Source organism: Heteronotia binoei, chromosome 5 (assembly GCF_032191835.1).
Source record: "Heteronotia binoei isolate CCM8104 ecotype False Entrance Well chromosome 5, APGP_CSIRO_Hbin_v1, whole genome shotgun sequence".
Classification (NCBI taxonomy): domain Eukaryota; kingdom Metazoa; phylum Chordata; class Lepidosauria; order Squamata; family Gekkonidae; genus Heteronotia; species Heteronotia binoei.
This window is the reverse complement of record NC_083227.1, coordinates 74488686-74768875: the sequence shown is the minus strand read 5'-3', so window position 1 is coordinate 74768875 and position 280190 is coordinate 74488686. Positions and strand designations below refer to the sequence as shown.

The window sequence follows — 280190 nt, the reverse complement described above, 5'->3', positions numbered from 1 at the left end:
GCCGGGAATTGGGGGCCAGAACCGGGAAAGTCCCGGGAGACCGGGACGGTCTGGCCACCCTAGCAAGAGCTAACCTTTGTGAATGCTTAATTGAAGCAAACAGCCCTGCCAACCTGTTTGGCTGTCCAGCCGCATGGGCCATGCAGGATTGGCAAAAATCAGTCTGTTAAGCTCTAAGCTTCAAATGCTAGACCTGCACCAGATCTGCCTTGGCTCTGGCAGAACCTGGGTGGCTTCCCAGACATTTCTCCTCATGTCTATCAATCTGTAAACAGATATTTTTCTACAGAGACACCATGTGATTTCAGCATTTTCCTCTGGATGAATCCACTCCTAGAAAAGCTGCCCAGAATTTCCCACTGTTTACAAAAGGGAGAGCAAATTGGTGGGTTTATCAGCTTTGTGCAAGTGTCCTTGAAATGATGTGGATCCTGCCACTACAATTTGAAATCAGAGCTAGCCTGCTACATTTGCACTATTTTCTTGCCCTACCATATGGGTAGCAATTTGGCAGCAAGCTGCTGCTGTCTACTGTCAAAACCTTTGAGAGTGTCAAGATGAAGGACTGATGTTCAAAACTTGGAGGCTGATTTCAGAATAAGGCGGGGGGGGGGGAATGATCCATAGGGCTGCATGTTCAGCGACTGCATCGCACAGACAGGATTTGCACTGGGTGTCAGCATTGTAACAATCTTTATTTTACATTTGTTTTTGTTGTTTTGTTTTTTTTAAAACAAGTTTCCAGCCCTTAAGAATGCCAAAGGAGACCATGTGAGTAAATACTGACAAAAAAGCATCAGAAAGGGAGAAGTCTTAGCAGGATTTCTGTTGGTCAAGCCAGGATGTCAGCATCCCTTGCTCTTCTTGAGAACTGACAATAGGAAAATCATTCATAGGAAAGAATTCCCCAATGGAATGTACCTGCCAGGCTTGTGCTGGGGCCAGTCTTTGACACTTGGCTACAGATTACACACCGAGCCCCTGAAAGTCCAATACAGTCTCCAGCATTATTTATCATGTAACTATTTAATTTTATAGCCCATTTCCTCCAGTAGCTTAAGGAAACATTTCCTCCCTGTAAGATGGCGCATTCATCAAGGAAGATGCTAATAGCCAGGGCTTTTTTTGAGCAGGAACGCACAGGAACACAGTTTCAGCTGGCTTGGCCAGTGCTCTGGCTCAAAAATAGCCCTGGAAGGCAGCCATTGGCTCCTCCTTTCCCCAACCTCTACACTCAGAGTAGGCATGAAGTGCTGGTGAGGGAGGGAAGAAAGAAGGGAAAGAGTTCTCTTCCAAGAAAGTGCATTGCTAGTGAACATCTGTGTTGGGATGGGGGCGGTTGATGCATAATACCCATCTGTTCACAAAGTTACACACACACATCTTATTCTGTTTGTTTTCTCTACTGCTACTAATCATTAGTGGCAGGATGACTGCATTTCCAGTGACATCAGGGGAGTGGCCTAATATGCTAATGAGTTCCTATTGGGCTTTTTCTACAAAAAAAGAAGAAGCCCTGCTGTAGAAAAAGCCCAGCAGGAGCTCCCCTGTCACTTCCCTGTGCTGAAGTCACTGAGGAGGCATTTAATGATGCCTCCCTGCGCCTTTCCCAGCATGCCAGCTGGAGCCCTGGCCAGCCCAGGTGGAGCTCCACTCGTGTGCTCCCACACACAAAAAGCCCTGTTGATAGTCTTTCAAATAAACATACAGTAACTTTATTCAGGAGAAATGAATAAAGGAACACAAAGCCTACCAGAGTCCTTCCTAACAGTTCCTCCAGTCATTTTACCCCGACCTCTGAGTAAAAACTGGACAGGATCCACATTCTAGCATCTTTGAACGAATATAAAACACAAAACAGACTAATGAATATTACACGCAAACCATTTTATCCTCACAACAATTCTATCAAGAAGCTTAGACATGAGACAGTGACTGGCCCAAGGTTATCCACTGATAAGGAGACTCAGCATATGGGGAGGGGGCTTTGCAGAAGCATTGTGACACAGCCAGCAGTTGCCCAAGTGTTAGTCCAGATTGTGTTGGAAGTAAATGGCATCAAGAAGCTGCCAATTGCCCCCACCCCACACCCCACCTCCTATCAAAGTAGGAGATCTGGCAAGCCTGCTATAGCAGCGCCCACCTCACGGCCTCACTGGATCTCTATATTTTCGTCTCTTCGGGGTATTTTTACTTGTTCTGTTGATGGGACCCCAGCAGCTTTGTTTATTCTTCCCACAAAATATATAGGCTCACGAGAACTTTAACTTAAACCACAGATTTATTGTAACAAAAAGTCTTAACTGGGGATATGGGAGATATTTACACAGGCTTATTCTTTGTTCAGTTGTTTCAAGCTTACAGTCACTTTTACTTTCTTGGATCTCTCACAGTTACACAGTTCACCGTTCCCTTTAACTCACTCTCCACCTCTAGCCAAGGTCTGGCCTCTTGGGATTGATGTGTCTAGTCTCACCCCTCGACTGGAGTCTCTCCTCTCAGCCCTTCTTGGTGTCTCAGACCCACATCCACTCCCTCAGCCTCCTCACTAGATCTTTAGAGTAGTTTCCCGGTGTCTGTGACCATTCTGGTCTTAACTGACTCACACACACACAGCCCTCTTGGCTGGTTTTGTCCAGCTGGCAGTCTCTGGAAGACTTCCCCGTCTCCGTCTCCAGCTTCTTCACAGGATCAACTGCCCTCTTAGCCCTTCTGGCCGGCACTAACTGACCCTCTCAGTCTCTGTCAGGTCCCCACTGACAGACTTCTCTGACAGGCCTCCACTCTGTCAGACTCCAACTGACTGAACTCCTGCCTCAGCAGTTTCTCTCACTAAACTAACTTTTTTTCCCTCCCTGAGAGCTCAGAGCACTTTGCCCCCACCCTCAGGTCACCTGACGCAGCCCTGTGCGTCTTCAGCTTATGCTTAACCCATTGCTTTCCGTCACACCTGCCTAGTAAGCTGCCTAGTTGAGAGGGGGCAGTTACAGATTTGCATCCTGGTTTTAGGGTTGCCAACCTCCAAATGGGGTCTGGTGATCTCCTGGAATTAGAACTGATCTGCAGACTACAGAGATCAGTTTGCCTGGAGAAAATGGCTGCTTAATAAGGTGGAGTCTATGGCATTATAAGCCATTGGGGTCCCTCCCCTTCCCTTGCCCCTCCCTTCATAGGCTTCACTCTCAAATCTCCAGGAATTTCTTAACCCAGAGTTGCAACCCTACACAATAATTATGGTATTACATAAATCCAACACATTGCCTAACACACTAACTCTAGCAAGCAGGGGGACAACTTTGATACCTCTATATAGCCCATAAATCCAAACAAGGAGCTAATTCAACCACTCATAAGTCATTGCAAGAACTGTTATTGGCATGGTCTTAGGATCAATGTGGAGTGAACAGGGTTACCATCTTCATTCCTTTGTCTAAACACCGTGTTATCAACCTCAAGGTGGAGCCTGAATTTCTCCTGGAAGCACGGCTGATCTCCAGACTGCCAAGATAAGTTTCCCTGAAGAAAATGACTACTTCAGAGGGCACACTTTATGGTATCCCATACCAGATGAGCTCCCTCTTCTCCTCAGACTTTGCCTCAAGATCTCCAGGAATTTCCCCAGCCAGATTTGGCAACCCTGAGATAAACATTTAACAGGCCAAACTTTCTTCTTCATCCCATATAGGGAAGAACTGGACCTTCTGGATGTCTGCCTATTATGTGGGCACCATAGCTGTGCCAAGAAAAAAAATAGCAATGCTTGGCAAGCTGCTCAGACTGCTGAACCACATCAGATGGCCTTTTTTTTCTGGCCCCACTGATCTAGGCTTTCCAACCCTCCTGCCCTGGTGGGGGACCTCTAGATTTGCAGCCTCTTCCCCCGCTCTCCAAAAATCTGGAAGCGGGGGGAGGGGGGAAATGACACCAATTTTGGTGCCACTCGCAGAGCTCATGGGGCATTTGGACGGCTCCGCCTCTGAGGCAAAATTGCAGCCCAAACTTTCTGCCGGCATTTCTGCCACCTGGCCTGGCCTCCTGCGCTCCGGGTAACACTTGGGCTGTCGCCCTGCCCCGCACCAATCCCAAGCCAAGTGTCCTTCCCCTCCCTCCCTTTGTCTCCGACTCCTTTTGCAAAAGCACACCGAGCCTCCCCTTCCCTTCCCGGCACTTGGCAAATGCCAGCTCCCACCTCCCCAGCTGACCAATGCAGGGAGAGGCTGCCCCTTCCCGGACCAGGAAGCAAGAGAGGCGGCTGGAGGGGCTCCAGGTGATGTGGAGAATCCCGCAATCCTTTGCATTTGCAAGCCGGGCCCCACACTTTTGCATTTGCAAGCTGGGCTCCAGCTTGAAAGCAGCAGCAGGAGGAGGAGGTATGGAGTTTGGGGGGTGCGGTGAATGCAGCCCCTGCCTGCCGGGATGAGGAGTGCAGCAGCAGGGCCGGTTCTCCTGGGGCGGCCCGACAAAGAGGCCGGGGAGCAGGGGGAGGTGTTCCAATGCTCAGCCAGCAGCTGTGGCCCAGCCCTCTCCAAGCCACGCTGCCTGAGTCCCAAAGTTGCCAGCCTCCCGGCCGTCCCTTTCAATGTGATGGCCAGAACTCCCTTTGGAGTTCAATTATGCTTGTCACAGTCTTGATTTTGGCTCCACCCCCAAAGTCTCCTGGCTCCAACCCCAAAGTCTCCTGGCTCCACCCCCAAAGTCCCCAGATATTTCTTGAATTGGACTTGGCAACCCTACACTGTGGTGAGAGTCAGTGCCTTTGTGCCTACCTGAATATAATTGGTCTTTGTTTTTATTTTTAAAAAATCACCTCAAAAAAGGTCTTTACTTCAGAGCAACTTTTGTCTGTAGAATTTACCACACTTTCCTCTTAATGTTTCTGATTAGCATCTTAATTGAGAGGGTTGCAGTGGCAGCTGTTAATTATTCTCCTCCAAGTCATAGTGCCAGTGTGATTAAAAACAGGTGGCAGTGGGGCTGATTTGAGTTCACCAGCACTTGCTAGCTGGAGTGTAGGTGACAGAGGAGAGGAAAGATAATTGGAGGTTTCAATAATAAAAAGAGAGACTTCTTCAGGGGCTTGTTCTCTCTGTCACCTTTAAACCAGGAAAAAATATTGTGCCAGCAGCTACCTTGTAGGGATGCCACCTCATTTCCAGCAGAGTGACACATGGAAGCTTTTGCAAGCAACATTTCTGTCTGTTAGGCTGCTTTAAAAAGCATAGCTGTGATACCAGGGGACAGAGGGGGAGTGTCTCTAGAAGGACAGGAGGAAAAAGTGTGAAAGAATAGAGCAAAGATAACATCAGCAGATAAAAACATTAAAATTAAGAATATTTTTTTTAAAAAAAAACTGCATCCAATAACTCTGTACAAACTACAAAAATACCATTTTAGAGCCAGTTTGGTGTAGCGGTTAAGTGTGCGGACTCTTATCTGGGAGAACTGGGTTTGATTCCCCACTCCTCCACTTGCAGCTACTGGAATGGCCTTGGGTCAGCCATAGCTCTGGCAGAGGTTATCCTTGAAAGGGCAGCTGCTGTGAGCGCCCTCTCAGCCCCACCCACCTTACAGGGTGTCTGTTGTGGGGGAGGAAGATAAAGGAGATTGTGAGTCACTCTGAGATTCTGAGATTCGGTGTGGAGGGTGGGATATAAATCCAATATCTTCTTCTTAACCTGGTGTCTAAAACTCAATACCCTGCTTTTCTCCCCAACAGGGATTTAAAGTGGCCCATATAGGGTTGCTAGGTTGCCCCTTGCCACCAGCAGGGGGTGGGGAGGTAGGGTTGCCAGCTCCAGATTGGGAAAGTCTTGGAGATTTGGGGGTACAGACTGTTGAGGACAGGGACCTCAATGGGGTACAATGCCGTAGAGTCCATCCTGCAATCAATATGTGGATGACACCCAGCTCTATCTGTCAGAGCTGGTGCTAGAGGTTCTGATGCCCCTGACTTCCAGCCCTGCCACCTGCACAGCATGCCCTTCCTCCCCCTCAACCTGCACTTTGCTACTCACCCTAGCATGCACCTGATGCGGGGCTGGAGGTGGCGAGGGTGACTGTGGCAGTGGCGTGCCCAAGCCAAGGGTGTCCTGCCCTCAGTTGGCTCACTGGGAGGGAGAGCTCACCCACCACCATGCCCTGCCATCACCCACATCAGGAAGGACTGGGCAGCTGCTGTCTGAGGCTCCTCCTCTTGCTACTGCCAGCCTCCCTCACTCAGCAGTGGCAAGAAGCTCCTCCATCCGGAATACCAGGTAGGAAAAGGTGGAGCAGTGGCAGGAAGGAGCTGAGAGCGGCGAAGCCAGTCAGGTACACTGCTTCCTTCCTACTGTGCCGCCTCTTGCTGCTAGTCCCTGCCTTTATGTGCAGGATGAGAGGCCGCGTGCAGAGAGGGGGAAGGGGGCCCGGCACCCCTGCAGGCCAGGTGGCACCCTAGGCAGCAGCCTACCTGGCCTACTCGGTAGCACTGGGCCTGCTATCTGTTAATGGATGGACGGCAGGACTTAGCCCCAGATGTTCTGGACAGGGCTTTGGAAGCTGTGGCTGATTGGTTGCAGCAGAGCAGGTTGAAGTTGAATCCAATGAAGATGGAGGTCCTGTACCTGAGCCACAGGCATTTGGAGAGGGAAATATGGCTCCCGGCCCTAGGAGGGGCATCACTGATGCTGGCGCCAAGAGTGAGGAACCTGGGTGTGATACTGGATGCTTCTCTATTGCTGAAAGCCCAGGGCACTGTGGTTGCCAAATCAGTTTTTTTCCCCATCTTCAGCAGGTGCTGCAACTGGTTCCATACCTCTTCACCTGTGACTTGGCTGAAGTGATTCATTTCCAATGGTCACTTCCACTTCCAATCTCCAGTGAACTATTGTAACTCATTCTACGTGGGCCTACCCTTGCATCTAATCTGGAAATTGCAGCTAGTGCAGAATGCAGCAGCCAGTGTTCCCTCTAAGCTGCAGAGTCTTGTGAGCAAACATTCTGCTTTGTGAGCTACTGGCATTAAAGTTGTGAGCTACTGGCAATAAAGTTGTGAGCTACTGCATAAATTAGTGTATTCTGGGGTCATTCTTCCTGAGCTAAGACAAAAATGTGTGAACTGGAGGTTAAAAATCTGTGAGCTAGCTCACGCTAACTCAGCTTAGAGGGAACACTGGTGACAGCACATGTGCTAACACTGATGTCTGTCCCTTAAGAGCTGAAGAAAATTCACTGGGACAATTTATGCCTTACTGGATCACTTGGAATACAATGAAGTATAGTTTCTGGATGCCATTGTTTTACTGTAGAGTAGTAGTTTTATATTGTGATAGTTTTAAATACCTTAAATCTTTATTTTATTGTTTTATGGTTATGTTGTAACTTACCCTGAGCCCGTTGGCAGAAAGGGTGGGCTAGAAATCAAATAAAGCAAAGCAACCATTTTCTCCAAGGGAACTGATCTATACCCTGTTATTGACTGGGTAGAGATCAGTTCCCCAGTCTGATCCCCAGGAACTGGTTGGCCACTGTGTGAGACAGGATGCTGGACTCGATGGACCATTATGTCATTCAGCAGAGCTCTTCTTATATTCTTATGCTCTCTGTAGTCTGTCATTCCAGGGGACTCCCAGATCCCACCTGGAGGTTGCCATCCTTAAGAGTTGCCAATGACCTAGAAAAAATATTTCCCTCTACTTTAATAAGACACAATGCATGGAAATGGGTAGATGAAGCTTTTCTTGGCATTGGGTTAAATATCATCTGGTAAATAACATCTCATTAATCCTCTATTAAGGGGACAAGCTTTTTTTTGTCTCCAGATTTTTAGCAACCCTAATGCCACTGTGGTTCTCGATGCTTTTAATCTGGTCTATTTTAATATTTATGGCAAGCATGTATAAGCTGGCTTCTGTGTCAAATCCACACCAGGAAAGGGATGCGGTATCCAGAGCAACATATGATGCTGATGCTTCTGTTCTTTATAAGCAACCAGGGCTGCCAACAACCTGGAAGGGAAAAAAATGACCTATCCCTTTCATGTGTGCTAATGGACAGCTGAAACATTTCCTGGTGTGAAGGAAAGAGGCTCCTCCCTGTTCCTTTGTACTGGTCCCTGAGAGATCAGAAAAGCCTGCAGCCATCCCAAGTCTCTGCTTCGGGACACCACCTCTTCCTTTTGCTCTTCCTCAGGAGTGCCGAAAGGAAAGTGAGTAACATTCACTGCCACCAGCAACTCTTGAGAGTATTTCCTGCTAAATGGAGCGGCATATCTAGCTCTCTATACCTGTATTACCTTTTACAGACCCTATAGTTGGCAAACCAGCCAGCTTCTACATGAAGGCAATTTATCACGACTTCCTGGTTTGGATCTGTTGTGCTCTGGAGATGTCAGCTTACCCACTGGCCTTCCCTGTTACCACACTTCATATTGTAAGACCAACTAGGCATAGTGAGTTTTCAGAGATAAAGCTCAATGCATTCAGAACAGAATAAAGTTTAATAAATAAATAAAAATAGCAAACATGTTGGCTGGATTCGGATGGCCAGTATGAGCTAACATAGGTACTTCCCCCAGCCGGATCAAAAAGTCAAGGTGAGATATGCAAATCTGCCATCTGTTCTGCCCTTACACTCATCCCATTTGCTGACGTCTCTGAGACACATTAAATAGCTACCAGTTGAGAAGTGGTAGCAAAGTTTTCTGCTGCACCCTTCCCATGTGTCTTGGTGTCTGACCACAGGAGCACACAAACATGGCAGATTGGCTGGGTGAATCCACCAATCCGCTCTAGGCGCTCATTGGTATTCTTTTTTTTTTTTAATCACTGGATGAGTGCATATGTGCATGGCCACTAAAATGTAAGGAAAAAACCCAAAAAGGGATAGCACGCGACAACCATGTGAATGTCCCAACATGCCCTCTGCACGATATACAGGCAGCTCACTAGGGTTGCCAAGTCCTCTTCAAGCCCCAGCAGGGGATGAAATGACGTCACCCGGAAGTGATGTCATAAAAATGGTGGAGCGCATGTGGACTGCTTTAGGCGTTTCCAGGAAAACCATAGCATTTTCCTGGACTCTCTAGCCATTTGGGAGGTTAAAATTCTATGGTACCTATTGTACCATAGAGCATCTGGGAAAACCGTAGAGTTCTCTTGGAAACGCTTAGAGCAGCCCCGTGTGCGCACCACCATTTTGATGACATCATTTCTGGGTGATGTCATTGCGCCAGCGACACAGAGGGAGGTTCCCCCCACTGGCCCAATGTGGGCTGGCAGGTTAGGAAACTCCAGGGTGGGGGATTCTCCACCCAGACCGGGGGCTTGGCAGCCCTACAGCTCATGCAGGAGTGTCTGATCAGGATTTGTCTGCTCCATTTTGGGGCAGCACCATTTGCGATGCCTCCCATGTGCATGGAGCTGCCATCTGTATCCAGCCATTCTGTTCAAATATTCAAGCAGAGTAAGGGTATAAAGAAAAGGTGAAAAGACACAGTTCCCTTTCCCTACCTTATACCCAGTACTTGTCCTAAATGATGTTTAAGCAGAACAGGCTAGCTTTACTTGAAGCTGCAGTAGTTAAAGGTCACCATTTCCTGAGTTCTAGTGGTTGGGACTTCTCCCCCTTGTCCCAGCTGCATGGGCAAAATGGAGTCCCTAGAAAAAGGCTTAATCCTAGGCTACCTACTCAGAAGCATAGAAGAGCTTCTTTCTTGTGTACTGAGTTTAAATAACTTCTGCTTTCTCCCTCCCATTTTGGGATTAACTTCCTGTGTACCTTCTTGTCCATCTTTTTTTTGTTGTTCAGTCACAGTCGAGTCTGACTCTTTGTGACCTCATGGATAAAGTCACGCCAGGCCCTCCTGTCTTCCACCATCCTCCAAAGTCTGCTCAAATTCGTGTTACATCAGTAATACTGTCCAGCCATCTCATCTTTTGCCGTCCCCTTCTTTTGCCTTCTGTCTTTCCCAGCATCAGGATCTTCTCCAGGGAGTGCTCCCTTCTCATTTGGTGGCCAAAGTATTTGAGCTTCAGCTTCAGCATATGACCTTCCAGTGAACAGTCTGGGTTGATTTCCCTTAGGACTGACTGATTTGACCTTCTTGCAGTCAAAGGGACTCTCAAGAGTCTTCTCCAGCACCACATCTCAAAAGCATCTATTCTTCTGCACTCGGCCTTCTTTATGGTCCAGCTCTCACAGACATACATTACTACTGGGAATACCATCGCTTTAACTGTATGGACTTTGGTTGACAGGGTGATGTCTCTACTTTTTATTATGCTGCCCAGGTTCGCCATAGCTATCCTCCCAAGGAGCAAACGTCTTTTAATTTCATGGCTACAGTCACCATCTGCAGTGATCTTGGATCCCAGAAATGTGAAGTCTGTCACCACTTCCATGTCTTCCCCTTCTATTTGTCAAGGTGTGATGGGGCCAGATGCCATGATCTTAGTTTTGTTTCTGTTGCGTTTCAAGCCTACTTTTGTGCTCTCCTCTTTCACCCTCAACAAGAGGTTCTTTAGGTCCTTCTCATTTTCTGCCGTTAAAGTAGTGTCATCTGCATATCTGAGGTTGTTGATGTTTTTCCCGGCAATCTTCATTCCGGCTTGTGCTTCTTCCGGGCCAGTATTCCGCATGATGTACTCTGCATATAAATTAAATAAGCAGGGTGACACATCCTTGTCGAACTCCTTTTCCTATTCTAAACCAATCAGTTGTTCCATATCCCGTTCTGACCGTTGCTTCTTGACCCTTATACAGGTTTCTCAGGAGACATGTGAGGTGGTCTGGTACTCCCATCTCTTTAAGGACTTGCCACAGTTTGTTGTGATCCACACAATCAAAGGCTTTAGCATAGTCAATGAAGCAGAAATAGACGTTTTTCTGATACTCCTGTGCTTTCTCCATAATCCATTGAATGTTAGCAATTTGATCTCTAGTTCCTCTACCTCTCCGAAACCCAGCTTGAACTTCTGATAGTTCCCGATTGACATACTGCTGAAACCTAGCTTGTAGGATCTTTAACATGACCTTGCTGGCATGTGAAATGAGTGCAATAGTGCGATAGTTTGAACATTCCTTGGCATTACCCTTCTTTGGGATTGGAATATAAACCGATCTTTTCCAATCCTGTGGCCACTGTTGTGTTTTCCAAATTTCTTGACGTAATGTATCATCACTTTAACAGCATCATCTTTTAGGACTTTGAATAGCTCAAATGGGATACCATCATCTCCACTCGCTTTGTTGTTAGTAATGCTTTCTAAAGCCCATTTGACTTCACTCTCCAGGATGTCATGCTCAAGGTCATCGATTTCACTGTCATGGTTGTCAAGGTCACTGAGATCCTTCTTGTATAATTCTTCTGTGTATTCTTGCCACCTCTTCCTGATCTGCTTCTGTTAGGTCCCTACCTTTATCATGGCCATCTTTGCACGAAACGTTCCCTTGATGTCTCCAATTTTCTTGAAGAGATCTCTTGTCCTTCCCATTCTATTATTTTCCTCTATTGCTTTGCCTTGTTCCTTCAGGAAGGCTTCTTTATCTCTCCTTGCTGTTCTCTGGAAATCCGTATTCAGTTGGGTGAATCTTTCCTTTTCACCTTTGCCTTTCGCTTTCCTTCTTTCCTCAGCTATTTGTAAAGCTTCATCAGACAGCCACTTTGCTTTCTTGCATTTCTTTTTCTTTGGGATGGTGCTGATTGCTGCCTTCTGTGCAATGTCACGAACCTCTGTCCATAGTTCTTCAGGCACTCTGTCTATTAACTCTAGTTCCTTAAACCTATTCTTCACCTCCACTGTATATTCATAAGGGATGTGATCAAGGTCAAACCTGAATGGCCTAATGGCTTCCCCAGTTTTCTTCAGTTTAAGCCTGAGTTTTGCGATGAGTAGCTCATGATCTGAGCCGCAGTCAGTTCCAGGTCTTGTTTTTGCTGACCGTAAGGAGCTTCTCCATCTTTGACTTCAGACTATATAATCAATCTGATTTCTGTGTTGCCCATCAGGTGTTGCCCATCAGGTGATGCCCATCAGAGTCGCCTTTTAGGTCGTTGGAAGAGGGTGTTCGCTATGACCAGCTTATTCTCTTGACAAAATTCTATTAGCCTTTGCCCGGCTTCATTTTGTTCTCCAAGGCCAAACTTGTCAGTTGTTCCGGTCACCTTTGACTTCCTACTTTGGCATTCCATTCCCCTATGATGAGGAGGACATCTTCTTTTGGTGTTAATACTAGAAGGTGTTGTAGATCTTCATAGAACTGGTCCACTTCAGCCTCTTCTGCATCAGTGGTTGGGGCATAGACTTGGATTACTGTGATATTGAATAGTTTGCCTTGGATATGGACCGAGATCATTCTGTCATTTTTGAGATTGTATCCCAATACTGCCTTCCTCACTCTCTTGTTAACTATAAAGCTCACATCATTTCTTCTACGGGACTCTTGCCCACAATAATAGATGTAGTGATCCTCTGAGTTAAATTCACCCATTCCTGCCCATTTTAGTTCACTGATTCCCAAGATGTCGATGTTCAGTCTTGCATCTCTTGTTTGACCACATCTAGCTTATTCATAGATCTTACATTCCACATTCCAATGCAGTATTGTTCTTTGCAGCATCGGACTGTTCTTTCACCATCAGACACATCCACAGCTGAGCGTCCTTTCGGCTTTGGCCCAGCAGCTTCACTCTTTCTGTGGTTACTTGAATGCTCTTACCCAATAGCATATTGGGCACTTTCTGACCTGAGGGGCTCATCTTCCAGTGCCATATCTTTTAGCCTTTTGTTTCTGTTCATGAGGTTTTCTTAGAAAGGATACTGGAGTGGTTTGCCATTTCCTTCTCCAGCGGATCACATTTAGTCTCGATTCTCAGCTGCGGCCTGTCCATCTTAGGTGGCACTGCATGGCATAGCCCACAGCCTCATTGAACCACGCAAGCCCTTTCACCATGACAAGGCAGCAATCAATCTTACATTCTACCTATTTGACTGTTTCCCTTGCTGTGGCTTTTACGCAACACTTTCCAGCACAGTGTGTGGTGGTAAACCATTGTCCTGCTTCCAGCTAGAGTTATTAGCATAACCAAGAGCTTGGGTGCTCTGTGCTTGGAGCTTGATTTCTCCTTCCTCCTTCTGCCTCTTTTGTGAGCTCATGGACAGTGTGCAGTCCCAATTGTTGAAATGGGAGTGGGGGAGGGAATTATTGGAAAGAGCGCATGTCTCCACACATTGCATTGGGTTAAATTACATAATCTGATAACTAACACCCCATTAAGCCTGTTCTAAAGGGTATTTTTACCCACGTACCTGGTCACCATATAAGTAGTTTAAAAAGACAAAGAAGAGCAAGTCAATAGTTCCGTGTTCTTTATAATAAATCTAATTTGGCTCACTGACAAGCGTTTCCAAGGAAAAGCTTCTACCTTTATTCCAGGGGTTGCTCTAAACTAGCTCTTCACTCAAAATACTTCTTTTCCATCATGACATGAGTCTTTCACCTTTTCTGTCCCAGCAAGTTACATGCCTTGTCAACGCTCATTGACAGGCACCTTTGGCTGACATCTGCATTGTATTTTAAATATCTGTGTCACCTTGGCAAAGATTGCTCCCTTGACACAAATACAATCCAACATCCGTGTAACTGTTGTATTGAGAAATAACTCCCCCTATATAGAGTGGATTTCCTATATGCAAACATGCTGGCAGGAAAATGGGCAGTGCAAGAAGGTAGAGAAGAGGGGCATCCCTAGGCCAGCAGGAGTTGGGGTAATTTGGAGGGGAATTGGGGGTTTAAAGAGCTTCGAAAACGGAAAATTCTGTTTCACAGGGGGCTGACAGCAGTGTATACAGTTTACTTTGTTTGGCCGGGGAATATTGCCAACAGAGAGCAGCAGGCAGCCACAATCCCTCATCAGTTTGGGACTGAGATGTAGGCTGAAGGGAAGCAAGGAGCTGGCAAGCATCTTCAGCCTTGGGCCTATGGGAGTCAGGGGGAAATGGGTCTCCCACCACAGGCAGTCGCTCTCCAAGAAACAAACCCAGCTGATCCTTGAATCTGCAGGAGAGACTTCCTCCTAGCAATGTAAAGAACCATGAGGTATAGGGTTGCCAATAACCTGGAGAGAAAAAATGCCCTGCCCCTTATGGGATGTTATATACCTCCTTGTCATGAAAAGCTTTGCCTGCCTATTCTGATATATTAAAATTATTAAAGGGGGAGGGGCATATTTTGTCCAGGCTGCTGGCAACCCTAAGAGAGACTGCCCTAGTGGGACAGGATTTATGTTGCATCCAACTGCAGGACTCCCCTCCATAAATGGAATAATTATTACATATTTTATAGTCCCATGGTAGAGGGATTGATATGGTAGCAAATAAGCATTTCTTTAAAGGGCCAGACAAGGTGGGTCATTCTGGGTCCCTGAAACTAGTCATCACCAGTGAGAGTGGCCCTAATACCAGCTCTTTTGCATGCATCGTTGCCTGCCCATACCACCCTGTATGCATCTGAATATGCACCTTCAGCACTGAAGTGGCTCGACTGAGAAGATTAATCCAATGGAGTCAGCACCTCGTATATGAAAGTTTCCCATCTGGATGTAGTCTGAGTACAAAAGTGATGAGTGTTACCCAGTCTCCACCTGGAGATGGCACTTTTGAAGGCATCAGGAGTGAATGTGATTGCCTGGTATTTCCCAAAGCTGCTTTGGATACCTGCCCTCCCTGCCTGATGAAACGAGCAAGACCTCCACTTTTGCCCTGCAGAGTAGGAGAAGGATAGAGTGAAGAGGCTAGTGCCTCCAACCTATAATGGGACAGGAAGTCTTGGTGTGGAATGCATCCGAGGGCAGCATTAGAAATAAATCTTTTAATCTCTACCTAACTCTAACCTCTCAGTGTTCACTTCCCAAAGGCTCTGATATATGCCAGACAGAGCCAAACTATGAATTACAGCAGGCACGTTACAGTCCAACCTGTGGCTGCTAATGACATTGCAGAATAAAAATGTTTAAAAATTGCAGTGAGGGTGGCACAGTGGCATAAGTAATCTTGTGGTCCCCCCCCCCCATGCTCTTTTTTAAATGCTGAACAGCTGGGTTGGGTGCGGGGAGGCTGTTTCAGCACTTTAAAAGGCAGGGGGTGAGGAGGAAGATAAGATTGTTTATTTCTTGGGTGGCTGCCCATCCAAGTACTCCCTCCTTACAGCCAAGATCTGATGTGGTCAGCCTAGCCTGGGCCATCCAGGTCATCCAGTTTATAGCTGAATTGTCAGTAGCATTATTTCCCATGTAAGCGCTTCGACTGAAGTGAAAGGAATTAAACATTTGGGCTTCAATCCTATGCAAAATTTCTTGAGAGGAAGCCATGTGGACATAGGCAATGGATGGGACATACTTTCAGGGAAACATCAAGAAGATTGAGCGGCAAGGAGGAATTCTTTCATTATGAGCTACAATGGCAAGCTGGCAACATTCCTGCTGGTCCTGCCGCTTTGAAGAGCAAGACAGTACTGGGAAAACAGGTTGGATGCTAAAAGGAGATCAGAGCCAGAGGCTCTCCCTTTACGCTGGAATGCATATTCACAGCAGGCGTTGTACATGAGTGAGATTTTCAATTCTGCTGGGTCGTGGGAGCCTTGTGGGTGGACTGTCAGGCTGCCAGTGAGCATGCAGGAGACTGCAGAACAAGGGGAAATGAGACAAAACTTCTGGGTCACCAGGCATTTCCCAAATAAGACAGCATTCCTCCACTTGTGAGTTCCAGTTGGTTGATATGATTAAGGCTTCCAGATGTCCCTCATTTTAAAGGATCCCTCTTTCCCAAACATCTTGGTCTTATAGAATACAGGCGTTTATGTATCCATGGCATGCCATAGATGTCCCTTGTTATGGACCCCACAGCTCCAAAGCAGCCCATAATTTTGGAAGTTTGGTCTGGCAGCCTTATGTATTTCCTGGACTGGAAATGCACGCACAGGCATGCAAAGATCCAAAAGTTAATGTGCTACAAGAGAGAAGCGACTTCTGTTATCAAAGGCTGCCAGTCTCTCTGCATGTGCCTCACCATCTCTAGCATGAACTCACACAAATACATAAAGCTGCCTTAGATACTGCGTCAGGCCATTGACCTGTCAAGGCTGGCACAACCTACCCTCTCTATCAATCACTGTAACCAGAATCAACAGAGCCAGTACAATATGCCCTGATCTGGATGGCTCTTGTTAGCCCAATCTCATCAGATCCTGGATGCTAAGCAGGCCTTGTTAGTACTTAGATAGGAGACAACTAAGGAAGTGACCAAGCTCTATGAGGAAAGGTTGAGGGACTTGGGAATGTTCAGTCTAGAGAAGAGGAGGTTGAGGGGGGACATGATTGCTCTCTACAAGTATTTGAAGGGCTGTCACTTAGAGGAGGGCAAAGAGCCGTTCCTGTTGGCAGCAGAAGACAGGACTCACAACCATGGGCTTAAATTAAGGGCATGAAAGTACCAGCTAGAAATTAGGAAAAACTTTTTTACAGTATGAGCTGTTCAACAGTGGAATCAGCTACCCCCCACTGGTAGTCTTTGTGAACTCCCCCCCCCCCCACACTGGTAGTCTTTAAACAGCAGCTGAACAATCACTTGTCAGGGATGCTCTAGTCTAGGCTGATCCTGCATTGAGCAGGGGATTGGACTAGATGGCCTGTATGGCCCCTTCAACTATTATTCATTCTAGGTCCAGGGTTGCTATGGCAAACTACCTCTGTCCCTCTCTTGCCTTGAAAACCCTATGGGGTCACATAAGACGGCAGTGACTTGATGGCAGTTTCTGTCACTAGTGTGATATGGTGAACAGTGGTACCTTCTCTCACACATACACTAGCTGGAAATATAAGGTGTGTATGACCCCGCAATGTCCTTTAGTCACCTTGAAGTACTTACACATCTTACCAGGCTACATTGAGTATGAGAAGCAGGAGACTGGCAACAGTCAGTATCTGAGAAGGCAGCAGTTTGGGGGAATTAAACTGTTTTTGCAAAGGGAAATAATAGCATAATTTCACTGCAAGTACTTGTTAGTTTAAATCTGTTCCTTTTATGGTAGCGAAGCCATTAGAACAGGCAGGGAAATGCCCTCCAAACAAGCAGCCCATGATTCTCACCCCTGGAAGTATCAGGAGAAAGGAAATTACTCACAGATTCTCACAGATTCTGGAAACAATGCTGAAGCATTGGCAAAGTTATAATTCTGCAGTAGCAGAAGCAGGACTCAGAATCAAAAAAATGCTTTTGGAAGCCACACCATGATTTCAGACATCTTAACATGGTGGGACAGAAGCTGAATAGAAGCAAGAACTGGAATGTAGATCATTTAAGCAAAGATTCAAACAGCTAGAAGCCACCAGATACAAAATCTACAGCTAGCAGCATCTCCAGGTGAAGGCAGGTATAGTATTTGTAGAGCAATGGAGCTCATTTACAAACATATAAATGTTCCTTTCCCTTGCCTTGCTTGACTTCTAGGTGGGGGAGTAGAATAAACTGTACAGAGCCCCACGGCGCAGAGTGGTAAAACTCAGTACTGCAGTCCTAAGCTCTGCTCACAACCTGAATTTGATCCCAGTGGAAGCTGGGTTCAGGTAGCCGGCTCAAGGTTGACTCAGCCTTCCATCCTTCTGAGATTGGTAAAATGAGTACCCAGCTTGCTGGGGGGAAAGTGTAGATTACTGGGGAAGGCAATGGCAAACCACCCCGTTAAAAGTCTGCCATGAAAACGTTGTGAAAGCAACCCCAGAGTCGGAAACGCCTGGTGCTTGCACAGGGGGCTACCTTTACCTTTTTACAGCTCCAACTAATTAATGCTTGTGATGTCATAGGGGGCATTTTCCTCACAAACTCCAGAGCATTTCTGCTACTGTCAGGCAAAGGATGAATGTATAAACAAATACATATGCTACTTTTTTAAATGCAGGCAGCCCCCTTCCTGAAATATGAAGAAGAAAGACTGACACTTCAGCCAGCATTCAGCTTGATGGAATGTATATGTTTCTCATGCAAATCGCGAAACTAGTAGGAAGTCAGGTGCAGTGAAGAAATCTACTGATACTTCCGTCTAAACCTTATTTTCATCTTTGTGCTCCTGCTCCTCTGTTAGAAACAAAGGAGATTCAATACAATAGCATCAAAGCTTTTCTGTTTTCCTTTGAAATGGGATATGAGATTCCAGCAGGAAAACAATATTTCTTATTTGAGGACTAACACAGGATATGGCTTGGAGGAGGCTTAGAAAAATAAGAAAGCAAGAAACAAAGGGAGAGATTATCTGAATCTTCCCGTATGGGCAGAAAGAGTCTGGATCCTCTCAAACTGAACCCACTATAAATAGACCAGAATCTCAAGAAGCCATCACCCACCTTGCCCTAGGCCCCCCATGATCCTTAGCTGCTGTTCAGCACATCTGGCAGACACTAATGAAATGATGAAGGAGCACAGCATTTCAAGTCTGGGCCTTATACATACTGATGTTACACTGGCCTTGATAAGGGAATTTTACTTGTACTCTTAGGACCTAAACTGGAAGGTACGGTATATATTGGCAATATTACTACTTCCAGTATATGTAATTGCTGCTGACCTAAGGCCAGATACATTTGTGGCCTCCCAAACATTTTTTTGGGAGGTCACTCATTTCCAGCTTGGAACATTCCATTTTGGCACAGAGTGGTAAGCTGCAGTACTGCAGTCCAAGCTTTGCTCACAACCTGAGTTTGATCCCGGCGGAAGCTGGGTTCAGGTAGTCAACTCAAGGTTGACTCAGCCTTCCATCCTTCCGAGGTCAGTAAAATGAGTACCCAGCTCACTGGGCGGGAAAGTGTAGATGACTGGGGAAGGCAATGTTAAACCAACCCATAACAAAAAGTCTGCCAAGAAAACATTGTGATGTGACGTCACCCCATGGGTTGGTAATGACTCAGTGCTTGCACAGGGGACTACCTTTACCTTATAAAGTGTGTATTGCCTTACAAGTGTAACAGGGACTTTGTTGTATATTGTAATATGTACTGTTTGACCTCAGAAGAAGGCCTCTGCAGGCCAAATTGTGTCAGGTCATATATGGTTCCCTTTTTATGCTTTTGTCACTGATGATATTATGAGGCTTCATTTGGGCCCTTATAAGGTTTTAATATGTTTTTGTAATAAACGAGTGTGCTTTTGTCTTATACTATTGCTGTTTTTAACTTTTGACCCCTTACTAGTACTCTAAACTTCCTTTGGAGGTTTTTTGCTCAGTTGGTTTAGTTTCTTCCTCCCACCACCCTTTTATTTTTGGTTGGGGCTTATCCTTCTACAGCTCTTTGCTGTGCAGGTAGGAGGGCAGAACTTGAGAGAGGAAGTCTAATCAGGGAAAAACAGAAAGGCTTAGCCTAGTCAATCAGGGTAACAATTTTTGTGTATCCCAGTGACTAGTCTGGGGTGCTGAACCACCTCTATCACTGCCCTTTTTTCATTTGAACAATTGGCTCACTGTTCCATAATGTACACTTCTGGTTTTCTCTCCCTGGCTGCCTTGGTTGTTCCACCCCATGGATATTTGCTAGGGTACAATTAGATAATTTCCAACAGTGACCCCCTAGAAGTTTCCAGAAAGTTCATGTGGAGCATGAAGATAACAGCCAGGCCTGTAGCTATGGTGGACCCCCTGGGGGCCTGGACCCCCCCCCCCCCAAAATTCCATCCAGCTCAGGCTCCTTGACTTCCCATTTTTATTTTATTTTTCACACTTATTGCCAACAGGCCCCCACACCCCTCCATTCCTGTGATATGCTCAGCACCCCATAACCTCACTGGCCAGTCCCATCACCACCCTCCAGTCCCACACTGCTTGGCCACCATTATTCTCATGGAATGAACTGCAAACTGTGCCCACCTCTCTTCCCAGCCTGTCTTCTCCAGCCAGTGTGGTCCTGCCTGCACCACTTTCTGTGCCACCATCCACATGGCTTGCTCTCTATCCATGTCTTGACACTGGGGAGATGTCTGCCCCTGCTGGTAGGTGTGGCACCACAATGAGCCATAGACATAGCCTACAATGAGCCATAGCCTTGGGAGAGCAGTGTGAAAGGGGGTGGCTTCCCCATGATGCAGTGAAGGAGAACAATGGCAGTTTACCCATGGTGTGTATGGGGGACAGCAGGTATCAGTAGGGGGAGGTGGCAAAATTATTTCTCTAGGGTCCCAAAAATCCTTGATCTGAACCTGTTGGCCTATGTTGAAGCCCGCATTATTATTTGCTTCTTCATTGTGTGAAGCATTTCTACATCATGATCAGACAGGAATGGGTAGCACTGACATAGAAAGTTTCTATATGATGAGGGGGAACTGTGATTTAGCTACCCTACACAGTATATAGTAATGATACAAAGAAGCTATCACAAAGTGCTGTGTAAGGATAAAGTTTAAGAAAGGAGAATGACATAAATCTCCTTGGGTACCTACTGGGGAGAACAGCATGGTACAAATGAAGTAAATAAATGGAGGTAATGTGCAATAGGCCCTGAACTGGATGGCTTAGAACAGCCTGATCTCATCAGATCTCAGAAGCTAAGCAGGGTCAGCCCTGATTAGTATTTGGATGGGAGACCACTAAGGAAATTCAGGGATGCTACACAGAGGCAGGCAATGGCAAACCACCTCTGTATGTCTATTGCCTTGAAAATGCTAAGGGATAAGAACATAAGAACATAAGAGAAGCCATGTTGGATCAGGCCAACGGCCCATCCAGTCCAACACTCTGTGTCACAAAGTGGCAAAAAAAAAATTATATATACACACACACTGTGGCTAATAGCCACTGATGGACCTGTGCTCCATATTTTTATCTAAACCCCTCTTGAAGGTGGCTATACTTGTGGCCGCCACCACCTCCTGTGGCAGTGAATTCCACATGTTAATCACCCTTTGGGTGAAGAAGTACTTCCTTTTATCCGTTTAAACCTGTCTGCTCAGCAATTTCATCGAATGCCCACGAGTTCTTGTATTGTGAGAAAGGAAGAAAAGTACTTCTTTCTCTACTTTCTCCATCCCATGCATTATCTTGTAAACCTCTATCATGTCACCCCGCAGTCGACGTTTCTCCAAGCTAAAGAGCCCCAAGCGTTTCAACTTTTTTTCATAGGGAAAGTGTTCCAGCCCTTTAATCATTCTAGTTGCCCTTTTCTGGACTTTCTCCAATGCTATAATATCCTTTTTGAGGTGCGGCGACCAGAACTGCACACAGTACTCCAAATGAGACCGCACCATCAATTTATACAGGGGCATTATGATACTGGCTGATTTGTTTTCAATTCCCTTCCTAATAATTCCCAGCATGGCATTGGCCTTTTTTATTGCAAACGCACACTGTCTTGACATTTTCAGTGAGTTATCTACCATGACCCCAAGATCTCTCTCTTGGTCAGTCTCTGCCAGTTCACACCACATCAACTTGTATTTGTAGCTGGGATTCTTGGCCCCAATGTGCATTACTTTGCACTTGGCCACATTGAACCGCATCTGCCACGTTGACGCCCACTCACCCAGCCTCAACAGATCCCTTTGGAGTTCCTCACAATCCTCTCTGGTTCTCACCACCCTGAACAATTTAGTGTCATCCGCAAACTTGGCCACTTCACTGCTCACTCCCAACTCTAATTCATTTATGAACACGTTAAAGAGCATGGAACCCAGTACCGAGCCCTGCGGCACCCCACTGCTTACCGTCCTCCACTGCGAAGACTGCCCATTTATACTCACTCTCTGCTTCCTATTACTCAGCCAGTTTTTGATCCCACAAGAGGACCTGTCCTTTTACTCCATGACTCTCAAGCTTTCTAAGGAGCCTTTGATGAGAAACTTTATCAAAAGCTTTCTGAAAGTCAAGGTAAACAACATCTATCAGGTCTCCTTTGTCCACATGTTTGTTCACCCCCTCAAAGAAATGTAACAGGTTAGTGAGGCAAGATCTTCCCTTGCAGAACCCATGCTGAGTCTTCCTCAATAACCCGTGTTCATCAATGTGCCTACTCATTCTGTCCTTGATAATGGTTTCTACCAACTTTCCCGGTATTGAAGTCAGACTGACTGGCCTGTAATTTCCCGGATCTCCTCTGGAACCCTTTTAAAAGATGGGGGTGACATTTGCTACCTTCCAGTCCTCAGGAACGGAGGCAGATTTCAATGAAAGATTACAGATTTTTGTTAGAAGATCCACAAGTTCAACTTTGAGTTCTTTCAGAACTCTTGGATGTATGCCATCCGGACCCGGTGACTTATTAGTTTTTAATTTGTCTATCAGCTGTAGGACCTCCTCTTTTGTCACCTCAATCTGACTCAGGTCTTTCAACACCCCTTCCAAAATTAGTGGTTCTGGGGCAGGCAAAAAGTTCTCGTCTTCCACAGTGAAGACGGAGGCAAAAAATTCATTCAGCTTCTCAGCCATTTCCCTATCCTCCTTCAGTAATCCTTTTACCCCATGGTCATCCAAGGGCCCCACTGCCTCCCTGGCTGGTTTCCTACTTCTAATATATTTGAAGAAATTTTTATTGTTGGTCTTTATGTTTTTTGCAATATGCTTCTCATAGTCCCTTTTTGCCTGCCTGATCACCATAACGCAGCTGTGTCTTGATATCACTTTACACTCACACATGCCATATGCAATAGGGACCTCAACCTCTCCCCCACCTGGCTCTTTAGAGATTGTTGTGGCATTTCATAAGCTGCTAGAGACTCCTTCATACCCAAATGGAGTATGCTCAAAAGTAGATAGGACAACACAAAGGCAGATCCTTTGACAAAATCATCATTTCATCATTTGATAGGGTTAGAAACACCAGTATTTACGACTAGATCAGTTTATGGCAGCAGATGAAAAAGAACTACTTTCTGAGGTATATAGTAGAGTAGTGGCTGATACTCACTACTGAGAAGCGCGGTTGCCTTTGTTTTTCTAAAGTGCTACAAGCACTTGAAGTTGCCATATGAGCTGCCCTGAGCTTGCTTCGGCAGGGAGGGTGGGATATAAATAAAATAAACTAAACTATATACTGCAGGGGTGGCCAATGGTAGCTCTCCAGATTTTTTTTTTGCCTACAACTCCCATCAGCCCCAGCCAGCATGGTCAATGGCTGGGGCTGATGGGAGTTGTAGGCAAAAACATCTTGAGAACTACCGTTGGCCATCCCTGATATACTGTATCAAGTTAGACCACTGGTCTGTCCAGCACAGGATTTTCTACTCAGACTGACAGCAGTTCTCCATAAGAACATAAGAAAAGCCCTGCTGGATCAGCATCCTGTCTCACACAATGGCCAACCCATTCCCATGGACAGCCAACAACAGGGCATAGAGGCAAAGGCGGGGGGAACCTCCCCCGATGTCGCTGGCATGATGACATCACCCACAAGTGACGCCATTGTGCCGGTGACGTCATGCGCCAGCCGCTCTAGGTGTTTCCGGGGAAACTCTATGGTTTTTCCGGACACTCTAGCAATTTCCCAAATTGCTAGAGTGTCCAGGAAAACCATTGAGTTTTTCTGGAAGTGGCTAGAATGGCCGGCGTGTGACATCGCCAACACAATGGCATCGCTTGCCGGTGACGTCATCACACCACACACGCATTGTGCGTGTGAAACAAGTCCCCCACCGGAGGCCGCGAGGGACTTGGCAACCCTAGCCCCTCTGGTTGGCTTTGTGACCAATCCCAAGGACTGAAGCAGGGAAGGGCCTTTTGTCTGCTGCTGGTGGAAAGTGCCATTGAGTCACAACCAACTCATGGCAACCCTGGAAGGTTTTCAAGGCAAGACATTCCAAGGTGGTTTGCCATTGCCTGCCTCTATAGGGCAACACTGCATTTTCTTGATGGTCTCCCATCCAAATGCTAAGCAGGGCTGACCCTGCTTAGCTTCAGAGATCTGATAAGATCCAGGTAGTTGCTACCCAAGATCCTTTAGTTGAAAATGCTGTGGATTAATGCTGGAAACCTGCATGTAATCCTGCTTTACCATTGAACCATGGACCCTGCCCAAACTAGACTTTTTCCCATTTCTGTAGCATATTTATAGTTATGTTCCTTTGTGCCAGATTTATTACATTTTCCTCATCTGCATTTTCAAAGCCTCTTGCACAACTTTGTAGAGAAAGTCTTGTGTCTTGGGGACTCTTCCTTGGGGACTTTACTCCTGCTATTTACAGGGCAGACCCTGCAGTCACAGATCATCTGAACGGCTGGAGGGGGGGGACTGTTGTTTATCATAAAAATGGATCAATCAAAGCTTAGAAAATGGGTTTCTTCTTCCAGTTATTTATGTTAAGATATTTATGTTAAGCTATCTTCATATGATAAAAATTACAGATAAAATATATTGGGGAGATTCTGAAAAAAAAATGCCACTTTATCTCTGTGTCTTCCAGAAAATATGCTTCTGACATGCACAAAAAAGTAATGAGGTACCAACTTAAGCACAGGGTGCTTAACCTGTACAAATGTCAGTGAAATTAATGAGAAGGGCTGTCCTTGCAAATTGCTCTTTATTGAAGATTCAACTTTCTTGTTAACTGTTACCTTCCCTATCACTCATTGCAAAGCTGCCTAGGATTAAAAACTGGAGAGGATCATGCTGTACTGAAATAGTCTCCAACATACATAATGCTGAACAGAGAGAAATAGATTTTTTTTAAATAACTGGGCTAAAAATAAAAACCAAATACTTCAGTACAATTACACTATGCCATCTTGCAGCTCCTCAAACATATGTTGAATTTGCAGGGCCATATGCTCAGTTAGTTTGCTTGTTATAGAGTGAAGGAGGGGGGGGGAGGAAACAGTAGCTGCCCATTAATCCTGTTAATCCTCTAAAGTGGGAGTGTTGGCCCAAAATGTCCTTCTTGGGCAGAAGCCAAATAGAATTGCAGCTGAAAACTAGAAGGTGCCCAGCTGAGACTGGTAAGAAACTCAAGGTCAGAAGCTGAGTGGTCTGTGTGTAAAAATTTGAGGGGAAGGGAGAGAAATGGCTATGTGACAGCATAGGTAAGCTACCTTGGAAACATGTCACATGGTATGACTAACCTGGATTTTGCTTAAAAGGCTAGTTTGTACTGTTTGAGGAGACAGAAACAATAATAGAATTATAGATTTGGAAGGGACCTCCAGGGTCATCTAATCCAACCCCTGCACAATGCAGGAAATTCACAAATACCGCCCGCCCCTAAAGTCAAAGGATCTGCATTGTTGTCAGATGGCCATCCAGCCTCTGTTTAAAAACCTCCAAAGAAGGAGAGCCCACCACCTCCCTAGGAAGCCTGTTCCACTGAAGAACCACTTGAACTGTCAGGAAGTTCTTCCTAATGTTGAGTCAGAAACTCTTTTGATTTAATTTCAACCCTTTGGTTCTGGTCCTACCTTCTGAGGCCACAGAAAACAATTCTGCACCAAGTTACACGGCTGGCCTTTCCTAATTGGTTTGTGCTAATATGCTTGAGAGCCAGTTTGGTGTAGTGGTTAAGTGTGCGGACTCTTATCTGGGAGAACCAGGTTTGATCCTGCACTCCTCCACATGTACCTGCTGGAATGGCCTTGGTTTAGCCATAGCTATTGCAGGAGTTGTCCTTGAAAGGGACGCTTCTGTGAGAGCCCTCTCAGTTCCACCTACCTCACAGGGTGTCTTGTTGTGGGGAGAGAAGATATAGGAGATTGTAAACCACTCTGAGTCTCTGATTCAGAGAGAAGGGCAGTATATAAATCTGCAGTCTTCTTCTATTACAGGGACACAATGCACAAGCCCATTTTTGGATGATTATTTATATCAGTGTCTGAAATTAAGTCTTCTTCCCACTTGCCTGGTTTCCTTATGGGACCTGGGTCACTGTTCATAGATCTTCCCAGCATTCTTGAACATCTGTCCTACTAATGTGTGATATTTTTCACAGCTCCTTTTCATTGAGACTACATTTCCTCATTTCCCTGCTTACTCAGTCTTTGCTTTCTTCACCATTATGCTTCCTTGATCTATAACTCCTATTCTCTTCTCCTTTTTCCCTTTGTTCCCCTGCCTCATGCAATATATTTCTTTCACTGTCCTGACCTCAGTCTTCCTGTTATGGTTGCTGTGCCCCATGACAACTACCGGTCCGGGTGGGGGGGGGGGAGCTGAGCAGGAATACAAAGGAGCACAGTTCTGGCTGCCCTGGTATCACAGGGTGTGGCCTAATATGCAAATGAGTTCCTACTGGGCTTTTTCCACAAAAAAGCCCTGCGTAAAACAATGGTGACATCAGGGGTGTGGCCTAATATGCAAATGAGTTCCTGCTGGGCTTTTTCTGCAAAAAAGCCCTGCCAGTCCTTATGATCCATTTGCCATGCTACCCATGTCATTTATTGTAAATTGTGAACATGCCAACTGGTCAACAATGACTTGCATGACTATTAACATCTTAAAATATGTTAAATATTAAAACAGTATGAAAATTCTTGAATTTCTGCTTCCCTTTATGGAAGTGGCCTTGTTTATGAATGTTCTATCTCTGATATTTCTCAGCTGAACAATTATGGGTTTTGTGACTGTTCCGGGACATCACAGCAATTCAGCCAATTTTGAAGATGGGGGAAGCTTGTAGATAAGTTGTTTTAATGTAACTTCACAGTCAGTTGCATACCAACTGACACAGAACTAAAATGATCCAATGAAATAACAATCTTAACTGGTGCAGTGGTTAAGTGTGCGGACTGGTACCTTGGAGAACTGGGTTTGATTCCCAACTCCTCCACTTGCACCTGCTGGAATGGCCTTGAGTTAGCCATAGCTCTGGCAGGAGTTGTCCTTGAAATGGCAGCTACTGTGAGAGCCCTCTCAGCCCCACCCACCTCACAGGGTGTCTGTTGTGGGGGGAGAAGATAAAGGAGATTGTAAGCCACTGAGTCTCTATTTCAGAGAGAAGGGCGGGGTATAAATCTGCAGTCATCTTCTTCTTCTTGTGTGTGGCAATTTGGCCAGATATTAGCAACTTCATTACTATCGGGTCCCAAGGGCATTGCTGCCCACTCAGTTCTATCTTCTTATCCTAATACACCATTATCCTACTGTTGAAGCTACCTTCACAGATTTCCTATAATGTACAATATGCAAGGATTAATATAGTAGATTCTTTTCCCTGCAGTTGTAACATAGCCTTATATAAAACACTTACCAGGCATTTGTTGTGGTTCTCATGTGGCCTAGAGGTCTGGTATATCCTGCCACATACTGGTGATGCTTAATATGCCTTTTTCATTCTATAAAACAGGAACACAATCCTTTTTATTTTGCAAATACTTTGTGTGCCTTTACTGTCAATGCACTTCTATTATGTAATGTTCTGCGTGCATCATCCACAATAGAAACATTTAGAAACTGATGTAGGCATGAAGGGGCAGTTTTATTTCACTAAAAATAGTTCTCTTTTAAGAAAAGTTAACACCTAACTTCAGATTCTCTTCCTACAAAAGTGTATGAGGAAATGAAATCAAAATGAATCAGGTATCCTGCTGGTCATCTTTATCCACTCTCCCTGCTACAAATGTACAATTTGAATAGTACATTTTTATTATTTCTGCAAAGGCAGCCCCAACAAGCCTTTATATACAAAGAGATAACAAAAGCAGACTTGATCACTATCCATAAATGTGAAATAGCTTGTCTTATATAAAACTCGGGAAAGAACCTACGAAGGCACTGGAAGCCTGATAATACTTATGGATCCTTAGGTAGAGCCAGTTACCTCAGACAACCTTGCACATGCAGATGTTGCAACAGCAAACTTTTGTGATTTGCACCAGTTGTGCACTCTTACAAAAATTCCTGTATTTTATTCAGAGAGCGGATTAGAAAATCAGTTGTTCATCTTGCCAAGTGAGTTGTAGATGTCATATATTGATGATGGCAGAGGTGAAACAAATGAGGTCCTACAACTAGGAACATTCTGAGGCTCAATGCTCACTAGCAGATCTATTTAAAATTTATTAATTACGTTAGATTTATATCCCACCCATTCTACAAAGACTCAAGGCGTCTAACAACATAAAATAAACAGAGGCAACATTTGTAAACAATGTTAAAACCATAACAATAAAACAATCAAATAAAATCACAATGGTGCTATAGGATCATATAGTATCATCCTCTCTCCAAGGCCATCAAATCCTAGGCAGTTGGTATTAATACAAAATAGGTCAGGTAGGGGTGGCAGCCCTCTCTCCCACTTAGATGTCATATGCCATCCGGAACAATTCAGCCTTGCAGGCCCTGCAGAATTGTGATAAGTCCCAATGGCTTCTGGGAAGTTGTTCCAGATTATTGGGGCTGCCACAGAGAAGGCTCTGGCTCTGGTAGAATTTAGCCTAACCTCTTTTAGCCCAAGGACAACCAAAAGAACTTGATCAAAGTGCTTTCTGGGGAACATGTGGGGCAAGGCAGATAGATAGGTCCTAGTCCATATAGGGCTTTGAAAGTTAATACCGGTACCCTGAAACGGATTCAGTATGCAACAGGCAGCCAGTGAAGTGCCCTCAGCACAGGCTGAATGTGTTCCTGCCGAGGGAGTCCCATTAGTAGCCTGGCTGTAGCATTCTGCACCAGCCGCAGCTTCCGAATCTGAGTCAAGGGCAACCTCATTTAGAGAGCATTGCAGTAATCTATTCTCGAGGAGACCGAGGCATGGATCACCATTGCTAAGTCACTGCGCTCAATGTAGGGGACCAGCTGCTGTATTTGACAGAGATGGTAAAAGGCAGATCTGGCAGTGGCTGCTACCTGAGCCTCCATAGTTAAGGAGAAGCCTGACTCGTTGAGATTGTGAAAGTCTTTGTCTTAGGGCCAGCAGAAGAAGTGTCCTCATTGTAATGTCTCCCTTTGGCTGTAGGTTCCCAGACTGGAATACTCACTCAGAGACAAGCTGGCTCAAAACATCAGACATTTATTTGCAAGGAAACAACTCCGACAACCAACAACTACAGCTAACATACAAAACTGAAACAAGAGCTCCACCTTAAAGGACCAAACTGAATCACATAGATGTTAGGGGAGGAGCAGATTGAACCATTACATAAATACTATAAACAGGGGTGGAATTCTAGTAGGAGCTCCTTTGCATATTAGGCCACACACCCCTGATATAGCCAATTCTCCAAGAGCTTACAAAAAAGAGTCTTGTAAGCTCTCGGAGGATTGGAGGATCAGGGGTGTGTGGTCTAATACGCAAAGGAGCTCCTGCTAGAATTCCACCCCTTATAAATATACCACACTCATCACCCAGAGGATTCTTTCTACAGCAGAGGACAGTGATCACACAGTTACAGAACAACCAGGGGGGAAGCTAGATCAACATGCAGAATTAGAAACAAGTTTGGACATACGTTCCTTTAAGAACCAGATCAAATAGTGAAGCAAAACTTGGGCCATCTGATCATTAGCCACATGAATGCCTTGATGATGAATTCACTGTATCTTGGGTCACTCTGCTATCACTATAATTCTTCACAAACACTCTGTCTTGGTCTATCAGATAACAAAGGATGTGTAACATTTCAAAGCAACTGACCATCACTCCTCCCTGAGGCCCACAGGCTGATTCCTTGGTAAACTGAATAAAAAGAAGACCAAGATAATGTTATTATAGCAGCAACCAAAGCATAACAAGAAGAAGAAAAAAAAACAACAACCAGAATCTGCTGTTACCAAAAACCCTAATAAAATATTTGGGTATATATGTAACAGGCCAAAATAATAATTTATATAAAGATAATTATCAAAAAGTCTGGGTAAATATTACTGAAGATTTACAAAGGTGGGAAAGATTGAAAATTTTGTAGTTATGAAGAATTTCTCCTCTTAAAATGAACATATTACCACAATGGAAGGAAGAAATTGAAAAGGTGTGCCGTCCCTTTCAATGTGATGGCCAGAACTCCCTTTGGAGTTCAATTATGCTTGTCACAGCCTTGATCTTGGCTCCACCCCTAATGTCTCCTGGCTCCACTCCCAAAGTCCCCAGATATTTCTTGAATTGGACTTGGCAACCCTAGATATCAAACTGTATCTCCAAGCAGCCACAATAGCCTGGATGTCAGACTGGGTTATAAATTCAAATAGAAGGAACATTAAACAGGAGGCAACTGATACTAAAGGTTTCCACAATTATTTATGGACTTAGAAATCATTAAAAACTATTCAAAGGCAAGATGACACTCATATTTCAAGTGGTAGACTATTAAGAATATTTATTTTATTTTTATTTTATTAGATTTATATCCTGCCTTCCCCACCAAGAAATAACAAAGCATAAGAACAATGGCAGCACAATATATAGAATACAAAAATATCAAATATATTGTGCAAAACACATACTCTTGAATAGTTTATACAAAATTAAGTAAATTGTATTATGCCATATAATGAACAGCCTACAAAAGTAGGCATACATTCATACAATCAGAAATCAGAAATTAAAGCCAAACAAGAGTTTCATATACAGTATTTCAGGGAGGACCCCTCACAGTCACTTAATTTTCCAAACAGAGTACTAAGACTCAATAATAAAGTTCCACAGGAGTCCCTCCGTTGTTGGCATTGTTTGCTCCACAGAAATAGTGGATCCATGATTTCTGGGGTACAAACTCTGCCCGTGGAGATGATATGTGATTGGATAGTGAGCTTGGGGGGATCCAAAGTAAAAATCATGAGGATCCATGGTTCAAAACCAAGTTTTTGGTCCATGGTGCTGCCACGAAGCCATGGATCTACGATTTCTGGGGTGCAAACTCTGCCCTTGGACATGATATAAGAATTGATGGTGAGCTTGGGGAGATCTGAAGCAAAAATCATGAGGCTCCATGAGGATCCGTGGTTTGGAAACATGTTTTTCCACTGTTGTGGAGCCACACATTCGTGGAGGCATGATTTTTCTGCTGCTTCCTATAGTCAAAGACATGATGGTTGTTTGATTTAATTTCACTGTAAAAATCATATGAATTTATGAAGATCTGTGTAGATTCGACTTTTACCTTTTCCCCTAAAAACTTACTCCAAAGCAAGTCAATCACTGACTTCTTTGAGACTCTCCTACCAGCATGTCCATGATCTTCCCTTTGGGCTTGTTGACTCTAAGTCTGGAAAGGGTGGAGGGACAGGGGGTGGGGGTCTTGGAGAAAGCGAGCAGGTCTTATTTACGGAAGAATCCCAGAGGTGGAATAAAGAAAGCGACTCTTCTTTTATTCTCTGTTTAGGTAGCAGCAAATGGTCAGCCTGGATTTTTTTCTCACCTGCTTTACTTTGATGAGCTGCAGGAATGAACTGCAATTGACTTCAGTGAAATATACTGTATAGTTTTAACGTTAAGATTTTAAGGTTTTTAGGTTTTAAACACTTCGACTTTTTTAAATGTAATAACTTTGCACTCTGTTTATTGTTTTATCGTTTGTTGTGAGCCGCCCTGAGCCATTTTATGGGAAGGGCGGGATATAAGTCATAGAATAAATAAATAAATAAATAAAATTGTCAAACTGCTGGCAAAGGGCTTTTTCATGCAGAGCAGAGGCTGGGTTTTTTTGGAGGGGGGGGAGATGAAAGCACTTCTGAAGGTGGGAAGGAGATAGCCTGTGAGATTCTTCCCTCCGTCCCTCCCACCCCAACACACACAACCGGTTACACTGTCCGGGAGGTGTGTATGACCAGGCACCAATGGGAAGGGGCTGGGGTGGCAAGGGTGGGGGGAGAGAAGAAAGGCAGCCGTGAGGGAGTGATTATTGCATTCCTGTAGCAGCATCCCTGCGGGTGAGGCAAGGGAAGGGATTCCAGCGGGCAGGGTGGTGGTGCAAAAGAAGCCAATCTTTCTCCCCTCTTCCTGGGGGTGGGGAGGCGCTCAATTTTGTGCCCCCCTCTGGCAGCATGGGGGGGGGCAAAACACCCCCTCTGCCCCCCCCAACCCGGACTTAATTGCCTGTAAGATGAAAAACAGGAGGAACACGGTTCTAAAAATTCTTCTATATGCTCTATTTTGTTAAAGGTACCCTGGCACCACCACCTCCCCCTCAAACACATTATTAGATGTAAATTGATGAACATATACTTAAATGTACATAGATCCTCCAGTGGCTGTAACTGAAAAGTGGCATCAAAGTGGTAAGCTATGAGCAGAGGAGGCTTCTGCACTCATCCCCCACGTACCCCTTCTGCTCACATCAGATCACCCACTTCCTACGTAATTTGGGGAGATCTGACAAAGCTTTGTTGCTGACACATGTAGCTTGAGCTTTATACGTATTCCACATTTTGAAATTTTTTTTAAAAGGATGTTGCCGTTTTCTGCCATTATGTATACTCTCGTCTCTCAGTCCTTGCAGAGTAGGTTGAATGTAGAATATTCGTCTCAGCAACAGACACATGAGGGGTATGTCCTTCAGTTATGTTATTCTCAAGCAAGAGTTTATTTTCAGGGATGACTGCCTGTAACTAATCAGCAACCTGGAAACAGACACTTTTTAGAAGCTTTGCTTCTTCATAAAGCCCACAGTGGGGGTTGTATGGAAAGGACGCTGCCTGAACTTTGCCCAGAGTGGAAGCATGAAAGGAATAAAACTTGGATTTCTGCTTTTCTTGGTCACTGATAAAATTGGCCTAAAGAGAATGAGAAAGTGTGTTAGGAGTTCTTTTCAGTTTATTCTTGTTTATTTTGTTTCAAATGAGATCTTCTTTAACCTGAAGACTTGCAGGTCAAGTTAAACTGGAACAGCACAAAATCCAAATAATTGAAAGATGAGTGTTGTTAATTACTGGACTGCAGAAGTATTTTACCTCTGCTTTTTGCTAATGACAATTTAATTGTTGGTTCCTGAAGTTTGCCATTTTATCTAATCTGTAAAAAGATTGCAAGAAATATCTCCTAAAGCTATATTGAAGTGACTCCTCCCCCCAAACCATAGAAAGATCACAATTGTAATCACTACTCAGAGAATCAGAAAAGTGCACAAAACCATATATTTTTTTTTTAAAAAAATTGCATTGCATTTCTATTTAGCCTCACAGAACCATTTGCCAACAGATTCAATAACTTGGATTCCCAGTCCCTTCCACAAACATCCTCATGCAAGATTAACCACGTAGTTAACCTACTTAAACTACAAGTTGTAAATAGAATCTTCAAATGAAGTCAGAGTTCTGAAGAACTTCCTGGAAACCTGACACTGACAGATCTAAAATATGTATTTTTGCTTCACAGTAAACTCATAGCATCTGGTCATTTTTGGAGGGGGGGAAAAAACCTTACTGTCTGTCCTTTGTAGCAAACAAGTCTTTAGTGTTGTTTCCTATTGTCCTGAAAATGAAATAACCACTCATGGATTTGAAATAAACACTCATGAAGAGTCTGGCGATGGTCAAATTTAAGAGCACTTAATTTAGTGGTGTTCCAAGTTTCTTGTGTTGAATGGTAACACAAGAGAATCAAGTAGTTGATTGGAAACCCCAAAAGAAGGGGAAAGGTATTTATTTTATTTATTTATTTATTTATTTGGTGACTTCTATCCCGCCCTTCCCACGAGTGGCTCAGGGCGGCTTACAACAACAATAAAACAATAAAACAGTAAAATCAGAGCAAGTTATTACCTCTAAAATCAGACAATTAAAACCTAAAAAACCTTAAAATTAAACATTAAACTATACAGTATAAACACAAAAATCTGGTAGCTACATTATCTCATCAGGCATAGGCTAACCGGAAGAGGGCTGTCTTACAGGCCCTGCGGAACTGAGCAAGGTCCCGCAGGGCCCTCGCCTCTTCCGGTAGCTGGTTCCACCACATAGGGGCCATTGTGGAAAAGGCCCTGTCTCTAGTTGCCTTGAGACGCACTTCCTTGGGCCCGGGGATGATGAGCAGATTTTGAGTGCCAGACACTCATGTTCTGCTAAGCAGTGTTGCGGATAATCAACTGGACTCTGTACAAATCAAGACCAGTCTTCTTGTACAAAGGAACACAGAACTTATTGTCTTTTGTTCCATTCATGGCGGCAGCTCTGCAGGGATTTTTGTTTCCTTCAATTGTGTGTGTGTGTGTCCATCTGAGACTTTTGTTCTGTTTTAATTGGGCATTTCCAAGCTCCCCCTGGTACCCTTTATAAAATATTAACCTGCATAAACCTGTATCGTTGGTATCAGCATATTTTAGACTTAGGTCAACATCAATTATAATAATCCAGGGCAGGCTGAAATCCTCGTTGGAGGGACATTCAAGTGGCAACCATTTCTGTACTCAAAAGGAGATGTAAGAATATTCAGATATATTTAGGGGATATAGAAAGTAGGTACAAGATAAGGTACAGTTTCCATTCATTTCAAGATTCTGCTGCCTACCATTTCATACAGAAATATGATCAATAAAGGCAGTATGAAATTAGCTCATAGAAGAGTACAGGGGAATGGAAACATCATATGCTGCTCCTAGTAAATGTTGATGTTTAAGATCATGAGAGACAATCCATGAGAGGCCGTTGCAAGACAAAGAGGCTGCCATCAAGAATTTGTATGTGTGCACTTGTTCCTGTTCCTGTGCCAAAATCACAATGCCTGTGTGCCCCAAGGCACATTGGAAAAACAATGTAGTCCCACTTGTACTAGGGTTGCCAGGTCTTACTCAGGAAATAGCTGGAGACTTTGGAGGAGGAGCCAGGAACAAGGTTGTAGCAAGCATGGCTGAACTCTGAAGAGACTTCTGGCCATCACATTTAAAGGGACTACACGCCTTTTAAATGCCTTCCATTCATTGGAAATAATGTAGGATAGGGTCACCTTCTTTTGGGGCTCATAGGGAATTGGACCATCTGGTCCAATCTCTTTGAAACTTTTGGGGGGTTGTTGAGGAGAGATACCATATGCAATGCTGAAAATTTGGTGCCTCTACCTCAAAAAAACAGCCCCCCAGACCCCAATGGATAAATTCTCTATTATATCTATCACATGGGGACCTGTCTCCCAATGCCCAGTGGACATTCAAAACCTGCCCCCCCCCACTTTCTGATAACCCTGAAGTGGGGGGAGGGCCTCCAAACCAGGGGATATCTTGCCCCCAACTAAGAATTGGCAACCCTAACTAGTAAAGCCCAGTGTTATTTTTAATGTGTGCCTGCCTAAATCTAAGACAGGGCCAGCGCTGGGGCTTTTGCCTCCCCCAGCAAGGCCCCTCCCCCTGCCCTCCAGTGGGGGAGGGCCCCAAGCGCCATCCAAAATGCTGGCCCCATTTGTACAACGGGCTGCTCTTGAGGAGCCTGCTGTGTGAACACCCCCCTGCTTGACTTGCCCATGGTGCGGGAAAGCTGAGTGGGGCTGGATGGCCCCGTTTGCACAACGAACTCCTCTTGAGGAGCCTGCTATGCAAAGGCCAGCTCTGCTTGACTTTCCTGTGGTGCAGGAAAGCTGAGGGGGCCAGATGGCCCCATTTGCACAATGGGCTCCTCTTGAGGAGCCTGCCATGCAAACGCCACCCCTGCTCGACTTTTCCACATCGTGGGAAAGACGAGCAGGGCCAGGTGGCCTGGGTGAAGAGGGAAGTGCTTGAAGTACTCTGGCCAGCAGGTGGCACTCTAGGCATTTACCTCTTCTGCCTTATGGCAGCGCTGGCCCTGTTCTAAGAGCTTGGAATATGAATTTTGCTGTAGCCAAAGTTACACTCCTGTCATTGCCAGTCAAAAGATATGGCAAAAAGAAATAATGTGAGCAACAGGGAAATCTGTTCAATAAAGGCAGTATGAAATTAGCTCTTATGGAAGAGTACAGGTGACAACTAAATAGGAAATGAGATAAAGTTTCAGTTACAGCTCTGCCACAAGGGCAGGCAGAGCCTCTGGGTGTGGCTAATACCTTCAGAGAGACCTTAGAATTCTGTGAGTGGTAAAGCATTTGTTCTAGCCAGGAAGAATAGGTGGTGAAAAAGTGGGACCATTAAAAAGTAAAATAACTTGGCAAAACAGGAAAAAGAGAAGCTGATTCTACGGAGGGCTTTGTTCTTGTTCCTATTATCAATTGGAACCACTTAGATCAGTAAATTACGCTGAAATGCCAAACCCAGTGCAGAATTATACGCACGGAGTAAATAATTTGGTTGGGTGAATTTTGGCCAAAAGAAACTGAGTGGTTGTAAGAACTGTTTCCAATCAATCTTTTTTTTATTACCCCCCCCCCCCAATTAAAATGTTTGTTTTACATGTGTAAACATTGACACAGATTTTTATAACAATCAAAATGGATTTAAAGGACTTCCATATGTAATTCTATAAACCATTGCTTTTACCACACACACAGAGTTATATACACAGACATTAGGAGGGCTTTACTTCGTTTGCACAGTATTTGTCATGGAATAAGCCATCACCTGAAAGCGCTCCTCTCCACTCTGCCAGGTACCATCATGTTACAGTTGTGATGTGAAAGTTGGTTTTGTGAATCCAATCATAGTTTGCTGAGTGGGGGCAGTCTGGATATTGTGAGACTGAAAGAGGCATTAGGTCTGTGTTAGCTATGCCCTGCCAGCCCTTTTCCCTCTCCACCTAATCCTAAGGATAAGCTTAAGTGAAGTAGTGCTGGCAATGACTTGAACCTCTGTAGCTGTAAATAGGGTTCCCACTATAACAACTGATCTCCAGACAACCAAGATCAGTTCCTCTGGAGAAAATAGTTGTTTTGGAGGGAGGACTCTATGGCATAACACCCTGTTAAGTTCTCTCCCCTCCCAAAACCCTGCCCTCCCTAGATTTCACCCCCCAAATCCCGAGGTATTTCCCAACCCATCCTCACTGTAGAGCAGAGCTAGGGACCTATCCCGGTCGGCTAGGACCTCTGAGGCCTAAAGTCTCTGTAACCACAATACAAAAATATCTAGCCAGGAATGCCATCAGTTCAATTAATACTAAATTTATCAATGGCCAATGATTAGCCACATGAGAGCTGAAAATATTATGATTTATAATAATGAAGCTGCTGTTAATCCAACAGCTGTGAAGGCTAACAATTCTGTTTCCTAAAGTTACAAACAGAAGAATAAAATAAGAGTTTAGGTATCTACTGGCAATTACTGTCGTAGTTTCTGTTAAACCAACTGGGTGACTGTAAGACTTTTAGCTTCTGAAAGGTAAGCCAAATTTCATCACATCCACTTCCTGACTGTATTCTGACTTGGGTTCTAAAAACTCCTTCTGGCAAACAGTGGTTTATTGGAGGCAGGTGCATTTGTAAAAATTTTGCATTATTTATGGGGGGCAATTAAAAGTCTAGCTGCATGAGCGGGGGTGGTGGTGAAATATGACAGATAAATTTGGTAGTTTGTAGAACTAGGATTCACTCAGCTCAGCCCTGAAGGGGAAGTTGTTTGTCTGACCAAATGTGGTAGGTAAGTGCTTTTCTAGAGAGGCTCTATCACTCAAGCAAGATTTTGTTTGTAGGCTCTGCAGGGTATAATGCCAAAGAGTCCACCCTCCAAAGCAGGGGAACAGATCTCTATAGATCGGTTGCAATTCCAGGAGATATCCAGGCACATCCTGGTGGTTGACAACCCTACCTACTTTTGACCTGGGAAATCTCGATAATTATTGATCACTCATATGTCCCATTCTTGACATATTCTTGAGCAAAGTGATTAAATGGGTGGTTACTGGACAATTCCAAGTCTTTCCAGATGAGGAGAAATGTTTAGAACTCTCCCTGTTTTCAGGCCTGGTTTTAAGACTGAAACAGCCTACGTCACCCTGATGGATGACTTGCACCAGAAGATGGACAGAGGGGGTGCAACTCTATTGATTATCCTGGGCTTCTTAGTAGGTTTCAATATTCATGGTATCCTTCTACACCACCTACTTGAACGGGAATTGGGAGGTAGCATTCTTTGGTGGTTCCAGTTCAACCTGGAGGGCAGGTTCCAGAAGTTGGCATGGGAGACTGGTGTTCAACCCCTTGACCTTTGGCTTATACTCTTTAACATCTACGTGGGATCACTAGGTGAGGACATCCAGTGGTTTGGGCTGGGTTGTCATTGATATGTAGATGATGCCCAGCTCTATCTCACACTTCCAGCTGATAGACAGTCTTCCAAAACCCTGAACCAGTGCTTGAAAGCAGTTGTGGAGTGGATGCAGGCTAATAAATTGAGGCTTAATTCTGACAAGATGGAAGTGCTACTGGTGCATGGAAGGTCTGACCCAAAATTTAAGGTGCCACCCATTCTGAATAGGGATGCACTACCCTTAAAGGAACAAATAGGTCAATAATCTTGGAACTCAGGTGTACTGTTGGACAAGCAGGTTGTAACTGTGGGCAAAATAACAGCTGGTTACATTAGATTAGATTACTGCAGTGCACTCTGTATGGGACTGCCCTTGAAAAGTGTTCAGGTACTTTAATTGGTAAGACTGCTGCAGCCAGGATGTTGATTGGAGTGGGTCCTAGGGATCATATTACTCAAGTCTTGGCCCACCTACACTGGCTTCGTTTGTTTCTGGGCACAAATCAAAGTATCGGTCTTGACCTTCAAAGCCCTTTATGGTTTCGGATCAACATACCTGAAGGCCTGCCTAATTCCTTATGAACCTGCTCAGCCATTACAGTTATCAGACATCCTGCTATGTGTGCCCTGCCTTTTGAGATTAGGCAGCTGACAACCCAGGAGAGAGTCTTCTCAAAGCTTTGGCACTTTCTCCCTAGGGAGATTCATCTGTCCCCTTCTGTTGCCATCTTCCACCAGCAAATGAAGATGTTTTTGTCTCGTTTGGCAGTGATCCTTCCTTCCTAAACAATATTTTTATACTTTGCATGTATTTTAATTATTTTATATGTGCTTTAACACTTTTAGAAGTTATTTTTAATAAGATACATTGGAAAAGGAAAGGTCCCCTGTGCAAGCACCAGTCGTTTCCAACTCTGGGGTGATGCTGCTTTCACGTTTTCACAGCAGACTTTTTATGGGGTGGTTTGCCATTGTCTTCCGCAGTCATCTACACTTTCCCCCCAGCAAGCTGGGTACTCATTTTACCGACCTTGGAAGGCTGAGTCAACCTCGAGCCAGCTACCTGAAAATGCAGCTTCCGCCGGGGATCGAACTCAGGTTGTGAGCAGAGCTTAGGACTGCATTACTGTAGCTTTAACACTCTGTGCCACGGGGCTCTTCAAGATACATTGGGGAGGGGGCTATTTTAATGGCTTTATAACTATTAAAGATGGGATATTTTGCAAATAATAATAGCATAAGCCTGAGGGACCACAGGACCAAGAATTTAAAAAAACATTTTACAGGTACTAGCTCCCACTAAAGATCTAAATGTTAAAGTGTGTGAACTGTAGAAACAAAATGATGCAATTTTGTAATGATATGAACCTCCACACCCTGAGTTCTTCAGCAGATGACCAGTCACTTGTATATACATGCAAGATATTTAGGTACTTCAGGGGCATCCTTGACCCTCAGCATTGCATGGCTAGTGTGAAGAGAAGATGGACACCCCAATTTCATGGAAAAACCTTGTCAGAGTAATGAGACATGCCCTCCCCGAAGATGCTTCCTGTGCTACACAATGTGTCCAAGGGCATGGGAAGCTGCTATGTGGACATGAGCTAGAAAGATGATAGTTACATAAATACTTCATGAATTTAGCCTTGTAGAATTAAAGGTTTATCTCTCAGATGCACACAGGGGTCCTATTATGCACTGATTCAATAAGCCACTGCTGAAGCAGCAAGCAGGCCCTCAGCTTACAACCAAAGGAGTGTCACCTATATCGCTTGGGGGAGAAGAAGAAAAATGTGACAAAGTAAAAAATAAAAAAGTGGTGTGGGACTGCCTTTTGCAATTGCATTTTCAACCTACACAAGTAATGGGAAGGTGTCAGTTTTGTAACCATCTGCAAGTTGCCATGTCTATATTAACAGTGGTCTCTTTTTAACGTGGAACTTCTGACAGTTTTGAATAATCACAAAGCTAAAGATAGCTTTGTTGTCATATTGCAATTCTGTACTTTGCAAAGATTTACTCTGGAGTACTGTCTGAAACTTGAAGAACACTATTCCAAACGAAAGGCAGCTAAATACAGCTCTTAAAAGAAAAGGGGCTTGAATAAGGATTATAAGTATTTCTTTCACTTTCACTCATTATAACATTCTCTTTAGTTCCACAGAGAAACATCACTATTCCATTTGCAATTCCCCTCCCTTCTCTGTATGTAGAACACTGAACTGAAAATGTACAGCCCACAGAAGCTTATGCCGCAATAAATGTGGTAAGATATTCCAAAATTCCCTTTTGTTTTTGCAGTTGATTGTATATTTTATTCATGCTGTATTTACCACTTGAGCTAACAGAACATGCTCAGCATTCTTGTTGACCCTAATTTTCAACTTGCTAGTTTGATTAACTCTCCAGTATACATCAACTGCGTGTTTATGTCTTTACCGACAACCTTCTCCATCCAACTCATGCAAGCAATTACATGGGCTGTTGACTGAGGAAGAACTCATGCCACATTAAAATAGTCAGAATGCTTCAATGCATCAGCTTCTTGCACACTCCCGGGTATGGTTCTTCCTTCCTCTACCACTGTATTGCAGGAAAGAGGACTGACATGATGTCTCAGTAAGGCAGACACCTTTTCTCAGGAGCTAAAAGGATTAATTCCAGTCATGCACCTGGCTGCCTGAGTTCCAGTCTTCCCTGACTGTTCTGTTGGTAGGCAAAGATGGAAAAGAACTGACACAGGATGAAGGCTTGTCTGCTGGTCATGGTACTCATCTGTACCCCTTGAAGGCCACCTGGGCTATTTGCCCTTTTGTCTTATTCCAGACTACTTAACTCATGACATTTTTGCCCTTTTGTATTATTACAGATTACTTAACTCATGACATTTTCCCTAGAGGGACATAGTCTCTTACTCTGATCCAGCTAGGATTTTAATGGTTCACGTGCATCCTTAGTGGGAAGAGAAAATCAAACTCACATAGAGCTGTTGCACACATGATTCCTTTCTCAATCCTGCTGTTGGGCAAACAAAGCTTCAAAGATCAGCAACAGAGCCAGCTGAAGGACGTGAAATAGTCCTAACATGGTTACTCTTCTGGAGCTTGTTTGTCTATCTCTGCAATACTTTGAACTAGGAAAAAAAAAATAACTGTAGAGGATATGATGGGCTTTGAGACACAAGACTATATTACAGCAGGAGTGCAGAATGCAAAGAACATTATTCAGCCTATCTAGATTCATTGCCATTGGGAATCGTATCTACATATTACTTACAATTTGCATGGTGTCCAAAACCCTTTATATACATTGCTTTATCTTGCTTTACATCTAAACCTTTATATACATTATCTAAACCTTTATATACATTATCATACCGCACTCCTGTAAGGCAGGGGATAATCAGCCTCAGCTTTGTTGATGCAGGGTCTGAAAAAGAGTGGCTACCTTAAAGCCTCCTAGTGTGTTTATACTGGAGACAAAACTTGAACTGGAGACTTCCTGATTTGAAACAAAGTTTCTTAGCTGCTACGCTACTTAATTCTGGCTCTCATTTTACTGCCAAGAACTTCACATTGTCAAAAATAATTTACTAGAGCTTTTTAAAATATCTTCTGGAACCAGCCACCTACAGGCAATGAGCTCAGTTGCCTTGGAGTTCACATTTTGCAGCATAGCTGTTTGCTGATCTTTTAACTTCAATATCTGGCATCAATGCATCCAAAACACACAAAAAGGAGAAACCTCTGCACAGAGAGGATAAAAAGATGCGCAAAGCACCATTAGTTATAACCAGTGTATCCAAGACATAAAACAGCAGAATAAGCTTACATGTTCAACTGCATATTTAAACTCTTCAACATTTTCTCTTCCTTAAAAATTATTCTGGTGAAGAACTTTTCCTCTATGGGGACTGCATGAGACATGTGGATTCTTTGGCAGCTGATAACTGCAACATTGACCATGATCTTGTTCAAGGAATCCATCGTACCGAAAACATACAGGGAGAATATCAACTTAAAACACCAATATGGTGATTACCATTTGTCTCTTTTTATACTCAGGTGCCAGTTATACTCATAGAGATTGAGCCACCACCCTTCCAAAAATCAACCAACATTTTGAAGTACCAACTCATATTTCAAGCAACTAGAGGAAACCACCAAAACCAAATGTAAGAAAGACCACGGGAACTTCCACTGCACAATACCCCCTGCTCTGTGCAACTTTCTCTATTATCAATCTCTACTGATCGGAGCATCTTGAATTATGTGTGTACCAAATTTCAGCTTTCTATGGTTATGTATTTTACATGCTCCCTATGTGTCATTCTGTCATATGATAAATAAATAATAACAGCTTTCTAGCTAGCATGGAACTGGCTTATCTATTTTGAGGTACATATTATGCACCTCTGCCCATGAGGCAGAGATGTACAAATGCTACATTTAGCCATCTTTAATCATCAGACTACTTCAGCAACATGAGTACCAAAATTGAACTGATTAAATTAGGTGGAAGTACTTAGGGTTCATCTTCATGGCCTCTGTTTCAAGAAGACCTATAGATGTTCCATATTCAGATTTTTCTAGTAATCAGGGTGCCTTATACTCCACACATGAAAGTATGCTAGCATATCAATATCTTCATAAAATCTTTCTGTATTAAATTTTATGGAACTAACATTATACCAACACTCTTTGAAACTAAATTTCAGGAGACGCTTCTCAAGAAATAAGACCTTTAGGAAGTATCCTTTATTATTTTAGTTTAAATAACAGTACCTGTTTTTGCACAACTGCAGTTCCAAAAGAGGTCTAAAACATATATTCAAAGAAAAACAAAAAGTGTGTGTGGCTTTAAAAAAAAAATCAGTGCATTTTCTTAGAAATATTGCAAAGGAGGTCTGGGGACTCAGAATGAATGCTAGCAGGTGCAACACCAGCAAGTTTTCTCTAGGCAGAGTCTCACCCTAAAAGGCTATTATTCGTTCTGTGATAAAGTGACAGGCTGTCAGGAAAATGTCAAGAGCACAGCAGGTCTCCCCCCCCTTAGCTTCATGTACAAGATCTTTTCTATTTAACTTCACAGTCACGCTAATCATACAGCAGTCATACAAAGTCTGCAATTACACTTGTTATACTTACATATATATATAATTTATGTACATGTTTTCTTTGAGAGTAACACAAAATGTGGCTTTGGATAATTTATTCTCTTCAGTTATTGATTCAATACACAAAAGATAGGAAAATAAGAATCTCTCCTATAACACAAAGGAACAGGCTGTTAAGAAAGCCTGACAACCCTCAAAAACCCGCTTTGGAGCCTGACAGCAGCAGGCCCTGGCCGAGGGGCTGGTCTCACTCATTGGCAGGATTCATCTATCTTCCTCCGACAATATGGACAACAGTTATGCTGGAGCACCACAACCTCATAATCTTCTGAATGAAACATCTGTAAAATGAGGGATGCAAATGAAAAGGTATGCCTCAAGAGAAGTCACAGTGCAAAGGGAAAAGTGTACAGGCAGGAGTAAGCCTAAACTATTTGTGATAGTTCTTCACTTTATATTACAGGACCTCAGTACCTTCAGCCATGCCATTAGGGGCCCATTCTGTGCACATCCTTCTGCCAACACTGCCCTTCTGCTGTTTATGTAGGACAAACATATCAGACTCCACGCACACACTATTAAAATGGCAGCCATTAGCAGTTCAAGGGAGAACATTGCAATCCCAGAACACTAAGCCAGACTGAATAAATCAGGACATTTCTGAGTAGAAATGTTTAGGATTTCTTCCATCATAACAAAGAGGCTTCAAAAGTTTGCTAGCATATTGACTTTTGCTAGAGAAAGTAAATAACTCTTCTTAGGTTTTGCATGGAAGGAAAATTTGTTGATAAGAGACTGCTGTGTCTCTGAACTGATTGCTCTGTTCCTCCATTGTATACATTTGGACTCTACACAGAAATGCAACAGAATGAATGCTAGCCTGTTACATTCTAGTCTCTCACTGTCTACAAATTTTCTCCTGTGTGTGTCATACGTTCGACACACACACTTGACAGATGAGGTTACCGTTCATACACCCAATGAAGTGGGCTTTAGTCCATGAAAGGTTATGTAACAATACATCTGTTGTTCTTTAACAGGTAACAGGACTCTTGGCTGCTTCTGATACAAGCGACAAACACTACTGGAAGCTATAATTTGTTAATTTGAAGGACTATTTGGATATGACAAAGAAGTCAGTTTCAGTACATGCAAACCACAACTGCTATTCTCCAATAATGAACTGCTGTATTTGGGACAATCTGAGTAGGGATTGCCAAACATTTTGCCACATTTCCCCTTGAAATGGGCTGAGCAAGCTTTGCATTAGGGGAAGAACACACATACAAGCTTACTGAATGAAGACTGGTTAAACATTAAGGACAGTCAAGTGTACCCTCAGTTCAACAAGGTCAGGAAGTTGCATTTCCCCCTGCTTCACTACAAACCTTAAGCCTGTGGCTCTCCAACAAAGCCCTGTCTCTCCTCCCCCAGGAAAGCAATCTATTAACTATCTGACTATAGTAAGGCATCAAGGGAGTGCACACACACCTGAAGATACAAGGGTATGGGGACAGAGGAGGAGCTTGCCCTCCGGGTGATGCCAGAGAGTTGAGCATTTTGGAGAATCAAGTGCCAGATAACAAAGATGTTATTGTATTTCCATAAAAGTTGCATCTACATGTAAAACCATCAGGAAAATGGAGGGAAATTCCAAAACAAGTTCAGTTCATAGAGTTGGATTTTTCTGGATTTTTCACCCAGTCTCAGTGAGACCTCCTCACTGTCCCCCACATGATTTTTGGATATGCATATCCTATGTTCTCCAGAATAGCATTTTGAGTAGTGGAAATGCTCTTCAGATCCAACCTATATTGTTATTTTGTTTCTTTTCATTATCCTCCACTAATGGCTGCTTCATGTAGTAGGCTTCAAAATAGTTCACAGCAACCACACATTAATTCGTCGACTGGGACGTGCTCTCATGCAGTGGATTTTTGTTTTAGCACAAATATTTAGACTCCCAAAGGTATTGTTTAAAATTAGACAGCAGCACGCACGCACACAACCCCTCCTCATTTGCTTCTGAGGATTCAGAGCCTCCCCTTCTCCCAAAGCAAACATTGCTCATACCTGAAAGCAGGAAGGACACATAGTAATGGAGGCCTCGGGTAACAGTGACCGGAAGTACTGCCACCGCAGTGGCTTCGGCCAGCGTTTAATCAACACATCTCTCCTGCTCATTGACCTCAGAACCGCACAGTTCACTATCACAGGAACAAATTCTGAGCCCCCTTGCTGCAGAAAGAAAGGGATTGAAAAAGAAAAATGTTTTGAACTTGGCTGGCAAGATCTTTTCAAATAATATGTATGGGTTACCTTTTCAAAAGTTAATTTTGCATAGAGTGAAGGCGTGTTTGCACTGAGCTATTGGTTTGCTTCCAGCCTATATTTAGCCGTGGAAATATTCCTAGTCTTGAAGAGCTTGCACATGTCTGCTGAAATGGAGTGTTGCAAAGCATTCTGTTACTGAAGATGGAGCATTAGTTAGGTTCTCCTTTCCCTGGAAAGGCTTAAACAGCAGAAAAACCAGTACAGTTTGGGGATCTTCCATGGGAAGCAACTAGTTCTGTATCACCAGAACCCAGTGTAGCAGATCAGGACATTAAAATGAGCTGTTAGTAAGCAAAGCCAAGCAGCACCTACAGTACTGGCAACACGCAGGGACTGCTTTGCTTAGACCTGGCCAACATCAGCACAGGGAATGAGATTGTGACAAGCCTGTGCCCAGTCTCACTGTTGCTAGTGAGGGCACTGACTCACTGAGAACTTTTCTGGTGAGTTCAAGGATCAATATACCCATAATTAAGAAGTCAAAATACTAACTGTCCCCTTAGTTTTACAGGATATGAGCATATATCAACAAACATTGTGAAGTAATTATTGTTATTTAAATGATAAAATGTGCATGTGAGATGCTCAAGTTGAAATCCTTGCTTACCATATCAATTTGACAATCTATTCTCTCTGACAGGGACAACCTAAGAAGCAAAAAGGGCCCTGCAAAGGGTCTTGACCCCCAGCCCACCTCCCATGAAGGGGGAAGAGTAAAAGATGGCTCACGCTGCTGCTGCTGCAAGTGAACCAGCTGCCATGGCCCCTAGCAGCAGAAAACCCACGCAGGGCAACAGCAGCTGGCTCACCCACAGCTGCAGTTGCTAGGGCTGCCAGCTCACTACAGCAGTGGCTGCAAGGGCCACCCTTTACTTGAGGCCGGGGGGGCCTGGTGGAAGGGAGGTGGTCTCCCCAGCATTTTGCTTGGTGGCCTTAATGGGCAATCTGTGTCTGCTTTCTAACTAACTTATTTCACAGGAGTTTTATAGAGAAATTTTTGTTCAAAACTATTCAGCATTTTGTATTAACAGTATACATGCTCCCCTCGGCATGGTCCGGAACTCAGCCAGCAATTATTACAAGCTATGCAAATTCATGCTTTGAACCAAGTAATTACAAATGTGAGCAACAGCGCTACTTTTTATGCTGGAAAGCACTACAGACCTCAATTTAAGAACTACACGCTGATCAAAAGCTGAACAACAGGCTTCTATTTTTGCTAACCCCATGGATATGCTCATCTGCCCCCTTCCAGATAACCAGAGACACATGGTCTTTATGATGGGCAGTTTGTTTGAATAATCTAGCCATAAAACAGATTTAAAAGAAGACTGAGCTAAAACCAGGTTGCCATTTTTATTAATATGTTGTTGTGTTCTCTATGCCTTACTCCACAGAACACACTTTAAGTTTTCCTGGCTTCCTATGTAACAGCCCTGACTTCTTTTCCCTTCTAAATGATTTTGATCCAAGGGAGCATTTGAGCAAGCAAAAGGATTTCCACATGCAAAGTGCAATACACACAAACACACCCCTGCCCAGTTGCAGCTTAAAAATGCTGTTTTTGGAGAAGCCTCCCTTCCACAGCAGCAGCATTGAGAGAATATTTGGCACTGTACTGGGCAGGTGAGAAAGTTGCACTCTGCCAGTAGAAATCCTCTTGCTTGCGGAAATACTCCCTTGGATCCAAGCCTATGTCCATCTGATCGTCTGTCTCCGAGCTGTCCAAGCTTCCATGCAGAACCTGTGCAGCAATTTAAGTTCCATTTTGGAGACAGGTTTTGTTCCTGATCTATTTCACCCTCAGATAATATCTTAATCTAACTCCTCTCGCTAACAGGAACAAAAAGTAGCTAAAGGCTGTTCCGATGCCCTTCCACAGCCTTCCTTCATATTCAAAACTGCTCTGAATTTAAGTGGAAGAAGTGTTCTTAAATAAATATTAAACCATACACACATACATATAGGTTGCCATTTTGGAGTGTTGGAAAGCATTATATATATAAACATACTGATTAAAAAGTACAGACACACATGAGAGTTTAACAATTCTACTTTTAGTAATGCCTAGGGAGCCTTCTTGGAATTTTACCAACATAACTTGTTTCCAGTTGCTTGGGTAATGTACCACCACTCAGCCAACTACTGAGTAGTATATCTTTAACTCATCTTATGCTCCACTGATTCTTTGAAGAAACATGATGGCCAAACCAGTTGTTGCACGACTGGGAGGTAAATGAGAAATATTTATTGATGGGGCACATCTCTGGCATGAAAGGAACACTTGCTGGTAGCAGCTCCTAATTCAACTTCTCTTTAGCACCTTTACAGCACATAGAAAAGATAAGAAATTGTTTCTAACCTCAAAACTCAGTTTTGCTGTAAACGGATCATCTTCTTCAATCTCATCTGCTTCATAAACAAGCCTCATTGTCTGAGCATCTACATATTTGTCAGGAAGGAAACGTGTGCCAATAAAAATGTTATACAAGTATATGAGTACAAAACTAAAATAATAAGAACCAGTCTGTTGGTACAATAAGCGTAATCACTATTTCCCGTTCTTCCTACATCTGACTGTTAAAACCTCTAGGGCTCAAATATTGTAACTGTCATTCTCCGCTAATAAGAAACAGTGCAAAACTGTTCATACAGTACAAACGGATAGCCTCAATGTGCCAGATTACAGAAATTGGATCCATATCCAGAAATTAATAATTATCAAAATAACAGAATTTAATACTGCTATTTTCACCCTTTCACCCAATGTCCATTAATGCTATTCTTTCTACTTCCCAGTTTTCTTCTGTACAGTGCTGAATATGGCATCCAGTCTTTAAAACAGATTTCAGCCCCGCTGGCTTCATGCCTTTATGTTGCAGCCAGGAGTATGAAACTGCAAGAGATGGAATGCTTGGCTTGCAAAAATGACAGCAACCTGCAATGCAATCAATTACGATGGACCAATCTGGTCTTCCTTGGTGGAAGTATAGAGGTTGTAGAAGTGAAAAGAAATCCAGCTTCTTGAAAGTAAAGCTGACATTTAAAAATCTTTTGAATGTATTTCTTCAAAAAGAAAGCTTGAAAATATATTAGGATTGTATGCTAGTTGTCACAGTAACCAGTTTTCCTAGGCGACTGTCAGGAATGGAAGGATACTGTCACTTGTCTTCTCTTGCCATTTATCATCACTTCTGTTTAGTCTTGGTACTTCCAGATCAATCAGAGCAACAGCTTCTTCATCAGTGATCCCTTCCTCCAAAAAGAACTCAACTAGGTGCAAGACTTCTGAAAGGATACAGGTGAAAACAAAGACAGAACAGTTGCATGTCAAAATGCATGCAATGCAGGTTTAACATTTCTGCTTACACATTCTCTACATTCAGCTGAAAGGACTTGTGTCCATCAAATAAGAACACTTTGCTAGTGTTTTTAAGTTACCAAATGGTTTTTAAGTTACCAAATGGTTTCAGTAGTTTCTTAATACACCCATAAGAAGCAATGGGTGGAATTTTAGGAATCATATCCGCTAATGATGGCGCTTTCCTCCAGTGTAAGAACTGTCTTCTGCTACAGCTGGAGGAAAGATCCACTTTTTAAAAGGGCATATTCATAGGATTGATCCCCCAAAATGAAGCATCTCCCTCCTCAAATAAGTACACAAAATGAACAGTATTGGTTCCAGTGCTAATCCTTGTGGGAACCCACTGTTTAATTCCCTCCACTGCAAAGACTGTCCATTTACTCCTACTCTCTGCTCCCTGTTGCTTAACACATTTTTAAGCTTACTCCACAGTCCTCGTCAAAGGCCTTTCAGAAATCCAAATAGTAAATATGTCTACCAGGTCACACTTATCCCCACGCTTCTTAATGCTCTCGAAGAACTCAAAAGGCTGGTGAGGCTGGGACTTCCTTTGCAGAAGCCAAGCTGTTTTTCCCCTCCCAAATTATTTAGCAGCACCATTAAGATGCATTCACTGGTTTCTCCAGGAGTTATAACCAGGATTTGTGGTGCACTAAACAGCACCAAGAATTTCAGGCACTGCAGTAGACACATCCATGTGAGCTGTAATACTGTAACACACCATAAGAGGATGCTGAGAAGACAAAAGGTTGTCTACAATTAATGCAGACATTCCCCAGGTTGTTCAGCAAAGGGTTGTTGGTAGAACAGCGATAACACAAAGGCACAAGCTCCTACAAAGAAACACAGAGAAAGGAAAGGTCACTGAAAACAACTGGCACAAGGTGGGCAGGACCTCTTTCCCTCTACAGAACTTTCTCAACACCCCTCTCCCAAATCACTGCCTCTCAAAGGCAACTTCCAGTGCAGCACAAGCAACTGACATCAGAAGGAGAAATCCAAAAATGGGTGCATTATTTGATTGTGGAAGGCACTATTAAGAGAGCATCCTCAGCAAAAAATGCCATGGGATCAGCAGCTTTATTTGGGTTCAGCTCTGATTGAGTTTTTCATTCAGAAAAAGAGGCAGAAGGGTGATTAATGTTTCCCAGTTTTGTTTTTAATTCTTTTCATAACCGTCACAGCTTGAGAAACCTACAGTTGATGCAAAGGGAACAGGAAAAAATATATACTCTCTCCTTCCAAATGTGTAAAATGATAAGCAGTGCATACAGGACATAGCTTACAGAAACTTTTCATCACTCAGCGCAACAGCCTATGGAATGTATTGTCACACAATGTGACAGCAGCTATCATGAAGGGTTGAATACGTGGAAAGTAGATCTATCACTGGCTAGCATGATACTAGGAAAAAAGCACAACCCATGTTTCTGACTCTACAGGCATATGATTGCTGGAGAACAGTGCAGGATGGGTGTCCTCACTGTACTCTGACTGGGAATCTCCTTGACAGAGCTATCTGCTCACTATTGGCAGTTGAAATCCCAAGCTTAAATGGACCCCTTGTTGATTTAGCTGTATAGGAGACTATTTTCTCATGTTCTTTTACACGGAACAGATTTTACATCAGCATAGAACTAAGGTTCTTTTAACATCCACAAACATTCTCCCATTAGTATGACAGCTTGAGCCATTACATATTCTATTTTCAATTGCTGCAGCATTGGATGAGGACCGTGAAACATAACTCATTGCCAGAAAGATGTGAAAAAAGGTTACTGAAACAGGTTGTTTTGGCTCAGAGGCCTGATGAAACATAGGACTTTTGATTCATTCACTTAATTCACATTCTTTTAAATCGTGCAATTGCTTCAGGCAGCTATATGGATCTCCAGGGCTTTATTGTGTTTATATTATTTCAGGTGGCCAGATGGAGTGCATTTCCCCCCTGTTCATTTGAGGTTAAGGGTTTGCACAATACAATTCATTTTGATTTGTACACCCCTTTAGATGTAATGGCATAGAGCAGTGTTTCCCAACCTGTGGGTCAGGACCAAAAAGTAGTTCACAAAGTCTCTAACAGTGGATCACAGGACACCCTTCTCTAATGGTGGCTTCTGCCCCATGCATCCTTCTCTCTTTTCTTATCACCTTCCCATCTTTTCATCTTTCTTTGTGACAATAATGGGGGGGGGGGGGAGCCAACTGGCAACTAGTAACTTCACAGGAGTACATGAAGGGGAAGAGTTCGAGAGTAGGCGGGAGCTGTCAGTATGCCATAAAAAAGAGGATAAAAAGAGGCATGTGCATACATAGACTGTCTTGGTGCTGCTCCTTCAGCAACCCAACCTCTTGCCAGCCCCGAGTGCCGCACTTCCCTCCACTTGCTGTGGGAGATGTACTGAACCAAGCCCCTTGTTGCCAGCCTCTTCAACACTATCTCCCATTTTCTCATACCCCCTCAACCTAGAAATCCCAGTGTACCACCTCAAATGCCAACTCTGCCCCAGCTGGCAGGAGGAGAAGATGATCTCCCACTTGCTTGGGATTCGTAGCAGGGGCAACTGCACCCTTTGTGTGGTGTCTGTTGGTTTCTCAATGGTTGGCACTACAGAAAACAGAATGCTGGAACAGAGGGGTGCCAAGGTCATAGTTTATCTAGAGCACCAAATGCCTCAGCAGGGTGACTTGCTGGTATGCATTATATTATGCTGGAATATAAAGATCTAAATTTGCCTGCCAATTCACTTCTAGGCACAGTTCAAAGGTGCTGGCTCTCATCTATGAATTCCTAAGCAGTGTGGGATGCAAATGTACAAAGGATCACCTTCTCCTGCATTAAGATCTGCTGCTGAGGACCTGCTGAATTTGCATCATTCTTCTAAGGTGGCTAAACATCAAGGACAGAGCCTTATCTACTCTGGCACCCTTGCTGTGGAATTCCATACCCCATGGTGAATCACCTGACACAAAGCCTTTGGGCTCTGAGTTACCAGACAAAAACTTTTCTATTTTCCCAGGATGTTTCTCTTTTCTTTGTCCCTTTTAATTTTATTGATTATACAGCTGATCCTTCCTCCCCGCTACCTGTGTGATGGATTCCCTTGTCCCATGTCTACTGTTTACATTGTCCCTCCCTTGTTATCATACTCTACTCCTCTGACTAGCTTTTGATCTATGATGGGCTTTAAAACAAAACTGTTTTAAAAGCATTTTCAGGAGCTGGATTTGATGGTTTACATGTGAGCTCTTATGTAGTTATTTATTTTTCTTAGTTAAAAAAAACCTTTTGTATGGAATCCACTTTGAGAATTCCCCTCTGTGCCGGGAGCACAGAATATAAATGTTTTACATTAACTAAACAAAAAGGGGGGGGGGCAGGTCCAAATAAAGAAGAAGGCCTCTGATTCTGGAAAGCCCGAGAGGATGGATGCATGAGCACACCCTTATGGGAGTACACAGTGCTTAGAAAGGGAAGGTGAAGCAAGCTGTCAGAACACTGGTAACAGACATTCGCATGTAACAATTAATAGGTGAGGCAGTTTCTTGAAAGACAGACAGCTGAAAATGCAAGGCACTCATTTCCTTTTGAAAAGGAGGATAAAAATGGGACACTTTTGCAGAGAGGCAGCATTTGCTCCTGATGGTGCCTCTCTAACCCTACACATGTGTCAACAAGATGTCTTTGCATCAAAGCTAGCTATTAAGAGATGGGAACATTACAGGCAGGAACTTACTTCACTGTCATGGAAAGGCTTGGATCGGATTGTCAGACTTCCCAATTCAATTGATTTTTGAAATCTAGCTGGGATCTGCAGTCCCTGCAACTTGTCATAGGCGTGACGAGCCAATTTATAGGCGCCCAGAGCTTTGCTCTGCTTTGCAAGGGCAAATAATGTATTGCTGTAATCAAATTAAGGAACAAAACATACATATGGCAGGCAGGAAAAACCACATCATTGCCTTCCATCAGAGGAACTATGCGCTGCCGCACAAGTGGGCTTGGAAGAGGCCTCCGCTAGAGATGACTGTTTACATAAAGCATGTTTACATAAACAGAATATGAAACAACTGTTATAAATGCTGAAGGGGATGGCACAGGGAAAAAGAGAGAGAGATCCCATAAGTAAGGAGGGTCCTTATTTTAGACCAGGAATGGGCAGGAAGGACATCAAAATGGCTTTTCTTAAAGCACTCCTTTGTCCTTGACTTCACCTTTCCTTCCAGCAGAAGATCTGCAGCCCCAAGATAGGGGGAAAAACCCAATCTGCTTTTCATTCATTGGTCCCAAAGTACTTTACAGAACAACTGACCTTCCTCTCCTGACAGGTGATCAGCCAGCCTCTGAAAGACAGAATCTGCTGTCTAGAAAAGCCAAACTTCTGTGACATAACAAACTGAAACCAAAATGGCCTTCCCCTGAGTGAGCTCCATGGGACCCAGCAAAGGAGTTTACAGAAGGAGCTGGTGGAATAGATCTTTCCCTTCCTTCCCTTTCCTCCAAATAGACTGAAGTTTGTCCTTAAGCTCCTCTCTTATACTTGCGGAAGCCTTGCAAACAGAATGCACCATAGTACAGGCAGATGCAGCAAGAGAAAGGAAGCTGTGTAAAACCTCCTCCCTCCTTCGCTGATGTGAGCCACAAGCAGAAAAGAGAGAAAGAAGCAATTTTACCCTATTGTGCCTTTTTGATGTAACACCTTGTCCTGTGGTGCATTTTGCTCATGAGGCACTTCCAATCCTCAGGAGTTTTGGAACTAACAGCAGGTTGCTTGGGGATGGCAGGGAATGAGCTGCTCCATCAGCTCCTTGCATGAATTCTTTTACTGGATCCAACCTCTTACTTTCAACATCAGAGATCAAGGGGAAGGGAGGGGAGGGAAGAGGGAGGGAGAGAGGAAGGGAGGGAGGAAGGGAGGGAGGTGAATAGATGGGGAAGGAGAGGTCAGAAGAAAGCAACTTTAACTATAAATGCATTCTCCAAGCTGCCAGCTGGCTTGGAGAAGTGATTTAAAGAGACAAATGCCTTCTCCAAGCTGGCCAACAGAGCGGTGGGGGCTTTGAGAGCCATACAATATGTATGAAAGAGCCATATGTGGCTCCCGAGCCACAGTTTGGCCACCCCTGATTTATAGCAATCACCTGTGCTGTGCAGAAACATTTGTGTGCTCCAAGTGCAAAAAAGCTTCTGAGTCATTTAGCATATCAGACACTAAGCCAATCCATAATAATTTTCTGATAACAAGAATTGTGTATAGTCTTGCAATAAGCCAGCTTTTGGACTGTATCAATTAACAACCTTTTGGTTCACTACCAGAGAGCTCTTGGAGCTGGCTTTTACCTTCATCAAAAGGATACACTTTAGAGATCCCTGGAGGAGTTTCCTTAGTCAAGCTATGAAGTAAAAACCTAGAAATATTGAAGAGCGTTTCAGGCAAATGGAAACTAAAGGGTTCTTCCTGCAGCATTTAAAAAAAAAAAAGTCTGTTAAGCCAAATTACAATGTGCAGAATTAAAACGTTTGCTCATTTCTATCTTGCCTGACATGCCTTTCATTTGTTTGTACAGCAACACCACCAAGAGAGTCCACATGATTAGATTTAAACTTGACACAGATGAAAAAAGGGAGCTACAAAGATAAGCTATTCAAAGGAGAATCCTGCATCAGCCTCTCTGTGAGAGCAGATGCCTAACACCCAGCGGCCCCACGACACACATTACATCAGTTAACAGCCTCATGAATGGTCCAAAGGACACAAAGTGAGCTAATTTGGAAGTGCCACGAGAACATCTTACAGTGTATCTGTGGATGGAGTGATAGACATGATAAAGTTCTGCCAAGTGCTGGAAGTGGTGAAATTTCTGCAACATTTCAGTCTTCTGCTGCTCATCCTCTGTGGGAGGGAAAGGAACTATCAGTACAAGACCATCCTAATTTCAGCATTAATAAACCTAGGAGATCAACACTGCTAGACATGCCATGCCTCCAAATATAGCTCATGTGGTTTGATGGCCTTCACATGTGATTCTGTGCTTTAAGAGCAGAAGAAATAAGAAACACATAATTATAAACATGGCACTGGTTAAAGCTAGAGAGGGAACACAACTGCATTTCATCTCTGGAAACTTTGTCCCCATCTATCTGCAGATGTTAAAGAGTGGATTTCTCATGTGTGTGTTCAAACCTGAGGAGCAACAATGAGCAACTTATAATTTCACAGCCCAATCCTACTGAGTGGTGCCTACTCCACAATAAGTGTGCATAGATAGTAACTTTGGTTCAGTGCATGGACCAATATTTTAGGCACACTGGCTCTTGTACTAAATCACACAAAAGAAAGTCCCTGCTAGAAAGCATCTTTAGCTTCATATTTGGTGATGGGAACAGCAGATTTGGACCCAGGTTCTAACCTCAGTTCAGCTACAAATTAACCAACTGGTCCTTGGCCAATGGATGCCTTCTGCCCTAAACCCCTCTATGCTATAGGAGCCATAACAATCTATTTCACAAGATTATTATGAATATTAATGAATACAAATGATTTTACATGTTCAGGCTGCAGTCCTAAATATACTTTATAGCAACCTTGGTGGGATTTACTTTTCTGTAACTGTGTCTAGGACAGGGGTTTAAAACTAGGATCCTAAGCAAGGCTACCTGCACATGAAGGCTCTTGAAACACTGGACTCGTGCTTAACAGTGCAATATCAGTTAATATTAATGGACTCCTTCTCTGACCAACAAAGCTGACAGAGGAGACTTTACACTGCAGTCATCTGCAGAATTACTTCAGTCTAAGCCCACTGACATCAATAGACCCAGACTGGAGCTTTTCTCTAAAGGACTGCCCCGTTAGTTTAGGAACACTTTTTTTTCAAGTCAAAGTCTCCTGATGAAGGGAGCTTTGACTCTTAAAAGCTTATACCCTAAAAAACTTGTTTGTCCTTGAGGAGCTGCTAGACTCAAATCTAGCTATTCTACTGTAGACTAGCATGGCTGCCCTCTGAAATGATCTTTGTGGAAGGTACCAGATACAGCAGAGTGAATGCTTATTAACATTTCTTCCTTCTAAAGGCCATGCACAGTTAAAGTATGCAGCTGTGAACTTTTGTGTTCCAGCCACTGATTCAGTGGCATGCTGATGAATGAGGTACACCGGAGGGTTCAGACTAAATCACTGAGAGTGTTTCTAAGTAAAGAAGAATGATACTTCAACCACCATAATCACAAATGAAGACAAAATAAAGGTTACATTGTGAGTGGTCATAGGAGTGTGTGTGTGTCAACAAATGGGGGGGGGGACAGAGAGAGAAGAGACAGGGCCACAACACTTCTTAAAATTCCAAAGAAAGAATCCCAACAGAACAAAACATCCATGATGGATTGAGGACTGTCAGAAAACTGGTTTATAATGAAATAATTGGACATATGAAACTACCTTATACAGAGCTCACTTAATCCAAGACTGTCTGCTCCAGTTGGCAGTAGCTCTTAAGGGTCTCGGGAAGAGAAAGGTCTTTCCTGACTCTAGTATCCAAGATTCTTCAACTGGAGATACCAAGGACTGAACCTATGACCTTCTGCACACCAAACTGGTGTTCTACTATTGAGTCAAGGCTGCTGGGCATGGCCTAGGTCAGGGGTGGCCAACGGTAGCTCTCCAGATGTTTTTTGCCTACAACTCCCATCATCCCCAGTCATTGGCCATGCTGGCTGGGGCTGATGAGAGTTGTAGGCAAAAAACATCTGGAGAGCTACCATTGGCCATCCCTGGCCTAGGTCTTCATTAAATCAAAACACATACAAACATGTAGCCTGGGAAGACCTCCCTCCTTATTTTGAAACACACAAGAGATACAGAAGATGTCTAGTCTACTTGGAAGACATAATATGGCCTCAAGTTAAGAATGAAAGAAATGCTTGTCAACTATTCTTAACCAAACATTAAAAAGATAACACTTAACAATATAAATACTGGGTGTACAGTTTAACAAAGAACAGAACCTTGTACAACATGATTTACAAAGAGGTTTCCGTTAAGCCACCAGAGTCTGTTAGATGTTCTGCCTTCAGGCGTGAACAGATCACCTTGTAAACTTGCTTGGTTTTCCTTACCTTGAGCTATATCTAAACACTGCATGGACAGCATCCAGTAATAATATGCTGCATCATTGAATCGGCTCTCTACCACAGCATTGTGAGTTAATTGTTCCAACACTTTTACAGCTTCGGTCTGCCTGCCAGCCTTATGGAATGCTTGAAAGGGCGCCAAAACAAAGAAGATTTTACAGAGTGATTAAACCAATTAACTTGATTAGAATTAAAAACAGGTCCTGCATCCAAACAAAGCAACAGATGAAAGGGATTACATCCTGACATCATTCAACATGGTTGGCAGGGGCATTAATGTAATAGAAGACACATCAGGAAAGGTAATTTGTGGCTTTTGTAGTACTTCAAGCTACTTAAATGCATATCTAAAGGACCATCTTGTCCCATTTGGCCTTGTGTACGAAATGTGGCTCTCAAGCTGCCACCTGCTAGTTGTTCACCCACTTAGTGTGGCCCACAAGGCACTAACCACATCCTTTGCTTTTTCCCACCATGGAATGGGTAGGCGGAACAGTGAGCCCTAGAGGTGTTTAGGAGGTGCTGCAGGACTCTTTTATTTGCAAAGGCTTTCAATGCACATTTTAACTTTGAGTTTGTAAGTTGCCTTGAGCCACAGAGAAAGGATAGACATAAATATTTTTAAAAAATACATTCTAATGTCCCAATCCACAAAATACTGCTGCTTTATTCATTTCAAGGGTGCTTCCTCAGGGCTTCTGACTGGGCATGTTGAAATGTATGGAGGTTATCCAGCAGCACTAGATGGATTGCAGTATTCTAGTAGTGGGAGGGAGAAACAACATGACTGGATATGTCTGGGGTGGCCAACGGTAGCTCTCCAGATGTTTTTAGCCTACAACTCCCATCAGCCCCAGCCATTGGCCATGCTGGCTGGGACTGAAAGGAGTTGTAGGCAAAAAACATCTGGAGAGCTACCGTTGGCCACCCCTGGGATATGTGTTTCCTTAACTTGAGCTGTATCTAAACCCTGCATGGACAGCATCCAGTAATAACATGATACATCACTGAAGAGGAGTGCTGTGGAACAACCAAGGCTGAACAAAGGACTCAAGGGCTGATTTGGAGTAAACTTGCTGGACTCTGAACAAAATCCAAGTTAAAAATGGCAAGATACTGAAGGGGAACTGGCGATTGTGAACTGCAAATATGCATTCACTTGGCCATGTTTTCCTGCTATAAATGCAGGAGGAGGCTATTTCCGGTCATTGTAGAGAGACTTAAACCCACATGTAATTCCAAAACAACATCCTTTGCCATTTAAACTCAGGTACTTGTAGCCTGTTCAAAATGCAAACAACACATTGGTTCTAAATATAAAAAATCACTAGCTGCATTTTAAAATCCAGTCCTACTTTTTACTTGGTAAATGTAAACTATACAAAGATGAAGTACAGAGCATTCAGTAAGCTTGATTCACAGGCTAAGCTTTTCATTCACAGGACTGTTTCCACTAACAAGTAATTTTCTAGGAATACATCTGAAGAGTTTGCTGCTCTACAAACTGCCCACACAGGGATTTTGGAACTTTTTTTTCTGCCACCAAGACACAACTGACATATGGCAACACCACAGGGTTTCTCAGGGCAAAACTTGTTCAGAGGTGGTTTGCCGTTGCCTGTCTCTGCGTAGGGACCCTAAACTTCCTTGGTGATCTCCCATCAAAATACCAACCAGAGCCAACTCGCTTAGCTTCCCAGATTGGGCTAGCCCGGGCTATCCAGGTCAGGGCTGAAGAGACTACTTCTGACAGAGCAGAAAGGTCCATGTTTCACTAATATATTTAAAATTCCGACCGCTAATGACAACAATGCTCTTTGACTGCAAAAAACAACAACCTGCTTTCAACTGGGTACCTATTATCCCACAACCACCATGCCATCCCAATAATATCAGTACAATCCTAAAGATAGTTACATTCTCTGGGCCCACTGAACTTAATGGACTTAGAAGAGCTTAACTCTGCTTAGCATTGCATTGTGTGTCAGTAGGCCCTGTTTAGGTGCTTCTAGTGCTTTCTATGCAAAATTACATCCTTCCCAAATAAAAATGTTCAGTGCTCTATTTTTTTTGTTTCTAGTAAGTAACCAGTATATTTTGAGTGTTTTCATCATATTAGAAAAAACCAAAACCAAAACAAAACACCAACCCCACCTCCCTGTGCAGTCCTACCTTTTTGGGCCTCTTCAAACCTATCATTCTCTGCCAGCCACTGAGCATATGGAACATAAACATCATCCTTAAATTCAAGATGCTTTTCACACAATGCGAAAGCCTGAAGTAAAAAACAAATTCATTCTTAACATACCACTAAATGAAACAAAGCAGTAGACAAGTGCACCTTTAAGACCAACTAAGTTTTATTCAGAATGTAAGTTTCATATGCGCTTAAGCAGACTTCATCAGACAAAATGGGAATGGCAAGCAGCAATTCTTAATATAAGTGGGCAGTGAGCTGGTATGTGGAATCATGGGAATCTTTTTAGTAGATTAAAAGAATCACAAATAGGGATCTGTGTTTGTTAGTGTTAGGACAAAGCAGGGCTGAAACAACACTGGAGGGTGATAAAAAGCAGACTGCTGTTGTAGGTGTGAAGTGCCAAAAATCTAGGTAACATTCTGGCTTTGTTAGTTTAAACAGAGGGCATGGTTTCTCAAGAGGTTATAACATCCATTATAGTTTGCAATTAGAAAAAAAGGAAGATATTAAAATACAGTGGAGGATGGGTTAGTATATGCAATAAGACAAACACCCAATATCCCCCATTTGAGTATGTCAATGCAAAAAACAAAAACAAAAAACCCAAATATTCTGATACACTGTTCTAAAAGAGAAATACATATAAGTTAGCCATTAGAAAAACAGGGTGCTTTTCATATTCATGGATAAATCTGATGGAAGATATCCAGAATAATGAAATTAAGACCCCCAACTCAAGTATCGCTAAGAACAGGCACCTTTGTCAGAGTACAATTGTGATACTCCCAGATAACCTACAGGTAAAATTGAACACAATGAGACTTATTTCTAAGTCAACATGCATAGGATGATTTTGTAATGTTTTAGGATGTTTTCTTTAAGGCTACCGTCTTATTTCTGCCATCTGCTTTAAAAACTTAGCACATTTATAACAATGATGACCAAGCTGGCCAACTCAACCAGCCATCACTGGTTCTCAAATATTATCATCATCATCATAGACCTCAACTATTATTTTGCCCAAGACTATCCCCACCCCCCACCCCAACTTTTGACACCAAGTCAACTAAATAATTCTTCATGTGATAGGTTTCCCACTCAGCTGGGCATTCAGTTCTCAGGACCCTAAAAGAGAAAAGTTGAGCTTAAAACATACCTCAATGAATTTTTTTTTAAAAAAACACACATGTAGCTTAGTTTTAATTTCTTTTTTTTATTTCACAACCAAGACCAAAGGCTAAATGAGTATTGACAGGCAGGAATGATGAATTGTCTTCCTTGCAGAAGTACCACTTACCTCATCCCACTGCTGTGTCTCCACATGGAGCTGTATCAAGGCCTTCAGGTCACCAATCTTCATGTAGGTTTCCGCAGCATAGCCATGGTTGAGTAACTTTTTGAAATAGTAGGCGCATTTTGTCAATGGCTCACGCTCTGCTTTATCTAACTTCCGGGCAATATCGATTAACCTAAACACAAAACCCAAGAAGAAATCCAAGCTCACTGACTGATTACAGCTCCTCTGGATTCTTGCTGTATATTTAAAACAAAAATGATACAGCCATCAGGCAGACATCTATGTGCATACTTGAGAGCACATCTATTTATATTTGTGCTGCAGAAGTCCCCTGCCAAGCCAAAAACTTGCCTGTTTATGAGAAAGTTGCTGGGATATAACAAGAAAACAAAAGTTTCCAGCTGCAGTGTTCCAACATGTATGGTAGAATTTTGCTAGGTAGATTTCACAGTCAACGTGAAAAAACAGTATGGTTTAGTACTGAACTACAATAATGGAGAATAGGCTCAAGTTCCTACTCTATCAGTCTCTCTCTTAGATCCACAGCATTGTGGGGAGGGTAAAATGTGGGGGGGGAGCCTCTACACTATGTTTACAGCACTAAGATCATTGGTGGAAGAGTGGGATAAAAACTGAATAATTAACATAGCTCCAGAGGCCTTTTCATGTATTCTTTGGAATTTTATTAACACTCAGACCTTTCCATGAAAAAGCAGGTTTTGCCTTCAAATGACTATGTTCTTGAGACCCTGATGCCAAATATACCAGGGGTGGCCAATGGTAGCTCTCCAGATGTTTTTTATCTATAACTCCCATCAGCCCCAGCCATCAGCCATGCTGTCTGGGGCTGATGGGAGTTGTATGCAAAAAACATCTGGAGAGCTATCATTGGCTACCCCTGAAATATATGATTCTTACCACCACTCCACTACCTGAGAAACTATCAGGATAAAATACTTCATATTTACTGTATATTGTGCTACAAGGGTGTTTGTGAAAAGGAGTTGGGGGAACAGAAAAGCATGAGAAAACCTGTGCTCTCAGAATTCCTGCCCATCTCTTTCTGTTGTACCTCCCCAAAAGCTGCTCCTGTCAAAAGACCTTAGGGATTGTTGTGGGAATGGGTATAGCAGACTGCAGGGGGTTTTTCGTAGAAAAAGCCCAGCAAGAACTTATTTGCATATTAGGCCATACCCTCTGACACCAAATCAGCTGGAACTGTGTTCCTGTGCTTTCTTGCTCAAAAAATCTCTGGCAGACTACAGCTGTTAAGGAGGAAATCCATTGAAATTACAGACCTATTCAATGGTCAAGCAGAAGAACTTTCTGCTTGTACAAGCAACTGCTTGGATCTGTCCCAGCCTTCTAGACATTTAATTTACACCAGGAGAAAGGGGCCATACTTTACAATTGTCTTATATTGTGGACTAATGTAACATCAAGGACAACTGTACCCAGATTCAAATCTGGGGTCTTGAATATTTAAAAGGGCATGCAGTACTACCAGAAAAACACTAGCTATAATATGCCACAGACTATTCAGCACAAGACTATTTTGCTTGGCATACATTTATGTTACACCTAGGGGACTGAGGTGATCCCCTGAGGATCTGGCAGTGCCACTAGGACTCAGCTTGTTCCCAGTGTGTTTGATGAACTACAACCTTTGTTTTTCCCCCTGCCTTTTTCTTTGTTTGCCCATCAACATTTTTACAAGTAGACATTGTGGAATTTTTGGCACTCAGGCCTACCACGTGATAGAGTCTAAACGTTTCACGTTTCATTCTCAGTATTCTTCTCTATCTCTTCACACAGCAACCCACAGCCACCAATGTTTACTGAAAGCAAACAACAGTTCCTCTGAAGGTATCATAGTAGGCAAGACTTACACATCAACCCAGCCATGATCACCGCTGATTTCTATGGCCTTCAGGTGCTCCCCTGCAGTGATGTACATCTCCACAGCTGCTTTGGGTTCATTGATGTTTTTGGCCCAGTCTGCTTGTTTGGTGATTAGCATCCTTGTATCTTTGGGGTCTCCAGAGCCAAGGAAATCCTGAGGAAGCGCAAAATGACACTTTCTGCCTTATATTTTCTATAATAATCACTGTATCAGATGCCACTATATCAGATGCCATTTTCCTACTAAGTCACTTTATTCTCATAACTAAACAGCAATTTATATCATATTATGAACAAGAAACAAAAGCAAAAATTTAGACAGAATTATGAATGGTATAACAAAACGCACAAAAGTAAAGGTTCTCATAGAGTGAAATTTACAGCATTCATTTAAGGAAAAGCCAAATCTCAACTTTTGCTATTGAATACTGGACTCATGCAATTTCATTTCACTGCCAGCTTCCAGTGTCTCACCAAAAACAATTTCTGCAAATAAAGTTTAAGACACGTGACAGTTTTCTCTGTAGAGCTCAGCCCAGTCTCACAATTTTAATTCCCCACAGTGCAAGTTTTTAATTTTGAAATCTGATCCAAAGACACACTGAACAAGGAATGACTTTTTTCCCTTCTTCAGTTGAGCTTAAACAAAAGGAGGGAGTAGAATCAAATATTCAACCAATGAAGCACAGCATTTTATTGACATTTTCCCACCAGAAGTCAGAGTGATTCTGCAGAAAAAGGGTTGACTCCTCTGCCTTGTTCTGCTTATGGTGACACTTGCATTTGTATGAGATTTCTGCCAATCCCTCTTTCCCATTTTAGCCCCCTCCCCCCCACACACACACTGCTGTTCCTGAGGATCCATCAACTTCCAGGAAAAGGATTTAAGGGAATACAGAGACTGCACTGGAAAGAGGGATGTGCCATTCTGCAAGCATAGTGCGTAGAATCAAACATAGAGTGCTGGACTCTGAGGGGAAAGATCTTTCCTCAACCATGGTTCCACTGAGCGACCAGAACCTTTCCTCTCAGCTTCTTATCTTACCGTTCTTTTGACTCAAAGATCTTGAACAGATCAAGCTTCCTCCCAGTTTGTTACCATCTTTGAAACAGTAACCAGAAGGGTCTAAAATCACATGGTTGTCATAAAGATTGAAATGATAAAGCAAACAAGGTGCTTTTGACTTTAATTCAGATGCAAGCCATTAGATCTAAACTTTTGGTATCATTAACCCACTGGCAGCGTAGGTACCAGGTGATCCACTGCACTAGTTCATACTCATTGGCATGGAAAGTTGCATGTCAATCTAACTGTATTACCACAGACATCTCATACACAGAAATATCCACTGTTATGTATAAGCACTGGAGAACAATATTTGCAGCACGTTAGATTCAATTCTGTTTTATAAGATCCTGCTGTTTTGTGAAGCTAAAAGAGAAGTGCATTTTGTCTTGTCTGACTGTTAAGAAGCTGAATCAAAAAATGAGTGAGCCAGTGTTTGTTTTGTGTAACTACGTTTTGTAGCTTAGATTATTGAAACAAATTAGAAGCAGAAAGTTCAGTTTCCTGAGCTGCAATCAATTTACTTGAGAGCTGACAGTAATATGTGATCCAGTATATTGATAAAAAGTCTAAGGCTACATGTTCACATGGTTTCCAGAACTGTGCCTGCAGCACAGACTTCTTTACTGCAAACTGTCCAGGGTCATTTGAAATCATCAGGACTCACTAGATGAGCCCTGGAAATGTCTAGTAGCCTAAGGCTAACAGACAAAAGAAAATCTCTTAGAAAAGAAAAGGCTCTTGGAAAGAATAACTGGCAAACTTAAGCTTAACAAACCAATGCAATTTCCTCAATTGAATTTCAGCTACATGTTACATGCAAATATATGTAATGGCTGGGTTGTAAATAAACAAACAGAAGGAAGAGACATTTCAGAAAAGGGAGATTTGGAACAGGAAAACAGCAAGGAGGGGAAAGGCTAAGTAACATCTCCTACCATCACTTCTCTGCTCAAAACCAGCCCTTTCCAAAGTTGCGTGTTTGTTTTCATGTTATCGCTTTTTGGCCCCTGTACTGAGTTCTGCTCAGCAACAGCCTAGAAAAAAATTCATTTCACTCTACCCTAGTTAAGTGAGCCTCATTGTTGCCAAAATACATATTAGTGAGATGAAATTTCTGAGTCCATGAATTAGATTTATGTTTCAGAAGACTTTCAGCGTAGCACTCTTCTAAGACCTTGCAGTGAAACAAGGAGTGTTAAGTCACACTTGCATAAGAAACACAAAAGGTAATTTAATCACAGGCTATACAGTCTGCATTTTAGATGAGGCTCCCTCACCTCCACCCTGAGGAAAAAAAATCAGAAATGCACACACATGTCACAGCAAAGCTTTTGTCCAGTAATAGACAGAATATGTCTGCAATGAGTAATGAATAAGACTCTGCAGGGTACTGCTTGTCATGGATATTGATAAGAACAATACTGCAGGAGACTTTAAGAGCACCCTTGTCCACATATAAACCTGTTGTGCTCTTCAAATACAGAACAATTTATTTCTCCATGAGAATTCAGTTTTCAGATCCACATAAAAAACAACTTCAAGGCTTGCTTGTACGATCAAAGGAACCAAAGGAAAGGTTGCTAACTCAATGTGGTTATAAAGAAAACAGCCAAGGTGCTTTGGGAATCCCAAGGTATCTCAGCCACGTGCCTATGCCTCAGTACAGCAGTTCTCATGTGGACTCACAGAAGTTGGATCCAGACTAAATTTTCTGCAAGCAAACCCCCAATATGACTCTCATGGTGTTCCTGAGGGTCTGCTGTCCCCCAGAAGCAACTTTTTGGGGAGATCAATGGAAGGTAGCAGGAAGGTTGCATTCCACTGACAGAAGGGTTCTGTGTGAATGAAAAACAGTTGGGCTCCAACCCACAGAAAGCTGGAATGCCACAACTCACAAAAGCATGGAGCAGTGCAACAGGAGGCCTCTCCCCCCACACAATGAATTTCGGAACACTGAAGGGCTGGTACTTCTGCTGATAACTCTGGGTGACCTCTGGAATGCGGAAATGGCCTGAGTGGTTGACTGACCGCTCTCAGTTGCCCTCTCTCAAGTGCTTAAGCCCAGGTAGCCCCTTAGTTTACTGAAGGGCTGTGGGTGATGAAAAGACAAGGGAGATTGCTCAAGTGACAATGGAGAAGGACATGAGATGAATATGATAAGATATGGTCAAAAACTTATTTTATAGTAATATGTGACGGTGATGGCAGGAAAGAAACATAAATTTTCTGCCACTATTGGATCTGCACAGTGTGGTCAGAGGACCTAGAGACCTGGTCTCTGGGAGGAGGACAGCTCAATGGCAAGCTGTGGTGTTTGGTTCAACACTTTCAGCTTGGATGCTACATTAGCAGGGTCAGAAGGTGCTAGAGTGCCAGCCTGTCAAGCTGTTTTGGATATTTTTCCAGATTATTCATTCTGAGGATGTGAACTGGGTCCTTGGAAGTTTTGAGGCTTACCACCTCCACCTACTTGTATGACTCTTGCCATTTCTGGTTATTTAAATCTGCTGGGAGAGGGGCTGGCGGAATGCATCTGAGACGGAGTTAATGCTTCCTTAAAACAGATGGTGTGGTTGCCCCAGACTTGAAACAGCCTTTGGTGCATCCACTTCTAAAGAAGCCTACCCTGGACCCCAGATATCTCAGTAACTATTGTCTGGCCTCAAAGGTTCCACTCTTGAGCAAGGTGGCAGAATGGGTGGTGGTTCAACAGCTTCAAGCTTTCCTGAAGCACATTGTTTAGATCTCATTCTGCCTTGGGGCTTGCTAGGAATTCTGTTCCACAAGTTCCTATAAATGTTACCTCCATGTTGTTTTGGTGTCTTTGACTCCTCACTTTCCTCTTGCCAGTGTTTATATATAACATTACCAGTATCCATGGACACAGCTGGAAAACAATGTTTCTGTGTAGTGCTGACTCTACAAAAAGACAGCTAATGTAAAGCACCATTACTTATGTGGATCCTCTACCAAGCATGGACAATCAATATCTGCACATCACATTCTTGTTGGGTGGTGCTAAAGCAATGATTCCCCACTTGATAAGGCATAAGACAAAAAGGCATGAGACAAAAAGAACCTTGGACATATGGGCCAATTTAAATCAACATCCCCCATAAAGAAAATACCTGTATACCTTTGCATAGTCAAACATTCGCAAGTCGGAGTACATATCAAGAGCTAGGTTCTCATGGCCACTTCTTCTGTACAGTTTGGCTGCTTCGTGGAACTTTCCCTGGTATGCATAAACATCTGCTAGAAACAGGTCATTGTTGTTCTCCCCACGCTTCTTCCTCTCCTTAAAAAAATAATAAAGAAGACAGGAAATATTTTCACAAAACATAATCAGGCAGGAAACAAGTTTGGCTGTAGCCACCAAAAATATTAAGCTGTGATTCACAAAGCTTTGAAAAGTGGATTACTTGCATTTAAACCTGCTTAGTCTTATTGACATCAATGGCATTGTTTGTTAGCATACCATGCAAAAATACCTCCCCCTCCCTAGCATTCTGATAGAAAGCAGAAAACGCCCCACCATAAAATCAGGAAACAGAAGAGTCAAAAGGCAGGAAACAGGTCGAAACTCAACTCTGCCATTTCCTAAGGAAGTTCTTTTATTTTTATGATTCATTTATTAATGATGACTAATATTTCCAAAGGTGCAGTCCAATCTATAAGATTTCCTATGTAAGATTTAATCAAACACTTTTTGTATGCTGGACAACAAAATAAACCAATATAGAGAAGGCCTTAAAATTTAAAGATCAACATGAGATAGGGTGCAATGGTTAAAAGTAAAGACAGCATGTGAAATGTCTGTTACATATGATACAGACCCTAGCCAACATTAGCCCTTGGTACAACCCTGTAACAAGAAATGCAAAATATAACCACCATTAGCCTCATTGCTACTAAGTTCACTGCCAAAAGACACTTGATGCCTGGTTGATCTCCAACATGTAGAAGCAGATGTCTGTGGAACACCTCTCTCAAGCTGTATTGTCTTGAGACACATGTTTTCAAAGTACAACAGCCAAGGACAAGTGTCTCACTTGCTATTTTGGATCCACTGCAGCTAGTAACTTGTCACCAAATGAGGAACTAAATACTTGTACTGTTAAATGAACTACTGTGTACTATGCATGGCACCGTTAAGGATTCCTGAAAAATTCCAAAGACACCTTTTAAGATGCGGAACTACAAGATCCCATTACCCTCTTCCATGCCAGTGAGAAATGAACCACTTCTGGCTGTCAAGAAACCAACCCCAAGATCTTCTCCCTAATGATTTATGTGGTCTTTTTGGCATTTCTGGGCAAGGTAAAATCATCAGTGCAAATGCTTTACTCCAGCAACAAATGACCAAACATCCTGGCTCTTCTCAAACAGAAATGGCCATGTTGGTTTGAATGTATGTACAGGAAATATGATACTGGAGGACCATGCAGTGAGATAGAGAATTTGGAGAAACTCCAGAGCTCTTATGTAAGTGCATTTTTAAAATATGATTAAAGAAACTTTGACACCGAACAAGAAAATCTGGCAAACAATAGGAGCATCTGTTGTCATAGACTTTGGGCTGGCACACAAAGCTATTATGCAAAATGCCTCACAGCACAACAAAAGAGGGGGTAAGAAGCAGAGCATCAGCTGATAAAGCAGACAGAAGCAACGGCTCTTGCCTGCCCAGGCCTGGCATCTTCAGCCACCAGGGCAAATGTAATACAAATTAACCAAATGATCCAAAGGCATCTTGAAAGTATTAAGATGGCAGAGAGTTGCTATAAACTGTCCACTGTACAGGTTGGATCCTCAGGAGCCAACATGCCAGCAAAATGACACTTCTGTTGGCAATGGAAGAGCCTATGATTTCCACCAGTTCTTTCCCACTGCAGACCTCCACTTTGCATTCCACTTTGTTCCTGAGGATGTTCAAGACCAGAATTTCAGAGCACTCACAATGGGCAGGAAGAAGGAGGTGAAGAACTCCACTGGTGGTATTTAGGATGCAACATGTCACGAGCTGGGGCCAGGCCAGGCGAAGTCCAGGGGCAGTCCAAGGTCTGTAACCGGTGAGCAAGAGTGTCCAAGGTGCCAAAGCCAAATCGTTGTCCAGGTATCGTAGGTCAGAGGTTCAGAAGCCGTAGTCAGGGGGTCCAGAAGTCAAGCCAAGGTCAGGAGGTCCAAAGTCAAAAGCCGAAGTGGATGCTAGGACGTCAGGTAGATGACTAGTTGCTTCCACAAAGCCTCCTCCCAAAGCCTACAGCTATATAGCCCTCTGCTGGCTGTTGCCCATTTGGGCTAATTGCTGGCTCAGAGAGGCAGCCAGGATCCTGTTGCAACTCAAGCATCCTTGCTCTTAGAAGGGCCAGAATCCTCTCAAAACTCAGGGCTCAGGGAGCGTCTTGCTTGTGAGCGTGCCGCCCTCCTCCGATCCCTGAGGTCCTGACGGAGGCGGTCACGCACACGCGCCACCCGAGAGGGCGAGGCAGGGGGGCTGGGATCTTCTCCAGCAGGAGGCAGGGGCACTGGTGCAGGTGGCAGGGGCACAGTTTCTGCTGCAGGCTCAACTTCCTCTACAGGGTCCCCAGCACCCATGACACTATCCCCCCCCCCAGGGCCCCCCTCCGTCGAGGGGCCTGGGAGGTCGGGGTGGTCGTTGTGGAACCGTTGCACCAAGTCTGGGGCATGAAGATTGTCCACGGGCTCCCAAGACCGGTCTTCTGGGCCGTATCCCTCCCAGTCCACAAGGTACTGGAGGCCTCCACGATGGTACCGGGAGTCCAGGATCTGGCGCACCTCGTATTCTTCTTCATCATCCACCAACACTGGTGGTGGTGGCGGTGGAGAAGGAGGCCGAGCTGGGTCAGGGCGTGCAGCTGGAACAAGGAGGGAGCGATGGAACACGGGGTGAATGCGGAGGTGGGGTGGCAACTGGAGCCTGAAGGCGACGGGGTTTATTTGTTCTAAGACAGGGTAGGGTCCAATGAACCGCGCATCCAGCTTGTGAGACCGACCAGGCCGGCGCAGGTAGCGAGTTGAGAGCCACACCTGATCCCCCGGCTGGATTGGGGGGCCTTCCTGCCTCTTCCGGTCCGCAGCTAGTTTATAGGCTTCCTTGGCCCGCTGTAGCTGCTCTCGGAGCAAGTCTTGGCTGGCGCGGAGTTCTTGCAGGTAGGCCTCAACGGCGGGGACATTCGTGGGTGGCAGGATCGCCGGGAAGAACCGAGGGTGGTACCCGTAGGTTGCAGCAAACGGGGTCATTTGGGTGGAGGAATGGACCGCGTTGTTGTATGCAAATTCCGCTAGAGGCAACAGAGTGGTCCAGTCGTCCTGCTGGTAGCAGGTGTAACAGCGGAGATATTGCTCTAGCGTGGCATTGGTGCGCTCTGTCTGACCATCTGTCTGTGGGTGGTAAGCTGAGGACAGGTGCACTCGAGTCCCCAGGCTGGAATGGAGGGCTTGCCAGAACCGAGAGGAGAACTGGGGGCCCCGGTCTGAGATCAGGTGGGCTGGGAGTCCGTGCAGACGAAAGATGTGTTGCAGGTAGAGCTGGGCTGTCTCCTGAGCTGTGGGAAGTTTCGGGCACGGAATGAAGTGGGCCATCTTGGTAAATAGGTCGACGACCACCAAGATGCCCGTCTGACCCTTGGATCGTGGAAGTTCCGTGATGAAGTCCATCGAGATGGTATCCCAGGGTCCTGAGGGTGTGGGCAAGGGCTGTAACAACCCCGAGGGTTTGGCTGGGACGTCTTCGGCCCGTCGGCAGACGTCACAGGAGCTGACATAACGGGCAACATCGGAGCGAACTCGTGGCCACCAGAATTCCCGTGTCAGCAAGTGGGTGGTCTTATGTTGTCCAAAGTGCCCAGCGGGTAACGCGTCGTGGGTCATGCGTAGTACTTCTGCCCGCAAGGGCCCGGGCGGCACATAGAGGCGTTCGTGGTGTAGCAAGAGGCCGCCTCGAGTCGTGAACTCGCCTGTTGAGCCATCTTGGAGTGCCTGGAGGTGTTGCTGGACCCAGGGATCATTGGCCTGGCTAGCACGAATGTCCTCCACGAGTGCTGGTGAAGTGGAGGTGGCTGCAAACACTGAGGGTGGCAGGATGGGAGCAGCAGGCACGGTCTCAGTCGAAGCAGGAGCGTATTCCGGTTTCCGCGAGAGCGCATCGGCTTTCCGGTTCTGGGTATGGGGGATGTAGGTGATCTTGAAGTCAAAGCGGGAGAAGAATAGGGACCACCGGATCTGGCGCTGGTTGAGACGGCGGGTGGTCTGGAGATGCTCCAAGTTCCGGTGGTCGGTGAGCACTTGGACAGGGTGGCGAGCCCCTTCAAGGTAATGTCTCCAAACCTCAAAAGCCACCTTGATCGCGAGCAACTCCCTCTCCCAGATGGTGTAGTTGCTCTCTGCCGCAGTGAGCTGGCGTGAGTAATAGGCGCAGGGCTGGAGTGGCTGGGACGGCTCCTCGCGCTGGGACAGCACTGTTCCCAGGGCCACGTTGGAGGCATCAGCTTCCACCGTAAAGGGAAGCTGGGGGTCGGGGTATCTCAGGAGTGGCCCGGTGGCGAAGCGGGTCTTCAGGGTGGAGAAAGCGTTATCGGCCTCTGGGGACCAGTGGAAAGGTTCTTTGGGGCGGAGTAGTTGAGTCAGGGGTGTTGTCAGAGATGCATAGGCTGGGATGAATTGCCGATAGTAGTTGGCAAAACCAAGGAACCGCTGCAGGTCTTTGCGATTCTGAGGGGCCTGCCAGGTCAGGACCGCTTCCACCTTTTTTGGGTCCATGAGGATTCCCTGTGGTGACACAATGTGACCAAGGAACTCGACGGAGCGCAGGTCAAAGTCGCACTTCTCCAGCGTGGCGTAGAGGCCATGGGCTCGTAGGCGCTGTAGGACCTGGCGGACGTGCTCGGCATGCTGGGCAGGATTGCGGGAGTAAATTAGAATGTCATCCAGGTATATGATAGTGAAGCGGTCGAGCAGGTCCCGGAATACATCATTCATGAACCTCTGGAAGACAGCGGGGGCGTTGGTCAATCCGAAGGGCATCACCAGGTGCTCGTACTGCCCGTATCGGGTCCCAAACGCGGTCTTCCATTCGTCTCCGGGCCGTATGCGCACCAAATTGTACGCTCCGCGGAGGTCCAGCTTGGTGTAGATTTGGGCCCCCTTTAAACGATCCAAGAGTTCAGGGATCAGTGGTAGAGGGTACCGGTCGCGGATGGTGATCTTGTTCAGGGCCCGGTAGTCATTGCACAGCCGGAGCTCCCCGCTTTTCTTCTTCACGAAGAGGACTGGAGCAGACAGGGGAGAAGTTGAGGGTCGGATGAATCCGCGCTTCAGGTTCTTGTCCAGGTAGTCTCGCAAAGCTGCCAACTCAGGCTCCGACATTGGGTACAGACGCCCCACCGGGAGTGGTGCCCCAGGTACCAAATCAATGGCACAGTCATAGGGTCGGTGAGGGGGAAGCTGATCTGCTCCTGTCTCTTCAAAGACATCGGCGAAATCTGCATACTTCTGAGGGAGCTGAGGACCACCACTCGGGATGCCGGCTGCTAGAGTGGTGGGAGGAGTCAGATGGGGGCATGGGTCTCGGAAGCGTAGTTCTTGCTGAGCCCAGTCCACGATGGGGTTGTGCAGCTTCAGCCAGGAAAGGCCTAGAATCAGCGGGAAGCGAGGCATGCGGGCGACATCAAACTGCAGCTGTTCTTGGTGCTGCTGGACGTGGAAGGTGATGGGACAGGTCTCCTGGGTGACGGGGCCAGAACGGAGGAGGCGCCCGTCAATAGCCTCCACCAGCGTCGGAATCTCTTTTGGCTGCACTGGGATCTGGTGCTGCTTTACAAAGGCGGCATCTATGAAACAGTGGGCCGCTCCCGAGTCCAGCATGGCATACACGAACAGCCAGCGTCCATCGGGCAGATGGAGTTTGACTGGTAGCAGGAACGGGCCCGGGGTATCAGCCTGTTGTTCGGAGGACCCAGCTAGTCGCCCCAGGCTGGAGGGTCCTCTTACGCCTGGGGCTGGCCTTTTGGCGGCGGTGGCAATGTAGGTCTGGGTATTTGATGTTTAGCAGGGCAGCCAGAGGCATAGTGGCCTGCCATGCCGCAGTAGAGGCACAGGTTCTGCGTGCGGCGTCTGGCCTTTTCTTCTGGAGTCAGGCGGGGTCGAGCAGCTCCAAGCTGCATAGGCTCACCCTCGTCTCTGGTACTAGCTGGGGATGGGAGAGGAGCCAAGTGGCATGGCGCAGGGAGCTGGCGCCCTCGGGTCTTGGCTTGGCGGCGACTTTCCAGGCGGCCATCGATGCGGAGGCAGAGGGTGATAAGTTCCTGGAGCGTGGGGGGCTGCTCCACCCTGGCCAGTTCGTCCAGGACTTCCTCTGCCAACCCCTCGGTAAACTGGTCCATCTGAGCAGCCTCATTCCACGCCAAGTCTTGGGCCAGGAGCTTGAATTCGGTGGCATACTGAGCCACCGAGGACTGGCCTTGTTTCAGGGCCCTGATTTTCCGGTTGGCTGTGGCTGCTTGGACTGGGTTGGAGAAGGCAGCAGACAGGTGGGCCTCAAACCCCTGGTAATCAGTCAGTAGGGGAGAGGACCCAACCAGTAGGGGTGTGGCCCACTTGGCCGCCTGCCCCTTTAACAGACTAATGATAAAACACACCTTCATCTTGTCATTGGGGAAGTCCCGTGCTCTTAGTTCAAAGTACAGCTGACACTGTGCCAGGAACGCAGGAAATTCTTCCACAGCACCCCCAAATCTGTCAGGTGGGGGAACTGGGCACTTGGCTGGAGCACTGGCTGCAGGCTGTTGCTGCAAGTGCACTACTGCCTGTGTCAGCTGCTGTACCTGGGCTTGGAGGGCAGCCAGTAGTCCTGCGGTTCCACTTGCTTCAGCATCCATCCTGTGGAATGGGTGTTTGTGTGGGTGGAAGCAATCTGTCACGAGCTGGGGCCAGGCCAGGCGAAGTCCAGGGGCAGTCCAAGGTCTGTAACCGGTGAGCAAGAGTGTCCAAGGTGCCAAAGCCAAATCGTTGTCCAGGTATCGTAGGTCAGAGGTTCAGAAGCCGTAGTCAGGGGGTCCAGAAGTCAAGCCAAGGTCAGGAGGTCCAAAGTCAAAAGCCGAAGTGGATGCTAGGACGTCAGGTAGATGACTAGTTGCTTCCACAAAGCCTCCTCCCAAAGCCTACAGCTATATAGCCCTCTGCTGGCTGTTGCCCATTTGGGCTAATTGCTGGCTCAGAGAGGCAGCCAGGATCCTGTTGCAACTCAAGCATCCTTGCTCTTAGAAGGGCCAGAATCCTCTCAAAACTCAGGGCTCAGGGAGCATCTTGCTTGTGAGCGTGCCGCCCTCCTCCGATCCCTGAGGTCCTGACGGAGGCGGTCACGCACACGCGCCACCCGAGAGGGCGAGGCAGGGGGGCTGGGATCTTCTCCAGCAGGAGGCAGGGGCACTGGTGCAGGTGGCAGGGGCACAGTTTCTGCTGCAGGCTCAACTTCCTCTACAGGGTCCCCAGCACCCATGACACAACACGTATTTCAGTCATGGGCATTATGATTTTCATGAGGAGTAATTTTTATTTATCTATTTATGTATTTCATATCCTGCCCTCCCCGTTACATGCTCAGGGCAGCTAACAACCAACAAACAACAAGATATAAAACATTAAAACAATAATATTCACTAAAATCAATAAATTACGAATCTTAACTAATCTTTGGCGCTCATGGTGCAGTGATGTTGGACAATATTATCAGTCCTTAGCCATCACAGTTGTCTCCCCTTACTTGTTAAATGCCATATGAAAAAGTTCAGTCTTGCAAGCCCTGTGGAACTGTGGTAGGTCCCACAGGGCTCTGATGTTCTCAGAGGGCACATTCCAACACATGGGAGCTGCTACAGAGAACCTGGTTCTGGTGATGGTTAGTCAGGCTTCCTTTGGCCCGGGGATCATTAACAGATTCTGAGATCCTGAGCACAGTGCTCTCTGGGGCACATCTGGGGAAAGGCGGTCTCGAAGGTAAGCAAGTCCCAGGCCATATAGGGCTTTAAAGGTTAAAACCAGCAGCTTGATACAAATCCGGAATGCCACAGGCAGCCAATGCGGCGTTTCCAGCACAGGCTGAATATGCACCTGTACAGGCAGCTCCAATAACAACCTGGCTGCTGCATTCTGCACTATCTGCAGCTTCCGGATCTGAGACCAGGGTAGCCCCATGTAGAGGGCATTACAGTAGTCTATTCTCGAGGTGACTGTAGCATGGATCACTGTTGCCAAGTTGCCACACTCCAGGAAGGGGACCAACTGCCTTATCGACCTAAAATCATAAAAGGCTGACCTGACAGTGGCTGCCAGCTGGGCCTCCATTGTCAATGAAGGCTCCAGGAGTACCCCCATACTCTTAACCATAGACCCTGGCACCAACAGTGCCCCATCAATGGTCAGTAGGGGAATCACTCTTACTAGACCGCTGTAACCCAGGCACAGGACCTCTGTCTTTGCTGGATTTAATTTTAGACAATTCTGCCTGAGCCATTTCGCCACAGATAGCAACGCCCGGTCCAGATTGGCCTCCCATCAACAGATACAGCTGGGTGTCATCAGCATATTGAAGGCATCTCAGCTCATATCTCCAGACAATCTGGGCAAGGAGGCACATATAGATGTTAAACAGCATCAGGGAAAGAACCCCCTTGAGGCACACCGCATGTAAGTGGGTACCTCCAGGACAATTGTCCCCCTATGCCCCCAATAGATATTTGGAAATGAGTTTGGTTTCAACTTTTTTTTAAAAAAACTCAACATTAATATTAAAACAGTTTATGGATCAATAGAATTATTTGATATTTTCTACTTTTCCCACCCCTCTCTATTCTCTGGCCTCTTTTTCTTTGGCTCAATTATTTCCCCTCATCAGCACAGCTAGGAGATGGATACAAATTGGCCAAATTTTAAGAATATGTATTTGCATTTCTATCTACTTGTTAACATGAGTGATACTTGGTAAAGCTCGCACAACTTTTGACAAGGTTAATGAAGCAACCAAAATGATTATATGAACCCAAAAGTAAAAGGTCAATTCAACTGTTTGCTACTCTCAGATTTCAGAGCATAATACCAATTTAATAAGCAAGACTGAAACACCAAAAAGTGGTGAATCTGTTTTGAAAATTAATGGCCACCATCTGCACTATCAGTTTGTTGTTATGGTGATCAACACCAGAGAATGCCTGTAATTTTAATTAAGTGCTTCATATTTTAAATGCAGCCTCTTCCAGTGAAGAAACAAGGCACTGATCACAACTTTTTAATAAAAAAGTCATTACTGAAAGACAGCTAAAAATAAATTACAAATGAAGAATTTTCAAAGCCATTACCCCAGAAGAAAGAAAAATATCTTCCAACAATTTGAACCAAGTGCACAATAAACCCCCCAATGAAATAAATATAAGGCTTCAGAAAAAGATAGCTTTAATTCGTTGCCACCTGCCTTGAAATGTGTGGCTTGTTAGCAGGGAACAAAACCAGTTTTCTGTCATAAATGAAACTTTGAGAAAAGATGTGTGTGTATACGCACCTGTACACACATGCTGTCAGAAATGAATCAATTGCTGTTCTAAGAACACCACACATCTTTAAAAGCAATGGCCTTAATAATATTGCTCACAAAGTTTGCCATTAAAAAATCTGAAAGGAAAGGTTGGGCAGACCACCTGGGTTACCTCTTTAGCTGCTCAAAGTATCACTCTGTCTTTCATTCCTGTCAGAACCAACAGCAGGATCTAAGGATATTTATATTATTTAAAAAGCACTGTGTGCCACTTACAAGTCTTTTACTCTTTAGTACCTCTGACATTTTTACATCGTTGAAAGCTGGCCTTGCTGAAAATTGGGTTGTATGGAAAAAATTTAGTTACACAGACTTCTAGAGCAGTGATTAAAATGAACATTGTTCACTGTATACCTCCTTTGTTCAGAATCTGCCTGATAGGGCACACCTGGTATCCTGCTCTTCTCTCTATTACTCTCCTCTTCAATCCTTCACATAGATTATCCAGAAATGGATATCATTCAGCTTTAATTATCTGCTAAATAGATTCAATCCTATTCCCCTTTCCCCATTTCTCAGTGTTGTGCAAGGCAGCAATATTTAATTCTGAAAACTGTTCCTCTCCTTTTCTCCTCCTACACCTCTACAACAAGACTAAGTTTTGCAGAGATGATGTTTACGGAGAGCAAAAGCCCTTGAGCAAAACTAGAAAACATTTACTGAGCAGAACTTAGGGTTTGCCTGTCTTCTGTATGCTTAACAAAAAGAAAAGAAAGAAAAAAAGGGAGAAAACACTCTAAACAATAAATTCCAGCCATTTTCTGAACGCTTGTTTCATTTGTGGGTGTGTATGGGAGTGTGTCACAGGAATGATCTGCCATTGGGCAAATCCCTCAGATGAGTCATTCCAGTGTGGTGTAGTGGTTAAGAACAGTGGACTTTAATCTGGAGAATCAGATTTGATTCCTCACTTCTCCACATGAAGCCCTGCTGGGTGACCATAGGCTAGTCATATTTCTCTAAGGACTCTCTCAGCTAGGGTTCTCATCCTCCTGCTGGTGGAGAGTTTCCCCCTGATTTTGAGGCCCCCAACTCACTGGCACAGAATTGGCTGGCAGGGGGAGCCCACCCCTGAAGAGCTCTGTCACTGCCCAATGTGCCTGGTGCGATGACGTCATCCAGAAATGATGTAATCACGCCGGGCACGTCAAGTGAGGACACTCTAGAATTTTGGTTAAAAACTCTATGGCACCAAAGCGTGCACAAGGGCAATCCCACCCACCCCACCCCGCTGGCAGCCAGGTAAGACCTGGCAACCCTACTCTCAGCCTCACCTACCTCACAAGGTGCCTATTGTGGGAAGAGGAAGAGAAGGAGACTATAAGCCAATATGAGACTACTTAAGGTAGGGGAAAGCAAGATATAAAAACCAACTCTTCTTCTTCAAATGTGTAATGGAAATATTTGCAGCTAGTGCTGGAAATCTCGGACTTACTGAGTCTTTACTAGAATGGGCCCACAAGAGGACCCTATTCATTCTGTCCCTCTAATCAGGCTTCTTTTGCTTAGTTTTACATAATACAGGCGAAAATTATACAACAAAAGGATAGCTTCTCAGCATTACATACTACTATGTAAAGAAAATCAGGAATAATCACTTCAGGAAGGAAATGCTTCATGCAAAGATCACAGAAGTATTCTAGTGAGCGAGGAAATCAACACAGGAGGAGATTCGGCACCAGTTAGCTCTGTCTTGAAAGACATGTGCAAACACAGCAGGTGCATACTACTACCAAACAAAAAATAAAAAGGAAACTTATTTTTCCTTCTCAAATGTGCAAAAACACACTTCCAAAATGTTTGCAATTATTTTTTTTCAAGATCATAATAAATTGTTGTGCTGAAATTTATCAAGCTGCTGCTGAAAGTTATGCTATCTGAGATAAAAGAGAAATGAACATAAAGATTAATTTGAAGTTCTTGCACACACTGAGTTTGGCAAGAACATCACAAAAAAGACATGGAGATTTGGCAGTGGGATCCCTCATGCCAATTAGCGACTGTCCATAACACGTCATGAGCGCAGAGACGGCTTAATGTTATAATGGTTATGAGTGTAAGATGCTTAATTACCCCATTAACACAGCCACTGAGGAGCTCCCTTATAGAGCTGAGGAGAGTTACTAGGAAAGGATGTACTTTTCCAAGATACAGTCTAATGTGTGATTTAACTCAGTTTAGAGAGACCATATTCAGTTCCAGTTAACGCAATGCTTGAGGCTTGCTGTTTTGATTTTGTCCAGGCCTTTTCTTCCCTGGGATTCCCCCCTCCTATGCATCTTAATGATAGATCCTCCCAGTCTCACAAAGCATATTTGAATTACATTTCCCTCTTGTGTGATCTTCCCCCAAGATTTTAAACTATGGCACTTTGTTCTCATGAGATCTGTTGCAGGGGGATGACACCCAGTTCTAAATGAGTCAGCTTTGCTCGAAAGGACTGCCAGGATGCTGGGTATTTCACTTAGAATAAAGCTTGATATATGCTCCAGTACTAAGGAAAACAGGAAACACTTTTCATTTCTGCCCGAAAGGGCCTCTCAAAGTACCATGGAAGTTGTTGTTTTTTAATGTAGTTCTGCTATCAAAAGTTGGGCAGTAAAACTGACCCAGGTTTTTGTGTAGTGGTAGTGGGTACACACAACCTCTATATTAATCTTTTTAAAAATTAACTTGACAAAATGGGAAGGAAGGACAGGCAGAATTGCTGTTTCTTGAACTACAGGGAACTCGGAGTCTTCAAATAACAACAAACATAGTGTTAGAGGTGAGGCATTGGTAACATGAGGCATAACACTAGTGACATCAGGCAGCTACTTTCCACACAAGTGAACTAAATGCAACATCTTTACAACTGAAACACCATCATGACACAAGTATCTGGATCCAGCAGATTTGTGGAGCATAGATCTATATAAATGGCTCATCAGCTAAATGTCATTTCTATATACATCATCTCTATATACCAAGCAATACAATGGGGATGCTATGTTATGTCAATGTCCTGCTTATGGGCTCCCTGGATGCATCCAGGAAACAGGATGCTAAAAAATTACACAGATGGTTGGGGTCTACCTGCTCATTATATTTTTCCCCTGGGTCTTCCTCCCTGGATCTGTGCAATCCACATGTGCTTGTAAGTACTCTACTGGGATCTCAATTCCTCGGCTTGCAGAACCTGATTTGGACTAGGACTACAGGCATAAGGAATTTAGCCTTCCCCCACAAAAAAACCCACTGATATTCTGATCTGAAAGAGCCCCAGGGAGCTCTATATGCCCTGCTGGGGATTCCATGTTTACTGAAGGGGTATACAAATAGAACTCCCCCAGGGATGCTTCAGGTTGAGAAACAGCATGAAGGCACAGGTATAAGTATCTTTCTGGCACAGTCCCAAGGAAAATGGGGACCCAATGAACTTGGGAACTGAAGTGCCAGCATGAGATTCCACCTGCACACCTGACTGCACTAATGTGGAGTTAGGTCCTGGCAAGATCAAGCAAAAGCTCTAATATTAAAAGGTTAACAATGGCATATTTAATACATAAGAAGGCAATTGCATGGGAAATTCTTAATGTCCATGTAACCCTGCTTCCTTTCTTTTCCCTGAATTTACCTATGGTTGCCAGGTGGCCTGGAAAAAATTGTCCTGTCCCTTTAATACAGGCTAAAGTTTTGAAATGGGCAAATGAAGCTTTTCAAGGTACGGAAGAAAATAACATCACTTGGTAAACAACACCCTATTAAACCTCTGCTGAAAGGAGCCTGACATGGGTAGCCCAGGCAAGCCTGATCTCAGATCTTGGAAGCTTAGCAGGGCAGACCCTGGGAAGTACTTGGAAAGGAGATCTCCAAGGAATACCAGGCTGGGACGCAGAGGTTGGCTTATCAAGCCACCTCTCTGAAAAATGTCCTAGCTCCACTAGGGGTTGCCAGAAGTCACCATGGCTTCCAGGCATGCAAGCATGCAAACGTACACACACACCCAGAAAAAACCCTTTAAAAATAAAAAAGAAACCTCTAAAAGAATTTTTTCCTCCAGGCAGTAAGCAATCCCAGATGTACAGTGAGGTTATCTTGGTTTAAACAGATACATCTTGTCATATTAAAGAATGTCAGCTCTAAATGTAGATGTCAGCAAAATTAATTGAAAGGAATGACTAAGCAACCATTTTCACATCTCAAAGCCAGCCATGCCATTTGAAAGCACCTGCTGTTCTCTTTCAGGCATCACAACTGACACAGGGGAGAACCATATACAGCGACAGGGCAGCTGATAGACTGATTTGGTAACCCAAACAGCCCTTAGTTTGTAAGGAGAGCTATTACTGTAGCATGCCTTCTCAAATCCAATGCCATCCATGTCTGTAATTAATTTTCTTGGCACTGTGTCAAAACAAGAACATTTTTGCAGGAACAGGACAGCAGAATGAAGATTGTGTCCCAAGATAAGAACCCCAATTAACATCTGCATTCGACTTTTCATTGTGGATACACATGCTTTTCATTACTATAATATCCTACAGGAAGGTCAGTGTGGTGACAAATTTATTTTTTCCTTGAGATTCTTCACAGTAATTATTCTTTAATTAAAAATCTATCAACTCATGGGCTAGGTATTTGAACAGGTTGAGAGCATAATATGAAAGCTGCAAGCCCCAAAATTCACTCCCAGCTATCACTGATAGTCATGTGACCTTGGGCCAGCCTTATTACCTCTGTGCCAGCCCCTCAGTCTGCAAAATGGAGATAAAAATAATTACCCATCTCAAGAGGATGAGGTAAGACTTAATTAATTCCTATTTATAAAATACTTTGAAAGAAGCCATAGGAAATCTGCAGCATTATAACTGTTATAACTGAATATTCAAGGCGTTTTCCATTCTTCATTAAATTTCTGCCATCAGAAGTCAATATTTATCAAACATCACCTCTAAATCAAAACACTCAGCATTTTTCACTCTAACTGTCACTTTAAAATACAACCATATGAATTCTGCAAATGGTTTTATCTTAAATTCACCCTATTTAATATTTTCTCTCTTTACCTCAATGTTGCTGATCAGTTCAAGATACCGAAGATCTCTCACTCTGGTGAATGCCTGTTGAAGAAAAGATACATACAAATAAATAAATATGCCTGTATATGTTACGTAAGGAGTCAACAGCTATTGAGCTCCATTAATTACTATCTATAGCCAGGGCTTTTTTTGAGCAGGAACACACAGGAACACAGTTCTGGCTGGTTTGACGTCAAGGTGTTTGGTCTAATATACAAATTAGTTTCTGCTGGGCTTTTTTTTTTTTTTTTACAAAAAAGCCCTGTGTAAAACAATGATGATGTCAGGGGGTGTGGCCTAATATGCAAATAATTCCTGCTGGGCTTTTTCTACAAAAAAGCCCTGTCTATAGCTAATTAAAAATGAGTACACGCAACAGCTCTGTTAATTATAATCTATAGCTAATGACAAAATGAGTACACAAAGGGCTTTTTTTGAGCAGGAACACACAGGAATGCAGTTCCGGCTGGCTTGGCATCAGCAGGTGTGGCCTAATATGCAAATGAGTTCCTGCTTGACTTCTGCTACACAAAAGCCCTGTGAAAAACAATGGTGACATCAGGGTGTGTGGCCTAATATGCAAATGATTTCCTGCTGGGCTTTTTCTACAAAAAAAAGCTCTGAGCACACACAACAGGCAAATCGATAAAAATGAGTACAAAAAAGAGGCGCACACACACACACACACACACACATTTCATTTAGCCTAAAGTGTGATGAGGTTATGGCAAGTACATTAAACAAATGCAGCTCTGCAATAACCTTCAGCACATGTGTTTAGGTATATTAACTTAAGCAGAGGATAAATCTTTGTGGTTTATACACTGTCCAGCCTTATTAAGAACTGGGTCCCTGAGCATTAGAATTGCTCTGTCCCCTTGAGACAACTGATTCATGTTCATTTAATTTGGCAGCAAGTGATGGATAGAACTGCTTTAGTCATAATCATTTATGGCAAGCTGTTACCAATGTCTTTCATCATAAAGTGCCTATAGCAAGTAGGTGTCATATACATTTGAGTGTACTACAATGTTAGGTCTGAACAGAATTATACCAGTACCTGGAGGGCAAGGGGTGGGGGTGGGAATGGGAGGGAAAAAAAATCAAACTGGGGCTAGACTCTGAAAATGTAAAAAGCTGCTAATCTGCTATGTATTTTGAATATATAAAGTTGCATTCAAAATATTATGTGTTTAAGTAGAAAGATATTTCTCTTCTAGAGGGAGAGCAATATCCTCTGATTCCTCTGTTGTTGTCCTGTACTGGAATACAGAATACCCTGATTTGGAAGCGGGGGGGGGGGGGCTGTGGCAAGATAGGAGAGATGATCAAGACAGTTCCTTTCCATTTACAGTTCTGTAGCTGCAAGTCATAGCTACGGTCCGTTTTTTGGATGCAATAATTATATACAGGGATATTTATAGAAAGATAAAAGGCTCAACACTCATCTTAGAGGCATTAAATCAATGGGGTTTCCTTTTGCGTTATTCTCCAATCTACTTGGGCCTAAGTATGGTAAAAGCTCTGTTACCCAGCACTTGATTATCCAGAATGCGCACTTAACTGGCATCACATAGAGGCAAGTTCCCTCCCCCCACCCCTTGGCTTCCATACCTCTGCTTCTTCATTCCCACCTCTCCAATCACTCAACCTAATGCCTCCTGCTTCTTTGCTGGGCTTCTGACAGCCAGTGCTGCCAGCTGATGACATCCTTTGGGGCCTCCCTTCCCCCTCAGCCTTGTTGTGAGCTGCTAGGTGCCTGCTTTGCTGGAGGACTCCTGGGCAGCTGTCCTGCTTGTCTGCTTATTGCATAGGATGACTCAGTAGAAGGGGGTAAGGCTCCCATCAGATGGGGAGGTGAAATCACCATGATATTCCCAATGTGGCAGGGTTTGGGTAGTGTGGGGCAGAGCAATCAGCCTGAGTTTTTTATTAAGCAGCAATACTCATTTCCCAGGAGCACTGGATAACAAAGCTTTTATTTTACTATGCAAAAGAACTATACATTCTCCATTGTTTTTGCTACAATAGCCAACATACACCCATCTTCTAAATCATGGAGCCATTTGGCATTTTGGCTCAGGAAGGGAATGATAAAAAAACAGTGTTCTCTCTAAGCGGAGTTAGTGTGAGTTAGCTCACAGTTTTTTAGCCTCTGGCTCACATATTTTTGTCTTAGCAGGAAAAATGGCCCCAGAGCAAACTAATTTATGCAGTAGCGCTCAACTTTAATGTAGAATTTTTGCTCACAATATTCCATAATTTAGAGGAAGCATTGGTAAAAACTGTTGAAAGCCCCAATACCCTGCATAGTTCTCAGATTTGGCTCCTTTGATTCACAGCCATATCTTTACAAGGCTGCAACTTTTGGCAACTTGCTATATCCTACAAGGATAAATGTATATGCACTAGATAAATTCACTTAAGATCAGGATGGCAAAAAGGGTTTTCTACAAGTGGCTTTCAAGTGAAACATATACTCAGCAAATCAACCACTACACCACGGAGAGAGACACACAGAGAAAAAGACAAAGGTGAGAAAAGGCAGCAGTGCAGTGTTTGCAAACTGATGCATTTTCCCAGCTGACTGGGATAAGCTGCGCAATTTTCAGACACAATCATCCATATTCCACTGGATTGGGGTTAACTACCTCCTTCTCAAATCAAGAAATCCATCTATTAAATACTGATGATCCACCTAATTTTAGACCAATTTATAACCTGGCCTTTTCACAAAGTAATTATGAAGTAGGAGAGAAAATCTAGGCTTCCTGGACAACACGCCTTTCATCAGTTTATTTCAATCTGGCTTCAAGCACAGAACTTGATCAGAATTAACAATGGTAACCCTGGGGGATAATCTACTTCCAGAGGGCAAGCAGAGCAATTCTGACCCTCTAGACCTCTCAGCAACTGCCAACACTGAGAATAACCACTGTATTTCTCCTGCATACAGCTTTCCTACTGGAAAGTCATGTGATGGTTTTGCCTAGGAGAGGCCTCTGCACTATCAGCTCCTTAGAACACTGCAAGTTGGGCACCATCACCCATGCTTTTATTGCCTAATACAATGTGGGGCACATAAATGAACAAACAAGAATTTTGTTCAACTCCCATATCCTTCAACAACTAAAATGGAAGGTTAAGATAATAAATCAATCACCGCTATTTACATTCTGGAAAACTGTTAAAATTGATATATTTTTTAAAAAATCCTTGTGTACATAAGTTTGTACATATGCTCATTACACAAGGACAATCTAAGTGAAACAAATGTTTGGTGTCCTAGAAGCTGCTTGGGTTCACATTAATCTTCTCCAACTAGGGTTGCCAGGTCCAACTCAGGAAATACCTGGGGACTTTGAGGTGGAGCCCAGAGACTTTCCAATTCCCTAAAATAAATAAATAAAATACAGCAGTGCAGTTCCCCTGAATATAGTCGTCATTTCCTCATCCTCTTTTTACATTAAAAGAGTTCCCCAGCAGCACCACTTTCACCAAATGAAAGTGAAATTTGTCAAACCCCCTTGCCAGCTTTGGTAGCATTTCCAAGCATGGCTATATTAAGGGATACACACACACACACAAAGCAGCCAAAATAAACACAAACAGTTTGCAAGCCCACACTTCTGTGATCTCACTGGGGCAATTTAATCACAGGAGCTGCAGAATGTAATGATCTGCTGTATTTCAACCAACTTCTTCAGACTAACACAGGAAAACAAAAGTAAGGAAGCAGTATAGGGGTGGAGTTTTCCTCCATCTCATAATCAGGTTCTAGTTTACTCTTTACTGTCCATTTTACTATGCAAACGACTTCTGAAATGAATGCAAAACAGAGGGACTATGCTCCCTTCCTTTCTCACACATATGACACAGTCACCCAGAAGAGCGACATAGCTCTTGCTTGCCCTTGTCCCCATGCAGCTTTCCTCCTTCTAAGATTTAACACAGTTTGCAAGCTTCTAAAGCTGCAGAGGTTTAAAAGTATATCATGGCTGTTGGGGTGGGGCTTTTCCCACTGCCAACTGGCAGGCAGTGGGGAGAAACCTGCAAAACCAGGGGATCCCCTGCCCAGACCTGGGGACTAACAAGCCTCTCTCCAGTTTTTAAGCTGAGGGCATCACTTACTCATATTCCGACCTTGACCTTTAATCCTGGTTCAGCCTTGTCCCCAAATTGATTTTCTACACTAGAATAATAGAATCATAAACTCATAGCATTGGTTTCTATGATTCCATGAGTCAAGTGTAGAATGTCAGTTTGTCGACAGGGCTGAACCAGGATTAAAGGTCTACTACAGAACTGGCCCTAAAATGCATTGCCTTAAATTGCATCTATTTGCATTTGAAATTTCACACAACAGATTAATTTTGGGGCCTTTAGTAACCTATAAATATCAGAATTCATATATTTTGTGAACTCTGCTTTGAAAATGGGTATAAATGTGCTCTATAAAACACCTATACAACACAAAATATAAAATAAAAACATTGTAAACTTGTTGGATTATTACAAAATTAATTTTTAAAAAGCTGAAGAGTTGGCTCTGAAAAATACATTTTTGCCACTTCCCCCTTTCTGCCTCTCATCCAACCTGGGGGTTGGACTAGATGACCCTGGAGGTCCCTTCCAACCCTATGATGCTATGATTCTATGAAAGGGATCCCACCCCCTATCCAAAATCCCCTCTGGAGGATTGGGGATGTTCAGGAACAGTTTGCAACACAAGGGGAGGAGGAATTAGTAGAAATTATTACCTCTTTCTAACAAGAGCAGGTGCACTTCCTCTTGTGTTTTGGGTCCAGCCCATAGATTTTATTTCCTCTCTTGTACATTTTACATATTTTTGTATTTAAAACAATATAAGCAAAATTTAAAAAAAAATCTTTCCCTAATAGGGTGTTGTCCAGGAGAAAGACAGATAGAACTGAAAACACTATTTAAATGTTATTGCTACATCAAATTTAACTTGAAAATAGTGGTGTTGTTTAGGGTTGCCAACTTCCAGGTAGCACCTGGAGATCTCACACTATTACAATTCTCTCCAGATCAGTTCCCCTGGAGAAAATGGCTGCTTTGAAGGGTGCACTCTATGGCATTACACCCTGTGAGGTCCCTGCCCAAACCTCAGCTTCCCCAGGCTCCACCTCCAAGTCTCCAGGTATTTCCCAACTGAGAGCTAGAAACCCTACTGGATAAAAAGAAAAAAGGCTTCTACCAAGGCCTAATAGTAAAAAAGAGAGACTCTATAACAACAACAAAAAAGGTAGAAAGTGCAAGTAAATTGATTTAGAATCCTAAAACTGAATCCATGTCACTCTAGAAATGCACCACCCCCCTCCGAATGGGGAGCCACATGCACACCAGGAAAGATGTACATGAGTATAATGACATTTGAAGCTAAACTTATGTATCCCATTCCTGTGGGAGAACATGTAAAGGAGACATCCAAAACTATTCTGAGGCAGGAGATATTAGAAAATGAATGCAAAACCTACATTCAAAATCAGTGGGGTTCACCCTGGAGAGGAGAAGCAAATAAACCAAAAATAATAATGGGTTCACTTTATTTTAGCAAAACAAATCTTTAGTGCCACACTGAGGTAAACATAGGCAGTACAAGATTAAAACAGGATATTCTTAGTTTCAGTGGGTAGCCCTTTTGGACTGCAGCACAACAGTCAGATATGATCCAGGAACATCTCAGAAACCAACAAGATTTTTAGGGGATAAGCTTTCATGAGTCAAAGCTCCTTTCATAAGACACCTGTCAAACGGAACTTAAGACTCTCAAAAACTTATCCCCCCAAAATATTCTTGGTCTCTATAAGGTGCTATTGGACTTGTATCTAACAGGATATTTTCTTCTCATAGTGAAATTATTCTGATTTAACTTCATTATAACCAGTAATTATCTCTGCTATCAAATGGAATGAAGAGAGTCCATTTGCTTTTTAGAAACTGAAGAATTAAAAACAAAATTCTGTTGTAACCTCAAGTCAATAATTAGCTATTCTGCAGTAAACAAAAATGGACACAAAGGAAAACATATTACAAATTTTTGCTGATTCTGTTAAATTTTGAAAGAATTCTTAATGTTTTAAAATGTATGGCTCACAGCTCCTAATCACAAAGGAGAACATTCATGTACTAATTTGCTTTAACTTATATTAATATAAATTACAAAATGGAGATGAACTAAAGTGCTTTACCTTCTTTGCTGTTTCGAACTCAAGTCCTTCTAAAGCTTCCATAGCCAGTTCTTTCCAGTCTGCATCTGTTACACCTAAACAAGCGATCTGATAGGCTTCTTTGAACATTTTTCTTTCCAAGTATTGATACATGGGTGCAGACTGTAAATTTTCATTTGAAACAAAGTTAAGCACCAAGACATCAGTGACATTTTCTAAATCACACAGGCAAAATTACATCATTTTTATAGGACAGCAAGTATCTGCTGGGCAAATGAGTTTTATTTTATTTGTTAAGATTCTATAGTAAAAATTGCTAAAATAATGAATTGGATCCTACCAGTTTTTCTGTTGATGCAAAAGGGAAGGAGCAATCTCACCAACTCTCCTCACTGCAGCCCTGTCCCACATGGTTGTTTGTCCATATAGGTCCCATGACCCCAGCACAGCCTTATGGGGATCCTTCCTCACTCTTGGACCAACAGGAAAGTTGGCAGGATTTAAGCCAGCCTAGATAAAATGCTGATCCTACAAGCAAAATTATGCGGCTGGATCCTAACTACCACAAGCACAGAACTTTCCTCCTTCCCACTTTCCCACTGTTATTCTTCCCCAAACCACAGCTCCTGCTGGGGAGTGGGGGGAATCAATAAAACCTTCGAAGCACAGCAAGGGGAAAGGAACTGATGAAAATCTAGCAACAGTGGAAGTGCCCCCTGCACTAGAACCTTAGGATCCAAACCAAAGAACTGTGTAATCTGAAGATACTTCTGCATCTAATTCCCTGTCTCTATTAAGGAACCCTTTATGCATGTCACTTGCTGGACCAGGGCTCAAAGTGCTGTTGCTGTCTGTCCGCAATGTATCGCTTGCCAAAGGACGTCCACTGTAATGCTTATCCCCATCCTGGCATAACCAAACATACAAAAAACAGGACCAGAGTTGATCAAAGTAGTCTCTTCTCAATGAACTAAAAACATACATTGGGCACTTGCTTTCTCTGGTGGGAAATCTGTAAGTGTGGTATAGTGCTTAGAGTGTCAGGACTAGGAAGACACCTAGGTTGAAACCCCCCACTCAGACATAAAGCTCCCTGGATTGCCCAGGGTCACTCTCTCTCAACTCAACCTACTTCACAGGGTTACAGGAATAAAATGGAGGTGAAAAAACCATGTGTGCCACACTGAACTCCTTGGAGGAAATGGAGGATAAAAATGTGCTAGACAGAGCTAAACACAAATAAATTCCAGCCTTTTCTTTTGCGGTCTCTGCCATTTCATCTCAACTGCACTTCTCCATCCTTTCCAGTGTGATGACTTAATTGCATTGTTCAAAACACAGCATTATATACACATCTATTCCTGTATACATATATTTATTTTGAAAGAGATTTCTGTGTAGGGCTAATTAGTGCCAGATGGCAATCTTATTGCCACCCGTGTCTACCAGACAGCCTTTTTGAAAACCAATCCCAAATGGGATTTTATAGTTCTAGCAACAGTGTTGACTGAGTTTATTATCTGAAAGTCTATTCTATTTGTTAATTTCCTTTCTGTGCACCACACTTCACACAAGTCCTTGAGAAAATTTATTTTGCAGTCTAATTTATCAAGCTCACTCTCGTGTATAATTCTCCCCCTCTAAGAAACATGGAATGCCCCTTAGTTTGTCTGTTTTTTCTCAAGTTTTCATTTCAAACAGTGACCACCACTGGATCCAAACCAAACCTTTCTATAGCACTATGTACTACATCCTTTCTAGTTGGCCACTTTTATTTCTTTTAAATAAAAACCAAGTGTGAAAAATAAAAACTTAAAACATCCCTTTTTGTGCTAGGAATAGGATTTCCTAGAGATCTTTTGATCATGCAAACTTTGGAGAGCTAAATTTCACGCTCAATTTTATATTTCTTCTGCTACTGTTAGTCAGTTATGAATATATATAGAAGGCTAATCAAGAAGCCCAAATTTCAATTCTGCCACCTTTTTTTTCAAGCATGAAAGGAAGGTGTCATTAATAAGAACTCACAGTTCCCTAGAGATCAATAACTATTATCATTGCACTTGGAAAATTCTGCAATTCACCAAGCGCCATCAGCTGGTCCATTTTCAGTTATTACCATCATTACAGATTGTTTTGTTAAGAATGCCTGTTTATTAGGGACAAAACATTTCTGCTGTTTACTGCATCAAAGCATTATATTCATTTCAATCAACTTTTCCATGGGTGAAAGAGGGTATCCCTTTTGACCACCAAAAAGGCTATGCTGGGGACACAGTATCTGCATGGACAAAAGCCATGTGGGATGGAGGCTGTAATGAAAAGAACTGGAGAAGACTGAGCAAAAAACCCCCAAACCCACTGTTAATGCCACAATGCATTATTACTAATACTACTCCAGTCTTGGCCCATCTACACAGCCTCCCAATTTGCTTCCAAGCCCAATTCAAGGTGCTGAACCATCTACTTTTTTAAGAACCTACCTGATTACCAAGGTCCTTATCCCTGGACTTCTGCCCATCGTAGCTGGTTAAAGCCAGCAGAGATTGAATATGGGCCCCCAGCATACATTACAAATTTGTCCATAAGTTCAGGGCTCTTCCCAGGGAGTTTAAAGGAGACAAGAGTATGACCACTCTTAAAGAAACCATCATTGGATCTCTAGAACTATTAGTGTGTCCACTGTTGTCACTCTCTTCCACTAGCACATGAAGGTTTTTATGTTGTCTGGCATTCCCTTAATGATTCCTCCTTCCTGCTATATGTTTTGATTACTGTTTTATGTGCTTTTAATATAAATTTCAGTTCTGGTTTTTATGATTTTTAAGGAATTGTTTCATTTTAACTATTAGCCACTCTGGTTGCCCTGACTGAGCAAGAAGATGGAATACAAATGTTATAAATAAATACATAAAATACCAAACTGTATAAATTATGAGCATGGGCCAAGAGAATGTGGTGAACGAACTGAAACCTTTGGAGCATGCTGGGCGGGTCCATGGAATGAACAATTAAAATTATTTTAGAATCTGGCAGTGCAAACAAATTCAATGAACAAGATTACCTGTGGAACTTCAACAGCAGTCATGGAAAAAACATGGAGACAGAAAATTTTGGAACCGTTGTATCCCACCACAAAGCCCTGAAGTTTTTGCTGATGGACCGGAAAGCTGCTCGCTTTGATGTTGAGATATCCACCTCCAGAGAAGCAAAGCATATCCTCACACTGTGTGTTCCAAGCCACACTATTAGCATTGGGTTCCTAATGGGCACATGGCACAGATTATTGAACCAACATGCAATAATTAACTGCATTTTTATAAGCAGAGGACAGTCTATTTAGGCTAAATGACTGTGTTGGAGTCAAAAGTACAGTGCACATTTTTATGTTGGTGTTTGGAAAGCTATAGATCTTAATTAAATGCTTGCTGAACTGTAATAAATCTGTTTGTCATGAACACAGCCCACTTGATACTTCAGCTTAAGCTCCAGTGACGTGAATGTTAGTCAGACAGAGGATAAGTTCAAGAACATATGCAGTCCTTGGCATTTCTATGAGATTGCTCACAGAAGCTTATCTGATTATTGCCTATTTAGAACAATAATAAATTGTTCCCTAGCTAACAATATTGTTTTCAGACTTTAAATATGGCATGAAAAGGTCTTCTAAAAATGTATAGTGTTTACCTGCTTGGCCTAAGTGAATTATGTTACCAGTATACCAAACTTTTATTTGATTAACTATAGACAGCTGTTGATCTGGGTATTGCAAGGTCCCCATTTCCCCTGGTGCTTCTTACAAGCTAGTGCTGCTTTTGAAAGCAGAGCTAAGATACTTCTTTCCCCCACTTCCAATTTTAATTCACTTTTCTACAACACCCTGCTTATACGTGCAGCAAACACACCTGGACTGTTCAGAAATTACAGCCTCGCAAAAGTGACCCAAAATGGAACATAAATGGGACTACACCAGCTGGCCTGCCCTATACACATTCACTGTAACTTGAGAATAAAAGCCTGCTTTTCAGAACTTGTAAGCATGCTGGTCCCATAGGCATGATCAGTCCATAGGTATGAATCTTCCAGGGTTCTCAACAGTATGGATGATACCAGAACAGACATATTGGCAATCATCCCTGTCTTAAGCCTATTGCTTCCCTGGGATACAATCATGAGTTCAAAGTCGGTTTTTTGTCCATTTTCCAGACTTGCCAGTTACCAGTTTATTCACACCCAGACTTTGGTGTGTCACATCTTTGCTCAAAATTTTCCTACTTGGCAGTCAGAATCAAAGTGCTCCAAAAGATTCAAACATTCTGGTTCTAAATCAATCCCACTTTTGCAGCCTGTTTGCTGCTCACCTTCCAACATTTTTGCAGTATAAATACAGCCCACCCACCACCACCCCAAGCCCCAGAACTCTGCAATAGAAACAGCTGCTATTTCCTCAAACTACCTTGCTACTATCTCTATATTTCAATAAGGGAATACCTATGTTTCAGTAAAATTAAGATGGGGCTCCAACAAAATTCCATTCAGACTGAAAGGCACTTCCCAGCATAGGAAAGGAGAAATAAGCCTCAATCATAGCCCTGCTTCTTCCTTCTTCTAAATATTTAAACTTTGATTCTATTTTATGCCTGCTTTATTTTGGGGAAACTCCATACTCCCATAGTGAGAGAACTACTACCAAATTTTGAACCTTGGCACACAAGAGGAAGTGGTCACTAATCTAATTTTACCTGGCTACATGGGTATCTTCTTAACACACAATGGGGACACACCAAACATTGAGTGTACACATGTCTGGACCATTTAGGTAACAATGGACAAAGCCCATTTGCAAAAATTCATAAGTCAGTGAACAAATGGAAACAGGGCTAGAAAACACAATCACATTCATCCTGATGTGCATTTGCTCTCCCTGGACAATACCTTCTCAACAGTCTTCTATTTGAACTGTCAAACAATATTTTCTGTTTCATTTGTCATATCTACAGGAAGATGCCATTCCTACCACCTGGCCAAGTACTCCCACAGAGCATGGAAGGTTCCTTCCCCAATCATTTAGGAAGCCATTTTAATTATCCTTTCTCCAGGATACAGAGAGTGACAGAGCAGTCACGCTTTTGCATTCTTCAGCAGATAGGAAACAATTGTATAGAGAACACATTTATGTCACAAAACCATTGATCCCATCTAATATTTGCAGCATTAAATTAAATGTTTGCAGAAAGGGGAGAAGTGAGGCTTTATTCCACTCACCTGGAAAAGCAACTCTTTGGTGTTGATATCATACACGAGACAGGTGTCGTTTTCATCAACCACTGCCAGCTTGTTCCGAGATGCACTCATATCCAAGCAGCGCACAGCTGAGGACTGCTTCAGCAACACAATCACAAAAGGGTTGTCCACAAATATCTTCAGGATCTGGTCAAAGTTAAATTGAAAAAAGTTTAGTTATGGACTTATTAAAAAGAGAACGATTTCCATTTGCTAATCTGATGCGCTAGAGCAGATGTATGCTTTAAAGAAAGTCCAGTGAATCTGACAAATTTAAAAGCAGTTTATATGCTTTTGTCCCAATTATATCCCTGAAAGCAATTACAAATAATAGAAGTTTAAAAGTACAGGGTAAGACAATGATCAGGGGTTACAAAAGATGAGAGCTAGCTCTGTAAAAACTGGTGTCAAATTTAAATTCCATGTCTTCTTCAAACATATTTGATATGTGTAATAAAATGGGTCCCAAAAGCCCCTGTGATGACTTGATCTAGGTACAATTTTTTGTAGAATTTGCAAGTAGCCTCCCAAAACACATTTTCTATATGGTGCATCAATGGGTCATACTGCAATTTTTTTTACAAGTTTCCTTCACAGCAACTGTTATCATCGTCAGTTTTCATGAAGGGAAAGCAGTAGCAAAAGAGGCCACTGATTTACTTCAGAGAGCCAATTATTCTGAACATGCATTTTCTGGTTCCTATCAAATACAGAACCTGCAAACCAGTTTCCCAGTTATAGCAACCAAGATAATAAGCAAATACAAGTTGGTGCCTCCATGCAAACCTGTGCTGGAACATTATGATCTGCATGAGAGGCCCTGTTATGTGTGCCACATTCACTGAGGCAAGGTGGATGGCCACAAGAAACAAGACCTTTACTGCTGTGGCACCACAACTGAGGAACTCTCGCACTACTTGCTATTTGCCAGGTGCCTTAAGTGTTATGTGTTATACAAAAATGCTATTGTCTCAGGCCCCTCATCAATTGTCATTCTGTATTTTTGTTTTAAATTACTGACTGTTTCAAATTATTTGGGCTCTTCTCCACCATTGTGTATTTTAAAGCCTATTGATCTATTTCATTTTTATCCTGCCCTTCCTCCAAGGAGCAAGATCATTTTTTAATCTTCATAATACTCTGTGAGGTATGTTAGTCTGAGTGACCTTCTGGCTGAATGGGGATTTGAAGCTGGGTCTCCCCAGTCCTATTCCAGCAAACCAGCCATTACACAACACTGATAGTAGTTCAATACTCTTAGCCATTTAGATTTTTAAAGATGTTTGACAGATTTATGGAGGACGGTTCTATTGCTCGCTGTTAGCCATGGCAGCTGAACACTTTTGATTGTCAGATGGTGGGGAGGCATCAGCAGGAGAAGTCTGTTGTTTGAAGACCCTGCTTGGGAGCTTTCCTTTGGCATCTTATTATCCGCTTGGAAGCAGGATACTGGAGTACATGGACCATTGGTCTGATCCAGCATGGTTATTCCAATGTTCTTATTTGGGGCTATAATAGTGCAATCCTATGCAAAGTTACTCCTGCTGTAGTTCAATGAGTGGGCTTAGACTGGAGTGTCTGGTTTAAATTTATGCCAATGAAGGTATTTACTGACTGACTATGCAAACCATGTAAAATTATTGTATAAAGTTTATGAAATAAATGAATTCTTTTTTTTTCCTTTTTGCATTTGTGTGTGTGCGTCTGTGCCTGGAAGTCATCACGGTCTCTTGGTGACTCCTAACAGGGCATGGAGGCCAGGAGGCAGAGGCAGGGAATGTCCTGCCTCTGCCTCCTGGCCTTGGTAGTCTTTGGAGGTCTCCCATCCAAATAATTGCCGGGGCTGCTTAGCTTCCGGGATCTGATGAGATCAGGCTTGCCTGGGTTATCCAGGTCAGGACAAATAAATGAATTCGTTATAAGATTTTAGCTGCTTTTAATTTTTTTAATAATGGTTTTCACTGATAATTGATTGTTTCAATACAACCATTGCCACAGGAGCTTATGGATGAAATGTGGCATAAAAGAATTTAAATAAAAGGAGAGGGGCTCCAACCAACTTCCTTGTTGGGAGCCATTACCCAGCGCTCGCTATTTACCAGCTTATAATAATGATTTTTTACCCTCTCTGGTAACAAAATTTATAGCTTGAATGATGTCTCCGAAAGCTGCTAAGAAGGGGGAGAAAAAGGAAGAGAGTATCTCCCTTTTAACAGAATTCTTTGAATCAACGGAGGCTCCATCTACCTCCTCTGCAAAGCAGGAGAAGGGTGAGTCAAAGACAGCTAAGAGTGTGCTTGTGACAAATTTCTTAATGCAAGCTTTAAATAATTTAAATAAAGAAAACAGTACATCATTTATATTCTGACTCAGGCCCCTAGGCATGTAGTTTATTATCTCATTAACAATACAAGTCAAAATATTTTATACTGCAAAGGACTTCACCATATAACCTTACCTGGCCATTCTTTAAACCCACTAGAAGTCCTTCTCTGCCAGGAGGTCCACCAATGACTTTTATGTAACGAATGAGTGACTCCATTAGCCATTCTCTCTCTTTAACTCCACTGAATGAAAGGCACTGTAGTCTTTTCTCCTTTAAAAAAGGGGAAAGGATGGTAGCAAGACATTATATTCTGGTAAAAGCAATCTTCAAGATCTCTCTGCCCAAGAGAGATGCACGCACAGGCATACCTTTAATTCTTTGTGCTCACTGCATACATATCCACCTGAATCTACCCTTTCACTCTTCACCCTTCCTATGGTTTACACACTAAACCACTGAAACAACCATCAAAGTTGTACCTTAACAAAAAAAAAAATCTGAAAGCTTCTTCTAGGACCCTTCACCACAAATAGTTATAGCCATACTTTATATACTAATGTCCAAGAGTGTATCACTGCAAAACAGCAACCACCAAATACATGAAGTGTCATAACATGTATTATGTAGTGTCTCAGGCTTCAATAAGTGAAGAAACAAACCAAGCAGAACCGAATATTTTGAAAGAAGGATAGGTGATTTGTTGGCAGAATTTTATTTTCATTCTGAAATCAAGCAAATAATAAAAGGGAGAATGATGCATGTTTTACAAAGGCACAGAATCTAACTCACAAGAAATAAGTTAGTGTTGACCTACTTCAGAAACCAAATATTCCTCAGATTGTCTATCATACTTTGGTGGGGGGGGGCACCATACTCCTTGTTAAGTAATAAACAACATCAGAAATGCCCTAAGACCTTGGAGAGCAGCTGCCGGTCTGTGCGGACAATATTGACCTTGACAGACCAATAGTCAGAGTCTGTATAAGGCAGATTTGTGTGTTCGTTTTCAGATTCAATTTGGCAATGCTTACCTGGCATAAGATAATATGATCCGAGCATACAACCAATAAATTACATTCAAACTTTTTCATTATCTTTTCCTTCACACGGTAACACATGTCTGAGGAATCATCAGAATATAGCTCATAAATCTGGATTTTCTCTGGCAACTGGATTGCTAATCTGTTTTTGTAGATCGCAATTTTCTTTACAAGCTCTCTGCATTTTATTCTAACTGGAAAGAAAGAACAGTAGCAAAATGAGTTGCTGTGTCAAAAACCAAAGTGTGTTAGACTTAAGAGTCTAGATTCACACCAAGTACAGACTGGTTCTACCAGGCACTGGTCACACGTTATTAGTAGTGATTACTTTGGAACAAGTTAAACTTCATAAAATTCTGTAAGGTGGGGAGCTTCAGAAGGGATCCTCAAATCCTTTCCTATGCCCTCCTCAGCTCCTCCCATTCCCACACAAACTATGGCCAGGGATTTTCCATCTTATTCCCATTCTACAACCACCTTCCCACCCCTGCCCATCTCCCCACCCCTTCTTCCAGTTTTTCTTTCTATAGTTGCCAACAGAGATAGCAAATCGAGATAGCAAAGCTGCCAAACTGGACTATCTAAGCCACTAATTTTCAAGTGGTGGGTCATAATGAGTCACAACACACAGTACCACAATGGAGAAAATGAGAGAGCATGGTAGGGAACTAGGTGGACAGAACTAAAAAGGTAACAGTAAAGATAAAAATAATACACAAAATTTTAAAAAATTAAGTGAATTCATCGTTGCAACCATTCTTTGGTTTGCGACATCTAAAGTCCATTCATTCCAGCAGGGACAATAATGTTGGCTATAACATCCCTGAAAGTAAAGGTGCTCTCATAGATGTAAATGGCCCTGATTCTGGTAACTGAAAAAGTGGAAAGCTGGGTGAAGGTGGCCACTAGCTTTCAGACCCACCACCCAGCTATTCAGAGAAGGAGTCAGTGCTTTGCCCATGCTCCTATATTACCACACTGGGTGCTTCAGGCAGTTTTGGAAGACAATGTGGTACTTTAAGTAACACCAGAATGCACATCAGCAACTAATTCTTAATGGTCTTCAACCCTATCCATCCTTTTGTGACTGTTTCCTACAACTTACTACTATTACAATTACTTTTGTATTCATTATGCATTCTTGAAAAGTACATACTTTTTTATGTATTGTAGAAATTGTGACATTATATATTCTAATTCACCAAGCAGCAGTGTGAAGATGCAATGCAAACTTTTAGACCAACATAACACTCCTTCAGACAGAAATGAGTATTCAATGGTACAAAGGTGGTAAAGTTTTCCATATAAAAGCATTTGATACATCTGCTGTTTACAAAAATAAATAATCAGTAAAAATTATAAAGCTGATGAATGCTCTGCCACCTTTTTGCTCAGTGATCAAGTGCTGGACAATAACATCAGTCATGCTGTCCCTGAAAGCATAGCGATCCTTGTATAGGCCATGGACTGTGCTGAAAATCAGCTGATAAAATGAAATAGTCCCATCTTGGCTTCCCACTGCCTGCAGAAAAAACAAAATATCACGAAAATATCATTTGGGCATCTGAACTATAACATGTGGCAAAAGCAGAGAAAAAGGTGATAACAGCCTTACATTATATGACCTTTAGTTAAAAAGGGGCCAAATTCTTGCCTGCAGCACTAAGGCTGCATACTGCAAAGACCAGGGTCCAGTTGCTCTATGGCGCTGAAATTGCCCCTTACTCAACCACCAAGCCGTTGGAGATAGTACAAACTAAACTCTTGCGCAAGCTTCTGTCTGTTCCCAGATGTGTGCCGAACACTGCCATCAGGTTGGAATCTGGCGTCCCAAGCATCGAGACGTCAATGTGGTTAAATACCCTTTGTTACTTTCTGAGGGTTCTCTCAAAGCCAGGTGGCCTTCCCCATCTGATTTTTTCCGACTCTTTTGTGGGAACTTGGGAGAAAAGGTGTCTAGATTATTTTAGACTCTGTGATCTCTCCCCTGAGTCCCTAGCAATGATGGAACTGAGGGATGCGAAAGAACTTTTGCGCCTGAGGTTGGTTGAGCTTGAACTGAGATCTGCTAGAGCTAGTCTTTCTGCGCACATTTTCTTAGGGAAGCAAGCCGAAGTACTGTCCCCAGCCAGGTATCTTTTCAACATCACTATCCCAAAATATCGGATAGCTTTCTCAAAAGCACGACTCAACGCACTTTTCTCTTCGGTGCTTTTGGGACGTTACGCTGGGTACCCATATCTGGAAAGATTGTGCCCCTGTAATTGCAATGAGGTCGAAACAACTCTCCACATCGTTTTGCGGTGCCCTAATTACAACGACTTGAGGGCAAGATTAATCTCTCCAATTCTTGGGTCCTTGGCGGGCAGGCCGGAGGATGAGCAGATTGCCTTCCTCCTGTCTGATGCTCATTCTGATGTTTCATTTAAGATTGCCCGTTTCTGTTATGTTGCTCAGTTGGAAAGGAGGGAAATTGAGAGTGTAAATCTTGCTTATGAGTTTTAACAATATGTGCAATAGTTGGTGTTAGGAATTTTGTGTAAGAGGTGATGGGTTTGTTTTTATGATTTTGTTTTTGTTTGTATTAAGCTGGTCGGATGACCGTGAATAAAGTACTACCTTTAGTTAAATATATGTACCAATTAAAATGTCTGAGTTCTGTTTTTTCAAACCGTCAGTCTCAACAGGAAAAAGGAGAAGGGAGAAAAATAAGTGACACATTAAAGCATATAATGGCAGAATTGAAATAACTAATGTTCTTGCCAGCTAAGTTTCCAATTAGCATTCCACATGCAAAGAAATTGTTCTAGGAGCTAGTGCATTTTTTTCAGCACAGAGTTAATCTTAAATACTAGATTATTCTTTCACTGCTATCTCCACAATACACTACTTGACAAAATACGCATTCTCAAGCTATCTGCAAGACAGGCCTATGTATTATCTATCACATATAATGCACTTTGCAGTGGTTCTGACCAGATGATTACATGGCTCAAGTACTAAATACACTGTGGGATGTAGGCGGAATTAAGGACAAAAGAGGCACACAGAAGGGCAATTTTAACTGAAGGCTATAAAGGATCAGAAGTTGAAGTGGAGGGAAGACATCTGCAACAATGTACAAAATGTGAGCACCAAGATAGATACAACAGAGTAGGAGGAACAGGAGGGGGGAAACGGTACTTGGAGCCACATAGCAGTCACTGGCAGACTGAAAGGCAGAGAAGGGCATAGATCCTACCCTGCCACTGCCATACAACTCAGTTCTACTGGAGAGATGTATCTCCTTCAACACCACAATTCACATGATGTTTAAGATGAGCTCCTAAAAATGTAAATACTAACATGACTGTGTTTCCAAAAATTCATTAACAAAATGTACATAGCCAGAAATCCATTACTGCTTACAGTTCCTTGATCTAGAATAGACCTATTATAGCACCATAATGTTAATTTTAATATAATCTGTAAATTGATTTATGATGATTTTACTGCTATGTATGATTTTATTGTATTGCATTTGTATGTTGTGAGCCGCCCTGAGCCTGCTTGTGCGGGGAGGGCGGGATATAAATAAAAAGTATTATTATTATTATTACTAGAAGTGCTACTGTAAAAACTGTAAGAACTCATCCCTGCATCAACGGTTTTATAGTGTTATCGATAGGATTTTGGCTTAGACTCAAAATGTTTCTTCTGTCCTTGACACAACAGAATCATAGACCTGAGGAAAAACGGGCTGCATATGCAGAATGCGCTTACAAATATTTGCATAATTACCACATAATTGGAATCTGGCTTAGCTTTGCATGTCCACACCCAGCTGCTTTGTTCTCCTATGGTGCCAAGGCGTACCCCATCCTTAGTATACAGAGATACTTGTTTGTCTGAGCCGCCAAGTAAGATGTATTCTCCTTTTGAGAAATAGCTAACACAGCATGGATCGAAGTTCAGAACTCTGTCCTTTCCAATCTATAAGAATATGGTAGAAAAAAAATAATATTAAGCAAGGAAATCACATAGAAACAACCTAAGTGTTTTTCTATTTGATGTGTCAGATATTTATGCTTGAACTACCAGAGCTTTCTTCCCACAATTAATGCATGCAGGCCAAAGATTAAGGCTCAGGACTGAGGCCCAGCAACACCCGGTACGTCTTCTGCCATTTCTATTCTTCAAGCCACTGGAGGGACCTCAATGTAACAAACTGGAATATTGAAGTTAGTACAATTCAATGCAGTCATAAAGATACTGTAAACTGTGTCTGAGAAACAGCCTGGCTTGAACTAACTAAGGATCGAAGAGATAACCCTTTATCTCCTCAGCAGTTTGCAAATCACAATCATGACCTCTGCCATAGAAGCTTGCAGGGTAATTTTGTGCCAGTCATACACTCTCAGTCCAACCTACCACACAGCATTATTGTGAACATAAAATGGAGGAATTGAGAATGATGTATGCTGTGGTATAAACAGAGTACATAAATACTATAAAAGAATCAGAAAGCAGGCCTGTTTTTGAGACTCAAGGATTGGATAAAGGAAAATTTTGAGAGTAAACTCAACAATTCGCTGAAGACAGGAAAAGAAACAAGTGTACTTCCCAACATGGAACTTACTTGTTTGCCACTGAGCTGATAAAAGGAAAGCCTTTGTCCCCAATCTGCCACAGCTAAGATGTCATTGTGTTCATCTCTACCAAGTACAAAAGGAGAAGCCAATTAAAAAGTGTAGTAAACAATTCTGAGAAGATAAGCACCAGATAGCCTCTGGAATTATCTCTACTGCAATGACATATGTCAGTAGTAATATTAAGATCATCAAGACTTCATGGGATGCATCAAATCTGACGTGTGCTCACTAGAAATTTACAGCAAACTATTTTCTGAGAGAAGATTTAGTGTTCCTGATCTTTTAAAAGGTCATTCAATGTCATTTTCTAGATTTTTTTTCAGAAGAGGAACCTGTAGTTTGGTTAGAAAACAGATTCAAAATCTGAAATAGCAGATAAATTGGATTCAGCATGGTCCCATTATTGAAAACATGGATATACTTTCACCAGGTCAACAGAAAAATGCATACCAAGTACAAAAAGTGGCCTTTCTTCAGTCACCCACTACTACTACTACACAGCAAGAGTGTTCACAATTTAAATTCCTCTTCAGAGATACGTAATCCCTCCATCTGGTCCATGACATAGAGCAGAAGTGGCCATACTTGCTTAATGTTTAATAGATACAATAAACATCAGATGTTTGAGAGTCACAAGACAAGGGAGGGAGGGAGGGGAAATAGATGGGAGAGGGAGGAGTGAAGGAGAGGTGGAAAGAAAGCAACTTTAACTTTAGATGCATTCTCCGCCAGCTGACTTGAAAGTCAACTTTAACTTTAGATGCATTCTCCGCCAGCTGACTTGAAAGAGAGAAATGCCTTCTCCAAGCCAGCTGATGGGGTGGTGAGGGCTTTGAGAGCCACACAATATGTGTGAAAGAGCCACATGTGGCGCCCAAGCCGCAATTTGGCCACCCCTGATATAGAGAAAGATCTATCCCTTCTCCCTATAGCATGTTCTGTCCAACTGACCAGGATTTACTTGCAGCTCCATCTTCTATCAACTTTCCATCCTCCTTTGTATAAATATGTTCATGAACCTTAAACTTACAATCTTCCCTCTACAAGCCCACCAATCATAAGAAAATGCACTATAAAAACCTAAGTATACCTCTCTTGCCCCACCATCTACAGGAAGTGAATTTTTCCAGAGTAATCCCTCTTGGAATTCTGATAGTTACTTTATTAGCAGTACTATATTGTATTTCATTAACAGTACTTTTCATTTCTAGTACTGTACTTAATAAACAGTACTGTATTTGGATCAATTAGTTTACAACAAAAAAGTTCTCTGTACCCAATTAGCTAAAGAAATCAGTACCACTGTTAGTCTGCACTTTCAATCTCTTTCAGAAAACTCTCTGGAATACAAATGAGTTCCTTAGACAACACAAGTATTCATTATTTTATTTATTTTAAAAATTTAATGCACTTAACCAGCACACCAACCAGAGCAATTTAGGCCAAGAGAATATCATCCCTCTAGAGCAAAGCCAAGCTGTATCAATGCTGCTATTTTGCTAAACAGAAACCACAACAACTTTTTTCAAGCTTTATGACCATATGGTGTTAAGCATCAAGGAAAATATACTGTAGACAGAAACCTGCTGAAGATGGCAAGACTTTAAATGCATTCTCTACCAGCTGGCTTTAAAGTGATTTAAAACTCAAAAATACTGAATCATAGCTTAACGCCCAGCACATAAGGGCACGGGGTGTTTGTGGTCTTACTGGGTGATGGCATGAAGAAATTTATATCTGGATTTAAAATGGGATCAAATACCCATTTAAAGTACCCATGCAGTACTGCTTGTATATTATGCAATTAAGATTACAACCTGAGACCCTCAAGGAATGAGGGTGGAGGATTACTCCTTTGCTTCAAAGTCTTGCTTCCAGGATACTGTACCTCTTTAGAAAATTGATCTGCTTAAGTCCCTGTCTTCTACTGGCTCCCTCCAACCTTCCCACTGACTCTTAATTAGCACCGACCTTTTGTATCTTCGGGTGTATGTTCAGTCCTCATCAAGCCAGATCTTCATATTGTTGTTCATTTTCTTTTAATTGACAAAGTCACATTCTTTTGCACATCAGAGATGGATACAGAAATTCCTACCTTGTCTGTAATTTTGATGCTTTCCTGACTAGCATGAGCTGCCTACTTTACTGCTGGAGATTGTAATACAAATTAGCAATGAAGTAAGTAATCTAGGGCAGTGGTTCTCAAACTTCAGCAAACCAAGGACCCCTATAATGCTTTTAAAATTTTCATGGACCCCTAACCCTTTCCGTTCTCCATTACCAGCATATACCACACGTTGAAGCCCACCCCCTTTTTTAAGGTGCAGATATCAAGCTGGTCCGTAACAGAGAAGACCCTGACCCCAGTCCTAATTAATTTCACCCCTTGTGTCGAAAAGACTGCAGTTGAATCAGCAAGAAATATATTTCTTAGTTAATAACTTTGCTACAGAGGTCAGCTGAACAGGGTGGGCAGGAGCCTGGGGGAAAAAACTTTCAGAGCTGTTCACAGAAGTATAAGCAGGCCAGCATCACACAAAACCTGAACTTCCAGTACTCAACTGAAAACCACCATTGGCTATTATTGCCTACAGACACAGAGTGTCACCTCTTTATGGTGAAATCTTTTGCATGAGAAACCAGAATGAGAACCAGTTCAATTTTGTATCTGAAATAACTATAATAACTACATTAGGGTTTGAACTATACCTCCTTGGTACCACCCAGCCAATTAGTTTCTAGGCCTGGGTTACTGATACCTAGAAACTAAATCAGCATGTTTTCTGACTAGTCCCTCTGAGGTGATCTGAAAGTTAGGTAACTGCAGCTGTCAACAACTCCGTAAGCCTTCATCCTTCAACAGAGAGTGAAAAAGATTCTGTCTCCTCTTTGAAGCAGAAAGGCTCCGGCCCAATCCAATTCCTATGCAACTGAGAGAACTGTTTTTATGGTAGCCAGATGGGTGTGAGACAGGCTCACCCTGGTCATTTACAAAAGGATTCATAGACTCCTGGAGTATACCTAAAGATCCCTAGAAGCCCCCAGACCCCAGTTTGAGAAACACTAAAATACTGTTGAAATACATGTTAATTCTGAGAGAACATAGCTTTATTTTCCTAGAGATTTCACTCACGAGCAGGCATCCCTAGGGCTCTCTTCTTCCTCATGCTCTTCTTCTTCTGCCTCACTACCCTGACTACTGCACGTGACGGACTTCAGAACTGGTATCTCCTCTAAGCAGTTATGAACAGCTTCCTCCTCTTCTTCGTTTTCTCTAGCAGTCCAGAGATTCTCCCACCGACTGTAAATATCAATTGATCATTCACATTTCCTATTACTATGACAGAATTTGCATTTCAAAATACTTTTAGTCTGAGTTCAACTCTCTCAGTATTAAAGGATTTTTTTGTGAATGAATACATCTTGTTCTTTGCTCCTGAAGTTATTAAAGGTGGTGGTAAGTACCTTTTCAGTGTAAGTTCCTTTATTCTTAAGGGGGGAAGTGGTGATCTTTGGAATACAGCAGGTTAAAGATGGCAGAGAATACCGCAAAAATGACAACTCCCATTCCTCAAACTGCATACCCAAGAAAATGTTTGGCTAGTAGCAGATGCTGCTTTTCACTACAGAGTATGCTTCTATATGTGTCAAATGCAGCTTTGCTGCCATTGCTCCTCCTGCTCCAGTCTGCAGCACTGTCTATACACAAGCATGTCCAAGCCCTGCCCCTGCCTCTAGTTGGGGTAGCCCAAGAGGGAACAGAAGATCAACTGTGCTTACACAGAATCAACTGCAAGCCCTCCTTGCACACCACTGATAAGTATAACCGCCACTTTGGAAACACAGATCTCTCGGTGCTATCCACTGTGGTAGCAAGAATTATCTGCAACTCTGTTAACTGGAAAATGTCACTGTGATTCTCTCCTCAGTGTCTTCTATCTCTTTTGCTTTCTTGGACTCTAACCAGACATGCAGGCACCAGTATAACACACATGGTAGGCTTGCCAGTCTCCAGGTTCCAGCGAGGCATCCCTTGGTTTTGCAGGCTCCTCCCTGTGGCCAGCAGGGAGAAGCCCCACCCCAACAGCCTCTATTGTGCCTTTAAATCTCCTCAAGCTTAGAAGTCACTTACAACTTTTTGTATGTCTAAATGTGTGTGTGTGCCTTTAAATCTCAGCAGGAGGAGAGCTGGATGGGGGGGCAGGGTGAGCAGGCAGAGCTTATTCCTGGTGGGTGTGTGAAGCCTGTGAGAAAGGCAAGGAAGTGAGCACAGTCCCCCTGTTTTTCATTCACTTCAGAAATTGTTTCCATAGTACAATGGATAGTAAAGAGTTAGCTAGAACCTGATTATGGGATGGAAAAAACTCGACTCCCTAGGCTGAGCTCCGTTTGTGTTCCTGTGTCAGTCTAAAGAAGCTGGTTGAAATACAGCAGAATGTTACATTCAGCAACTCCCATGAGTAAATTGCTCCAGTGAGATCACAAAAGTGTGGGCTTGCAAATTCAATTTATTTTGGCTGTTTTGTGAGTGTGTATGCATGTCCCTTAATAAAGCCATGCTTGGAAATGCTTCCAAGTCCTGACAAGGGGACTTGTGGGGGTATAACAATTTTCACTTTCATTTAGTGGAACTGCAGCTACCAGCGTAGGCAAAAAAAGAGGAGGAAATGAAGACTGAAGGGTGAAACAAGAATTCAGGGGAACTGCACTGCTGTATTGTTATTTATTTATGTAGGGAATGGGAAAGTCTCCAGGCACCACCCCCGAAGTCCCCAGATATTTGCTGAGTCAGACCTGGCAACCTTAGCACATGGCTTAGTCACAATGAGACTAAAGGACAGTTCACTTCGGTCAGGTTTCAGCTGGCTGTTATCTAAAAGCACATTCCAGGTTTTCATATATCTACAAGACTTCCTCATCTCTAAGATTAAGAACACTCCCTGGCATTTCTGTCAAGAAATGTAGACAAACATAGAGACATTTCTAGCAGTTACCTAATAAACTAAAGTAACTCTGTTGTCAAAGAAAGTCAACAAAGCTCAATCATCTTTCAGTAGCATCGCCTCACCATTGGAACTGCTTTAGAGTTAAATTGGTAGAGAGCTTGGAGTTTTAGCACTATGTTTTTCAGTTATTTTCATTTACTTTTCAGAGGGAAAGTTTAGATTTCCTTTTAATCAAATATCACAGCCCTCTTTCAGTCTTTGCAATTCAACCACATGGTTCCAAAACATTTTCATTAGCGTCCCACAAACACTGGAGAGCTTCCCTTTTTATTTGAGCATGAATCCACATGATTCCAAAGTGACCAACACCCCTATCCCTTGAGGAATTTCAATTTCAAAACTTATTTATATTGCCAGAATGTAAAATAAAAGAATTAATTCAGTATTCCAAGTTCCTTTCACATATTATTCTTTTTAATATGTTGGCTTAAATAAAATCAGCATTAATTAGACACCAGTACAGACACCAAAAAGATGCAAACAATAGGGGCATGAGAACCTTTGGAGAAACTATAATTCTACAAAATAGGAGCCAGATAAGTAATGTCTGTACCATATGTAGTCAAGCTACTAGAGAAATACATCTACCATTAACATATTCCATCTCAATTAGTGAGCTACAAAAATTGATCACTTTGACATCTTTTGAAGCAGAAGGAAAGACAGTAACAGTTTAGCTCAGTGGTAGAGCATCTGCTTGGTAAGCAGGAGATCCCAGATTCAATCCCCAGCATCTCCAACTAAAAAAGGTCCAGGCAAACAGGTGTGAAAAACCTCAGCTTGAGACCCTGGAGAGCCGCTGCCAGTCTGAGTAGACAATACTGACTTTGATGGACCAAGGGTCTGATTCAGTATAAGGTAGCTTCATATATGTTCATATATATATATATATAAGATGCTATGAAAGATATCAAAAGATTAACCTTCTAGCCCAATTTTTTTGATATTTCAGTGAACATGAAGCAACTCCATCATCAGTTGTGAGCAATCATTCCTAGGCTTTCAGTGTAATCTCCTACACCAAAATATGCACCTGCCCAGATGCATTAAAAAAATCTGCCTTTTCCAAGTGACAAAGAAACTCTCATGCTCAGTTGATTCTAAAATGCACAAAGGAAACAAGATGATGCTAAAAGCAATTTGGGACACCTCAGGTATCCACTCATATCTCTTAGGAACATAAAAGTTTCTTTCATGATTAGGCCATATCAAGTTAGAAGTAACAAGATTCCCTTTCATGCACATACACAAATATGATATGGAAGTTAACAGGCGAAAAATAGGCTTCATTTTCCTGCTTCTTTCATGGCTGCCAATCAAGAGGAATGGCATCTGCTCTCAGGAATTAAATCCAGATCTGCTAAACTGAGCAGAAAATCAAGGATATGAGCCTCAGAAGTGTACACAGTAGGATACAAAAGCACCCACTGAAGCCAATAAAGACTTCAGAGGCCTCCAAATGTCTGTAATGGTACAAACAAAAAGCAAACCAGAAGACGTTTACCTTGATGGATTCCAGCAAATAGACCATACTGGAGATAAAGAGCCACCTGGTCGCTCAATTTTGACTTTCTCTTCACCATTTTTATTTCTTATACTAACAACGCCATTGAACATCCCCAAAGCAAGGTACTGTCCATCATTTGTCCAACTGAGGAAAAAAGGGAAAACAGCACAATACAGCAGACTGGGGAAAATATACACATCTTCTCGCTTAAAGGAGACTGTAGGGGCTAACTGAAATTCAATGTTCTATCTGAAGAAGGGCATAAAAGACTCTAGGAAAGGGGTGATTGGATAACCTTTCTCTTTACACTGCTGTTTATCAAACTAGCATATGTAGTTGCAAAATGTTTATTTCTCCTCAGGGTACTGCAGCTACCATGATGGGAATATGTTTCATTTACACCTTATGATGCCAGGATAAGCATAGGTTAGAGGATATACAAATTAAATTTATGGAGTAGTGGCACAAGGAAGATGTGTTTGAACTGATCAGCAATTCCTGCAAGTCTTCCATAAAATGCTAAATTCTTAAGGGTCATCATTATCCTGGAGAGAGGAGGGAATTCCACAAATTCATGAGAGGGCTAGATCCAAGTCATCAAAGGCAGATGAAACATGTAGAACGGAAACTGCAGAAAACTGACTATCTCCTCCAAATTCTGTCAAAGGACCCTCAGAAATACCTTGGTCATAGGGTCTGCAGTAGGGGAGAACTGATTAAAAGCTGCAGTCCTCTGCCTCTCCTTAGCCAACGGAAGTGCTAATTCACAGACAGAATAGTACATTTTGCTCCAACTTGGATTCCATTTCATGTTTTACAAACTCATGATAGAAGCCACTTTTTTACCTCTGTATTATTGGTCTATGCTATTGAACTTACATATTTGTTCTGAATTTTACCATGTTCTTCAACATTCAGACACTAGTATAGAAAGGGAATCCAAAGGCATTTCATAATAAAGATTTACAATTTGCAAAAATAAAACTGTTATATCTGAGTGGTACATACCTACAACAGGTGATCTTACTACTTGCTTTATGTTTGGAAACTGATTTCTGCTCTGGAGACCACAGACCTTAAAAATGCAAGATGATATTAGTGAGATGAGTCAGCTGGTTTCATTAATGTACCGAGCATTTACATTCTGCAAAGTGATATGAAACATAAGTATTCCTAAATAATAGAAAAATCTCCACTACTTCTTCCTTTTCCTTCTTTTATCACATCCCTTCTCCATCTGCTTCTATATAATAATATTGTCTCAGAAACCTGATGCCAGTACCATAATCTTCCTGACTGGTATGGCAAGCCATAGGATTGGACCTTAAGAAATCAAAGATGCAGAAGACATACCAAAATCACTGGAGGAGCAAGATGCCAGCTGGTGTGTAACCGGGTTATATGAAACACATTGTATGGAATCATTGTGCCTAGAATATATCAATAGACAAAACTGAAACAAAGCAGTAGACTGAATCAATAAAGAACTTTAGACATTGCTTCAATAATATCCTCACCAAATTGCATCACAAATTGAATTCAAGTCAAAGCAAAGTCTTTAGTATTCCATTGTTTGTATATGTTCCTACAGTTAATAGTTAAAAATTATCTTTCGACACCTACAACTTACTTAACATTGGTATTTAAAAGACAGAGATAGGTAAAATGTGAAGCAGTCACCTACGTGTATTTCAGGATGCCTTCCAACTTTGATGTCCAGATGATTACAGTTTTGTCTGCAGACCCCGAAGCAAAACGCTTCCCTAAGAGATGTGGAAACCCCCACAATTAATAACATAGTTTTATTACTAATATTAATCTCAAGAATACAGAAACATAAAGATGTTACTTGCTGAACTAGCTGAGCGCTATCAGGTTAGCAATAATCATAACTCTTTTCTTATCTTCTAACTGTATTTGAAGCTCTACTGTAGTCTGTTAACACTGTTAATCATTTTTTAAAAGAACAAGCTGTACATAAATGAATATTTGGATACTCAGATGTTATGAAACACGAGCATGGATCAAATACTGATGAGACAAATTTTTTTAGTAAATTCTGATTACCATCCTTTGCATAAGCCACACAATATACTGTCTCCTTATGTCCCTTAAGGGGCTGGATTAACGTTCCATCTGTATCATACACCTGTACAAAAAAAAATAAAAAACAGACTATAAGACTTCAGTGAACAAATCAATACTGTTAGCTGAAATTACAGAAACTCATAAATACATATTAACATAACACTCCATTCCTGCTGTCAGGGTAGTGAAGTAGTTAGAGCCTTAAATTAGGATCTGGGAGTTCCAGGTTCAAATTTCTACTTTGTCAGGGAAGCTTGCTGAGCGACCTTGGGCCAGCCACACAATCTCAGCCTAACCTACCTCACAGGGTTGTTGTGTGGGTAAAACAGAGGTCATGAGAAAGATGTAAGCTGCTTTGAGTCCCAACTGGAGAGAAAGGCACGGTATAAATAAAGTTTAAAAAAATTGTTTTTATTTCAGTGGCACTTGCATTCAGGTTTTCATTTTTAGGATTCCAGAGTTATTTTTTATACAATGCAAGTCTCATAATAAGAAAAGTGGGGGGAAATCTCTCATACACTAAGCAGTAGGCCCAGTTCTGCTTAGTTTCTGGACTCAAGTCCTTTAAAAAAAAAAAAAAGTTCAAAGATCTGTACCAAGAAACAATAGCAAGTTTGAAAACAAAATTTGTGCAATTCCAAAAAGACAAACCAAGATTTGTTGTAAAGAGTTTTTCATCCCTTTTAAACTTAATCTGTTTTCAAATCACGATAAACTGGAAGAGTAATCTTTTAACAAAAATATATTATTAAAACTGCTTTTTTAATACTAAAGTTACCGGATTTTAGACATTCAAATCATGTGGAAGTTTTTTTGATATCTCACCACACAAGCTGTGAAGAAATGCATTTTTTCCTGGGAGGTTTGAAAACCTCCACTTCACATTTTAACAGGTGTTTTCTCTGGGCAGAGAACAGGCGAAGGGGGGTGGGGTCAGTTCAATGGCTCTCCAGACTCACCTCAGCTACCTCTTTAAAATGCTAAGAGGGCTAGCTAGAGACAATATGTGGGTCAAGCTCTTCTCCATTCTCCAAGCAGGGAACAGATTTTTGGAGGAATGAAATGCTAGAGGGATTTCACAAAGGAAATGCCCTGGAGACCTTCAGGAAAAGCATCTTTGACCTGGTCAGGGGGTGGCAAAAAAGAGAAGTGATGAGATTCCTTGTAGCCAGAAGGAGCTGCCTTTTCCTTGGGTACTGTGACCAGGAGCACACACAGCATGTGTTCACACTACACTAAATAATGTATTTTGCAACTGGATTTTTGCTATTCTTACACAGTAAAAATCCAGTTGCAAAATGCATTATTTAGTGTAGTGTGAACGCACCTACAGTCCTCTCCTCTAGAGCAGGTAGCCATTTTGACCATGTGCTTGTCTGGAGAGCTGAAGGGAGATTCAATGTAATGAAGCTTTGTAGAGAGCTAGAACATCTAAGCTAAAGAGACTGCCCTATATTATAACAGTTGAAGAGGCATGTAGAGAGGAAAGGACAGAGGATTTGTGTTTTTGCCAATTTCTTTTGCATTCTAGCATGGCCTTGGGTCAGCCATAGCTCTGGCAGAGGTTGTCCTTGAAAGGGCAGCTGCTGTGAGAGCCCTCTCCAGCCCCACCCACCTCACAGGGTGTCTGTTGTGGGGGAGGAAGGTAAAGGAGACCGTGAGCCGCTCTGAGACTCTTCGGAGTGGAGGGCGGGATATAAATCCAATATCTTCTTCTTCTTCTTCCTCGCTATGTCTGATGCTGTGCTAAAGGTGAACATTTAAATACTTTATAACTTTTGATGCTGGGAGGGGTTCTCTGTACCACATAAACCTCCACCATCTCACACATACTATCTGACATACAGTCAAGGCCGCAAAGAAAGACTACTTTGCGGCCAAGATTGCATCTGCAAATTCGCGCCCAGCACAATTATTTAGTATAATTAGAAACCTTACCACATTGCCTCAAGGCAAACCAAACGTTAGAGAATTAGAGATAGGCTGTGAGGCTTTTGCGAAATACTTTGCAGATAAAATCACGTTGCTCCGCCAAGACCTGCCTGCCACATTTGAAACAGTACAAGAACTTGAGGCTCCGTGCCTGTCTTCATGTTTAGTGCTGGATCGGTTCGACCCACTCAGCCTGGACGAAGTCGACGGAATCCTCTCTGTTGCACGACCAACAACATGTGATTTGGACCCTTGCCCCTCTTGGCTGATTAAATCTTGCCAGAGGGAGCTTAGATGTCCTTTACGGGACATAATAAATAGTTCCCTCTCAGAGGGGCGTTTTCCATCACCTCTGAAAGAGGCTTTGGTCCGCCCCCTCTTGAAAAAATGTACAGCAGACCCGGCCGAATTGGCAAACTACCGGCTGGTCTCCAATTTACCGTTCTTAGGTAAAATTATTGAGAGGGCAGTGGCGTTGCAACTGCAGAGGTTTCTGGATGACGCTTCTGTCCTAGACCCTTGCCAGTCCGGCTTTCGCCCGGGCCATGGGACAGAGACAGTGTTGGTCGTCTTAGCAGATGACCTCCAACGGCAACTGGATCGAGGCGGCGTGGCGGTGCTAATGTTGCTAGACCTGTCGGCTGCGTTTGACACAGTCGACCATCGGCTACTGACCCGCCGACTCGCCGACATAGGGGTTAGGGGGTTGGCCTTACAATGGCTCTCCTCCTTCCTCAAAGGATGGGGACAAAGGGTGGCAATTGGGGGCGAGCTCTCCCAGAGGCGCACACTAGATTGTGGGGTGCCCCAGGGAGCGGTTCTCTCCCCGATGCTATTTAACGTCTATATGCGCCCCCTTGCCCAGATTGTCCGGAGGTATGCAGATGACACCCAGCTCTATCTGCTGATGGATGGCCGACCTGACTGCGTCCCAGGGAACTTGGACCGGGCATTGCAGGCCGTGGCAACTTGGCTTAGGCAGAGTGGGCTGAAGCTGAATCCGACGAAGACAGAGGTCCTTTGCATGGGTCGCGGTGCTCTGGGAGGGGAAATACCACTCCCGGTTTTTGATGGCGCGCCGTTGAAAGCGGCGCGCCAGGTCAAGAGCCTGGGAGTTTTACTGGAGCCTTCATTATCGATGGAGGCCCAGGTAGCTGCCACTGCCAAGTCAGCATTTTTTCATCTGAAGCGGGCAAGGCAGTTGGCCCCTTTCCTAGAGCGCCGGGACCTAGCAACAGTGATCCATGCGACGGTCACCTCAAGATTGGACTACTGTAATGCCCTCTACATGGGGCTGCCTTTGTATCGAACCCGGAAGCTGCAGCTAGTGCAGAACGCAGCGGCCAGGCTGCTATTAGGACTCCCGAAATGGGAGCATATACAGCCGGGGCTGCGTCAACTGCACTGGCTGCCAGTTGCATACCGAGTTCGCTACAAAGTGCTGGTCATTACCTTTAAAGCCCTATATGGTCGAGGACCTGCCTACCTGAAGGACCGTCTCTCCCAATACGAGCCCCAAAGAGCACTGAGGTCAGCAGGGAAGAGCAAGCTGACTGTCCCTGGGCCAAGGGAGGCAAAATTACAGACCACACGGGCACGGGCTTTCTCCGTGGCAGCCCCCAGCCTGTGGAATCAACTCCCGGAGGAGGTGCGGGCCCTGCGGAGCTTAGACCAGTTCCGCAGGGCCTGCAAGACCATCCTCTTCAGGCAGGCTTTTTTAGAATGCTGATAGAGGATGACTGAACGGAGGATCCAATAAAGAGATTCTTCAATGACTCTTGCCACTATTTAAATATGTAACAGCGCCCGGAACACCTCTGCTGCTGTTAAACTATAGAATAGATATATTATAGATTATAGATGTTGGATTAGTGTTGTTTTAAAAATTTATGCTGTTTTATAATTTTAGTGTGTCTATATGTTTAATGCACTTAATGTATTTTAATTACTGTATTTATAACATGTTTTATTGAATGTTTGTTAGCCGCCCTGAGCCTGCCTAGGCGGGGAGGGCGGGATATAAATAAAATTAATAATAATAATAATAATAATAATAATAATAATAATAATAATAATAATAATAATAATAATAAGAGGGGAATCAAGTTCAGGCAGACAGTTGGTAAGTGGCTATTTCTCCAAGGGTGCTCTAGGCAGTAATCTGCCTTGACCCAACACTGGGAAGCAGGAGACACTAAGGCAAGGTCTCTGAACCAGGAAGGGAAGCTGGGATCCTCCCAGTGAAAAATCCCAACAATGATCAGGTGGTGGCAGCAGGCTACCTGGGAATGGAAGAAAAGCCCCTCCAGGAAGCTGGGAACCTCTAGGAGGGCAAGGGAGAATAGGGCCTGCAAGTTAGAACAGGCATGTTCTGTCACACATGCCAAGATGCCTATAGACAAAACTAGAGGGTGGAAGTAACATACCAGTAATCTGTTTCCTGCTGCAATTATCAGTTGAGTTCCATCAGGTTTAAATGCAAGGTCATAAATGCTGTTAAAACAAAGGAAGATTTTAAAAACTGAAAGATTCCTTCTTGTCATCAACTTTTATTTCCATAATACAAATCTCTCTGAGCACCACTCTACAGAAGGTTCTGGAGAACATTTCTGCTTGTGCATTTATGTTCAGAAGTGATATTCATGTAACAGTTAACCATTTGTACTATGACATTCACAACATGTTTTATCTGCCCTGTCAGAACAAGGCTCTGCAGTTTATGTATGTCTTTATCAAAGTGCTGATACTTATGCTACTTCAGAGAGCAAATCCAAATAGACTCCTTCTTGTGTCTACTCAGTGGGGCTTACACCCACAAATAGTCCCCTGGGGTTTTTCCTTAGCTTTAGCAATTGACATCATGATACAATCCATTCAAAGACACAATATTATGTGATCAGAAACTGATGGTTTGATAAAATTAGGGTTTTAGCAACCTATCAGGAAAGTCGGTTGAAATTCTGACTGTAATTCTATGCCCAAATATTTGCTTCCCGGTTAAGATGCATAAATGCTGGGACTAGCTCGCCAGTTTGGTGTAGTGGTTAAGTGTGCAGACTCTTATCTGGGAGAACCAGGTTTGATTCCCCACTCCTCCATTTGCAGCTGCTGGAATGGCCTTGGGTTAGCCATAGCTCTCACAGGAGTTGTCCTTGAAAGGGCAGCTTCTGTGAGAGCTCTCTCAGCCCCACCTACCTTACAGGGTGTCTGTTGTGGGGGAAGGAGATCAAGAAAATTGTAAGCCACTCTGAGACTCTGATTAAGAGAGAAGGGTGGGGTATAAATCTGTGGTCTTGGTAATAAACAGAATGGGACTGCATTCCTACATTGTTTGGAAGAAAGTTATTTTTAAATCTTCAAATATATACAGTGAACAGAGAAAAGGGGGAACAGGACAAAGTTCTGGCTCTAACCTTCCTCTGAACATTGTCTGACCGAGAATCTACTAAGGTTAGTACTACCTATTCTGACAGGCAGTCACTCTCCAGTTTCAAGTACTGGTCTTTCACATCAGCTTCTGCCCGATTCTTTTAACTAAAAAAGTCATTAATTGAACCTGGGATCTCTTGCATACAAAGCAGTCTGCACACTCATGCAATTGTCCTTAGGGCTTTCTCCATATGATGGAGAATTCTGAAAAAGTAGGGACTCTGATTGCGCAGAGAGTCATATATGCATACACCTATACACACAGCAGGCTCACAGGCACACATTCCCACTAATATGTTCTATGGAAACAAACTTTGCAAGAATAAAGCAGTTGCCCAAAGAGATCAAGGTTTCTGACACATGCATTTTTTGATCCACTTAATCTTCCTTACAGCAGTGCAGTTTTCAGGAGTATCCATGTGATGTCATCCTCTATTCATCCTGTTTCTGTGTATCACCTGCTTTATTGCAGTTTTCCCCAAACCTCACTAAGCATTAATCTTTTTGGGAGGACACCAAAGTAACTTTTGACACTGCTTGAAAGGGAAGGTGTGCATTTTTGGGGGACAGGGTAAAAGCCGGAACAGCCCGAAACGGGCTTCAAACAACGAAGACTGTCACAAAAAACACTGGGATGCATCACAGACACTTCAGAACAATATTCTAGAACAGAAAAAGCAGAACTCCCACATCCTTATTACCCCATTCTGGGCCAAAATGCCTCCGGAACACTCTGGAACAGCCCGGAACGGGCATCAAGCGACCTGGGCTGCCACAATAAACACTGGCATGCATCACAGACACTCGAGAACTATATTCTAGAATGGAAAAAGTGGAACTCACACATCCTTATTACCCCATTCCAGGCCAAAAAGCCTCCAGAACACCCCAGAACTGGCTGGAACGGGCATCAAACAACCTGGGCTGCCACAAAAAACACTGGCATGCATCACAGACACTCGAGAACTAAATTCTAGAATGGAAAAAGCAGAACTCACACATCCTTATGACCCATTTCTGGGCCAAAAGGCCTCTGGAACACCTGAAAACAGCCCGGAGCGGGCATCAAGCAACCTGGGCTGCCACAAAAAACACTGGCATGCATCACAGACACTCGAGAACTATATTCTAGAATGGAAAAAACAGAACTCACACATCTTTATTATCCCGTTCCGCAAACAACCTGGGCTGCCACAAAGCCCAAGTATCAAACAACCTGGGCTGCCACAAAGAACACTGGCATGCATCACAGACGCTCAAGAACTAAATTCTAGAATGGAAAAAGCAGAACTCACACATCCTTATGACCCATTTCTGGGCCAAAAGGCCTCTGGAACACCTGAAAACAGCCCGGAGCGGGCATCAAGCAACCTGGGCTGCCACAAAAAACAATGGCATACATCACAGACACTCAAGAACTATATTCTAGAATGGAAAAAGCAGAACTCACATGTCCTTATGACCCCATTCGAAGCCAAAATGCCTCCAGAACACCCCGGAATGGGCATCAAACAACCTGGGGTGCTACAAAACACACTGGCACGCATCACAGACACTCCGGAACAATATTATAGAACAGAAAAAGCGGAACTCACATGTCCTTATTACCCCGTTCCGTGCCAAAAGGCCTCCAAACATCCTGGAACTGGCTGGAACAGGCATCAAACAACCTGGGCTGCCACAAAGAACACTGGCATGCATCACAGACACGCGAGAACTATATTCTAGAATGGCAAAAGCAGAATTCACATGTCCTTATTACCCCGTTTCGGGCCAAAAGGCCTCCAGAACACCCTGGAACTGGCCAGCACGGGCATCAAACAATCTTGGCTGCCACAAAAAACACCGTCATGCATCACAGACACTCGAGAACAATATTCTGGAACAGAAAAAGCGGAACTCACAGGTCTTTATTAGCACATTTAGGGCCAAAATGCCTCCAGAACAGGGTGGAACAGGCATTAGAGAAATAATAGTACTGTGAAAAACAGTGAGATGTGTTAACTGCACTGTAGAATACTATTTTGGAAATCCAGGCACAAAAATATTATCTTCCAGGCCAAAATGCTCCTGGAGCACCCCAGATCAGGCAGAAGGATCATTCAACAAATAACAGTATTTTTAAAAAAGCCAGTGGGATGCATGATAGGCACTTTAGAGGAATATTTTGGAAATCCAAATGCAGAAATGTCATGCATTTATTAATCTGTTTTGGGCCATAATGCCTCCAGAACACAACGGGATGGGCATACAAGAAATAATAGCATCACTGAAAAGGGTGGGATGCATTACAGGCACTCCAGAACAAAATTTGGGAAAACAAAACACAGAAAGAGTACACTTTTATTAACCCTTCCTGTCTTCAGGTAACAGTGCTTCATTTAACTTTCCATCTATTCAAAGTCAGTCTTTGCTGGTTTTGTTCACATTAATTAATCCACAGTGCACTAGGGGCATCCCCCCATTGCTTTACTATTTTGATCCACTGTGTGGATTAAGATGGATTAAGGTGGTCCTGCAGAAGTTGTATAGTATAGTGGTTGAGAATACCACAAAAGGTTCACTTTTTGTCATGTTCAGTTAAAGAAGAATCTCTGCAAGTCAGCCTAGAAAACTTGTTCTGTTAGAAAACCTGGAACAACCACCACTAGTCTGAATAGATGCGACTGGCTATGTGGAGTAGTGCCTAAACTGTATGACATCTCTGTTCTATAGTTAGTGGGCTAAATACTGCACCAGGTCTTGTGGAATGCAAACTAACTGATGTTTGTGTGGGGGACCTGCAAAAACCCTAGGGGAGCCCTTCCACTGCCAGCCCCTGGCCCTGTGCTGTATAGTCTGCAGCTACTTGACCCACATTAGTTTAAGGCCATGATTTAAGCCCCAAACCACACGGATGGGACAGTTCAGGGGCCCTGGAGTTAAAAGCATGCCTGGTGCATTTTTAGCCCTGACCCTGTTGCCTGCCACTCCCACCTAGTCCTCTGTTGTTCTCCCCTCCTGTAATCTGACCAACTGTCCTTTCCACAGCACTCTTAGGCCATCTCTACCTTTTCATGGGAATCTCCAGATACTAGGCGACACAACTTTTCAGACAATTTTGTACGATGCCTGAGCAAGTGAAAACACTGAAGGAGGCTGAAGTTGGTTCCTTGTTCGCAGATCCTTATTCATTCCCTATTCATTCCTTATTTGCAAATTCAACCAAAAACACTGAAGAGAGTTTGAAAGCGCTGAACCACAAAGTAAGGCCTGGACCCCCATATATCATACACCCACTTGTTCAGGGGACTCTGCCCTTCAAGAAGACAAGTGCTGCCTCATGGTCCAATGACCGGTTCTCATGCCAGCTGCTCCAAAACAAGGTGCCCCCAAGACACTCAAAGAGGCAGACACTGGAGACAGGCTGTACCCCAAAACAATATTTGGATCACCCCAAGTGACACATCCCCATGCTCGGGACACTGTCCCCTGCAAGAAGACATGCAGTGGTTGCCAGTCCAAACACTGGTTCCTGCACCACAAGCTTCCATTTGGAGGGCCACCTAAAAGCCTCTATTCCAAAGGAGATTTGAATAACTATTTTAACTGTTTGCCCTCTGCACCCCAAAAGGCAATAAGGACCACCGTATGCCATACACTCAGAGAGTTTTGCCCTTTGAGAGGACATGTGCTTCTTCATGGTCCAAAGAACGGGTCTTGTGCCAGCTGCTCCAAAACAAGATGCCCCCAGAACGCTCAAAGAGAGGCAGACACTGGGGCCAGGTTGTAACCCAAAACCACCCCAAGTGACACATTCCCTCGCTCGGGACACTGTCCCCTTCAAGAAGACATGCAGTCATACTGGTCCAAACACACCCAGTCCTACGCCACAAGCTCCCACCTAGAAGCCTCTATTCCAAAGGAGATTTGAATAAGGAACTACTGCAAAGACCACTGTAAATGCCTGTCTTCAAAGTGCTAATGTACCACACCCAAGTCCCAAACATCATTCTAATTTGCTCTTTCAATTTGTTAATTTCACTATTTTGCAGTCAAAGTAATGGCAAACTAGAATGATGTTTGGGACTTGGGTGTCACGGGCTGGGGCCGGGTCAGGCAAAGTCCAGGGGCAGTCCAAGGTCTGTAGCCGGTGAGCAAAGAGGGTCCAAGGCGCCAAAACCAAATCACAGTCCAGGTATCGCAGGTCAGAGGTTCAGAAGCCGAAGTCAGGGGGTCCAGAAGTCAAAGCCAAAGTCAGGGGGTCCAGAAGCCAAAGTCAAAAGCCGAAGTGGATGCTAGAACGTCAGGTAAGTGACTAGTTGCTTCCACAAAGCCTCCTCCCAAAGCCCACAGCTATATAGCCCTCTGCTGTCTGTTGCCCATTTGGGCTAATTGCTGGCTCAGAGAGGCAGCCAGGATCCTGCTGAGACTCAAGCATCCTCACTCCTAGAAGGGCCAGAATCCTTTCAAAACTCAGGGCTCAGGGAGCGTCTTGCTCGTGAGCGTGCCGCCCTCCTCCGATCCCTGAGGTCCTGATGAAGGTGGTCACGCACACGAGCCACCCGAGGGCGAGGCAGGGGGGCTTGGATCTTCTCCAGCAGGAGGCAGGGGCACTGGTGCAGGTGGCAGGGGCACAGTTTCTTCTGCAGGCTCAGCTTCTTCTGCAGGGTCCCCAGTACCCATGACATTGGGTGTGGTACATTAGCATCAAAGGTGAGGTAAGAATCCACTGAGCCCTGATGGGTCCATCATAGTGAACTTAAGAATGAATTCAAATTTAGACATTTCAGTTTGTTACCATGAATTGGAGCTTGGAAGACTGTTAATCCCTATTCAGAATCAAAATGACTTTGACCCTAAGGGGATCTGCAAGCTGCCACATCACTGGGAGAGGTTCCTTTATCCAATGTACCGGTACTTTGAAAGATAGGCCTTTACGGTGGTCCTCCAAAACAAAGCATGTAGTGCCATACTTTTTAGAAGCTGTCAAGAGCTCTTTAGACCATGAGGCAGAACATGTCCTCTTGAAGGGCAGAGTCCCCTGAACATGGAGGTGTATGGCATGTGGTGGTCCATATTGCTTTTTGGGGTGCAGAGGGCAAGCAGTCAAAACAGTTCCTTTTTCAAATCTCCTTTGAAACACAGGCTTCTTGGTGGCACTTGCAATGGAAGCTTGTGGCACCAGAACCACTGTTTGGACCGGGCAGCACTGCATGTCTTCTTGCTGGGGACAGTGTCCCAAGTGAGGGAATGTGTCACTTGGGGTGGTCCAGATATTGTTTTGGGGTACAGCCAGTCCCCAGTGTATGCCTCTTTGAGTGTCTTGGGGGCAACTTGTTTGAAGCAGCTGGCACAAGAACTGCTCATTGGACCATGAGGCAGCACTTGTCTTCTTGAAGGGCAGAGTCCTCTGAACAAGGGAGGGTTTGATATATGGGGGTCCAGGCCTTATTTTGTGGTTCAGAGCTTTCAAATTCCCTTCAGTGTTTTTGGTTGAATTCACAAATAAGTGTCAGAACTTGAAGAACTTCAAACGAGGCCCAGTACTTCGTTACAAAGTATAGGTATTTATTGAGAACTAGGTTCATGAAGGCACAGAATAACTCTGATAACGGGGTTAGCAATGGACACCTGCAAATGACTCCCAGAGGCTATCTGTCATTCCTTCCGTGGTTACAGTTTGTTTGAAATGCAAAGCGTTTTGATTAGTGGCCTAGCTAAGAGTACATAGGGTTAGTATCAACTTACAAGATGGAGTCAGTTAAACTAACATTGCCCAGCTTAGCAAGCATGAAAAGCACAAGTTCTGACAATAAGGAATGAATAAGGATCTGCAAACAAGGATTCAACTTCAGCCTCCTAAACATTGATGGCTAGTTTGGATGCGAAAGAAAGTGGCATAGTATAGCAATGGCAAACCATCTCTGCTTCTCAATTGTTTGAAATCCCCTTGCTGGCATCTATATGTTGGCTGTGCTGTGGCACATGACTCCCATTTTTAATTCTACTTTTCAGCTTTTTCCACAAACCAGGACATCCCTCATATCTGTAGAAATGTATCTCCTATCTCTCCGTGGCTCCTAGCTCTACCTAGAGAACTTGCAGGAACTATTGTTTGTTTAATGACTTTTCTGGCCTATTCCAGAGACATTTTGGCCTGGAAAGAGGAAATGAATACACAATATTTCTAGAGGCATTTTAACTTGCAACAGGTTAATAAGTGCACTTATTAACCGGTCCATTCTGGCTTTTACCCTGTCCCCATTTTTTGCAGGTTCTGCCCACAACAGTGTTATTTTCCTTGCCTCACTCAACTTTTCCCAAGATATTTTTAAGGAAACTACTAAATCCCTATAACATTACAGCAATCCATTCCCACTGTCTACTGGTTATCCACCTCATTTTTTTAAATTTTCAACTTTCACCTTGTAACTTTGCAATGAAAAACCCAGAAACGTACTTTTAAAAAATGAAAGCCAGGAACTAACAGACTGTTGCAGTATGCTAGTATAATATAACCATTATTTAGCAATTACATTATTTTAAGTGGCCTTCTGATGGGAGGAATGGTGGTGGAAGGGGTGCTGAAGCAAGTTAAGTGCATGGAAAATTAGGAATCCAGTAGTACCTTTAAGACCAACAAAGTTTTATTCCAAATGCAAACTTTTGTATGCATGCATACTTCTTTAGACAATGGAATGGGGTACAGTGAGCAGAACTACATATAGCTAGATGGTGGGCAGTGGTTAAGAATGCAAAGTGGTACATTCTTAACCACTGCCCACATGTATATGTAGCTCTGCTCACTGTACCCTATCCCATTGTCTGAAGAAGTATGCATGCATACAAAAGCTTACATTCTGAATAAAACTTTGTTGTTCTTAAAGGGCTACTGGACTCCTACTTTGTTCTATAGCTTCAGACCAACACGGCTGCCCACCTGGACCTATCTGCATAGAAAACTGTCATGCGGATGCTCCGTTGGTACTGTAAATGCAACGAAAGCTACACTGAGAATCAACTCTGTATAGAAAAGGCCCTAAAAAGGCTCAGCCAACTTTCCTCTCACTGACCGTCCCTCAAACCTGCATAGTTATTAAAGCATCTATCACCATACTTTTGCGTTACAAAGCTGTTTACTTACAGAGCAATAGTTACTTTGTTACATCAATTTAAAATCTGTAACACCTATTTAAGTAAAACATCAGTATAAAGACGTTGCTTGGGAAACATACAAAATATTACTAAAATATAAAATACACTTTAAACGCAATTATCCAGCCGATTTCTTTAGAAGAAATCTTACCATTGATCAGCTTTATCCTTCCAAGTGAGTGCAGCTCGCATGCTGCCCCCCCACACTTGTATCTCTCAACCCCGCCTCTAAGGGTGGGGGTGGTCACACCTCCCCCCCCCCTTTAACGTGCTATTTTACCACCCCTCCCCCACACAGCTACCATTTTTATTTACATGGGACGCCACGCAGTCGGCCTAGGCAACGCGCATGCGTTCTCTCCCTTCCTAATCTCAGTCGTTTTGCGCGAGGAAATACCTAACGGACACAGAGATGGAGCAATACTAGAGCGACGCGCTGCCTAAACATCCGGGTAACGAGGGAAAACCGCTTGTTGCGTTGATTCTAGCGCGCATAGTGGCCTCGTTCTTCCACCTTCTCGTGTCTATAAGGGGGGGAGGAGGGGTCCCTATACCCTTGAGTAGAAAATCAGTTCAATTTTATAACGGAAGTATGTCTACAAGGAGTATATGAATCCTAAGGGCATGCGTGCTCTTCCTCTGGCGTTCTGTGCGCCGGCAAGATATCTTAACTCAGTTCTGCTTAACAAAGAGTTGTGGGTACTGCAATGCGCGTGCGCAGAAGGCAGTCTGAAGATAATTTCGCTGCTCTACCGTAGAGAAGCGGGAGAGGTTACGTGTATGTATTTCTGTTCTGGCGGGAAAGTTCTTGAGAAGCCCGGGTAGAATGCGCGTTGGGAATATCTGCAGTCCGACGGTGCAAGATGTCAGTGCAGAAAGTATGGGAACCACAGGAGGGCAGGTAGGGGGCTGCCACCCGAGAAGGAGTCGCGGTGATCTTTATGCATTTTTCCTTCTCCCCGTTAGTTGGCTTGGTCCAGTCCATGGAATGGCAGTAGTGTCAAAGAATGGATGCTAGTGTGGTATAGCGGTTAATGTGTCAGATTGGGACTTGGGTTCAAATGCTTCTTTAGTCCCGAAACCCGGGCCAGTTGCTCTCTCCAAGCCTGACAAGATCGTTGTGGTGGTATAATGGGAGAGCCACAGACACCATCCTGAGCCCACCGGAGGAAGAAGTAAAAAATGTAGAGCTGCATTTACAAGTAGTGTCTTTGGTTTGATCTGACTTTATTGTCAGTCATTTTCCTTGATAATACTGAGCTCTAGGGAGCCGGACAAAGAGACTTCCTGACACAGGAATGGGCAGAAAATGTTTTCTTCATAAAAGTATGTCAGCTACAAGTTTGATTTTCTTTGTGTGTAAAGTGCTGTCAAATTGTAGCTAATTTATGGTGACCCCACAGGGTTTTCAAGACAAGAGACAAACAGAGATGTTTGCCATTGCCTCCCTCCAAATAGCGACCCTGGAAATCCTTGGTGGGGTCCCAGGTACTAACCAGGGCCAAACCTGCTTAGTTTCCAAGATCTGGTGAGATTCGGGTGTTTTAAAACTTCTTTTAAAATTATTAATGGGAATAAACCAGTTCTGGATTTTTTTAAAAATATGAAACAGGTACCTTTAGCTCAGTGTTGCCTGCTCTCATTAGCAACAGTTCTCCGTTCTAGAGCACAAAAAGGTCTTTCACTGCATTGCTACTTGGGAACAGTTCCACAGGAAATTCACATGAACATGCTTGAAACTACTTTATACTGAGGCAGACCATTAGGGTGAAAAGTACTTTGGGTCCCATGGTGGAGAAAAGTGGGATATAAATAAATAGACAAAAATGCATTGGTCTCTAAAGGTCCGTAGTGTCTGCTACTACACTTGCTACCTGAGATCCTTTAACAGGATACGCTAGGAACTGAACCTGTAGGTTTATGTCAACAAAGCCTGTGCCATGCTGCTGATAAATGGTCCTTCTGTTTTTATGTTATATTGTTTCAGTTATAGAAGCACAACACAAATGACAAAAGATGTAAACAAAGAGAAAAGTCAACTTCTGACAGCAGCAGGAGAATGTGCTGCCCCCAAAGAAGATACTGAGAGTCTGGCTGAAAGTCCAGTTCTGTGCAAAGTGGATGGAGCAACTGTATCTTTAGCAGACTTTCTCAGCCCCAAAGCTGTCCCTGAAGGATGGGAGAAGATAATAAAGCAAAGACAGCGAGGCAAAACTAAAGGAAAATTTGACATTTATTTTATCAGGTAACATTTCAAGATATGCACATTCCAGAGAGGTAATTCTGTTAGTCTGCTGCAGCAAAACCAAATGGGAATCTTGCGGCCAACAGATTTATTGTAGCATAAAATTTTGTGGATTAAAACTGACTATATCGCATACCTTAAATAGCAATGCACAGCTTTTGGTATGAAGAAAAATGTTGATGAATGCCAGTTTATTATTATTATCACAGCTGACTTATGGTGACCTTGTAGGGTTTTCAAGGCAAGAGACAATCAGAAATGGTTTGCCATTGCCTGCCTCAGCATAGCGGCCCTGGTATTCCTTGGTGGTTTCCCATCCAAATACTAGCCAAAATCGACCCAGCGTTGCCTCTGAGATATGAAATTGGGCTATTAAAAAGTGTAAGGAAACTGTATTTTCATTTCAAATGAATAAAAATTTCACTTTAAAAAAGAGAGAGAAGAAATCTCATGCACGTGAATCTTAGGATTGCTAATGTGTGAGTTTTCCTGGCAGTGATCTGGCATGCTGAAGTGATCTGTCATACAGATAGTTTTCCCATTATTTCATCTTCCTAACAACAAAAGTTGTTTGATGGTTCCTCCCTCCCTCTCGCTTTTGCCTCATGGAACAGAGCACTTTTTGCATGCCAGCAGCAAACTCTGAATTGTTATGGAAGTTTATTCATAGCCTGCCTAGTGGATAGAGGGATACTTGAGTTGGGTCAAGGAAGAGCTTCCTTCCCCATTCTTTTTTGTGGCAACTGCACAGACTTTTGTGGAAGTCGGACTTTTGCTGTATTCCATCAACAAAACTATTAAACATGGATATACTATGCTTCATTTATATATAAATATATGCATAAAATATATTTGCTTATGCTGCAGTCACTTTTACTCTGGCACTGCTAGCTATTAAAGTTTAAATGGTAACTAAAAAGTGCCTAAACAGATTTGCACCCTTCTAAGCCCATTGACTTCAGTGGACTTAGAAGGGGTAATGCTGCTTAGAATAGTAGTGTTATTTACATATTTTAGATAGCTTCAACTTAATTTTTAATACATTATTCAGAATTTGTGTATATATTGCAATAAGTAGTTAATGCCTTGTTATTCTCTCCTAGTCCTCAAGGAATGAAGTTCCGATCCAAGCGTGCTCTTTCGGATTACTTCAAAAAGACCGGTGAAATTGTTCTTAAATCAGAGGATTTTGATTTTAATGCTCCTATTCAGAACAGTGCACTGTTGAGAACCAAGGGATCAAGTATTGTGGAGTCAAGAGTACAGATCTATAACTCAAACAGCCAGGTTTCTGATCTTGGTTTACAAAATAGTGATGGGGGAAATGCAACTGTTCTGCAGAATGAAGTTTTGGGACTGCAAACTAAGGCCAGGGAGTTGGAAAATATTTCTCTCTGTTTGCAAGATGGGCCCACAATAGATAACGCAAAGGACTATTCTTTACAGACAAACAAAAAAAATAATTTGGATGATGACCAAAACAAGAGACAGAGAAAAACATCACATAAAAATCAAATAATGGGATGTATTAAAAGAAGCAGACAAAAGAATGGTGCTTGTGCTGTTAATAGTGAGAGTGTAAATGAACAGAAAGTGTGCCAGCTAGGCTCAAGAAGAAAGAAAATATGCTTGAATGATGAATTGCTGATTTCTGAGCCAACAATGGTGATGCATATTAATCCCTTGGAAGCTAGCTTGGAATGCAAGTCAAGTGCAGAAGTTTTAAAATGTGGTGAGAGTCCCAGCGAGATTGTTACTGCAACAACTGTTAAAAATTCGTCAGAGCCTGAAAACTTGAAAAACTGGACGCCTTTAGAGAGCCAAGATACAAAGTTTACTCCCAAGGAAGATATTCATGTTTCGCAAATCAGTGATGAGAATAACTTTACATCAGTTAAAGGTATGTATTTTACAGAGGAGCTAAAATTGTAATGGGGTTACTTCAAAGCCAGTAGTGCAAAGGAATATGGAGCCTCTGTCTTCATGCTCCACAATTTGGTACCCTTATGGAGCAGTGCCACATAGAGTTATTCCAGTCCAAGCCTGTTGGTTTCAGTGGACTTAGACCAGAGTAGCTCTGTAGAGAATTACACTGTTAATATTTTCCAGTTGTGCTTTACATGATTTTGCCAGTAGGCATTTAGTGTCAGGTCACTGTATGGTGTTCTGTATTACTTTGACAAGTTTACCAGTTCTAGATCAAGAAATATGCTTGCACAATATCAGAAAGTTAGTTGAGCTTTATTTTTTTAACATATTGATTTTTGAGTGTAGGTCTGGAAATAATACAATAGGCTTCTAGCCCAACACACTTTAATGTGAGAGCATCCTCCCTGTCTGAATATTATTACAGTTTAGCATGCATTAAAAGGGAGTGTAGCATTGCATGTATTATTATCAAAATTTACCAAGGAATTAGGTTTTCTATATTTGCATTAGTCTATTTTTCAACATATAGATGGCCGTGTTCAAAGAACCCAAGTGGAGAGAAGGAAAACCAGTCCATATTTTTCCAGTAGATTCCTCAAAGAAGGTAACTTGCATCTTGTGGAAATGCCTTGCATATATTTTATAGCATCTGTACCCAATAGTATTTACTCAAAAAGAATTCCCATTGATTTCAGACTGACAGTGAAGGTAATACATGTTACTTGGAAATAAGCCTTGCTGAACTAATAGGATCTTGCCTGAAAGTAAAAGTAAATAGGCTCTTCGTTCTGAATAAAAATAAATAGGATAAAACAGCTAGTCTTCTATTTCTGTCTAATCAGAAATCACAAAGTAGGTTTGCCAGTCTCCAGGGATTACAGCTGATTTCCAGGCAACAGAGACCAGTTCACCTGATGAAAATGGCGTTTGGAAGGATGTCTCTAGGGCAGGGGTGTCAAACATTTGTTAAGAGAGCCGGATCTAACATAAATGAGATCTTGTTGGGCCAGGCCATGTGTGTCATAAAATGTAATGCCAGGTAGCAGAGATGTAAACCTTATACAGGACACAAACACAAAGATTTTTTAAAAGCTTAAAATAAGACATGCTTAAAACATTAGCATTTGGTCTTAAAGGGGCTTTCTTTGTACCTCTCCCATGCAATCCAGGGAACTGGGCAAAGGAAGCCCTGGCTCTTTCCTTCCTTTCCCAGGGGACCAGAAGGGGGAGGCGCCTCAGCCAATAGAAGGAAGAGAGACTTGGCTCAGTAGCTCTGCTGTGCAACTGAGAGCCTGGCAAAGCAATGCTTTCCTCCTCTCCAAGGAAGGAGCCTCAGCCAATGGAGAAAATAGAGGCTTTGCTGTGTAGCTCCTGTGTAATTGAGCAAGCCTGGCAAAGCAAGCTGTGATGCAGAAGGAAGCAAGGGAGGGGGAGAAGGAAGCCAATGGCAGCCAGTTGCTTGAGGGCCTGATAGAGCTCTAGAGCATTTGACCCCTCTGAAGTCTGTCCTCTCTCCAAACCCCACCTTCCTCAGGCTCAAAACCTTCCCATCCCCCAAAAATCTCAAGTTATTTCCTAATCTGGAGCTGGCAACCCAGCTGTAAAGTGATTGGTTATCAAGCATAATCATAAAATGTCATGTACACATTCAATGCAAAGGTTTGTTGTTAGGTTGGTGCTTTTGACAATAGCCATAGTCATTTTCAAAGTTTAGCAAATTATTACCCTCATTTGATGTAAACTACTGTCCATAGTTATTGTATGCAGCAGTATGGGAATATATTATATGTGAGTCTTAAGTAATCCTTTTTAAACTGGAAACTCTAAGCCCTAAACTGAAGGTCTCAATGTTATGTAAAATATATGATGAGGTGCTCTCTGCTCCAATTTGGTAGCAATCAATAGTGTGTTGAGGAATCCCTCTGCCTTTGTGCTACCAAGTGAGAGCAGAGGGCTCAAAATTATTATCGATAACTGCAGCATTCCTGAAATGTTTTGCTCCCCCTTACCTCCATTGGCAAGCAAAAGAGGAAGACTTGGGATATGGGCCAAGGCAATCTAGTTATCGTTTCTTAGCTGCTAAGATGACAGGATGTTTAAACAGAGGAGGTCAGTTCTGCTGACATACCTGTCTCTGGAGCCTGAAGAGTAAGTGCAAGTTGCCACACATCTCCAGATTCAGAGATGTATTACAATGCTGTATTTATATGCAATAATAAGCAATTGATTTTTCACTTCTTTATCTTGAACATGAGCAGCTCCAAGCCCCCCAAGGAGAAAGGCTTTTCGGAAATGGACTCCACCTCGTTCTCCTTTTAATTTGATCCAGGAAACGCTCTTTCATGATCCATGGAAGCTCCTAATCGCCACCATATTTCTGAATAAGACTTCAGGTAAATAAAAGCAGGGCCATGTCTCTCTCACTCAGGGAGGTTTGGATCCAACAGAGCACTTCTGCAGATGGATCAATTTCCACCCATGCCTCCTCCTCCCCCTACTGCAACTCAAAATGCCCCTTGAAATGCTGCTTCTGGGTGATGGGAAACAGCATTGGGGGGGACTTTTGGCTGCAGCAGGAGAAGGGGAAAGGTGAGAAAGTCACACTTCACAGGTGGAAATAATTCTGTTTGGGACAAACACTGTTGTACTGAAGGCAGACTCACGTAACCAGGGTCTTCTGCAGATGACAACCTGCAGATGGGCAAAATCAGCAACTGCCTGGACGTGTGCTTTCTCCAGTGTGGCTCCTAGCTTATGGAATGGCCTGCCTGAGGTCAGGAAAGCTCCCATTTGCCTGGTCTTCCACAAACTATACAAAACTGAACTATTCAAGGGGGCTGTTCTGTGCAGGTAATACAGTTGCGCTGTATAAAAGGCTGCACAGAGTTACTTGGATAAACGATTGAGACTATATAGTATCTGCTGTGTATAGTTTGTTAAGTAGGATCCGATTTACCTATGTAATTTCTGTACTGTTTAACATGTCATGTTAATACATATGCTATGCTTCAGTTCTTTCTGGTGGTTTCAGATTTCTAAAATCCTAATGCTTTAGTTATGGGATGTCCCATTTTGGTGACTGTACAAACTCACTATATGTAATCCCCCTTGAGTCCCTGTGAGAAAGGCAGAATATAAATAATGTAAATAAAACATATCCCAGTATGGGGTCACTGTCCTGTGTGAGCAGACATGCATCAAGCAGAAACAATTACGTTGGACTTTCTGTGGGGTACTGCAGTGCTCACTTAATTACGTGATACTTGCACATTCCCCAGCAGCACAGGATCACCCTGCCTTCCCCCCCCCCCAAACAGTTCTAACACAGTTGGGAATAATGGGTGCTAATATTTACTTTAACATATGCAAAAAAAAAGGGGAGCCCCATGGCGCAGAGTGGTAAGCTGCAGTACTGCAGTCCAAGCTCTGCTCACAACCTGAGTTCAATCCCAACAGAAGCTGAGTTGAGGTAGCCAGCTCATGGTTGACTCAGCCTTCCATCCATCCAAGGTCGGTAAAATGAATACCCAGCTTGCTGGGGGGGAAGTGTAGATGACTGGGGAAAGCAATGGCAAACCACTCTGTAAAAAGTCTGCTGTGAAAACATTGTGATGCAACGTCACCCCAAAGTTGGAAATGACTGGTGCTTGCACAGGGGACTACTCTTACCTTTATGCAAAATGAATTAGCACTAAAACAAGGATGAATTTTTGTCATTTGTTGAATTTACTATGAAATAATGGGACCATGAATGTAGCTGGCAAAATTCAAAGTGTAGTTTGTCCAATGGGGCTGCTTCATATGAGATTAATTCATGGGAGTCATTTGCATGTAGTAAACTGTCTAAATCCTGCCTATAGGGGAAAAGAAACTTGTCTGTCTATATGTACTGTTTGAGAAAGCCATGACTGCTAGCAGGATTAATGGAAAGTTACTTCTGTATCAGAAATCCTGTGTTGTGTGAAGCTGAGCTGCTTTAAGCGGCTATTAGAAAATATGTTAACACTGTTTTACACTTAAGCTTATGTCAATGTTGCAAATAAAGGAAGTCAGTATAAACCTTGCTATTCATAGCATGCCACTTCTGTCTAGGTAAGATGGCCATTCCTGTTCTTTGGGAATTTTTGAAGAAATATCCTTCACCTGGAATAGCAAGAATTGCTGACTGCAAGGAAATGTCACAGCTGCTGAAACCTCTTGGGTTATATGAACTCAGAGCAAAGACCATCATCAGATTCTCAGGTATTTTTTCTCCAGACTTGTTAATAATAATAGCACTTAGAATTTGTATACTGTGGTGGGTTGTCCAAAGTGCTGTGCATGCATGATCTCATTAATCTTTCACCCCACAAAACTGTTAAAATTACTTACTAACAACATTTTTGCCCTGCCTTTCTGCCTGTATAAGGCCACCAAGATGGCTAACAGAACATATAACAAAATCTCATTTTAAAAGCCGTTAAAACCAACAAAAACACTTCATTAAAATCATGGATAAAATACAAAACATAAAAATAACAAAACATTGGGGATTGGTGGGGGATCATTGATAGAATGACAAAGGAAATAAAGTCTTCACCTGTATTATCCATTGCAAATGGGAGCCGAGAGTGAGAGATGTGATTTAGCTAAAGCCAGTTTGGTGTAGTGGTTAAGTGCATGGACTCTTACCTGGGAGAACCTGGTTTGATTCCCCACTCCTCCATTTGCAGCTGCTGGAATGCCTTGGGTCACCTTGAAAGGACAGCTTCTGTGAGAGGCCTCTCAGCCCCACCCACCTCACAGAGTGTCTGTTGTGGGGGAGGGAGATAAAGGAGATTGTGAGCCTTTCTGAGATTCAGAGTGGAGGGCAGGATATAAATCCAATATCTTCTTCTAAAGCTACTGAATGCTGCAATTCTCTGTGAAATTATTTTAACTGAGTCCAATAAGTTCAGTTCATTGTACATATGAACATATGAAGCTGCCTTATACTGAATCAGAGCCTCGGTCCATCCAAGTCAGTATTGTCTTCGCAGACTGGCAGCAGCTCTCCAGGGTCTCAAGCTGAGGTTTTTCACACCTCTTTGCCTGGACCCTTTTTTGGAGATGCCAGGGATTGAACCTGGGACCTTCTGCTTCCCAAGCAGATGCTCTTACCACTGATCCACCATCCCTCCCCAATTGTAGGATTCCACTGTTAATGATCGCTTGATTGAGGTAAAGTTTGCTGACTTCTTAGTTCACATGATGAGCCCCAAAGTCCTTCACTGGCTGTTAAGTGCAGAGCAAGGGTACCAAACATCATGCCCATGGGGTCTCTGGTGCCCACCAAGGGTTTTCAGAAAGTGGGTAGGGCAAAGTGAGGGTTTTGCCCAGCAGGGCTTCTTATTGGCCGCTGGAGATCTGATTGTGCAGATTTTTTGAAACATTACAAGGATATTCACTGTATGACAGAAGATAAACTGTTTATAGGTAAGAAAATATTAAAAACAATATTTTCATTTTAAAAGGTATCCTGTATATAGCTTCTGCCTTGAAATACTGAAGAGTTACTATTTTTGTGGTTGCACCCACCATCCTGTGTCACAATTCCAAAGATGCCCATTGACTCAAAAGGGTTTGGGGGCCCTGGTGTTGGGTGTGATTGACACACAAGTCCCATGTACAACTTTACACTATTTGCTTCAGGGGCAGAAGTAATCTCCAAAATCTGTATTCACAGTATTTTAAAAGTGGAAATTTGTCATCAATATATATTTTCCTCCCAGATACCCTTTAAGAAAATAAAACAGACTTGAGTCTCTGAAGGCATTCCTATAGAAATTCCAGTTAAAGTGTGCTAAAAGTGAGTAATGTGAGGGAAGCTAAAAGAAACTGCAACGTATTATGCATGGGAAGTACATGTATGACCTGTGAATTCCTTCCTTAAATAGAATCATATGAATAGGAAGAGATCTCATAATGGTAGCCATGGCCCTACATTTTGCCATGTTCTAGATGGTTGTGTTCTTACTGCACAGAAACAGAAGTACTCCAGCATCTGTATGGATGTATTTAGTTTAGCTAACTCCATTATATGTTTATAACATGTTTTCTTTTCTTGTTTAACTGCAATGATAACAGTTTGATTCCTTGTCATTAGCAACATTTTGTATGCCTGTAGGGTTTTTTAAAAAAAGAAAAAGTCTATTGCAGATCCTAGTTTATTCATATTAGCAAGTGCTTACAAATGTAAAAAACAAACAAATTTATTAATTTATTTTATTTCATTCCACAGTATTATCAATACTAAAAATTCGCAAATCTTAATGGTATCACTGACAGGATTTTTCATATGATATGGGCTTTCCCCCCTAGATGAATATATGACTAAACAATGGAAGTATCCTATTGAGTTGCATGGAATTGGAAAATACGGAAACGATTCTTACAGGATATTCTGTGTCAATGAATGGAAAGAGGTAAGGAACATTTCTGTGCTGGAAAAGACAGTAATGCTAGAAAAAGGTGAAGGCCGCAGGAAAAGAGGAAGCCCCCAACATGAGATGAATTAGCTTAATCAAGGAATCCACAGCCCTCAGTTTGCAAGAACTGAGCAAGGTTGTTAACAATAGGCTGTTTTGTGGGTCATTATTTCATAAGGTCACCATAAGTTGATGGGACTTCATTTATATACACACACCCATGTCCCTAGTCTGGGAAAGACAATGGGAGTCCAAATGCTGATTAATCTATTTTAGTATTGATAATACTGTGGAATGAAATATCTCTAGCCAGAGTTTTCTCATAGGGCACAAGTCCTGTAACTAGACTTGGCCTTTATACTATATGTGCTACAGTCACAGAGGCATGTAGTATGATCCCACAGTTCACTTTGTAGCAACAGAACTGGTATAAGGGGATCCTTTATATCTTTACCATAATGTTACAATTTGGCCTTACTCCTGTCTTGGGGAGAAAGCAGCATCAAATGTAAAAATGGCTTTTGAATATAGGAGAAGAGACAGAAGCTATGTAATCATCAATCTACTGAGTGTCAACCTAAGGATTATTAGAATAGCTTTGTAAATAGAAGGTCCCAGGTTCAATTTCTGACATCTCCACTTAAAAGTATTAGGTAGCATATGTTGTGAAATACCTCTGCCTGAGACCCCAGAGAGCAGCTGCCAGTCAGAATAGACAATACTGGTACTGATAGACCAATAGTCTGATTCAGTGTAAGGCAGTTTCATGTGTTATGTGCCCTGCTAGAAACCACTGTGGAAAGGCAGATTTATGACATGTGAGGCAGACATCTGCCCCCTATCCTAGAGACTTTGTGTATTGCCCTACACTTTGTATCACCTGTCGTTTGTTTTGCTGAATGAATTAGCTAAATCACACAGTAAGATAAAAATCTGGCCTTAGAATTATTGGGGTTTCTAGTTTCCAGTGTTAGATCGCAGGGCATTCAAGGTTGTGTTTCGTATTTGTTTTCTTACAATATTGGCTTTATTTTGACCTATTTTTTCTTCTATTTGTGTGATTTGTGTTTTTGTTTCAAATAAGGCTGCCTTGGGCCTTCTGGCAAGTACTTATTCGAGAGAGGGTTTTACAATACATAAGGAGCCTACAGTAGCCCTACAAATTGCTCCTATGCATGTTTTCTCAGCAGTCCAACTTCGTTCAGTAGAAGAAGAAGATGATATTGGATTTATATCCCGCCCTCCATTCCAAAGAGTCTCAGAGCGGCTCACAATCTCCTTTACCTTCCTCCCCCAGACACCCTGTGAGGTGGGTGGGGCTGGAGAGGGCTCTCACAGCAGCTGCCCTTTCAAGGACAACCTCTGCCAGAGCTATGGCTGACCCAAGGCCATGCTAGCAGGTGCAAGTGGAGGAGTGGGGACTTACTTCCAAGTAGATAAACATCCATAAGCCACAAAATAGATGTTAGTTGAATGTTTATTTACTTTAAATACATATACAAATGTATTTCTTAACTAAAGTTACTATGTCTTGATCCCTTCCAGGTACAGCCACAAGACCATAAGCTGAATGTTTATCATGCTTGGCTTTGGGCAAACCATGAGAAACTGAGCCTTAATTAACAACTTTGTGCAAACATACCTTTCTCAGTGTTTAATGTTTTGCTCTTTCTGCAGTCTTTCTGGTTACCATAAATACAAACATTCTTTTTATATATTTGTAATTTCAAACAAGTGCAGTGTTCAAATTCATTGCAATTAAAGGTGATTAAAACATTTTTAAAATATATTAAAACAGAGTCATATTTTTAGTTATTCATCCTTCAGCTATGCAGATATGTGTTTAGTCTTGCTGGAATGCAGTTTATTCTTGCTAAGTAACTTTGAAGTAATCATCTACATGCATCTACAGTGAATGCAGTTTATATAACACAAGCCATATGGCATACAATCTTAGAGATATAAATCCAAAAAGAGGTGAATCTGACCAGTTGGCTGAATATCTCCCCCCATTGCCTTATACACTTGGTGCGCTCTTGTCCCTGCCAAATCAGACTGATTGGCTGGTGCAATTGTTCCTTCATAGCTCCTGGGCCAAACTAGATGTGTTCCATGAGGATGCCATCAGCATTTAAAACTGATTTTTAAAAGCCGCAAGGGCTGACTCCTGATGGGGTCTGCAAGGTGGCACTAGTACCTTTTCAAGTGCTGAACAGCTGCACAGGAGGGATGGTTAAAATGCCAAATTACTTTAAAATAGTGACCTTGCAGCAGCCACAAAGATGTTGTTAGATTTAGTCTGGCCTTTAATCGAGATCTTGAGAGCAGGATTTGAACATTTACTGAAAGAGAACACTTAAAAATTTAGTGTGTAGTGGATAGAGTTTGATACACTTATGGACTGGGTTGCCAACAAGCCTGAATAAGAATGTTCCATCCCTTTAACAGATGCTTAGTTGTGGAAATGATCCTCTAAAACAAGTGAGGGAATGCAAACTATGGCTGCAGCATGGTTGGTTTTTAAAGGAAATGGGTGTGCCACAGCATCTGATTGTTCTTATGCGCAAGCTGTACTCTGGACAAGAGGCCATTGTTAAGAAAATATGGAGAAACAGAATGTTTCCACTTGGCAAAGGTGTCAGACAGGGATGTATTTTATTTCCCTGTCTTCAGTATATATGCAGGACATATAACAAGAAATACTAGCTTATATTTAGATGAAGCTGAAGTGAAAAGTTGAAGGAAAGAACATTAACAATTTGAGATACACAGATGACATCACATTACTGGCAGAAACCTGAAAACTTAAAATGGCTACTGATTAAGGTTAAATCAGGAAATACCAAAGCAAGATAATAGCTAAACCTCAATAATACAAAAGTAACGACCACTGGGAAATCACACAAATTTAAAGATGAAGATGAAGACATTGAAATTGTTCAAAATTTTCTATTCCTTGGCTCCTTCATCAGCCAAAAGGGAGACTGCACCCAAAAAATCAGAAGGAGGAAGATGGGAAGGGAAACCACAAAAGTCTTAGGAAAATCTTAAGTGTAAAGATATATCACTGACAACCAAGATAAAGTTAATTCATGCCATAGTATGCCCCATTAGTATGAATGGGTGTGGGCATTGAACAATGAAGAAAGCTGACAGGAAGAAAGTAGATTCCTTTGAAATGTGGTGTTGGAGAGAAGTTTTATGGATATTGTGGACTGCCAAGAAAGAAATTTCTAGATCAAATCAAGCCTAGAAGCTAAAATGATTAAACTGAGACTATCCTACTTTGGTCACATTATAAGAAGATAAGAGTCACTGGAAAAGACAAAAATGCTAGGAAAAGTTGAAGGCAGCAGGAGAAGAGGAAGGCCCAACATGCAATGGATTGACTTAATTAAGGAAGCCACAGCCTTCAGTTTGCAACAGCTGACAATAGCTGTTAAGCAATATGCTGGTTTGGAGGACATTACTTCATACTTCATAAGCTGAAAGCAACTTGATGGCACTTAACACAAACACAGGATGAATGTTTCTAGCATGTCTATGAAATCCTTGTGGGAGCATGTGAAACTTCAGTAGTGACCTTGATGTCTCCTGAAAAAAATTATATAATCAGGGTATTCTTAGGCTGAAACCCTAAGAGTGCTTTCCAGAGAGTAAGCCCCATCAAATAAAGTAGGACTTAATTCTGAGGAATCCTGCTCAGAATTGATCACATTGTCCAGTTTGTGTAGGTTGACTAAGTTTGTGTTGCAATATTTAAACATATTAGCAAAAGTGAACAATACTCCTAAAAGATAAAATGAGTCTCATTAGAATGACATAAATGGCAACGTTTTTATTATTTATTCATTGATAGTTGACTTTTCTCCCCTGTGGAGACCCAGTATGGCTTATTCCTGTCTTCTATTTTATCCTTACAAGAAGCCTGTGAAGGTGGTTAGGCTGAGGGTGTGTGACTGGCCCACTGTGCTTCCATGGCAGAGTGGAGACTAGGAATTGAGGAATTAGAGATCCTAGTCTGAGATTCTAACCACTTAACTGTTTCTCAGTGAAGGGTAGAGGTGAATTGTTGAAGATTAAAGTCATGTATTTTTAATGTGCAGAATTCATTAAAGTTGTGTATTATTAATGTGCAGCTTAACTAATGAAAAGGGAATATGCATTCCTTCTGAAGTGCCAGTTTTGTACTTCCATTGTTTATTATGGATCAAGGATAAAAAAGGGACTCTCCCTACTACTTACCACATGGGGGGAGGTGGCACTACCCATTCTACAACTTCTTCCTGTAGGCCAGACACATTTCCCTCCCCCCATCCCAGAAGGGCTACATAACTCTCCCCTCTGCCATTTTCCTACAGAGTTAAGTAGGAGTAAAAGCAGACCATTGTGCAAAGTTGGAGAGACTTCAATTTCATTTATTGAATTTGTATCCCGCCCTCCCCGCGAGCGGGCTCAGGGCGGCTAACAATAGCTCCTCTCTGCTGTTTTTAAGGGGAAACCCTCGTGGTTGCGTTGTTTGTTTTTAAGCGTAGGGAATAATCAGCGACACCATTTTCGGGACGGGGTAGCGCACCTATTGACCCGCATACTGGCAATAGCCCTCAACAGATCATTGCCATCGGAGATGCCGCTCCGCTCCGCACCTAACCGAGCTACGTTCGCCGTCTCCCTGCATGACTGTCGCCGGCGGCCTGGCTTGATGGACCACGCCCCGTTCACTCTTGTGCGTCTCGGCCAATCAACTGCGAGGGAGCGCGTCTGTTGCCTTGGTGACCGGAGAAAAGCAACTTTGCCTTGGATCCCAACGCGAGAAACATCTGAGCGAGAACAGAGCGGTGCTGCTGCCTGTTGAGTTCTTGTGGGGCTGCTGGGGCAGCGAAAGGTTTTCGGCGGGGGCATAAGAGAGAGGGCAGGGCGCGGCCGGTAGAAAGGCCATCTTCTGCAAAGCTCTTTGCTGAGTTTTCCTAAAGCAGCCTCGTGCCCTCCACAAAATTAATTTCGATGGAACAAATGAATTGGGTATCGAAGAGTGAAACTAAATGGAGCTCCCTGAGCAGTGCGTCGCACTCTGCGCCTAATGTTGCTTCTGCCGAATGGTTTGTAGAAAATCATAAAAACGCTCGCTTCGTTCGGTTTGCTTTAGATCATGCTCTAGAAACTGCGCATCGGGTCTTAATTAGTAAGATACAATTGGTGCTTTTTGATTATTAGGTGGGATTGTTGCCCATGATACTAAAAAATCGGTTGCTGACATAAAGAAGGCGACGAACGTTTCCGATAATATCCATTTTGGCTAGAAGACTGCAAGTTGTTCATGAAAATCACCTTTTCAGATACGATTTCTTGGTTTTTAAAACTATAATCTATATCATCTTATTAAAATTTAACATATGCAAAAAAATCCCCCACAGCCAAAATATTTTTAAAATATAATATGTCATTGCTTACATTAATCAGTTGCAATTTTTATAGTTTCTCTTCACTGAGTTTAGGTCACATCTTACTAAATGCGGTATATGCGCTATTTTGACTGACCGTGATTTCTAGTCCAATAAATAATAACTTCGGGGGAAATGACAAATCAATTAATTCAGTAACATAATTTTCACATCATTGAAAGCACAGATTCTTTCTGTCATGTAGGGTGCATGTTGCTGCTGTTCATAAATTCCTCATAAAATTACCTTTCTATATTATTTGCTGTTGTAAACATTTATACCTTGTTTCTATCTACAAATATTACATTCATAATATTTACAGAGACATGTTACATCTGCAGTAAGAATTTGGGTAAATTAATATCTTCTTTTTTTTTTTTTGCAAAGAGACAGGTGGATCATTTTTTATTTTTGCAGGCATGGTATTAGATCTTTCGAGTTGCTTTGTGTCATTACACAAAGGAATTTCATTAGAAAATGGAGGCACTGTTTCTGTTCTGTTTTTTTCACAAACTAAACAGCTTAGTTAAGACAGACTTTTGAGAGGGAAGTAGAATTGGAGGCATCCAAACCTATACCTTAAAAAGACTGACTTGTGGAGGATATAAGATAAGAGCTGCCTGTTTTCAGAGAAACACAGACCACTGCATGAGTCACCATTCTGGGGACATGCAGTTGTGTACTCAGCAAATTGTGGCTGAATTATTTAATCACACCTTGAGTGTGTTCACACTACACTAAGTAATGAATTTTGCAGCTGGATTTTTACTGTGTAAGAATAGCAAAAATCCACTTGCCAGACACATTATTTAGTGTAGTGTAAACGCACTCCTTACCTTTGCAAAGGTGCATCTCCAGCAAAGCCTGATTGGACCACAGCAGCAAATCATACAGGGACATACCAGACAGACTCTTCTGTTGATTAATGTTTTGAGCCCATAGGCACCTGTATTTAATTGATTTCATATGACCCACAAGGAATTCTGACACACTGTCTGGAAGTTACTATCGCATGTACCTTAAGTAAATACATCTTTAGTAGGGAAAAGGAAACAATATGCTGTAAACATTATTTATTTGACTGTTGACAATTATAAAGTGACACAGTTTTTAAAAGTGTGCTGCTAAACGTTACGTATAATTTAGATGCCTTCACTCTGAAGTACAATTTCCGATCAGATGACTGACAGAACTGACTTTGAATTTTTCCACCTGTTCCATCACTTCTCAGTGAAAGCAACATCATGTCTGACAAGGAGCCTCTTAAAGAAAATTCTGAGCTCAACCTGGACGGGTTTATACAGCACTGCTTTAAACGCTACAAGCTTAGAGAGAGGCATCCAAAGGCTTTCTTGAAACTGAAACCGAGTCGATTTGGACCAGCTCCGCCTAGATGTCGCATTCTTATTCCCCCGCCTATGGAAGGGGTGTCTTTTCCCAGAGCCAAACTACTGTTACCTGAACGTTTGGATCAAAAGCAGGAAACATTTGCTGTCAAAGAAGAACTTAAGGAAGTTGCTAAGATTCCTACAGAGGAAGATGAAGTCAGAGAACTGGGAGCTTGGATTGAAGAGAGGAAGAAGTTCCAGAATCTGCTGAACAAATGTGCAGATGTTGAGTCGTGGCTGATGGGAAAAGAATACAACAGTGAGCAGGAAGTCAAAGTGCTGAGAAAAATCAGAGAGTCCAGAAAACTGAAGAAGGCCCAGGTGAAAGCCCAGTTAACTGCTACCAGCAGCATTGAGGTAAGTGCAGCATGTTTCACAACCTCCATCACTTGAAATGGCTTGCCCATACCCACTAGCTGGTCTTGAAATGGGCCAGGTGAAATCTAGAGAAGTGGAAGCTTCATAACTATTTTGTGAACCTCTGTGCAGCTGAAGAGTAGAACTAAAACTAGAGGGCACATCTTTCAGAACTCAGAAGCAACATAAAAAATTGTTAATCAGTACGTCAGTCAGGTAAAGCCCAATCTGGAGCTTTTCAGCTTTCTTGTTTTCCTGGTTTTTGTGTTCCTGTCGCTCTGCAGGGGAGGGATCTGTTCTGCGCATGTTTTACTCTTTCTAGTGGTTGATTAGATATTATGTCATTTTTTTGTCTTACATTAAAACTTGCAGTTTAAATCTGCAGGGAGGTATACCAGATATAAAGTGATATAATAACTAGCTGACCACTAGAGAAAGCAAAATACCATGTGCAACAGCCAACACCCCCTCCAAGCAACAGGAACACCCATGTGAGGAATATGAGAATGCAGAAAAGCCACTGTTTCCTTACCACAAGGAGACGGGGGGGGGGGGGGGGGGGACGGACGGAATCTTGATTGATTCCAGTGAAAAAGATTTGGGAAACAGAAAAGACATTTCTGGAGACAGGGCTGATTAGACCTTAAAGCAGGTTGTCAAACATATGGCCTGCAACTGGCTGACAACTGCTTCCTTCTCTCTCTCTCTCTTGCTTCTTTCTGCATCCCAACTTGCTTTGCCAGGCTTGCTCAATCGCACAGGAGCTACAGAGCAAAGCCTCTGTTTTCTGCACTGGCTGAGGCTCCTCCCTTGGGGATGATGGGGGAGGAATAGCTTGCTTTGCCAGGCTCTGTCAATCGCACAACAGAGCTACTGAGCCAAACTTCTTTCTATTGGTTGAGGCTCCTCCCCCTCCTGGTCCCCTGGAAAAGGAAAAAGCCAGAGCTTCCTTTGCCCAGTTTCCTGGATCACCTGGGAGAGATAGAAAAGAAAGCACCTTTAAGACCAATGAGTGCTACTGTTTTAAGCATGTTTTATTTTAAGCTTTTAAAAAACCTTTGTTTTTGTCTGTGTCCTTTATAAAGCTTATATCTCTGCTATACTGGGCATTACATTTTATGACACACGTGGCCCAGCCTGACAAGGACTCATTTATGTCAGATCTGTCCCTCATAACAAATGTGTTTGACACTACCTTAAAGGGTTGTTGTTGTTAACCACTCAGTCATGTCTGACTCTTGGTGATTCTATGGGCCAGCGCTCTCCATGTTTTCTGATCTTGTACTGTTTCTTGGAGTTGTTGCATGCTCAGGCTGGTATTGACTTTTATAGTGTTTAGCCACCGTGTTCTTTGGCTGCCTGGTTTCCTTTTGCTGCTAACCAATCCAAACATAAATTTCTAGTGAATTTTTCCACATGGCCAAAATAAGTTGGTTGCAGTTTTGTGATTTTTCCTACCAATGGCATAGGGTTGCCAATCCCCAGGTGAGGGCAGGGGATCCCCTGGTTTGGAGGCCCTTCCCCCGCTTCAGGGTCATCAGAAAGTGGGGGGTGGGGAGGGAGGGAAATGTCTGCTGGGTGCTCCATTATTCCCTATGGAGACCGATTCCCATAGGGTATAATGGATAATTGATCTGTAGGTATTTGGGGCTCTGGGTGGGGCCCTGTTTTTTAAGGTAGAGGCACCAAATTTTTAGCATAGCATCCAGTGCCTCTCCTCAAAAGACCTGTTAAGCTTCAAAATGATTGGGCCAGGGAGTCCAATTCTATGAGCCCCAAAAGAAGGTGCCCCTATGCTTCATTATTTCCAATGGAGGGGAGGCATTTAAAAGGTGTGTAATCCATTTAGATGTGATGGCCAGAACTCCTTTTGGAGTCAATTGTGCTTGTCACAACCTTGCTCCTGGCTCCACCCCCAAAGTCTCCTGGCTCCACCCCCAAAGTCCCCAGATATTTCTTGAGTCTGACCTAGCAACCCTACAATGGCATGTCTGGTTTTATGCACTCCAGTACTTGCTTGTTCGTCACCTTTGCTGTCTAAGGAATGTGCAGGAGCCTTCTTCAGCACCACATCTCAAATGAGTTGATTTTCCTCCTGTCTTGCTTCTTCACGGTCCAGCTTTCACAGCCGTAGGTTGTTATGAGGAACACAACAGCACAGACTAATCTGCTTTTGGTTGCTAGGCTGATGTCCTTGCTCTTCCATATTCGATTCATGCTCATCATCGCTGTGTGACCCAGCATGATTTGATGTTTTATTTCTGGACTGCATTCACTGCTTTGGTTGAGCAGTGATCCTAAGAAAGTGAATTCTTCCACATATTCAGTCTCTTCATCATCAACTGTTATTTTAATGTTTCTATTCTTCTCAGTGGTCATGATCTTGAACTTTTTGATGTTTAGGAAGAGGCCAAACTTCTCACTTTCTTCTTTGATTTTCTTGATCAGATATTCCAGGCCTTTTTTCAGTTTCCAAAAAGAGGGTTGTGTCATCAGCATATTGAAGATTGTTGATATTCCTTCCTCCGATCTTTACTCCGATTTTTGACTCTTCCAGCTCTAAGTTCCTTGTGATTGTTTTGGCATACATGTTGAATAGAAAAGGTGAGAGTGTGCAGCCTTGTATTTTTAGCCAATCAGTATTTCCATACAGTGTTCGCACAGTGGTTTCCTGATTTGTGTACAATTATTGTATCAACTTAACCAGATGCGCTTGGCCGGCGTTTCCAACTTGACTAGTGTTTTCAGTCTCTTGGCCAAATTTTCTGACACTGGGCTCTGATGTTTGCAGATAATACAGGCCTCAGCAATTCTGCACAGATGGGGCCTTGTTGTTTGGTAGTTGACTCATTGCCCACATGATCTCTTTCTCAAGGATGGCTGGTTCTTTCTCAACTTCCCTTCCCTTGGCCTTCTGATGCTGGGCTTCTTTGCTATGACCATACAGCTGTTCTGTGAATTCTCTCCATCTATTTTTGACATCTTGTTGGTTGGACAGTTCTTTCCCTTGCTTGTTTTTGAGGATGCCTTTATGAGCAGTAAATAGTGTTCAGATCTTTCTGACTTGCATAAGTGCAAGCTTGGTGTGGTAGATTATGTTATTTCCCTGTTATGCCCCCATGCCCAATCTAGTTGCTTTTGATTTGTCTGATGCTGGAATAACGTTGTCTAGGTCCCTTGAATTGTTCTGATGTCTTTCAGCAACTGCTGCCAGTGAGGAAGCCAAAAAGAATCATCCCTCTCATCAAATCTCCATATCCGGAGTCTCTCATTAACCTGCAAAATCTTTTGCACAAGCAAAAACTCAAGCTGGTGGATGTATTCAACAAAGAAGATCGAACCAAGTCCATGAAGTTCAGAAGAGCAGATTTCATCAGAGTTATTGAAGGGGTAGGTAGGAAAGTCCATTCATAAAAGGTGCCCCTGGTTCCACATATGCAAGCATACAGAGAGATTTGGAGAGCTAAGAATGCATTTGGGGAACACTGCTTCCATCTGATCCCAGGGCATGTCTGCATGCTTGGAGGTGGTTCAAGGCCATATTGTATATTTGTAACTCCTATTCAGAGGAAACTGTTTCTTGTGGAGCGTATGAAAGGTGATCAGACTTGATTGCAATTTTACTTTTATCTTTGGTTCCAGACCAAGGTGCCTATCAGTAAAAATGACTTGGAGGATGTGGTCATCTACCTCACATCCATGAAGAAAGGGAATTATATAACCAACAGTGATCTGATGGAATGTCAGAGACTATGGATGGACTACCTAAAGGAGCAATGGAAACATCCCAAAGAAGCCAAACCAGGTGAGGAGAAAAAAGAGTTCCAGAGAAGTTGTAAGATCATCTGACATCTTTAGCCTCAACTTGTTCCCAGTTTCTTTTTTTTTAAGTGGTTTTTTTCTGGTGTGTATGTATGTGATTGCACACCTTGAAGTCATGGTGACATCTGGTGATCCTTAGTGGGGCTAGAACGTTTTTTCAGAATGGTAGCCTGTATGCTGCTGTGTCCCAGCCCTGGTATTCCAAGGAGGTCTCCCTTCCAAGTACTTGCCAGGGTCAGCCCTGCTTTGCTTCCAAGATGTGGGAAGACTGGACTTGCCTGGGCTATCCAGGTCAGGGTGTTCTCAGTTTCATTTGACGATGGTTGTAATAAGGGGGACTCTAGGGGTTCTTCTATACTCTAAGGACTAAAGTTCATGTGAGTGACTACATCTGATCACACGGCCCCAATAAGAACATAAGAGAAGCCATGTTGGATCAGGCCAACGGCCCATCAAGTCCAACACTCTGTGTCACACAGTGGCAAAAAATTTTTTATATACACACATACACTGTGGCTAATAGCCACTGATGGACCTGTGCTCCATATTTTTATCTAAACCCTTCTTGAAGGTGGCTATACTTGTGGCCGCCACCACCTCCTGTGGCAGTGAATTCCACATGTTAATCACCCTTTGGGTGAAGAAGTACTTCCTTTTATCCGTTTTAACCTTTCTGCTCAGCAATTTCATCGAATGCCCACGAGTTCTTGTATTGTGAGAAAGGGAGAAAAGTACTTCTTTCTCTACTTTCTCCATCCCATGCATTATCTTGTAAACCTCTATCATGTCACCCCGCAGTCAACGTTTCTCCAAGCTAAAGAGTCCCAAGCGTTTCAACCTTTCTTCATAGGGAAAGTGCTCCAGCCCTTTAATCATTCTAGTTGCCCTTCTCTGGACTTTCTCCAATGCTGGACTTTCTCCAATGCTATAATATCCTTTTTGAGGTGCGGCAACCAGAACTGCACACAGTACTCCAAATGAGACCGCACCATCGATTTATACAGGGGCATTATGATACTGGCTGATTTGTCTAATTTGGTCTAAAAAAACCCACAACAGTTTTGGGGTGGGGGCTGGCACTTGCTCAGACACAATATAGATCTTCGTCTTTTTTCTTTTCTTTTTTTCTTCTCTGCTGCTTCTCCTGAACAAAGCAGCTCAAAGTGTCTCACAGCAGAAATAACACAGTATAAAACAATCAATACCAATTAAAAGAACTAAACCTTAGCCAATCAGAACAACCCAGGTTAGCAACAGTGGACTTTTCTGCATTCACATTTTCCTTGTTTTTGTGTTCTGTTGCTTGTGGAGGCGGGGGGGGAGTCTGTTCTGCATGTTTTTTTTTCTCCCTCAAGTGGTCAATTGTATATTACATAGGTGTATGTCTGGCATATCTCCCTGCATATTTAAACTGCAGGTTTTAATGCCAGACGTAAAACAATGTAATATCACTTTGATCAGTAGAGGGAGGAAAACACACATGGAAAAGTCTGGCCGGTCTGGCCAGGGGATGCCCTGGTCTGGGGGGTTCCAATCTGCCACCCCCAGCTGGCCAGTGGGGAAAACCCCACCCCCAAACAGGGACATTTGGTGCGATGGTCCTGATATGATGTCACTTGGAAGCGACATCATTGCATCACCAATGTTGTGTGGCAACGCTCTGGGTTTGGGGCAAACTGTATGGTTTTGTAGCAAAAAAACCCCTATAGAATTTTTGCCCAAAACCTAGAGTGTTGCATGGTAACATGATTTCACATCCAAGTGATGTCATCACATCCCGCGCACAAAGTACACATGCCAGAGCCACTCCCAGAGTGGTGCCAGGATCCCCCCACCAGCAGGCAGGTAGGACCTGGCAACCCTGCAATAGGAACACAGAAACGAAGTAAAGAAGATAGTCATACAACTAGGGTAAATGTAATATGAAAGTGAATATAACCTTGGATAAAAGGATATTAAGATCGAGATTTAATATAGGATAATAATATGACAATAGTTTGATGCTGCATTCAGCCCTTCTTGGAAGAATATGGACAGGTTTCAGGTTATGGATAGGTTATATATGTACATATATATAAATATATATATTTCTAAGGCTTATCTTGAATATGTGTTGGTGTATATGTAAACCTTTCTGTACCCGGATTGTTATGGATACTGTTGATGGAAAATATTGTTGAAGTTGGAATAAATCTAAGTTAAAATTCAAAAAAAAAAAAAAAAGGAACACAGAAACAAGGAAAATGAGAATGTGGAAAAGCCCAGTAAAAGGCTGAAAGTAGTTAAGTGGGGGCAAATTTGTTGGTGAAAAGGCTACAAAGAAGGACTAAAGACTCCCCACTCCAGGCTTTGTATCTGTGATGGGACCCTCCAGTGTGTAATACTGTAGGAACAAGGCTTGTTGTCTGTAGTTAGGCTTGAAGGATGCAACATAAACAGATGATTATGAAAGGGCAATTTTTGATAGGGTTGTAACTGAGTATCTTTTTCCTTTGACTGGTACAGAAGATCTTCTACCTACTGATCAAAAAGTTGGTCCTGGAAATACAAAGTGGCTTTCATCAGGTTATAGCAAGTCTAAAATTGTAACATCTCAGAAACGTAAATCAAACCACTTGGAAGTTCCCCCCATCAACACTGAACTGGACCGTATGCATCTATCTTATATTAAAATGGAAGAGGTTGGGAAGAGATACAGAGAAGTCAGACGTCAGCGAAAGGTACTGGTGCAAGTTGATATTCAGAGAGAAAGAGAGACCCAACTCTCATATAATTAGCCACATGTCTCAGTTCTAAAGCATGCACAGCTCCAATTGGGATGAGACCATAATGCATGTGGAGAAGGGGCTTCAGCCCCTCAGTATAGGTTTCCTGACTCAAAATGACCCTGGAGGGGCTATTTGCCCCACTAGAGAGCGGAAAGTGATAATCTTGGATAGTCATGTTCCAACACACACAACATGCATAGCACTACTCCTCAGAGCTGTAGTATTCTGCGGTATAGCAGTAGATGACTACTGCTGCATCTGCGACTGATACAAATCAGTGTTCATTCTCACAGGTTTCCTTAAAAGCTGTTTTGGTTCCCCCCCCCCCCCAATGGAGAATCCTTCAAGGCACCAGAAACCAATATTTCACAACAGTATTTGGGGATTTTCTAACTATATAACGTGTTGTATAACTCAGAAGGTGTTGTCTTGTGTTGCAGAGGAAGATAAACCCCTTAGAATGGGCAGAAAATTGTAGAGTGGTGAAGTCTGGAGACCCCGTTGTGGATCGTCATTGCATGCCAAGCACTGTCACAGGTGACATGGGAGAACTGGTGGACCAGCATCGGATGGCTTGCCATCTGGCCTGGTTTCAGTGCGTCAAGCTTTGTGAACAATATGGAGTTCCACTTACTGAAAAACTGCTGAAAAGAGGTACAGTAAAACCAGGGGACTGGAATGGGGATTGATAAATGTCCTTAAAATAGTATAATCTAGTGTCTTTCATGCCCCAAATGCATAGATTTAGAATAATTCAGAATGGAATGGAAAATCCTGGCAACAGCAAAATCTGCAGATAGAAATCAACAGCAAAGAATTTGTAGATGTTTGTAAGCAGTTGATCTTGCACAGGTGCAAATGCTGTTGGTTACAAATAAAACTGTCGGTTGTCTGACTTTGATTCTGCCCAAATGTAGAATGGGGCACATGGGATGCAACTCAGTCTCCTGCTAATTTCGGTTTACTTTTAAAAGATACAATAAGACTCTCGTCCTCATGCCAGTTAAAGGCACTCTTCCAAGACAGTGCATGAAAAGGTGCTGTCAGTTAGGAAAGGTGGGGTAGAGAAAGGCTTATTATCAGGGGTGGCTCTATCTCATCTCTGGAGGGGATGAGATAATTGGACAAGTTGAGGAATTGCTGCCAAGGATACCTTTTTAAATCAGAGAAACATTTTATTCAATGTAATTATGCTAGAGATGAAAGCCATTGCTTGTTGGACTCAATCAGACAACCTGATTATTTTGGTTTCAATTGCTTGGTGACAGATCTCATGCAAATGAACAAATGGTTTCAACTATCCAGGATATTTTGGATAGCTAAAGTTGTAGTAGTTCAGAGTTCTGTTGTATAGCAGTTTGCGTTATGTGACAACTATCTGATTCTGCCTTTTGTTGTTTTGTTGTTGTTCTCTGTCCAAAAGCTCTTCTTTACCCAGGGGATAAACTATTAAGTTATGGGGGTACCAGGCAAAAGATAAGACAGCCAGGAGGATATTATGAAGCTTGGGACCGACGAAGATCAGTGAGTGAGTCAGTGAGTGAACTGGAAGAACAGCCAAAAAGCCCTTCCAGGGAAAAAGAAAGGTTTGTTCTTCCTGTATTTCCAACAGCACAAGAATCCTTTGGAATTCCCTGGCTGGAATATCGTTATTATGACCAAAAGCTTGTCTTTGTTATTCATGGATTTTCCACAGAGCATCATTGGGAAGCTTCTAGAACAGAAATGTTAAACTTGGCAGGAAAGTCTTTTCCTCTCAGGAGAGCAGAGATGCTGAAAACACCAGAAAAGGCAGGGCTGGCACCATCCCACTCGATTCTTTTTTGGCCATTGTGACGAACTTTATCTCAGAAAAATCTAGCCTTCAGTCTTTTGTCTTACCCTTATCACTTTCTGATTTGTTGATTATAATGCTCACTCTGTCTTAACTGGTATTTTTTTCTTCATAGCTTACTCTTGTGCCCCCTTTGTTGTGGTAGGTATCTGGCACAAAAACCTACTTTCAAAATAGAGATATGGCAATGTTGCCAGTTTTGTGTGGGAAAAGAGCACAAAGTATATGTGCTCAGCAGTCCCTCAATAAAAAAGTGATACCTGTGGCTGCCCCTCCTTAATGTTACTATACATTTCACCCCACCTCCTTTCCAGCACCCTATCCTTGGAGCAGTTAATACTCCTTCCATCCAAGTTCTTGTCATTAAAACAGTTTTTTAAATCCCTCATCTGGCCTGCACAACATATTCAGGTCAAGTGCCTTTGCAGGATGCCATGTCATCTGTTGTGTTGTAGGACAACCTGCCCTATTCAGTTACCACAGTTGCTTGGGAATTAGTCAAGTTAGAGGCCTACTTCGGGGTTGTTGTTGGGCACTTTATGCTCCATACAGCTGAGACAGAAACAACCTGTACCCCACTGGCTTAATAAAAAGGTGGTTGTTTTTTAACCATAAAGTTATGAGTTCATATCTATTGGCTGCGGAGAAGTTGAGGTCTGAACCTTTAGAAAAGACGTTTTGTGGACAATATGTCTGTCAGTCACAATAATTAAGTAGCACATTGTTTGGAGGGGGTGGTTCTATGAGGAAAGTGATATTGCCTTCTTAGTGGTTGAACATGCACTGATGGGCTACATATGCAGAAGAAGAAGAGCTGGTTTTTATACCCCAGTTTTCTTTACCTTACAGAGTCTCAAAGCAGCTTACAATTGCTTTTCCCTTATAAATATAAGTTTAAACCCAATATAATCAAATTCTTCTTCCTCCTCCTCCTCTTCTTCTTCCTCTTCCCACAACATTCACCTTCTGAGGTAGTTGGGGCTGAGAGAGTTCTGAGAGAACTGTGGCTGACCCAAGGTCACCTAGCAGGCTACATGTGGAAGAGTGGGGAATTAAACCCTGTTCTCCAGGCTAGAGTCCTCTACTTTTAACCTGTATATCATACTGGCTCTCAGCATTCCAGTGGAGCAAATGGTTCTCCCTGGATCCATCTGGGGTTGAGAAAACCGCTCAGGAGTGGCCTATTCTCTTTGCATGCTGCACTCCCCATCAGAGCCCCACACACTTGAGAACTGCATTCAATGAGGAACTCACAACCAACATCTGACAGTAATTCCCTAGTGTGTTTTTATTGTTTTAAACCATCTTTGTCATGAATTTACTATAACATACACTGCCCTGAGACCTGCCTTGGCAGGGGGAGGGTGGTCAAAAATCTAACAAAATAAATAAATAAAATATTGTGGTTGCTGTCAACATAACATGTAATTTGGCCCTTAGAAACAGAATGCTGTGCAAAAGGGACTTTGGTAATTTCTTACTATGTTACATTGCTGCTGCATTAGTGTGTTCTTATGGTCAAATGCTCTTGCTGGCTGTTGCATTGTCCTAATACCAACAGTTGCCTTGCATCTGATCATTTCCTCAGCTTTTTTTATTTTTCTTGTTTGAGCTGCATTGTTGCACTGTAAGTATTACAGACTCAACCTGAGGTTCTGTCATTGTAAGTGGCTTCACCATGGTTGATTTGGGTAAATGACTAGTTATTTTTTCTTCTTCCCCAGAGAGCAAGAGCCAGAGCCTAAAAAGCGAGAGCGGGAGGAAAAGCCCATATGGGGCCGCTGGAGGTCCTACTCGGAGTTTAGGAACCTAATGAGGTATGTGTTAAATTTGATAGGAAAATGAATGATTCACTCAGATCTTCCAAGATCTGGAGGTAGAACTGTCACTCAGTTATTTTAACATCGCTGACTTATTGGCTCTATTAAGATTGCCCTAATTGGTCAGCAAGAGCTGGAGACACAGATGCACACATTTGCATTTGAAAATGCATGCAACACTGGAAGGCTAATAAAGGTATACACATAATGTGTATATTTTATTTATTTGTAATTTGTATCCCGCCCTTCCACCAGGTGGCTCAGGGCGGCTTACAGCATATAAAATCTAACATAAGAATATAAAAGTTTAAACATTTCATACAGTTTACATGATTAAAATTTAAACAGTTCACACAATTTACATAATTAAAATATTAAAACATACAGCAATCTTATAAAACTACACTCGATTTCAAATTTCAGTGCTGGTTAGTTGTAAGCCAGCCGGAAGAGGGCTGTCTTACAGGCCCTGCGGAATTGAGCAAGATATCGCCTGGCAGGGGTGGAAAATGTGCAGTTTCTGGCATTTTGGCATAAATAAAGCTAAGGCGGCACTCCTGGGAGTAAATTCCACTGAATAAAATAGAGCTTATTTCTGAGTATATGTGCTTAGGACTGCTTTCTTTAGTATATTAATTTCCCCATGGCTTGTTTGCTTCAGGGCCTCTAAAATATCACAATGGAATCAATGGGCAAAGATTTACAGCACCAATAAGTTTTCCTGTCCGTAGTTCCTCTCATCCCAGCCACAGACTTCTGCTTTCTTTGCCTGCTGTTCCAGAGTGACTTTTTAGGAGGCACCAGGGAAGATTAGCCATGCACATACATTCACTACCACCCCACAATGGCAAGTAAGAGTCCTCTAGCTTTAGCAAGCAGATCTTTGGGCTTAGTTTAAAGGGTCCTGAGTCACAGCACTGAAAATTGCCTCTGTCAGAGGCCTTTTAGAGCCCCAGCTATTCAAAATCGACTGTAAGAAAGTTAGAGCAGGGGTAGGCTACCTTTTTGGTCCAGATGTGCTTCCCCCCAGTGCAACATATACCTGTGAACGTGATGTTATGCTGACAAACACAATGGGGGAGGGGGAAAAGGAGGGTTATTACTTGGCCAGGCACACCTGCATTAACCTAAGCCTTAGTGGTTCTGTTAGTATCTGAGGGATTTGGCTGATTGGCTCTACAGGTCTCGGAGGTAGTTCCAGACATAAGGCCTATCTGCTGCCTTCTCCTGTGCTGTTAGTTGCAGGAGTGCTGCCAGCATCTCGAGTGCTTTTGCAGATCCGACCCTTGGTGCCAAGAAAGATAGCCTGGTATGCAGCTGTTGGCAGACATGCTGAAAGTTGCCTAGCCCTGAGGCAGAGGAACCTATAATTCACATGAGGCAGGCTCATAAGTTTTAAAGCTAAATCTCAATATGATTTGGAGCTGCCCAGTGGCAGTTTGGAATTCCTGGAAAAGTGGGATTGCTGTAACTCCCTTTTTTGCTGCTGCTCTTTATGCAATCCAGTTGTCCTTACGTCACACAAACTCTCTCTCCAGGTGAGTATTATTACCTGTTGATTTAGTTCAGTTGGTATGAAGATCATGCATGTTTGTGTTTGTAGATGTAAGTGTCTATGTTATGAGTAGAAGATAGAGAGTGCTAGCTGCAAGAGGTTAAATTTGTTTCTGGTATGAACTGTCCAGAATTTGGGTCTAAGACCACATGCTGCTTGGACAGTTGGCTAGGCCCCCAGCTTCCTCTGATTTCACTTTTGTAATATTTCTGTTTACAGACGACACTCAAAAAGGCTGCAGCTTGCTGCACAAAATCTTTGGGATGAAAAGTCCGTTGAAAGTATATCTGAGTCACAAGTACAGTTTGAAAACCGATTCATTGAAAGGTACAGTGCGCTATGTTTTTCTAGTACAGTATTAAAACCTTTCTATGCCATTGTGCCTGAAAGATCTTTGACATAATTTTGCTTCCCCAGTTGAACAATGAGAGATCTACCCTCAACTGCAAACTTGTTAAATGGTAATACCTGCACATTAAGATCTTGATGCTGCACATGTCACTGAGGATGTTTTACTGCAATGAAAAATAATGCTAATGCTGCTACTGTATAAGAGCAAAAGTATTTTTAATCACATACTAACTGATGTCATCAGAGCGGTATATTTAACTGCACTTAGGTATTTCTGCTAGCATGCCCCTAGGATAGAGTCAGTCCAGCTATCCATCATACAAGACAATGGATGGAAACGAATGCAGGATTTCTGCTTGCACTAAATCTGTTGCGGCAGTGGAAATGCTCCTTCTGATCAGCTGAATTAATTTCCTTGTCTATGGCTACGCTGATATCTATAGAGGATGACATATTCTCTCAGATTTCTTTTTAAAAACTTAAAGGTGTAATTTTATATTTCTTACTTGACACTATGGTAATCCTATTCAGATGTTTCTGTTTCTTTTCATTTTCCTTCTATGCTTACTGTTGCAGTTTTTATGCTGAATGCTGATATCCATTTAAATTTTCATTATAGTTTGATATAGCTTTTTATTTGTATTTGTAAGATGCCACAAGAGTGGCATATAAATGTTTTAAATAATAATTACAATCATACTAGAATTCTTGCAAACCCTCATTTTATGACTATTCATTTCTATTGTTGCTGTTCCTCTTCACACGCACACAGATTTATTTTCCCGAATTGTGTTTATAGGGAGATGCGAAAAATGTTCGGCTTCCTCAATCCCAAGACTGATGCCAACAGCTTCTGGCCAGGACATCTTCTAGACAAACTGCGGCTTTACCTACCCCAGATGGAACATGATGGAGAAGCTCTGTTCAGCCATGTTACTCGTACATGCCCTGTCTATCCTGCCATTTATCATCCTCACCGCAACTGGCCAGTCAGTGAGCAGAAGTTTGTGACCTATGGTAATCCAGATTCCCAAAAGAACTATTATTATATTTGACGCTGTTCTGAGGAGAAACTGTTGCACAGCACTAACATTTTATGAACTGTTGATGACCCTAGTGGGTCCTCTGCAATAAGCCATTGTCCTGCCAAACAAAAGACATCGTAAGAAATCACTGTGGTAATATGTGGTGACTATGTGATTTAGGAAGAGGGGCTTTCCTAGATGATCAGTCAGGTGTGTCATGATCACAGTTTACAAGTTGCCTATTAATGCCCTAGGATCTCCACAGAACAATAGCCTGTCTTGTATGTGGTTTGTATGCAGAAGGTCCCAGACTCTGTTCCTGGCCTCTATGTAAAGAATTTCCACTTAGTTATCATAAGTTATAGCTGATTCTCCCTTTCCTTTGGGCACTTGTTTAATCCTGGCTTTAGATGGACATCTCGATACCTTGTTTAATGAGTTGGGGGGGGCAACAGTGGGAGGATTTCTAGTGTCCTGGCCCCAATGGTGGACCTCCTGATGGCACCTGTTTTTTTGGCCACTGTGTGACACAGAGTGTTGGACTGGATGGGCCATTGGCCTGATCCAACATGGCTTCTCTTGTGTTCTTATGAGTTCAAGAATTATGAAGTTTGAAAAGAAATACTTATGTCTTGAATCTATTAACAATCAATTTAGTAGGGTAACCTTGAGTTTTCAGTTCTGCCCACCTTTTTAAAAACAATGTCCTAAACACCTTTTCTTATAATGAAGTGGTCCAACCCTTTGATCACTGTAATTTGTGTGTGTGTATCTTTCCCAGCCAGTGCGTATGTAAAGTTAGGGTTCATCTTTGATCTTTTGTGCAATCCCACATGGATACTGAGCATTAACAGGTCTACCATCGGATAGGTCTTTACAGCTAGAAGCCTCCAGGGGACACTGCATGCCGGAGCCAGAAGTTTGTTCCTACGCAGGGAATGCACACTCCTGCACAGTCCAGGGCCACCTACCCTTAGTCCCTCTTTTGCTGCTGAAGGAGAAAGTCATGTTTCTGTAGCTACAGTTGAGAGGATGTCTTGTTCAGAGTTGTTGAAGCTATGTTGGCTTCCGAGTCCCTTCCATGGCTCAGAAGGCCCTTTTCAAGATGTGCACCTGATGTGGAGCAAAAATGAAGCAAAACGATGAACACAAACTTGGTCTGTTCTGTTTGGGTAAAGGTCATAGTGTCTCCACATGTAAGGCCTGCAAATGTTTCACCCGTAAAGACTGGAAGGATAGGGAATCAAAATTTAAGGCAGGGTTGTGGGAGAAAGCCCTTAAAGCCTTGGAGCCCTCATCCAAGATCCCGGAGAAAGCTCCCAGTTCTCCGTCTTCAAAAGTGACACAATTGGCGCTGCCTTCGAGATTTGTGTTGCAGAGAATCTGATCTTGGGCTCTGCAAGAGAAACCCAGGACCCCTGAGGTCTGAGACCTGTACCCATTTCTATCTCTGATGGGGATGGAGATATTGGCTTATCATATAGCCATGTTTGGTGCAAGTACGATCTGGAACAAATAGCCACAGTTCTGTGGTCTCAGCCCCAATCGCCTATGCGATGGCCTTTGATACTTACATGATGTCTCTGGGATATTTGTAGGAATGGGCAACAACTTCACGGGCTCCAGGGATGTGAGTTTATATCATTATCCTCATTTTGTGTCTTTGTGTATACCTTCAGCATCCATGTCACGCAGCCCATGTGCTTCTATTCCTGCAGTGAGAGGAGAAGAGCCAACAATCAAATCCGATGGATCTGATGCAACATTGGATCTGAGTCCAGATTAGAGGATAGGCAAGCAATCTCCAGCATTTCCCACAGAGGATAGTCAAATGTTTGGAGAACAGTTTATTCACATGGCCCAGTCTCTAGAGATAGAAGTCATTACCTCGAAGCACAAACCCAAAGATAAGATTCTGAGTTGCCTCTATTCAGAGTCTCCCAGGATTATTGCTTCCCAGCGTTGGAAGGCCTTGAGGACCTCATGCAGGAACGGTGGCAGGAACCTGCATCTCTCCAGCCTGCCTCCAGAAGGGTAGACCATTTCTATAAAATCAAGGAGCCATTTAGTTATTTCACAACTTATCCTCCTTGGTTATGGAGGAGATTCAGTCAGTGTTCCCTCTAAGCTGAATTAGTGCGGGCTAGCTCAGTTTTTTAGCCTCCGTCTCACACATTTTTGTCTTAGTGCAGGAAAAATGGCCCCAGAGCAAACTAATTTATGCAGTAGCTCACAACTTTCATGCCAGTAGTTCATGAAATACAATTTTTGTTCACAAGACTCCACAGCTTAGAGGGACTATTGGATGCAATATTAGATTTGGTTACAAATTAGAACTTAAATCTATCCCCCCCTTGCTCTTTACCTTTCAGGCAATCCAACCAAATAGCTTTGAGTCTTGCTCAGGCTTTGGCCTCTCTAATTAACAAGGGCACCATAGAGGAGGTTACTGTGTCTCAGGCATTGGGAGTTTCTTCTCGCATGTTCTTAGTAGATAAGATGGCGGAATTAGATTTTTTAGATCTCAGGAAATTAAATATTTTCTTCCTGTTTCAGAGTTCCATACAGTGTCCATTATTTTGATTTTACAATGATTAAAATTGACTTGTTGGTTCATTGTTATTGGTTTGAAAGATGCCTATTTTCATGTTTCTGTCCACCCTCAACATTGCAAGTTCTTTACATTTTCCTGGGTGGAATGACTTTTTCAGCACACTGTCCTACCCTGTGGTCTAGACACTCCACACAGGGTATTCTCTGAGTGTTTAGCCCCAGTTATTGTTTACTTCTCTTTGTGGAGTTGCCATATATTTCTTTACTCAAATGACTGGTTACTGGTGGCAGATTCCAATGACCGATTGTTGAGTTATTGCACTCTTGTCCTGGCAACCTGTCAAAGACTAGGACTCCTGATAACTTGGGATAAATCACAGTTAGTTCCAGCTCATAAGGTACAATTTATCAGAGCTATGTTAGCTTCCCTAGTGGGAAAGGGTTTTCTACCTCCTCAAAGGGCACAGGTTGTCTTTGGTGAGGCAGTTTCACTGGTACCAGTCAGCTTGGACAATTCTTCGCCTTTTGGGATACATGGTTTTTACCACTGCAGCAGGGGCATAGCCAGGATTTTTTTCTGGAGGAAAATTTAATTAAATTAATTAAATTAAAAATTTAATTTAATTTAATTTAATTACTACCTCCCATGCCAGAGTACTGCAATACAGAGTACATGCACTGCACTCCTGTTTATGGCTAGGTTACATATATGGCCCCCACAGCTCTGGTTTCTACCTTATTATAGAGCTGGGATTCATGCCTTACAGCACAGATTCTGTCATACGTTCTTTAATGTGGTGGCCTCTATGGATAATTTATCCTGGGGGATTTCCTTTGGAATTTCTAAATATGAGGTATACCTTACTATGGATGCTTTGTTCTTGGGCTGGGGTGCCTGCTGTGAGGCATTAACAGCTAGAGGTTCTTGGTTAGAAGATGAGAAGCTGCTGCAGATTAACATTGTAGAATTGCGAACAGTTATGTCCTTAGTGGTTTCTCAGATATCCTTCAGAGCCTATACATTCTTGTCCAGGGAGACAATACAGTTATGATGTTATATTTAAAAAAGGGGGTCCAGGGTCCAGAGATCTATACCTGGAAGCTACCCTTCCATGGGACATGGCAGTGAAGCTCAGTGCTTCCATTCAATCATGCTTGTCACACCCTTGCTCTTGGCTCCACCCCCAATGTCTCCTGGCTCCACCTCCAAAGTCCCCAGATATATCTTGAATTGGATTTGGGAATTCTGGCTATCACATTTAAAGGGACCACACACTTTTTGAATGCCTTCCCTACATTGGAAATAATGAAGGATAGGGGTACCTTCGTTTGGGGCTCATATAACTGGATCCCCTGGTCCAATCCTTTTGAAACTTGGAGGGTATTTTAGGGGGAGGTGAAAATGCTATGCTGAAAATTTGGTGCCTCTATCTCAAAAACCACCCCCCTCGAGCCTCAGATACCCACAAATCAATTCTCCATTATACCCTATGGGAATTGGTCTCCATAGGGAATAATGGAGTGCCCAGCAGACATTTCCCTCCCCCTCCCCCTGCTTTCTGATGACCTTCCAAACCAGGGGATCCCCCAGGGGGGCCTCCAAGATCCCCTGCCCCCACCTGGGGATTAAGCAACCAAAGTGAAACATAGATAAGGGTGGCAGAGATACAAAGCAACACTTCTGTGTATAAATTAGTCTCAATTGTTCTTCTGAAAGCTAACACAAATAAAATTACTTTTAACACAAAAATATAACTGACCTTATCAAAATACATTTGTAGCAAATGAAACATCAGCAGAAGATCCAAACACCTAATGACATTTTTTTTAAGTTTTAAAAAGGAATTTTTTATGTTTCCTGCATAAGAGCGGCAGGCCAATCTCCCTGCATAAGAGCAGTAAAAATAGAAATTTCCTGCACGTCTAAGAGGCAGTCCTTCATTCTATTTGCTTCACGGGAGACTGAACCTGTACTTTCTATGAAATTGACTTAAGAAAAAGGAAATTGCCTCTTTGGACTTTTAAAAAAAATGTCATTAGGCATTTGGTTTTTCTCCTGTTGATGTTTCATTTACTACAACTATATTTTGATAATGCTAGTTATATTTTTGTGTTAAAGTAACTTTATTTGTGTTAGCTTTCAGAAGCAGAATTGAGGACCAAACAAGATTTCTTCCACATAGAAATCTAATAGACAATACCAGTCAATTAGTCAGTTTAATCTTGCATTGTAAAGCAACAAAGCAAAAAGCTGTAATATTATCATTAGACGTCCGTAAGGCCTTTGACAGCATAGATATCACCTATTTGAAAACAGTTTTTAAACTGATGGGCTTTGGAGAAAATTTTTTAAACTCTATAAGTGCTTTGTATGCTAACACAGCAACCAAACTAAAAATCAATAGCTCAACATCTAATTGGCTCCCATTACAAAGGGGTACAAGGCAGGGGTGCCCACTTTCCCCGCTCTTATTTATCACAGCCCTGGATCCTTTAGCTGAATTAGTTAGAATGTGGGATGAAATTCAGGGGATTCAGATAGGGAAAACAAAACATAAAATAGCATTGTATGCAAATGATATAGTTTTATTTTTAACCAACCCTTTGGAATCGCTCCCAGCATTACAACAACACTTTCAGCAATTTACCGAAATATCAGGTCTGTCTTTCAATAAACAGAAATCAATATTGCATCCGATTAATTTGGATGTGCTTATTGAATCCATTATAGCGAAATACCCATATTGCTTGGCTACAAAACCATGGAGGTATTTAGGAACTTTTATACCACCCAAATATGCAGATTTATGGGAAGCTAATTATATTCAACTCCAAAAATCAATTTACAACTGACTCAATAATTGGAACGCTAAAACAAACCCGTGGTTAGAACAGATCCAAATCATAAAAGCCTTTATTCCCCCCAAATACCTATTTTTATTTCAAGCCCTCCCAATAAACATTAAAAATAGCACCCTTAGAATTTGGCAAAGCAAATTGAACAATTTTTTGTTGGCAATTCAAAAAAGCAAGAGTTAACTCAAAGACATGAGAACATCACACAAAGGTGGACTAGATCTGCCCAACCTAAAAACATACTATGAAGCTCTGATCCTTGAAAACCTGAAGAGAGCAGCAACAGCTGCAAACCTCCAGAATGGGTTGACATAGAACTAGACCTGTTACTAGCTAGCTATTTATATGACCTGTTGTGGAATACAGATCTAATCAAAAAAAGTACCAAACAAGCACTTTAACCTGTTAGAACATGCGCTCAAAATTTGGCATTGACAAAAGCCTACATTAACTCCAGATATCTCAAGCCACGCCTCATTTATTAATCAGAAATGGTTCCCCTCCCCAGGCCAAGACTCAAGAGAATTTGAAAAGTGGAAATCAGGTATTAATCGTATCACGGCTGGGGCCGGGTCAGGCAAAGTCCAGAGGCAATCCGAGGTCTGTAGCCAGCAAGCAGGAGTGTCCAAGGGGCCAAATCCAAATCGCTGTGCAAGTATCGCAGGTCCAAGGTCCAGAAGCCGAGGTCAGGGAGTCCAGAAGTCAAAAGCCAAAGTCAGGGAGTCAGGAACCAAAGTCAAGCCAGAGTGGATGCTAGAACGTCAGGGAGATGACTAGTTGCTTCCACAAAGCCTCCTCCCAAAGCCCACAGCTATATAGCCCTCTGCTGGCTGTTGCCCATTTGGGCTAATTGCTGGCTCTGGGAGGCAGCCAGGATCCTGTTACAACTCAAGCATCCTTGCTCTTAGGAGGGCCAGAATCCTCTCAAAACTCGACTCAGGGAGCGTCTTGCTTGTGAGCGTGCCGTCCTCCTCCGATCCCTGAGGTCCTGACGGAGGCGGTCACGCACACGAGCCACCCGAGAGGGCGAGGCAGGGGGGCTGGGATCTTCTTCAGCAGGAGGCAGGGGTACTGGTGCAGGTGGCAGGGGTACAGTTTCCTCGGCAGACTCGTCTTCCTCTGCAGGGTCCCCAGCACCCATGACAAATCGGTTAGCTCAACTATGGGAAAAGGACAAAATTCTAGACAAAGCAAAAAGAGAGTGTAAACTTAAGGCCCCAGTTCAATGGTATACATATTTGCAGCTTAGTCATTGTTTAAACTGATAAAGCTTTCAAACAGGTATTGACTCCTTTTGAGCAATTAATACAAGACGGCACAACAACCACGACTGATCACTGTTCTGTACAATATTCTGAACGAAACAGAGGAAAAAGAACCTTTATTATTTATTTAAAATTGACCAATGGTATCCAATAGTTACATATCTGTCAATGAAAAATATCCTCCCTAGAAATGCTATGTATGAAAACCTGATTTATTTTTGAGAATTTACATAATGACCACATGTCTATATTAGATACAGGAAGTGGCTATATGTAAGGTTACTGTTTGAAAAAACCAGAAGTTATGTGTATAAAGATGCCTATTGTTATTGCTTAACATCAAATAAAGTTTAAAACGTTTTAAAAAAGAAAGAAGCACAACTGAGACTAATTTATACACAGAAGCGTTGCTTTGTATCTCTGCCACTCACCTGGGGATTGGAGAGCAAGTGTAGGCACTGTGTACCATTGACTCCTGTAGAAGAGTTAACCCTTGACAAAGCAATTCAAAAAATGTGAAAATATGTCCAAAAATATTTATTAATTCAGATGGTGAACATCGACCGCAAGGGTATAGAAAATTTCTCCAATATCAAAATTTAATTTCCACAAGGGAATGAAGCTGACAGGCAAAACCGATGAGAAACTGATTCTTGGAAGTGTTAGAATGATAAGATTTTTGAGAGTGGAAGTTGTTTTGCAAATTGAATAAGCAAAGGCTTAGATAAAGCTTACAGCGGAGCTTCCGGTTTATGGCGTGGTGCGGCTGAGCCTTTCCCGAGCTCCGGGAATCGCGCTGTTTTGCTGAGCATTTGGGGGGACCTTCCGAAGGGGAGTGCCCCCTAAAGAAACGTCAGAAGACGTATCGCAGTTTGGGGAGTTTTCTGGGATCGGGGGGGGAGCGGAGGCTCCTCTTTCAAGCCCAGACTGTCCCTATAGCCGATGCCTAGCAACACTTCAGTGTCAAACTGGGCCACCGGAGAAGGGAACGAGCAGAGACAACATTCTATACCCATAAAAAGAACGAATAAAAGAATTGAGGCATGAAGTTTTGTTCTCACCTACTTTCAACGGCAGCGGAGATCCAGCAGTTGAGCTGGTATTGAGTGCAGACAGGAGACACAGGCTGGGAACAGAGAGCGGAGATTGGAGCGCACCGGATGAATGCCGAATGAGAGTGCAACACAACATAGCAGGTACGAGACTATTTGAGACTATTTTGAGACTATTTTGGGCCAAGAAGAAGACTAAAGATTAAATTCAGCCGCTCTAATCAGGTCGAGACGGGGACGGTGCATCTGAATTAGAAGGCAGGGAAACTGATGGTGAACAGTGGCTGTAATGGCGGAGGTTGCAAGATAAGCGAAGAGACGGCCAGGCGGAGTGAGTTTTTTTTTTCTTTTTCTTTTTTAGAGTCAGAGCAATGGACAGGGAGGTTTAAGGTGAATAATATAATATTACAGTAGAGGGAAAGAAAAGAAGAAGATATAAAATACAAAAGAAAGACCAGAAGGGAGAGTGGAAAGTGGAAATTGACTAGATAAATCGCTGGACTTTGACACGTGGAGAGCAGATTAATGGCGGCGTTGCGGTGGTTTAAAAGTGAAAGTATGAGACGGGGAAAGAGAGGCGTTTGACTACAGGCAAGATTTGTGGAAACTATTTAATCGTCCAGAATTGTATAAAAGAAGGAAGGAAAGAAATCTAAGTGCTGTGCCTGGAGATATAATCTGGTAAAGGGTGGGGAGAGGGTTTTTAGCAGCGGGTGCGCTGAGGCCGTCTCCCCGCTGAAGATGGGCTTTTGACTGTTTGGAAGTCATTTGAACAATCTGCGTGGTCAAGAATAACGAAGTCCTAGATATAGACAATAACTATAGAAAGAAAGGAGCACGAAAGAAGGTTATTATACTGTGGAAGAAGAAGAAGAACAGGAGAAGGAGAAAGAGGAAGGTGCAAGAAAAAGTGAACTTAATATATAAGATTTTGTAGAAAGGGAATTTATACTAAAAGGTAGAAATCTGGTTAAATGTTCTGTATATAATTATTGGGTGTATAAACTGTAGATATAATTGTTGTATAGTGGTAAGGAGAGTATCAGATATTTGATGTAATAATTGACTTGAATAAGGAAAGTAGTCATTTATGTAAGGATAAATTAAGATATTAGGGTAATTAATTAACTGTAATTAATTAAGATACTAGGAATTTAAGGTAATTGTGTTATTAAGGAAATAGAAACTAATGTAATGAATTGAACAGTTACTGATTATAAGAGGCTCTGGGACCTGAGGGATTAACTGGATTGTCTGATTAGTTAATTAACCAATTAATTAAGTATATCCCTTGAGTAAGGAGAAACTATTTGAAGATTCAGAAATGGGTCCCAAAAAGTTTGGGCAAGGTACCCCCTCACCAACCCCTGGGGGTGGGGGAAAATCAATACCAGAAACAACAAATCAAGATGCCATTGAGAAATTGCAAAACATAGTGACGGCTGGTTTTAGGCAAAACCAAGAAGCGTTAGAGACGATGAAAGCAGATTTAATGGGCCAGATAATGAAAACAAATAGACAAGTTGAGGAATTCCAAAAGCAGTTATTAGGGAATACCCAACAAATTCATAGTCTGGCCGCTAAAGTGGACAAAATAGCTGAAAGTGAGAAGGAGGTGGCTAACACAACCCGAGAAAATAAAGTGAGGATGACCAATCTGGAGGAAAGAATTATAAAGCTAGAGATGGAAAAAGCAGAGTATATATTGCGCTTTCAAAATTTACCAGAGGAAAAGAATGAAAATATAATAGAAAAAATCTCGGAACTGCTGACCTTTGAAGATGATCAATGCCTGGAGGAGGGAAGGAGAGACATTGAGTGGGCCAGAAGAATTTCCTCCAACTACACGAGGAAGCATAATTTAGCTAGAGAGGTGCAAGTGAAATTCACCCACCTCACAACATGTGAAAATTTTTTGAAAAAAGTTAAAGAGCAGGGACTGAAGTGGAAGGATGCCAACATAAAAGTGTTGAAAGATGTGCCCTGGGAAGTCCGACAGCGTAGATCCAAATATCGTAGACTAACAATCTGGTTGATGAAGCATTCAGTGCAATTTAGATGGTTAATCCCAGAAGGGGTTTTCTTCATATATCAAACCAGAAGACATAACATAACATCGTCGGAAAAATTAGAGGAATTTTGGGATAAATATGTGGATTTAAGTAGCCGTGAATCGGAGACGGGAGATGAACAAGAAGAACAAGAAGAAGAAGACGGTCGAAATAAAGTAGAAGAGGGTGCTGTGCAGAAGCTGTGGAAAGAAGGAGTTAAGACAAGGACCCAAACTAAAAAAACTCAGGAAACATATTCTGATAGTATTGATTTATTAAAATGAATACCAGGTCTGGAATGCAGATCACCTCAGTTAACGTGAACGGCTTGAATGACCCAAGAAAAAGAAGAAGGATATTTCAGCGACTTAGAAAAACATCATCTTCAATAATTTGTCTGCAGGAGACGCATATTCAAGAAAAAGATATAAAATATCTACGAAATGAAAAATTAGGCACGCTCTATCACTCATCTGACCCAGAAAGGAAAAAAAAGGGGGTAGCAATATATGTATCTAAGTCTATCCAATCTAGCTGTTTATACTCGGATAAGAAGGGAAGAATAGTGATGGTAGAGATAGAACACTGTGGAAAGAAATTGATATTAGTTAACATCTATGCCCCCAATGAAAACCTCGCAAAATTTTACAAAACTCTGCATAAAAAATTGACGGAATTTGAACTTAAGAATTGTTGTATTATAGGTGACTACAACGCGGTCTTCGACATAGAAAAAGACAAAAAATTTGAAGAACAAAAAAAAAGGAAACTGAGATGTAGTTTACCTAAAGAGTTCTTAAAACTAGCTGATGAGTTTAATCTAGTAGACGTGTGGAGAACAAAGAATCCTGCAACCAAGGACTATACTTATTATTCTTCTGCTCACAGGTGCTGGTCGAGAATTGACATGTGTTGGTTGGCGGCTGACTTAATGTTATCAGTTCAACAAGCAGATATTTTACCTAGTACATATGCTGATCATAATCCGATCCAGATTAATCTAATAGGCACAGTGAAGAGCTCACGGTGGACGCTTAATTTGCAAATTCTTAAGGAAACAAAGTTTTTGGAGTCAACAAAGAAAGAAATAAAGGAATTCTTCCAGCACAACCTAACTAAAGATACCAGTATGCACATCATTTGGGATACATTCAAGGCCTTTTTTCGTGGGATTGCAATAAAGTATACAGCAGGGAGGAAAAGAGAACGTTTGAAGACCTATAAGGATTTGGTTCAAAAATTAAGTGAACAAGAGAAGCAGTTAAAGATAAAGAATATAGAAGAAATAAGATTAAAGATCTCAGCTATTCAACACCAAATTAACCTAATACTAATGGAAGAAGTAGAAAAGAAGATGAAATGGATGAGACAAACTCACTTTGAAAGTGCAAACAAAGCCAGCCGATGGCTAGCATACAAACTAAAAAAGGAAAGAAGCAAAAAAATCATAAATTCGCTTAAAGATGAAGAAGGAAAAGAGACAACACAAACCAGCCAGATGAAAATAATAATTCAAAGCTTTTATCAAAAATTATATAAAGGTCAAGAAATCCCTAATCAGCTACAAGAAGATTACATTGCAAAGACTAAATTAAAACAGTTGACACAAGAACAAAAAGAAAAATTAGAAGCACCAATAACCATGCATGAGATTGGAGAAGCGATTAGCCAACAAAAGACGAATAAAGTACCAGGACCGGATGGTCTCCCCATTGAATTTTATAAAGTGTTTGAAGAAGAACTGCTCATCCCGTATAAAAACGTAATTGACGAGGTACAAAAGAACGGTGGAATACCAGCATCTTGGAAGGAAGCACTTATTACCTTGATACACAAAGAAGGTACAGACCCAGTGGAAGTAAAGAATTATAGACCCATTTCGTTGCTAAACAGTGATTACAAAGTTTTTGCTACGGTGCTGGCAAACAGACTTAAAAAAGTTATAAGTGCGGTTGTCCATGAAGACCAAACGGGCTTTGTGCCAGGTAGACAAATGGAACAGAATGTGAGATTTTTAATGAACATTCTTGAATTCTACAAGGAACATCCTGAGAAGCAGGTGGCTTTAATATTTGTAGACGCGGAAAAAGCCTTTGACAATGTTAATTGGAATTTTATACTGAAATCATTGGAGGCAGTAGGTTGTGGAGGGAATTTCCGTGGACTGGTGGAAACTATATACACAGAACAAAATGCAAGGATTAGCTTTAATAATACTAAAACAGACTTAATTGCGATAGCACAGGGTACAAGACAAGGCTGCCCCTTATCGCCATTATTATTTATATTAACACTAGAACTGTTAGCACAAAGAATAAGGAATGAAGATCAAATAAGAGGTACTAAAATTAGGGGAGAAGAGCTGAAGATCCAAGGCTTCGCAGATGATTTGCTGTGTATTCTAGAGGACCCCAATGCATCTATTGAAGAACTGAAAGAATCATTAAAACAATATGGACATGTATCGGGACTCAAAATTAACGCGCAGAAGACGAAATTTTTTACAAAAAATATGAATAAAGAGCAAATTGACCAATTTGAAGTTAAATCAGAATTCGCATATGGGAAAAAAGTGAGATATTTAGGAATTCAAATGACCAGTGAACTTAAAGACCTGTACCGGGACAATTATGAGAAACTAATAAAAGAAATTCAAGAGGATTTAAACAGATGGCAAGATTTGCATATCTCTCTTCTGGGCAGGATTGCAACTATTAAAATGAATGTGTTGCCAAGAGTATTATTTCTCTTCCAGATGATTCCTATCATGCTTCCGAAGAAATTTTTCCAACAATTGAACAAAATAATCCTATCATTCATATGGCAGAACAAAAAACCCAGAATCAGGCTTAAAGTATTGCAGGACAGTAAATTGAGAGGTGGGCTGGCCTTGCCAGAATGGAACTTGTACCACAAGGCTAGTCGTATAGCTTGGCTAATAGAGTGGTTTACATTGAGAAATAAAAGAATGTTGATCATGGAGGGGGCAGGTTTGGGGAGAGGGTGGCATGGATATCTTTGGTACCAAAACCCCCCACCAAATAGTCTATTTTGGAGACACGAAATAAGGAAATCCCTCTTTAGGGCTTGGATGGATATTAGAAAGTTCTATTCCTATACCCCACTGTGGTTATCACCAGTGGAGGCTCACACTCATCCCAATCTTTATGATTGGAATAACCTAAATGACTATCAAAATCTATTAGATGAACAGAACAACTTGAAATCGGAAGAAATGACCCAATTAGATTGGTGGCTGAAATGTCAAATACAAGTAAGTTATCAAAAAGATAGAGAAAAAGGGTTTACTAAGAAACTAAACGATCTTGACCAAATTATTCTGACAAACCAGAAACTAGTCTCCAAAATCTATGAATGGTTACTACGGGAGAAAATGCAGGGAGAGGTAGTCAAGGAATCTTGGATAAAGTGGTTAAGAGACTTTGGGTTTAATATTAACTTGGAAGACTGGGAACAAATATGGAAACGGAACATAAAATTAACTACGTCGGCTTTGTTTAAGGAAAATATATACAAAATGATTTACCGCTGGTATTTAACACCAGACCGACTAGCGAAAATATATCCCAGCTACTCCAACAAATGTTGGAAATGTAAAAAGACTAAAGGTTCATTATTTCACATTTGGTGGAACTGTGAGATTGCCAAAAAATATTGGGTGTCAATTAATATGTGGATCCAAAAGATTCTAAAAATTAAGATTCGTCACTCCCCTGAACTATTTCTTTTAAATATCTGTAGAGAGAATCTTCCACCAAAAACGATTAAGGTATTAATGTATATTGTGACTGTTGCTAGATTATTATTTGCTAAATATTGGAAGACGCCTCAAATTCCTTCTAGAGAAGAATTTATTGTCAAACTTATGGAGGCGGTGGAGTCGGACCTAATGACGACAAGGTTACGTGAAGGCAACTTTCAAAAATGTAAAGAGACTTGGGAACCAATATATTGTTGGGTAAAAAGTAAAGGATTAATATGGGAACAATAGGACATTATAAATGAATCTCTGTTCGTACCCGGGATGTTTGGGAGTATGTTTGTGGGGTGGAGGAAGATTGGGTGTGTATTACATGTATTGGTATGTATTTGTGTTTTTATTTGTTGTACTGTATTTGCACTTGGGTGTAATAAACTAAAAAATAAAAAAATAAAAAAATAAAGCTTACAGCGAAACAAAGAAAAATAGACCGGTTTTGCCTGTCAGCTTCATTCCCTTGTGGAAACTAATTTTTGATATGGGAGAAATTTTCTATACCCTTGTGGTCGATGTTCACCATCTGAATTAATATTTTGGACATATTTTCACATTTTTTGAATTGTTTTGTCAAGGGTTAACTCTGCTACATGAGTCAATGGTACATGGCGCCTACGCTTGCTCTCCAGTTCCACATCCTGTGTGACACTCTCTTTGGTTACCCACATGGGGATTGGCAACCCTAGCACTTCGATATCTGAAATCACCTTTATAAAGTTTATATCTCCAGTTACATTTTATGGCATGCATGGCCCAGCCCAACAAAGTGACATTTATGTCAGATCTAGCTGTCACAGCAAATGAGTTTCATACCTCTGCTCTATGGGCTCACCATGAGTCAGCTGTGACTTTCCAGCAAAGGACACCTGAACAAATTGGTCATGTTCCATTCTGTCTTCAGTGGCACAGGAATATTCAAAGGAACTCCTAAAACGGATGAAACCCATGCCTGTTCTTGAAGGTGAACGTTAATTATAAAAGTTGTGATCTGTGAACAAGAGAGACAGTTGACAGTACTGCCATGTAATTGATTTGTAGCTCATATAGAACATAATAAATATATGCAACAAGGGATAGTACAATTATCATTCTTGGAAGCCAAAAGCACACAAAGGGAAAAATAACTTAATAATAGATAACTCTCAAGAGCGAATTCGTAAACAAAACTACACAGAGAAGCCACCAGACCGTCTCTGCGTAGACGCCTCGATATCACCACCAGATGTCGCTGTGTCAGCAACGCCCGTTGCAACTCCGTTGCCCTGTGCTGTTAATTTTTGCGCATAACACCGGAGCTGACGTATTGGGGTCCTGCGTGCCATTATACCACGGGAGTTTTTATAACAGCGGATAGAATTATCTTAACGAGCTAATTTCTGTAACGGATTTTAAGTTTTATTCTATGTAGACACTAAGTAGGTTTACCAACTGAATCAGCTGTCTTTTCTTCTGTGTTCTTGGCAAGAACTGACCTGCCAGGACCTGACGGTGACGTCCCATCGGCCTTTGCGGCTTCCCTTGTCTCTCTTTCTCCTTGCGCTCCCGAGTTGAGCGGGTGTCGCCATTAGCCGACTGGTAAGTTCGTGATCCTGTGCCATCCTGCCCGACCGGTCCCCTGGGGTGGTCTTACAGTTCCCTCAGGGTTGCTGGGAGGCCTTCTGCATTATTGCCGGCCGCTATTTTTAGGAGTGCTAGAGACGGGAACGTACTACTGAAGCTAATCGGTGCTTAGGGGCTTTCCTTCATTGCCCGTGCCGTTCAGGGAGCAAGCAAACAAATGAGCCTGCGAACCTTTCGTAGCTCCAGAGGAGGGTTTTTTTTAAATTTAAGGCTGAAGGTTATATACGTGTAGTCTGAACGCGTGACTGCAGGCAAGAGAGGAGGTAGGGCATGAGGGTGCTGTCGGCTTTTCTTTCGAGAAGGTAAAATACAATTAAGTTTGAAGTGTTTTTATAGAGTATTCAGTGGATATTTAACTTCAAATATCCAAGCAGTCGCTGCCGGGTTGTGTGAGAAAAATGATTAAGTGAATTACTCGCTTGATAATTGCAAAACGAATCGGTCTGACATTCTCTGTTGGCCTGCCATTTGTACGAGCTTTCAGCGTAGGGAGCGCTGTCGGTTTTTCTTGAACAGGATGCTGTTTAGCTTGAGGTTGAAGTAACTTAAGATGCAGCTGGTTTTTAGAGAAGGTGTGTTCTTGGCAGAATGGGTCTCCTGTTTGCATGGTCTTTGACTTTGAAACCCTTTGTGATTCTCATCACCGGCCTTATGAGCATAGGGTGTTTTTCTCACCCTGCCGTAATTAGCACTGTGGCTGTTGGTATGGAATAAATTAAAATCAACATGGTGCAGTGACTGTAATGTTGGGAGCAGGAGATCCGAGGTTGGAATCCCCACTCTGCTATGGAAGCCTCCTGGACCAGTTCCACTCTTTCACCCCAGCCTACTTCATGGTGGTTCTTGCAAGGGTAAATTGGAGGAGAGGAAAATAATATAAGCTTTTGTGTCTCCGTTAAAAAGAAAAGTAGGGTAAAAAAAATCATAAGAGGTAAAATTGCCAGAAATTTTCAATCCTTGGAAATTGCCTCCCCCTCCCCCAAGAGTAGGAGGAATTTGGGGTGGAAATTGAGAAATGTAATAGGTTTAGGTTTGATAGGAAAGTAACTTTTGCTGCTTAAGCAATGTGAGACATGATTTATCATTTTGATATATAAACTGGTATTGACGTATAATTTAAAAGTGCAAATCTCTTCATTTTCTAGAAAAATTGCAAATACACCCAGTACAAAAGTGAAAATTGTAAACTTGTACATTCTATGTTGTCTTAGCATGTTTTACTCATAGTTTTTTTAGTTATCCCCATTTTTCTAAGGGAAAAATAATGCTATACATGCTAAGTCAGTAAAATATCTTTTAAAAAGCATTTCATTCATTCTAATAGAAAAATTGTAGAAGTCTTTAAAAAAATTCTCTGCAGGTTTCTTTAGAAAAACTGGGGGTAATGGGCTTTAATGTGTTACGCATTTTAAGTGAAGACAATATGGCTTTTAATTTGATTTATTTGAAAGAAAAATATTTAATGGGAAATTTTTTCAGCACCCCTCCAGGTTTCCGTTTTTCTGTTTTTGAGGCCTTTGCATCTTTAAACTAAGGGAACATCTCCTTTCCCCAGGTGCTGTTCTAACAGGGAAAAGAGCTTTTTGCTGCATTGTGTAGACATTTACTTTTGTTTTAATTATGGCTACCTATAAAGCATTGTCCTTAACTGCTAGATCTGAAAGGCAGGATTTGGGCTTGTGTAAAAATCTCTTCTGTAGATAACTTGCTTTTCTTCAGCAAACTTGTGAAGTATTGTATTAGTTTTTAAATGTCTTCAAGCTGCCTAACCCCCCCCCCCCCTTTCCTTTGCAGAATTGCATGTGCAGTGTATTTAACCACTTCAAATATTTAACCACTGGTAGGATTGGGATGTGAAAGTATGGGTGCCTCCAGTGGAACTGCAAATAACTACTCTCTTTATGCATAGGTAGTGCCCTGGACATGTAACTTTGTGCTCTGATCAGAATTACATAACTTTGAAATGGTGTTGAAAATAAACTTGATACATGTTGTTAGGAGGGGTGTTTGCAGAAACTTGATGTGGTGATCAGTGATTCGGTTGATGGCATGAAAAGGTAGCACCTACTACAATGTGTAATAGTGTAGCAGTCATACCTGACAAGCCAAGGAGCAAGCAAATTGTTATTTAGAAGATCTCCAGTAGAGCATTTGTTCTGTTTTGCTCCAAGTATAGGATGTTGGCAGACTTCAAAGCCCTCCTGAACAAAAGCATGTAGGGGAAAGTAGTTGAAATGATGACCTCCCAGGATCGCATCTGGAGAGCTTCCCATAACTCTTCCAGCTTCGGACACAGGAGGGAGAGAACATGCAGTGAGATACCCATTCCTTTGCTGGCTTGGTAATGGGCCAGTGAATGGAAGATAACTCTGCAACAAGCTTAGTATGTTCCTTTACTGCCATTTGGAGGTGGTAACTTTAAAGTGTTTGTTTTTCTGTAGCCATCATGCCAGCCCTCAGACCCCTCATCAAACCTAAGATCGTCAAGAAGAGGACCAAGAAGTTCATCCGTCATCAGTCTGATCGCTATGTCAAAATCAAGGTGGGTCCAGTAAAATGGGGTACATGTGAATCTGTTTCAGAATATTTTGATAGTTTGTTGTTGAGTTTGCAGTGTTTAACAAAATAATAGATTTCTAAAGATATGATATGAGTGCTTTGGAATTTGGGTAATATATCAGTTTTTTAAATTTTAATTTATTTATTGCATTTTTGTAGCGTAACTGGAGAAAACCAAGAGGTATTGACAACAGAGTTCGCAGAAGATTCAAAGGACAAATCTTGATGCCCAATATTGGATATGGTAGCAATAAGAAGACAAAGCACATGCTGCCTTCAGGATTCAGAAAGTTCCTTGTCCACAATGTCAAAGAGCTGGAGGTGCTGATGATGAGTAACAAGTAAGTTGGAGGAAACTATCCAGAATAGTTACATTTTATAGTTTGACATTAGTGATGCTCTTGCTGTGAACTTGGGTGAAGGAGTATTGGGTAGGAATGGAAGAATTCACTTTTTACATGATAGTTGCGTATTTTTGAGCATTCTAAATCAGAGTACATCAGTCTGTCTTGTACTTCAAGTGGCATTTCTGAAGTAATGTGGTTCTAGGCTAGCTGGATGTTGGGCTTAGACCAGACAGAACTTCCAGTTCATGGTGACACAAGACCCCTGCTGGGCTTGCATACAGATCTATCTAGTCCAACAGCAGATGTCTTGTGGTTGGCCACTTGTTAGAAACAATACAGCAGGGTGGCCAACGGTAGCTCTCCAGATGTTTTTTCCCCTACAACTCCTATCAGCTCCAGCCAGCATGGCCAATGGCTGAGGCTGATGGGAGTTGTAGGAAAAAACATCTGGAGAGCTACCGTTGGCCACCCCTGGAATACAGGACTAGATGTTCTGTTGATCTATTAAATGGGGTGAGAAAGCGGCAGCTCTTCTAAATGAATAGAACTTAACTTCTCCCACAGGGTGGTTGGGCTAAAGTATACTGCATTCCTTAGAAGAAGGGCAAGATAATAATAAAATAGACTTTAACAAAATTGCAAGGTGGATCTTGTGCGCTTCAAGCGGAACCAAGCTTGTGGAATGGTTTCCCACATTTCCTTTCTTGCTGCAGCCTGTACTCCCTAAACGGTAACTTCTGAGTTTCGTGAACCCTCAGAAAAAGCAGAGTACTAAATGGGGTATGCATTGAGGATGGGTATCTTCAGAAGCATTGCTTGTGAAAGTAAAACAGCTGCTCTGCATACTAAAACTGGGAATAATGCAGAGATGTAGGTATGTTTTGCCAGTGGCATGAGGAGTTCTTGGGAGTATATCGATTCCAAATCTACAAAGCAGGTCTTTAGAGAGGTGGCAGGTGTCCTTTGCAGAGGCCTGATGTGGAGCATTTGGAAATGGGAATATTGAATTCTCCTGAATGGATAGATCAGCTCATCTACCTCATACAGCCAAATTGACTGCTTAACAATTTCAAATACTCTTGCTTGCACAAAGCAGACTAATATTCTGACATTGTGGTTTTCTTTCCTCCATCAGGTCGTATTGTGCAGAGATTGCTCACAATGTTTCCTCCAAGAATCGAAAAGTAATTGTGGAAAGGGCAGCTCAGCTTGCTATCAAGGTTACCAATCCAAATGCAAGACTGCGTAGCGAGGAGAATGAATAGTTGTTCTTACACAACACTATTTAATAAAATATCAAAACTACTGAAAATGTGATATTTCATTTGAGTTTCATTGATCTGAGGTAGTATGATTATTAAAGGGTGAAAGCCAGTAACTGGCAACATTATCGCAAGCTTGCCTGCAGTTGGATAATGCAGTCCCACCATTAATCAGCAAGTTTCAGAATGTAGCCATATTGGTCTGTAGATTTGAGTCCAGTAGAGCTGGACTTTAAAGGAATGAATTTCTAAATATAGTGAAGCCAATTTAAGAGTAGTTGAAATCTGACAGTAAGGAATACAAACCAGCAAACTTTCTCTGAAACTTATTCTGTTGGTAAGAAAGCCATATGGTGAAGTAAGAGTTGATCAAAATAATGTTAAAGATAATACAAGGTATTTATTTTTACCAGATACATTTCATGTAGAATGGAAAGTGACAACCTGTTTTATAAATAGAGCACTTATGTGATTCACAGAATAACTCATAAGGAATAAATTCTAACAAATTTAGCAATCCATGGTCACAAGAAGTCATTCTCTATTTGCCAAACAGCAATAGCTTATTTTTACAAACTGAGCAGAAAGTGCTTGTGGATCTTCTCCCCCTCCCCTGAGAACTGTCTCAGAAGGTCCCAGTGGATAAAATGCTGTAGGGTCCAGTGAAGAGGGGAAAGAAAAGTGAGGGATAATGTCATGTTCATTTCATATCTGCCCCCCCTTTCTGGGTACATGTACATGGGTACATTTTGTCCATGGACCTTGCATGATGCTGAGCTTCAACTTTCTGGAGTTCACAAACAATTGGGAGAAAAGATGCACAAGTTCTTAGAATCCAACCCTACATCATTTGTTTTAATGGTACCAGAGCATTTGCATTTTTATAACTAGGTGATTCCATTACTACAGATGAACGGCTCTTGGAGATACATGCTAACTTCTGTGGTTTGAAAAATCAGTGCTTTGGTATCAGCTTCTCAAGTAAACTGTAGCCAGAGGGCACCTATAGGAGGAAACCACTGTTAAAAGGAGTGTGGCAGACTAGAACTGCATTAAATAAGCATAAGGCATTCCATATTGAATGACACTGAGACACTTTCACAGTTTCAGATGCTGGATTAAAAAGAGGGTAATGTGTAACTAATTCATCTTTTCAGCAGGAAAGTGACTCGAGTCAGTTTAAATATTAGTACAAATGAAAGCTGCTATTAAACCAATATGACTAATGGAAGCTGAACTGCCATTTGGCTAGTCTTGGGTATAGCAGGGTCTTATTCATCACTTTAAAATGCTATTTCAGTGCTATCAACACAAATTGATAGTAATGAGATAATTCTGTTGGCTATCTGGCTTTAGCTAAATCAGCTGGGGTCATTTGTACATTCATTTTTGGCAGAAACGCATTGTGTATTTGCTTTATGGGAGTAACAAACTAGAGTTGTCCTAATGACATCAACAGGGTGAGCTATCATGCCTGAATTCATGCCGTTCTTAGTAGAAATACTTGCCATTTTAAAAATAGCACTGACAGCTAAAATCAGCTTTAGAAAAGTGAATTGTGTGGTCAGAGAACAGGGAAGAGGCATTTAACTCATGTCCATTAATTCTGTGGTAGACAGTGAAGTGGAATCCTTCTGAATGCTTTCAAAGAGTGAAGACATTTCAGGGTTGGCTCTGATTTGAGAAGAAAATTCAGCCATCACGGGACTCTTATCTACATCAGGGATAGTCAGCAAAGCAGCTACTGCCCTCATCGCTGATCGCTTCAGTTCATCTTGTTTCTCAAATTCTTGCTTCACAGAACCAGCTTTTACCTAAAGAAAGGAAATACATTTTAAAACAACAGATAAAACAACTTCAAATCTTCTGGTCAAAGGGAACCTGTTGCCCATTATCATGTGTCCAAGAACGAAGAGACACAAATGATAAAGAGGAGATGAACTGGGATGTACTAGTGTACAAAATAATTCAGTTAACATTTCCACAGTCATCAGAAGTCCCATTGAGTTGATATGAATGAGAAGAAATGGCCCAGTTATCTCCCATAAAGATCAGGTCACAGGTGATGTGAGAGACCTCTGCATGAGACCCTGGAAAGCCACTGCCAGTTTCAGTACACAATACTGATAATGATGGACCAATGGTATGATTCAGTAGATGGTAGTGTCGTGTATTCAAATACAGATGTAAACAGATTCCCTTAATAATAAGTGCCATGTTATCTGTACCACACTGGAGTTTGTCTCTAAAAGAGATTTCTTTGCCAGATATCCATTGAAAGCATCCCCAGCTGCTAGAGTGTAACTAACTGCCTTTCATCTCTGCCATAGACTTAGTGATGGTGGGTGGAGAGGATGACTGAATAACTGCCTTTCCATAAGCAGCAGCATTAAAATAACCAGGTTTAGCCAACACCACAATTCATCAGCCTGAGAATCCAAAAAGTATGTGAAATGAGTCCAAAAACAGGCAAATGCAGGAAGCCAAGGCCTAGTTGTTAGATTAGATAAAGCTTTGTTATACTATGACCTTTTGCTTGTAAGAACTGCGAAAGTAGTAGTAAAAACATTCAAGATTTCTTATGTTGCATAATAATCTAAAATACCCTTTATTGTGGGTGATCTCTAGCCATTTTGATAATTCTGTTCTTAGCCACAAATGGGACTGAAGCATTAGCTAGTTACAGCTGGACCAACACTGATGGTAAATGCCTTCCGTGTTCTATCTAGCTGACAAAAGTGCGTTGAACTGCATCAACAATTTCCTAAGAAATGACTATGTCATAGTTAACCCCCAAGCAGCTGTTCCTGTGTGCAGCAATGGTCTGTCCTAAGACTGTCCGGGAAGACTATAAGTGAGTGCTCTCGGGAAAGAACACATTCTGAACCTTCTGAGTGCATTACCTTTGTAGAGCAAGTTGCTCGTAGAGGCTCAATGAGACGTTCTAACCGTTGTAGTACTGCGTTAGGACACAATGTTGACAGACGAGCCAGCATAATGAAAGTCAACATCTAAGAAATGTTGAAAGAAAGAGGTTGTACAAGCAAATTCTTCTCTTCCCTGCCCCCTAAAATTTCTGGTTTTCAAGATGAGCAGTAATTCAGTTTCATATAACATGTTCAGTTTTCAGTCTCAAGCTTTAAATTTCAAAAAGATTTATTGTTGAAAAGCCTTTGGCATTGAATGTTCTAGTACAGCAAATAAACAGACCCCTGTCCCCACAAGAGAGATTCACAGTAGACCCTGGACTTCATATTTGCTCCCTGTTTCCCCCACCTTACATAAAGGGATCCAAATTTTGACATCCCTTCTATTTTATTTGAAGTATTGTATCCCACACTTTTTGTAGTAATGTACTCAAGGAGACTGCAGCATCAATTTTAAAACAAGGGCTTGGGTTCCATGATAAATCTCCACTAATGGAAGGCATTTCCATCCACACAACAGGATTCCCTTCTCTCCTACAATCCATAATCCCAGGAATTCTGAGCCAAAGAACCTAAGGGACAGCAAGAGTTGCAGCTCTGCAGCAGCAAGGAGGAACTGCCAAAAATCCTCCCTGCATCCGTTAGAAATTTACTTGGGGATTTAAGTCAAGGAATTAATAGAAAGTACTAAATACCTGTAACAGTGAATAACCAATACAATTTGAACATAAGAATAGTGAGCAAGAAATAACATCCTGAAAGCAGTAAAATCACAGTAAAGTAAAAAACAGTGAAATCACCACGAAGACAAACAGTTAAAGATAGAAATAATAGAGTGCAGTAAAAAGGAACCCCAGATAGTTAAAGGAAATAAATAGACAAAAATCTCAGTAAACAGCAATCTTTGTCCAGTGGATAGAAGACTGTAAATATGTCACTAGGTTATCCTCGGAGGGAATTCCAAACTCAGAATAGGGGCACAAAAAGCAAGGCTTCCTCCAAAGAGGATCTCAATCAGCAGCCAAATTTATACTCAAGGCAGCAGACCTTTAGGTACCTCATTAAAGGCTGTGTAGAGCTTTACAAATAACTGGCTCTTTGAATTAACCTAGGATGTAGACTGGAAGCAAATAAAAATCTTTAAAATGGGAAATACGGCTAGCATCTTACACCTGTAAGTAGCCCTGCCACTGCATTTTGAACCTGCTGAAGCTTTCAGACTTCAAAGGCAGTTCCACATAAAGTGCACTGCAGTAGTCCCACTTCAGTATGGTCAACACGTGGATAACTGACCTCTTAAGGGCTGAAAATGACAAAACAGACAAAGCTGGAAAATACCATGTGCTGCAGAGGCGATCTGCTCCATCACTGCAAGTCCAGATGTAATACCAACCCCATCAATCCTGCTCCTAGAGTGGGAACACACTATTCTTCAAAAGCCCAGTTGACCCAATTATAAGCCAATAAATCCTATCCAGACCAAGCAGTTTATTGGCCCCCATCCAGTCATCATTACTGACAATCATCATTTCAGCATGTCCACTGACAACCAGTGCCTCCAGTAGAAACAGAAGGTGATATTTAAACTTAGCTCCATTAAATCTCTGTATTAACACCACTAGAATTAAGGGTTTCAGTAATGGGCATTAGGGAGCATCCCACATTCAAACATCCATCATCCACTGCAGGCATCCATTTGTGTTTGAGACATAGGAAGGAAGTGTATAATCCTAAAGTGTCACTGCATGAGGCTCAGGGCAATCGCGCAAACCACTTCAAAAGTCCATTACCAAGTAATGAAATTACAGGGTCAGCAGTGCAGATAAAACAAAAGAGTTACCCTGATATCATAATGATCTTTCAGCCCATCTTCCACATGATTCAAGTACTCGTAAATATCCAGTCGGTCAAGACAGCTTTCCAGAAGTGTGTACATGCACTCAAAGGCAGCTTTCCTCACATCAAGGCCATCATCCACTGTGTGCTTGAATGGCCCCATTTCTACCTAAAAGGGGAAACAGGAATATAGTTGGCTATTCAAAGAGTGTTAAGAGCCTGATGATACATGTCAGAACTTTCTTGTAATGCATCTAATCTGGCCTCCATGGACAATACGCACAATGCAGAGCTCTCTATCTCTGGATGCATTCAAGGTCCTTGTACTGAACACAGACTACCACTTAAGATGCCACTAGGACAATGAGTACTACTGTACACGAACAGTCTTGCATTCTTTTTCAAAAATCACTGAAAGAATCTATATGTGGTTAAATGAACAGACCTAGTAGTCAGGTTCTAACACGCAAAGTTTGCATTTACTGTCAAGACCTATCCACTCACCCTGTGAAAACAAGTGTTGGCACTTCCCTGCTTTACATCCCTTTATGTCTGTGTCTCAGTGGTCACTCTTGAGATGAATGTATTATCATTACAAAGTATTTTACAATATGAGGGAAAGCTAACAGTTTTAACTCAAATGGACATATCATATTACTCTGTATTATTTCAAGATGAAGAGGACTCATGACTGGTAACAGAAGTCAAACACTTCCCACTTTAGAAAAAGGAAAAAAGCCAGTGAAATTAGTCTGCCACCATCATCCCTGATTTTGATTGTGTACTGAATACATACAAAATACTTATGGATGGTCTCCATTTCTTTGGTACTAATCCGCATCAATCCATGGAATGGAGAGGAAGCAAACCACACACATTATGGTCAGAGTATATAACTAATACCGAACAGTGACAACATCCATTTGTGCCACATTTCCCTCTAGGAGGGGGAAAATATGGAAATAGTTTACGTCAGGGCTTTTTTTGAGCAGGAATGCACAGGAACACAGTTCCAGCTGGCTTGGCATCAGGGGTGTGACCTAAAATGCAAATCAGCTCCTGCTGGACTTTTTCTACAAAAAACCCCTGTGTGAAACACTGGTGATGTCAGGAAAGGAAAGGTCTCCTGTGCAAGCACCAGTCGTTTCCGACTCTGGGATAACGTTGCTTTCACAACGTTTTCACAGCAGACTTTTTACGGGGTGGTTTGCCATTGCCTTCCCCAGTCATTTACACTTTCCCCCCCAGCAAGCTGGGTACTCATTTTACCAACCTTGGAAGGATGAAAGGTTGAGTCAACCTTGAGCCGGCTACCTGAAAACCCAGCTACCACCGAGGATCAAACTCAGATCGTGAGCAGAGCTTAGGACTGCAGTACTGCCACTTTAACACTCTGCACCATGGGGCTCTGGTGATGTCAGGGGGTGTGGTCTAATATGCAAAATAGTTCCTGCTGGTCTTTTTTCTACAAAGAAAGCCCTGGTTTAGGTCCATACCTCCCGTATGAGTTCTCTTCGAATCTTAGTTTCATTGTATAAGTGGGGAAGGACTGTGCTGAGCTGGTCACGGATTAGAGAAGGTTTGTTGTGAGCAGCAGAATTAAACATGGCTAAAGCAACACGCCGAACATTCAGATCAGAATCCTGTAGCATTTTTAGAAAGTCACCTGCATAACAATAGCACAAAAGCAAGGATTCTTTTAAAGGCAGTATATCATTTATTTATTATTTTATTAAAACATTTATATCCTGCCTTCCTCTTGGTTCAAGAGAATAATTAAATAACAATTAAAACATCGCCAGGGGCAAAACGAAGATAAAATAGCAAAAATCCCTTCCCCTTTCAAAGATGTCTGCCATTTAAAGCCCATCAAAACTTTGGCAAACATACAGACCCTGCACTACCTCCTGAAAATGTCTAGGGGTAAGGGCTGCTGACCTCTTCAGGAAGCCTATTCCACAGAGTCACAATGGAAAAGGCCTAGGCTCTGGTCGATGCCAGACAAACCATCCTATGTGGCGGGATAGCCAACAAATGGCTGTCTGATTACCATAGTTGACTCACAGGGACATATGGAAGGAAATGGTCCTTCCAATACATCAGTCCCAGGCTGAAGGGCTTTAGAAGTCATAACCAACACCTTGAATTGAACTTGGAAACATACTGGCAACCAGTGTAGCTGTTTCAAAATTGGCAACCTATGTTCCTGGTGGCTAGCCCCTGACAACAGCTAGGCTGCAGCATTTTGGACCAGCTGAAACTGCCCAAATCAAGTGCAGCTGATAGAAGATGCTCCTGGTCACACTGCCAGCCTGGTTTTCAAAGAGCAAGGCAAGGCAGGGTCCATGATCACCCCCAAGCTCTTAACCTGCTCTGAAAAAGTCAACATAACTATCTAGGACAAGTGGATTCAGTCCCTCTACAATATCAGCCTTCCCACTATATGGCTTGATATAGTTGGATTAACCAGTACCGTTGACTTTCAGCCAAGGGGGCAGGGAGGGGGAACCAGAGACCAATCCCAGAACCCCACTGCTTTTAGCTGCTTAACATGCAATTTGTGTCCTTAGTTGAGGCAACTTTAGTCACACCAAATTGACAGGACAATCCACAATAGAGAAGGTCCTGTGGAGGTCACTGGCAGAGGATGGGGGGGGGGGATCAGGCCTGGAGAGTGCCCGAGGTTTCACTTTCTGAGTAGTGAAAGTTATGCAATAGGAAGCTCAGGAAACAAAATCCGACATACTGCTAATATTTAGAATAACGCCCCCCAATAGATAAATAAGTTTGAATTTTTTTTTTAAGTATTAAAGCTAATAGTTTTCTAATTTCTATAACAAACCAAGCTTACCTATGCATCCTTTAAGAAGTGGATCAATAGGCTGTGGCTGATCTGAAATGGTGAATTTGATTGCAGTTACTACAGTGCTTCGAGCATAAGGGGAACCTACAATGAAAACGTAGGGGGAAATCATTGGCCTAAGAAAAGACATCCATGTTAATTTGCAACAGACTCCATTTTGCTTCCATTATTGTTCTGATTTCCACCGTTCCCTTCACATTACAACAGCAAAAAGATGCAAGCCAAGACAAGCAAACATTGTGCAGTAGTCATCGCATGTTACAGGTGTTTCTTTGCTGCTTGCTGGAGAAATTAACAGTACATTTTACACAAGACAGCACTACTAGTCTCCTCACTGAAGTTTCTGAACAGCAAACTACAGTGTTTTCATTTGGTACTTTCCATTTAACATGCCAAAGAAATTAACCATTTATGCTGCTTTTGGAAACACTGCAAATTTAAAATAGAAATAAAGTCAAGGCGAACCTTTTAAAATGGTGTGAGCATAGTGGACTCCATGGGTAATGATGGGGTACACACAAATTTCCCCAATGGATCCAATTCCCACCCTGGGGGGCATTTCAGGTTAGGAAAACAGCATCCTGGAAAAGCATAAGCATCCGCACCATGGTCACAATCCAAATTGATCCTCCACATGCCTGGGAATTGAATTCCCACTGGGAAACTCATGTCTGATTGTAAATCTTCATGGAAATGCATACACAAGAAGAGGACTTGATAATGTCCAGTTGGGGAGAGGATGTGATAGCATGCAGTTGGGGATGGGTTTAGGTTTCTAAACTGTAAAGAATACAAAGGGAACCCAGTGCACCCCAGAGTTATACACTCACATAATGTGTCTACAACAGCAAACCCTATGTGGCTGGAAACATATTCTATGGCATAGGCAGTCTAGTGGTGAAAGCTAGAAGTGCCCCATGGTATTAAACACAATTTGATTAGGGAAATATTAATAAGGCTGAATAAAAGGTGCACTGTTTTATCTTGAGGTATATGCTGTTTGAGATCTGTTTGGGGAGGACACAGAAAGAATTTGCTGCTTTATGTACAACCACAAAGTCAGATTACACTCTTCAAAGTAATCACATTTTGTCCATACAGCTTCCTAATACTGGCACATTCTTCCCCATAACTGCTTATCTCAGTTTTACTCTTCTTTCATTGAGAGGATTCCTCACTTCACTTTCCGATATCGCTGCCTTGGCTTTGCCCCTCCAAATATACACAGAAGATGTATGGGAAAGCAAAAGTGAAACCAATCAATAGCCAGTTGTGCTGATATCATTACTTACTGCACAATCTGGCTGCCCCTCCTTCCAGTAAGTGGGGCTTTGGCACTAAGACAATGCTATCAAAACCTAATTAAAATCCATTTAAAACCCATTCTAAAAAAATGGGAAGGAAGAGGATATGCTAAAAGCAATTACTTATGAAACTCTAAGCGCTTTATAAGTAATACATAATAATACATGCAGAATAACTTTTGTTCTTTATGGTGGTAAAAAACATAGAAGGGTAGGATAGCACAAAGACTCACAACTAGTGGGTTGTAGTGGATCCATCCCTACCTTCCTCTTCCCCAGCAGCCTTTTGTCTCAAAAGTCTGCCCTGTGGTTCTGGAGACTCTAGTTAGCAAAGTGGACCATACTACAAGGGGCTACTGTGGAGGGGAGAAAGATGAAATCGACTCTTCCTCTTCTGAGAGGAGAGGATTTCACTGAATGTCCCCTCCTCAGGCTGGTATCCCTTGGTATTTTCTGTTAATGAGGGCCTCCAGAACCATAGAGAAAATTCCTGGAACATATGGCAGGCAGGGCTGGCCATACAACTTACAGTGGGTCACTGTTGTAGAGATCCACTGGTGGCCAGGAACAAGCAGAGCCAGCAACTCTGGGGCCACTTGGCACACACCCCTCATAAGCCATGGCAGTATGTGTGAGCTTGCCAACTGTCTTCTACTGCACCGCATCCCATTTGGGGGAATGATGATGTGGGTGAGCCAATGCCAATTGATGGCAAAGCTGAGCTGAATGGCCTTAAAGGGCTGGCTTGTAGGACACAGCAGTGGCAACTCAGTTTGACCTTCTTCACTTCCCAGTACACTCCTGGACAAGCTGCTGAGGAATGGAAAAGGATGTGTTCCACCAACTCTTTCATGAGCTTTCACACAAAAGCCAAGGCAGTGCCCAGACCTCAGAGGTTGAACAATGGGGATTTTTTATATAGACAGAATCTCTAACTATTCTATAATTGTAGTTCCAGCTTCTCTATTACCTGAAGACAGTTGTTTTTTCAGCCTTGGCAGCAACTGAGAAGGATTCACCACAGTTAGTTTCCCCAAGCATTCTGCCACCACATTGCGTGTCCCTTCCTCTGTGCATTCGCAGTGTTTGAAAAGCAGGGCCCAAATGTCCTCCACATAGGGTTTCAGACTGTCTCCTGGGGAGGAGCTGATGACTTCCTTCAGTGAGTGAAGCAGTAAGTACTGCCTCTTAGGCTGGCCTCCAATCTCTTTGAGCATGAAGGGAAGGTATTCTTTAAGATTGCCGACACTGATGTTTCCCAGTGCATAGGAAGCTGCCGATTTCACCTCTTCACTGGGTGAGGAAAACGCATCCAGTATCACAGGTTTGAGTTCCTTCTGTGCACTGAGGTTCATGCTGCGCCCTATTTCTGCCAGTGAAAGGAAAGCCAACATTTTAACTGCAGCACTTGACTTGGGATTCTTCACATCCTGAATGAACTGGTTTACAACCCCTGGCACTTCTTTTGGGCATACAGATGAAAGGGCTGCAACGCATTTTGCAACAGAGTGATAGGCCTGTTTATGTAAAGTTACCGATGCCCCACCTGGGCTGGAGGAGTATATAGGACTAGTCAGTCGTTTCATTAGTTCTGTATAACTCATGTTGACTGTCTTGGTAACAACCAGCGCTTGAAAGAAGTCCACAATGGCATTGAGGGCTCCCCCTTGCATCAGTGGAGAGTAAACAAGCTGGAAAAGCTCCGAGAGGACCGTACCACTAATCTTGGACAATGAAGAGGGATAAACCTTCGCCAAGGTAGTGAGAAACGTGATAGCCACTTGAGAAACATGCATATCGTTCTCGCTAATTAAATCTGGAAGCTCCATCAGAACACATTCAATCATGGCTGGTTTGAGGCTATCACTGTAGTTCTTGATCAAAATGTCCAAAACGGCCAAAGTACTCAGCTTTAAAGCACGCTGATTCTTGCGCAAGAAGGAAGCCAGAATGGGGAATCCTTCTGCTAGAATAGGCCTTAAGTCTATTTTGAGTGGAGAACTAGCAATTAAACTCAGTGCTTTGACTGTGGTCAGTCTAGTGATTTCATTCTTTAGCCTCTCAAGAAAAATCTTCAAGGTTGGCTGAAGATCATTGCTCAAATAGTCTCCAAGACTGCAAACAATCTGCCCCATGCAAGAGATAGCCCGTTCCTTCACCTCCTGATCAATATCAGCAGCTTTTAGCCTCTTCAGCGTTGGAGAAAACAGATCTCGTACATAAGGCTTGGCATCAAACGTACAAGGCACATCCAAGGGCCGAATAACTTTCACAAGCTGCTGAGTAACGAGCAGAGCTTCTGAAGTGATTTTGTAAAAGGGATCTCCTATACAAAGGACAACTGGTGGGAGCAGTGCCCTGACATGGGGATGGAACACTTCCCGGGGGTGATTGCAAAGAACAACATGAAGAAATGACAGTGTATCTATCTTCATGTTGGAAGAGCTGGATTTATCAGTCAAGGAGAAAACAATACCTGTTTAGGGGGAAAGAAACCAATAGTTAGCGTCATTTTGTGTCTAGTAATACACATCGCATTGAATCCTAACTTGATAGTGTCCATGACACCCCCATCAACACCATTCCTCCCTTTCTCCACCTCAACCAAACACTTTTGGGACCTTAGCTTTTAAATCCCTGAAGGTTTTGTGCTCTCTTACCACATAACTCCAGCTGGGAGCCATCACCTGCCCTTATGTAAGATCAGCAAGAGGCAGTACAAAATGCACACTGTTATCTGTCTATTTCGGGTGGCTAGTCTTTTTTAAAATCTACAAATGTACAAAATTCCACTGACACCTCACCAGTACGTATAAAGATGAACCACTCACAGTAATATTAGTGTGAATGTGTCATAATTCACACCCAGAATATTCAATAGATTGCCTCCCCCCAAGTTCTTATTTTTATGTCATGCTTTCCAATTCTCTGAAGCATCCAGAATTCCAACTGCCTATTAAAATTATAAATTGATTCTTGGTTCTAATAATCTGCAAAGGGGTGGAACTGAAACCCTGGAATGTTTATGGTCTTAGTTAGGGCTCCTCCACCCTTTTTATTTTAAGGAATCTGTGGAGGCACAGGGGAAAAAAAGGAGGGGGGAAGGTTATGCTACCTAATTATGTTTGTCAAAGACAATCATACAGTACATAATCTATAGGACAAAGAATATTTTCCCTTTCATCCCCTTCATTATAATGTTAAGGTATTTATAAAATACCATAGTTCTCATTTCTGTTGGGGTAAAATTGTATTCATCATTTAAATTTTAAGTTTCAAACTTCAGAACTATTTGTTTGTTTTTTTGTATTTGTGTGTGTACATGAATGCCCAGAAGTCATGGCAACTTCTGGCAACCCCTACTGGGGCATGGAGGATATTCAGAGAAATGGCTTGATGCAGCCTGCCTCTGCCTCTTGACTGCTGGTATTCCAAGGAGGTCTCCCATCTAAGTACTTGCCAAGGTTGGCCCTGATTAGCTTCTGAGATCTGATGAGATTGGGCTTGCCTGGGCTATCCAGGTCAGGGTCATAACTAACCTATTTGGACTACAACACTGGTTTCATCATTACTATGTATACAATATTACATATTTTTGCCACTTCTATGTATTTATTAGGGCTTTTGATCTGTGGCACACAACTGTTACAACTTCAAACATAGTGTTATACAACCAAGCGCAGAAAATAGGTTACAGAAATATATTGGCCATTATATTATCCTAGAAGTCATGGTATAAGAATTTTACAACTGTAAAACTGCACTGCTAGAGAGCTGTAAAAATGCAATACAGTAATTAGGTTGTTTACAGTGCTCTCTGAAGCATGTTTTGCAAGCCAAGAAACATCCCTGGGAAGATAGAAAAGCAAGGAAACAAATATATAACAAGAGATTTAACCTTGTATTTCAAGATGGCCATTAGAGTAGATGGAATATAAAAGTTTAACCAATTCTGCAACTTGCCACCATTTTGTTACAAACTCTTTATTATTGGACATCTATTACTTTTCATATTATCTTGTAGGTAGTAAAATATACATTCCAAGTTCAGTTAGGTTATTGACACAAATAAAGACAATTAGCTCATCAAGATTAGTATTAGCTACAGCTCTCCAGAGTCTCAGGCTGCCATCTTTCACATCACCCACTACCAGATCTTTCTGACTAGCAATGCCAGGGATTGAACCTGGGACCTTCTGCATGCCACACAGATTACTGTGCCATTGAGTCACAGCCATGAACAAATTGCTAATTAGATGCTAATTAGTTTCAGGCAGTTATTCCCAAACTAAGTGCTTCCTCTGAAGACTGATGGTTCTGTTATAACTCCACAGGTCTGGAAGTGACAGAGTGCCCAATCAGATGGCATACTGGGAATTCCAACTTCCATGCTCCCAGCATCGCACCCCCCCCCTTCAAATAGCTGTCACATGGGGCCTTGATTCAGACTGGAACCACAGCATGGGAACTAGGAGGTTTAAACCTTCCCCCTGCTGGTTTTCATATTCAAAATAACCCCATAGTTTTCTCACTGGGTTAACATAATTAATGTATAATGGCAGCCCCGTATGGTAATTTTTAATTGGGAAAATATTGAGTGGAGAGGCTTAAAAAACCCTTTCCCATAATCCTAAACTCGAATCAGCATCCCATACCCAGCAATTTAAGAGAGAAAAGGTCCTGGGAATTCCCAACCTCTTATCTGGTTTGGTACAAAATGATCCAATCACCTGGTGCAGAGACTTGGCAAAATTTCCTTTGCTCAGAAAAAGTCCTGCATCTCTTCTAGAGTCACTCCTTTGAATGTGCCAATGTTTTTGGAGTATGTCAGGAATGTGTACCTCTAATTTTAACACCCCACCTCAACCATAAGACGTTTAGAAACACAGTTTGAGGGAGTGACAAAGGTAACTTAGCACCTTAGTATCTTTCACCATTCTTTGTTATTCTACAGCACTGCAAAGTTAAACAAGGCCCTGGATGTGCAAGCCAGACTCATTCCACCACAAACTTGTGAGCTTCAAATGTATTTTAAAAGGTATCAAATAGGCTTAACAAAACCAATAGCAGAGTATCCTGAGACAATGACCGGATTAACTTTGTACATAAAGAAGTATCCTGATTTTTTTTAAAAGCATGACAAGCAGGGAAGAAACTGCTGCCTTATTATTTAGATATATGAAAGCCCAAGTAAAGTGGCTAACACTGAAAGCTTCCCACCCTGCCAACAGACAAGATTTACCAGGCACCAGTGCAGGTATGTGATCTGCCAGGCAACCAGGGAGAACGTTAGCCAACTCAGTCAAGAGAGTGAAGCATCCCTGCCTTGACTTAACACTCTTCTCTTTGAGCTGTTTGTGCAAAGCCTTGATGATGTTTGGAACCTGTAAGGTGAGAAAGCAACTCATTGGTAACCTAAAACGAGGTGAGAAGAATGAGTGATCCCAGCCACAAGCTGGGCATTAAATCATTTAGTAGGTAAAGTGAATGTGACCCGACCAGCGAATGGTCTCTATTACACAGGATTATAGGTGGGTGTTGTTTCATCATTATTTTTATCAGTGTAAGCTACATAAATGCGGCAAGGCCTTTTTCTTTTCTTTTTTTTAAAGGATAAATATATGGAGTTTTATTCTTTTCAGAATAAGACAAAGAACTTCATGAGTTCAAGTCCTACTTTTAAAAAATACTTCTGGAAGAAGTGCCTAGAACTCCAGGTGAGCAAGAGCTATTTCTCAGTTTTGGAAGGGTCATGCGGCCCACCCATCCACATTGCAACCATGCCAAAGAATGGTTATGTCCCCAAATACACACCCCAGGAGCTGGATCCTACCACTTGTTCCATATAATCTCGCATAATGCCCTTCCTCACTTACAGCCCCGTTTCCATGTGGCTTTTGTCCATTAGGGTCCAAGCCCCAGCACTGCTTTTGCGGGGGGTGGTGTCAAAGGGGCCTTTCTCTCACCGGTGAAAGAATAGGTAGGATTCAAATCCAACCCATTGGCTTTTTTAAAATTTGAAGTTATGTCTTTCTTAGTCCTGGATGCACAATTAGAATCAGTGTATCATGTCTTAAACTCCAAATTTATCAACCCAGTTTGTAGACTCTTAATAGCCATTCACACCACATTGCTAGGAAATACACACCTGTCCAATAGTATCTTGATTTAACATGCAAGAACAAATAGCTGAGAACAAGCAATCATTAAAGAATTACAGGAAAACTGTATAAATCTTCCCATATCTTTTTGCTGCTGGTGATGTTACAGCAGTAGAATAACTACACTGTTTTATAACGTAATACAATCCAATACATAGTGGCTAGCAAGGACTTCCTTTCTCATTGCATCAACTTTCTTGCAGTGCATCTCATTTCCATAAGATACAAAAACAAAAAAGCCCCTTCAGTTGAATGCTTTGGCGTCACTGCTAGCCACCCAGCTGAAAAAGGTTATAGTTAACACTCATCCTAAGGACATCTGCAAAAATTCCACCACAGAAAGGTGCCCTACTATTGCTGCTTCTAGTCTCTTCCTTTGCCTGTCATAAATGGAACCAGTCATTGCTAGAGAAACCTTAAAGGCACTTGAGTTCCACTTAAACTAAAGCCAGCAACCCTAATGCAAATTCAAGATGGCCTGATACTTTTTAGCAAATTATCTTTCAGACCAGCCATATTTTTGTTAAAGCCACCAATCTGCTATGTGGAGCCAACCCCATGGAAAAAGAGGTTCATTGTTCTACCACTCACCTGGTTCTGAAGCATGGTGAGAGGTATGTCCTCCTTACTTCCTTCAGCTGAAGCATGAAGCCAGCTCTGAATGGGCAGTGTTTGCTTCAGCAAAGATATATAAGCACAGAAAATGTCCGCCTTCACATTCTCCTCTCTTTCCTTGAATCTGTTTATTAAAGCTGGTGAGAGGGTTTTGTAGAACTCCTGGAGAAGATCATGCCGAGTACTGACAATAGCCTCGAGGCACTTGGCAGCAGACCTGCGGACTTTCCAGCTGATGTCATCATCATCACTATACTCATCATCACTTTCTGAAGACAAGACAGACAGATTCCATGTTAGAAAAGCAGAAACACAGGGCTCAAGGATATAACTGGTCAAATAATAGTATATTCCACTTCTTCAGTAGATCTCCCAGAACCAAGTTTGCCAGTGAATTCCAAGTGACAACCTCAAATAAGCATCTGAGATACATCACCCCAGAATTCCAACTACGGTATCTACAGGAAGCCAAGAAAGATCTCCCTGATGAGCTTTTACTAGATCACTCTTTAATCATATTGAGTGGGCCATCTTAGCAGAAGTCTACAATAGTTCAGTATATCCCACTATTCTGCCCTCCCCCCAAAAAACACACACATATGGCAGCTAACACCACAATAAGTATAACATATAATCACATCATTTCTTCAAAGAACCCTGCAGCCAAAGAGGATATTTATCTAGCATTCTGGACAGTTTGAAATAGAGGTTCATGGGATGCAGGGGTAACATTGAACACAATTCAATACTGGAAGAAAGAAAAGAGAAGCAGATCTTGGTCCAATGGAACAGGCACTGCTATTTCTCTCTTTCTCCTGAGTAACTTAGCAATCATGCGATAAGAGGACAGGTTCTCTTATGGATTTGAAAATCAGTTAAATGACAAGAAACAAAAAGTACGAATACATGAACAGTTCTCACTACAGAAGGAAGTAAGCAGCAGGGACCCAAAAGGATCTGTACTGGGGCTAATGCTATTTAATGTTTTCATAAATGATCTGGAACTATGGGTGAGCAACACAGTGGCCAAGTTTGCAGATGACAGAAAATTATTCAGGATAGTGACAACCAAGGATGACTGTGAAGAGATCCAGGAGGATCTCCACAAATCAGGTAGCACTGTGGTAGATGAAGTTCAATGCTGATAACTGTAAGATGGTGTACATTGGAAGAAAAAAACCCAACTTCAATTATGGGCTAATAGGGTCTGAACTTTCTGGAACTGAGAGATAAAAAAGATCTTGGGGTCACAGTTGATAGCTCAATGAAAGTGTCAAACCAGTGTGCTGCAGTGGTGATAAAGGCAAACTGTGTTGGGGATTATTAGGAAAGGGATTGAAAATTTTAAAAAGTACAGAAGAGGACAACTAAAATGATGAAGGGATTGGAGCACCTTCCCTATGAGGAAAGACTGAAGGGTTTGAGACTTTTACATTTTAAAATGTGATAACTAAGGGGGGACATGATAGAGGTTTATAAAATTATGCATGGGGTGCGAAGAGTTGACTGAACCTCTAAAATACTAGAACTCAACTAAGTTGATAGGCAGTAAATTCAGGGTGGAAAAGGGAAATATTTCTTTACACAGAAAGTGATTAAAATATGGAATTCACTAGAGCAGGGGTGGCCAAACTGCAGCTCGGGAGCCACATGTGCTTCTTTCACACATATTGTGTGGCTCTCGAAGCCCCCACTGCCCCATCAGCCGGCTTGGAGAAGGCATTTCTCTCTTTAAATCACTTTTCAAAGCCAAGCCAGCCAGCCAGCTTTGAGAATGCATTTAAAGTTAAAGTTGCTCTCTTTCTACTTCTCCCTCCCTCTCAGATCTATTTGCCTTCCTTCTTTCCTTCCTTCCTTCCTTCCTTCCTTCCTTCCTTCCTTCCTTCCTTCCTTCCTTCCTTCCTTCCTTCCTTCCTTCCTGTCTTGCAGCTCTCAGACATCTGACATTTATTCTAAGCAGCTCTTATGTTAAGCAAATTTGGCCACTCCTACACTAGAAGATGTATTGATGCCTACAGGCATAGATGGCTTTAAAAGGGGATTAGACGGATTCATGTGGAGAATATGTTTGTGCATGGCTACCAGCTATGATGACAAAAGGGAACCTCCACATTCAGATGAAGTAAGCCTCTGAGTACCACAGCCAGGAGGCAACAACAGAGGAAGGCCTTGGCTTCTATGCTCTGCTGTTGGCCCTTCCAGAGGACATTGTTGGCCACTGTGTGAGACAGGAGCACTTGTCAGATCCAGCAGGGCTCTTCTATGTTCTTATGTTCTTTTTGCTCAGTAAAGGTGAAGGCTGACTTCTAATGGACCCTGTTGTGCAAGCCTGATGGTAGGCTGATGGACAGAGAGCCTTGTTGTACCTGCATCTCCTTTGGACATCTGCAAAGTCAAACACCCATTAATTAACACTGTTCTAGAAGCAAAACAGACAAGGGGCAGTCAATCACTGCCAAGCCAATTCATTGCCTCTTCTGTTTATTAAGAACATTACTGAGCTTAAGTTATCAACTTTATCGCAAAGGGAAAGTATTTTAAAGGGCTATCCTTAATTTAGTACAAAGATGTGACAACTTTGTCATTTTCTGTGATCTGCTGGCCATGGAAAATAAGCGTCTCCACATCAGCCTCCTGGATGGAGAACTAAGGAAAGCCAGTAGGAATGGGCTATCTGAATGATTGGCAGAGGAGATCAAGCTCCTCTGTAAGCAAGCCTTGACAATCCCTAACACACAGCACCTTGTTCTTCATCCTCCCCATTCTCAGTTTCCATCATTTCTTCTTCATCCTCTTCCTCATTGTCATAGTTGTAGTTTGGATCGTAAGTGATATACTTGAGGCACAATCCTGTCACATTATGAAGGTGAGGACCAATTTCTTTTGGGCACCTTTCAAAACAGAAAAGAACTCCAGAGTAACACAGAACAACAACTATTCCATAAGCAGTTTTTCCAAAATGGTCAGTAAATTGTCCCCAGCAAAGCCAACTCATGCCACAATTTATACCTCACTTGTGCAAACTTTATGTGTAACCTGCCTGTAAGAAAGGTGAACTATAAGTAACATAAATAAATGCAATAAATCATATATTCATTGTGATCCAGTGATTGTGCTTGTAAGCAAAGGGTCCTAAATGCAAAGCAGTGCTTCCCATTCATTTCAAATAAAGGCCCAGATTTTATGTTCACTAACTGCCATCTGGATCCTTCAGCTAAAATACATCTGAGAAATGGAGCTGAATGAAATCATGCTGTGGGCCTGGTAACACTGCATAATTGCTATGGTATTATAATTGCTATGGTATATGGCCTCTTTCTTCCTGTGACATAAGCACAGGGTCTCTTTGCACTTTGAATCAGCCCGTTCTACAATGTTCTCACCCCTCTGTAGGCTATGGCAACTTGGTTAAGGCAGAGTGGACTGAAATTGAATCCAGCGAAGACAGAAGTCCTTTGCCTAGATCGGGGCGCCCGGGGAAGAGAAATACCTCTCCCGGTCTTCAACGGAGCGCCGCTGAAAGCGGCGTGCCGGGTCAGGAGCCTGGGAGTTTTACTGGAGCCTTCACTATCAATGGAGGCCCAGATTGCAGCCACTGCCAAGTCAGCCTTTTTCCACCTGAGGCGGGCAAAGCAGCTGGCTCCCTTCCTAGAGCGTCAAGATCTGGCAATGGTGATTCATGCAACGGTCACCTCGAGACTTGACTACTGTAATGCCCTCTACATGGGGCTGCCTCTGTACTGAATCCGGAAGCTGCAGCTAGTGCAGAATGCGGCGGCTAGATTGCTGTTGGGGCTCCCAATGTGGGGCCACATACAGCCTGGGCTGCGCGAATTGCACTGGCTGCCAGTTGTATACCAGATTTGTTACAAAGTGCTGGTTATCACCTTTAAAGCCCTATATGGTCGAGGACCTGCCTACCTTAGGGACCGTCTCTCCCCGTATGAACCCCAGAGAGCACTGAGGTCAGCTGGGAAAAACCTGCTGAACATCCCCGGGCCGAAAGAGGTGAAGATGCAAAGCACCTGCAACCGAGCTTTCTCTACTATGGCTCCACGCCAGTGGAACCAACTTCCAGAGGAAATGCGGGCCCTGCGGGACATTGAACAGTTCCGCAGAGCCTGCAAGACTACCCTCTTCCGGTTGGCCTTCACCGAATAAGAGGGAAACTGCTAAAGAACTCGCCATCATAAACATAAACGTAATCATAGCACCAGTATATATGTTATTAATTTTTATTAATTTTAGAATTTTAACTAGAATTTTAATTACACTGTTAATGTAGTAGTTTTAATGATTGTATAATTAATGTATGAAATGTTGTTAGCCGCCCTGAGCCTGCTCCGGCGGGGAGGGCGGGATACAAATAAAAGTTGTTGTTGTTGTCTCTTAAGGACACACTCACTACTTCTCTCTGTGTACTGTTGTCCTTGACATTAAAAAAAAAATTAAAATCACCTCTAAAAACAAACCATTCTGTTAAAATACTGGAAAACTTTTTTCCCATCTGTCTAAATTACCTCAAAGAATTCCAGTAGCAGAATGTGCTTGTATTCCTTTAGTATCTATGTTTCTAATTGCAGAATTCCAGAGCTGATGAATGTGGCATTGTAGGAGGTCCCTTATCTAGCAGAGGCATGGCTGTATTATAGCCAGCCACCTAGCATAGATCACCAGAGGGTTACTGAGAGACACCTCCCCTCAACCATGATCAGACATGAACAGGGCCAGTGCGTGGAAGTCAGCAAGGTAGGCGGTGGACTAGGGCACTACCTCGCCACAGGGAGGTGGGCACCCGCTCCCCATCCCCACTGACCCTGACTCTGATGTGAAGGAAGAACGAGGCAGCCCCTGCCCAGCTGCCTCCAAAGCAGGAGAGGGCTGGGCTGGGGGGCGGTGGAGTGTCCTTCCATCGCTCCAATTGGAGTGAAGGAAGAACAAGGCAGGCAGCCCCAGCTCAGCTCAGCAAACTGTGAAGTGGGCAAGAGGCTGGGCAGGGGGTGTGCTGCCTCAATGATGTCACTTTCAGGTGACATCATCGCGCCACATGCATTTCATACATGTGGTTGGAGCCAGGCAGGTGGGGCAGCAGCGCGGGGTTCTGCCTGGGGTGGCAGAACCCCTAGTGCCAGGGCTGGACATAGATAAGTAATTTCCACTTGATAATAATAATAATAATATTTTTTTTATTTATATCCCGCCCTCCCCACCGAAGCAGGCTCAGGGCGGCTAACAGGACATGGTATATACCATGAAAATAGTAGCTGTGCAAAATAACGCAGTTTCCCAGAAAAGGGCACCAACCTTCTCACAAAAGATTCAAAGGCCTGAAAGCAGTATTCCCTCAGTTCATCATCCTCAACGTTGCAGTACTGAACGATTAGTGGGATCATCTTCTCCAGATAGTCTCCTGGAAAACAGTGACAGAGCATCGTTAAGAAAACTCCTTGCCCAACTCAGTTAGCGATCTGGGGTCTCTGGCAGCTGCAGACAGCTGAAGAAAATGGGTGTAGCCTTGGTCAGCTCCTTCAGCTAGAGAACCCTATGAAAAAGCAAGATATAATAAATACTTCTGTTTTTTAAAAGGAGAATCTCTTCCAACTTCAGGTCACTAGGTTAAATTAGATGCCAAGTTACTATGCCTTTGGTGACATATATCCTACCATTCTATTCAGCAAACTATGAACTTCCTCTCTAAGACTTCTAAGTGGCTCTTCTGATAGAGAAAGATCCACTTCCATCAGAGAAGGCACATCAGGCTGGCTTCACACTTTCTTGAGCAGTGCCACTGGATACATGCCAGTATCTCAATGTGTTCAACTCTCACACATAAAAGGAACGCATATCCTGATCTATCAGGCTTGAGCGCTGAAAGGCTTTGAGCTCCAAGACCATGCAGCAACAAACAGGATGTCTTCATTCCATTTGAAGTCACCAGATAAGGCTTTTCATTCCTACCAATAGTCATATGGAGACACGCAAAGCTGCCTTATACCAAGCCAGACATCGGTTTAAGTATTGTACACTGATTGACAGCCATTCTCCAATGTCTCAGACCTTCATGTCATGCACTACTTGATCCTTTGATTGGCAATACTGGGGATTAAATCTAGGGTGCTCTGCTTGCAAGGCATGTGCCACCATCCCTCCATACGTCCCCTCCTTTCTAGGTATGGCCTGTTCCAAGCATTATGAAAATCTTCTCTATCAGATATGCATACATTCAGCCACCTCATACCAAGTCAGACCAACGGTTCATCTAGTTCAGTACTGCTTACTCACTGGCAACTGGTCTGAGCCACAGCCTTTCTTATAGTTTAGCTCATTTACTTAATTGGACAGATGCTCCTGAGAGCCAGTTTGGTATAGTGGTTAAGTGTGTGGACTCTTATCTGGAAGAACTGGGTTTGATAACCCATTCCTCCACTTGCAGCTGCTGGAATGGCCTTGGGTCAGCCATAGCTCTCACAGGAGTTATCCTTAAAATGGCAGCTGCTGTAAGAGCTCTCTCAGCCCCACCCACCTCACAGGGTGTCCATTGTGGGGGGGAAGGCAGAGGAGATTTTGACCACCCTGAGACTCTGAGATTCAGAGTATAGGGTGAGATATAAATCCAATATCATCATTTTCTTCATCTTCATCATCTTCTGTTTAGAAAATCCTATTTTCTGATTGGGATTGGTAGAATAAGAACTGTGCACATTTTGCAAGAGGATTGCATCCATGGAGGATTACACAGGGCTTTTTTTGTAGAAAAAGCCCAGCAGGAACTCATTTGCATATTAAGCCACACCCCTGATGCCAAGTCAGCCAGAACTGTGTTCCTGCTAAAAAAAAAGCCCTGCCTTAGGTCAAAGAGCTGGGCTTCTTCCAGTCCTACTGATTCAACAAAGGCTCATCACTTACAGAAGCAATAAAACCTGTCTCTGGCAGCTGCTTCTGTCCTAATGAAGTGAAAAGATGCTACAGCAGCACAATAAGGCTCCAGACAGCTGCCTCTTGAGCAGAATAGTTACACAATAAAGAAATAGAACAGGGCTGGGTAGAAATTTTAAACCTAGTGATTTGAGACTTTAATAGAAAAGAACAACAGATATGACAACAGCAGTCAGAACATAGGCCAGTGTGGTGAGATGGTTAAAGTATCAAGAATGGGAACAAGAAGAATCAAGATCCCCCTCTCGCAAGCCCAAAGTTTACAACATCTGTCCACAAATTGGGTTGGGGCTCTGCTGACCTAACTTGCATTTCCATCAGTTGCTATGTGACTGTGAGTGCTCGGGGAAACAAGTTCCCCACAACCAGATGGCAGCTGTTGGGAATGCAAGTTGGGTCAGCAGATCTGTGACCTGACTTATAGACAAACATCTTGTGTAGTTTGGGCCTCAGTCATGGAGCTCAATGTGTGACAATGGACTCATCACAGAGTCTCTCTCTCTCCAAAACCCATCTCACAATGTTGTTGCAAGGATAAAATGGAGAACAGGAGAACTACATTTGCCTGTCAGAGGAGAGGGTGGATAAAAATGTAACTGAATGATAGAGGCTGAACACATAGAATCATAGAGTTGGAAGGTACCACCAGGATCATCTAGTCCAACCCCCTGCACAATGCAGGGAACTCACAAATACATATTTGGTTTGTCATTGTGCAACAGGTATCCCACTGACAAGGCCTACCTATGCGGTGCCCAGCTTGCCTGCTGATGCCAGCAATACACTGGATATACGTCCTTGTGGTCGAAGTGGAGTTGTTTCTCTTCAGCTCAGCTAACAGGTGCTCCATAAGTTCTGCAAAGATATTCCCGTTGCAAGTCAAAACCAGGTGACCCAAGGCAATGATGGCTCTTTTGCGCACAGCTAACCTGGGACTTGTGAGCTGTGGAAGGAGGCAGTTCAAGATGGAGGAATGGAAGGAGTACAGAGTTCCCCCTAACCTGCAGCCATAGGTGAGAGACACAAGAGAAACTTCATCACCAAAAAGGTTTTCCAAATGAAGATAATGTTATGCTGCACTCTAGAGGAACTCCATGAAGAATGGCATATACTAGCCAACTTTCTACGCAGGCACAAAAATGAAGATGGACTACTAATCTGATCCAGCAGGGCTTCTATGTTCTTAGTTTACACATCTTCTAGCAATGCAGCTTTTAAGAAATTGGGCCAAACTATATGTTACAATGGCCATGGTTTTGATCCATGGCTGCCACCACTATTTTATAGAAGAATTTGAGCACTGAAAAATGCCACAAAGTGGGCTCGCAGCACAGGGAGACCAAGCAAACTTGTCCCCCCATCACCTTTTCAACTACTGTTTCAGCACTTGAAAAAGTACATGGGACGGTGAGAATTGCCCCCCCCCCTCTTGCGGTGGGCCCTCCTTGAGGCATTTTTGTCAACAGTCCAGTTCTTCTGTAAAATGACATTGGCGATCACAGGTCAAACCTGCAGTCACTATAACATATAATTTGGCCCTAAGACTATTAAAAGCAATTCATAAATATTTTTCTGAGGTGTTCAGATATTTAATATGTGTGATTCATCTTGGGTTGTGCAGAAATAATATCAAATGATGACTCTAAAAGTAAAATAAAGCTACATTAACATGCTTCCTGTACAAACACATGTTTCTGGGGCTATTTCTATCAATGTACTTCAAGAGCCAGGGTAGGTATCAATATAGCCATATTTCATTTTGCCCATCATGTCTAACCTAGGTGGTCAGATCAGAAGACACAGCCGTGACCAAAAGCATCCAAAGAGTTTTGTGGCAGAACAGGAATGCTCTTTCTTCCCATCCTAATGCAGCAGTGGAAACTGCCTTTTCAAAAGGCTTTTGAGTTTAGTCTGCTAAGCTGCTCATGCAGTCTGTTTCACAGCACTCTTTCAGTACCTGCTCAAAATATCTGACAATATGTCAAGAGCTTCTAGCTGCACAGACACATCCTCTTGCTTTCCGACGGCTCCAGTCAGCTGTGCTGTGATCTTTTTGCACACATTGGCTGTCATGCTGGAGCCTATGGGCGGAAACAAAGGTTAGGCAAAGATTTACATTCCAACAATTATCAGAGGGGGAAAAACAAGCAATTCCAGCTGGTGATGGTGCAGGATGAAAGTTATTCACTGTGGGTGGTTAACTGGGCATTTCTGCACACGACATGAAGTTTGGGCCTCACAATTTAAAAAAAAAGAAAAGAAAACTGTTCTTAATGGCTTGCTTATATTGGTGGCTTGTTTATATTGGTAATTTATTATTATACTATTTGTAAGCTGTCTCCAGCAGGACTCAAGGTAGTAGAAGTGTCTCCCAAATAAATAAATAAAACACATAGACAAGGGTTGTTGAAGACTCAGAAAAAGAGGGGGGGAGATAGTGGGCAGAACTTCCAGTGGCCTGAGGATGATGTTTATCCATCTGTCACATTTTTATTTCACTCTTCTGAGGAGTTCAGGGTAGTCTACATGGTGAGTCAGAGTGGGGTAGTGATTAGAGTCTTGGACTAGGACCAGAGCTACTTGGCTTTCAGTCCCTTCTCATCCAAAAGCTCACTGGTGACCCTAGGTCAGTCATATTACCTTCCCTATCTCACAAAGGTGCTGGAAAGACAAAAGAGGTGGAAAAGAGATCTTTGTATGCTGCCCCAAGCTGCCTCTTGGAAGGAGGACAGGACAAGAAAGTACATATAGTTTCTTGCCTGCTCCATTTTCCTGTCAATACAGCCATTTTCCTGACAACCTCCCATGCTCCCTTTGGTCCTCATCTAGGGCCCTGGCCCCTGGATGGCTTGGTTAGCTGTCACCAGGGGAAGGTCCTTTTCAGTTGTGGCCCCTATCCTGTGGAATGCACTCTTGGATGACACCCATGCCCTGGTGGACTTGTTTAGTTTCTGCAGGGCATGCAAGGCTCAATTGTTTAGACTGGGCTTTGGAGGGCAACCACATGTTTGGGCTGGGTTTTTTTTAGTGGTATGGTGATAATCCAGATCTTTCATTAGGACCAACTAAAATATCACAAAATAGTGTGCAAGTTTTTTGGTTCTCCAGAATAGTTCACCAGGCTTGATATTCCATTAAAAAAATAGGGGGAGGAAAAGAAAAAAAAGATGTTGCAGGCTGTGATGTCTGCTGCGGAGGGATTCTTCACTGGGAGGAAAACTATCTGGAATGGAACTACACTTATGGAATTGACCTGGTCTCCACACACTATTACCTATGGGCAAACTAAGTAATATTACCTATTGTAGCATCAAAATTAATCTCCAGTTTTGTTAATGTAAGGGCTACCAGTTTTTTCCTGTAATCTCAGCCTTCTAAGGCAGTGGTCCCCAACCTTTTTGGCATGAGGGACCGGTTTTGTGGAAGAATTTTTTTCCATAAACCGGAGTGAGAGGGGATGGTTTTGGGATGATACAATTGTGTACTTTATTTCTATTAGTTTGGTGTGGTGCTTAAGTGTGCAGACTCTTATCTGGGAGAACCGGGTTTGATTCCCCACTCCTCCACTTGCAGCTGCTGGAATGGCCTTGGGTTAGCCATAGCTCTCACAGTTGTCCTTGGAAGCGCAGCTGCTGTAAGAGCTCTCTTAGCCCCACCTACCTCACAGGGTGTCTGTTGTGGGGGAGGAAGGTAAAGGAGATTGTGAGCCACTCTGAGACTCTGAAATTCAGAGTGGAGGGCAGGATATAAATCTAATGTTGTCTTCCTCCTCCTCCTCCTTCTTCTGACTACATTGTAATATATAATGAAATAATTATATTACTCATGCCATGGACTGGTACTGGTCCATGGCTCGGGGGTTGGGGACCCCTGTTCTAAGGGACCTGTGTATTCCATTTGGCAGAGAGAGACATTTGATCAGCTACCTTTTCTATCAGAAATCTTTTCTATGGGAAATCTATTTTTTTCTTTCCCCACCCCACCCCGCCCATCAAACATCCAGTCTGATGAAAAGTTCTAGAGAACATGAAGGCTTTCCACAGTATTTTATGATAATCTGTCTAGTCCTCATAAAAGGTATTATACAGATTTGGTTGGGGGGTTCCTCTATTACGTAAACAAAGAGGGTTACTTTCTTACCAGTGGATGGAGGAGGCAGCTCTGAAATCACTGTCTTCAGTCCAATACTGGAGATGTCCCGAAGCTGTTCCTTATCGGATAGCATGTTTGTACATAGTGTATCAACAATGGTTTCCACCTGATATTCTTTTACTTTGCTCACCAATGGGCCCAAGCTGCAAGAAGCAAAAGTTACACATAAAGGATAGAGCTTGGTAGATAGCAGTAATGAAGGAAATGTGCAGAAACCCCTTTCTCTGCCAGTTACTTTTCCACACTCTGACTTGTACCATATATCTCATGGGAGTTCTAGTCTGCGAAAAGTCATAATACATCAATGTTTGAGGTATGACTAGATCTTTAGTTGTCTCAGCCAAGAGGAAGCCTTGTGAGATAACAAACCAAGTCAAGGAAGAGTGTATACACACTTCCCATTGTCTATTGCTTTGCAATGGCACCTCAGCTGAGCTACGAAGGGAATCTGGACAGTTCCAATACTATCTCCTTGATTTTCCATGTGGCTCCTTCCTGGCTGATTGCAACATACACAAGGGCCCTACTGCACTTGAACACACAGGCACATAAATGCACGTCTGAACATACACACACAAACCTCCATCATGGTTTGTAATCATCCTCCACTTCCCACCCCCTCCAAAGAATTCTGCCTGTTGATTAAGCCAGAAGACAAAGTCATAACCTACACATTGACTTGTCATGTGTGGAACAGAAGAAGCTGACAAGAAAGAAAACAGTCAGGCCTCAGCACAAGCAATACCACTTTTGGATATTTTAAAGAATTGTCCCCATTATTAAGCATTATGGTTGATGTAGGGGGAGCCTTACCATTTAACAGCCAGGTTTTGCACCTCCCCATTTTTGTCCTCCAGCAATTTTAGCAGCATTTTTACAACTTTTTTCTCACTGTCTTCATCTAACTTTATGGAATCCTTCTGCAGTTCCATCATCAGGTCATTGGTAGCCATAAACCTGAAAAGAAGGAATGAATGCCAACAATAGGCTGGGCAGCCTCAGACATTCAAATTACCACAACTGGCAGCCATACAGAAGATGAAAATTCATAGCTCCAGAATGTAAGAAAGAACAAATCTTTACTAACACCAACCAACTAATTCATAAATTGTCCAGCAGTTAAATGAGTAAAGAGTAACTCTTTATATTTCCACATACAGGCTGTTTGAAAACGAAGAGAGAGGAAAAATATGTTTTTATATGTTGTATATGTTTGCACACAGCATAACTCTGCTGCAGCTATGTTAAAGTAGCAGATGGTGGTCAGCGATGTGGACTGAGGAGAAGGCATGGACTTGCTGCTCATGTGCTATACAGACTTCTTGCCTCTCTGTCTCTAAGTGCCTAGTGCCACTCTGGAAGTCCCAGAACAGCACCTCCCTTTCCTCCCCTGCAGCAATATATAAGCAGGAACACCACAAAGCCCATTTACTGTTATTTAGAGTGCAGCTTAGGAATACAGATATACCAGTGTTCACCTCTGTAGAGACATGAACTTCAAAACTGGGAGCTATAACTGCAGAAATAACCATATAACCATCTGCAGATATAACTGCAGATATTGTGCCAGAGGCACAAGCCAAAGAGCTCACAGGTATGCAAGCCAAAAAACTCATAGCCCAGATCACAGCTGGCTATTCTTGTTGGGTGTTATTTTGCTGTATTTGTTATATTTTGTATTGTTATTATAGTAAACTGCTTCCAGTCCCTTCCAGCAGAAAAGCAACCGATAATTCTAGCAATCTTGCCCCACAGTACAGTGCATAGTTATTAGGGATGATGCTAGACTCCAGGTGGGACCTGGGACTGGAATTACAGTTAATCCCCAGACTACAGAGATGAGTTCCCATGGAGAAAATGGATGCTTTGGAGGGTGGATTCTATGGCATTGAACCCTTTGAGGTCTCTGTCCTTCCCATGCTCCACTTCCAAATCTCCAGGAGTTCCACAGCCTGGAGATGGCAACCATAATCCCCACTGGTGGCCAGAGGGATCTAACAACCCTGGTAATTATTGGTACCTCTCTGGATGTATTAGTGACTTTCCTAAAAGATCATTTCCCCAAGAGGGCATTCTACAGTTCATTAATATATAGAAAAAAGCAACTCCCAAACTGCATCATTTCTAACCCCATTAGGGATTTTATGCTTCCAGAGAGCAGCTTTTAATACACTGTTTATCTTTGTTTAGTATGACTAGCATATGATTCAGAGTGGGGAGGGGGAGGAGAGTTGCTAATAGATGGTAAACTTAGATGCTAAGGACTTCAGAGCTTCCAGCTAAGGGGTTAATTTTAGCCTGAAGGGTTAGGACAGAAATCTTGGTGGGAGAAAAATTGGTCATAGCAAGGCATCTAGATGGAACCATGTAAAGTAAAACAATTGCACATTGGGAGCAAGGCAAGCTAACCAAAATTTTAAATCTGCATATTGGGTCTCTCTGTACAGGAGCACATACAGCCAAGACTGCGGGAACTGCACTGGCTGCCAATAGTATTCCAGATTCACTACAAGGTGCTGGTTATCACTTTTAAAGCCCTATATGGCCGAGGACCTGTCTACCTTAGGGACCGTCTCTCCCCACATGTTCCCCAGAGGGTACTCAGATCTGGAACGCAGAACTTATTGTCAATCCCTGGGCCGAGGGAGGCGAGACTGAAGGCTACCAGAGAAAGAGCCTTCTCAATTGCGGCCACTGGCGGAACCAACTTTCAGAAGAAGTAAGGTCCTTGCAGGATCTTGCTGAGTTCCGCAAGGCCTGTAAAACAGTCCTATTTCGACTTGCCTTTAGCTGAAATATAGTATAAGTAGATGCCCAACATCGCTGAACTTAATAAAATCAACACTAGCACCACAATTGTTTTAAATCGTTTTAAACTGTTTTAAAATTATCTAATTGGTATTAATTGTTAAAACTTTAATTGTTTATTTACTGTTTTATTGTTTTAGTTTGACTGTTGTGAGCTGCCCTGAGCCTGCTTCGGCGGGGAGGGCAGGATATGAATCGGAGAAATAAATAAATAATTTCAACCATATTGTACTAATGCACAGTGGCACTTTCATTTTCTTATTAAATATATTTATATCCTGCCTTGCTCCACATGGAAAAAAGCGGCTAACAAAATGTAAACAGGCAAAGAGAATGCAATGAAATTACAAAAACAAACAAACCCATAGCTCAACAACATATCCTGGGTGGAGCAGAACTGGCTTTTGCAGAGCAGATTAAGAGCCTGGGCATTTTCATGTACCCACCAGCAGCCCTCATAGCTTGCCACCAGTCCCAAGAGTGGTGGGAGAATTTAAATATATATATATACACACACACACACACACACACATTGGCATTGTATGTACATGAACATCACTGCCGGGGGAAACTCAAAAGTGACATTGGGTAACTGCAGGGATCACTGGCACATCCCAGAGCTCCCCAATGTTCTAGGCAGGCTCATAACCAGGAATTTCTTTTTTGGGGGGAAGGGAGATTTAGCAACAGTTGGAGGCAGTCACTAATTAAAGATAATCTAATTACATTACTTATTTAGCTTAGGCAATAGCTGAATTGCTTGCTCACAACTTTAATGCAAGTAGCTCATGAAGTGGAATTTTTGCTCACAAGACTCCAAAGCTTAGAGGCAGCATTGCTTCCATATGGTCCTGAGTGCCCACTACAGTCTTCAGGCTGTCACTCAGACTGTTTTCCCACTTAGGGTCACCAACCTGGTGTGAACCACAGCTAGGGATGCCAACCTCCAGGTGGTGATTGGAGCTCTCCTGCTAGGGTTGCCAAGTCCAATTTAAGAAATATCTGGGGACTTTGGGGGTGGAGCCAGGAGACTTTGGGGGTGGAGCCAGGAGCAAGGAAGTGACATCACTTCCAAGTCAAAGGTCAAGTGATGTCACTTCCTGAACTTCACTCCTCTATATCACTTCCAGCACACTGCATCAAACCCCACCTCTAAAACCCTTCATGGGGGTTTAGGAATCCTAATTTCTACATCACTTAAATTGAATGTGTCCATCTAAAAAATTCAAACCCATGGGCAATGGCTATCCTCCTACACTTCAAAATGGGGTCTCTTCTAATACTAAATGTATATATCCCTCCCCAGCAAAAATGATCAGATATAGCAAGGTGCTGTAATTAATCTGAATTTTTTATTGAAGAACTTTTATTAGATACTCCAGCACACCTGATTCTAAAGGGGGGGGGGAGAGACTTTAGTGCTAGACTCAATTCAAATGATAAGATTCTAATTGACAAATTTGGATGAAAGCTTGCTAAATAATGTCACTTAATTCAAAACAGATATGGGCTTCCCTCTTAAACAGTGGAGGCCATTCCCAACCTAGTAAGACTTAGTTACTGCTGTCTTCTCAGGTCAAACACAATTACAAGCCTAAGTAGCTCTATCATACCTCTGGTAATTCTGTGGTCAGGTATTTCTCAGTTGCATTCTCTTTGCCACAAAAAAGAATTTGTAGCTCTTTATGCTTCAGGAACTTGGCAATTTGGAAGCTTAAGATAATTCACACCAGAGAAAATTCTTATATGCACACTAGAGCATATTATGTCCTCCTCTATGTCTAGCAATTGGGAGTGGAGGTTTGCATATATCACCCCTACCAAAAATCCTAATAAGCAGCTCTGGTTACCATCATGTAATAGAATAGCTCTAGGGTTGCCAGGACCTGTCACTGACCAGAGGCAGGAGTAGGGTTGCCAGCTCCAGGTTGGGGTATTCCTGGAGACTTGGAGGTGGAGCCTGGGGAGGACACGGAACTCAGTGGATTACAATGCTCCCAAAGTCCACCCTCCAAAGCATCCATTTTCTCCAGCAGAAATTGACTTTGTAATCTGGAGATATGCCATAATTCCAGGAAATACTTTCAAGTATCAGTTATTCATCTTTTCATTTAGTGGGATTAGAAAAGAACACAATATCAAAACAATATCTGCAGTACTGCATTTAGAACACCTGAGACTCAGAAGCAATGTTCCCTCTAAACTGTGGGGTCATGTGAGCAAAAAATCTACTTTGTGAGCTATTGGCATTGAAGTCATGAGCTCCTGCATAAATTAGTTTCATGTGGGGCCATTTTTCCTGAGCTAAGACCAAAATGTGTGAGCTGGAGACTAAAAACTGAACTAGCTCACACTAACTCAGCTTAGAGGAAACATTGCTCAAAAATATGTTTAAAAGTCATCTAGAACCAACATATTCATAATGCAATAAACTATATTGCTTCCTTTTCACAAAAAATACAATTCCTGTCAAACTATCTGATCTTTACCTGGAAAATCCCTCCCCCCAGTCGTTATAGGATTGGTTTGTTTGGTGTGTTTGTTGTGATAAAAAACCTGCTATATCTTAAGGGGGGGGAAGGAGAGCAGGATAATTAACTCAGCAAAACAATGCTAGCAAATAAAAATAGGTTAGTTTTAACACCCATTTTCTCAAGTGAAAATGACTTCTGTAAACTGCAAATCAGTTGAATAAATATGCTTGCATATGAAAAAATATACCTTGAATTAAACTTTGTTGGTCTTAAAGGTGCCACTTGGTTCAAAGTTTTAGCAAGGTTTTAAAAATTAAGACAAATTTCTTCAGAATGTTCCAGACACCCGGGCCAGCATATACCAAAGTTAAGCTGAACATGGGGTAGCCAAAGGCAATAAAAGCAGAGGAGGCAATAAATCAGATAAGACAATGAAAAAATAAACAGTCTCCACAAGAACACAAGGCTGGGACTGCGCTTAGCCCAGCCCGGCTGAGAAGCACATAAAACGAAAACTTAAGCACTCTAAACGGATACCTTAAATCATTTAAAATCAAGCTTTAGAAAGCACCTTAGTCGCAGAGCAAAACAGCATCAGAAGACTACTCCTTGCCTGCACTTCCTGTTCTGGAAGAGAGGCTTTTCTTCTTAAAGGCAAAACAACCCCAAAAGTTCTCAATAAGTATTCTAATGCAAAGTTCTGCAGAAGTTGCTGCTGACAGGTTGAGGGCAAGGCAGTTTATCAGTTCATGCATCATTCAAAATCTCATCAAGAACACCTCATGCCTTTCTGTTCTGCAGTGAAGGCACAGAGCAGGTTTGTGTGACGAGAAAATGTTTGCTAGATCTCCCTCTCTCTGTGCCTGGAAGGAATGTTTATTTACACACCAACCACCTCTACAAATCTTCTTTACTAACAGGACAGGACACACACACACACACCCTCCCTTCCCTTCTTTTTCGGCTCTTGCTTAGCATGCCTGGGTGAGGACTGGACTCCAGTGCTGAGCCTTCGGTGGGTGCAGGGAATCAGGCAGGCTCTCTCCGGAGAGTGACATGAAGTTCCCCCCCTCCCCCCCGCTTCTGGACTTTTGGAGACCGGGGGAGGAGGCTATAAATTCTGGAGTCCCCCGCCAGGGCGGGGGGGTTGGCAAGCCTATCTCCTGCTATTACAACTGATATCCAGGTAACAGAGAACAGTTCACCTGGAGAAAATGGCTGTTTTGGAAGGTGAACTCTATGGCATTATATTACACTGAAGTCCCTCCCCTCCTCAAACCCCACCCTCCTCAGAATCCACCCCCAAAATCTCCAGGAATTTCCCAACCCGGAGCTGACAACCCTAACCAGAGCCTAGGCCTTTTGCATCATGGTCCCACTCTGTGGAATGGGCATGAGGGGCAGCTCCCTCATTTGAGTTGTTCAGGAAGCACTCCAAGGCTTCTTTATTTGCCAGGACTTTTGATGGGGTATGAAAAGCAGAGGGGGTATTTGGGGGTTTATTTTGTTTTCTGTCATTACCTGTAAGCTGCCTTGAACCAAAAGGTTAAGGTGGGGTATACATATTTTTACGAGATACATATTAAACAAACACCCCCAAATTCACAGCCCCAAAATAAACTCTTTTACAGCTCTACTGTAAAAGCCCTACTCCCAGATCCAGAGTGATATTTTGGGTCTCCTGTAGGGTTGTCAATCTCCAGGTGGGGCTTGAAGTTCTCCCAGAACTATGACCGATCTCCAGACCACAGAGATCCCTTCCTCTGGAGAAAATGGCAGCTTTGGATGCTGGACTGGCATCACATCACTGCCGAGCTCTCTCCTTCCCCCAAATTCTACCCTTCACAGGCTTCCACCCCAAAATCAAATCTCCAGGAATTTCCCTACCTGGATTTGGCAACTCTAGCCTCCCAGGTATCTGCTAAATGATTGGTAATAGCCCATTCCAGAAACATAAATCAACTAAAGTCCCAATTGCCTGAGCTTAAGCCAATTTAGGCCTTATCTTTCACCCAAATTAACCTCATTTCCTTCCCATTCACATGCTAGTATGCCAAGTTGACTGGTTCCAGTAAAGCAACTCTGATTTAATTGCTCTGTTAACTGACCCACAAATCCACTTTCACTTATTTGTTTGGTCACACCATCAACTCCCTGCCCCCCATAATCTACAGCTCATTTTGCTTTTCACTTCAGAGAACTATGTAAAATGCACCTTTGTTCAGCAACTGTTAAACTTCAATTTGGTTCACTTGACAGCACAAACAAGCCAGTGGACTACTGACCATTATTCCTCAGCTGCGTGATACTCTAAGGAGACTGGAAATCACATTTGTTTTGCTTCAGACAAGACAGTGAAGGCAGCCAATCATCTCCCAGCCAATAACAGCTGATTAAGAAGATTCCTCCCCCCACCCCTTCCCCACCCCCCACACAACTGCAGCTGTCTAGCAGTGCATCTCTATCTCAGTCTCGGAGGAGGAACATAAAAGGATATCAGAATGTTTGCTATTGAGGGGCCGCAAGAGAAATTGTAGGATGTAGTATTCTCCTTCCCGCCCCGGAAGCTTGCAGTACATTACATACCTGGCTTATTGGCTCTGAACAACACCTCCTGCAAGGGGAGATGAGATTTTGTATTGACTATAGCTAGTGATCCTCTTTGGTTAGCCTTCTCTTGTTCATTACCAGGGGTTGGGTTGTTGTTTTTTTGCTGCAATTTTTAAAAATCTCTCCCCCCCACCCCCGCCGACTATAAATCTCCCAACATCCCAAAGGCTTGCAAATCACACACGTGTGCAATTCACCCATGGGGTGGGGGCAGGTAAATCGAAAACATGGCTCTGCAGTTCACCCCACACCCCAGCCCAAGGGAAACATAGATCCTACCTAAAATCTTTGTCGGTGGATGTCATCTTCTCCAGGAGATTGGAAATGTGATAGGATATGTTAGTCATCTTGGACAGCTGGCTCTGGAAGATGATCTCTTCTCTACTGTCTTGCTTTCTTAAAAAATAACAAAGAGAGAGTTGAAGTTTCTTGCTGCCCTAAGCAGGGGTTCTGTCTGCTGGGGATCTGCATGGAGAATATGGCGACAGGAGGGACACTGTGAGACAGAGGTAGTGTTTTTCCCCCTCCCCCACCCCCTCCCCGTTAGAAGTCGCTGGAAAAGCTGAGCCCCTGTACTGTTATCATAGGATATATATAGCCTATGGCCGGAGCTAGAGCCGAGCTAAGGGCGCCACCTACTGACAGACATCTGCAGCCTCTCAAATTACAGGCAAGGGAAGAGAAGGAAGCAACTGTTCTAACTCTATCCCAGAGGCTTACCTTGCTATTGCTGCAGTACAACTGCAGGTGCTTGCAAACATATACTGCAATCAAGGGATGACCATCTAAAAAACAAACAGGCACCAAAATAAAAATACTTCTAATGCTGAGATCATTTGGGATGAAAATTAGGTTTAGAGGGTCATTGGATTTGCCCGTATAGCGAACAAAAAATGAGACTTGTTCTGGAAAACAATTTTGTTAGTTTTTAGGGTACCCCAAAATAAGTGCTATTTTTTTCTGATACAGACACACACCGCTAACTCTCTGGAATTATTATCTTTGATAACAATTTCCAAATAGATCACAGTGGTTGTTGCAACATTGTTTGTAGCACTTCTAACTTAACTGAGGTCACTGCAGGAGTAAAGCTGGCCTGGCTTTAGCACACATTTTCATTTCTACAAGAAACTGGCTCAAAAAGACTTGACAACCTGACTTTGAAGACTAACAAATGCCTCAGCACCTAATGGGATCAAGCTGTTAAGCGGGCATTTGGGAAGTACTGTTGTCTTTTTGTCCTTACGCAGAGCCTTGCTCTGTAGAGTGCCATTATCCCCACTGTACAAACAGAAAAGAGAGTGCAGGCCGAAAAGCACTTTCCTGGGAATAAGCCCCACAGAGTAGACTTCATTATAATTCTGAGTAGACCTCCTTATAATAGCCCTTTGAGAAAATATTCTGAGGATTTATACTACCTCTTCAGTATGACACATATTTAACAGTGACACCAAGGGCTGCACATAGCCTGTCCTTGAACATAAGAGTTTTCCAGCACTTTCAATATTTCACTTTCATTGCAATTTAAAACTGCCCAACCAGGAATCTGCTATCAACAGCTCCAGCCATCTTATTCCTTGGGCAAGGATAAGCAACAACCATTTGACATATTTTTTACAGACTCAACAAAAACATTCACATACAAGACCAAGTGTTTACAGTACAAAATCTTGTTCCATAGTGTATATAGTATTACAGTATAAAACATTGTTACATAGCATTAAGTAATGTTAAAGTCATTTGGGTAAACATTTATACTTTGGTGACAAATTAACTCAGTAAGAAAACATTTAATAAGAATTTGGAAAGCATTACTGGGCCAACTCTCAGTCACCCCTCATCAGTGGCAGCTGCGCACATCCACAACCACGATGGACAAGGCGCAACCGCGTTGAGAGGCTATTCTGACCCGGTGTATGTGAAAGGTATGAATGGTGATGGGAGTGGATGAGGAGTGCGAGCCAGGGGAGGAATGCGGGGCCGCCGCTACCACCATAGCGGAGGGAGAAGCACCCCTGTTAGAGATGGAGGGAGAAGGATCCCAAGAGCCGTCAGGCCCTGGCGAAAAGGAAGACGAAGGGGCCCGGGAGTTTCGCCTAATGGTGAGAAATGAGGTCGAAGAGGTTGCCAAGGGGCTGCGGGACGAGATGCAAGCGACAGCCTCTCTCATGGCCAGAGAGTTCAAGAAGCAGGTTGATCGCATCCTGAGACCTGCAGACCCAAGGGGAATCCCACAGCCATCCGTGGCTAGACCCTCAGCAGTCCCACCCAGGGCGCAACCAGCGAGAGCACCCCTTCTTCAAGAGGGGCCCCGAGGAAGAGAGCTGGATGCCACCTTTGATGGGGACCCAGAGGAGGTGGAGTACTTCACCATTCAAGTCAACAGCTACATGCACTATTGGGGAAACACCTTCCCCAATGAATTCAGCCAGGTCGACTACCTCAGGTCGAAGCTGAAGGGGGCGGCTAAACACTGGTACGTGAGCTTATACAAGGCGATGAGTCCAGAATTGGACGACGTGGCCACTTTCCTCCAGGCGCTGCTGACCCAGTATGAAGACCCTCTGCAAGAGACCCGCACGCTCGTCACTCTGAGGGACATTCAGCAAGGGTCCAAGTCGATTCGGGAGTATGCGGCTAAGTTCCATTCCAACGCAGCTAAAATGAGGGGATGGGAAGATCGAGCACTTCACTTGAGGTTTGAACGCGAGCATACTGGATCGTGCAGCAGGTGAGGCCGGCTACCCTAATAGGGTGGATACAGTTAGTGGGTGAAGTTGAGACCAACATGAAGAGAGTGGCCCTCCAGCGCCAACAACAGAGTGGTAAGGGAAGTCGGGATCAGAAGACCGGGGTGAAGACAGAAGCAAAGAAGACCCAGGTGGGGAGAGGAGTGGGAAAACCCCTGCCAGCCCGCAAGTGCTTTTGTTGTGGGGATCCAAACCACCTGGCTGTCAACTGTCCTAACCCCCCAAGACCAGCGTCGACCATCTTGAAGACGAGCACCCCAACGCCAAAGAAACCGAGCAGCCGCCCTAAGGATGCGGCAAAGAGCAGTGCGGCAGCGAGTTCGATCCTGGAGGAAGAGACCATCGTCATTGACGAGCTGAGTGAGATGTCTTGGGATGATGAGCCGGCAGGAAACGAGAATGACCTGCTTTAAATGGTGCCAACCAGCAGGTCGCGGAATCACCGGCACCACTCAGGGTGAGAATAGCGGGGTCGTTATTCTTTGTTCCAGTGACTTTACTAAACTGCGAGCTTAGAAAATTTATTCATGTGAAAGCCATGATTGACTCGGGGTGCACGAGGGACATAAATACCCCCTAAGTTGGTGGACACCTTGGGGCCTCCCACAGCCTCCTTACCCCACCCCATTCAGTTTGAGCTGATGGACAGCTCAGTGATGAAGAGGGAGCCCTGTATTTTGGAAACTCAACTGGTCCCGGTAGGCATTAAAGATCATTGGGACCACGAGACCTTTGTGATAGCCCCCTCTTCCTCATACGATGTAGTGTTGGAGGTGGGTTGGCTAGCAAAGCATGAGCCAGAAATTCGGTGGGAGGATCAGACAATAGAGTTCACTGATGTGAAATGTCGACACCATCAGTGGAAAAAAGAGTGGGGACCCAACCCCCCGCCCAGGAGTGAACAGGACTTTTGATGGGGTATGAACAGTGGAGGAAGTTCAAGCGATCCCCAAACTGTACCGAGACTTGCGGGGGGTGTTCAATGAGCAAGGGGCTGAAGAACTTCCTTCCCATAGAAATACAGACTGTACCATTGAATTGATTCCGAGGCAGACCTTACCGAAAACAAAGCTGTATTCGATGGGGTGGGCCAAAAAAAAAAATGGAACTGCACAAATTTCTTTTTTTAGTTAAAACAATTTTATTTGGTAACATATGGTAACAAATTATATTTCTTGCATCATTAATAACTTCTTTTATCTATCCCATATATTACTTTCTACCCACCCCTCCCCCCGTTACTTGACCCCCGCCAGTATTATTTACTTAAAGTACTAATGTTTAAAGGTACCCTTAACTAATAAAAACAAAAAATAATATTCTTCTTTTTTAAAGACTTAATAATTACCAAAAATTGTCCACTTTCCTTTTTTCCCCCACTCTTTTTCTACATATCTTCTGAACTTTTCCCACTCCATCTTAAAAACTTCTAAGTCTTAGTCTCTTAAAATTCTTGTTAATTTGTCCATTTCACTCCATGTCATAACTTTTACAATCCAATCCCATTTCTCTGGTATTTTTTCTTGCTTCCACAACTGCGCAGTGAAAGCAAGTGCCAAATTATAGTTCTATCTTCTTTTGGAAATTTTTCCATTTGTAATCCCAACAGAAAAGTCTCTGCAACTTTCTTAAATTCATATCCCAAGATCCTAGAAATTTCTTGTTGAATCATCTGCCAATACTTTTTTGCTCTTTCACAAGTCCACCACATATGGTAGAAAGAACCTTCATGTTTTTTACATTTCCGGCATGTGTCTGGCATCTTATTATTCATCTTTGCCAATTTCTTAAGTCATATACCATCTATACATCATTTTAAAACAGTTCTCTTTAATACTATGACACGTCAAAAGCTTCATAGAGTTCTTCCACAAATATTCCCAAGTTTCCATCTATATCTCTTTATTTACATTAATTGCCCACTTAATCATTTGAGATTTCACTACTTCATCTTCCGTAGACCATTTTAAAAGTCATTTATATAATTTTGAAATTAATTTTTCGTTGTCTCCAAGCAGAACTTTTTCCATTTCTGTTTGCTCTTTTCTTATTCCTTCAGTTTTAATGTCATTCCCCACCAAACTCTTTATTTGTTGAATTTGAAACCAATCATATTTATTATTCAGCTCTTCAGCAGTTTTCAATTCTATTTTACCACTTTGTATTTGTAATAGTTGATTATACGACAACCACTTTTCTTCACCCGTCTCAGCTGTTATTTTTATCATTTCAGCTGGCACTATCCATAACGGTTTTCTCTCATCTCCATATTTCTTATATTTCATCCATGTATTTAACAAGCTGTTTCTTATATAATGGTGAGAGAAAAAGCCGTCTATCTTTTCCCCATAATACATATAAGCGTGCCAGCCAAATTTGTTTCCATGACCTTCCAACGCTAAGAGTTTTTTGTTTAACAACATTATCCATTCTTTTATCCATACTAAGCAAATTGCTTCATGATATAATTTTAAGTCTGGTAATTGAAATCCACCTCTCTCTTTTGCATCTGTTAAAATTTTCATTTTAATTCTTGGTTTCTTCCCCGCCCACACAAACTCTGAAATTTTTCTTTGTCATCTATTAAATTGTTTACTGTCTTTCACAATTGGAATAGTTTGAAACAAATACATTATTCTTGATAGAATATTCATTTTAATTGCGGCTATTCTACGCAACAGTGACAAATTAAGTTTACTCCACTTTAAGTAGAGAAAGAAGTACTTTTCTCCCTTTCTCACAATACAAGAACTCGTGGGCATTCGATGAAATTGCTGAGCAGACAGGTTAAAACGGATAAAAGGAAGTACTTCTTCACCCAAAGGGTGATTAACATGTGGAATTCACTGCCACAGGAGGTGGTGGTGGCCACAAGTATAGCCACCTTCAAGAAGGGTTTAGATAAAAATATGGAGCACAGGTCCATCAGTGGCTATTAGCGACAGTGTATGTGTGTATATAAATTTTTTTGCCACTGTGTGACACAGAGTGTTGGACTTGATGGGCCGTTGGCCTGATCCAACATGGCTTCTCTTATGTTCTTATGTTCTTAACATATCTTCATCCATTTTACGCCATAGCTTCTCTAATTATTTTTGAACAAATCAATATTCTTCATTGTTATCTCCAAACCCAAATATTTTACCTTGGAGGTAACTTCACAGCCCGTTTGTCTCTGCAATTCTTGTTGCTTATTTATTTGCATATTTTTACATAGAAGTTTTGATTTTTCTTTATTAATACAAATTCCCGCCAACGCCCCACATTCTTGTATTTTGGCTAACAACAAAAGTGTGACTTGTATGGGGTTTTCATCTATAAACATTATATCATCTGCAAATGCTCTGTATTTATAAGTAAATCCTTTTACTTTTAATCATTCTATTTCTTTATCTTCTTGAATTTGCATCAGTAATATTTCAAGAGTCATTATAAACAACAATGGGGAAAGTGGACAACCTTGTCTTGTACCTTTACTAATTATCATGTCTTCTGTACGATCAGCATTTATACATAGCCTTGCATGTTGTTCAGTATATATTGCTTTTATCATTCTTACAAAGCTTTCTCCCAGCTCCATTTTCTCCATTACTGCAAACATAAAATCCCAGTTTAAATTGTCAAATGCTTTCTCTGTGTCCGCAAAGAATAATGCTACTGCCTTTTCTGGATGTCTTTCATAATATTCTACAATATTTACAACAGTTCTGATATTGTCTCTTATTTGCTTTTTGGGAAGAAACCCCGCTTAATCTTCCTTTATAAAATTTATCAAATATTGTTTAAACCATTCTGCCAAGATTCTTGTATATATTTTATAGTCATTATTTAATAATGAAATTGGTCTATAATTTTTTACGTTCGTAACATCTCTCTCTTCCTTTGGAATCAACGAAATAACAGCTTCCTTCAATGTATTTGGTATTTTCCCTTTTGTTCTTATCATATTCATCAATTTCTGAAGTTTCAGGATTAACTCCTCTTTGCAGGTTTTAAAAAATTTAGCTGTATATCCAACTGGCCCAGGTGCTTTTCCATTTTTCATTGCATTAATTGCTGCTTCAATTTCTATTTTTTTCAATTGGCTCATTCAAAACTTTTCGCATATTTTCTGCTAAGGGTGCTATTTTTATCTTTTCTAAGTACTCATCCATCTTTCCTTTCCTTATTTTAACACCTTTAAATAACTTGGCATAATACTTAAAAGAATTCTCTTTTTATTCCTTCTTGATCTACCACCTCTCTTCCATCCACCACAATTTTATTAATAATTTTACTTTCTCTCTTTTTCTTCAGTTGCCAGGCCAAATATTTTCCGGGTTTGTTTGCTCCCTCGAAAGATCTCTGCTGCAATCTTTTCAAATTCCATTCCAGTCCTTTATTTAACAAATGTCTCATTTGCGTTTGTAATATTGTAATCTCCCTTATAATTTTCTTTTTCCCTGGCCTTTTTCTCATTTCCCCTTCTTTTTTCTTTATTTCATTTTGAATGTCCAACATCTGTTTTCTTTTGCCCTCTTATCTTTGTTATTCAATGTAATCAATATTCCTCTCATTACTGCTTTATAAGCATCCCAGACCGTCTGAAATTCTATATCCTCTTTATCGTTTATTTGGAAGAAAGCTTTAGTTTCATTTTCTAGAGATGTCACTATTTCTTTACTCTGTAGTAAATCTTCATTCAATCTCCATCTTCTCAACTTCTTGGACAATTTTGTAATCCACATTATTGGGTTATGGTCAGCCCCAATTTTAGGTAAAATCTCTATTTTCTTTGTTATAAGGCCTAAGTCTTTAGTGCCCCACAACATGCCAGGGGGAAGGGAAGGGAGCAAGCAGAGCGCCGCCGCTTTTAGCAGTGGCAGGCAGGCAAGTGGAGCGCCGGCAGGGGCGGGGGGTGGGTAGGATGCTGTGGCTGGCAGGCAAACGGAGCACCGGGGGGCGGGACACCGCACAGGGAAGGGGTTGCGGAGCCATGGGGGGCACTTGGGGGGGTGCTAGGCAGCAAATCTGCCTAGGGTGCCCCAGGGCATCGGGCTGGCCCTGGATGGCAGAGATAAGCTCCCTTTGAGATTGGGGGGGGGGGGGGAATGAATGCCTTTACTTGGGTGGGTAGGAAGACAGCAAGGATGAGGGGGCACTTGCCCAGAGCCTCTTTCTAGAGCCTGTTGTATTTTTCTTCACAATGGGTCTTATTACTAGTTTATTAATAAAGCAGAACCAGAAAAGCAAGTGGTTCAGACAGCACTACTCACAAAACATATCCTTATATACTCTTCTACTCTGGAGGCGATAGTGCAGCTATGAGTTTGACCATTATAGCTCTGCAACCACAAAATATTGTAACTTTGACATTAACCACACAACAGGAATTCTCCTTGTAAGCCTAGATACCTATGCATACTGGGTACAGAGATATATATTTAACTGTGACCTTACTAAGAATATATGAGCAACTTCACACCTGGGTTCTTTAAGCTTGTTTGTCTGCTGCAGAAGTACAAGGGTGAGTTGGGAAAGTTTTGATAATCATGTTACATTTGGACCAGGGCAGGGATGAGACTCTGTTGCTTTGATCACAACCTGGCCAGGGGCTTGAGGTGCCTTGAATCCAGGCTTCCTATAGTTTGGTTATTTTAGGTTTTTGGAGAGTTCAAGCTTGATTTGAACTAGAACCTATTTATTTGTCTTGCCCACTCCAGAATCACTAATTTTGGAAGGGGTGTTGAAAGACCTGAGTCAAATTGAGGTGACAAGAGAGGAGGTCCTACAACTGATTGACGAATTAAAAACTGATAAGTCACCAGGTCCGGATGGCATACATCCAAGAGTTCTGAAAGAACTCATAGTTAAACTTGTGGATCTCCTAACAAAAATATGTAATCTTTCATTGAAATCTGCCTTCGTTCCTGAGGACTGGAAGGTAGCAAATATCAGCCCCATCTTTAAAAGGGCTCAGTACTGGGTTCCATGCTCTTTAACTTGTTCATTAATGATCTGGAATTGGGAGCAAGCAGTGAAGTGAACAAGTTTGCAGATGACACTAAATTGTTCAGGGTGGTGAAAACCAGAGAGGATTGTGAGGCACTCCAAAGGGATCTGTCGAGCCTGGGTGAGTGGGTGTCAACGTGGCAGATGAGGTTCAATGTGGCCAAATGCAAAGTAATGCACATAGGGGCCACGAATCCCAGCTACAAATACAAGTTGATGGGCTGTGAACTGGCAGAGACTGACCAAGAGAGAGATCTTGGGGTCGTGGTAGATAACTCACTGAAAATATCAAGACAGTGTGCGACTGCAATAAAAAAGGCCAACGCCATGCTGGGAATTATTAGGAAGGGAACTGAAAACAAGTCAGCCAATATCATAATGCCTCTGTATAAATCGATGGTGCGGTCTCATTTGGAATACTGTGTACAATTCTGGTCACCGCACCTCAAAAAGGATATTATAGCATTGGAAAAAGGGCAGAAAACGGCAACTAGAATGATTAAAGGTTTGGAACACTTTCCCTATGAAGAAAGGTTAAAACGCTTGGGACTCTTTAGCTCGGAGAAACATCGACTGCGGGGTGACATGATAGAGGTTTACAAGATTATGCATGGGATGGAGAAAGTAGAGAAAGAAGTTCTTTTCTCCCTTTCTCACAATACAAGAACTCGTGGGCATTCAATGAAATTGCTGAGCAGTCAGGTTAAAATGGATAAAAGGAAGTACTTCTTCACCCAAAGGGTGATTAACATGTGGAATTCACTGCCACAGGAGGTGGTGGCAGCAACAAGCATAGCCAGCTTTAAGAGGGGATTGGATAAAAATATGGAGCAGAGGTCCATCAGTGGCTATTAGCCACAGTATATATATATGTGTGTGTGTGTGTGTGTACATACACACACACGCACACATATATTGACCGCTGTGTGACACAGAGTGTTGGACTGGATGGGCCATTGGCCTGATCCAACATGGCTTCTTTTATATTCTTATGTCTTTTTGACGTTTCATAAAATCCATACAACTGTTTTACAAAATCACATTTCAAAGGAATTAACTTTCTTATTGTTAGCTTTCCTCACTGTCCAGTTTTCACATCCATAAACAGTAACATGGAATCCCATATGAATTGTCCTTGGTTGTCAGTAATATATCCGTACACTTAAAGATATTTACTAGTTCCTTCAAGGCTGCACTCCCTAGTCTTAATTGCTGTCTGATTTCTTTGTTGCAGCGTCCCTTTGTCAATGACAGAGCCAAGAAATAGAAAAGCTTTTAACTATTTCAGTTTCTTTATTGTCAGTCTTAACATTGTGTAGACATTACTTTTGTCTTCTTCTTGATATTCAGCTGTAATCCTGCTTTGGCATTTCTTCTTTAACCTTAACCAGTAATTATCTGTTTAGGAGCTTTAACAATAACTTTACACTATGGGAGGAGAAATAATTGGTTATATCTCTGCTGCAATAGTAAGAACAAGTTTCTGGGAGTAAGCCTCATTGACTAAAATGGTATTTATTCCTGAGTAGACCTGCTTAGGCTTATTTCAAAAATGACCCATAAACCAACAGTTGTGGAGGCTGCAAACAGTTTTTTTATTAAGACCAACTTGCTTTTCAGCAACCCACTTATTTCAACCTAACCTGCTTTCCAGGTTGAAGGGGACCCAAACCATGCACATTAATGAATTCCTTTCTCCGATTCTTTTACTTACCAACAAAAAAAGAAGTGAGACATAAAGAAGAACTAAAAGTTTTGACTGAAAAGCCACTGGCACTCCCAAGTTTTCAGAAACCCGCCAGAGCAACAATATTTCCAGGAACTGGGCTGAAGAGCGAATCAATTCAGTGGCCTGTTCTTGTGATAACAGCAGAGATCGAGGCTACGCTGGCTGAAAGCAGCTGATGACCGAGGAGCACAAACCGGGCCCGAGTATCCGGCGGAACCTTTCTGCATTGGTAGAGTGCCGGCCGGAAGAATTTCGCCGTAGTGCGCGGAGCTGTAAGGCGATTTGCCACGTCTGAGAACAGCCGGGAGATCAGCTCGTGCAACTGGGGTCGGTCCCGCCGAGAACAATCTGTGGTCGCCATGGTGAGAAGGGGGGGGGGGGGGCTGGGAAGGGCCGTGACTGAAATGTGTACTTCTTGTTCTGGTATTTAGATCAGGAGTCCATGGGAACGGAATCCTTTCGCCTACTTTCTAGGTCTGCTGTCGGCGACGCAGATTCTCTTACCTCTTTTCCTGCAGCTGGCTAGTCGACAAGGATCTTCCTAACCACATAAGGTTTCCTTGGCTGGATCAAAGCAAGTAGGGTTGCCAGTAGCTCGGAGAGGGGGGCGGAAATGTCCAGCTCCTTTAATAGAGATGTTATTTATCAGTTAGGTTACGTGTCTCCATGCCATCAAAAACTTCAGCTGCCTCCTTTTTGTAAATCCTTCATGCATGCTCATTTCCAGGCTCTGCCCTTTTCCCAAACCTGACCAGCGTGGTCACATCAACATGCCCTCCAATATTTCACAAGTGAAAGCAGGAATGCTCTTATACCCCTGTCCTGTTCTCTTCAGTGGTCAATAGATGAAAATAGAGGCTATGCTTGTAATGATCTTCATACCAAACTGAAGACTTTATCCATCTGCCTTTAAAACAGTGTGGGATGTGCTATCTTTAAAGATACATGGGCGGGGGTGGGGAATATAATGTTCTACAGTTTGTTAATATTAATTGTTTAAAATGAGCCAGCCTGACAGGTGGAAGATACAGAGCTCTGCTTGCAGGAAGGATTATTGAGTGTTCTCTTCTCCCAGGGTTGGAAAAGGACTCCAGGGTCATCCAGCACACTGCAGGAAATTCACAAATACCTCCCTCACACATATCCAGTGACCCCTGCTCCATGCCCAGAAGATGTCTTCTCTGTTTGCTGCCTGCATTTGCTCTGGGATAGCTTGCCCTATACCAGGGCTTTTTTTATAGAAAAAGCCCAGCAGGAACTAATTTGCATATTAGGCCACATCCCTTGAACACACCCCTGCTTTGGCAGAGAGAGTGGGATATAAATCAAATAAAGTTGAATGTCACCATTGTTTTGCACAGGGCCTTTTTTGTAGAAAAAGCCCAGCAGGGACTCATTTGCATATTAGACCACACCCCCTGATGCCAAGCCAGCTGGAACTGTATTCCTGGGAATTCCTGCTCAAAAAAAAACCTGCGGGCCTTTACCAATTTGCAAAGACAAGAAGATACATGTTCTTTTGATTAATGATATTACAGATGGTATAATTTACATTTAGAACTATTGCCATTATTACTAGGATGCCTGAAAGTAATGGTAAATGAGGAAGATCTAGAATTAATGTTAAGTGTAACTCTGTAAAAACTGAAGTAGCAGCAGAATAAAACGTGAAGGTAATACTAGATCTGATCAAATATGCACCAAGTTTAGTCTCTTCCCCCCCCCCCTTCGCGGGGTCAGGCCTTATGCAAAGTTTTTAAACAAAATATGATGACTTGATTTACCACTAGATTAAAATCTAGGCTTGGAATTGGTTACTGATTTCACCAAATCTAACAAAGTATTTTCTCTTTAGGTGTCTGTAATTAATACAGTGGATACTTCACATGAGGACATGATAGTAAGTGTCTGATATGTAGAGTTCCCCCCCCTAAAAACAAAGGACCCCCCCCCACTTAAAATGTGAAATTTATTTTGTGCATGTGTCTTAAAACAGCTGTCTGCCAAGTGCTCCTTCCCTCTATGAAGGAAGAGAAGAGAAATAGCAGTGGGACTGTGTTCAGGAGGAGGGGTGTCTTGGTTGATTCCAGGAAGTGGAGGGTGAATTGATGAGCACCCCTAGAACCATCCATTGTTTTTTACAAGGGGACTTCCCCCCCTGTTAATAAGCCAGAATTGTTTAAAGATCTGAGATGGGCTCTAGTAATTTTTCACCATTTTTATGAACCAGGAGTGTGTTGGAGGAGGAGAGTTAAACTGTTAACTTCTGCTCTGGGTCTGAGCTTGCCTTCGGTGGGGAGGGGGGATAAAAATAAAATAAATAAATAAATGAACTCTGACTTGCAAATACTAGCGCTAGAATAAATTTTATTAGTCTTTAAATTGCTGCTGGAGTTTCTTGTTGTATAAGAATAGCATGGCTGATTCAAATAGTGGGGAAATGGAGTTTTTATTTTTAAAAAACCAGAAGGCACAATCCACTTGAAACATCTGCAGTGAAATAACTGGCAGATGTGGTCTGTTTGAGTTGTCTTTTGCATCAATTGGACTTGTACAAGCAATATTCTTTAGCACTGTGTTTATATCATGTAATGAGGACAAGCTATATATGCCTTCCAGCATAGTTTGTCTGTTCTAGCCTTAAGTCTGTCTGCAGACTACCTTATTCTGTGCTGTATTCTACATCCGGGGTGGCCAATGGTAGCTCTCCAGATGTTTTTGCCTGCAACTCCCATCAGCCCCAGCCAGCATGGCCAATGGCTGGGGCTGATGGGAGTTGTAGGCAAAAAACATCTGGAGAGCTGCCATTGGCCACCCCTGTTTTACGTTACTGCTTCCTGCCTGGCCATGCCGCACCAAAATACTGTCTAATGCAGTGGTTTTTTCAAAAAGCTAGTAACAAGGAGGAATTATATATGGTTTCCCCAGTAATAATTCTAAAATACTTCAAATTTCAAGTAACCCTCCCCCCCACCCCCAGCCATGGGAGATCGGGCAATAGTTGAGGGCTGTAGCCTGGTTTTGCCTTTCTTTCCAGTTGTCATTAAGATTTTGCCTTGTGGGGCAGTTTGCTACAATATCGGTTGTCATCGTGGTGTAGTGTAATCTATAGATTCTTTTACCATAAAATACTATAAATAAACAATTTTGATGAATCATTCTTTGCCATCTTACTGTAGCTGTTGTTTCACACATCAGGATTTAAAAAATATTGTTATCATGAGCAAAATGAGAGTTAACAAGTGATCATGGAAGTTTTGTGACTACTTTCTAGCATGATGCACAGATCGATTATTACGGTACTCGATTGGCAACCTGCTCCTCGGACAGATCAGTGAAAATATTTGATGTCAGGAATGGAGGGCAGATTCTGATAGCTGACTTAAGAGGGTGAGTGGATTCAAGATAAGATCCTTTGCTGCATCCCCCATTTTCAGCTTTTGGTTATCTGTACAATAACTATTAGTTAGCAGTATGGCTACATTTTGTTTTGGTTTTATTTACATGTTTGTTCTATACTCAAGTATCAGTTCCTTATAAACTATTTCTTGAAGATGGCTTAAATGGGATGTTGTGTGTGTGTGTTTTCTGGCTCAATAAAGGAAGCTTAAAAATGATCAGTGGGTTTGTAGTGAGTGTCGGCAAATCCAGGATGTCATGCAGATGAAGATTTAGATGGTAGAGGTGATAGCAGGGAAATCTGCACATAACAACTTACTTGGAATAGTGGTTCAGCAGAGGAACTTGATGAGAAAGGGAGAGAGGGAAAAGGGGTGGAGGAAAAAGTAAAGCACCTGATTGAGAAACCAGCAAACTGAAACAGATGGGAGGGATTTGTTAAGGAGCTTTCTCTGGATTTCCTTTGTTCTCTTTTCCCATGTACTTTGCCTTATGAGTATGCCTGGGAATTGCATATTGGCAAATCCTCTTTGTATTGACCCTCATGGCGCTGATTCCTCAAATCAGGCTCTGCTGTGTAGTTCCTCACTGTGGAACTGTAATCACAAGCAGTAAAGGCTGCCTGGCTGTAGAATGCAGAGCTCTAGAAGAGACCAGAAGAGGCATCCTTCTTTTGGATGTGGGGGCTGGCTTTGATGTATCTGGCTGATAATTTATAAGTCCGTGCATACCGTTCCTTGTTGTTGTGTGTGGATTTTTTTTTTTTATGCTGTCAAGTTTTTGAAGGAGAAAATTTGGTCTCTTTTGGTATCTGCTCTGAAGGGAGGACCATCAGTCAAAAGAAATACACTTGCAAGTACACAATAGTGCACATATTGCAGAGAGCAGATGTCTGCCCCTGCAATATGTGCACTATTCGTTACTCCCTGGCTTTCTCATTGAGATTTGTTTGGATAAATAGCTTTAAATACTTGTACAATTGTCAACAAGTTCAAAATAACCAAAAATGAAATGTCTTAGCATGCAAGTATGTTCCTTCTTAAAAACTGCATTATTTATTTATTGTAGGCATGAAGGACCAGTGTGGCAAGTTGCCTGGGCTCATCCCATGTATGGAAACATCCTGGCTTCCTGTTCCTATGATCGAAAGGTTATAATCTGGAAGGAGGAAAATGGTACCTGGGAAAAGACATATGAATACACAGGGCATGATTCCTCAGGTATGGATGTTCTTCTTATAATGCTCAGACGAAAGTATTATACATCTCTGTAGACCAAGGTTGTAATAATTAAAAATCTATGCAACTGCAGTGGTCACAGGTTTCCAGGTTCTTTGATGAGCATACTGGATTTCCACTGCTTGACTCCATGTGTCCTTTTACATTTAATGCTAGGCTGAACCTTGCTTGAACTGTTTTGATTGTAGATCTTATGGTCAGACTCTTGAATCTTGTTTTGGTTCCAGCACTCCGCTGGACCTATCAGTGCATGTCTTCACCTCCAGGTATACTCCCCTGCCATGGCCCACATCCCAGCTACAGGCCATATAGTCATTAGGAGTCCATCTGGTCACAATATGGGTTTTGGGGGGTTGGGAGGGGTAGTAAATCAATATGTACTCTTTCTGGACCCTTTTCTGTTGTGCAAGCTATTTCATGACCCTCAAGGTTATTCTTTCATCAATAGCTGAACTGAGTACCACAGTCCTATTCAGTAGTGTAGTGTAGTTTAACAGCTTTTGAAAGTAGCAGACTAAGTTGCCAATATCCAGTTCTGTGACCATTCTGGAGTCTTGTGTGTCATGATTCTGCAAGAGGGGTTTTATCCTTCCCAGCCAAAAATGTAGTTCAGAGGTCTCCCTCCACCATCACCTGCAACCTGAAACTGGGTACAGGAAGCTGTGTTCTTGTTAAAAAACACCCACAGTCCTTCTTTTAGTTCCTTTATTGCATATTGAATCCTAATAAGTCACTGTGTAAACGAATAACTGTTTCAGGAAGGTTGGGGTGACTCAAGCAGGTAGACAGGATTGGAAATCTAGGCAGAGTGCTGTTTTCGTGAGAGTTGCAGTAGGTATCAAATCACCCAGTGGTTCCTGCCTTCTTCCTTTTTCTCTTGTCAGCACCACCACTTTGAGTTTACCCTCTGTGACGTTTCCTTTCTATTGCTAGCCAACTATGCTGCCTTCACCACTGGTGTTTGCAGATGCAGAATAGTGGTATCATATGAATTGGCTGCTCATGATAAAGCAGCACTGAAGACAACAAGCTGCATACTACAATAAAAGTGTATCGGTCATCTCTCACACACAAATTGTGTAGGTTCTCTCTGCAAAGTCTTTTAAAATCACTTTTTAGTGGTCAGGCAGCATTACTGGACAGTGTTTGTTTTGTTTTGTGGAGCCCCGTATGCTGCTTTGGCTACATTTGTCACATCCACACATCATCTGTAAGACCAGGAATCACTTGCTTTCCCCTGGATTTCCTGCTGATCTGTATAATAATCCATTCCATTTCCTTATTGTCTGGCAGTCAATTCTGTGTGTTGGGCACCACAAGACTACGGTTTGATCCTGGCTTGTGGAAGCTCGGATGGGGCCATCTCTCTGTTGAACTACACTGGTGATGGACAGTGGGAAGTGAAAAAAATTGGCAATGCACACACAGTAAGTATATGGACATTTCGTGCTAATTTTACTACTGTAAAACTCCCAAGTTAATGCAGAAAGCTGCCTGAGTGTCATGTGTAGTAGCAATGGGCTCTAAGATCCAAGAACAGAATATGTTGGCCTCTATATTAGGAGGCTACATGGTTTAGTTCTGGGACATGCCCTTTTGCATGTGTAAGGTCCTGTGTTCAGTCCCCACCATCTCCACATAAGGACCATGGAGAGACCATGGAGAGGCATTGCCAGCCAGAGAAGGCAGAAGCAGGTTCAGTAGACTACTGACCATGCAGTGTAAGGTAATTTCATTTTCCCCAGAAAATAACATACTCTCGGGTATGTCTCTGCACACAAATGTTACCTGACTTCAAACCTACTGTTAACAAAATACTTCTAGGAGGGCAGAAATCAATGTGTGGATATGTGCTTAGCTGTTCCGTCCTTTAAAACCAGAAAGTGGCACCCTGGGTATCTCTGTAGTTTGCAACTGTGCAGAGCTATGACAGCTATATGTGTTCTCTCATTCTTCTCTGTCATTAAAGGCTCCCTCACTGTGACTGCAGAAGCAGCATGGAGTGGCCTGGGCTTCCTAGCTTTAAAAGATCAGGACAACTGCTTAGCGACTCAAAATCTCTCTGCTGTTTTAAACAAAAAAAATTTCTCTCAACCTTTGTGGTTATCCACATTATGTACTATATAAGTCTATGCTGTTTTGGATTATGAGACCCATTCAGACGAAAAGACAGTGTTCAAGCAGCTGCTTCAATGGATGTCAACATATTCTGTCCAGTAGGTGTTTAGGCATGATGCCTGTGTCGTTGCTTTGGCTGTAAATTGAAGGAAATAGTATTTCATTTCTCACCCTTAATAGATTGGTTGCAATGCTGTTAGCTGGGCTCCTGCCGTTGTACCAGGAAGCCTTCTAGAGCCACCATCAGGCCAGAAGCCAAACTACATCAAACGCTTTGCATCAGGAGGCTGTGACAACCTCATCAAGATTTGGAAGTAAGTTGACTTAACCCTGACAACTTCTAGTAAAACTGATGAAAATATTTCTGCGCTTACCTCATTTTCAACCTTTCACCCTAAGCATTTATCAGATAATTTTTAAAAACTATCAGTTGATTTTTTCATCCTTGCTTTTATTTTCTCCATCCTTTCTTTTCTTCCCATTATGATTATGGCCAAGTGATGCATTCAGTTAACACCCACGCCCCTAATCCACTGCATGGTGCCTTATCTTTTATTTTGTGTGGAGACTCCTCCATGTCATGTCAGAAGATAATATAACACCAAACTGTGTTTCCAACAGAAGAGTGGGATAAATGAGTGATTCTTTAGACAAATTCTTGGTATGGCAAAATGTGTGTCCTACATTGCTCTCTGCTCTGAAGTGGGTCAGTCTTTGGTGGAGACAAAAGACTGGATCGCAGTGTTTAAATTCTGGCTCAAAATTCACTTTAGAACAGATCCTAACAGCCTTCTTGATTGTCTGAAAAGAGACCCATATATCTCATCCTGGGCAGCAGTTCTTATGTCCAAAGTTAACCAGTTGGGGATAGAGGTTGATGATTTTTTTACATCTGATGAGCCATATATCGTCAGATGTATTAAATTGAGATTGTTGGAGTTGGAGGAAATGAAACTAGGCTCAACAGACCCTTATATTTGCTCTCCAGCATCCTTAGGTCTTTATGCTTTCTGTGGCAAAATGCCCCATTATCTCTCAGACTTAACCATTCCAAGACATCACAGGGCATTTATGTTGGCTAGACTAAATGCGTTTCCCTCCAAAGTTCTACAAGGCAGATACCATCATAAGAACAAAGGAGAAGCCATGTTGGATCAGTCCAATGGCCCATCCAGTCCAACACTCTATATAACACAGTGGCCAATATACACACACACACACACACACACTGTGGCTAATAGCCACTATGGACCTCTGCTCCATATTTTTATCCAATCCTACTTGAAGCTGGCTATGCTTGTAGCCGCCGCCACCTCCTGTGGCAGTGAATTCCACATGTTAATCACCCTTTGGGTGAAGAAGTACTTCCTTTTATCCATTTTAACCTGACTGGCTCAGCAATTTCATTGAATGCCCACGAGTTCTTGTATTGTGAGAAAGGGAGAAAAGGACTTCTTTCTCTACTTTCTCCATCCCATGCATTATCTTGTAAACCTCTATCATGTCACCCCGCAGTCGACATTTCTCCAAGCTAAAGAGCCCCAAGCGTTTTAACCTTTCTTCATAGAGAAAGTGTTCCAAACCTTTAATCATTCTAGTTGCCCTTTTCTGGACTTTTTCCAATGCTATAATATCCTTTTTGCGGTGCAATGACCAGAATTGCACACAGTATTCCAAATGAGACCGCACCATCGATTTATACAGGGGCATTATGATACTGGCTGATTTGTTTTCAATTCCCTTCCTAATAATTTTCAGTTGCTTTAAAATGCTGCTTCCCTTCTGTTTTTAAATAATAAGCAAAAGAGTGTGTGTAACTTCTTATTCCAAAAAGTTATTTTCTGACAGGTTTCTGGATTTATTTACATATATGTTTATACCCTGCTTTTGTCCCCTAAAGTGGCTTATAATGTAATTTTTCCCTCCTCCATTGTATCCATCACAGCCTGTGAGTTAGATTAGACTAAGAGCAAGTGACTAGCCTAGGGTCATCTAGTGAGCTTCTGTGGGAGAATGGGGATTCAGTTCTGGTCCAGTGCTCTAACCACAACACCATGCACTGGTTCCTTTCATAGATGTTAATTTGACCTTTAAAGTCCTAAAGAGACTCAGACCAGAGTACCTTAAGAAGCATTCACTCCCATACAGACTGCCCCATCTCTTTACATCTGCCCCGAGGCCTTAAATTGGCAAGGCCTTTTTAGTGGACACTCCACTAAAGCTTCCTTTAGGGGCTTGCATTTCTGCTTCACTTTTAAGAGGCTGATGGCAAAGTGTGAGCTATTATAGGAGCTTTCATGTGCTGCCATCACAGATGATTTTAGTTGGTGGTAATTTTATTTCTTGTCCATATTTTATGCCTTTTAGTGTTTCATTAACTGCTCTGAGTTACTTTCAGCATAAAAGGAGAAAAGCTTAATAAATAAAAACACACATGTTCTTTTGTGTTTAAAACAATTTTATTAATTTGCAATATATTGTTATAGTATTCTTTAAGAAAAATAATACAAATTGAACACAATACATCACACTTTCCCCCCCTTCTCCTCACCTCCCTTTTCTTGACCCCCGCTGGTGTTTACTTAAAATTGTAAAAAAAAATACAAGTTAACATTAAGAAGTCAAGAATCTCCATTTTAAAACTTTATAACAATAAGGAAGAAATAAAAACAAGAAAATAAGAAAAGTTAATTCTATAAGTTCATCTTCCTTTCACCTTAAACTCAAAGAAAGAAAAAAATTTCCCTTTATAAAGTTTAGTCCATTATTCCACCACCACACTTCAGCTATTATCAAAAATCACTAAATATCCCTTTACTTTCCATTGTTTTTCAACATAATTTTGAAATTTCTCCCATTCCTTTCTGAACTTCTCCAAATCATTGTCTTTGAAAATTCTTGTAAGTTTGTCCATTTCACTCCATGACATAACTTTTAAAATCCAATCCCATTTTTCTGGTATTTTATCTTGCTTCCATAACTGCGCATATAATGTCCTTGCAGCTGAAAGTAGATACCACACCATTGTTCTATCTTGTTTCAGAAAACTTTCCATTTGTAATCCCAACAAAAAAGAGTCTGGAGTCCTCTTGATGTCATAACGTAAAATTTTTGACATTTCTTTCTGAATCATTTGCCAAAATTGTTTTGCTTTTTCACAAGTCCACCACATATGGTAGAAAGATCCTTCATGTTTTTTACATTTCCAACATCTGTCTGACACCTGATTGTTCATTTTTGCCAGTTTCTTAGGTGTCATGTAGCATCTATACAGCATTTTAAAACAATTTTCTTTAATGTTGTGACATGTCAATATCTTCATAGAGTTCTTCCATAAATACTCCCAAGATTCCATTTGTATTTCTTTGTTAAAATTGATTGCCCATGTTATCAATTGAGATTTAACTACTTCATCTTCCGTAGACCACTTCAATAGTAATTTATAAATCCTTGAAATCAACTTTTCATTATCGCCCAACAGCATTCTTTCCAATTCTGTTTGCTCCTGTCTTATACCTTCATCTTTAATGTCCTGTTCCACCAAACTTTTAATTTGTTGTAGTTGAAACCAATTATATTTATACTGTAATTCTTCAGCTGATTTTAGTTCCACCTTTCCTCCCTGTATCTTTAATAGTTGATTATACGTTAACCACATCCCTTCATCTGTTTCTGAGGATAATTTTATTACTTCAGTTGGCACAATCCATAGTGGCTTTCTCTCATCACCATATTTTTTATATTTTAACTAAGTACTTTGTAGAATTTTGCTTTAAAACCATCTGGACCCAGTGCCTTTCCTATTTTCATTGAATTTATAGCTGCTTCAACTTCAATTTTTTCAATTGGTTCATTTAACACCTTTTCCATATTTTCTGTTAAGGGATTTACTTGAATTTTCTGTAACTATGCATCTATTTTTCTTTTCTCCACCTTTTGAGCTTGAAATAGCTTAGCATAATATTTATAAAATTCCCTTTTAATTCCTGCTTGGTCAAATTTCTTTACCTCCCGATATAATTTTGTTCACAAATTTATTTTCCCTTTTTTTTTCATTTGCCAAGCCAGGTATTTTCCAGGCGTATTTGCTCCTTCAAAAGATTTCTGTTGCAGTCTCTTGAGATTTCATTCTACCACTTTATTTAACAAATGTCGAAATTGATTCTGCAATATTGTAATTTCCCTTATTATTTTTTTCCCTGGTCTTTTTTAAAGTTCTTTTTCTCTTTTTCCAATCTCTTTTTGAATGTCCAGCATTTGTTTCTCTTTAGCTCTCTTATCTTTATTATTCATTTTAATTAAAATACCTCTCATTACTGCTTTGTACACGTCCCACACAGTTTGGAATTGAATGTCCTCCTTTTCATTTATTTGGAAGAAAGCTTTCGTTTCCTTTTCTAGAGACACCACTATCTTCGTTTTCTGTAGCAGATCTTCATTTATTCTCCATCTAGTTTTTTTCACACTTTTTGCTGACCGCATCAATGGATTGTGATCAGTCCCAACTTTAGAAAGAATCTCTATTTTTTTCGTCATAAGTCCAAGATCTTTTGTAGTCCATAACATATCAAACATATCAGTTCTTGAGAAAGAGTTATGCCTAGCTGAAAAATGTAATCATGCACTTTAGGATTAAATTTCCTCCATATATCTTCCAAACTTTCTTGTTTCACTAAATCAAAAAATGATTTTGGTAACTTCCCCTCATTTCTTTTCCCTGATCTGTCCAAATCATTAATAATTGTTCCATTAAAGTCACCCATTACCATTATTTGTTCATAAGTCACTTGGTCTAATTGTTGCACAATGACTTTAAAGAAGGAGTCTTTCGCCCCATTTGGGGCATACAATTCCAACAGCAATGTCTTTTTATCATTCATTGTCACTTCCACAGCTAGATACCTTCCTTTATTGTCCTTAAAAATCAATTTAGGATCCAGTTCCTGTTTAACATAAAAAATCACTCCCCTTTTTTTCTTCTTAGCCAGAGAAAAAAATTCCTTACCCAATCGTTTATTCCATAAAAAATTATAATCCAATTGTTTAATATGTACTTCTTGTAAACAAATTATACTACATTTTTGTTTCTTGATCCAATGAAATGTAGCCTTTCTTTTTTGCGGTGAATTTAGTCCATTTACGTTCCAAGATATTAATTTGTAATCCATAACGATTCTTCTTTTATTCTGTATCCCCAAATCCCACATTTTCTTCAAAAAATCTCAATTCCTGTACATTTATAATTGTAATCCTCCTTCCTCCATGTTCAAAACTTAGACCTTCAGGCAGTATCCATCTGTATCTCACTCCATTCTCCCACAACTTGTCAGTTAATTTTTTGTACAATCTTCTGTCATTTATAACCTTTCTTGCAACTCTTTCATGATTCTTACTCTGCTTCCATCAATTTCCCATGTGTTTTCAAATTGCTTTCTTAAGATCTTTCCCACCATGTCTCTTGAAATAAATTTTATTACCACATCTCTTGGTAGTTTGTTTTTCTTGGCATACAATGAATTGACCCTGTATATATAATCATAAAGATAGCTAGATTTATCAGGTTCTATCTCCAAAAACTCAGCAATAATTCTTATTATATATGTCTTTAAGTCAGATCCTTCATTCTCAGGTACTCCTCTCAAACGTATCTGGTTTTCTATTAACTAACAGTCTTGCAGGACTACTTTCTCCTGCAATTTGTTAATCATGGAATCTTGAGCCTTCACCTTATTTTCAACCACATGTACTTTATTTAATGTTGCTTGTGAATCCTTTCTTAGATCCTCAATTTCTTTTTTGATTTCTGTCTTCACCACTTCTGCACTTGTTTCAATATCTTTTTTTAGTTCTTTAATTAATTGCTTCTTATTGTCCATTATTAGATCTTTCATTACTTTGACCAGTCTTGCCTCCATAGCATCAAGTTGGTCTTGTATTTTAGGCATTATGCCTTCCTCAAGTGAACCAGTCCTTGCACGTGTCTGTTTTGGTACCGGCTTATGATCAGACATTGCTGTTTTCCCACTGCCAAATAGGCTCTTAAGCTGATCTCACCAAATTCAAATTAAACCATATGATCTTGTAGATTAGGAAATGCTGTTTTCAATAAGCCCCAAATTGCCGTTCTCAGGGCTTCCTAACTGAAATATTATTTTTTAAAGTTTTAAAAATACACAAAAGTTTTTTCCTTTTTCACCAAAAAACCACCAAAATTGGTTCCAATATTACAATCCAATATGTTTCACTCTGTAATCATGATATCTGCTGGCTCCACTAATTTTTAAAGTCTCCTTTTTTCTTGAAATTTTTAAATTTTTTGACCTTCCTTTAATGGCCACTGCAATTTCTCTATAGTTTGCAAGTCCTAGAGAAGGTCAGGAGGTTTAAAAAGTTCCCTCCTTCCTGCTTTTCTTGCCACGAAGTCACGTTCTCGATGGTTGAGAGATCTCGTGATACTTGTATGACGCCACTTCCTGTGACGTCTTCCAATTCAGCAACTCAGTGACAATAGTTTTTTTTGCAGAAACCGCAAGTATTCCAAACAATAGTTATTTTTCGTCTTTTAACTTTGCTTCTTAAATTCCAAAAGTCCCAAAATTACCCCCTTCTCTTCTTTACAACTTTAGAATATTGTAGTTAAGTCCACATTTTAATCCTTGTCTCACGTAGAATTAATTTTAGTCCCGGAATGATTAAGATCTTCTTACCTTGCAGCCAAATATATCCTCCTTAACACCGTTCTTTCCAAAGATAAATATTTAGAATACTCCAAAGAAGGCTTGAATCTTGATGAATTTAAGTCAATTTAATGACCACGGAGACCCTCTATAGACGCTGGAATGTGATTCTTTGCCGGGGACTCTTCAAAGCCTAAAAGAAACCCCACTGGGATTCCTTGTCAGCCAAAATAAATCCCCTCAGAATTCTCCTAAGCATGTCTTGGCCTTTTCCTTCACTGAAAAAAGTAGGCAGCAGGCGTTGGGATCGCCTTCTCTGCCCAGAACAGAGGCTCCGGTCCGCTCCTCTTTTGAGAAGCAGCTCAATTCTCCATGATCCAACCCCGGAAGTCCAAAACACATGTGTTCTTTGTAGTGCCACTTCCATGCTCCCAGCTGTACCTTGTGCTTAGTCTGCTCGGTCTGTAAAAACTCTTTGCAGGATCACGTAATGATGCACTCCAGTTTGAAAAAGTTGGAGATGAAATTTGGGGACATCCCATTGAGTGGACAGATGCTTTTGTTTGTGCTGCAATCTCTCAATTTGCATTCCCCACCTCCAGAGAGGAAGATGGCCAGTGGAAAGAAGAACAAAAACTGGAGGCTCATAGTGACTGGGTCAGAGATGTCGCCTGGGCCCCCTCCATAGGCTTGCCAACAAGCACTATTGCCAGTTGCTCCCAGGTGAGGTTCAAAGCATAATGTTGAACTCATGTAGTCACATTGTAGCAGCCAGATGTCCTGAAACAGGCGATTCCTGTTTAAACACATGCAACTGAAACAATTAAACACTGCTTATTTTCATCAGATTGTCTATATGTGTTGGAATATGTGTGCCCTGTTGTAGCTGTGAAAATTTGAGGAAGCTTAGAAATCAAAACATCAAACTACTACAAAAAAATCTCAGTACTCAAAAAATATTAAGACGCATCCAGACCCAATCAACCGCTCGAAAAATGTTCCCATTTGAAAGTTCCTCAGTGGACATCTTTAATGTTTTTTTTTAATATTTGCAGTCCATCATGTTAAGGACTTAATTGACCCCAAACTCTTTAGCAAAGAGGCTTTTGAACAGAATCTCTGCAGTCTGTCTTGGTATGTTAAGGCTTACATCAGAAAGGTCTGGCTTTGAGATTTGCATGGCGTCAGCCGCAATAGAGTTAAGTCAGTACCTTGAATTGTTCATGAAAGCCAACAGTAGCTAGGGCAGCAGCCACAGATGGACTGGATATTAGCATAATTATATTGAGCAGCAGCATTCTGTGTTTGCAGAAACCTTTTAAAAAGTGTTCAAGGGTAGCCCAAACCTATCTCTGTCAGACCACTTCTTAAGATGTATAACCAAGTATCTTGGTCCCTAAATAGTAACCATGTGAACATTTGATCCAGTTTATATCTGTTTTTTTCTGCCTTGGTATTGGCCCTAGCATAATTGTTAATGCTCTGTGTACTTTCAGCAAGTTAGTTTACAGCAGCTCTGCACTGTAATCTGTTTAAGTGCAGTTGAAACCTACAGAAATACCTTATGATCTCGACCACCAGAATGCAGTGCATGTTGCATATTTGAATATTCTGTGATGTATCAGGATCTCCCTGCATGTGGAAAGCAAACATACTGAAGTCTTTCCAATGATCTACTAACTATCAGTGTTCAAGGAATCTTTGGTGTGGGGATGCCTTCAAGTTCGGTCCAGAAATTATGCCTAATTTGCCAGCTGGAAGTATATACAGTGTACTTATGCATCAAGAACTGCTGGCCTGAAATAACTGTCTGTGCCAGAATTCCCTTGGTAAGGAGCCAATGAGGGCATCTTCTTGCCTCACGTGGTCCTAAACGTGTGGATTTCTGCTTGTCCTTGCAGTTTTGTTTGCTTTGTCCTAGGATGGCAGAGTGTTTATCTGGACGTGTGATGATGCCTCTGGAAACTCATGGTCACCCAAATTGCTGCACAAGTTCAATGATGTAGTTTGGCATGTTAGCTGGTCGATCACTGCAAATATCCTAGCAGTGTCAGGAGGAGACAATAAAGTGAGTATTCAGGCAATTTAAATCTTACTTTTTAAGTTAGGTGGCCATTTGCAAGCGTTAAGCTGACAGATGGAAGAGGCTGTTAATTGATTATCTTGTTCCGAATATTTCAGCTAAAACAAGTTCACTGGTAGTCGTTGAACAAGACTTCCCTGCTATTCAATTAAGACTACAGCTTCTGAGATAGAAGCCTCTCCTATCACAAAGGTTGAAAACTGTTGTCTCTGGTGTGTGTGCAAAAACCTTCTTTTTACAGTGCTGCAGCCACTTTTGTTGGTGGGGTGGAGATTTATTATGACTTATTCATGAGAAGGATGTGATTTTAAAATGCAAAGTGCCTTGGCTTGGAATTCTCATTTCCAGGGTACGTGTTTGTGACCAAAAACAGGCCTAGAAGTGGGTCTCTTTTTTAGCTTTTAGTCTCTCTTTTCTGGGTTAGTCTCTTAAAGTCTCTTTTTTTCAGAAGTCTCCTTTCTCTCTCTTTTTTGTGCCTTCAAATGCTCAAGAAATTAAAATTGTGGAACAGGATTGTTGGATGTGCTATTCTTCAGATGGTTTTAGTTGCAGTTAATTCTGGTGATTCTTCTGAAACAATGCAGAGTGAATATCCCAGATCAAGCCATAGTTCTTCAGCACCTGTTATTAAACTCTATAGTTCAAAAAATGCGGCAAAGTATCCGAACTCATTTGGGTTATGAAGTCGGTGTGTTGCATCTTTTTGGCACCTTCTTGTGGTGGCATAAAGGAAACATTTAATGCAGTGTTCGGCACCTTCTTGCGGTGGCATAAAGGAAACATTTGATGCATTGTTTCCAGGGGGTGTTCCAACTGATTTTTCTTTAAGCCCTAAAAAGATGCGATATTTAATAACTGATGCACTGGGACCACATTTTCAACATATGATCTCAGATGATGTGGGAACCTTCTTTTATTCAGTCTGTTTTGATGAAACAACCAATGTTGAAGACAAAAAGGAGCTCCAGATATTGGTGAGATATTGGTTAGAGGGTAGAGGTGAAGTAGTTTCAAGACATTTGCAGACATTCTTCATCGGGAAAGCTGATGCACAAACTTGTCATGAAAAAAATCACACTGCCATCAGTAGGGCAAACCTGCCCATTCACAAGCTGCTGCTGATTGGTTCAAATGGACCTAATGTGAATAAGAAAGTTGACAGACTTTTCAATGAAAATTTGATTGAAATGAGGTCATGTGGATTAGTTGATATTGGGACCTGCCCCCTTCACATCATTCACAACTCATATCTGAAAGCCTCACAGACTTTTGGTGAAGATGCATCTGAATTAGCTGTTGCTGTTTACTACTGCTTTGAGGGTGGCCAGCAAAGGTAGAGGAATACAAAAAGATACAAGAAGATCTCAAATTACCTCAAAAGAAATCCCTCAAACATTTTCCTTTTAGGTGGTTTACATTTCACTCTGCTGCCGAGAGGCTGCTCGAACAGTAGGAAGGAGTAAATCATTACTTTCTTAAATTCGTTCCATCAACAAGGAATCAGGCTGTGTTACAGTCTAGTTCATACAGAATAATCACCAACCTTTTATGTTGGAAGCGGAATTATACTTCACTATATCTTCTGCAGAACTTCTCACTAGGTTCACTGAAAGATTCCAATGAAATGAATCTTTATTTCACATCCTGCACCCTCAGCTAGAAGAACTGTTAGGGGAACTGGCTAGATGTGATTGCAAGTGGGTTTCTGAAGATAACTATGATGTCAATCAGTTATTTGATTTGAAAAACATGTTACCCATGAGAGATGTTGTTTCATGGGAAGTTAAAAAGGAACTTTCACATCTTCCAGAAAAAGATATCTTGGTGTTTATAAAAAATGCTAAAGAGCATTGTGTTGCTGGATGCAAACACTTGATTGAAAAGGCAATGAAAGGTTGTGGTTTGCTGAAAGCTCTAAGACAGGGGTGGGGAACCTTTTTTCTGCCAAGGGCCATTTGGATATTTATAACATCATTCGCAGGCCATACAAAATTATCAATGTAAAAAACAGTGCTCCACCAAGGAAGAATGAATCAGACCAGCAAAATTAATGCAAATAATTGTTTTTTTTAATTTGAAGTCATCTGGGGTGAGCCTATCCCTCCCCGGCCTGCTGCCCTAGGCAAATGCCTAGCTCCAGGAGTTTTTTTGTAGAAAAAGCTCACCAGGAGCTCATTAGCATATTAGACCACATTCCCTAATATTAACATATTAATCACACACTTATTAGCATATTAGGCCACACTATCTGGGATAATTAAGTGCATCCCTCTCTCCCTTCATGAGGAAACTGCAGCTGCTCCCAGCAGACCTTTAAAGGCACCCACACACCCCAGCAGCAGTCCTTCACAATGCCCACCAATCAGGCTCCTCAGAGAGAAAGAGGGAGAGAAAGAGAGAGAGGAAGGAAGGAACAGAAATAAAGAAATGGGAGGGAGGCCGTGCAGCATGGCTGGGCCCTGCAATCCCAGCCAGCCAGGTCCCGGGGGTGGGGAGGGGCTGCTGCACAGTGTGACTGGGCCCCACGATCCTCACCAGCCAGCTAGGTCCCAGGGAGGCCACCATGTGGTTTGGCTTGGCCAAGCAATCCCCACGGGCCAGACCAAGTGATCTTGAGGGCCGCAAACGGCCCTCGGGCCTGATGTTCCCCATCCCACTCTAAGATATTTAAACCCTTGTCTTGTGAAAACCCAAACAAGCTGTCAAGATGTAATTTCAGTTGCCAGAGAACTCCCCGTTGATACAAAAGAAGATGTTCTCATTGATGAATGGAAAATGTTGCAGATGGAGAGAAACAGCCCAGCTTTTGAAGGAAGAATTGATAGTGTTTGGGATAGGCTTCCCAACCCTCCCGCCCTGACTGGGGACTCCCGAATTTTCAGCCTCCTCCCCCGCTCTTAAAAAGTCTGGGGGCGGGGGAGAGAGAACATACCTGCAGGAATCATGTTTTACAGCTCGGGATCCGTTTTTAAGGCTGCACAGGAAACAGGAACGGCCCCTCCCTTTCTTTTCCTGTGCAGTCTTACTTTCTTTTTCACAGCCAGCAAATTCTGCTGGAAGAAGACCAAGTACGGTAAGTATTTGTGTGTGTGTTTGAGAGAGAGAGGGAGGGGGGAATTCCCTGGTATGGAGGCCCACCCCCCCTTTAGAAAGCATGGGGGGGGAAGGAAATGTCTACTAGGCACTCTATTATTCCCTATGGAAAATGATTCCCATAGAGAATAATAGGGAATTGATCCATGGGTATTGGGGGCTCTGGGGGGGCTATTTTTTGAGGTAGAGGCACCAGATTTTTAGTATAGCAGCTAGTGCCTCTCCCCAAAATACCCCCCAAGTTTCAAAAATATTGGACCAGAGGGTCCAATTCTATGAGCCCCAAAAGGTGGTGCCCCTATCCTTAATTATTTCCTGTGGAAGAAAGGCATTTAAAAAGGCATGCTGTCCCTTTAAATGTGATGGCCAGAACTCCCTTGGAGTTCAATTATGCTTGTCACATCCTTGTTCCTGGCTCCACCCCCGATGTCTCCTGGCTCCACCCCCAAATTCCCCAGATTTTTCTTTAATTGGACTTGGCAACCCTAGTTTGGGATAAAATTTTAAAGAAAACTAATTTAGCGGGGGGGGGACATCAAGAGTTGGTGAAAGTTATCAAGACTGCATTGTCTCTATCACATGGAAATGCAGACATTGAGAGGCATTTTTCTGTGTCAAAATGGGCCTTGGCTGAGGACAAAGCTTCCACTTGTGGACAAACATTTAATGCAGTTTTGTTGATTGAAGATACATTGAAAACCTACAGAATTAAACCTGAACTGGTTCCCATGACATCAAAACTTATTGCTATGCAAGAAAGTGCACATAAGCAATACATAATATACTCAGAGGAAGGAAAAAGATTGAAAGAGGAGGAAGAAAAAAGATGGAAGAAAAGGTTAAACAAGCAGAAGAGTCTAGGAAAAAAATTGCTGAGATAGAAAGTAAGATCACTGACAAAAAAGGACCATGAGGCAACTTCTGAAGTATCTGATCATCTGTTCAAAGAAGCCAATGAACAATTGAAGAGAGAAATACAAAACAGAAATTTGCAGGACCTTAGTATTGCACAGGGTATGTTGGAAGGCTATGATCTTCTTCGTGGTCTCTGTGCAGTCCCACACATGGGTCTTGCCGCAGGCAACGGATCCGTACCTCGGAGCTCCAATAGCTCGCCTATAGCGTCTTTTGGCGCGCTTTCCTCCCGCTCTGGGGAGCAGGCAGCGACTGCGCATGCCTGGAGCGGGGGGAGAGCGCCCATTCCACTCAGTTTCTTCCCTACCGCTGCCCGGACATCACCTACCTCGCTGCGTTTCCTCCTTAGCTCGCTTTCTTCTTCATCCTTATCTCCATCTGGTATCGTATTCACTCGCCTTTTATTCCTTACTATTTTCGTCCCTTAAAAATACAAAAAAAAAAAAAAATTCCATTTCTGCGCTTCCTTTCCCCTTTTCTTTCCCTCCCTCCCCTCCCTTGTCCGGAGCACATGGAAGGGAAGGTTACCTTCAAAAAGTGCAGGTGCTGTGGGGCTAAGATCCCCACCACTGACGGCCACAGCCATTGCCTTTTCTGCCTTGGAGAAGCCCACCGGGTCGACTCCTGTGCACACTGTGCGAATTTCGGAAAACAGGCTCGTAAAAATCGCGCAGCAAGGCTCCGGAGCTTTCTGCTTGAATTGTCTTTGCGGGCGATGCCCACATCTGCCTCGCCGCCTCCCCCACCTAGAGCGGGAGATTCGGCCACTTCGGACGCGCCTCTCTCTCAAAAGCAGACGCACAAGTCCGTAAAGAAAATTTCGAAGCACGCCGGGACCGGCCATAAGTCTTCAAAAAAGTCGCGTCACTCCGGCTCCGAGGACTTGGCGCCGAAAGCACCACGTCATTCGAAAGCGACTGATTCGACTCCGAGGAAGTTTTCCGAGCCGCACTCGACCGAGTCGCACCCGACCTCGCACTCGCATCGGGCCTCGACTTCGGCTCCTGACCCTATGGATGCCTCCTCGACTGCTCAACTCCGGCTCCCGTCGGAACTCTCGGCTCCGTCAGATGTAATCACTGACATGCAGCAGCTCACTCATCAGTCTTCTACGGCCATAGAAGTGATTCCTATTCAGTCTCGTTCACCGTCGGTCCACAGCGTGGTTCCATCGGACTTCTTGGAACCCGACCCATCCGATCCTACTCAACACTACGCGAAGTCTTCACTTCGAATCGGATCTTTCCAGGACGTCGCACTTTCCCCCCTCTATAGGGATTCAGCGACCCAAAGCTCTACTCATCGACTTCGTTCGCATTCTCCAGAGACCCAGCACCTACCGCGTCGGATTCGATCACGTTCCCCGACACCTATGCCTCCTCGGTTTCGCTCACGCTCCCCGCGGAGACACCACGATTCCGGCTCCTCCGCCTACTATGACCGGTATGACCCGTATGCTCGTCCGCGCTACGACTACTCTTCTCAGTCACAATCGCCTTCACCAAGGGTTAGGTCTCGTCATCGCCGATCTCGTTCTCCTTCCTACGAGGGAACTCACCGCTCCAGATATCTAGACCTCGGTCGTGATGTCGTTGCCCCTCGGATCCGCTATGACGACTCTCCTCGAACCCGAGCATATGATCCTCACCGAACCTGAGCATACGGTCGGTTCCGTGACCTTCCTCCAATCCGTCATTCTCCTCGAACCCGTGAAGTCGATCGACTCCGAGACTTTTCCGAGCTTCGAGAATCCAATCACCTCCCTCGGCAGTCGGCTCTGTCTCCAGTTCCTGATCGTCCTCGGGACCTCAACAAGCCCGTTACTATTCCCTCCGGAGCCACCACGGCTCCCATCCGGATTTCTCCGACTCGACCAGCCCAGGACACTCATGCTCCCAAGCTTCGGGCTTCGGCTTTGGAATCGATCGCTCCGCACCACTCACCCAATGCTGACGACTCCCAGTCTGATCGGAAATCCTCCCTTTCATCGGATTCGGAGGACCACCCTGCCTCTGTCGCCTCGGAGTCTGCACCACAGCTGCGCCTTTCACCATCAGATGCTTCCAAAGCATATCTAAATCTCATCACCACTATGGCTGACGCTCTCCAAATTGCCTTGCCGTCTGACTCTCCTAAAGTTTCAGACATTGTACATGATTTAGTACAGGCTGACTTCCCACCAGGGTCGCTCCTTCCGATGCTACCTGTACATCTTGAGGGGTTGCGAGAGGCGTGGGACAAGCTGGCCTCTGTCCCACCTACCTCCAAATGATTTGACTCGCTCTACAGGGTTCATGCCCCGGATGCTAAATGCTTGGCTACTCACCCAGCGCCCAACTCTATTATAGTTCATTCTGCAACTAAGGCCAAGCCCTCACGACACCCTACACCACCAGATCGCGAAGGGAGAAAACTGGATACCTTGGCACGGAAGTTATTCACTCTGGCCTCTACCAATTCTAAGCTCAACAACTACTTGGCTTATTTTTCTGCCTATGTCTTCAATCTAGCCAATCAATTCACACCCTTGATCCCTTCTCTCCCTGAAACCTCTCAGAGAACGGCCTCCAATTTGGTCTCAGAATTGTCCAGAGTCTCCAAACAGCAGATAAACACCGTACGACATGCTGTTTCCTGCTCTTCCAGAGTCTTCGCCTCCTCCGTCGCCTTGCGCCGTCATGCCTGGCTGCGTTCTACTAACTTGCAGCCCGACATCAAGCAGAAGATAGAGGACCTACCCTTCGATGGCCTAGGCCTCTTCCATGCATCCACGGACGAAGTGCTAACCTCTGTCGACGATGGCCGCAAACGCGCCAAACGTCTGGGAGTTTCCCAACCAAACTCCCAGCAGTTCAATCGACCGAAAACTTGGAGACCATCATTTCCAAAACGACAACGGTCACCAAAGCAAGGTGACTACTGGAGGCGAAAGGGTCCACAACAAAAACCTCATTTCCAACAGAGACCTAAGCCCCAGCAAACCAAGAAGACCTCCCTCCAGACTAAGCAGTCTCTTTGACTCTTTCAAAAACCCACTTGCTCTCCAAACCCCACCGTCCTACAGCACACGTCTCCTTCCGTTCCTTCCCAGTTGGAACTCGATCACAACCGACTCCTGGGTGCTGACCATCGTGCGCCTAGGTTACGCAATCGAGTTCATTTCTCCACCTCGCCACCACTACTTCATTGCTACCCCCCCGTCTACACTCCTCCATCAGGAAATTCTGGACTTGCTCCAGAAAAATGCCATAGAACCCGTCCCTCCTCAACATCGAGGGACAGGCTTCTACTCGAGATACTTTCTGGTCCCCAAGAGGGATGGAGGCAAGCGTCCCATTCTAGATCTGTGAAACCTCAACCGACACATCGAATACAGGAAGTTCAGAATGATTTCCCTGCAGTCCATCTTGCCCCTGATTCCCAGGAATTCCTGGATGGCTTCTCTAGATCTCCAGGACGCTTACTTCCATGTGACCATTCGACCTCAGCATCGGAGGTATCTGCGATTCGCTATGGGCCAGGACCACTTCCAATATGTGTCCCTACCATTCGGCCTCTCCACTGCACCCCGCGTTTTCACCAAGTGCATGGCAGTGGTGGCAGCTGCTCTTCGCATCCGGAACATCCCAGTCTTCCCATATATCGACGACTGGCTTTTCATAGCTCCGACTCAACATCGACTGCAGAGCAACCTCAACACAGCTCTCACCCTTCTGAAATCCCTGGGCCTTCGTGTGAATGCTTCAAAATCTCATCTCACACCTACCCAGGACCTCAAGTTCATAGGGGCCCTTCTGCGCACTTCTCTCCATCGTGCCTTCCTCCCCGAGGATCGGGCACTAACTATCATTGCCTTAGCCAAGTCAGTTCAACAACAGCCTCGTCAGTCTGCATTCACAATCCAACGCCTGCTGGGCCTCATGGCCGCCACAACGTCTGTCCTTTACTTTGCCAGGCTACGGATGCGACAACTACAGCTCTGGTTTGTACGAGCCTACCATCCTCAGGCGCAATCGCAGAGCGTTTTACTCACTGTTCCACAGAGAGCACTTCTATCTCTCACGTGGTGGACTGTACCCGACAATCTGCTCGCAGGCATGCTGTTTCTACCGACTCCTCCGATGACTGTCGTGACAACAGACGCCTCCAAGTGGGGATGGGGAGCCCACTTAGAGGACAAGACCGTCAGGGGGCTTTGGACTCCCTCCGAGAGGGCCATGCACATAAACTGCCTAGAACTGATTGCTGTACACAGGGCCCTCCAATCGTTCCTCCCTCTGATAAGGGACCGACACGTTCAGATTTCCACGGACAATATGGCAACAGTTTACTACATAAACAAGCAGGGAGGCACCAGATCCCTCCGCCTGTGCCGTATAGCCGTACTGCTCTGGGAATGGTGTGTCAAGCACAACATCTACATGACTGCCATTCACCTCCCGGGTGTGGAGAATATTCTGGCCGACTCCCTCAGCAGGATTCGCATAGACGACCACGAATGGTCCATAAATCTGACCTACCTTCGTCGTATCTTCCGATGCTTCGGAACGCCCAAGGTGGACGTCTTTGCTTCCAGGGAGAATGCCAAATGTCCTCGTTTTTATTCCAGGAGGGGCAACGATGCCTTCCTTCACAGCTGGACAGGTCCTCTTCACTACTTCTTCCCACCAACCCCCCTTCTGACACGGGTGTTGGTAAAGATAGCACGAGATGGCACGGACTGCATCCTCATTGCTCCATGGTGGCCTCGGCAACCGTGGTTCACGAGACTTCTGCAGATGTCCCACCACTCGTACCGCCACCTTCCTCCGGCGGGCGATCTTTTATCACAGGCCAGTGGTCAGGTTCTATATCACAACCCTCGGGTTCTGGCCTTGGCAGCCTGGAGAATACATCCTCCTGCCTCTCCACAGAGGTAGCCAACATCATCCTCAACGCAAGGAAGCCTTCCACCAGACTTTCGTACCAACGCAAATGGAAGCGCTTCTGCTCTTTCGCGTCTTCTAACCGCCTGCAGCCAGAGTCAGCACCCCTTAACCTGATCCTTGATTATCTACTTTCTCTACAGAAATCAGGACTCTGTTATTCCTCCTTAAAGGTTCACCTTTCTGCAGTTTCTGCGTTCCATAACTCGGTTGATGGCAAAACTGTGTTCTCCCATCCTTTGTCTAAGTCCTTTCTTAAGGGCACGTTGCACCTCAATCCACCTGTTAAGCCCTTCGTCCCGACTTGGAGTTTATCGTTAGTCCTTTCCTGCCTGATGAAAGTTCCCTTTGAACCTATGGCTACCATAGACCTTAACCTTCTTTCCTGGAAGACTGCATTGCTGGTAGCCCTTACCTCAGGTAAACGGGCAAGTGACTTATGCGCCTTCCGTCACGATCCTCCCTACACTATTTTCCACAAGGACAAAGTTGTTCTGTGACCGGACCCTGCGTTCCTTCCGAAGGTCGTCTCCCAGTTCCACTTATCGACTTCAACTTCTCTACCAACGTTTTTCTCCAACCCATCCGACCAGGGACAACGAGCCCTGCATTCTCTGGACGTTAGAAGAGCTTTATCTTTCTACCTTGATCGTACACAACCTTTCCGTAAGGACCCCAATCTGTTTGTGGCCTACGGAAATCCTCACAGAGGACACAAAATCTCTACCCAGAGACTATCTAAATGGGTAGTTAGTGCCATCAGGTTGTGTTACGAACTGGCTAAACAGCCTCTGCCCGAAGGTCTTAAGGCCCACTCTACTAGAGCGGTCTCGACGTCTTCGGCTTTCCTGCAAGGCGTCTCCCTAGAGGACATTTGTGCGGCTGCATCGTGGTCCTCACCATCCACGTTCGTCTCCCATTATGCCTTAGACGTTCGTGCGAGACGTGACGCCTCCTTCGGTCAAGCGGTCCTCAGATCCATCTTCCACTGAAGTCAGGGGTGAGTGCATCCGCTTCCATCTGTATGTTGCATAATATTATGTGATTGGATTACGTGACTAACTTCTTTCTTTTACCAGCACCCTCCTCCAGGACATTTAGCTGGCTAGTCACCCATGTGTGGGACTGCACAGAGACCATGAAGAAGATAAACAGGTTGCTTACCTGTAACTGATGATCTTCGAGTGGTCATCTGTGCAGTCACACACGCCCACCCAGCCTTCCCCGCTGCTGGCCTCTTGTAATCGTTGCTTAACTTTGTATAGTGTCAGTGCCAACGGCGGCTGGAAGAAACTGAGTGGAATGGCCGCTCTCCCCCCGCTCCAGGCATGCGCAGTCGCTGCCTGCTCCCCAGGGCGGGAGGAAAGCGCGCCAAAAGACGCTATAGGCGAGCTATTGGAGCTCCGAGGTACGGATCCGTTGCCTGCGGCAAGACCCATGTGTGTGACTGCACAGATGACCACTCGAAGATCATCAGTTACAGGTAAGCAACCTGTTTTTGCTCCGCGTGGAACTGAATGGCAAAAACTTAAGGAAGTGGAAACTCTTCAAAAAAACTGTAGAGAAAAGAAAAAATAGTTTGATCACTGCTTTCTTTGGTAAAAACCCAAAAATTCTTGATTTATTTTTTATTTGAATTAGCATTCTATTTAACTACAACAAAAAATCCTAATCATGCATTTTAGTGTAGTTTTTTGTTTTATTCAGTAATAAATGAACAAGCTATACCCCATCCAGGACCAAAATGAGACTTAGCCTTGAACATCAAGTGATATACTGTGCATGAATATATATACATATATACACACACATAATATATTCTACTGTATGATATACTACATATTTTTTGGAAGTTCTGAACAATTTAAGTGGGAAGAAAACTACTAGGTAGATATTATCATAAATGATAATAATCCACTTGATGCCAAGCTAAATAACTTTTTCAGTTTTTTTAGTGTGACCGTTGAAGTAAATTTACATCCCACTCAAGTTCTGAGAGAAAAATTATATTCTTTAACATTTTGTAGTTACACAAAATGTGTATACTTGCACATTAGTTTCTGGTCTCAACCAGCTGTCTGAGTTCGAACTCTCTGGCCCCCGGAGAAGACGGGAGTTACCTCCCATCTCCAAGCAAGGAGGCTACTATCAAACTGGAGGAAAACTGGGGAGCTGGGGAAGTGGAAGACAAGGAGGGATACAGCAGACAAGAATTCCAGGAAATATTCACCAAAGAGGGCTGGACTGACAGAGCTTTGAGAACTGGAGACACTCCAAAGCCCCAAAAGAAGGAAGATGAATAGAAGAGGAAGAGAGATCAATTCTCGCAGAGACAAAGATGCGACCTTGATGTCCTGTAGACAAGATCCACCTGGCAGAATGGTGGAAACATACCAGGAGCAAGTTTTCAATGATTGGCGGGTGAGAGGAGGGGAAGCCTAGGAATTATTTAAGAGGGAAATCAAGGGAGAGCTGGGGAGGGTGCACCCACTTGACTCTGCATGCAGAGACCTGGAGGGAGAAAGTGGGAGATGGGGATGAAGGTCAGGAGTAACCTCCCCCCTTCCTTTGTCATGACTGAGGCTCATCCTGCAACTAGAATCCTCTGAGAATAACCGTCCTGGAATGACCGTCCTCTCTGCACTCGGCACAACAAAACCTAGGTACCACCACTGGCTTTTTTTTTTGTTGGGGATTACTGAAAAATACATATATTTTATTTATCAGAATTGTTAGTGCAAAAACGTAAGCATCAAACATTTGAACCATATAGCACACTTGGTGACTTGATCTCTTTTAGTCTCTTTTCCTGCCATTTTAGTCTCTCTTCTCTTTTGGGGGTGGTCTACCAGTCCTAGCCCTGAAAAAACCAATCAAACTGAAACACACTGCATGAATTTTGAATACAGATATAACTGAAATACAGCTTGCCAAGGAACCTACCAAATCCAAATCTTATATATTGTTTGTACATTTGTTTCTAAAGAAAAAAAAAAACATTCTGCATTACTAGAACCCATATTACATACTCAGAGGATGTTGCACAAAATAAATGGGTTAGAATTTCCTGATATTTTAAGAATGTTAAAGGATTTCTACTGGATCATACAGAAGGTTTATAGAGTCCAGCATTTTGTTGCAGGCAGTGGGTAGCTGGATGCCACAGGGAAGCCAACAAGTGGAGCATGAAGGCTTCCCTGAAATATGTCTGTGGTGATGGAATGTATAAGGGTACATCTCTTATAATTTAAGGTCCCAGACTGTACAACTCATAGGTCTTCCTCCTAATGAAAGATGAACAGAGACTGCTGGACAGACAGGCTTCAGAAGATTGAGACCAAATTTTGCTTGCTTTAATCAGGTTACATTGTTAAGGAAAACACTGTGCATTTTAAACCAAAATGTATGCTCCTATCAAAAATCTGGAAAAGTGTGCAAACCAGCTTGAGATTGTATTAGTTTGCAGGAAACTCAAAGGACAGTAATTACAAAAAAATGTCTCTGTTGGCTAGCACACGAGAAATGTGTATTGGTCAAGCCATCTTTAAATTAAACTTGCCAGACTAAGCCTGTCAGTAGCAGCTTTTGAGTTCCATGTTTGTGCAGGAACTGTGTCTCAACTTACAGTTTCACCATCTCTAGCAAGAACAATCTGTCTTCAGCATACAATAAGATGCAAGTAGCCATTGTAATAGACATTGAATGCTTGCCCAAATTTTTGATATCTTATAAATCATTCACAAGCAAGACTAGAAATATTAGGTCAAATAAGTTAGGAAAGGAATTTAATACCTGCCTATGTAATAGTAATGGGTAACTCCCTTGAAGATTTTAAAAATCTGCACATCTGGGCCACACAAGATTAAGATAGAGGTTTCTGCAAAACCTGGGGAACCCCAAGGGTTGCAGAAAAATATAAGTTTTTTTAATAAATGAGGGAGAGAGAACCTCTCCCCAAATGGTCCCAGTGATGGCTATGCATGACGACATTTTAAAAAAACCAATTTGGAATTCAGGAAGCATGTTGGGTTGCTATAGTAACCAAAGACATCAGCAGGGCAGAGAGAATTGAAATTAGTGGAGTGAGGGAAACAGAACCTGGACTGGGGCAAAAAGGATCACTGCAGATCTGCCTCTTGTCTAATATACTTTAATATATGAAAGACTAATGTGATAAAATGGAATTAATGGACAGTAAGTTCATAATGCCACTAATTGATGGAGAATAATAATTTCCACCAATTGCCTCTTCTGTAACCCTCTGATTTGCCCCTTATGCTGTTCCTGAGGGCTCCCTATTGCCCAGAAGCAGCATTTTGCAACAAGAGGGGGGAGACAATTCTATTCTGTTAGCATAAAATTTAGTCTGGATCCAACCCACTGTGTTTACTGAAGGGTAGTTGCCTCTCTAGGCAATCTGGGGCTTCAGTATTCAAAATTGTTTGTCAAGTAAGGCTTTTCAAGATAAAGACCTGTGTTGCTGTGAATAGTGGGTTCCAACAGGAAGGAACCTAGGGAAAACTAAACATTTCCATTCTGTCTTTGTTTCTTCCAGGTAACGTTGTGGAAGGAATCTGTAGATGGACAGTGGGCATGCATCAGCGATGTTAACAAGGGCCAAGGAGCAGTATCTACTATTACAGAGGGACAACAGAATGAACAGTGACAAGCTGGTTAACAACAATCTGGAATTATCCAGAAAAGGAAATAGACATGATTTTTACTACTTTTCTTATTAAACCAGTTGTATAAACCAGATCTGTTACCTGGAATAAGCAAAAAATGTATTTTCTGTTGAACATTCTATAGCTCTTTTTGGTAAAATTACATGCCTTGGTATTCATCTTTAGCCTTACTTGACGTTTTGTAAAATTAAAGGCAAACTGCACCAAAAGCAGTGCTTGGTGTATCATTCTTTTGCGTGAGAATATTTTTCATTACAGTTCAGTGTCTTTAACTCCTCCAGGTTCAGAGAAGTTAAGCTTCTATGGCTCGATACTTCTCCTTCAGAGTGATTTGCTTTACTTGCTACTGTGTCTTTGGTATTTATGGCCTAGTCACATTTTTCCATTCAGCAAAAAAGGAAACCACTGTATTCTCATATTTGATAGACAATATTCTGAGCCTAAGAAGGTGAGATGGAGGCTGCCAGAGGAAGCTATTTTGTCCTGAGCTTCCTTTAATATGGGTAGTTGAAAATGTAAATGCAAAATCTGACCTCCAAAGTTAATAAACTTGTTAATCCACTATTGTGTATTTTTTGGTTTAAATGAAAATTGTGTTGAATCCTATTAAAACAGTCTTGGCTGAACAGTTTAGGGTGAAGTATTTATTCTGTAAAATTTTATTCTGTAAAATGTGACGACCAAGATAAGGCAAAAAAGTTACTGATGTGGAGGAGTTCACTTTTTGGCCTTCTTTTGTTCTGCTGACTGCTTGTGGCCCTCATATTTCCCAGTATCCTAGGTGCTTATTCAGAAATATCATTCTCAGAATAGCTACAAACTTCATTTTCCAGTATGCACTAGGATCCTCAAGTCTGATGAAACAGGTGACATATAGGGACAGGAATAAGGTAAGGGGAGAGGGCAGTGGCTCAGTGGGGGAAAGTCTTGTCGTGCAAAAGGTTCTGGGTTCAATCCCAGGTGTATCCATTTAAAAAAATGTAATAAATGACATGAAAGATGTCTGCCTGAGACTCTGGAGAGCTGCTGCCAGGCTGAATAGACAATACTGACTGGGCCAATGGTCTGATTTAGTATAAGGTGTGTTCAGGTAAGCAGTGAAGTGGCCAAGTTTGCAGATGACACTAAATTGTTCAGGGTGGTGAGAAACAGGATTGTGAGGAACTCCAAAGGGATCTGTTGAGGCTGGGTGAGTGGGCGTCAACGTGGCAGATGAGGTTCAGTGTGGCCAAGTGTAAAGTAATGCACATTGGGGCCAAGAATCCCAGCTACAAATACAAGTTGATGGGGTGTGAACTGGCAGAGACTGACCAAGAGAGAACATAAGAGAAGCCATGTTAGATCAGGCCAATGGCCCATCCAGTCCAACACTCTGTGTCACACAGTGGCCAAAATAATTATATATACACACTGTGTCTAATAGCCACTGATGGACCTCTGCTCTATATTTTTGTCTAACCCCCTCTTGAAGGTGGCTATGCTTGTGGCTGCCACCACCTCCTGTGGGAGTGAATTCCACATGCTAATCACCCTTTGGGTGAAGAAGTACTTCCTTTAATCCGTTTTAACCTGTCTGCTCAGCAATTTCATCGAATACCACAAGTTCCCAGCATGGTGTTGGCCTTTTTTATTGCAATTGCACACTGTCTTGACATTTGCAGTGAGTTATCTACCATGACCCCAAGATCTCTGTGGCAAATCAAATGCAAGACTGTGAGGCTGTGGCAAATCAAATGCAAGACTGTGATCAGGCAGGCAAAAAGGGACTATGAGGAGCATATTGCAAAAAACATAAAGACCAACAATAAAAATTTCTTCAAATATATTAGAAGCAGGAAACCAGCCAGGGAGGCAGTGGGGCCCTTGGATGACCATGGGGTAAAAGGATTACTGAAGGAGGATAAGGAAATGGCTGAGAAGCTGAATGCATTTTTTGCCTCCGTCTTCACTGTGGAAAATGAAAACGTTTTGCCCGCCCCAAAACCACGAATTTTGGAAGGGGTGTTGAAAGACCTGAGTCAGATTGAGGTGACAAAAGAGGAGGTCCTACAACTGATAGACGAATTAAAAACTAATAAGTCACCGGGTCCGGATGGCATACATCCAAGAGTTCTGAAAGAACTCAAAATTGAACTTGTGGATCTTCTGACAAAAATCTGTAATCTTTCATTGAAATCTGCCTCCGTTCCTGAGGACTGGAAGGTAGCAAATGTCACCCCCATCTTAAAAAGGGTTCGAGAGGAGATCCGGGAAATTACAGGCCAGTCAGTCTGACTTCAATACCGGGAAAGTTGGTAGAAACCATTATCAAGGACAGAATGAGTAGGCACATTGATGAACATGGGTTATTGAGGAAGACTCAGCATGGGTTCTGTAAGGGAAGATCTTGCCTCACTAACATGTTACATTTCTTTGAAGGGGTGAACAAACGTGGACAAAGGAGACCCGATAGATGTTGTTTACCTTGACTTCCAGAAAGCTTTTGATAAAGTTCCTCATCAAAGGCTCCTTAGAAAGCTTGAGCGTCATGGAGTAAAAGGACAGGTCCTCTTGTGGATCAAAAACTGGCTGAGTAATAGGAAGCAGAGAGTGAGTATAAATGGGCAGCCTTCGCAGTGGAGGACGGTAAGCAGTGGGGTGCTGCAGGGTTCGGTACTGGGTCCCATGCTCTTTAACTTGTTCATAAATGATTTAGAGTTGGGAGTGAGCAGTGAAGTGGCCAAGTTTGCGGATGACACTAAATTGTTCAGGGTGGTGAGAACCAGAGAGGATTGTGAGGAACTCCAAAGGGATCTGTTGAGGCTGGGTGAGTGGGCGTCAATGTGGCAGATGCGGTTCAATGTGGCCAAGTGCAAAGTAATGCACATTGGAGCCAAGAATCCCAGCTACAAATACAAGTTGATGGGGTGTGAACTGGCAGAGATTGACCAAGAGAGAGATCTTGGGGTCGTGGTAGATAACTCACTGAAAATGTCAAGACAGTGTGCGTTTGCAATAAAAAAGGCCAACGCCATGCTGGGAATTATTAGGAAGGGAATTGAAAACAAATCAGTCAGTATCATAATGCCCCTGTATAAATCGACGGTGCGGTGTCATTTGGAGTACTGTGTGCAGTTCTGGTTGCCACACCTCAAAAAGGATATTATAGCATTGGAGAAAGTCCAGAAAAGGGCAACTAGAATGATTAAAGGGCTGGAACACTTTCCCTATGAAGAAAGGTTGAAACGCTTGGGGCTGTTTAGCTTGGAGAAACGTCGACTGCGGGGTGACATGATAGAGGTTTACAAGATTATGCATGGGATGGAGACGGTAGAGAAAGAAGTCCTTTTTTCCCTTTCTCACAATACAAGAACTCATGGGCATTCAATGAAATTGCTGAGCAGTCGGGTTAGAATGGATAAAAGGAAGTACTTCTTCACCCAAAGGGTGATTAACATGTGGAATTCACTGCCACAGGAGGTGGTAGCAGCTTCAAACATAGCCAGCTTCAAGAGGGGATTGGATAAAAATATGGAGCACAGGTCCATCAGTGACTATTAGCCACAGTTTACATTTATTCAAATACAGTTAAGTCATCTTCTTCTGGAACATCATCATAACTCTCCAGACCCGGAATTCCATCCTGAATTTTTTGCAACTCCATTTCCTTTAGAACCATTGGCCCCAATCTTTCATGTCGAGCAATAGAGCTCTCATTAAATGAGCAGCTCTTATCCATGTAACCTGCTCAGAGTGCATTGGTAACAACACTGTCAAAGATTTTATTCCATGAATTCTTCACCCAAATCATGACCTCTTGCAGGCTAGGCTTCACAAAGTTTCCATGCTGATTTCTTGTCATTCTATTTTCAATGTAGTCATTAATTTCCATATGCAAATGGTCTTTGAATGGCTTGTTTATTGCAATATCAAGATTCTGCAGATAGGCAGTCATTCCTGCAGGAATCATTATTTGATCTATTTTTCTCTCTGCAAGGAAGTTCTTCATGTCTTTAGCACGTTGAGTGCTGGCTGAATCCCAGACTAGCAGACCTCTTTGGCCACCTCGCAAAACAAGTGGCAGCATTAAACCAAGCCACTTATAACTGCTTGTGTGCACCAGGCTTTTTCTGTTTCAAGAACATAAATGCCAGAAATACATTCAATCTTATCTCTCTTGCCCTTAGTGATGATAAGAGGTGTAGCTTTCTTTCCATCCAGACGAATAGCCAAAATACAGGTAACACGTGAACTTTCGTGACCAGTGGAGGGAACATAGATTGAGGAGGCACCCCTCTGCTCAACTGTTGTTTGGGCTCCTTGACCCATAAACACTGCAGTTTCATCCATAGCAATCATGTTGCAAGGTTGGTATTTAGAAAAGTCGATGCCATCAACAAGGGACTTGAATGCAAGTGCTCGCTTAATAACTTCTGTATCTTCCAACTTAAACAGTGTTGTTGATTTTCTTAGAGACAGTTCATATCGCTGAAGGAAGCCATCCAGCCAATGTTGTGATGCTTTGAATTCTGGGGATATTTCGAACTGTAGTGCCATTGCAAGGGCAAATGCTTAAATGTCAGTCCTGCGCACAACCAAAGCCTTTGCTCTCCTGTCAGCAATCCATTCACAGATTATGTTTTCCAGCTCAGGAAATAAGGGTGCCGACCTGAACCACACTTGCGTTTCTTAGCATCTCCTCTGTCCACATGTAGACTGAGGTTATCGTATTCTGCCCGCCATTTTCGGACCATTCGGATATCCAACTTCTTCTCTTTGCGGAAAGCCGTAAGATTCCTGCCCTGGGAGTCCTCGACAATTCCTTTCTTGTACTCAACAGAATAGCTCTTTCTTTTTGCACTCATCTTGTCTAGGGGTACAGATACTCAGCAAAAGCAAAGATAGGCCAGCAAAGCAGATGTGTAAGGGCTGAATTATTTTTTTGGGATCCAGCAAGCACCGAGTCCAATCTGCACAGTGGAGCTGGGATGATCTCTCTGGGCTCAGTAGCAGACTGCTTGCTGAAGCTTTTCCCCTATCCCCTGGTGTTTGTGGTGGGGAGTGAGAGAGGCCCACAGACTGTTGTTGATTGGTGCTGGGGAGCAGCACCTTTACTGGTGTTTCTGTAGGGTGAGAGAAGCCCACAGACTGTTGCTGGACTGGTACTGGGTAAAATAGCAGACACAGCTTTCCTTCTTCCCCCTGGGGACACACAGTATGGTAACAAAGCGGAGCATCCCGCTCCTCATTTCACTAAGGAGACTTTCACTGTAGAGACCTCCAGTCTCTATGTCTCCATCTCCACCTGAAGCCTCAGCATGCATAGGATGGCCGGGACCTGACAGGGGGAGCCGACTTTGGTGGGGCTGGTGCTAGTGATGCGTGAACTCCTTTCCCCTAGCCGTTCGCGCATGCGCAATAGGATGCCTGCAACCGCGGTTACCACACGCGCACCCGCACATGCACGAACAGCTAGGAGAAGAGTGCTGTGGTTGCCACCCGCACAAGTGCGAACAGCTCGGAGAAAGGAGTTGTAGCAGATAAAAGGTATTTCAGTCTTCCTTACCACTCCACGCCGAAAATCATGGCGTGGCTATGCAGATACGCTGCATAGCCACGCCCATCACTAGGTCTTATTATTGGGGTAGGGCTTATATTTAACAAATGCATAGAAATCCTGCTAGGGCTTATTGTTTGGGTAGTTATTATTTTCGGGGAAACACGGTATATATATAGATTTTTTGGCCACTGTGTGACACAGAGTGTTGGATTGGATGGGCCATTGGCCTGATCCAACATGGCTTCTCTTATGTAAACTATTCATTTTTCTGGGCCAGCCTCTTACCATCACCATCGTAGTACAATAAGGCATTAGAGGTCTATGGTTGGGGGAAAGGAGGAGTTTTGCCTAGTTTGGATTCCATGTTCAGGCTGGGTGTTATGAATACAGCAGATGGGACACAGACTTTGGCAGCATTACTAGTGGTAAGAACAAGATCTGCCACAAAGCCAAGGAACCTGGAAATAAGGTAGTAAAGAGTGTCAGGGTACAGAAAAAAGACAAGATGAATAGGTGTTCCATGTTACCCTGTTGCACTACTTTCAGCGATAGGAGCTAAAGATGGGTGGTAACTATGCCTCAGGATACTTGTCAAGTCCTCAAAATGGAATGGTTTTTAATTTTCCTGAGAGACCCCTGCCAGGTTGGCTTGCAGCCTGTTCACCAGTCAAAAGCAGGAAGTCAACTCAAAGTGGTGTGTGAGGGCACTGACAAACAGGATGGACAATCCCTGCGTGCCTCCCCCAGACTCACCACTGTGGTCTGGGAAGGTATTTGGGCCAACTGTGGTAGCTGCACCTACCTTCCTGAGAGGTTGTCAGGTTCCCCTCTGCTGACACTATTTGGCTGTTCTGTACACCTGTCTGGCTGTGCAGGCTTCCCCCTGCCCTTCTGCAGTTTGCAATTTGGCGGCTGTTCAAGGAAAGGTGCAGAAATTCAGCTTGCAGGAGGTAGTGACCACAGAGCACAGGATGCTTGCTCACTGTGCAGTTCGCAGCATCCCTAACTTGCATGTAAGAACTGGACATTGTCTCCACTGAATCTCTCACTATCATGTCTGATGAGGAAGACGAGGAGGTTGGATTTATATCCTACCCTTCACTCAGAGTGGTTTACAATCTCCTTTCCTTCCTCTTTGCACAACAGACAGGTGGGCCTGAGGGAGCTCTTTCGAGAACTGCTCTTTAGATAACTGGCTGGCCCAAGATCACCCAGCTAGCTGCATGTGAAGGAATGGGGAATCAAACCCAGATCTCCCAGATAATAGTCTGTACACTCAACCACTACACCAGGCTGGCCCTCTATCTGTGGTTCCAGTAGTTATGTTCAACACTAGGGAAGGCTGAGAATTCTAAATCTGAGAAAGTAGTTTGTTAATTTGTTCCAAATATCCTGCCTTTCTATGGGCACAAAGGTAACGTGTAACACTTTATAAAATGGTTTTGAAGCAAAAACAAAAAACCTGTAAACTTCTTTTTAAAAGGTAAGAAAATTACCATCAGGAAATTTAAGCACCCCCCTCTGTTACAGGAAGCTGTTGAAATGCTTAGAATAATGTAAATACGCCATCAGCATATTATTTGCACCTTTTTATAAGCCATCTTTCTATGCAATGGGGATCCAAAACGTCCTATTATGGTTCTCTGTTTTATCCTAGGACAAGTGTGCGTGTGACTGGCCTAAGGTGACCCACCAGCAGGCTTCCATGGCAGAATGGGTATTCAAACCTATGTAGGAATTGAGTGAAGGGCTGCAATTCAGTGATAGAACTTGTATTTCTTGTGAAGAAGTTGAGAGGCTCAATCCCTGGCATCTCCTGTTAATTCGTTTTAGATCCCAACTGTGTGTGTGAGGGGGACTTCTTTTGTATAACAGTTCAAAAAGCCCCTACCATTAAGAGTAAACAATACTGCGCGAGGCAGACCATTTATCTGAGTGGTATGAAGCACTATTGTGAATTCATATCAGCCTGGTTTCCTTTATGTGTCAAAAGGACATGGGCATTCACAGGCCTCAGATTCAGTGGGAACTCACAGGAGCACAGCTCTTGAACTTTTCTGAGCGTTCCACGTCCTCCTTCTGAGAGTTCCACCTTTGTCCATTGAATAACAGTGCCTGGATGAGCTCCACCACTTATTTTTCTACAAAACAACCCCTGGGCATTCACATAAATGTCACAGACCCTGACATTCTAGATTCAGCAGGACTATAAAAAACAAGAACCAGTACTCCCTGGAATATTTTTAGATTGTGGTTTGCCATACATATTCTTTCAGATAGGATACATAGGATTCTTTCAGATAACCAGCCTCCAATTACTCAGAGTTTTATGTTTAACAACACAGTCATTGCCATCACAAAAGGAAATATTAGGGTCAGGTTTACTCATGACCTTTCAAGTCCAGTTTCCATCATACTCTCAGAATTCTGTCCACCCAGCCATCTGTCTATCCCTTTCAGCTATGATAAGAAAAACGGTTCTCACTACAAACAATACAAAATACTTTTATTGTTGGAAAAACACTAAGCAGAGGCATATTTTTGCAACTGTTATTGTTGCTGCATCTCATTATTAAGAACATAAGAAAAGCCATGTTGGATCAGGCCAATGGCCCATCCAGTCCAACACTGTGTCACACAGTGGCAAAAAAAAGGGGTCCACCAGTGGGGCTAGAAGCCCTTCCACTGTGCCCCCCCCCCAAGCACAAGAATACAGCGCATCACTGCCCCAGACAGATTTCCAACAGTAAGCTGTGGCTAATAGCCACTGATGAACCTCTGCTCCATATGCTTATCCATTCCCCTCTTGACGCTGTCTTTGTTGTAGCTGTCACCACCTCCTGTGGCAGTGAATTCCACATGTTAATCACCCTTTGGGTGAAGAAGTACTTCCTTTTATCAGTTCTAACCCGACTGCTCAGCAATTTCATTGAATGCCCACGAGTTCTCATATTGTGAGAAAAGCAATACTTTCTCTACCTTCTCCCATGCATAATCTTGTAAACCTCTATCATGTCACCCCGCAGTCGACGTTTCTCCAAGGTAAAGAGACTCAAGCGTTTTAAAACCTTTCTTCTTAGGGAAAGTGTTCCAACCCTTTAATCATTCTAGTTCCCCTTTTCTGCACTTTTCTCAATGCTATATCTCTTCTGAGGTGCGGTGACTAGAATTGTACACAGTACTCCAAATGAGGCCACACCATTGATTAAATGATTCTGGGAAAATATCTATTAAATGGGTGGTGGTGGGGGTGTTTGTGAAGTTAAAATGCTCTAGGAGCCAGCCAAGCTGAGCAGTCTTCACATTCTAGCGGAGGTCACTGCTCAGGCCTCACCAGTGGCTCTGCTAGCTTTTGTCTGCCAATAGCTCTTCAGGCCAGTGTACAACCAGAATCTCTGGTAGTCTATTAAATGGGTATTTCACTGCTGTCTAAATCCACACTATCACAATATGCATTTGCACAGAAATAAACATTGAAGTATTCAGCCACACTTATTTTTTCTTTAATGAACTCTGGCCTTCTGTTTGCAGCAAGACTGTGACCCAATCCTGCCGTTTTTATTGATCCCTACCGAGTTCAGTGGCACTTCTGAACAAGTGTGCTTAGGTGGGTATCCACAGTACTGAAAGCAGTTGGAGGAGAAAGTCCACCTTGCAGATGAGCCTTTCTAAAACATGGATGAAGTATTTATCAAGAATGGATATTAAGAGCAATAATGAAAGAAAAGTTTGGTTTCCCTTTTGGGCACAGCCAGCTGCTCTAAGCAAGCAAAAAGCAGGAGACATCAGTTTTGTTGTTTATGTTTAATGGCATTATGCAAACTATGTAAGAGAGATAGTGGTAGATTCCTGTTGCTTGGAGTTCTGAACCAATTACCATTTTATTTGTTTGGTATTTCTATGTCACCTTTCCCCAAAGCACACCTTACAGAAATTTATAAAAGAACCAATTTAAACTATATAAATCAACAAGACAAAGAAGGCTGGCTAGCATAGGCTTCAGGTTGCAAGTGCTAGTGTTGCCAAACTCCAGGTGGGGCCTGGTGATCTCCTGGAATTACAACTGATCTCAAGGCTACAGAGATCAGTTCTCCTGGAGGGAATGGCAGCTTCAGAGGGTGTACTCTATGGTATACCATAGTGCCTAGGAGAAATGGAAGCCCTAGAGTGACAACATCCCCACTAAGCTCTATCCCCTCCCTAAACTTCATCCTCCACCTGGATCCACCCCAGATCTCTAGGAATTTTCCATCCCAGAATTGGCAACCTTACTGCAGTAAGAACCTTTTGGTTTGTTCCTTCTAACTCATACTAGAGAGGAAAAAACAAAGTTAGCTCAGATTACACTCAGTTACTGTTAGCAAACTCTTTTCCCTGCTTCCTCCCAATTGGCATAAGGCGAAACAGCACAACAAAGGCTTGCAAAATCAAGATGCCTAACAGTCTCTACCTCACCCCCACTAACTCTAGCACAAAGCTCTAGTACTTTGTAGTTCTTCCTCACAATATATTTTCTTATATTTGGGGACATTTTGCCACCCAAGAGCACTGCTCTGATACTGTTCTGGAGCACACAGCATCAATACTTCCGCAAACCAAGTGGTTCCAGGCAGCATACCTCCACCTATGCCACACCCTCATGGGGTCCAAGGTGGGCTTCCAACATTTCAGCAGCCCACCATTGCTTTCAGTAAGCAGCAGCACAGATCTGGGAGACAATGACAGGAGCAAGCCACACCTGCCCCTCCTCCAAATGGCCACCTTCTGCTGATCAGGGCATCAAATGGCCACTGGTGTAGCCAAGGGGCTAGCTTGCCCACCTTCCATTTACAAGGATTCCATCAAATCAATAAAGGTGATGAGAGAACAGCAGCTGGCACCTGTCTAAATATGAAGGCCCCTCAGGGCTGATGAAATAATTCTTTGGGCAGGAACGTGCCATCATAAGCAGGCATCAGTGAGAAATTAACTTACACTTCCATGTGTAATTTTCCATTCAGAAAGGTTTGTTATTCTATCACTGCCATGCACGCATTGTTTGAAAAATGCAAGCAGCGAGGCAATTCACTGAGATTGCTTTTTAAAATCTGTATTAGACTTTTACAGGTAAGGCACCACATACAGCATTATTACATTACTGACTGTGTTTCTAAGGAATGCCTAATACAACCAACTGCAAGGAGTTAATATCCACGCAAAGCAAATATTATCAGCGGTTATATAAAATACCAGCCTTAAATACCAGCCTCCACCACTTCATTCAAGAGGTACTAGGTAAGAAACCTTTCTGTTTCCTCATTCCTTCCTTAGTTTTACTTTTTTCACTCCAGGGAAGAAATAATATTTTCTGCCAGGACCCTAGATGGACATAAACACTATTATTATTAAATGAATATAATGAAAGAAAGTTCCTTTTGGCAGTTTTATCTGACAGGTGGATATAGTTTATTTATCTTTGACTTTAGAACAAATTGTTGAGTTTTTAGTACTACTAACATGCTCTGCCAATTATTGTCGTTTTTAATTTCTATTTATATATACAGGTTGATTATAATCTGTAGCAGAAAAACCTTTCAAGAGAATCATGTTTTTCAGAGCCACAGTGCTTGCAACAATTCTTGTTTTCTTGCTCTGGCCAGAGAGCACCACAGCTGGCTCTAGTTTTTTAAGCCCTGAACAACCCAAGACACAGGTAAATAGTGTTTGTCCCACCATTACTGCATGATATAACTTTGTTTAGGGAGAGAACTATTTGGCTGCTGGTCTGTAACATTACATCTGATTTGCTTCCAGCAACGAAAACCTCCCCCAAAGCCTGCAAAACTCCACGGTCGAGATGCGAGAGCAGTTTTGGACGTGCACAGGACTGAAGGAGACACCAATGAAATACAAATAAAGGTTTTTTTCACCCAATCCCTTTCCATCATAAGGATTTTTAGTACCATGGTATTGCATGTAATAAACCTGAACCACATTTGGCTTATACAGCTAGATTTATATTTCATTAAATTACGTAATGCAGCTACTGCAGCTTCCCCATTTCTTGAAGTACTATAACAGTAGAAACCAACATTTGTTCCAAACAAAGAGACTTTTTATATAAAAGATACAAATGGAGTCCTAGAAATCAAGAAGAAACATTGTTTATTATTAATCTGTGTTTCTGGATGTAAGTTTCAACTGTAATAATCTTTTTCTTCAATAATTACTCACTTCAAAACATAATTCATTTTCTTCTTCCTGCTAATTTTTTTCCCATGGAATTTCTCCCTTCCCCCTCCCACACTTACAACTTTTAATATTTAAGAAATTCACACTATGATTTCCAAATAACATAGTGCCTTAAAATAAAGAGAAGCAACTGATTAAATGTACAAATAGCATGAGAAAAAAATGTGATCTTCTTGTTCTGCCTTTTTCCCTAGTTTAATGTTCCCTTTGAAATTGGCATGAAAGTCTCAGAAGAACAGTATGACAAATATGGGCAAATACTGGATCAGTTTCTGGAGGATGTACTTACTGAGGACAGCAAAGGTGATATTTTGTGATTCAAGGCTAAGAGAGCTAAGGAAAATAGAATTAATGTTTAGGTCAAAATTAAGTATCAACTTTCCATTAATATTATTTGGGGGTTTGTTAAATAACTGGATTTAATTTATCACTGTCTTTTTATAGGGTGTATAATGTATGTGGAAATCTGAAATAGAACCAAAATACTCTTTATTTTCATTTAATTTATTTATCTCTCACTTTTTTAGGTAACTGCAACTATAAATGTTTTATAAAAAATTGTAATAAGGGGGCTGAGAAGGAAAGCATCTGTCAATATGCTTTATATATGTGTTATACATTATACACTGCACTCCATATACACTGCATTATACACTATGGTCCCCATAGGGTATAATGGATAATCAATCAATGGATATCTGGTGTTCTGGGAAATGTGCCACATTTTCAGCATAGCATCTGGTGCCTCTCCTCAAACCATCTCCCCCAAGTTTCGAAAAGATTGGACCAGGGAGTCCAATTATATGAGCCCCAAAAGGAGGTGTCCCCCTCCTCCATTATTCCAATAAAGGGAAGGCATTTAAAAAGAGTAAGGACCTTTTAAATGTGATGGCAAGAACTTCCTTTGGGGTTCAATCATGCTTGTAGAAGAAGAGATTGTATACCCTGCCCTTCACTCAGAGTGGCTTACAATCTCCTTTCCCTTCCCCTCCCCTCCTCACAACAGACACCCTGTGAGTTAGGTGGGGCTGAGAGAACTCAGAGAACTGCTCTTGAAAGAACAGCTCTGAGAGAGTTATGACTGACTCAAGGTCACTCCAGCAGCTGCATGTGGAAAAATGGGGAATCAAACCTGGTTCTGCCAGATCAGAGTCCATGCACTTAACCACTACACCAAACTGGCTCTCCAGTTTGTCACAACCTTGCTCCTGGCTCCATCCCCAAAGGCCCCAGATATTTCCTGAGTCAGACCTGGCAACCCTAAACATATGAACTTTACTCAAGACAATTTTACTTTTATGTTGCCTTTAACATAGGCAGGCTCCATTAAAGACACTTAGCTAACTTAATTTCTTGCCCCGAAAGAGAAATTGAATAATCCCAGGCATACTTATTCCCATGTAAACCCAACCAGATTCAGGAAAACTTGCTTCTAAGTAAACCTGCATGCACCTGACATTGTAGAAACCATTATAGAAAGTGAGTCCTCTAGACCTCAGTGGGTTGGATCCTTCACAAGGACCTTGAAGATCAGGCTCTCCTGCCCTGTTGGGTGCCATTTCCAGACCTGGGAAAGTTTGTTTTTGGAAATACTCCAAGGATCCACATTAAGTAATAGCCACACAAGCTGGGGGCTGTAGTGGGGAGCGATTATTTCCATCCCCATTAAAACCTCTCAACCCAGAGTCAGAAATGACTGGTAGGGAGAGGCGAGAGCCGGTCAGACCCACGACCACCAATGATTTCTGACGATGGATCAATCCAACTCAATGCTTCCAGCAAACTGCATAAAATACGGCTGTAAAGACTGAACGCACACATTAAGCTCCTATTAACATGCTTCCCCAAATTGCCTAAGACTTAAATCACCTGGGAATTTTGTCTAAAGTGTAATTTTTAGAGGAACACCAAAGAACCAATTTCAGGCCTAAATTCTGTACTGATAGAACTTATTTAGTCTCTTTGATGCTATTGTTCCTATGGGAAAGGTCCCCTGTGCAAGTACCAGTCGTTTCCGACTCTGGGGTGATGTTGCTTTCACAACGTTTTCACAGCAGGCTTTTTACGGGGTGGTTTGCCATTGCCTTCCCCAGTCATCTACACTTTCCCCCCAGCAAGCCAAGTACTCATTTTACCGACCTCGGAAGGATTGAAGGCTGAGTCAACCTTGAGCCGGCTACCTGAAAACCCAGCTTCCGCTGGGGATCGGACTCAGGTCATGAGCAGAGCTTAGGACTGCAGTACTGCAGCTTTAACACTCTGCACCACAGGGCTCTTCTTATTCCTATAGAGGCACAATATCCATATGACTGAAAATAAAGATAGCTTCTACTTTGTTCTCTGTATTACAGTGTTTAAAATGTTTACAGAAACAGCACATTAACTTACTTGGATATATGAATATGAAACAAAAACTAACTACTTCCCTCTTTACCTTTTCAGAAAACCAAGAAAAAAAGTGAAAATCCAGATGCTAGCCTCACCCCAACTATTTCACAAGCCAAATAAACTGCTTCAAATCTTGCAGCGTAATAAATGCCCCAATTTCAGAATGCAAGAAATGTATTGATAACTTATTAAAAGATATTGTGCATTATATTCCTAAGATTTTTTAAAAAGGGGGAAGGAGGAATGGCCACATCTGGACAAAAAAGAGCTTGGAGCCTAGAATTTTTTAATACTGTATTTTGCTGAATGCTCTAGTTTCACAAGACTGCAAATTTTGTGCTAGCTTAGCACCGCATGTTAGAGAGTACATGAAACTAGATGCAAGCTAAGTATATAAAGAAGTAGTGAGGTGTGCATACATACCATGTGGATGCCTAGGAAGATAACTACTGCAATACAAAAGATAGGTACTACGCAAGCAGAGGAAGCTTTTCACTGCTTGCTATAGATGGGATAACAGGCATTACAATGCAACTACAAAAAAACAAAAAATTTTTTTTTTGTAAAGACAAGATGACATATGCTTCTGGCTACTAGAGAGCTAAGCTTATTTGCATGCAATGTCTTGGCCTTTTCTTCAATTTTTCTAATAATAAAACTGACAACTGACTATGCCTAAACATAGAGAGCAGTTTTATTGTCATTCCTGCATATACACAAAGAAAAAAGATTACTTAAATTGCTAATTCCATTTCCACAAACACTGGAAAATACTTTTAACAATGGGAATAAACGTACTTACAGGAAGAACTTTTGCATATAACGTGGAATTTCTGGACTGAAGGCAACAGAAAAATGGAGAACATCACTTGTTTTCAATGTTAATGACTAAAGGTTTTAGTTAGTTGCTCACTGACAGGAGTCATTTATATAAACTAAGTGTACCAATATTTATATAAAAATACATTTACAAATCAACTCTTTAAAGTCCAAATAATATTTAAAATCAATTATATAAAAAAGGAATTATTTTCCCTTATCAAATAACTCAAGTGAAGAGGTTAAAAACTAGTCTAATTAAAATAAACTAAAATTTTAGACATGGTTTTACAGAAAAATCTTGCGATTTCTATTTTCACTTATGTATTCCATACTTTCCCGTCACAGTGTCTTCCACCATTAGCTCCTTAAACAGTATCCACAGTCTCAGTTCTCTTTAAAAGTGAATTTTCCATAGTTTTCAATCAGTGTTTGAGAAGATCCATTGGGCGTACACAGATGTAAAGAATTTCAGCTATCATACACAGGAAATGCACTTCATTTCTCCACTAAAGGTATTGCTGCACACACACTAGCAGGTGAAAAAGTGTTTAACTGGCAAACAACAAAGGAGGCACGCTATGGCAATGACCTGGTAGCCTGTTCTAAGAGAAACACTCCAATATGGCCTTTATTATTTAAAAGCACCGTTTCCTTGTGAAGAGGCTAAGCCTCTATCTACTCTCTACATCAACCATCCCTGGGTTTGTCCAATGTAATGGAGGATGACCTTATAAAACATTCCATTATAAAATTGAAACAAAAATTAAAAAGCCAATACTGTGTTCTTTGTTGCCTCCAAAGGATGGGTAAATTAAAAGGAAAGTCACTCTGACTAACATCAATAATAAGGCACCTTAAGACAACAAACAAGATCAAGATGTAACCTTTTTCTTCTAAGCACTTGATGCCTGGCTTCTTTCAGAAATCTCAGTAGACCTAGGCTTATCCACAGCATTGCTGAACCGCAAATATCCATCTGCATTACAGAATAATCACTTGAAGATACTCTGTTGCATCAAACCAGCATTCAAGCAGCAGCTCTTTCCCATGCTTTCTTGCACCTTCCTATAAGTCATATATTTTTTTGGTGTTTCGTCTTAGAGCAGCCAACATAATGGATAATGACACTTCCTTGAGGCGGGCAAGTTCTCTCACTGTGTGCAGAGCAACTCCTGGGTGTGAATACTGACACAGGCTTTTTGGTACCTAAAGAAAACCAGAAGCATTAGAAGCAATACTGGTTACTTTATTCTGTACAATTAAGAATTAGAACAACAGCTAAGAATTAACATAACAAAAAATCCCCTCATCTTGCACTAAATGCATTGTGGGCAATTTTAAGATACACTGAAGAGAATAAAATTTAAAAAAAGCAATTGCTAACTGATTTACCTATCCAGGTGAGTAGCCATGTTGACCTGAAGCAGCAGAACAAAGTTTTAGTCGAGTGGCACTTTTAAGACAATGTTTTTATTCAAGGTATAAACTTTCATGTCCATATACACTTCCTCAGATACACAAAAGTTTATATCTAGAATACAACTTTGTTGGTCTTAAAGGTGCCACTGGACTCAAACTCTGATTTATTTATCCTCTTTGATTTACTCCCAGCTTCTGACATTCAGAAAATCAAAATAACTTGATGATTATTTCATCATCTCTTGATTAGTGAAACAAATGCATTAATAAATAAGATTTTTTTTTCATCATCTATGAGAGGAGGGCTGAGAGAAGAATCTGCCAGGCTAGGTTATTTTGCCATTTTCCTTACAGGGAGATCTTTTTTAAAGCAGCTAGGATATATTATCTCTCATCTCCCCAACATCTTCCTTCTATCAAGAGAATAGTATGCAACTGGTAACCACTGGCTTCAGTTCATTAGATTCCACTTTCCTGAAGCCTTTAGCTTTCCCCTTTTCTCTTTCAACCTTAAGGGTTTCACCCTCTTATCAAGGTTATACATCCACTATAGTCCCACTTCCACGTTACTATTACCAGACTGATTCCCTTGTTATTGTCATTTCACTGCTGCACCTGTACCACCCCAAAAATGTTATTTTTGGCACTTCTCTAGAATACCTGTCACATGCAAAAACCTGAGTGTGACCTGTCAACAAAGCAAGCGGCATAACACTGCCACTTGTGCATATTATGGCTTATTATTAATTCTAAAGTATTCTCAATGAATTTATGTACCCTTTTCAGATTAATTAAACCAGAGATGCTTGAACACCCCATGGCAATGCAACTCAAATAAGGAGAAGTGTACAAGAGAAGTCAGTTGTGTGATTGCTGTGTTTTATATTTGCTACTTGTACTATACAATCCATTCCATCCCAAAACCTCCAAACAGAATTAACTGGTCTCAAAGACTTAACGAGAAAAATTTCACATAGTGGTGTATTTAAAGTTCCTTTTGATGCTACACACAAGAAAAGGAAAGGGCTTCTATGTGGGCAGTATAAAACAAACAGAGTAAAGACAAAACTAAAAAGGGGGGCAAGAATTACCTTACCTGTCTAGGAAGGAAATAAGGCGCATCTGTTTCTACTACTATTCTGCTTATAGGAATTTTTTTAACAGCTTCTCTAGCCTCATTTGCTGATGGATAGGTCAGCAATGCAGTGAATCCAACAGTCAGGTTTGGAAAGTAGTCCAGTAATGGTTCTATTACATTGTATCTACCAGTAAAGCAATGCCTGAGAGAGAAGAGAAAGTGATGGTTATTCTGCAGTATATTAAGACCAGTGAGCAGCAGAAAAGCAATAATGCAGGCTATGCTAAAGGCAATACTGCAAGGTAGAAGTAAATACCTAGCTGTCATGGTTCTTTTTATCTTGTGCTTTTAAAAAGCCACTCCATTGAGACAGATTAAAAGGGGACTGTGGAAATGCAAACTATATTTTGATTCTTTACTTATTTCAGCATGAAGTTTCAATGACACAGATTTTTTCCAAGCATTCATACTATATATTAATTTTCAATAATTGCTGATTTTAGAATTATAGTAAAAATTAAACAGGTGGTTTAATTAAAAGTGGTTGTTTTTCGGGAACCTATTTTCAGTGCAATGTCATCCATTAAGTATCATTGGGTACTGCTGAATTCTTCAGTGCCTCTCTGAAATATTACTTCCTTTTACTTATTTTGAATCTAATGCAAAATTTCACTGCTATTCTTAAACTAGCAAAATGTTCTCAGAATATGAAAGAAAAATTAAGCCTCAGAGCAAAATAGTAGCACTTTACCTGATCAACCTTTGCCGGCAAGGATCTAAACAAGGAAATCTTGATGCTGTTCAGCCACCACCCATTCAATTACCGTACCTTGCTCAGGAATGGAATATTTGAGAATGCTCAATACTTACCGAGATCTCCTTAGGATACTTTTCTTTAAAAGTGGAGACGCTAAAGCCTGTTTCAAAGCTAGGACAACCACCTCCACTCTCAAGGAGGAGTTAATTAACTCTCAAACCCATTCCCCTCCCTCCGCAGATTTAAGTATCGGGAACAGCAAAAGTCGTACAACAGTGCTGATGGGTCTCAAATCTCCAAAGCTGCTGCCCATAGACTCAGACTACATAACTGAAAAGTATTCCAAACAACCAGACAAGTCAGCACCCTGGCACCATCTGACTTTGTCACTGCTAATGCAGAGTCCATAATGGAATGGATGAGAGAGATTTTATCTGCAAAGTGCTGAGTCAGTGGTCCACTAAACTGTCCAGCTCCTCCTGAAGGCTAGATCCCAACAGGCCTCTCACCATCCACAACAGCTGTGCTAGCCTACACAATGCTGGCAGAAGAGTGTTGTTTGCCACCATCACTACCACATAGTATGCTATAAAATGAGCTTTTGCTTGTGTCTTACCCGTCTTCCTCTACTGTTGCTCTAACAGTCTCTCGTCTTTTCATTTTTCCACAGACCCACAGTAAACCAAGGGGCTACATGGGCTCTAACACTTGAGAGAGGGCACCAGGAGTGATCATGTCAACTACCAGGTTCATTTCCTCATTCCAAGTCAACCAGGGCATCAACAAGAGCGCCCACAATATCATCAGCGAAATTCTCTAGAGTCATCAGAAAGCTATTGGGATCCATCTGGCTCCAGGGATAGATCATTTTAATTGCTCCCCCACCCTTGCAGAGTCTTTGTATCCCTGTAAGTCTAAACACAAGCAATGATGCAATCATAGTCACAGCATTATCCTTAAAGAACCATAACAGAACTATAGAATTTAGCATTTAGTATACTAACCTGTGTATTTTGTAGTCTTTTGGTACACATTTTTTCATAATATTCAGCAGATCATCATCAGCATCTCTGCAATGAATTACCAACGGCTTTCTTAAGGATACAGCTAGATTCAGCTGCCTTTCAAACACCTGAATTAAGAAAGCATGCCTTTAGATGCCATTAGAGCTGCCCTGAGAACAGAGGGGTGATGTGTGTGTCTGTAATTCTAGCACCAAGTTCAGCTATTACCATTTATACCATTACTATACACAGTCAATTCTAAAAAAATCTCTAGTGGCACAGATTCCATTTATTTCAAACACAGTAAACTGACTGAGCTACCCAGTCTGTACTGTACACGGGAGAGACAGAAGGCGTGTTCCACTCTCAGGACACTAGGATGCTGCACAAGAAAATTTAGCTTCCAACTTGGTTTTGGTACTTCTAGACTGCTTGACTGAGGGAGGTAGGGTCAGAAATCACTGGCCTCTGGGGTATCTATTCCAAAATGGCAGCTAGAGTCCAGAAAATGGTGGTAAGGGATTTGAGCTGTTCCACATGGCTTTGTGCTGTCCCCCATGACATCACCATCTACATGAAACTGCTAGGTAAAGTAATAGTCTGGTGGTGACTTAAGCCCCACCCCCAACAGCCAGGGCCCAGCATGACTCCTCAGTGTAATGACATCATCAAGCCATCACATGGTGATGCTCTGATATTTTGGGCAAAACTCAGTGGTATCGTTGCCTCTCCTCGAATCCTGTAAAGATCCTTCCCACCCCTTGCTGGAGAGAAGGTAAGACCTGGCAACCCTAACCTGGACCTTTACTTATTTAGAGCCTGTGAGACTGTTATCATGGGTTTTCATCCATACCCTGAGACTAAAATGAGGAGTCAGAACATGGGTGACAAATACTTGTGTTTTACAAGTGAATCAGGATTGGCAGAGGAAATGCTAAAAAGACAACTGGAATTGATAATGGACCAGAGGACAGCTAATTGTGAAGACCAATGACACCAGGCTGTGGTACTATTGACAAGTAATTCAGTGCTACTGGTTGGCTATATTTAGCTTGCTCTGAATGGGTTGCAACCTCACTTAAGAAGTCTGAAGCTAAGAGATGCATTTACATCTGAGTCTCATCTTGCAGGTTCAAGTAGCTTCTATGGCATGCAATGACTTTCAGTAGTAGACTAATATACCAACTCTCCTGGCAAAGAGAGAAAAATAACCCATGCTTTTGCAACATCTAGATTATCCAATATGTTATACACAGGCCTACCTCCAGAAACGTCAACAGGCTTAAATTATGGCAAGCAGATTAATTCAAATGCACAGATTTGGGAGTGTTTCTCCAGCAACAAAAGATCTGGAGAAGGGGGCCATAGCACGGCGGTAGAGCATTTGCAATATACGCAGGAGGTTCCAAGTTCAGTTCTCAGGATCTCCAGTTAAAAATGGATCAAGTAGTAATGACGTAAAAGACTTCTACCAAAGAACCCAGAGAGCCACTGCTCGTCTGAATACACAGTACTGACACTGATGATCCAATGACCTGATTCAGTATAAAGCAGCTTCATGTGTCATGCCAAAAAAGAAAATGCTGGGAAATACTGCTTACTACTTAGCCTGAAAATTTATCATAAAAGGTTATAAGGTGTCTAATAAATGAAAGAATAAACAGTTCATTACAAATATTCACAGTAAGGACTCATAAATCAGAATGCGCTTGCAGGCACAATAAACCTACAAGGGAGTCCACAGAGTGGCTCAAATTTGCTCACACTGGCATTTCTTAAAAGTGCCACAAAGAATTTTTCCAAAATCCTCAATGCAAACAAGTATTTCAAAAGTCAGTCCTCCAACGTGGCATTGATGTGTATGAAGAAAAGTCTATTCATACAAAGCCAGTCCACATAAAAACGGTATGTTTTGTTGTCTTTCTCAAGACTTCTGGCTTAAAGTGGAACCAATGCTTCCTGTCAGTTCCATACAAGGCACAAGCTCATTCTTCGTAGACAGAAGAGATTCTCTTGTGGAGCACATTCTGATTTATGAGTCCTTACTGTGGATGTTTGTAATGAACTGTTGATTCTTTGATTTATTAGACATCTTATAACCTTTTGTGATAAATTTTCAGGTGAAGTAATAAGCAGTATTTCCCATCATTTTCTTTTTTGGAGTTCTACTTTAATGCAGGGAGTTCCTCCTTTTTTCTCCTACTGATCTTTATGATTGGCATCAGAAGCCCTCAAATTGCTCCAATCACTAGAAGTTGGGTAACTGGTGAGAAGTCATTTTCAGTGGTGGTCCCTGGCTTATGAAATACACTTACCACAACAGGTTCATTTCAGTGCCCACAAAATGTTTTGTGGCACTAATTCAAGCCTTTTTATTGTCAAAGGCCTTCATGAGTGTTTGATGTCTTGTTTTAATGCATTTTATCCAGTTCGCTAAATACTTATATTTTCGTTTCTCCTTTTGTTGTGATCTTGTTGTTTTTGTTCATTATTATATTTATCTCAGCTTGACTGCATAAATACCACTTTGGAGACTTTTTAAACTGGAAAAGTTGTTTACAAGTTATTAAATAGACAGACAGAAGCGGTTGCACAACAGCTCTTTCAATCCCTTCATTAACATAAGCCTAATACAGAACCTATTTTACCTATATGTGAACTCTTGCAGGTATCTGGGGAACAGGAATACTGGTTATTTCCCTTCTATTCACAGTGCTTCAGGATCCAACCCATGGTGCATATGCATTTAGGAAATAAATGGAAACTAATCCGAGACATTTAACACTGGATAAACGGATATAATTAAGACTACAGATTGCATATACACAAATAGTCAAGTGGTCAGACAGGTTAAACTGTTGTCTCTCTCACGGCTTTGACCAGACAAGTATCAATAGTCTTATAGCATCAAGAGAGAAACACCCTCCAAGATGACAGTTCCACATTTACTGTCCACTTTACAGGGCTATAGCCCACACACTAAGAAGTTCACATTCAGTTCACCACTGTAGTATCAGCACATTCTAGAAACAGAAGACCCATAATGCATACATCCCATATGCTTTACAACCAACAGGCGTTGTTTATACAGCAAATATGCAATTCAAAGCATGTTATGAATGATTAGACAGAAGAGTTTTCTTTTCAGAAGAGCTCTTTAAGAGTTTTCAATTGGAACAGAGGCAATGCCCAAGATAGCATTATATACATATACAAAAATTTCTATAGCCATCCAAAAACTATTCAGCAACCCACCTGTTTTTCCTGTGTGCGTTGGAATATGTTGATCAGTGGTTTGGCAAGGTATTTTCCAAAATGAAACTTAATAATCCTAATTGGCTAACTACATGACTGCTCCATAACAATTTTTTTTCTTACAAAGCTACATCTCTTCCACAGTAAAAGAAAGTTTCACATTTAAGAGAGAACAGCCTCAAAAGAACTAGAAGCCTTTTACCTTGTGTTGTGTTGGGACTGCAGTATTACATTTATAAGAGTAATCCAGTCCCATTTCTCCAAAGGCAATAGCTTTGGGGTGCCTCATTGCCTGCAAGAGATTTCTTTCATGAAGATCTGAGTAGTAGCGTGCAAAGTGTGGATGACAGCCAAAAGCCCCCCAAACCATGTCTTCCTTTAATAAATCTTCCCATAAGGAGTCTTTCAAGGTACGAGGATCACAAAAGTCAGCTATACAGCCTTCAAATTCTTCAGGAAAGGTGGTCTCATAATTATTTCTAAATTTAGAAAAGGTGCCCCTAAAAGCCATTTTTGAATATAGCATGTCCAGATGGCAGTGAGTGTCAATAAATCCATCTTTTAAATATCTGGGTAAGTTGTCAGGCAAATTGTGGTGTACACGGTTAGTAAGAGATGAGTCCAATTTGCTTGGTGTGGAGAAAATAGGAATGGATGGTCCCACTTCCATACTCCGCCGTCTATGTTTCTTCTCAAAGACCAGCGAAGAACCAAGTGACCATGGCCTACCATGCACCTCTTCCAATGAAGATTCTTTATCCTGTGAGGTATTTGATGAAATATCAACTGAGGTATCAAAAGAAATGTTACAGATCTGACTAGAATATGAAGAATCAAATGAAGTATCTTCACAGGGGCTTGAAAAAGGACTACAGTGTTCTGGCTTGGTGGGCTTTGTCCAATATTTTGCATAGTCTTTCATCTTATGACTGTACAGGTGAGGAGGATACATTACGAATTCTGTGGCAGATGCTGAAGTGTCTTTTGTTTCAGAAGTATTATGATTCTGGATAGAATCCTCTTGCGAGAAAATAGCTAATGGTTCCGCATCCTCCATATCAGTCCAGCTACTTCCCTCTGAAGGCTCTTTTTCTTGCTCTTTATGCTGCACAACAAGATACAATAAGCAGGAAATAAACATTTTGAGACATAATTCAACTTGTTTTTCTAACATCTGATTGCAATTTTGGGTTGTTTTTTTTTTTAAAGTAATGCTATTAGCATGTGTAGACTTGGAAATCTGACGTCTATGACATTTCTGTCCTTCCTCCAAGGAGCTCAGAGAGACATATGGTTCTCCTCTTACAAAAATTTACATTAGGACAGATGGATGGAATGCAGGGGAAGAAGAGGTGGCATGCTCTTTGTGGGAAAACAGTGTATTTAAATTTCATAGCTAAAGGTAGTCCCCTGTGCAAGCACCAGTCATTTCTGACTCTGGGGTGACGTTGTTTTCACAGCAGACTTTTTTTTACGAGGTGGTTTGCCATTGCTTTCCCCAGTCATCTACACTTTCCCCCAGCAAGCTGGGTACTCATTTTACCGACCTCGGAAGGATGGAAGGCTGAGTCAACCTGGAGCCGGCTACCTGAACCAGCTTCCGCTGGGATTGAACTCAGGGCATGAGGAGAGTGCTCCGACTGCAGTACTGCAGCTTTACCACTCTGTGCCACGGGGCTCTTTCATACTTATTTAGAAAATGCGTATGCTCCCCCTTCAAAGACTTACACAAGAGAGCTCAAATTAAAAGATAAAATCATGCAAATTAAAAATTGAGTACAGAATGTTTAGCAGCCTAAATAATCCTCATAACAATCCTCTACAGACTACAAACAGATTTCAAGAACAATTTTAAGAAATCCACCCCCTTAGATAAAAGCCTAGGTAAAAAGAAATGTTTTATTTTTGTTCTGGTGCACAATGCCCAATACAAGCAGAAAAACCAACAACCTGGAATCGCAGTTTATACTACAGGCAATACAAAAAACAAACATCGTAATGTACTGGCTAACAACATTTCGTAAAACCTTTTTAAGAGTCATATAATCTTTTTGTACATTACAATATTACAAGCAAGGTTTTACGAAATGCTGTTAGCCAGTACATCACAGTGTTTGTTTTTTGTATTGTCCTGGTGACTAAAGAGCAATCTTAAGCATCCTTCTGAGGATGCAAATCTACTCTCTTTACAGTGCAATCTTATGCAAAGTAGGTGCCAATCAAACATTGAGAGGGAGGACATTCACAGGTAAAGTTTCTCCACTGGAAAAAACCCCATCTCTGGCTGCCACCTGCCTCATCTCTGCTGGTAGAAGCACAGAGAAAAGGTCTTGTGAGAAGTGGCTTAGCTAGCAGGCAGTCCTCCTTGAATGAAAAGTAATGAGGTAAAATAATACAATTTGATACAGTCAAACATTTTCACATGTATATTGAAGAAACATAATTCTGTTCCAGAAGGACAGAAATAATGAAGTGCCTTTGTTTTCTGTGCTTTACCTTGACTGCATAGCAACAGTGCCCATCTAACACTGTACTCACAAAACTGTGAAAAAGATCTCCAGTGAACCTCAAAAGTCGAGCTCTCAGAATTGTCACCACACATTGCAGTGTGAGGAAAAACTAAGTGTCAAACAAGACAGGGATCCTTGGAGAAAGAACCAAGGTACAGGCATCTGTTATGCTAATGTTAGAAGGCTTGAAGAAGGCGAACAGGAGGAACCTGGATTTATACCCTGCCCTTCACTCAGTGTCTCAAAGCAGCTTACAATCTCTTTCTCTCCCCACAACAGACTCCCCGCTCTTGAGAACAGCTGAGAGAATTGCAACAACCCAGCAACATGTGGAAGAATAGGGAATCAAGCCTGACCCTCAGATTAGAGTCCACTGCTCTTAATCACTACATCAAACTGGCTTTCTAGATAAGGGAACTGGATGGTTTAGTGGTAAATTGTAAATTAAACGTAATGGGTACCTCAGAAACTTGGCAAAATGGGGAAATCTGCAACATGCAATTTTTATGGCTAAATAGGACCTGCATATTCAAAGACAGTATATTGCTGAAAGTCAGTCTGGGGTGAGGGGGTGGGATGAGGGAGACAACAACAGCATGAAGCTTTGACTAGTATGTACCAGCTCTGGGTCTCCTGGGGAATCTGGGTGGCTCCTATGGAAGGCAGGGTGCTGGAGAGCATGGACCCGTCACAAGATTCAGACGCACTATTCTTAAGAGTGTTAGAAGACACCACCACCACAGGCCACATTTATAATCCATCTAGTTCATCCTACAGCCTTTCCTTCCCACAGAGTTCAGGCTGCAATATGTCTGACAATTCCTGAGTGTTCCCATGGTCAGTTTAAAAGACCTTCTCTTGTAAAGAACTGAACTACAGCATCTCTTCCACCACTGCAAGGAAAATATATAGAATATCTCAAAGATACCCTAACTAAATTCCAGATTAAATGTTTAGTTTACTGTCTTCTTATTGAGGCGCAGAGTGGTAAAGCTGCAGTACCGCAGTCGGAGCCCTCTGCTCATGACCTGAGTTTGATCCCAGCGGAAGCTGGGTTTTCAGGTAGCCGGCTCCAGGTTGACTCAGCCTTCCATCCTTCCGAGGTCAATAAAATGAATACCCAGCTTGCTGGGGGGAAAGTGTAGATGACTGGGGAAGGCAATGGCAAACCATCCCGTAAAAAGTCTGCCGTGAAAATGTTGTGAAAGCAGCGTCACCCCAGAGTCAAAAACAACTGGTGCTTGCACAGGGGACTACCTTTACCTATTGAGGTGGTGACTGGGTGAAATTAAAGACATCTCAAAAACAGTCAGCTATGGCTTCATTTCATTTTCTGAGAAGACAAGAGTTACTGGAAAATACAATAATGCTAGGAAGAGTTGAAAGCAGCAGGAAGAGAAAGACCCAACATGAGATTTATTGACTCAATAAAAGTCACAGTCCTCAGTCTGAAGGACATGAACAAGGCTGTTGACAGCAATTAATTTTGGAAGTCATAAATTCATAGGGGCGATATAAATCAGAAGCAACTTGATGGCGTTTAACACACACACACCCCGCATCTCAGTGTCTCACCTTTTGGTCTACTTCTGAATCATGTTCATCCATAAATACAAGTTTTGAAGAAGGTTGAACCAGAACTGTCCTCTGGAAATTCTCAAACTGCATTTTAGTTTCACTGTTTATGTCAACCAAGCTGGGGGCAGTACACTGTTCTTTTGTCACATTTTTTTGCTTTGTGAGAGCAGCAGATTCTTTCGAAGCACTTTTCTGATTGCTGCTGCCAGGCCTGAATACTTCTTTGCCTTCATGTCTTGCACCTTCAGAGACGTGCCTTGAGTTGTTTTCAGGTGTCCATGATTCTTTTTTACCCAGGCTGGTGCAATCAGTTTCTCCATCAATTTTACTTTGCTGTTTGGTTGATGTTTGTTTATGTTTTTGTTCCCCTTCAAGTCTTGAAAAGTTAGCCACATCTCCAGAACTGCTGCTGAATCTACGAAGTTTTTTTTTATTCTGCCCAACAGAGGTATTAATGTCCTCTCTTGCAGGACTACTCCGGTTTTTCGGTTCTTGCGTAAGGTCTGGTTCATCTTCAAGTCTCAATGTTCCAGAGGCAGGCCTTGAGCTGCATCCTGGTCTGACATCCTCTTTTCCACTGCAGTTTGAACTATTTTCTTCATTTACACCGGGTTTCTGAAAACTGGATCCCAGTTTAAATTCCTCTTCTCTTTCTGATCTTGAAACTACAGATACACGTCTTGAGCTACCATCTGACCCATGAGAATCTTTTTTATCCTGCTGAACACAGATATTAATTTGTTCTTTTTGTGTAGTTTTCCTACAACTGGGATCATCTTCCCCTGCAGAATGATGTCTCAAGTTGTCTCTTGGTCCAGAAGCTTCTTTTCTGCGATGAAGGCTATTCACATGAATTCCGTTTGGAGATGAAGCATCTCGTTTGGCTGGAAATGCTTTCCCTAATGCACCTAGCAGAGCTTTTCGGTAAATTAATGCAGCTCCCCGGTTCTCCACTTTCTTACGGCCACATTCAGCCCCTATATCCTTTGATATGTCTTTGCTTTCGGTGTTGCGTGCAAGGTTCTGGCCTGCATCACTGCAAGCATCTTGTTTAACCTAAACAGAAAACAACAATCTAAGCATGCACAAACAGGGTCTTCGTGTGGTTGGGTAGGCAGCTAGCAATCCCTTCCATGCACTGATTTAGCAAAAGCGCAGTCAGTAATTTAATCTGCAGGCTTCTACAATAAGCTACAACATCATGGGATCTTTTGTCATTAACTAAGCATTATGTGATTTCCTAGTATGCTGGTATGGCAATGCACATGGACACATTTAGTTCTCAGCTATAATATTTAATTGGCCATTAGTATACCGAGAGAGGTTACAATCCCTCTAAAGTGGTCCTAAGAGAAGCGCCTGCCTTTTCAAATCTAACAGATGTTCTCCCCAGGAACAGAACCTACTGTGAGAAAGTTCATTTAATTACCAAATACAAAAGGCAAGATACCAGTCACACTAGATGAAGAGATATAGTTTAATAAATTCTAAATCATTTCAGCTGTTCTCCAAAAAGGGAAAAGCTCCCCTAGTACTTACAAGTTTTGTAATTTTTTAAAAATTTCTCAGCTAGCTACCACATTCACACTGTTTTATTCTCACATATACCTCATGTTTCAAGGATTCCTGAGAGGAAACCACGCTTCTCTTGGACATTTCACAAACAGAACGGTTTACAAGATGCACTCCTCTGAAAGAAGAACGGCACTGGGTCTCCTTAACCACATTGTCAATTTCATCATCCGTTTCAAAATCATCAGAGGAAGATTCTTCTGCTGCAAATGAAGTTCTTGAAAACTCTTTATAAGACAACTCTGGAGAGTGCGAGATCTGAGTCTTTCTGAACACAGTTCTCTTGTTGGCCAAGCTGCTGCTAGGGGAAGGAACAGGGAGTTCTTCTTTGGTGAGCCTGAAATATTTGGTGGGTGAGTTAACAGATGAGCTGTCCCATTCTATTTTGCGCCTCCTGTTTGGCTGCATTGATGCTGGATTATCTAGATGGTAAGAGAAACAATTAGAATTTTAGCAGATTTCCATAATGCATGAGAATAGCATACTTTATTAAATTTATTTACACCCCACTTTCCTCTCCAATGGAGTTCCAAAGTGGCTTGCCTCATTCTCCTCTCATTTTATCCTGAAAACAACCCTCTAAGATAGGTCAGGCTAAGAGTGTGTGACTAGTCCAAGGCCCCCCAGCAAGCTCCCAAGGTAGCATGGGTTCAAAACTGGGTATCCCAAGTCCTAGTACAACACTCTTAACCACTACAGCACACAGACCTTCCACTGAAAACATCATGCAAGAAAAATTAAGAGAATGGATATCCAACTTTTCTTTACACATAAATCTATCAGACAAAAATGCAAACAGCTGATTCCCACACAAGCAACAAAAGTACACCACCTGCTTAGCCCATATCACAGAGACCTCCACATTCAGAGATTGTAAACCTCTGAATATCAGTGCCAAGAGGTAAGGTCTCAGCCTCTATGCTCTGTAGTCTGTCCTTTGGTTGGTCACTGTCATGTAGGGTTGCCAACTCCTATTTGGGAAATACCTAGAGATTTGGAAGTGGAGTCTGGGGAGGGACCTCAGCAGGGTATAAAGCCATAGAGTCCACCCTCTAAAGCAGCAATTTTCTCCACGGGAACTAATCTACATCACCTGGAGATCAAATGTAACTCGTGGAGATCTCCAGTCCCCACCTGGAGGTTGGCAAATTGATATGTTATTCAGGATGCTGGACTAGAGGGACCACTGCTGTGATCCAGAAGTGCTCTTCTTGCCTTCTTATGTTCACTGACACACACCTGTCTGAAACCTTTACACTTTTAACACTCCGTCCCCACCCCCTTCCACAGGAATCCCCAGAAGAACACGCATAAGGAGAGAAGAAGAGGCCGGAGGTCTTCCCAGCCTGCTTCGGACGCGGAAGAGGAGCAGGGGCCGAGAAAAACGCCAAGGCCCTGCACAGCTAGAGGCCGCTAGCGTCTGCAAAGGGAAAGAAGGCGGGAAACGGAGGAGGAGACGAGATTTCCCAGGACCCCAAGACGGCCTCCTCCCTATTCAAGCCCTAGCCGCCACTGGCTGTTCTGGGCCTTCTCCTCAGGCTTTAGCCCCGCCCCCAACCTCAGGGACCAGCTTCCCTCTTGTTCCACTTGGGCACTTTCTAAGACCTCGGCGGCGAAGGGCGCGGCCAGTCTGCTCTTCCCTCGGCCCGCCTAACGAAGATACTCACTGGCGCGCAAGGGCGCACTCTCCCGCCGCCCTTATTCCGACCTCAGCAAAGCTCCTGGCAACGCCGAAACGCAGGAAAAGAAAACTCAGGGAAGGGAGGGGGGGATAGTGGGGGGCTGGCGCGGTGATTGGTCATCTGTGGCTCGGCAGGGTGAGGCCCAGCTGGCGCCCACGTGATCGGAGCGAAAGGCAAAAGCAGGAAGCGGAGTGGCAGCGGTCTTGGAGGGGCTGGTCTCCAGACCCTCGTTAGAGATGTGGGCTGCTTGCTGATTGGAGAAAGGGAGACACGGGGGTGGGCTGGGGGGTTGCACCTGAGCAAGAGCGATTCTCAGGCGCCGTCTCTTGTTTATTTCTCGCAGGGAAGCGGCATGCGAGCTTAGGGCTTCCGCTGTAGTTTGTAGACTTTTTCAAGCGGCTCAGCCGGGTGAAGGTCTAGAGTAGATAAGAAAGCTTGTACGCAGTTGGGAGTGACCCAAGTGGCCAGTAAATGTTGCCGACGTGGTTTTAGGCAGGTTATTCTCTGTTGCAGAAAAGAGGAAGAGTCCCGTAGCACCTTAAAGACGTAAGAAAAATTTGTAGCAGGGCATGAGCTTACGTGAGTCGCTGCTCACTTCTTCATTCTAGCTACGTCTAGAACAAAGTTTGAGTCCAATGGCACCTTTCAGGCCAACGAAGTTTTATTCGAGGTACATATGAACATATGAAGCTGCCTTATACTGATTCAGACTCTTGGTCCATCAAAGTCAGTATTGTCTTCTCAGACTGGCAGCGGCTCTCCAGGGTCTCAAGCTAAGGTTTTTCGCACCTATTTGCCTGGACCCTTTTTTGGAGATGCCAGGGATTGAACGTGGGACCTTCTGCTTCCCAAGCAGATGCTCTACCACTGAGCTACCGTCCCTCCCCAAAAGGTAGAAGCTTTTGTGTACACCCAGGCTTCTTTAGATACAATGAAATGGAAATTACCAGTCCATACATATGCATAGAGAGCGTGCAGTAAATTAGTATACAGCATAATGAAAATGTTTAGCGGATGCAGAACAAACAGGAATAACAAACTTAAGTTTATCTGGTTACCATTTGTTTGGGTTTAATTCCAGGGGGGACATATTGAAGGAAATAAATACGTTAAAATTGGAGATTGATAGGCAGAGGTGTCCTTAATTGTGGGAGGCTGACAGTAATTAACCAAGACTCTGTCATTATGTTCCATCCATCTCCTCTCAAGCATGGAGGCAAGCTTACAGCAAATTCCTCTTCAAAGTGGGGCAATTGGCTGTGTAGCATTATCTCCCATCCCCAGACCAGAGAAATACATTCCAATCTACCATTCCAAATTACATTACATTCCAGTATGCATTATATTACATTACAATCTACTATTGAGATTGATGAGAATACATATGTAAGGGCTGAATGAGGTTAGCATATGTAGTGATATAAGAAGCCAATATCCCTGTTATGTCCTGAGGGTTCTGTTCTGAGTGCTTACAACCCCACAATTTCCCTTTCTAATCTGTTCCTGAAGTTCTCTTTTCCTGCTGCCTTCAACTCTTCCTAGCATTATTGTCTTTTCCAGTGATTTGTCTTCTCATTATATGACCAAAGCCTCAGTTTAGTCATTTTAGTTTCAACGGGGAATTCAGGATATCATCTAGAACCCACTTGTCTTTTTGGCAGTCCATGGAATCCATAAAATTCTCCTCCAACACCACTTCCTGTTAATTACTTTTGATATACTCTCTCATTTCCTCAGTTCCTGGACTTTCCCGTTATATTCTTCTGGGTAATAGAAGGTAAGATTATGGATGGTAGGACAGCAAAATCTGTCTTAGTATTTTTGCTTCCTATGTTGCATGAAGATACTGGTCTTTAAAATGTATGTGCAACTGAAAACAATCATTGCTCCCATTTCGTGTAACAATTAAAATAGTACCATGTTCTGAGCAATCTCTACAAAGGAACTCTCAGAGAATGAAACCATTTAAGGCCCACTACAGTATGCTATGCAACTAAATGCTACAGGCAGGGACAACCATGTTATGCAATTAAAAGGGCTGTATTGACAGAAGAGCCTTGTTTGCAATTATTTAAAATCTATAATGCATCTGGAACAAAGACCTTGAAAAATTCATTACAATGATATATTACATCAGGATAAATATAATTTTCATATGCCAGTATTTATATTTTAAAAAAGCTTTATGAAAGTGATCAGGCACAGAGTTTCCATCAGAGAAGCAGAAACACCTGTTTGGGATTTGCTCTGTGGAGGGTCACAGGATTCTCTTTCCTCACCAGTGCTTTGAAATACATATTTGAAGCCGCTGAATGAGCTTTCCAGAGTTTGAAGGCTGGGCACCAACAGCCTATAGATGACACCCTCTCTGTATTTCATTATCCAAACCACCCATTGCATATGTCCTGGTTTTGAATCAGTGCTTTGAGGCCATGGTCATATGGCTAAGGCAGAACAAGTTGAAACTGAATCCAGACAGAACAAAGGTAATGCTGGCTGGGAAAGTTAATGTTTTAGAGGGGTTGGATACACTTGTCCTGGATGGAGTTGGTTTTTGCAGAACAAATTAAGAGGTCTGGGGGTGCTCATGTGCCTATCTTGTTGTTCAGGAAGCAAGCTGGAGCAGAGGATAAGAGGACCTATATGCTGCATCTATTTTACCAAGTCTATCATTTCTTGGACTCAGCTGATCTGGTCACACCAATCCATGCTTCTGGAATCTTGCAGTTGGATTACCATTAACACACTCCACTTGAAAACAACCCAGAAACTGCAGCTGGTCCAGAATGCAACCATCTGATTATTGAGGGGAGCTATACGATAGAAACATGTCACCTGTTGGCCGTTCCCCTATTTTGGGTGCCCCACCTGACATCACCCAGATTCTGGACCTTTCCCATCATGGCTGTCAATCTGAACAGGCTCCCTGAAGAAGTGACAGGTATACCCCCTTGGAGATGTTCAGGAGGTGCTGCTGTCAGGTTTGTTTGCTGTATCATATCTCTGAGAGGCTTGGTGGGGAGGTATCTGGGGTTATTTATTTGGTTTACATTATTACTTGTAAGCTGCACTGAGCCAAGAGGAAAGGTGGGGTATAAATATTTAAAGAAATAAAATAGTGTGTAGTACTCCTTTGGTTCTACCAAATGTCTTCGGGATGGGGTTATGCTAACATTTCAAAATTTCAAGTTCATCACAAAAAAATAAGTTATAAAACATTCCAATTAAATGTATTCCAAAGACAAACATTGTCAATTAATAAAGTTTTATTGTCCAATATTAGTTTATTAGCAAAAGACAATATAGCGTTTAGAAAAACAGTTTTCCCACTATGACTGGGGATGATGTATAGCATGCAGATCACATGAAGTGATGTTATCACTTTTCTCTGGTTATACCTCACCTAGAGTTGTGTTCAGTTTTTGGGGACCACAATTTAAGAAGGATATAGACAAGCTGGAACGTGTCCAGAGAAGGGCAATGAAGATGATGAGGGGTCTGGAGACCAAGTCCTATAAGGAAGGGTTGAAGGAGCTGGTTATGTTCAGCCTGGAAAGGAGATGGCTGAGAAGTGATACGATCACCATCTTCAAGTATCTGAAGAGCTGTCATCTACAGAGGATGGCGTGGAGTTGTTTTCTGTTGTCCCAGAAGGTTGGAACAGAACCAACAGGTTGAAATTAAATCAGAAGAGTTTCTGGCTAAACGTTAGGAAGAACTTCCCAACAGTTAGAGTGGTTCCTCAGTGGAACAGGCTTCCTCAGGAGGTGGTGGGCTCTCCTTCCTTGGTGGTTTTTAAACAGAGGCTAGATAGCCATCTGACAGCAATGCTGATTCTCTGTACTTAGGCAGACCATGAGAAGGAGGGCAGGAAGGGCTGCATCGGTGCTTAGTTCTTGTGGCCCTTTCTTACACTCCCAAAAAATGCTGATTGAAATCAATCAGAATTTTTTCTCCAGGCCAGTTTGACTAGGGATCCTGGAGGTTTTTGCCATCCTCTGGGCATGGAGCAGGGGTTGCTGGGGATGTGTGTGGGGGGATGTATTTGTGATGATGCAGGGGGTGGACTAAATGATGCA

The 280190-nt window shown here is 42.5% G+C and overlaps 9 protein-coding genes, 1 long non-coding RNA gene and 1 other non-coding gene across 15 annotated transcripts; 8 read left to right on the top strand and 3 right to left on the bottom strand.

Moving 5' to 3' along the window:
- Positions 1-42752: 42752 nt before the first annotated feature.
- On the bottom strand, positions 42753-122077 carry IFT122 (intraflagellar transport 122). Of its 2 annotated transcripts, XM_060239638.1 has the most exons (30): positions 121815-122025; positions 113524-113590; positions 109145-109226; positions 108762-108840; positions 108431-108507; positions 108086-108152; positions 107075-107221; positions 103698-103865; positions 100552-100627; positions 99714-99905; positions 97317-97455; positions 95925-96127; positions 95026-95163; positions 92550-92714; positions 90349-90546; positions 87306-87446; positions 81079-81132; positions 66560-66721; positions 62342-62508; positions 60453-60624; positions 59128-59230; positions 56941-57081; positions 54621-54718; positions 54183-54283; positions 52562-52727; positions 49546-49657; positions 48620-48748; positions 47823-47902; positions 45200-45364; positions 42753-43467 (listed from the first exon to the last, which is right to left on the bottom strand). In XM_060239638.1, exons 1-30 carry the CDS (start codon positions 121853-121855, stop codon positions 43378-43380), a joined length of 3720 nt encoding a protein of 1239 aa, XP_060095621.1. In that variant the 5' UTR covers positions 121856-122025; the 3' UTR covers positions 42753-43377. The 2 variants fall into 2 exon arrangements, with proteins under 2 accessions (XP_060095621.1, XP_060095622.1); XM_060239639.1 differs by lacking the exon at positions 103698-103865 and having other exon boundaries at positions 121815-122077.
- Positions 122072-134078, top strand: MBD4 (methyl-CpG binding domain 4, DNA glycosylase). Of its 2 annotated transcripts, XM_060239641.1 has the most exons (8): positions 122072-122564; positions 123651-123908; positions 125012-125808; positions 126367-126441; positions 128096-128230; positions 129930-130079; positions 132177-132280; positions 133829-134078. In XM_060239641.1, exons 1-8 carry the CDS (start codon positions 122527-122529, stop codon positions 133904-133906), a joined length of 1635 nt encoding a protein of 544 aa, XP_060095624.1. In that variant the 5' UTR covers positions 122072-122526; the 3' UTR covers positions 133907-134078. The 2 variants fall into 2 exon arrangements, with proteins under 2 accessions (XP_060095624.1, XP_060095625.1); XM_060239642.1 differs by lacking the exon at positions 128096-128230 and having other exon boundaries at positions 122132-122564.
- A 4842-nt stretch (positions 134079-138920) lies between these two features.
- On the top strand, positions 138921-152725 carry EFCAB12 (EF-hand calcium binding domain 12). Its single transcript, XM_060238800.1, has 9 exons — positions 138921-139469; positions 142671-142859; positions 143112-143274; positions 145797-146011; positions 146500-146713; positions 147483-147891; positions 149618-149710; positions 151488-151595; positions 152419-152725. The coding sequence occupies exons 1-9, from the start codon at positions 138969-138971 to the stop codon at positions 152672-152674; spliced, it is 2148 nt and encodes a 715-aa protein (XP_060094783.1). The 5' UTR covers positions 138921-138968; the 3' UTR covers positions 152675-152725.
- A 14738-nt stretch (positions 152726-167463) lies between these two features.
- On the top strand, positions 167464-172037 carry LOC132572501 (large ribosomal subunit protein eL32). The gene is made up of 4 exons (XM_060239618.1): positions 167464-167774; positions 170261-170361; positions 170538-170719; positions 171861-172037. The coding sequence occupies exons 2-4, from the start codon at positions 170266-170268 to the stop codon at positions 171988-171990; spliced, it is 408 nt and encodes a 135-aa protein (XP_060095601.1). The 5' UTR covers positions 167464-167774; positions 170261-170265; the 3' UTR covers positions 171991-172037.
- On the top strand, positions 170059-170199 carry LOC132573090 (small nucleolar RNA SNORA7). Its single transcript, XR_009555494.1, has one exon. It is a non-coding gene; the product is annotated as a small nucleolar RNA SNORA7 (small nucleolar RNA).
- Positions 172038-172367: 330 nt separating the features above from the next.
- LOC132572500 (cullin-associated NEDD8-dissociated protein 1-like) lies at positions 172368-207238 on the bottom strand. Its single transcript, XM_060239617.1, has 15 exons — positions 206953-207238; positions 199595-199738; positions 198770-198924; positions 196587-196710; positions 195374-195630; positions 192998-193103; positions 190436-190584; positions 187670-187962; positions 186160-186301; positions 181888-183393; positions 179602-179697; positions 178247-178416; positions 176755-176919; positions 174891-174998; positions 172368-173801 (listed from the first exon to the last, which is right to left on the bottom strand). The coding sequence occupies exons 1-15, from the start codon at positions 207018-207020 to the stop codon at positions 173574-173576; spliced, it is 3711 nt and encodes a 1236-aa protein (XP_060095600.1). The 5' UTR covers positions 207021-207238; the 3' UTR covers positions 172368-173573.
- Positions 207239-217303: 10065 nt separating this feature from the next.
- Positions 217304-246838, top strand: SEC13 (SEC13 homolog, nuclear pore and COPII coat complex component). Its single transcript, XM_060239616.1, has 9 exons — positions 217304-217505; positions 218999-219043; positions 220418-220533; positions 221611-221762; positions 223074-223207; positions 224079-224212; positions 231178-231298; positions 232497-232643; positions 246147-246838. Exons 1-9 carry the CDS (start codon positions 217503-217505, stop codon positions 246255-246257), a joined length of 963 nt encoding a protein of 320 aa, XP_060095599.1. The 5' UTR covers positions 217304-217502; the 3' UTR covers positions 246258-246838.
- Positions 233198-234206, top strand: LOC132571482 (uncharacterized). Its single transcript, XM_060238282.1, has 2 exons — positions 233198-233368; positions 233415-234206. The coding sequence occupies exons 1-2, from the start codon at positions 233338-233340 to the stop codon at positions 233993-233995; spliced, it is 612 nt and encodes a 203-aa protein (XP_060094265.1). The 5' UTR covers positions 233198-233337; the 3' UTR covers positions 233996-234206.
- On the top strand, positions 235321-236405 carry LOC132571481 (uncharacterized). Its single transcript, XR_009555392.1, has 2 exons — positions 235321-235484; positions 236241-236405. It is a non-coding gene; the product is annotated as an uncharacterized LOC132571481 (long non-coding RNA).
- Positions 246839-257390: 10552 nt separating the features above from the next.
- On the top strand, positions 257391-260562 carry GHRL (ghrelin and obestatin prepropeptide). The gene is made up of 4 exons (XM_060238281.1): positions 257391-257507; positions 257609-257713; positions 258241-258349; positions 260489-260562. Exons 1-4 carry the CDS (start codon positions 257400-257402, stop codon positions 260506-260508), a joined length of 342 nt encoding a protein of 113 aa, XP_060094264.1. The 5' UTR covers positions 257391-257399; the 3' UTR covers positions 260509-260562.
- A 542-nt stretch (positions 260563-261104) lies between these two features.
- Positions 261105-276316, bottom strand: TATDN2 (TatD DNase domain containing 2). Of its 3 annotated transcripts, none has more exons than XM_060239612.1 (7): positions 276097-276316; positions 274466-274851; positions 272855-273913; positions 268972-269874; positions 265515-265642; positions 263772-263955; positions 261105-262462 (listed from the first exon to the last, which is right to left on the bottom strand). In XM_060239612.1, the coding sequence occupies exons 2-7, from the start codon at positions 274835-274837 to the stop codon at positions 262322-262324; spliced, it is 2787 nt and encodes a 928-aa protein (XP_060095595.1). In that variant the 5' UTR covers positions 274838-274851; positions 276097-276316; the 3' UTR covers positions 261105-262321. The 3 variants fall into 3 exon arrangements, with proteins under 3 accessions (XP_060095595.1, XP_060095596.1, XP_060095598.1); XM_060239613.1 differs by lacking the exon at positions 276097-276316 and adding an exon at positions 276035-276091; XM_060239615.1 differs by lacking the exon at positions 276097-276316 and adding an exon at positions 275669-275906.
- Between the last annotated feature and the right edge of the window lie 3874 nt (positions 276317-280190).

Coding starts and splice junctions, on each gene's coding strand:
- IFT122 (XM_060239638.1), bottom strand. CDS start 121,855: ATGCGAGCTGCACTCACTTGGAAGGATAAAGCTGATCAATG. Junction 108,841..109,144: donor TGTGGCTTATGCAAAGGATG/GTAATCAGAATT, acceptor CACATCTCTTAG/GGAAGCGTTTTGCTTCGGGG. Junction 60,625..62,341: donor GATCATGGCTGGGTTGATGT/GTAAGTCTTGCC, acceptor TTTTGTGTTTAG/GTTAATCGATATTGCCCGGA.
- LOC132572500 (XM_060239617.1), bottom strand. CDS start 207,020: ATGACTAACATATCCTATCACATTTCCAATCTCCTGGAGAAGATGACA. Junction 199,739..206,952: donor TCCACCGACAAAGATTTTAG/GTAGGATCTATG, acceptor CCTTCTTTTCAG/GTTTATGGCTACCAATGACC. Junction 179,698..181,887: donor GAAAAAACAACTGTCTTCAG/GTAATAGAGAAG, acceptor TTTTCATTGTAG/GTTCCCCTTATGCTCGAAGC.
- EFCAB12 (XM_060238800.1), top strand. CDS start 138,969: ATGTCTGACAAGGAGCCTCTTAAAGAAAATTCTGAGCTCAACCTGGAC. Junction 143,275..145,796: donor TCCCAAAGAAGCCAAACCAG/GTGAGGAGAAAA, acceptor TGACTGGTACAG/AAGATCTTCTACCTACTGAT. Junction 149,711..151,487: donor GAGTTTAGGAACCTAATGAG/GTATGTGTTAAA, acceptor TTCTGTTTACAG/ACGACACTCAAAAAGGCTGC.
- LOC132571482 (XM_060238282.1), top strand. CDS start 233,338: ATGAAGTCGGTGTGTTGCATCTTTTTGGCAC. Junction 233,369..233,414: donor GTGTTGCATCTTTTTGGCAC/CTTCTTGTGGTG, acceptor AGTGTTCGGCAC/CTTCTTGCGGTGGCATAAAG.
- GHRL (XM_060238281.1), top strand. CDS start 257,400: ATGTTTTTCAGAGCCACAGTGCTTGCAACAATTCTTGTTTTCTTGCTC. Junction 257,508..257,608: donor CTGAACAACCCAAGACACAG/GTAAATAGTGTT, acceptor ATTTGCTTCCAG/CAACGAAAACCTCCCCCAAA. Junction 257,714..258,240: donor CCAATGAAATACAAATAAAG/GTTTTTTTCACC, acceptor CTTTTTCCCTAG/TTTAATGTTCCCTTTGAAAT.
- TATDN2 (XM_060239612.1), bottom strand. CDS start 274,837: ATGCAGCCAAACAGGAGGCGCAAAATAGAATGGGACAGCTCATCTGTT. Junction 273,914..274,465: donor AGGAATCCTTGAAACATGAG/GTATATGTGAGA, acceptor TTTTCTGTTTAG/GTTAAACAAGATGCTTGCAG. Junction 262,463..263,771: donor CTTATTTCCTTCCTAGACAG/GTAAGGTAATTC, acceptor GGTTTTCTTTAG/GTACCAAAAAGCCTGTGTCA.
- MBD4 (XM_060239641.1), top strand. CDS start 122,527: ATGTCAGTGCAGAAAGTATGGGAACCACAGGAGGGCAG. Junction 123,909..125,011: donor TTTGACATTTATTTTATCAG/GTAACATTTCAA, acceptor ATTCTCTCCTAG/TCCTCAAGGAATGAAGTTCC. Junction 126,442..128,095: donor CAGTAGATTCCTCAAAGAAG/GTAACTTGCATC, acceptor GAACATGAGCAG/CTCCAAGCCCCCCAAGGAGA.
- LOC132572501 (XM_060239618.1), top strand. CDS start 170,266: ATGCCAGCCCTCAGACCCCTCATCAAACCTAAGATCGTCAAGAAGAGG. Junction 170,362..170,537: donor ATCGCTATGTCAAAATCAAG/GTGGGTCCAGTA, acceptor GCATTTTTGTAG/CGTAACTGGAGAAAACCAAG. Junction 170,720..171,860: donor GTGCTGATGATGAGTAACAA/GTAAGTTGGAGG, acceptor TTCCTCCATCAG/GTCGTATTGTGCAGAGATTG.
- SEC13 (XM_060239616.1), top strand. Junction 221,763..223,073: donor CACAGGGCATGATTCCTCAG/GTATGGATGTTC, acceptor ATTGTCTGGCAG/TCAATTCTGTGTGTTGGGCA. Junction 224,213..231,177: donor AACCTCATCAAGATTTGGAA/GTAAGTTGACTT, acceptor CCCCACCTCCAG/AGAGGAAGATGGCCAGTGGA.